General features: G+C 43.5%; 4 protein-coding genes and 1 non-coding gene across 8 annotated transcripts; 2 read left to right on the forward strand and 3 right to left on the reverse strand.

The window, feature by feature from the left end:
• The first annotated feature begins 57825 nt into the window (after positions 1-57825).
• On the forward strand, positions 57826-57911 carry TRNAR-UCU (transfer RNA arginine (anticodon UCU)). The gene is given in 2 exon segments: positions 57826-57862; positions 57876-57911. It is a non-coding gene; the product is annotated as a tRNA-Arg (tRNA).
• A 3316-nt stretch (positions 57912-61227) lies between these two features.
• On the reverse strand, positions 61228-70243 carry DNTTIP2 (deoxynucleotidyltransferase terminal interacting protein 2). The gene is made up of 7 exons (XM_035123688.2): positions 70103-70243; positions 67447-69197; positions 66792-66927; positions 66343-66438; positions 64374-64538; positions 63177-63286; positions 61228-61755 (listed from the first exon to the last, which is right to left on the reverse strand). The coding sequence occupies exons 1-7, from the start codon at positions 70169-70171 to the stop codon at positions 61662-61664; spliced, it is 2421 nt and encodes an 806-aa protein (XP_034979579.2). The 5' UTR covers positions 70172-70243; the 3' UTR covers positions 61228-61661.
• A 2137-nt stretch (positions 70244-72380) lies between these two features.
• On the reverse strand, positions 72381-93905 carry GCLM (glutamate-cysteine ligase modifier subunit). Of its 2 annotated transcripts, XM_035122649.2 has the most exons (7): positions 93491-93902; positions 80616-80681; positions 79133-79217; positions 76685-76741; positions 75485-75687; positions 75077-75191; positions 72381-74323 (listed from the first exon to the last, which is right to left on the reverse strand). In XM_035122649.2, the coding sequence occupies exons 1-7, from the start codon at positions 93614-93616 to the stop codon at positions 74151-74153; spliced, it is 825 nt and encodes a 274-aa protein (XP_034978540.1). In that variant the 5' UTR covers positions 93617-93902; the 3' UTR covers positions 72381-74150. The 2 variants fall into 2 exon arrangements, with proteins under 2 accessions (XP_034978540.1, XP_034978541.1); XM_035122650.2 differs by lacking the exon at positions 76685-76741 and having other exon boundaries at positions 93491-93905.
• A 3005-nt stretch (positions 93906-96910) lies between these two features.
• Positions 96911-135217, forward strand: LOC118088377 (very-long-chain enoyl-CoA reductase-like). 3 transcript variants are annotated; one of them, XM_035121983.2, is made up of 13 exons: positions 96911-97030; positions 106020-106070; positions 106327-106378; positions 106745-106789; positions 108039-108142; positions 110062-110177; positions 110302-110407; positions 116083-116155; positions 116267-116310; positions 116969-117032; positions 118252-118340; positions 120286-120331; positions 120447-133833. In XM_035121983.2, exons 3-13 carry the CDS (start codon positions 106363-106365, stop codon positions 120572-120574), a joined length of 831 nt encoding a protein of 276 aa, XP_034977874.1. In that variant the 5' UTR covers positions 96911-97030; positions 106020-106070; positions 106327-106362; the 3' UTR covers positions 120575-133833. The 3 variants fall into 3 exon arrangements, with proteins under 3 accessions (XP_034977874.1, XP_034977872.1, XP_034977871.1); XM_035121981.2 differs by lacking the exons at positions 96911-97030; positions 120447-133833 and adding exons at positions 97695-98061; positions 135029-135217; XM_035121980.2 differs by lacking the exon at positions 96911-97030 and adding an exon at positions 97695-98061.
• Positions 135218-137373: 2156 nt separating this feature from the next.
• Positions 137374-234544, reverse strand: ABCA4 (ATP binding cassette subfamily A member 4). Its single transcript, XM_060277455.1, has 52 exons — positions 234479-234544; positions 228483-228576; positions 226242-226383; positions 225038-225174; positions 221261-221388; positions 214151-214348; positions 208989-209078; positions 207773-208013; positions 205982-206121; positions 204815-204931; positions 203526-203723; positions 194571-194776; positions 192683-192859; positions 187654-187876; positions 183321-183542; positions 182369-182573; positions 179915-180013; positions 175113-175328; positions 172420-172597; positions 168584-168715; positions 167352-167491; positions 166409-166546; positions 165660-165853; positions 163682-163950; positions 163295-163350; positions 162822-163027; positions 162478-162526; positions 161617-161843; positions 160978-160994; positions 157670-157920; positions 156084-156225; positions 154937-155035; positions 153529-153718; positions 151927-152021; positions 150886-150918; positions 150484-150589; positions 150293-150367; positions 149270-149439; positions 148379-148556; positions 147068-147183; positions 145914-146061; positions 145319-145442; positions 144644-144773; positions 144120-144240; positions 143435-143497; positions 143234-143340; positions 142666-142807; positions 142061-142195; positions 141299-141402; positions 140354-140446; positions 139976-140225; positions 137374-139076 (listed from the first exon to the last, which is right to left on the reverse strand). The coding sequence occupies exons 1-52, from the start codon at positions 234542-234544 to the stop codon at positions 138954-138956; spliced, it is 7500 nt and encodes a 2499-aa protein (XP_060133438.1). The 3' UTR covers positions 137374-138953.
• Between the last annotated feature and the right edge of the window lie 10635 nt (positions 234545-245179).

Here is a 245179-nt window from a genome sequence, read left to right on the forward strand (position 1 = left end):
TCTGGGGCTGGCAGCATCGGCGGCTACCCTGCTTGGCTGGAGAGGACGGGAGGCTCGGGCAGGCGAGAGGGGGTGACAGGGCGGGCGAGGGCGAGGCAAGGCACGGCCGCAGACACGACGGCTCCAAGGCGTTGCTGCATATCAGCATAATATTTCAACCATGTTGTGGGTTCCAGCCCCACCTTAGGAAAAAATTCCTGCATTGCAGGGGGTTGGACTAGATGACCGTTGTGGTCCCTTCCGACTACAATTCTATGATTCTATTGATATATAGCCATAGCATATGCACCATTCTGCTTTCTTGAATTGTCCTACTCCTAGGCATAGCAGCCAACTCCTAGAGGCCTAGGTGCATCTCCCCCCCCCCCCCAATTACTGGTAAATACAGTGGTACCTCGGGTTACGAACGCGATCCGTTCCGGGTCGCAGTTCGTAACCCGAAAAGTTCGTAACCCGAAAAGGGCCCGAACCGCCGCTTTGCGCATGCGCAAAGCGCTATTTCTGCTATTTTTGCGCTTTGCGCATGCGCAAAGGCGTGCGGCGCTTCTGCGCACGCGCGCACCGCGAAAATACTTCCAGGTTTGCAAAGTTCGTAACCCGGGTTGTTCGTAACCCGAGGTGTTCGCAACCCGAGGTACGACTGTACTGTATTTTAAAGAGTCACCCACCCCCATGTTGATGGGCTTTCTATGTGGGGCTTTTCTGCCCCCCCCCCGTATTTTATTAAGGATGGAAGAGGGAAGGAAGGAAGAAATAGAGAGAGGGATAACTCATATTTGTGGGTGCCTCTGGGTGATGCTGTGATGCTGGAACTCTGCAGTAAGAGGACGGGAGGGTCGGGCAGGCGAGAGGGGGTGGCAGGGCGGACGAGGGTGAGGGAAGGCACGGCCGCAGTCACGACAGCTCTGAGGTGTTGCTGCATATCAGCATAATATTTCAACCATGTCGTGGGTTCAAGCCCCACCTTGGGAAAAAGATCCTGCATTGCAGGGGGTTGGACTAGATGACCCTTGTGGTCCCTTCCGACTACAATTCCATGATTCTATTGATATATTACCACAGCATATGCATCAATCTGCTTTCTTGAATTGTCCTAGGCATAGCAGCCAACTCCTAGAGGCCTAGGTGCCGCCCCCCCCCAATTACTGGTAAATACTGTATTTTAAAGAGTCACCCCCCCATGTTGATGGGCTTTCTATGTGGGGCTTATCTGCCCCCCCCCCCGTATTTTATTAAGGACGGAAGAGGGAGGGAAGGAAGGAAGAAATAGAGAGAGGGATAACTCACATTTGTGGGTGCCTCTGGGTGACGCTGTGATGCTGGAACTCTGCAGCAAGAGGAAGATACTGGTACGCCTGTACAGGAGCCTTGTAAGCAGCTTTCTCTCTGCTTGATTTACAGCAGGCACGTCCAACAGGTAGACTGTGATCTACCAGTAGATCACTGGATGTCTGTGGTAGATCACTGCTAGATCACTGGCACCCCTAAAAAAAGCTCACCCCAAATTTTCCTCCTCCCTAAAAAAAGCTGAACTATGACCTGAAGCCCTAAACAAAAATGGGCCTCCCTTCCTCCTAAAAGAAGCTCAACAGGTTTGACCTAAACTCAAAAAAAACAGGGCTTCCCTTCCTTAAAAAAACTCAACAGCTTTGACCTGAACCCCCCAAAGGGGGGTAGATCACTCCCAGTTTTTAACTCTGTGAGTAGATCAGAGTCTCTTGGGAGGTGGCCACCCCTGATTTACAGTATACAGATGCAGGAGGAGGGGCAGATTGGAATACCTCTGCTTTTTATAAACATCACTGTGTCTATCAAAAGCTACAGCCCCCCCCTTTTCTTATTCATTTCCTTTTAGCCTTGCAGAGCCACCTTAGTCAATGCACCCTCATTAAATCGCCAATAGAACTCTTAATGCGATCCCTGAATGCTCATTAACAACTACCACTGAAGAACAATAGGGTGAATTGGTCAGCTATCAAACCTTGCCTGAAGGGATTTTCTGCTCCATTGTCTTAACTGCTTAAGTACCGGTAGCCACTTTGCTTTATTTATTTGATGTGTTTTTGTTACAGCTGTGTTCCCGCCCCCCCCAGCAAGTGGAGAGCTGCTCTCACTAAAGCAAAGCCCTTTCCACTTCAGTTTTTGAGGGGAAAAGTGCTGGTTATGGTCTGTAAAATACAATAATTTTTTGCTTCTAGGGGGGCAGCTGCCCCCTCCTGCCCCCCTGCCTACGCCCATGCGCCTGAGGAGCGAGGGCGGGAGTCTCGGCCGGGAGACTTCCATGGCTGTGCTGTATGTTCTGTTGGGCTGCTCCTACAGAGTTAGTCTGAATTTATCTTGGATGCAAATCTATGTAAGATGTATTTTTTATATATATAACATTTTATTAAATTTTTCCAATTATTGCACATTTAAACATACAAATTACAAAATGACACCTTATCATACATTCTACTGTGACTTCCCTCCCTCCCCTCATAAGGTTTTCTAATCAGAGCTTATCTCGCAGTTTCTTTATTTCTTCCCCTTAAGTTCGATTCGCAGGATTTACTTCAACCCTGCAAGAGTTTTTAAACTTCTACAGTTCTTTTCCATATAATCCACATATTTACTCCAGTCTTTTAGGAACTTTGCTTCCCCCTGGTCTCGGATCCCGCTAGTGAGTCTCGCTAGTTCTGCATAGTCCATCATTTTTGTCTGCCACTCTCCGATCGTCGGTAGATCCTGTGTCTTCCACTTTTGGGCTAGTAAAGTCCTGACCGCTGTTATTGCATATAAAAATAATACATTATCTTCTCTTTTAATTTCTTGACCTATCATTCCTAACAAAAATAATTCAGGCTTTTTGGGAAAAGTATATTTAAAGATTTTCTTCAGTTCATTATATATCATTTCCCAAAATTCTTTAACTTTATCGCACTTCCACCACATATGGTAAAAATCTCCCTCCCTCAAATCTATGTAAGATGTATTGGCAACATAAGCAACGCCTATCTGTGTTGTATATTTTAATATGCAAGTGCAAGTACACTAAGTAAAAAGTATTTGTTATTTAAACTTTAAAAGAGAGCGCCTTGCATAGTTTTTGTACGAGGGAAAAGGGAACTACGGTAATTAAAGGGTCAAACGACCTGGGGAACTAGAGTTTAAATGGGAACTAGAGTTTAATTACCACAGGTGTGCCATACACAGGCCCAAGCATACATAGACTTGACTGGCACAATTTCCTCCCACCCTTAAGAAGCAGGAAGAACCATATGTATTGGACTTCCATAAGTACAAGACAATGGCTGGAGTGCCCGGTTTATGAAATATCTTATATGCACCATGGGGAGAAGTGACTGTACCTGCTCCTTCCACTGCAGAATGCCAGTCCCTAGTTATGTCAGTGTGTAAACTGAACTTTTGCACCCATCATGCAACACATTTCAGTTATGTTTTTTGGGGGGGATTCTCCAAATCTTGGCTGGCCTTGGTAGCTAGCCATTATTTGTGGTTCTCTCAACCCTACCCTACCTGAGTCCTCTTGCATACTGAGAGTATTCAAGGGAATGGGAGTGGAAGGGCCAGCTCTTAATTTTGTAGTGATATTTGCAAGTGTTCAGAAGTAGCAAAAAAAACCACATCTTGTTGCTTTCAGTCACCTTAAAAGGATGGTATATAGTAGGATGTTTGTTTGTTTAATGGTTTTTAAAAAAAAAAAAAAACAAACCTTTTTCCAAGTTCCAGAGGAAGGGCGACGGAATAACCTCTCACCTCTTGCCTGGATTTGGAGGTGCTCAACAAAAGCAATAATCCCTAGTTCCACAAATCCTGGAGCCATGTGTGAGAGTGCATTCCTACCAATTCCAAAGTCTGCTGCATATGCCGGACAACTCAAGGGGAGGATCTGTCTCTTCCATGCATCACAAAAAAGAGACCTCCCACCCCAACCTTCAAATCTGTTTCAAGCAGTAGTCAGCATGCTGTCTCTAGCACAGTGGTTCTCAAGGGGTGTGGTGTGCCACACTGATGTGGCAGGAGAGGGTGGCAAGTGTGCAGGAAGATTTGAGGACAATCAACATTATATTTGAGGAATGATTCATGTTCTTATGTAGCTCCATTGTTTTATAGTTTCTGCATGTCCCGTGATCATATTATAAAGTAGCTGTGTTCTATGTTATATAAATTAGGCACTGCTAGGAATTCTTTCTTTTTGTTTTGCAATGATTTCTCATCAATAAGAAATCCGGAAGGGCGCAAGCAAATTTTTATTCTGAAAGGGTGACCTGGAGGAAAAACATTTGAGAACTACTGCTCTAGGAAGAACATAAGCAGGACATGAAGGCGCTCCATTAATGTGTGACCCCGTAATTTAAGGTTACCAGACGTCCCCTTTTCCAGGGGACAGTCCCCAGATTTACAAATCAGTCCCCATACAAAATCCCTTGAAGTTGAAAAGTGTCCCTGGATTCATTGGAAAAAAATAATCTGGTAACCTTACAATTGACACAGCAAATCGGGGGCTAATGCCCCCAAATGCAACCTTGTCCGATTGTCTCCAAACAGGTGCCAAAGTTTTGTGCTCATTTTGTGCCACTTTATGCTTCAAAGCCCACATTTTGTGCCATCCCCCAAACTGAGTAATCGACATTCAAACCGAGGTCACGAGTAAATGGCCCCAAACCCAGCCTTGTCTGATTGACTCCAAACCAGTCCCAAATTGTGTGCCGGTACATAAAGGCTACAGCCCTTCACGGTTACTTGCCAGCATATAGTATCCAGAGCCCCCCCCCCCCTCCACTTGGTTATAATGGTTAATAGCCTTTGATAGACCTATTTGTGTGAATTTGTGACAACCTTTTTAAAAGAGCCAACAAAGCTAGTGACATTCACTATATCTTATGACGGTGAGTTCTATAAAGTCAGGGATGGGGAATATTTATGGCACTCCGGGGGTTGTTAGACTCCAACTCCCATCAGTCCCAGCCAGCATTACCAATACTCAGCAATGATGGGAGCTGTTCTCCAACATCTGGAGGGCCAGAGCTTTCTCATCTCTGTGAACATATTGTGTGAAAAAGATTTTTCCTATTTGCACTTACAAGAAGCCCCCAAACATAAAGGAAATACCTAGTGGGTGGATTTCATGCAGGGTAGAGTTCATTAGAAGCATATCTGAAGATAACCAGAAAGAAGATGCAATAGTTCTCATTTTTTAAATGTCTGAAAAACAACCATTTGTAAAACACACACACACACACACAACCAGTAAATTGTGCCTGGCTCAATTTATAAACTCACTCTGGAAGTTAATTCAAGTTAATATAATGAAAGATCTCATGTTGTCTCAGTGAAATGACTCCTTTCCAAAGATCCAACATAGCAAAAGGAGATTATTTAGGATAAATTGCTTTAAATAACATTTGGAGTTGTGTAAGAATTCAGGAGCCTATGCCTCAATTCAAAACAAGTTTTGGCACACTTAAAATCATAAAATCATAAAATCATACAGTTGGAAGAGACCACAAGGGCCATCCAGTCCAACCCCCTGCCAAGCAGGAAACACCATCAAAGCATTCCTGACAGATGGCAGTCAAGCCTCTGCTTAAAGACCTCCAAAGAAGGAGACTCCACCACACTCCTTGGCAGCAAATTCCACTGCCGAACAGCCCTTACTGTCAGGAAGTTCTTCCTAATGTTCAGGTGGAATCTTCTTTCTTATAGAAGAGTAAGTGCCTATTAAGACAGGAATATGCAGCTGTCCCATTCTGACATCTGGCACTCAGTAGCTGTTATACAGAAGTTCATTTTTGAAAGTTGCTGGTATAATTCAGAACTGTAGTGGAACACATACATTTAGCAGAAAAATTCTATTAATTCAATAAACTATATTAATATGCAGTGCAAACATGATAAAAAGAAAGAGGCCACAATCCATTAACATCAATGAACAAATTAGTCATGGCTAACTTACTTATTGAGCAAATCAAACTTTCTCAAGAAAGAATCATAGAATTGTAGAGTTAGAAGGTATCCCAAGGGTCATCTACTCCAGTGTTTCTCAACCAGTGTGCCTCCAGATGTTTTGGGACTACAACTCCCATCATCCCTAGCTAGCAAGACCAGTGGTCAGGAATGATGGGAGTTGTAGTCCCAAAACATCTGGAGGCACACTGGTTGAGAAACACTGATCTACTCCAACCCCCTGCAATGCAGGAATCTTTTGCCCCAAAGATCTCACCTGAGACTCCAGAAGCCACTACCAGCCAGAATAGACAATATTGTTGCTAGTTGGGCAAACAATCTGACGTGATATAAGGCACCTTCCTTAAGACCATAAGACTGTGGCTCAGAAAACGTAATACATCAACACAGTCTAAAAATACACTAGTTAAAAGCAGTTAATAAATGGTACAAAATACCAGTTAGTTGAATGTACACATTGGTATATCATATGATTTTTCAGTGGTCACATTACTATGAGTACAGCAAAAGAAATTAACATCACACTTCCTCGTGAAACAACCAAGTGCAACACAATGATGACAATTACTTGGGTCATGTGATCATGTATCACACATATCATTCTTCAAATCATGCAGCATTACTTCCTATTAGTTTTCCATTTCTTCAGATTAGTACTTGCAAATGAAAATAATGAAATGCAGGAGGCCTTTGCACCATTTCCAGAGTTAAGAATGGAACTATTGCTTTCAACTCAGGGCTACCGCCCCCACCCCCAAAAAAGGAATTGGATTCTGTGTCACAGTTCCTTTCCATTCAGAAAAGGGCAGCTCAAGGTTGAAGCTCTGAGTGTCATAATGACAACCTTATAGATATTCCCACTATTTGAAGGATGACTGGATCTCTCTCTCTCTCTCTCTCTCTCTCTCTCTCTCTCTCTCTCTCTCTCTCTCTCACACACACACACACACACACACACACACACACACTGTATGGAACTTCGAATGAGAAACATGATATCTTGCAAGGATAGAAATTGCTTCAATTTCTTCCAGCAATAATACAAAATGAGCAATAGCTTTTCTTTGTGTGTGAAGAAGATGTCAGTGATATTTTTGACTCAGTTTGTGATGTCCACAAAGTTGTGGCTCAGTAGGGTTCTAAACAGAAAAAAATAAGGATACAGCTGGAATCTTCAAAGGATAGGATAGTAACTGTCTCCCCACCCCAAATAGAATTTCCTTAACGACATACAAAAGCCAGATCTGTTTGTTTACATTTTTGGCAACTAGGTCTACACATTCAGCTCTTCTTAAAAAAAAAAGGTAACAAGATGGTCTAGAAGTCTCCAGTTCTGATAGCTGGGTAGCCAGAAGAACACACAGGTACCGATAGAATATTTGGATGAATAATAATATGGAAGAATTTGAAGTGGAATGTTCTGTCGGCTGGCAAAGCTACTAGAGGCCTTGGCTCCAGTCTGCAATCTGCAAATCAGAGTGAATCAAACACACACTTGCTGTGATAGTGAGGATTTTAAACATTACCAGAAGAACAGGCAATGATCACTACTTTGCTATGACTGTTTACTGTACTTGATTGTTTAAGGAAAACCTTCTTATAATGCTACAATTGTAGCAGCATGTTGCTGATGCTGTTGGTCTTGGATTTGTTTCAAATGAATCAGCATAGCTACCTGAATTTTTTTGAGAGATTTTACATTCCAGTTCAGTACAGATTTGCTGAAATAACCGGGTTCAGAATCAGTATGATTTTTTAAAATCTAGTCATTTCATCCTGCAGTGTTGGGAAATCTTTAAGTAGAAAATAAATAAATGTATTTTGCAAACAGAAGGATAAAAAGCAACAATAATTTGATGCTCAAGTGTAGTTCAAGTGCTGAAAGCCAGTATTCCCAGAGTAACTGATCATGCACTCTTGCTCCTAGACACAGCACTTTATCCAAAGCAGACACAAAACAAAAGCTCTTCACAATGGGCTAGAGACCAGATAACAGCTTCTCTTCCCCACTATGAAAACAATAGCCTGTAGTCACATTTAACTGACACAACAGATCTATTTAAAAGCAAAATTCCCAGGCCCTTTGAATAGGATGAACCTATTCTTTCACCAGTAATGCTCTGAAACAAGGCAAAGATGTAGTTCAGGATCTTAGTTCTACAACCTGTAGTTCAGTTTGTATCTAAAAAACAGGAGCAGAAATTGTTCCTGCCATTGCTTCTACTGCTTTTTGTCAAAGTGGAAACCCTTCCAGCTTCTGAGTTCCCTCCTCAGTCAACACAAGGCACTCTCATTTGCACATGCGACATAAGATGTGTCATTAAGGAAACTCCCAAACATTTATCAACAAACAAGGGACACATATAATGCCGAGCATCATAGTACAGTACTCAGTCTGGGACTCAGCATGCGCAGCGGCGACATAATATTCTATTCTCTAGCTGTGATGAGGAGATGAGGAGTGGGATGTGGAATTGTCAGCCCCTCTTTTTTCACACACATATTTCTCACCATATTCTTGAGTGCCTTGCCCGAAAGTAAGATGTTTGATGCTGCTGGATGAACAATATCAAGGGCAGGAAGATCTTTTTCAATACTGGTTTTACCACCACTGCCTTCAATACTGCTGGAATGATGCCCTTTGCTCCCCAACCAAATCTAGCCTACCCAGTGCTGGCTTCCTTAATCAACCAGGAATGGCAAGGATTGAGCAGGCCAAGTGATGAAGCTCCCAACTTCAAGAATTCTGTCTACATCCACAGGCTATGCAAACCAAGAAGTATCCATAGAAACAGGAGAAACAGCTGCATCTGGTGCTGCCCACAATTTGGAGTCAAGGCAGAAATGTCTATCAGAGATGTTGTCTACAAAGTGCTTTGCAAACAGAGCACAGCAGGTAACTATCTCCTCTCAGGAGCCACTTGGAACAATTCTGCCAGACAACTCTGTACAGACAAAATAGTGCCAGATTTATTTTCCACCATCGCTGCCATGAGATGAGCTCTGAAATGAGCTGTGGGCCAACCTCAGTCAAATTCATCATGCATTTTCCTTTGCTGGAAGGGAAAAGTTACATTGCTCACAGAGCCTAAGAAAACTAGGGAGCCACATGGGCTCAGCAAACACAGAGATCACTCTGGAGGGAATATAGCAATTGCTCATGTAGTTTCCCCATTCCAGACGTTAGCAAGCGCTTTGATGGGACTGCCAACATTACATTGCCCGAGAGCCAGCAGGACTTAATCTGGACTGGATCTAATTTTTTCTAGGGGCAGACTGTTCTAATAAGCCCTCCACTTGGTAAGCCTAAACCCTGCCAGGCAGAGCTCTATCCATGCCAAGGGCACCACGTCAAGCTTCCTCACCCATGATCACCATCCTGTTCAGAATATAACACCAAATCAAGTGTATGGCAAGCCAAATGAAAGAGGCCGGATATCAATCAAGACAGATATTGTTGTCATGGAGACCATGAAATCCTGATCTGCAACAGACAAGAGGGCCTCAGCAAGGATGCTTGAAGTTGCCGTTCCCATTCTGGTCCTGCAGAGAAGTCCACTTGGCACCCACTGACATGTGGTTGGGAAAATGATGGTGGTGGTGCTAATTTATTTATATGCCCATCTGACTGGGTTGCCCCAGCTACTCTGGGCAGCTCCCAACAAAAAACAGCAAAAACACAACTCAACACCACACACTAAAAACTCCTCTAAACAGGAGTGCCTTCAGGTTGAGCATCTTCAGATGTTTTTTTTAAAAAATCACATGGCTGTTTATCTGTTTGACATCTGCTGGGAGTGCCTTCCACAGGGAGGGCATGACTACCAAGAAGGCCCTCTGCCTGGTTCCCCGTAACCTCACTTCTCACAATGAGGAAACCACCAGAAGGCCCTCAGAGCTGGATCTCAGTGTCCGGGCTGGACGATGGGGGTGGAGACGCTCCTTCAGGTATACAAGGCCGAAGCCGATTGAAAGGAGATAGAGCTCTCAGATGTTGAATCCCTTTATCCTGTAACAAGCCAACATAACTCACACTGCAATACTTCTTGCAACTGCCCACACTCCTAATTGTGCCATCTAGGCCACACACACTGCCAACCCACACCACTCGATCAAAGCAAAGTTCTAAAATACAAGGCAAATTGCTTCTGAAGAAGAGTTTCAAAAGCAGCATGGCAGCACATTACTGTGGGGGGGGGGGGATAAAAAAATTCACCAGGGAGGCCCATTCATATATACGGTATATGCAAAGTTTTCAATAAAAAAATTAATATGAAACCACAGATAGATGGAAAAAGAATTTGATGGCTAAATAGTGCCTACACTATCCCTTTTGATAATGGCTTTAATTGCAGAGAGGCATTCATTTTCTCATATTTCTCTTATCGCCCAGGACTCCTCTGTGATTATGTGTTTTGTTTTTTAAAAGTTCTCCTCTGCATTCCTGAGGAAAGCTCTTGAGTTTGTTGATCCTAAACTGGCACTGAATCTGCAGAGGATGTCAACATTCACATTTGTTCAGGACAGTTCTTGCATGATAAGTCTCTTTTCTGTGCTTTCCTCTGCTCAGCTTCAATCGCCCCTTTCAGTAAAATAGAGGCAGGGCCGAAGTAATGGAAAAAGAAGGCTGATTTGCTGGTAGGGACTGTTAATCCACAGTTTGCACAATCAAAACACTATTAGGAGATGAATTTGCTGTGTCTTTCAGAAGCACAATCACCAACAGGATGCAAAATAAAGTGTGTAACTCGTATATGAAACCTTTGCATCAGAATGTTCACATGCATTACAAATGCCTCTCTTCCCCATTATCAGCTGTCAGACACTTACAGTACTTTAAAAGCACAAGAGAGGATTAAAAGTGATTTAATCCTAACTTCTAGTTACAGGTAGGTAGTCGTGTTGGTCTGCTGTAGTAGAAACAAAATAAAAAAAAATTTAAATTTAAAAAAATTTAAATTTTTAAAATCCTAACTGTTTACCTTAAGAACATAAGAGCATTGTTCTGTGCTTTAGACTCCAAAAGATCAGCTGATCATTGGCAGTTCAGAAGGCAGGTGTGCAGCACTTCTGAAATGCTCCCTGATGGGCTGATTGTTGGAGCTTCAGACTGTGGGCTAAGTAAACTACAAGCAATAAAGATAAACAATTGAACAGTTAATATACTATAAAAATGACTGGATTATCTGAGAAACCTTGCGGAATCTATCCTGGTTCTTCTTCAGGGAAGGTTACAACATTAAAACACATGTCTGAAGGTGAAATAAATTAAAAAATTGTCCAGTAGCACCTTAGAGACCAACTAAGTTTGTTCTGGATATAAGCTTTCGTGTGTATGCACACTTCTTCAGATACTGTACCTTAGTTCTCTACCTTAGGTCTCTAAGGTGCTACTGGACAATTTTTTTTAATTTCAACTGCGTCAAACCAACACGACTACTTACCTGAACCTCTGAAGGTGGACGAACTACCAAGAAGGCCCCAATGCCAATATTAACTTTCCAGTGTGTCTGCAAGGAAGGAGGTGATCTTTCAGACATTTGGGGCCTGAGTCATTTAGTGTTCAAATGTGAGTACCTTGAACTGACAACAGAAATGAATTCAGCCAGTAACGAACTGTTCGTTTTTAATTCACCAAAAAGACTGACAAATTAATTTTAGATAGAACCTACTTCTTACCAACTTTTCTTTCTGGTTCCTTAAGGAGCAAGATGTTAGAAAGGATGTGTATCTGGTGCATTTGATCCTCAGCTCCCATTTTCTTCAGTTCAACTTCTGTCAGGTGGAGCAAATCCTGGAACCAGCCCAACAAAAAAAGAAGATGGTTGAGAAAATATTTTGTTCATTTTTAAAGAAATAATAATCTTTTTTTAAAAAAAATGATCCAACATTTTATTACAATAAATTAAAAGCCATTATCCAGAACATAATCCCAGAACGTAACAAACACTGCTCATTTTTCCATAGGTACTGCTAAGAATTAACACCTAACAAATGAATGTATTGCCAAAATGTGGTACAATGCTATCAAAAGGTTGCTTTTCAATAGCTAATTCTTGTTACTTATTTGTACTACCCTCCTAACCATTTGAAAGCACTGTGAGAAACTCTTTCAGTTCATTATCACTTTTCACTTTTCTCTCTGAGCCTTGTCTCTGAGGATCATTAAAGGACACATTCTTTGGAATTCACTTTGAGGAAGGAGTTCTTAACATCCAGGTCTATTGGGGGGGATTTTTGTTTGTTTGTTTACAAGAACTGGCATCTAAGCTCTAGGGCCATAAAACACAGACCACACCATTTAATTACTGTCAGTGTATGGCAAAGAACCACCTGCGAGCAATTTATATTTTAAATTGTGCCATGATCTGAAAACCCAATTGTTCCCACCCAGCCACCCAGAAGTTGGTGGACTGAACAAAGGAGCTCCCAATTCATTTAGGAAACATCCTCCACTTAATGTTCTTAACCTCCATGACCTGTGAAAAGCTGGAACATAATGATGGACTTGCACATTTGAAAATGTCTAATCATATAGTATGATATTTTACTATAAAACCTTTGTGTGGCACAGGGTTGGGAGCAATCTCAGTAAGGAAACAGCTTCTAAAACTGTAAGATAGTTCATAGATAGAAGAATGACCTCAAGCACTGAACAAATCCATTGTATCCAGGATGCCACACTAGTCAACCAAGGAGGAACAGTTAATTCCCACCTTCCTACCCCCTCAGGCAAAGGTTCTGGTTTATTTAACTATGAAAGCACTTCTGTTGTGCATACTGTATTATCTTCCAGTTTGCTGTCTGTGTGAACTCAATCTTTCTCTTCTTCAGTTGTATAGTGCAGCCTTTTGTGTGCATCTCAAAGAAAGAAACATGTTCCAACTCAATACTGCACAATGTTTACTGCCTTCCCATTGAAGAATGGAACTCTTTGGTGCGGAGGGATCATTTGGGAACACAGGCGAACTAATACCAGTGTACTGGAATAAGCAAAGATCACCAGTGTTGAAGCAATGATTCTTCAACATCAACTTTGTTGGACTGGTCATGCTGTGCGGATGCCTGATTACAGTCTTCCAAAGCAACTACTCTATTCCAAACTTAAAAATGGAAAGCGTAATGCTGGTGGTCAACAAAAGACTGGCTCAAGGCAAATCTTTAAAAATGTAGTATAAACACTGACAAGTGAGAAACACTGGCCTGCGAGCGCTCCGGTTGGAGAACAGCCTTTACGAAAGGTATCATGGGCTTTGAAGACACTCAAACTCAGGACGCAAGGGAGAAACATGCTAAGAGGAAGGCACGCTTGGCAAATCCATACCATGATCAACTCCCACCCAGAAACCAAGGTCCCCACTGTGGAAGGACATGTGGTTCCAGAATTGGCCTCCACAGTCACTAATGGACTCATTGTTAAAACTGTGTTTATGGAAGACAATCTTACTCAGCTACGAAGAAGAAGAAGAAGAAGAAGAAGAAGAAGAAGAAGAAGAAGAAGAAGAAGAAGAAGAAGAAGTGTGTGTGTGTCCCCAGGCCTGTCTTAACCACATCAAGCGCCGTGGCGCAAAGGTCCCTCCGCTGCCCCTCTGGACTCACCGCGGACGCAGAGGAGGGACATGGCATGGGCGGGCCGGGTGCCGAGGGCGGGCCGGGCTCAGGGGCGTCACAGTGGGCGGGCCAGGCTGCCTGGTCGTCCTCCAGGGCGCCGGCGCCTCCTCCAGTGCGGAGGCCTCTGCTGGGGGAGGCGGTGCCGCGCAGCACTCGGCCTCTCGTCGTCCTCATGCCCCCGACCCAACCCGCCAGGCCAAGGCCGGGACTCGAACCCGCGGCTGGTGGGAGGCAAGAAGCAGGGCGAGTGGGAAGGCGGCCAGGCTGGCAGCAGCGCCTGAGGGGCGGCCCACCAAGAGGCGCGCCAGAGACCCCGTCACAAAGGGCGACGCAGCCAATCGTCGTGCCTGGCCGGCACAGGAGGGACAAGGCCAAGCCGGCACAGCCAGGAGAGAGAAAGGGCACTCTGCGCAAGCTCAGGAGCCCCCTCGCCCACCCCGTTGTGCGCCCGGCTCGCCGCCGCTGAGCCATGGCCCCCGGACCACTTCCCTGGCGCCCTCCAGCGCCCGCCACCGTGGTTCACTGCGCCACTAGCCTCTATGGCTAGAATGGGCCTGTGTGTCCCACCCTTCAGAAGCTAGTACTGACTCAAGGCTATCTCTGAAATCATTTTGTTTTTAATCATCAGTATGGACCAGACTACATTTCTCCAAGAAGTCATTGGCAATCTGAACAGAGACAGAAGGGAAGCAACAGTCAGAGGGGAATGGAAGTAGGTGTAAACAGGGGAAGAATATGTGATTATTTTCATTGCAATCACTTATTCTTTGTCTGTTTACACCTATGTCTATTCCCCTCTAACTGTTGCTTCCCTTGTGTCTATTCTTAGATTGTAAACTCCTTGGGGTTAGGATCTGTCTTCTTCCGCTCATTATTTTCTAAGGTTCATGTACATACATGATGCTATATAAATAAGCAAATAAAAATAGCCCTAGTTTATGTACAGCACCAGATGGGCACTGTCCATTGTCTCTCTGTTTGGCAAGGTTCTACAGCTGGGGTGGAGAACCTGTGTCCCTACAGATGTTGTCTCATCATTCCCGACCACTGACTATGCTAGCTGAGTCCAGCAACGCCTGGAGAACCAGAAACTCCTTCTACAGTTGTTCTACAGGGCAGGGCAGATAGTGCTGTTAATAAATCAACTCCATTTAACAGATAAAAGCAGATAAATCTCTCTTGCTCAAATCAATCCTTCTTTCCTGTGATTTTAAAGATGGCAAATTGCGTCTGAATCAGCTGCAGGGCCACCAGAACTCAGGGAAAGTGGCATGAGAGCACACCCTCCCTGCAAACAGCAAAAACATCAAGCCCTAAAACACAAAAATTGTGTCATGGCTAGGACAACCACATTGGCAGACATCACACTACAGTAGCTGGATTTACTCACTAATAAAGATTTGAGATTTTCTTATGAGGAAACAAATGGGAGGGTTACAGGATTTGAATTACCGGTACATTATATCTGGTGTTGGGGGAAAAGAATGGTATGTACTGATCCTGATTTAAATGCCTACGCTGGAACTGACCACTATTTACATGTGAATAACGTTTGATTTTCCTTATACAACCTGGTTGCTTGAGCTGCTGGGCTTTAAGAAATATGCATCCACCTACAGAAAATGTATTCTGCTCTGCTGCATGCCTCGAGATTTGCCTCTTTTGTCCGTTACCCAAGCAAAAAAAAATTCTGCCTGTTAGGCAAAAAGAGAAAACTAAGGGAATTATGGCTTCTCGGCAACAAAACCACTTGTTCTAACCTGCTTACATGCTAAATATTTAACACACACATTTGCCCACAGGCTGATGTCATATGGTCAGCAACGTGTCAAAAAGATGGTTACAGCCCACACTGCTGAGATCACAATTTTTAAACAGACTTGAGGGCTAGGGTAAGCTCAAGGAAGGCATGACATAAAGCAGTTTAAAAATTACGCCAAGTACATGGTTCCTTTATTACTGGAAATGTTGAACAAACATTCAAGCAAGAAAAATGACAGCTCTGTTAGCAATATTTTGGAAGCCACGAAGGATTACAACTAGACCTACAATAGAGGTCTGACTTGAAATAAGGCAACTTCTGATATTCCTATAACATAAAGAAAATTTAGCTGGGAAGTCCTAGGAAGCAAGCACAATTCATTCCCTATAATTCTTCCTGTTTTCTCATCTCCCCTTCCATTTACATGTAACAATTTCTAGTAGTTCACGTTCATCTTTCTCACTGGGAGGACTTAAGGAAGTCCTAACCAACACTTCCTAACCAAATCTATATATCTGTTCAGCTCGCCTGCCCCACCAGGGGTGTACGATGATGTCAAAATAACAGCCTTTAAACATCACTTCTCTTAAGCCTCTTAATTAAAACAAATTTCGAAAATAAATTACTATGCAGTGAAACCCCACACTAAGCCCTGCAATTCTCTTACCCTTTTGCTTCATCCAAGTTCAGAAAAGTTAAACCTTCCAGGCATGTTGCAAAGTCTACCTTTACCTCAATCATTAAAGCATTTGGGCCTTGATCCAGCAAAACATTTATAGACATGCTTGAAGCTCATCAAGTATGGGGTACTGCTGACTCAGTTGTTCTCAAAGAGGCGAGTAAAATGAAATGAAAGAGGTAGTAGATGCATGAATCTAAGGGAAGCACCAACAGATAGGCATCATCAGAGCTTGCAGAGCTCATTTCAAAAAGGAACAAGCTCTAGTTCAAGTTCAAGGTGTCCAAAAATGAACTAATTCCAGTTCAGATTCGTCCCTTTACAAAACAAACTACTGGTAGTTCAGTCCATGTTCAATTCACAGTTCAAGTCCATCCAAATGATCCTCAGCACCCCCCATCACATTTCGTCTATTCCCAGAACAAAACAAAGCAATATTCTGAAGAGTGAGCAATTAACGCATCAAGTTCTACACAGAGTTATTGTGTCTCTCTATGTGCGACACGCTCTCCAAGAACTACAAGTCTCAGACTTCCTTAATTCAGTTCCTGCTGGTCTTTTCTGTGCACGGGCAGGTAGAGCCACACCAGAACACAGCAGCAGGCAGGTAGAAGGAAGGACAGACCCGCACCATCAGTAATTTAGGGGCACTGAGATAACATTTACAGCTCCCGGGGAAAACATTTAAAACAAAAACAAAAACATTTACAGCTCCCGGGAATATGTGTGAGTAAATAAATTGGGGCCTGTAGTTTCCTGAGTTTATAGCAGAATCGACCCTTGGTCCAGGGGCAAGGGAAGAGCAGCTAAATGGCATTTGACCTTATTTGCCAAAGATGTTTTTATATATATATTTTGTTTTTGCTTTTTTGTTTTTGTTTCTTTTTAATGCTTTTTCTTTTTCAATTTTTTCTCATTTGTATGGTATTTTCTTGTGAATGTTAAGTGTGATCCTTATATGTATCAGAAAATCTTAATAAATATATTAAAAAATAAATAAAGAAGCTCAAGGGCAGACAAAGGATTTGGGGACAAGGGTCTTGTGTTTACAAAGTTGCTCCAGGCCCAGATGAATTATGTTTGGGCACTGTATTCAGATCAAGTATATCCCACAGCACTCTCTCTCTCTCTCTCTCTCTCTCTCTCTCTCTCTCTCTCTCTCTCTCTCTCTCTCATGCCTTGATGCTTTGTGAGCTTCCAGAAGCATTTTGCTGGTTGGAATTGCAAAGCCAGGCTAGGTGGACTTTAGTTTCCTCCAGCAAGGCAGTTGCAATGCTTATGTGGGTGTCTTATCCAAACCTTAGTATCCCAAACCTCCTATATTAACATATTTTGTCTCCTCTCCTGACTATTTTACCCCACACCCACACACTCCTGTTTTATCCAAAGATGTTAATGCCATGTACAGAGCAATTGGATTCAAGGAATTTTACTGTATTTTAGGTTTATTAATGTAAAGCATATATATATATATATATATGTGTGTGTGTGTGTGTGTGTGTATACAGTATATATATATATATATATATATATATATATATATATATATATATATATGGCATTCCTTTGAGAATATCTCAGAGCTTACTTGTGCAGCCTGGTCCTAAGTACAGTAGTTACACAGAAGTAAGTCCCACAGAGTTCAGTATGAGACCTGCCCTTCTTAGTGTCTTGAGGATTGCAACCCTCGTGCTTGACAAACACTTGCAATGCAGATCTGCTGCAGTTTGTATAAAGATTTGCTGCACTCTTAACCTCGGGACAAAGAGAAATGCCAAAGGAATTGGAGGATTTACAGAAAAGAGCACATGCTGAACAATGAATGAAATAATAAACAATAGCTATCTAATCTCCCTGGGCCAGCTGCATTTGCTCTGCTATTAATGTGCTAAAGAAAACCCAAAGGCAAATCTAATAAATACAAGAGCTCTGTGGCTAGGCCTCACGAAACTCCGCTTTCTATATATACTTAACTGTTTCATGTCAATGCTCTGTGGAGCATTTCTTCCCACACTTGCAGCTTTCCATATCCAGAGCAGATAATCTATTTCTGTCTATTACTAAACAAGCTGATCTAGCTGTTCACATTTTGCAGTCGGTTCCATGCATTTGAATGGCCATGTTTGTTGTACTTCACAGACAACAATCCTCCACTTCAAGAGCAGTAAGAGAACAAACCTCTAATTGAAGGCATCCTCTGTTTTGGGAATGGGAGATGTTTTTTCATTCTGAGGGCCCCCTTTTAAGCAGCCTTCTGAGGACCACATGTAAGTAGCAGGTGAACCAGAGACAACTGTGGATAGAGAAATGAATATAAATTTTATATTTGTACAGTAGGAGAGTTTCTACACATTCATGTACTCCTCTCTATCCTCCATGCAGTCCAGTAAGAGGCGTTATCAGATTTTCAAGGATGTCATCATACTTCAAGTTTGGGGACACGTGGCCTAGAGAGAGTGGGTGTGGCTTAGAAGGAGGTGTGTCCTGGGGAATAAATAAATAATAGCAACCATGCGACCCCACCAGCAAGGGGTAATGTGTTAACCCCTTCGCCTGCACACTATTTTCTGAGTTGACACCAGTGTTCCAAAGCTGCTATGAGCTCAGCTTAGCAGAGCATATGGGTAACCACATATAACTGTTACGAGTTTGTGGGTGCTAGACACCCTAAATTCCCTGGCTCCAGTAGGTGTTAGAATCTAATCAAGGCAAATGTTTAAATATAAGCCAGGCCAGTTTCCTGACCAGAAAATCGCCTCGGGTGAGAGGCCATTAGGAAGACAAAAATAAGGCAATGATCCATTAGGAAGGCAGAAAGAGTGGGGACTCTGTGCCAGAAGGCAGTTGGGTAGGGCCCCTCCTTCGGGTGAGAGAGATGGTCAGAAGAACAAAAAACAGGGTTTAAAGTCTGAGTTGGAGGGAAGAAAAAAGGTTGCAGTCTGGTAAAGGCAGCAAGCTGGAGAGAGGGTCAGAACATGATGTCTGATGTCTGTTTGAATCCTAAGCTGTGGCTATGGGAGAAACAATACCCTACTGGGGTGTTGTTGCTTTTCCTATGATGTGGAGGGGTTCACAACACCCCAACAGGGTCAACCTCCTTCACACTGCCACACTCTCAGTCTGAATCAGTGATGCCCACTGCTGCTATGATTGTTTGTTTGTTTCAATGTGGTAGACCCTATTCATATGAGCGCCTGCATCATGTCTCTTTTGACCCACAGTTCAGTTTATGCAGTTTTGCATACGTACGCTTCAGCTGTGAAGATGGCATGGAAATTTCTTTAAAAGAAACACGAAGTAGGTTATGCAGTTGATTCTCCAAAACACCCAAAAAGAATTCAAACTGTCCACATTAGACTTTGACATATGTGACAATGAAGCCACACTAAAAAAAATTTGTGGGGACAGAACCCAAATTGCTGAAAATCTTCAGGACTGTTTAAGTGAACTATCAACAGATCACTTTATTCCTTTGTTTTTACAGCGTCCAGCCAATCCTATTCCTCTTTCCTTCTTCCACTGGTAACCTCCAGCAGCAACTGCTTGTGCTATGGCTTCTGCCTTAGAGCAACAGCTGATAGGATAAGGCATTTTTTAATGGGAGGCTCATGGGAGAAACTGCCACAAGGGCCATTATTTTCACTGTAATTGATGAGCATCATTTAAGTGCCAATAACCAGCAGGGAGACAGTTAACTAACAGAATAGTGTGTTCATGGGCCCGAGGCTCAGTCCCTGCCATGCAGGGATGGATCTGCTAATGGAGACCATGAAGAGCTGCTGGCAGTCAATAGACTCCAGCATTCCAGAAGAGGGGCTGAAGCATGCCATTAAGCCCTTGGCACTATTCCCTCTGCCAGTATGGACAGTGATATTATCCAATGAGAGTGAATAGGAATGCACCAGACTCCCTAGTGCTACGTGCACAACAGCAGACTCACACAAGAGGAGATGCAGAAACCTCAGCATTGGGTGGGGTGGGGGAGCACAATACCAATACCCGAGCTTTGACTGACTGGGCAAAGGTAAAGGTGGAACACTAAGAGACACTGAGTTGATGCACTTTTACCCATCATGCACTGGCTCCAGGGCTTCAACGCTGGTTAAAATAAACCACAGTTTCCCTATTATGTCTGAAATGAGAATCTGTAGCTTTCCTGTCAGTTTACTAACCAGGATCTGAAACCACATTGTAATCCGGGTTTCAGATCCTGGTTAGCCACAGCAGAAGAGGATTTAGGGGAGCACGACTGATGCAGTCACACTGGGCAATGACAGGGCCCCCACAAATATGATTTACAATAGTTTTGCAAGAGGTGGGGGGGGGCGCCGGGTTTTGGCGTTTGAGACCCCAAGATCCACCACTGGGCAGAGTTTCCAGTGTTGGATTTATTAGGAAATGGATTTGCTTTAACTGAGATCAAAGTGCTAAAACCAGCATATGAGGAAGGAGAGAGGGAAGGCGTGAGAAATGAAATTGAAAGGCTAATGGTCATCCCCAGCTTCATATGAAACCAGTATCATTGTATCCGAACTGGCCCAATGATAACTTGTTTATCACACAGTTGCAATGGTTGCCCCATACTGCCGGTCTAAGAGCTGACTGAGATCAGTGATGCAGTTAGGTAACAGGGGGGATTATTTCGATGGCCATGTGCTTTCCAAAATGTATACTTCTTCAAAATGTGGTGGCACAACCCTGCTTGAAAGAATGTACACATTTTTTTAGTGTAAAAAATAAAATAAAATTGTGCCTGAATATAAAACTTTTCAGAATCACTGGAGTAGAATATTGCCCATGATATAATTCAATAAGATTCACTATCTCTTCTATACAAAAAAGTATCTGAAAAATGGATAAAATATCTCCATGCCCCTAGTCCTGGGCATGCATACCAAACAGTTTTTTTTAAAAAAAGCTGGCCATAATGTAGCAAACCATGCTAAGTGGATTTAGACAGACATTTTTCAAGTGTTTTTGTACGCCCTGAAGCTGAGACAGCATCATACTCATCAGAGCTCAGCATCTGCTGCCAAATGGATAAACCCAAAGGCATGCAATGCATTTTCTTCCTACACGTCACACCAGACTATAAATTTGTTCGAAATGCACTACAGAAATTGCCTTGGAAACATTTGGCAAAAGAGAGCAGATTTTAGGCTGCAGTGTGGGAAACGTTTTAGATTCTAAATAAAGCATTGTTTCCCCCACAGGAGAAGATTTGATTAGGCAGGAACCATCATTATAAACGGGGGAAAGAGCTGTAATAAAGCCAAATCCCTAAATTAGAAGCACTTCCAAAAATGGAAGGAGAAAAAATTGGCCTCTGAAACTTGAACTTCAATGGAATAATCAAGGCCCCTGGAGCAGAGTTAGTCATTCAGGTTGTTATATCCGCAAAGGGAAGTGAAAGGCACACGGAGGGTTTGGTTCATTATTGAGACCTTTCCTTGTGTCTGGTGAACTGTGAAAATGCCTTTGTCCATAGTGCAGATGTGTTGCACTGAATCTGGATCTGTATTTCAAGTTCCAGTGCAACGTGTAGGTCAGATTGTGCCCTCTTTGGTACACATCACTAACTTACGCCAAGACGAGTTTAGACACTTCTTGGAATTCCCTCAAATAAAAGTGCAGGGCTATCCGCAGTCACAGATTAAGGTAGACATTGAATGTGAAAGGAAAATGGGAGAAGAAATTACAGGAGATGGGTAAAAATTGTTTAAGAAGCATCTGGGGGTAGGAAGGGGGGGGAAATATATAAATGAAAAAGTCTTCTCTACTTAGAACCTTTGGGTCAGCAAATTCTGCCTAAAACTAGGAGGCTGAATCATAATACTTGGAATGCAAATACCTGTACAGTACTTGGCTTGAGGAAAGCTGATGGATCCTTGCCACAAGGAACATGTAATGGCAAAGAATTTCAAAGTTTCCAAAGGTGAATTAGATATCAGCAGAAAGTGATGTCCTAACGAAGCCTATAGATGTGCCTTTTCTAGAGCCCATTTTGAGGCAATGCCCTCAGCTATGCTGTATGGCAATTGCCCTTGCATGTCCAATAAGGTAGAATCTGTCACTCACATCCTTTTATTTTGTGAATTTTATCGTGAAGAACGAGCTCGGCTTATTTTACCCCTTTTATCAAAGTTTATACCCTTACAATATTATCTGGAATTCTCCTCCGAAATCTCACGAAAATTCCTTCTGGAAGATTCCTCAAGTCCAGTATCATGTGATGTGGCCAAATTCTGCACTTTAGCTATTAAGAAACGTAAATCTCTTCTATTGAATAATACATTGCAAATTCCTTTTGTGTAACTGTTCTGCTTCTGGTGATGTTATTGCTGATTTTTTGTTTGGAATTATGGTACTTTGTATTGCTGGCTTTTGCTGTAATAAAACTGAACTGAACTGAGCGTGATGTCAGTAATTGCCAGCTGATTAAACCAAACTCTACCTCCATGTGCCACCATTTTGTGACAAATTTACCCCAGCACCACCATTTTGTAACTGGTGGGCATCGGTAATCTTCAGCTATATCAGGTGGACCCTGGCAGTAGAAAGTTTGAAGATCTCATGCTTTCGAGATCCTCTTGGAAGGCTGATGCTCTGAACCCCTGCATTGTAGGATGAGGTTGTATATATGTGTGAATAAACCATATATTATAAAGACATCAGAGTCTCCTTTGTGCCTCATTATTTTCCAAAAGGAAACACAGGCACTTGGTAAGCACCTGAAACTCTCTGGGATCTTGCACTGCTGTGGAGACTGGGGGTGGAGTTTAACAATATTGTTCCAGATTTGGGGTAACAGAGTTTGGGGGGTGCAAGGGCACCCATAATTGCTAAAGTTAGTAATGTTAAAACTTATTAAAATGGTAGAATTTAGATAATATTTGGTGTATTGAAAGGAAGATGCAGGAGAGTGGAAAAATACAGGCTAAACTCCCTTTTCAGTCCAGGGTCTCACTTGGGGATAGTAGCTGTTAAGCATAACAAACAGTGTTGATGTCCCATCACAGGAAAATCTTTGTCGCAATGGAGATTGTCAAGGTTATGCTGAGTGATGACGTAAGCTTACAGGAAAATGGTCACCTTTTAAATCTAGACTTGGAATAGCAAAAGGGTGGGACAAGCAGACAGAAAGGGAGGTGTTGTGTTTTTGGCAAGGTGTTCTGGGAGTAAGAAGGAGGAAGTAGGGAGAATTTCATGTGACAGCTGAACCATCTTCGCAGGCTGGCTGAAGGCAGGCTGGGACAGAGACACAGAGATGTCTTGGAATTAGATGCTGCCCTGCTGTAAGGAACAAACCCCTCCTGGGATGTGGATGCTATCAACTCTGCACTCCCTCCATTGAAAGCTTCCAGTATAAAATAAACCACATTACTTAAAGTATCCACTGCGTTTTCTTGATTCCCAATGGATACACGGCCTGGAACTCCCTGGAATTTTGCTACAACTCAACAGAGATTGGGGGTGGCGCGCAACCTTCGTAGCAATAGCACACCTTAATTTCAACTGCAGGCAGTTTCATTTTCTCCAATTGTTTAATTGCCTCCTTTAAAAAATGCCTTCCTGAAGCACCGAGCCTTACCTCAGTGGAATTGTAGTGTCATGAGGTAGGGAAAAAACACACCTCTGGGTCAGATCTCGGCAGGTACAAACCAGCAAAGTGCTGCTCAAAGCAAAAGAGACTTGCCCGTCTGCATTAGCTGAGGCGCTGAAAATTTGCATCCATCTGAGGCAGCTTCCCCTTTTGTTTGCTCTTTCCACTTATACTTCATAACCATTCAGCTTGCAGAAGCTATTTCCATCTGAATGAATCTCTCTACTTTATCTGAATAGACTACTCTGTTTAACCAGTTGCTTCTCTGAGGGCTCAAACTGTCACAGACATTACGCATACTCTTCAGTCTGAAATGAGACAAGAGGTTCCTCGCTCCTCCTCAACAATAGCCCAGATCAGCCTGAACGAGTGCTTTAGCTTCTGCTTACAAGTAGGCAGAGGCCATATCAAATAACTCACCGAACAGCCCATCAATAACCCCATTCATACTTTATAATCCCCAAACGTACTTTGTTCAAATCATTGTGCGGAGCTGCCATAACCAGGGGCCATTAGCCACGATCCTGACAAATTGTTTGCCACACAAAAACTCTGGCCACTTGAATAGATAACTATTCACATGGTCTGTGGTGAGCAGACTCTGCTCTCAGACTTGAATATGCAGCTCATGCCCACGGTTTCGCTGGGTCATATACTGCAGAGAAGCTTGAGGGTGAAACACAACTCATGGCCATGTTTTGTAATGATACTCGCTCACAAGCAACTGGCTCAGCATTCCAAACACCCTTTGGATCAGCAAGTCCGCTTCAGAATTAAAATTAAAGCTGCAATTATTATAAATAGGTGCTTCTTACGAAGGTATTGTGTTAGAAGTTGCCTGGTTCGCCCCTCCACTGGGCGAACTCCCCCCTCAGTCATGTACGAACATGACTTTGCTGCTACACATTTTGGTTTCCTGGTGATATTCTCAAAGCTCTATCATTAAAACAACACAGTTAAGTCATCTCATCTCACCCCCAGCTGGAACTTTGGTGTCTCCTGTTGGGCAGGAAATCTGCTAGAAGACTCACCATTGTTCTTCATGCTCAGATGAGTATTTGTAGCATGCTGGAAATGGCCTGCTAGGGGTTTGTGTCAGGGCCTGTCAGGCACAGTGATGCAATTGCTTCAGGTGGCAGGTGCTGGTGGTGAAAGCCCCCCTCACCCCAAAACCCGAGCCATTTTTCTGTGTTGGAAATCAGTTGTGCTGCTGGATTGGAACTGTGATTGTTAACTTTATAAACAAAAAACAGCCTTGCTGTGTGTGCGAAGGTGACCAGGCCTGATACACACATAGCCTGGGATTTCCCTTTGAAAAGGGGGGGGGGGTGTAAGGACAAATAATCAAGCAAATTGGAGTTTGTAGAGAAAGAGTTATCCTACCTAAGCAGACTAAGCAGACACGTACTAGGGATGAGGTAATTCTCAGACTCAGGAGCCTGGCTAGGGGTCCTTGTGGCAAGCAAAAATAGGAGAAAGGTGAAGTGCTGAGAGAAGGAGATGCTGCAGATATGTTGCCTCTTTGGGTTCGCTGTGTAACTACCTCTGAACTGGAACAGAGAGTTATATGACAGAAAACTAAGACTATGTACACATTAGTGGCTTGAAATACAGTGAGGTTATTTTCCCCAACTGCGTTTCAAGTTGCTTTCTTATATTCCTATGCAAACCAGGGTTGAAATATACTCGGAGTCGAGAGTGAATTTCATGCTCTTTATTCAGCTCATATTCATCAAGGAGAAGAAGAGAAGACGAATCGCTCTTTTCCCAAAACCATCTGCTTATATACATTATTTACACAATGGGCCTTGCGTGATTGGCTACTTCAGGGCTACACCTGTGGGCCAATTATATTGTGGATTGACTTCTGCCTGCAGCCTGATTGGCTGCTCCTACAGGCCAATCAGGTAGCAGATTCACTTCTGCCAGCCGCCTGATTGGCTGCTCCAGCAGGCCAATCAGGTTGCGGATTCACTTCCACCTGGAGTTGGATTGGGTAGCTCCCGCTGATTCTGAATCCTATTGTTCTAGGATTCAGCTCAGTACATAACACCCCTCCCCTCTAAGTTCCAGTCCTGCCCGGGAAGTTGCATTCGTAGTCCCCAAGGTCTGCTGGCCGCCTCCGTGTGCGTTGTGGCCTGGGGTGTTCCTTGGTCAGGGGTTCTGGTTCTGGCTCGTTTTCCGAGGCTGCTGGCTGTGCCGGGGCTGTCTGGTCTGGCGCCACTGAACCACTAGGTTGTGACTCTGGTTCCGGTGTCCTTCCAGCCTCGGGGCGCCCCTCTGTGCCTACTGCTTCTGCTTCCCTTGCCCACCCCTCTCGCTCTACAGGCCTCACTGCCCTGCTGTCCCCTTGGGACCCCTCTGTCCCGCTCTCCTCCCGGGTTCCTCCTGGGAATCGTCGCCGTAGCTGGTCGCAGTGGCGGCGCCAACATTGCCCCCCTTCCGTTAGTACCTCGTACGACACGGGACCGGTCACCTTGGTAACTGTGGCGGGTACCCATGCTGGGCCTGCCCCAAAATTCTTTGCATACACTGGGTCCTGGGCCACAAATGTCCGGGGGTTCCTGCCTTTCCCCACCACTACCTCATCCTGAGCTCTGTCGGGGTGAAGTCGGTCCAGTCTAGTTGCAAGGCGCCGGCCCATGAGTAGTTCAGCTGGGCTCCGGCCCGTCGTTGTGCTTGGGGTGCTGTGCTGTGCTAGAAGAAATGCGGCAAGGCGGTATTCCCAGTCCCCTTGTGTTATGCGGCGGAGGCTGTCCTTGGTGGTCCGCACCATGCGCTCCGCTTGGCCATTGGTGGCAGGGTGGAATGGTGCTGAGCGGATGTGGCGGATGGCGTTCTGCGCTGTGAAGGTCTGGAACTCCTCTGACGTGAATGCGGTTCCATTGTCTGAGACGAGGGTGTCAGGGAGCCCGTGGGTTGCAAACAGCTTACGTAGTACCCGGATGGCTGCCACCGTAGAAGTGGACGGTACCAGTGCGACCTCCAGCCATTTGGTGTAGGAATCCACCACTATGAAGAATGTTTTTCCCTGGAAGGGGCCAGCGAAGTCCACGTGCAAGCGTGACCATGGATGTCGGGCGGACTCCCAGGGCTGGACTGGGGCCCTTGGGGGATCCGGGCGGGATTCTTGGCAGGTCTGGCAGTGTTGGACCCAGGCCTCTATCTCTCTGTCAATCCCCGGCCACCACACATAACTCCTGGCAAGGGCCTTCATCCTCACTACCCCTGGGTGTGTCTCGTGTAGGGCTGTGAGGACCCTTTTGCGGAGGGGCTGGGGAACAACAACCCTGCTTCCCCATAACAGGCACCCCTTGTGGGCCGACAGTTCACGTTTGCGGTTTGTGTAGCCAGCAAATTCTGGCCCGGGGCTGCTGCTGGGCCATCCTCGCCACACCCAGTCCAGGACCCGGGAGATGACCCTATCTTTTGTGGAATGGTGCGCAACTTCTTGTGCCTGAATGGGTCGGTCGGGAAGCAGCTCCAGGGTCATAACCTCTTGCGCAGGCGCTGGGTCGGGGCCTGTTTCTGGTAGTGGTAGCCTGCTGAGGGCGTCTGCGTGGCCCATCGCCTTCCCAGGGCGGTGGATTAGTGCATACTGGTAGCCGGCAAGGAAAATTGACCACCTGAGGACACGTGGAGACAACACTTGGGGGGTCTGCTTCTCGGGGGCAAACAGGCCAAGCAACGGCTTGTGGTCAGTCACTATGGTAAAGGGCCGCCCGTACAAGAAATCATGGAATTTTTTTACGCCCTTCACGATTGCCAGACCCTCCTTGTCAATCTGTGAGTAGTTTCGTTCGGCTGCAGCAAGCGTCTGGGAGAAGTATGCCACCGGCACCTCTCTTCCATCCGGGAGTTGGTGTCCCAGGACAGCGCCGATGCCATAGGGAGAGGCGTCGCATGCCAGCACCACTGGCAGCCTCTCGTCGAAGTGTGCCAAGACCGAGTTCGAGACGAGCAAGTCCTTGACTGCCTGGAATGCGGCCCTTTGTCGCTGGCCCCACACCCAAGGGGCCCTTTTATCTAGGAGTCTGTGTAGGGGCTCCGCTACCGCTGCCTTATGGGGAAGGAAGGCATGGTAAAAGTTCAATAGTCCCAAGAATGACTGAAGTTCGGGCTTGCTCTTGGGCGCTGGGGCCTCACAAATGGCCCGTACCTTGTCACCGGTTGGATGGACCCCTTCTGCGTCCACCTTAAATCCCAGAAAGTCCACCTGCGGCACTCCCAGTAAACACTTTTCCCGCTTCACCTTGAGGCCCGCCGTCTGGAAACGGTGCAGGACGGAGCGGAGGCGGTCCTCAAATTCCTCTGGTGTGGGCCCGGCGATCAGTACATCATCGAAGAAGGGGGTGACGCCAGGAATCCCTTTAAGGAGAGAGTCCATGAGATTCTGGAATATGCCTGGTGCCACGCTAACGCCAAATTGCAGCCGCTTTACTCTGAATGCCCCTCTGTGCGTCACAATCGTCTGAGCCTCTGCTGTGGCTTCGTCCACAGGCAACTGTTGATACGCTTGGGCCAAGTCCAGTTTGCCAAAGATTTTTGACCCAGCCAGGGTGGCGAGGACATGGCTGACCACTGGCACTGGGTATGCATGGGCCGTGAGAGCCTTGTTTATGGTGCATTTGTAGTCTGCACAGATGCGGACCGAACCGTTAGGCTTGACGGGTGTGACAATTGGAGTTTCCCAGGGGGCGTTGGGCACCGGCTCCAGCACTCCTTGCTCCACGAGCCGGTCCAATTCCTCGTCTATGCGGGGTTTCAGGGCGAACGGGACCCGGCGGGCCTTGTGCCTGATGGGTCGTACAGCGGGGTCTAGCTGTAGGGCAATGGGGGGTCCTGTATATCGTCCCAATGCCCCATCGAAAACCCCTGGAAACTCTTTGCATATGGCGTCCACGTCCACTTGTAAGCTAGTGCGGTTCACCCCGGTAACGGCTAGCCCCAGAGGTCCAAACCATGCCAGTCCCAGTAAGCTAACGTAGGGGCCCTTAACTACCAGCAAGTCCAATTGTTGCTTTCGCCCTCGATATTGCACCCTGAAGGTCCCCACCCCCATTGTAGGGACCTTACGTTTCTGGAAGTCCCGGAGGGTGAATGGGGCCGGCCTTAGTTTGGGACCCCCATTAGGGCACAGTTCCCTTAATGTTCGGGCCGAGATTATGGATAGAGTTGAACCCGTGTCCAGCTCCATGCGGCATGGGGCTCCCTCTATCTGTACCTCTATATAAATTTTCTCTGTGCTGGGATGGGGCAACTGGAATACCTGGTAGTCCGTGATCTCCGTCGAGTTGCCTTGGTGCATGGTGCCGTGTGACCTGGGGCTCCTGGGTCGGTCTTCTGATGCTTGTCGACGGGTGAGTCGAGCCCGACACACCCGGGCGATGTGTCCCAATTTTCTGCACTGCCTGCACTCTGCGTTGCGGAAACGACAGGTCCTCCTCTCGTGGTTCTCCCCGCAGCTTGCACAGTTCCCTCCTTCTCGTCGAGGCTGCTGTGGTGTGTGTGCTGCTTGAGTGCGCCGCTGTACTCGGTGTACTTCCTCCCTGTCAGATTCGGATTCGTCGGTGAGGTCTTCGCGGTAGACCCTCGGTTGGGATGGCGGGGCCGGTCGTGCCTCTTGCGTTGACCTCTCGGCGGCTTCGGTTGCCAGGGCTTCCTCCAGAGCAATCTGGAACGTGAGGTCTTTTTTGGCGTAGAGGCGTCGTTGCAACATCTCGTCCCTCAGGCCACCGACGAGGCGGTCACGAAGCATGTTCTCCAACTCTGAGAAGTTGCATAACCGGGCGGCTTGGCGGAGGGAGGTCACAAACCCAGTTATGGTTTCCCCCGGGGCTTGCCGCTTTGCGTAGAAGGCATTTCGGCAAGCTACCACCGAGGGCTGTGGTGAAAAGTGCTCCTTCAGCCGTTCCATTATTGTTTTGTAAGAGACGGTAGCGACATCTCTAGGTGCAAGGAGAGCCCGGGCGATTTCAAACGTCTCCTCTCCACAGACGCTGAAGAATGTCGCCCTCTTCATGGCATCGTTGGTGACTTCTTTCGCTTGCAGGAGGAAGTTGAAACGGGCGGCGTACCCTTCCCAGTCTCCTGATGCTGGTTTGAATGGCAAGAAGCTGCTGTCGGTTGCCATTCTGGGTTCCTTGGGTCCTGGAGCTGAAGCCTGGATGCACGGTGCGATGCAGCGGTGCAGCAGGTGGCGGTGCTGCGGTGCAGTGCGTGGTGGCGGTCAGCTCAGCAGGATCCCACCTTCGTCGCCAGTGAAATATACTCGGAGTCGAGAGTGAATTTCATGCTCTTTATTCAGCTCATATTCATCAAGGAGAAGAAGAGAAGACGAATCGCTCTTTTCCCAAAACCATCTGCTTATATACATTATTTACACAATGGGCCTTGCGTGATTGGCTACTTCAGGGCTACACCTGTGGGCCAATTATATTGTGGATTGACTTCTGCCTGCAGCCTGATTGGCTGCTCCTACAGGCCAATCAGGTAGCAGATTCACTTCTGCCAGCCGCCTGATTGGCTGCTCCAGCAGGCCAATCAGGTTGCGGATTCACTTCCACCTGGAGTTGGATTGGGTAGCTCCCGCTGATTCTGAATCCTATTGTTCTAGGATTCAGCTCAGTACATAACAAGGGTGAAGGGCTGTCTTCACCTAATGCACATTATTTCATCCCTGCGCTGAATACTGCAACTTCTGTTTTCTAATCAGATGGATTGAAGCTGGTTTGAGGGAAAGTGCATCCAACAGGAGTGTTACTCAAGAAGCCACAGGATGCAGATGAATTCTGGCTAACATCATGTGTACTTCAGACATCAGTACACCCGAGGTACCACTGTAGTATGTAATGTAAATTGTAATGTGTACAAGGCCTGTTGGGCCCATTCATTTTAATGGAGGGAACTAGGAGAAGGGGATGACAGAGGACGAGATGGTTGGACAGTGTTCTTGAAGCTACGAACATGAGTTTGACCAAACTGCGGGAGGCAGTGGAAGACAGGAGTGCCTGGCGTGCTATGGTCCATGGGGTCATGAAGAGTCGGACACGACTAAACGACTAAACAACAACAACATTCTGAGGAGAACTTAGTTGAAAATGACCCGATATGCATAGCACCCAGGACTAGTCAAGTTGTTTTGACATCTGAGGCAGATATTGCCACAAGCACCTCTCCCCCTCACTGGCAGTTGTTGTTGTTATCCTTTTTGTAAACCACTTTGAGGTTTTCTTTTAACAATCAAGTAGTGTGAATTTTTTTAAAATGAATAAATATTCTTATTAGCTACCTTTTCATGATACAAAAAATCTGCCTGAAGTGGCCACCTCACTCTGCCTAATTGTGTGCATCCTTTCATCAGACTCCAAGACTCAAATTGTTGTTGTTGTTTAGTCGTTTAGTCGTGTCCGACTCTTCGTGACCCCATGGACCATAGCACGCCAGGCACTCCTGTCTTGCACTGCCTCCCGCAGTTTGGTCAAACTCATGTTCGTAGCTTCGAGAACACTGTCCAACCATCTCGTCCTCTGTCGTCCCCTTCTCCTAGTGCCCTCCATCTTTCCCAACATCAGGGTCTTTTCCAAGGATTCTTCTCTTCTCATGAGGTGGCCAAAGTATTGGAGCCTCAGCTTCACGATCTGTCCTTCCAGGGAGCACTCAGGGCTGATTTCCTTAAGAATTGATAGGTTTGATCTTCTAGCAGTCCATGGGACTCTCAAGAGTCTCCTCCAGCACCATAATTCAAAAGCATCAATTCTTCGACGATCAGCCTTCTTTATGGTCCAGCTCTCACTTCCATACATCACTACTGGGAAAACCATAGCTTTAACTATACGGACCTTTGTCGGCAAAGTGATGTCTCGGCTTTTTAAGATGCTGTCTAGGTTTGTCATTGCTTTTCTCCCAAGAAGCAGGCGTCTTTTAATTTCGTGACTGCTGTCACCATCTGCAGTGATCAAGGAGCCCAAGAAAGTAAAATCTCTCACTGCCTCCATTTCTTCCCCTTCTATTTGCCAGGAGGTGATGGGACCAGTGGCCATGATCTTGGTTTTTTTGATGTTGAGCTTCAGACCATATTTTGCGCTCTCCTCTTTCACCCTCATTAAAAGGTTCTTTAATTCCTCCTCGCTTTCTGCCATCAAGGTTGTGTCATCTGCATATCTGAGGTTGTTGATATTTCTTCCAGCAATCTTAATTCCGGCTTGGGATTCATCTAGTCCAGCCTTTCGCATGATGAATTCTGCATATAAGTTAAATAAGCAGGGAGACAATATACAACCTTGTCGTACTCCTTTCCCAATTTTGAACCAATCAGTTGTTCCATATCCAGTTCTAACTGTAGCTTCTTATGCCCCCCCAAAATATTGTGTAATTCAGCCCCACTTATGGAATAAATGCCATAGGTTATATTATGCGTGGTGGAGCGGGGGTTTCAACCTGCTGTTATGAATCTGCTTTGGACCTGCCTGCTTCTTCATTCCACCCTCTTTCCCTTCCCGGCTCCAATACCCCCCCCCCTCACTGCCTAGTTTGTTCTAACCATAGTTTGCTGTGACATCTAGATTGGGCAAACTATAGTTTCCACATGCTACAGTTTACATCCAAGATGCTGTTTGAAGTGAATTTGCAATTTTGGTTTGGATTTAAACTATTGCTCTGGGTTTGAGGGTGGGTCTGAGTGGCCTTTCAGGATGTCTTGTAAGCCAGAGATTTTGAGCGTAAAAGGTTCAGGGTTAGGAAGAGTGCAGGAATCAGTTTGGCAATAACTTTGCCTGGACACGTTCCTGTGCTAACTGATGGTTTTTAGCTCAGCGACTACCTTTGTGAAGAAGCCTGAAAGCTGGTGTGATGATTCATGTTTTTGCCCTCCATCTGTTCTCAGGGAAGAGGACAACCCAAGCCCTTAAATTTTTAAAATCAGTATCTGAAGAAAAGATCAGGACAAAGGTCAAAGAGCTTAGAGGATTTCTTGGGAAACCTTTGGGGGTCTCCCATACCAATCATACAGGGTAGGTTCACGAATGGTCGCATCCCTCCCTTATCCGTTCTTTGCACATCACAAAGCCATTCAGCAACATCTGCAATCTAAAGTTCCCTTAGAATAATTTTTTTTAACACCCAGGAATGTATTTCAAAGGCTACTGAAGCTTAAGAGGAAAACCTCCCTTTGCCTTTAGGGAGCTTTGGAGTGGATTATAGATGACTAAAGCATCGCAAACAATTGTCTCCTCATTTCAGATGAACCAAGTGGGGTAGCCAGAAGGCAGGAAAGCAAGGTAGGTACTGTACAGTACAGGACATTCAAGTAACATTACATGCGCAACAAAATCACTCCCTTCGAGAAGCCCTTTCCGCATGCCACATCAGTTTGTCTGCTGAGGAACAGCGAAAACAGACTTCCACCTGCTGAGACCACTTCTCCCAAACGGTCTTCTTTGTTACTGGCTCTCCCAGAATCGCGAGCAGAGAAAAATATTCAACATATTCAACGTTACCTGCTGCCTCTAACTGGAGACAGCAGGGATTAAAACTGGCATCTTCTACATGCAAGCAAGCACCCTCTCTACCATTGAACTGGGTTATTTCTCCTGAGAACCCCCCCCCCCTCCTGAGAACCACCCACACAGCACAGAGAATTCTGTAGAAAGTCTTAAAAGGGTCCACTTCGTTGGCATGGGGCATTGGAGCTTTGTTACATCCCCTCATGGGAGTCTACCCAAGAACAACCAACACTCCCTTGTGGTTGTGCTCTTTTGTGAATGATCAGAAGTGGTGTGCAAGTTGTCTTTCAGGAAGAGTTGTCTGCTGTTACGTATCTTCTAGACTGAGGAACCACAATATGCTCTTGAGGAGCCCCAGGAGCACAACGTTGAAAATCCACTAACTTAGTGGTGAAGGAATGCTTTCCTGTTTCTATTCTGTGATAAAAGAGTCCTTGTCTGTCATCTTGAGTAAATGTCCTCCAAGCCTTCCATGACAGGATGCAACCCACTTATAGGCCAGAACATACAAGTGCCATGTATAAGACTTACCGGTACTGCTTTTCAGACCCTTCTGGTATAATTGCCAAGACAGTGCTGTCCTCTGTTGCCTTAGAGTCAAATCTGAGCTCATATTCTTTGCACATTCAGCTTCCAAAGCAATGAAGGAAAAACCATGTTGTTTTGTAATATACAAAATGCAGAAAGAACTAGTAAAAATGTTTTTATTAACTCACGATAGCCTTCAGAGGCTCGAACAGAAAAGGCTCAATTTTCTCCCTCCTTAGAGATGAAATAACTGAGCAGAAAGTGGACTTAGCTGCCCAGGACCAGTGCAAAAGCAGAAAGAAATGAAGTTTCCAAAGCATAAGGTGATGGTACCAAGGACAGGTCCTCATAAAATACTGACTAAAATATTTCCAAATTAGGAGGCAGGCTGTAAAACTTTTCTTGTCCTAAGATGAATTGCTATTGCTAATAACTGGGGTGGTGATAACACCTCTCTATGCATAATAAGGTCTTAGAATTTTGCATTTGTATTATCCTTGAAGGTGCCATAATAAAAGCAAAACCTTCAAGGATCCCCACACCAAGTCAGCAAAGCAGATGTCTGGAAGTCTCAACTGCTCTGAGTATTTGTAAAGTTACAAATTACTTTTATGGTACAATATAACTCTACCTCACCATGTTCAGTAAAGATCAAATCCCCACAAAAGATAAATATGTCAGGGAACCTGAATACCACCATACAGTATGAAAGGTCCATGCAAAATTCCAAGAGCCTAGGGACTAACCTTGTCTCTTGAATCTAAGCAAGGTATCATCTTGACAAACTAACTGCTTTATTTTACAAGCTGGTAGTATGTTTTCCATGGAGTATTCTTGCTGGTGCTAGTTTCCTCTGAACTATGAAAAGATCTCAGAAGCTATCCATGATCTCATGCTTCCTGGAATTTTCCTAAATACATAGGAAAGTACACAGTGGCTCTTGTAACTTCATAGCAAGGAGAAAGACCGAACAAAAGAAATGCCCATCTCTTGATGAAGCAATGCTGTAAGAAGTACACATATGGTAGCTTGAGCATGAAGGTCGCAATCGTGCGCAGTCAGGATGGGGAACCAGTGGCTCACCGTATGTTGTTGGACTCCAACTCCCATCAGACCCAGCCAGAATGGAAAATGGTCAGGGGTTATAGGAGCTGTAGTCCAATAACATCTGGAAGACCACAATTTTTCTATCCCTGTAAGTGAATCCCATTGAACTCAATGGGGCTTGCTTCTGAGAAAGCATGTATCAGATTGCATTGTATACTTCTTAGGCGTATACAGTACTGGGAAAGCGTCTTAAAGATACAGTACATCTAAAGTTGTTAAGTGGTAATGTGACAACATGTGTTTGCAAATACATGTGTCGTACAAGTCGCTTGTCAAGGAACACTGTTTATACTTGGTGGCAAACCCACACCTGTCTCTGTATAATGTTTGCAACGACCCTAAATTCCCTTGTTCTTACATGGTTGACATGCATAGCTATGCACAAAGAGGCAAGGCAAGGTGACCACCTCAGGCGGCAGGATCCACAGGGGCAGCAGATCTGGCGTCCAAGGAATGCCAGATCTCCAGATCTGCCGCTGGTTCAAGGAATGCAGATCTCCAGTTCTGCCGCTGGTTCAGCAGCCCCCTTCCCAATGCTACCTCTAAAACCGTCTTAGGATAATAGAAGACACTGCTCGATTCCTCCCACCCTTGTTCCTGATGTAGATCTTCACTCACTCCTTCTTCCCTGGCAGGGGGCATTTTGTGGTTCGCCTCAGGTGCCAAAAATGTCTTGGGTCATCCCTGTGCACAAATTATCCCTACTGTTTGTGCAGATAGATAGTATTGCAGATAGAAACATAGCAGATGCTTTTCAGATCAAAATTTAAGAACTTCTGATTCTGTCACCCAGTTCAGACCCATTCTTCACAGTTCCCGCTCACTCCTCTTAGCTAATTAAATGGTGAAGCTATCATGATAAATTGCTAAATAAGCTTTGTCCAGGAAGTGTACATTTGCTAGATTGGTCTTTCACTCCTGGTTGCTTGAATCAAATGAGATTAGACATATTTAGGAAAGCAGCACTAATCTGATAACTATTTCAGCATAAAGAGCAACCAGCCTTCAGCAAAAGCAGATGGTTAGGGTGTTGCACAAGTTGCCTGTACAATTTTATTTCCTTTAAAAATTTATTCATTTGCAGTATTTATATTGGCCACCCAATAACATAGTTATCTTGTCTGCTCACAACTTCTTTTTAAGGACTTCATATAGAGGGTGAAATCATACATTGTTTACATTCCGACTTCTTCTGGTTGTCTATAATTTTGTGTTCACAATAACAAGTAAACCTTTGTAGGATAAAATTAACAATAAGGCACTGCTGCCGTGAATGTCCCAATCTGTAGGAAACAAAATGTTTATTTATTTCTTTGTTTAATTTATATCACACCCTTGTTACCAAATAAACCCCAGGCAGGAAACACACAAACAATTTTTAAAACTGCTTCTGTAAAGAGCCCCAGAGAAACCCTTCGCATATAACTTTCCATGAAATATTGTGGTCATCGCCACAAAAGTGGCGACCTTTGACCTCCCATAGACCATTCTGGAAGGAACGGTGGTTTGTATTATTTAATTATTTAACTGTTTATATAATTACTGCTTTACTTTTTAAAAAATAATAATCACATGCTTACGTTGCTGTAACCCTGCAATTATTTAAAAAACTAACATGGATTATACAGTTAAAAAAGATAGTAAAACTATACTTACCTGGCAGGGGAGACACCTTGATCACAAAAAAAAGATAGTAACACTATTCCAAACTAAAGCATCACAGTATACATTAAACAAAACAGAAGAAGTAGGTTCCATGAAAAAAGGACAGCGAAGGTATACGCTCAGGTTAGGATAGAGAGGTGCATTTTTTATCGTATGACGGAAGCTATACAGTCATACCTTGGAAGTCGAACGGAATCAGAACATTTGGAAACCAAAGCGTGGCTTCTGATTGGCTGCAGGAAGCTCTTGCAGCCAATCAGAAGCCGCAGAAGGCCCATCAGACGTTCAGCTTCCAAAAATTGTTCACAAACCGGAGCAGTCACTTCCGGGTTTGTGGTGTTCAGGAGCCAAAACGTTTGGGAACTAAGCTGTTCGAAAACCAAGGTACAACTATATATCAAAAGGTGCTAGATGTATCTCTATGTCAGTGGCAGCCTTAGGGGCACTGGCGGAGGAAGAGGAGTGCGGGGGGAGCACACCGCCCCTGGCAGTGCAATCACAGTAGGTTGCTATTGCAGCTGCCCCCCCGCCTGCGCTGGGTGCCACGCCCCTGCAGGCGGCCTGCCATGCCCCCAGGATGTGTGCCAGCCCCACCCCACCTGCTCTCCGTCCCCCCCGGTGCCGGAGCATGGAGCTCCGCCACTGCTTAGGGGCTCAAATTTCTGTTGTGCTCTGTGAGACACCAGAATTCAGTGTCTGGCCACCTATTGTGCCACATTCTGAACAATAGTTGTGGCATCCTCTGCAGCATCCCAGAGGCTCTATGATGAGTTGCACTCCCCTAAATCCACCTCTGCCTGTGTCTACCACTTCTTTGGTGGTACTGTTTTTTGGAGGGATATTGCTGCGTTCTGCCAATAGGTGCCAATGCTTTCAGTTTAGCTTAATCCAAGGAGAGCTAAGTGTGTTTTCTCATCGGCTTCTTGCTGCAGAGGCTCGAGGGCTCACACCTTCCACACGCGTGCCGCTATCAAAGTCTGTTATCCTATTGAATTCAGTGAGGTTAAGAAATCCCAACGCTATGCATTATAGCAGCCTTCCTCAACCTGATGTCCTCCGGATACGGTTGGACTCTGACTCACATCAGCTCTAGCCAGCATGGCCAAAGGTTAGGGTGGGATGGTGGGAGCTGTAGTTTGACAACATCTGGAGAGAACAAGGGGAAGGCTGCTTTATAGCCTGTATTCTGGCCTTTGGGTTCTGCTTGTCTTTTGCTGATGAAGGGCCAAGGAAATCAAGGGTAATTACGGTAAGACGTGATTTCAGGAACCATCAATGAATACAAAGCATTTTAAAGCGGGGGGATTTAAATTAAACAAGAGGTATAAAAGACATTGGGTTGTATCCAATGTTAGTTTTACTCAGAGTAGGTACATTGAAATTAATGGACTAAATTTAGCTGGAGGTTTTTAAGCAGAGGTTAAGAAGAACTAACATTGGACACAGCCCCTTAATTATTGTTATAGTGTAAAGCTGAAGTCTAATGCAAGAACAAAAGCAAAAAATCAAACTATTTTTCCCTTAAAAACATAAAGCTGTATAGAAATGAAACAAATAATAATCACAAACTATATTAAATAATGTGTGGCATGAGAGTTTTCATAGTCTCTGCTGTTTCACGGTACACCACGCTGCACATTTTCTACAGAAATGTGGTCCAAGCATTTTTATTTTTTTTAAAAAAAATAACTAAAATATGGTACAAAGAAGATGGATGTATAGGACAAGATCCTCTTCATGCCCTCGACCATTTTAGATGCTTCTTTGTTCAGACTTTCCCTCACCAGATGATTGGAGCTGATGAGGATTTTCCTAGCTTAATAGAAACTGAGTGACACAGCGGAAGCACAATCGGCAAAATCTTGTTATGAATAATAAGGTGATTTTGAAAGCTGGTGGTTTGCCAATGCCAGGATTAGTCTTCTAGTAATAAAAAATAGTTTGGAAACTAATTATCATTTTTATATATATAAAAAGCTTACTACTGTTCCCCCCCACACACACATTTTAAACCCTACCTTTCAAAGTTCCCCACAGCTAACCTAAACTATTGTTTGGTCTTTTTCCCAGGAAAGTGAGTGTGGCATGGGGTGGCTGACTAAGTCTGACTAAGCCACTTCCTTCCTACCCATGAACTGCTTAACACAGAAGGTGTAGGTCTATTTACATATGATTTACTGTATATTAATGTGCAAAATAGCCACCAGATGATCTACCAGCTTCAAGAAAGTGAAATGCAAATGATGTTATCTGAATGTAACGCAACCATGCAATTTAGAAGCAGCTTCTCTTTCTAAACTGTACTTCAGCACTGACCATATTTGCCATTCCTAGCCCTAGGACAAAAGGTGACGTTTCTGCTGGGAAAACTTAATAAATCTACTTCCTTCGATCCTATGCTGCACTCCAGCCCCCTCTTGTGGCACCTAGCATTCATTGCCATTCTCTGTGCTTTGAGGAGTAAAGTTAGTGCTGTGGTGAAGGACTGATTTTTCAAAGAACAATGACGTGCACAAGGACAGAGCACCAAGCTCACAGATTCAATATTACAATCTTTCCACTGGTGGTAACAACAACAACAACAACAACAACAACAACAACAACAACAACAACAACAACAACAACAACAACAACAACAACACAGTAATAATAAACCGAAGGGACCTAATTCCATAGAAGAAAACAAGTTGTATGCAAGAGTTGCACTGAATTCAGTAGGTGATGGGAAAGTGCTTTGCTTAAAACTTTGGAGAGCAGTTTCAGGTGCTCTTTGGGTGTTACCTTTATCATGCAACACCAGTAAACATAATTTACATGCACATTCCTGTTCCTGTTGTTTGTTTCTTTAGTAATACGTATTTACTAACACTATCTCAAATTTGCCTTCATAGTAATCCAGATGACAAGGAAGTAATTCATGAATGCAATAATTTATATGCTGCGTCAACGTTTTCTTTTTGTTGCCGAAGGCAAGAAGGGATTCTAGTTAGCAGAATCATGTGAGGTATTTATCTAAGCCCTAATGCTGTCAAAATAGTTGTAAAAAAGACATTGCACCACTTCATGATGCCATTGTCCATATTAACACTTCCTATCATCTTCCAACCATAATTTTTTAAAAAAAAATTGCCCATAGGAACGCATTAATTGAATTTCAATGCATTCCTGTGGGAAACTGCGATTCGCTAGACGAATTTTTCGTAAAACGAATTCATCTAGTGAGGTAACCTCCGCTAGAAAAATCCTTTCGTTAAGCAAAAATTTCGTCTTACAAGGCAAGCGAGGCACCACTGTAGTTGGCACCACTGTAGTTGGAAATAAGGTCTTCTGAATAGCTCAGTTGGTTAGAGCAGTGTTTCTCAACCTTTTTTGGGCCAAGGCACATTTGTTCCATGAAAAAAATCACGAGGCACACCACCATTAAAAAAGTTAAAAAATTTAACTCTGTGCTGCCCTATATTGACTATATAATTATGACTGTAAGAAACACTTGCCAATTGCTGTGTTGGTTGCAATCTCCTGTAATAAGGCTTCACAAGCCACTGATTTCTCTGCCAGCACAATCCTTTGCTCAGCAAGTTTCAGGTTGAGCTCATCCAGCCAGCTTCTTTAAGTTTGTCTAAAACCACCCTCCCGTGGTGGTGGCTGTTGAGAGCTGTGCTTGCCCCGCGTCGTGACCCGGCCGGCTTCCTTTCCGGCGGGTCAGTGATGATCATTGGCGGCCGCCAGGCACGTGGCAATGTAAATCGCCCTTCTCGTCGCCGCACGTCGCGGCACACCAGCCAGCATCTCGCGGCACACTAGTGTGCCGCGGAACAGCGGTTGAGAAACACTGGGTTAGAGCATAGTGCTGATCATGCCAAGGTCACAGGTTCAATCCCCATATGGGACAGCTGCATATTCCTGCATTGCAGGAGTCTGGACTAGATGATCCACAGGGTCCCTTCGAACAATTCTATGATTCTAAGTCCCAATGTAACTTACAGTAGTACCTCGGTTTAAGTACACAATTGGTTCTGGAAGTCTGTACTTAACCTGAAGCGTACTTAACCTGAAGCAAACTTTCCCATTGAAAGTAATGGAAAGTGGATTAATCTGTTCCAGACAGTCCGCTGAGTACTTAAACTGAAGCGTACTTAACCTGAAGCAAACTTTCCCATTGAAAGTAATGGAAAGTGGATTAATCCGTTCCAGACATAGCTGCCAAGTTTTCCCTTTTCTCACGAGGAAGCCTATTCAGCATAAGGGAAAATCCCTGTAAAAAAGGGATAACTTGGCAGCTATGGTTCCAGACGGGTCCGCAGAGTACTCAACCTGGAGCGTTCTTAATCCAAAGTATGAGTGTAATTGGTTCCAGAAGTCTGTACTTAACCTGAAGCGTACTTAACCTGAAGCGAACTTTCCCATTGAAAGTAAAGGAAAGTGGATTAATCCGTTCCAGATGGGTCCGCGGAGTACTTAAACTGAAAGTACTCAAACCGAAGCGTACTTAAACCGAGGTATGACTGTATTACCAAATGTCAGAAGCCCTGCTGTGCTCTCCGGTTCAATGCCAGATATGATGCTGGTGTGACAGATGTGCTGGCAGAACTCTCCTGTTATGCTGCAGCAGCCAAAATAAGGCAGAAATGGGGGTGCAGATAGGGCAACACAGGGGAGGGGCATATTCCTATACTCCATTCAGGCTACATCTCCATTGATTGCAGAACATTCTTCCAGACACAGACCCTGGTGCGAGAAACTTCACTTCAATGGGAGATTTAAGACAGAAAAGGTTGTCCCACTTCAGTGGGAGGGTCTATAAAAAATTAAAGAACTGTCTCCATGACCAAAGGTCTCCTCTGTAAGTTTTAACAAATCAGAAAGTCAAGGAACACATGCAACCTCTCTCCTATGCATGTCTCCTCAGAAGACACTTTTATTCAGCTCATCTTAGGGGGAGATTCATAAATCTAGCACACAATTAAACATGTTTACAAAATTTGGTATCTGAAGAAGTGTGCATGCACACAAAAGCTCATACCTATGACAAATTTAGTTGGTCTCTAAGGTGCTACTGGAAGGATTTTTTATTTTTATTTGGAGAATCCTAGATAGCTAAAACCTCCTCAAAAATAGATGGATGGCCCGATGAAGTAGTCTATATTTGCAGGCATGCTTTCATAATAAGGTTAATTAATATGTTACAACAATGAATGCCAACAGCAGATAATGCAAGTAATTCTTGCCACTCACATTCCTGTTCCTATACCCTTGAAACTGAAATATCCTCTTGTTGAAAGACATATACTGAAAAGTCCCCCAATCATTCATGTTGACATTCCAAGTCAAAATTGGTTAATGTTTTGAAATTCACATTTTCCTCATCTGTTGCACGTACTCCAGTGAATGGTGACAATCACCTTCAGGCTAAGATCAACGTTCATATTGGGGCTATACCTTTATAAGCACAACCAAAATGTCACAAATTATTGTACTGTACAAGTTCTCCTTAATTCTTCATCAGGCTAGATGGAAACAAAGCAGGGGGTGGAGAGGCAGAAAAATTCGCTGGTAGTGTAACCATATCTGCCGCCTGCATTCATCTTATGACAGAGTGCTGGAGGAGATAGGGGACCTTCAAATAAGGTTTTGTTACGACACTATAGAGAACTTTCAGAATTCACGAAGCCTGGAGATGCTTTCAGACTGTCACTATACTGGCAAATGAAGATCCCACAATTAAAGTTGATTTGCTGCTTTTTAGCAACAAACTTTTTATAATGCAGGAATTGATAGGAAAATGCATTCCAAAGTGTGGGATAACATTTGCTTGATGCAACAGTCATCTAATCACCCCTCAAGCAAATTTAGAATCACTGATAATCTGGAAGCAACAATTGTGGGAAGAAAAACAAACAAACAATGGCAGTTCCCATGTCTCCGGAAATACAAAACCTAAATCTTACACAGTCCATTTCCATCCTTAGGTGAAACACACCCGTACCTCATTGGGTGAAAAACAAAATTAAACAGAAGCTTTATATTATAAGGTTTGGAGATTAATTTTAGGTAGTGTGTTTTGTTTTGTTTTGTATTGTTTTTTAAGTAATTAGAATGAAATTGGGTAGCTTTACCTAGCAGTTTGAGGGACTGTTCCCTCAGGAGAAAAAAGATTCATCTTCAGGTAGTGCAAGACTCTATTCTTCTCAATTAGGATCACCAAGTTCATCTCATCTCACGTTACCAGAGCAGCACATGGAAACGCCGTTTACCTTCCCGCTGTAGCGGTACCTATTTATCTACTTGCACTTTGACGTGCTTTCGAACTGCTAGGTTGGCAGGAGCTGGGACCGAGCAATGGGAGCTCACCCCATTGTGGGGATTTGAACCGCCGACCTTCTGATCAGCAAGCCCTAGGCTCTGTGGTTTAACCCACTCTGCAAGGAACACTGCCCTTCACAAAATACTTTTGGTTATTTAATCAACATCCATTGCTTGCTAATATTTCTTTTTCTAAAAAGTCCAAAGGAACAATGTGAGATGTTATTTCGGTGTAATGTTAGAATGTAAGTCTATGATGCCATGCTTTTAGAGCATAAGAACGAAACTGGCCTATTCACTTCACAGAAAGAAGCCTTTGTTTGGGTGCCATCTGCAGAGAGAGCCTTTGAAGTTCTGTTTTTGAGCTTCCCCACATTGTTGCTTCCTCAGAGTGATGAGTTTGAGGCAAATTCTGATATATGTCATCCTATCAGGGAGAACGTAACCTAGAGGTTGTTGTGTAACAGAGGTTGGAATGATTCCCCCAGTAGGTGGGAGACATAGTTTTTTTCTTAATCTGAAAACTGACTGTAAAAAGGACATTTATTTTCTAAACTAAGATCTATATGCAATATTGCAGTTCTGCTGCTACAAGGGACTTCTTGTGAACAACAGAACTTCCTCTCCCTCTCCTGTTGCCTCCAGTCTCCTGCGCCCTCTCAAAATCAGCTTTGGAGGGTTGAGAGATTCTCTGGAGCAGATTTTGGGTGTGTGTAGTGGGAGCCACCATAGCCGTGCTGTAACAATTTGAGTCCCAGGCTTTTTAGACCTGTCTACCCCTGTACTGGGACACGGGTGGCGCTGGGGCCTAAACCACAGAGCCTAGGGCTTGCCGATCAGAAGGTCGGTGGTTTGAATCCCCGCAACGGGGTGAGCTCCCGTTGCTCAGTCCTTGCTCCTGCCAACCTAGCAGTTTGAAAGCATGTCAAAGTGCAAGTAGATAAATAGGTACCGCTCCGGCGGGAAGGTAAACGGCGTTTCCATGCGCTGCTCTGGTTCACCAGAAGCGGCTTAGTCATGCTGGTGACATGACCTGGAAGCTGTACGCCAGCTCCCTCAGCCAGTAAAACGAGATGAGCGCCGCAACCCCAGAGTCGTCCGCGACTGTATCTAACGGTCAGGGGTCCCTTTACCTTTACCTTTACCCCTGTACTGTACTATCTGAAACCAAAAGGGATACATTGGTTGCTACCGTAGTTGTGACCCCACCCCACCCCTAGTTCTCCTACCACACTATTTGAGCAACTATTTGGTTCATCATATACAGCTCTATTATCACTAGCACCAACTAGTGAAATTAACTGTAACTGCACTTCTCTTACAAATACCTGATTCCATGTATTACACTAGGGACTATATAGGAATAGGATTGCATCCTAAATTGTATTAATTATTCAACACTACCATCAAGAGCACTACCATGATTCAGCACTACCATTTTAACCGCAACATACATTCCTTTAAAAAAAAGTTTTACATTTTCATACTATCTTCTGCATTTATAGAGTCTCCCGTCCTTCTTGGTCTTTTATCAAGTGTGCCAGTTTAAGCATAGAAAGGACATTTCTTCTTAATTGGAGGAAACATTCTTGCTCATTTTAAAAGCAATCCTTCTTGGGACCTGGATTATTTCGAAACGTAAACATTGGCAAGCACCCAAACCACAATTATTCTAATACAGTAGTAGTATTAACTGGATGAAGTAGAAACAGGCAGTAGAATCAGTGCAGAAAGATCTCTGGGATGATTTGTATGATCCTCACTGAACAGATTGACAATGGTGTGCACATTCCACACCATCACCGCCTTGAACTTCACACCTCTTCCACGTGATTCCATTATGCCAGTGGTTTTCAGCCAGTGTGCCATCCTTGAATGATGGCCTGGGGTGCCATGGGCAACACCGCCCTCTGTCCCTCTTTCCTCCCCTCCCTTCCTCTGATGCCCCCTCACATCTCTGCCTCCCAAAGGCTTGCACAGCTGTTTGTTGCAGAAGCCCTGGCTACAAGCTCCCTAGGCGAATGGTGCCTCTGGGGCTGGCTAGGGGTTGCTTCCCAGGCCCCTGTGGGGCAGTAGGAGGAGGCACCTCTCTTTCGGGCGGGGGGGGGGAGCTCAGAGACTGGGGGGGCAGCTGCGGCTGCCCCGAGAACTGCCAGGGAGAGGGGAGGGTATTTGAAAAGGGGTGAGGGGCTGCCAGCTCTGCAGGCAAGGGGCGACATAAGTCCTGAGCCCCACAGGAGTGCTGCAGAAAGAATGTAGTTGGTCAAGGAAGTTGTGGACCCAAAATAGTTGAAAACCTCTGCATTATGCAAACATTGCTGTGGGATCCAACAATGAGGAAGCAACAAGCTGGCACCTCTTTTTCCCCAGCAATCACAGGCCCAGCACACTTTGAGCAATGAATGCCTTGGATCTGTTATTATTTCAAATGATTGCTGTTGCTGCTACTGCTGCTGCTACAGTATGTTGCTACTTGTAGTAAAGCACTCATCTGCAAACTTTCGTTTTGAGAATAGCGAATGCAAGCAACTGAAAGTTTAATTTATAGAAAACAATACAATTACTATCTCATTGATATGGCTGTGTTTTCTTAGATTCAGTTACATTGCTCAGACATCTGCCTAGCCTGAGCATCCTGTTTACATTAGCAACTAGGCAGTTCTAATAACAGGAATCCCTACTGGATAATTCCAGGTGCTGTGTATATGTGTTTCATATGCTCATTTTGCAAAGAGAGGCATTGTGTTGTTGTCAGCTGGGAAATCAATTTCATCACACTTAACCCGCTAGCAGAACTGAATGCGGCTTGAATATTTGTTTTTATTTATACCAAGTTGTATTTGCATCAACAGCCTATGGGGTTACGTCTGGCTTTCACGATCACGGGGATGATTGCAACTGAAGCTGCCTAGGATGTATGGATGATGTTACACAAAGCAGGGACTGAGCGGGTTCAAGGAAAAGTAAAAAAAGAAGTGCTAGGCTGTACGATAGACAGAATTCAAATGTGAACCCATTCCCACTGCTGTATGCATGTGGCAATAAATGGTGACATCTGTTGAATTTCTGCCAGGCAGTGGTTAATTGCACAGGGCCATTTGGGGCTGGGGCAAAAGTGCCTCCTTCTCCTACTGGCCTGCGAAGGAACATCTGTGTACACCCCACCCATGGGCCAGTCAAGAGGGAAGGAGGAAGAGGAAGACAGGAAAGCACTGCCGGAGCCATGTGCATGGTCCAGAGCACCTTGCTGCAAGGACAGGAGGGTGAGGCAACACAACGGTGCTCCAAGCTTCATGTTTCTCTGCCTTATCTCTGCTCCCACGTCAGAGCTAGTTTGCAAGGGCAGACTCCCTTGATTAGACAGTAGCTGGCAAAGGGACTGAACGCTGCCCAGTCCACCAGAGAGGCACAACACTTGCCCTGCCCTGGGCACTGGCAACCCATGCTACACCCCTGGAGGTGGCAATGACTCCCCAGGGTTTTTACCCAGGGAAATTCCTAGCCCTACTTGGAGCTACTTTAGCCTGGGACCTACTGCATGCAAAGCTGATGCTCTGTCACTAAGAATCCCTCGTCAACAAAAAAGACTGTGCACTGGCTCTGAGTCTTATACAAGTGGTGTGTTTCAGGGAGGTGGAGGCAGGAAGAGCAAAGCTTAGAATTCATTTCATGTGAGGTGGGCGGGCTGGAAGAAAGCACAAGGACAGAGTGGGAGAGCCACACAAAGAAGGCATTGAAATATATGTTGCCAAACAAAGACAGCAGAGAGGAATACATTAGGTGACAAGTTCACATAAAATGTGTAATTTAAATGCTAAGTGTTGTTATGAGTTTGCGGGTGCCAAACCAATATAAATTCCTGCATCCAGTAAAGTGTTGGAATTTAAGCAAGACTTGGGGTGTTAAACTGGGTGCCCAACACCTAATCCCTGCACTCAGCAAGAGTTAAAAGCTAATCAAGGCAGACTAGCTTATTGTGTTCAGGTAATCACATGGGTGATGGGCCATTAAGGAAAGACAAGGTGATGAGCCATTAAGAAAGCATCTGTGTGAGATGGCAAATGGGTGCAGCCTCCACACATAGATAACAAGAAGGACGAAAGCCAGACTTTTGAAAGTGTTGTGTAGAAGTAAAGCTTCAGGATGGAAAACCAAAGAGGTAGAGCACAATGTTTGGATCCAACGCTGTGGCTATGGGAGAAACATTATCCTCTTGGCGTGCTAATGCTGTGAACCCCTCCATTGTAGGCTCATGTTCTATATATGTGTAAATAAATCATATACCCTAAAGACACCAGTGTCTTTCCAAAAGGAAACAGGAACTCTGAGTTAGCGCCTGAAAACCCTGGAATCTCGCACTACTCAGAGATTGAGGTGGTGTGCCATATGAGCAGAACCCACTTCCACCACCCCCCCTGTGGGGAATCTCTCATTAGCTGCAACCCCTCAAACCGCCTACCCCCAGGTCACTCCTGAGGGCTGGGAGGACCCTAAGGGATGACTTTTCATGGGCAACTCCTCATGAGCCTTGCATTTATGAACATTGCACAAAGAACATGGGACACAGACTTTCCCATTTACCTCCAAGTTTGTGACAACCTGACTTGTGGTGGCTATTTTCTAGAGTCCCCCCCTTGCTGCCCATGTCTTTGCTTTCTGGCCACCCTTTAAGCTGACAGGGGAAAGCTTCTTTCTCGGAATTTCTGAGGCAGTTCTTCCTAGTCACTAGCTTTTTCATATTTACAACAATAATAACATTGTTCTTTGCTGCATAATCCCACCGGGGAGAAACTCCAAAGAAAGCTCCCTGAATTTGGTGGGGCTTATTACTAAGTAGGTGTGTAAAGAATGGCAGCCTTTTAGCTATTGTTAAACTGTCAACGCAGGTTAAGAATTTCAGCAATGCCCAACCCTAACGTTTTGAGTGGTTAATTTCCTCTTGTAGCTTTTTCTTCAAGACCCCAAAGATTTCAGCCATTGTCTCTGGCTGCTGCCCCTAACATCTAGAACTCCCTTTCAGAACAACATGCAATGCTCCCTGCCATCTCTTCCCTAGAATCCCTTTTCCAAAGCCTCCTTCTCCATTAACGCCTTAGGGCACGTACACATAAGCGGCTTTCAAATGCACCAAGGCTGTTTCCATCTCCCCCTGCCATGTTTCAAGTTGTGTTTTAGGCTGCTGTGCATTCCATTACCTGATCTATTTCCCCATGCTGCTCATGCGTAATTTGCACATGTGCAATGGACGTCTAACAGGTAAATAACCCATCTGGACCATGGCTTATGTTTTTGAACTGGGTGGAAGCTGCTTTAAGGGAAAGCACATCACACAACAGCATTTCCCAAGACGCTACAGGACACAGATGGTCTATGGCTAAGGTCATGCCTTCTCGGCTTCAGACACGGGTGGTGGGAGCCTGCTGGAGCCAGGGTAAGTTGTAACGTGTACACAGCCTCAGTCTGTGAACGGTACCTGCTCATTTCCTATGTTTCGGCTCTCCCTCCTTCCTCTGCTATCTCCCCTTGTGTCTAAATTTAGATTGCATGCTCATCAGGAGAGGGACCGTTTTTCTTTTCATTTATGTTATTCTATAATGCCCCATGGACATTGACATTGAAAGCACTTACTGTATATAGAGAAATAGATCCATGAACAAACAAATAAATGCACAATAAAGTATCTCATCAATGCCTTACACACACACACACACACACACACACACACACACACACAATGTAAACTTCTCTTGCCAACTCCATTTGCTCTCCTGAAATAAATACTGGGCTGGATTCCCTGTCAGATTGATGCTGTGCCCTGCGAAGACGCAATCGAGTGGAGAAAGTCGCCCAGATTGTTTGATCGCAGATTGTTCCCTTCTTCCCTTTTTCACATCGCTGATCCAAATGACTTCCTTTTGCTCGCCGCAGTGCACCACTGTCTCTACCACAGTCCTTGTTTAGTATGTGCAAACCGTTCACAGAGTGCATGGATAAAGGAGGGGAAGGGAGAACACCGCATTAGGAAGGCATTGGAGGAAAAAAAAGGTAAGAGTTTTACCAATTTGCTTTCAGCTGCAGTAGCCTTTGCTGCTATTTTTGGAGCTTGGTTCTCGTACCTTTTTGTGCGAAGTTTTTTTTTTTTTAATGTAATGGCAGGGTGAACTTTAGTCTAGCACATTTTATACATGTGCGTTTTAAAGGGCACCAGAAACTATTTTTTACTTCTTCTCCCCCTTGCCCATCAGCGGTGGTCTTATCTTCACTTTTGTTTCTGCCCACCTTTCCGGGACAAGATGTAACATATTGATCAAAAGCAGCAGGTTAAAGGGAAAGGTGTGACAAAGCAGATAGAAGGTACAATTCACAGATAGGCTTTCAGGGCAGTATAAGGAGGATCTGAACCCATAGACTGAATTATGATATGATGCTCAGCTACAAGGCAATTTAGAGGAATGCAGGAATCAGGTGTGTTCCTACCAGATCCCCACCTTTCACATATATCAGGGGGTTTCAGGCTGGTCCTCAGCCCCTCTTCCACAAAGACAACAAGGATGACTGTATAGCCCTTGTGTGGGTGTAGAATGCACAGCAGACTTTCCCCAGACTTGGGGAACAGGCACTGGTCTTTTTTGACATCTCCTTATGCAGTGGAGGACAGTCCATTAGGATGAATAGGGCACTGCCCCACCAACCTCAGTCTGCCTTTAGCCAGCCCCCACCTGCTTACTTTCTTACTTCCATCCCATCCAGAGGGTGACGTTGGCGCTGAGCTACCTCCTCCTTAGTCTCAGTGCTACATTTGTGAAAACTCTGCTAGGAGGAAGATTGAGACAAGGTCAGAATGAGTTGGGCTCTGCCTCTTATTGGCTCTTGCTCCCCCTACTGTTGGGCTCCTACCTTGCATCCCAATGAACATCAGCCACGACTGTACTGAAGTTTAATGGCAGAGAGCACTTGTGTTGCATGCCAAAGGTCCCAGGCTTCAATGCATTGTTTCTGCAGTTTAAAAGGATCTCAAGGGGGCTTCCGGGTTCAGCGCCAGCGCCGATCGGCGGGGTTTCGTCTCGTCTCCGAGACGGCCCGTCCCTGCTAGGAGTGGGGAGGGCAGCGAGAGCGACGCTGCGCCCCTTAGAACCTCGGGAAGGGCGTCCCGGGGGCAATTTGCTCGGCACAGCCCAAATCCGGACTCCCCAACTCTTCGGTTAGCTCTAATAAGAGCTCCGGAGCGAGGAGGGTAGAAGTCGCGGGGGCCATTTTGAGCGGCAACGTTATTCTAGCAGGGAGAAGCTTCAAGCCGAAGGCGGAGAGCGCTGGATTCTTCTGAAAATAAAACGATTGGAAAAGACTGTAAGTAACCTCACGATTTGGATTATAAAACAATTTGGATCTGGGAGAGAGGGGAGAAAAGAGGAAGCCACCCCCCCCCCCACGGCAACAAAAGAGACAGTAAATAGAAACCCGAAGCCATAAACAGAAGATTTGCAATTCAAAAGGATCCCTCAAAGGCATCAAAGAGAATCTCCCCTTTGATGCAGGGTGAGAAGGGGAGAGAGACTGTGGTTTATGACTGCCCTGCAGCAAGAGGTAAAGACTGAGAAAAATCTTTCTTTTCCTTGGGAGCCGGCAGCCCAGACAACCCAGTGAGTTGATCAGGATTTATGAGTCAATTTTTATTTCATTTTGTATTTCTGGACTTTGTGGAATTTCTTCTTTGGTTTAAATGTTTGTGAAATGTGAGTTCGAACTTTATTGTTAATAAGACTTGAAGAATGCAGCCAGCTTGTTAAAATGGAGTCGAGAAAATAAACTGTGATCATATTCCACCCCACGTGACAAGTTTTGACCTTGGCAGGATTGAATTATGTCAACAAAAAAGTGTTCCCCTGAGTTCCAGCGGTCTGTTTTGACCTTAATGTGGGAAACAAGAATAGAGCTATGTCAAGAGGAGACACGACGGCAAGAGTTACAGCAAAAAATTCAGATGGTGATGGCAGAATATGATTTTTTAGGAGATGAAGCTTTTGACACTGAAAAAGATGAATGTGAGAATGACAATGATGATGACTGTGATTTGGAACGAAAAGATGAAGATGAGGACTGTGATGATTCAACACAAAATGAAGCACACCACGAAAAAAATGATGACTTTACAAAAAGTTGGATGGAGTGCCCCGCTTTTGAGGGGGGCACGATTGGTATTATTGGAACTCCAGAACGCCCACAGGGAAGAAGGAAAAAATATGCAGAGAAGAGAAGAAATTCAGGGGCCCTGTATGGTGGCCTGGATGGCAAAAGACTGTAAACAGGGGGTGGGGTGAAGGGAAAGTGATGTTGTGATTACATGGATGGATTAACAGGTTTATAACTGGTCTGCTGATTATGGAATTTGCTGGATTGGGGGGGTGGAACCGGTAATCGGGGATGTAAGGTTAAATTGAGAATAGTTATAGTTTTAAAAGTGAATGGATTTTGGAAAATGTGAAAATATGGAGGCTTATAGAGGGAGAAAAAATTAGGCACGGGAAGATAAAATGGGAGTTTGATTTTTCAGTGATTTGAAGTTGTATAAGATACAAGGGTGTATTTCTATAAAGTAAGAAACTGTTGCAGATGATAAAAAAGGGATGAAAACCGGGGAAGGGGGGGGAGGGGAAGCCCACAAAATATGGTTTTACAATTATGAATGTAAGAAAAATTTGTCTGTTTTGTATTGTTTTTTTCTCTTTTTTTGCCCTTTCTTTTTTTTCTTTTTTCCTATTTCTATTTTTCTCTTTTTTTTTTGGTATGACAATAGATGGTTGGATGGATGGCCTCCTGCGTACTGCCCTGGTTTGCTGGAGCTCCCTGGTGGCAGGGGGGGGGGCTTTGGGGTCAGGGGAGGGGGAGGAGGACAGAAATCCAAGCATAAAATGGAACATCTCTGACTGTTCACATACATGGGATACTTCTGTGGCAGGGGAGGACCCATGTGGGTGGGTAGGAAGGAGGTGGAAAAGGTGTTTATGTATGTACCTTTTTTTTGTTTTTTTTGTATTCTGTAAAATTAATAAAAAGTATGTTTAAAAAAAAAATAAAAGGATCTCAAGGAACAGGATGCTTGCTGTGACCTTGGGTGAGCGTTAGCCCTGGCCAGAACTGGGCTAGGTGGACTAATATTCTGAGGCCCACACTACACATTGTGGACTTGACCACATTTGAGCATCATTTGGGTGTTAATCCACTTTTTCCGCAATTGAATTAGACTGAAATTAGTCCACACCAATATGTATTTGAATTTCTATATAAGGAGCAACCGCCACCTTTCCTGTTCACACCACAGATGGTGTTACTGTTGGTGTTTGCCCCCACCTTCTAAGTTGTTGATTTTATTATGCCAATTAGGTAGCTGAATGCAGACAACCGTGCGCATACCTTTAAAAAAAAATCCTGCAAAATCACACAGTCAGTCAATAATAAATGTTCAGCACACATTTGCAGTTTTCAAGCACTCACTTTTCAGATTGCTGTTGTAGATTTTAAAAAATGATTTTGCTTGTGCAGTTTTCTACTTTGGGGCAAATCTTCCACAAGAAGAGGAGGAGGAAACCTCGTGGGGATGGTAGGATTTACTGGAAACAATTCCAGTCCCTTTTTAAAAAAAAGCAGAATCTCATTCACTGGCTCTCATTGTGCTCCCAAGCTGAATTCAAGAGGCTGGCTTTGACTATCTATCTATATCATCTATCTATCTATCTATCTATCTATCTATCTATCTATCTATCTATCTATCTATCTATCTATCTATCATTTCCCACCTTTTTCCCTGGAAAGTTTGGGAGCAAAGTATCTCAAATCCCTCCATTCCCCCACTCCATAGGAGCCTCCCTGCTTGTTGTTGTTTAGTCGTTTAGACGTGTCCGACTCTTCGTGACCCCATGGACCAGAGCACGCCAGGCACTCCTGTCTTCCACTGCCTCCCGCAGTTTGGTCAGACTCATGTTGGTAGCTTCGAGAACACTGCCCAACCATCTCATCCTCTGTCATCCCCTTCTCTTTGTGCCCTCAATCTTTCCCAACATCAGGGTCTTTTCCAAGGAGTCTTCTCTTCTCATGAGGTGGCCAAAGTATTACCGTAGAGCTTCAGGATCTGTCCTTCCAGTGAGCACTCAGGGCTGATTTCCTTCAGAATGAATAGATTTGATCTTGCAGTCCATGGAACTCTCAAGAGTCTCCTCCAGCACCATAATTCAAAAGCATAAATTCTTTGGCGATCAGCCTTCTTTATGGTCCAGCTCTCACTTTCATACATCACTACTGGGAAAACCATAGCCTCCCTGCTAGTTTCATTTAATTTTAGGTCTCCTAAAGATCTCACTGTTATCTGAGGTGAGTGACGGAGTGAGTGACCGAGAAGGGGGATTCTCAAATGTGGTGGACAGTGAAAATATTCTTTAAGTACGCCTTTTAATAATCTTTATTCCATTGGGATTCCGCTACTGTTTCAATTAGCTTATTAGCTTGTTTCAGATTTCGAGGTTGTATTTTTTTCTTTCTTGATTTGTATATCACTAATGTAGTGTAATCTACGTTAAAAGTATAAATCAATAAAACAAACAAACAAAATTAAATAAAAGAACCAATTAATTTAGGCCTGTCCTGTCCAACTGCAACCATGGAATGATTTAATCACTTGCCTCATGCCATTCCCCCTGATTAAAAACTAATCCCTGAATCTGCTCCTTGACCGGTAGAAGAAAATGGATAGCTACCAGTAAGATATCAGAAATATATTTTTAAAATTGTCCAGTAGCACCTTAGAGACCAACTAAGTTTGTTCTTGGTATGAGCTTTCGTGTGCATGCACGAAAGCTCATACCAAGAACAAACTTAGTTGGTCTCTAAGGTGCTACTGGAATATATATATATATATATATATATATATATATATATATATATATACACACACACACACACACACACACACACACACACACTGGGGTTGCGGCGCTCATCTTGCTCTATAGGCCGAGGGAGCCGGCGTTTGTCCGCAGACAGCTTCCGGGTCATGTGGCCAGCATGACAAAGCCGCTTCTGGCGAACCAGAGCAACGCACGGAAACGGCGTTTACCTTCCCGCCGGAGCAGTCCCTATTTATGTACTTGCACTTTGATGTGCTTTTGAACTGCTAGGTGGGCAGGAGCTGGGACCGAGCAACGGGAGCTCACCCCATTGCAGGGATTCGAACCGCCGACCTTCTGATCAGCAAGCCCTAGACTCTGTGGTTTAACCCACAGCGCCACCTGGGTTCCGGGATCATATACAAAGGAGCAAATAACAGCTTTGGGGAGAGATTTTAGTTGGGTCGTCTAGGGTACATGGGAAAAGTCAAGCCTTCCTCCTAAATACACCATGGTCCCAGTCCACACACACCCTGACAACTGCTGTTAATTTTTAAACAACTGGTCTTCTGTTTAGCATATGGGGTTTTGCCCCTTTGTCGCAGGAGAGAGGAATACAAACTCCTAGAATATAGATTCTACCACCTGATCTTCAGCATTAACTACTAAAGCAAACTGATCCTGCATGTTCACTGGGAAATAAGCACCACTTTATTAAATGGGCCCTATTCACTTCTGTAAGAAATTGTAGGGTCATGGTCTTAGGCACAAATAGTTTATTGGAAGCAGAGGTTGCTACTATCCACTCCTTTTCATGCGAAGGCTTGATCCTGTCTTCTCCTGTCTCCCCCACTCCATAGACCTCTCCTTTCCATATATACCGTAGTATGTATGGCTAGCCATACCGGTAGTAAACATCCAAAGTATTTACCCAAAATTACAGTGGGCTCACATATTCACTGAGACACTGTTATACACAAATGACACAATCACCTATTCACTAATTATAAAATTCCATCTCTGTTCTGTGGCATCTTGCTAGGCTGTTTTTTTGTTTTGTTTTTTTTGCCAATTTTATTAGCTAATCTTTAAAAACCAAGGTACCCATCCCTGTAGGCTAGTTTCCCCCCCATGTAGCAGCTGCCTCTAAGGATGAAGATGATACTCACAGATAATATGATGCCTATTCTCACACACCCTCAGCAATTCCCAGAGCTAGCTCTTAAAAATCGCTGTGAAGAGCCTTGTTAGTGTCTCCAAAAGAGATACATATTTCTCACATGGATGGAAATGGGCTTGGAATGACTGGCAGGCTCTGGGACTGACAGACTGGGAAAAAGTGGGAAGCCTCACACTTTACAGTAGAAATGAAAATTCTGTTTGCCTTTGTAAAAAAACAAAACAAAACAAAAACCAGGAGTCTTTATTCTTCTAAGCACACAGGCAGATTGTCTTGCAATGTTTACTTTTCTGCTCCCAACCCACAAATATTTTAAAGTTTATTTATGTCTGTGTGTGCCACCCTGCACAAGTGAGGGTAAGGTGATAACAGAGATTAATGACCTTGCTCCATGGACCCCTTGATAAAGGAACTTCTGAAAAAGCCTTGGCCCTCAAGACAGTGTTGGACTCTGCTTCCCATTAGCCCCAGCCAGTATGGACAATGGTCAGGAAAGATGGGAACTTGTCCAACAACAAGGCCATAGGTTCCCCATCCCTGCTCTACACATTTTCAAAACCCTGTTCTAGAAAAACTTGGAGTTCAATAAGAACATACTACAACTCCTATCATCTGGCTGAGGCTGATGGGAGTTGCCATCTAAGATATTTGAGGGCCACAGGTTTCCTATCTATGATATATCCCTTTTAAAAAGTAGATAGGAAACACAGAGCTGTATGGCTGTCCAACCAAGGCAGGCATCCCCAAACTGCGGCCCTCCAGATGTTTTGGCCTACAACTCCCATGATCCCTAGCTAACTGGACCAGTGGTCAGGGAAGATGGGAATTGTAGTCCAAAACATCTGGAGGGCTGAAGTTTCGGGATGCCTGAACCAAGGCAAGGCTATTCTCCTCTTGAGCATGTGAATACACTTTGCTCTATCACAAATGTGGAGAAACTTCGGCTTGCCTGATGTTGCTCAACTACAACTCCCATCAGCTCCAGCAATTGTAGACAATGGCCAGGGATATAGTTCAGCAACATATGGAAGAACCAAGATTCCCCATACCTGATCTGTCTAGGACAGGCATCCCCAAACTGCGGCCCTCCAGATGTTTTGGCCTACAACTCCCATGATCCCTAGCTAACAGTACCAGTGGTTGGGGAAGATGGGAATTGTAGTCCAAAACTTCTGGAGGGCCGAAGTTTGGGGGTGCCTGGTCTAGGGCATAGCTGTCAAGTTTTCCCTTTTCTCACGAGGAAGCCTATTCATCTTAAGGGAATTTCCCTTAAAAAGGGGGAGAACTTGACCCTATGCCCCTCAAGTTTTTCAACTGTTTCCGCTGCTTTTTCCATCGCGTTGGGGGAGACTATGATAATTAAAGTGGTATGAAATTGACTCATGTTTTCAGTGACACTAGGGCCTGAATACGAACTGCTCTCCAGAGTTTCAGGCACAGATATTGCCTATCATTGTCAGCAGAGACCCTTTAATTGACTTAATATGGGAACACTTTCATGCTCATCTTTAGCCCCTCACCAGAACTTCTTTCTCTCCTTTTATCTAAGGGTGCAGAAGAGAAATTGTGTCATTCATATAGCTGGTACTGACTATGACAGTCATGCAAAGGGGTGGGGAGAAATGATTTTTGGGAAATAATGTTTATTGTGTATGCCATTTTATTATACTTCTAGCAGTGCCATCTACTGGTGAGTGAGAAATAAGGGGTATGCTTTAGCATGAAAATCTGGAAGAATTCACATTAAATTTTTTTTTAAATGTAATCAAATAAAAAACCCCAACTTTAACTGGCAGTGTTACACTTAAAGAGTCCTCAGAGGCTGGTAACTGATGCAGAGGGTGCCTGTAAAATTTATTCTGGAAGTAAGGTACAGTATAGGTATCTTGGGCTAGATCAAAGATCTCTCTCGAGGCTGCATGGAAACCTGGTAGAAATATAATCTCAAAACCCAGGCAGGTTCATATGTTTGTTGCAAGAAAACTTATTGAAGTGGAGGGGTGACTGATCAATCAATCAGTTCCACCCCACCACCCCCACAGAAAAGGTAGATAAAATTATGACTTACTGAAGTGATGTCTCTTGGCAAAAGGTGTGGGCAAAATGCACTGCCAATGATTCGCTGTAAAGAGAAGAAAGTGATGAATGAAAGTTATTTCGTTCACTTTGAAAAATAGTGGCCTTTTAAGAAAGAATCTGACCCACCCACACACAAAAAAACCTCCTAAATTAGTGCATAATTTTACATGGAATTGAAGCATGAAATGATTGAATTGCTTCCTTAAATGACCGACAGTTTTAGGAAGTGTTTAAAAATAATCTGCATGTAATTTTAAAAAGCCAGTGACTTCTGGCACAAAATTTATTGAGAATTATTCATCTTTCCATCGGTGAAGAGTTCTGTGTAATCAAAGAGCTTGCATATTCCTATGCCGCAATAAGTTAGTCCAGTGAAAGGCACTACTTTATTATTATCTCACCAGTTCAACGTTTTTATATAAAAAAACTGGAGAATACAGGCGAACAATTGCTAAATATTTTAAAATATTAAAAGACACAACCATAATGAAAAAGGAATATTATAAGATTCAATAGGCTTGAAATGATCTGATCAGCAAAATTATTTACTAGAAGCACTACATGGTTCAATTCCCACATTGAGTAGATATAACCCTCTTTTTATTTAATGCACGGTGAATTTTGTCAACTCTAGTAGCATAGTAAAAAAAGTAAAGTACTGTATAGCTACATAGTGCTCTGAAACACAATAAATATTTGTTTTAAGGTTGTCCTTGGCAGCCCTGCCCTGAAATAATAAGTACTGTAGTATAGATTTCAACTGAAGTTCACACTTAATATGGAAATTAGTTCCATGAGCTGTTTAAAACTCGCAAGGGAAAAATAATAGCAACTTTTCTTTGTGGCGCCACGACAAAATTCAGTCTTAAAAGAGCAATGGAACACACCCTTTCCTGCTGCGAAGGATGGGACGAAGTCTTTCTGTGGGTTGTATAGTGAATGTACAAAGAATCCAACAGGTGGCTCCGTGGCGCAATGGATAGCGCATTGGACTTCTAGAGGGTTGAAGGGATTCAAAGGTTCCGGGTTCGAGTCCCGGCGGAGTCGCAAGTAGAATTTTTGTTTTGTTTTGCTCCGCTTTTCTCGCCTACTTTTTAAAAAAATACAAAAAGCAGGTTCCCGTCTTAAAATTCGGATAAATATTTGCTAAGGCAGCGGAAGCTTGCCGTGAAGGCCAGCAGCGCGAACCCTTTCCTTCAGCTTACACAGCGCCGACTCCGGACTTCCCCTCAGGAGGGAGGTGTTGCCTTAGCGAGCCGGCCGAGTCCGAGGGGAGAAAAGGCCGTTGGTCAGAGGGGCGAGGGAGGCCGAATCACCTCAGAGCGCCAAAAGCCCGCCTTCCCCAGAGCCAAAATGGGGCGGATGCCTCGCTGCGCCCGGCTACAATCAGTTCCTGCGACTGCCGGGATGAGGAGGGAAACCCTTACGAGTCTCAGCAAAACTCGCCCCTTGGCTATCCGTTTCCTCGCCTGCTTGCGCCGCCATTGCAAGGCTGAGCTGGGAAGGAAGAGGCGCCTCATGGCCGCCTCAGCAAGGCTGGCCTGAGGCAACTGCCACTGCTTTACCCGCGCGGCCAGGGGAGCAGCAGTTTATTGTTTTGACAGCATCTCTCCCAAAAGCCTAGAAACACTTAATCATTTGTTTTGCTTACATTATTATTATTCTTATTAAAAAGTGTTCGCCCCCGCAGCTCCAAGGAGCTCGTGAAGTGGCGCAGGTGGTTCTTTTATTTATTATTTATTGAGTTTATATACCGCCCTTATACCCGGAGGTCTCACAGGGCGGTTCACAGAAAAGGATCAACATAAAAACCACAAAAATAAAACTAAAAATAACCCCCCGAAAAGAGGCACTGTGTGTGTGTGTGGGGGGGGGGTATGAACCCTGGTCTCCCACCCGGGATCTTTTTTTTGTATGTAAGCAAGTGGCCATCATAAGGCCACCTCAGAAGTAAGACCCACCAAGTCTTGCTCTCAGGTAAAATGGGCACAGCCTAAGTAAAGGAAGGAAAGTATGCATGTGAACAAAGAGATGGGTTACAGAAATAGGGCAGCGAGATGCTGGTGTGTTTTTTTATCCTATTTAAAGACTGCTTTTGTTCATTTCTCTCAGTTGAAACTTTTCGGCAAGGGCTGTGTGCACATTCCAAGCACGTTCGCACTTCTGTCTCAGCGACAGTCTATGCTGGCTTGGTCTTGTGCACAGAACGGAAGATGGCAGGATCCCCAAGGGCGTCTGGCTTCAGGCACTGGCAGGCCAAAGATGTTGGCAAACATGACACAAAGGCTAGCAACATCAACCCCACCGGTGTGGGAATAATCCCATCGCCTGGAGATGGCTATGTCAGGTCGTGTATCCACAGCAGTGACCAGAGGAGGGATGACCGCTGGGAAGAGCGCAGAAAGAAGAAACGTCATGGCGCATCTGCAGCAGCACAACTGGATGCCTTCATCTGCCTCAACTGCAACAAAACACATCTCTCCTGTGTTGCCATCTGCAGCCGCAGCAGGCGCTGTAACTCTCCAACAGTTTGACTTGACTCCTGAAGGCGCACTCTTCCATCCTCTCCCAAGACAGACAAATGCCAACATCATCAGTGCTAGAGTGCCGAGTGCAGAATTAGCGCTGAGATCGTCAAGGTTAGCTTGCCTTACTAGGGGCCACAGAAATTGTGAGAAGCAGATTGAAATCCTTATTTAGTAGCAACCACTTGACCTTCCCAGACCCAAGGGAAAGAATAAAAGCTCTTTCAACAGGATATTTCAACAGGATATTTGGGCAGACAAGCCAAAGCTGTTGATATTTTCAAGGGCCATGTTTTCTGCCCAAGCCTCTTTGAAACATTTTCACATTTACTACCGTAGGATAGAGAGATTATTTAACATCTACCCAAACTTTGTTTAATAATGTTTGCATCTAAGGAGTATCTCATCAATAAAGATACATCCTGGGTATTAGGAGGAAAGGAATAGCAAACTATGAGATTCCAATGAGCAGGACATAAATGTGTACTAAGAAGGGAGAAAAACAGTGTTTCATTTGGATCTTGGAGATTCCTATGGTCATTTGGCAATCTCAACTCTGCCTTCGCTCATTGGCCAAAATACGTGTCAGGAGCAACCAGGTTGCTTTCACATTTTGCTTTGGAACACCCATTTTAAGAGGGCTAAGAACTTACTTAAAATAAAAAAGACAAAAAGAGATCTCACTGCCTGGGCTGTTTGTTTGCATGGGCCCTGCTGCAATTGTCCACGTTTTGGAGGGTCTTCTGACAATATTTTCTTGCTTTGTCCTATTCCTGTCCACAAAATGCTTTCAACAGCAGATTCACATCCATCTGTCCCATTTAGTGTAAATACTACAAACCAGTTTATTACATTCTCTCCCTTCTGTCTTAGGTTGAAACGGCTACCCAGCCTCTTCAAGATGTGCTACAGGTTGTGCAAAGTCCATCCCATGATCTTCAAGAAGGAACCAGAAATAAGAGTAATCTATCGGAGGCCCAATACAGTAACCAGGGAATGGACATGACTGATCCAGATACTTCAGGTGAAGAAATGTCTTCTGCTGTGTGGAAATTATTGTGCAGCCAGTGAGAATATCACTAATTGGGTAAGGAGGAGGCAGGTATTCCTTTGGAAGGGAAATGGTAATGATTTTGCTTTCCTTCTGACTTTTATCATTGTTTCATCAACAAGGTTTGACCCTTCGAAAAAATGAATGACTCAAGGAAGTTTTGCAGCAAGCTGAAGGCTGGTGAGAAGGTACTGGGACAACATTGCTCACTGCTTTTGATGTGAAAGACTAGCACGGAGAGTGTGGTGCATTGGATTAGGGAGGCCCAAAGTGCTAGATACCACTCTTATTGGCGACATGAAAAATCTTTAAAATTTCTGTTAAAGGCATAATTCCTAGTGTAATGTCATTTTGTTTTGAGCTGAAGAGTTATGTGAACAGCCCCTTTAAAATGTTTCGATCATTATACCTTTTAAATATGAAGCCTTACCTTGAAAGAGGGTACTATCTTTGACCTTCATATTCACGTTCATATTCATACATAGAACTTGGATCAGGATTCATCTGATAGAAGCCCTGTGCAACAACTTCTCCAATGAGGTCTTCCCCCTCTTCTCCCCCATGCCCTCTCCCCGATTGGTTGGGGTGGGTTGGTTCGGAGAACACCCAAAACAGCACTTCAGGAGCAGGAAGGAAAGGGCAGATCATTTTGACTGGCAAGTTGAAATGTGCTGCCAGAATGATCAGAAGATTGTGATGTTGAATTCCTCCCTTTTCCAGAGCATACCTTCACAATATTTCCATAACAAAATTAATTTTCTTAAATTCATTGGTGAATATACCGGTAATTCATTAACGTCACCTAATCGTGAATTCTTAGAAATATTTTAATGGGGAAGCACACACAGGTTTTACACTTTTCTATGCCAACATCACATACATTAAGGTTTTTAAGTTTATATTAGAATTGTCATTTTTTACTTAATTGACCAATATATATTCAGAATGCTTAATCTTGCATAAGTTTATCTTTTTCTTTCTGAAGGTTAGTTCCATCATCTTTTATTTATTTTATTTCACAAAATTTAGGCACTGCTTGTTTGTAAAGAAAACCTCAAAGCGGTTTACATATTTCAATTCCACTTCCAAGATTTTGTTGGAAAACCAGGGCTGGCCTTGTCCTCTTCTTCCTGACAAGATAACTGAGTCCAGTAGTTGCAAAATATTATATAATCTTTAACAGGGAATTTAAGTTCAGCCCCCTCCCCCTTTTTAAAAAAGCTATGTGCGGAATTTTTTCTTCTTCCGATACTTCTTGCCTGCTGCGAGGGCTGATTTTTCAGCAACGATGTCTTGATACTTCCTTTTATTATATCTGAACAAGAGAAATAATGTTATAAAATATGAATAACATACATTAAAAATATGCAGCTGCAAAGTAACTTTAAGCAGTATTGTGACTATCATCAATTATAGACCCAAAAAAACCACCAGATTTAATTTAATAATAGCAATTATTGTTGGTCATGATACAGAAAATGAACCATGGTATTCAATGCTAGTGCATTTGAGTACCAGAACAAACACCAGAAGAGAGATGTTGCCTCATACCCTCCTTGTGAACATCCTGAAGACATGTGGCTAACCACTGTTACAAACAGAATTCAGGACTAGAAGGACCCCTGATATGATCCTACTAGCTAAAATAAAACTGAGAAAAGATTTTAGAAGTGGTTTTTTAAAGAATAAAACTAGTTCCAAGAAACTAAAAAAAAAGAATATTTTATAGCTAACAGCTTAATTTTATATTAGTATAAAAACAGCTATGCTATGATGCCAATTCTACTAGTGACAACTGTGAAATTACACTCATTGATTAAAATTAATGTTTTTCATACACCCTAACAAGAGATTGAAACGGACAGCACTGAACCATCATGCATGTCCCAATCAGGCATAGAATCTCAATATCTCTCCACCATAAATACCTTGAAACAGGAAGAAAATGGGCTCTGTCTTAACAGGCAAGCAAGACGCTGCTACAACATGCAATATGAACTGCAATATGCAATTCTTACAAAGACAGAGGTTGGAATCCAGTGTTGCATAACTAGATGCTTGTGCAAAGGGGATTCACATTCTTCTCTGCACTGCACCTCCCCATTCGCCCTCAAAATGTGCTCCGACCTGCTGTACCAGATTCTGATGGCGCTCAAGAGGGGAGGAGAGAAAAGTGAAGTTCCACTGTGAGCATAGGTCCATTCTGCTTGCACACTGGGAACACTGGGAACAACCCAAAGAGATGAAGTATCTCTGCCGACTTTTCAGGATTGAAAATGAATATGCTGTTTTAAAAATAAACAAACCCACCCTGCTTTTCTTTATAAATACACAAAGCACTCAAGTGACATCAAAGCAATAAAAGCACAACCCCAAAATTACTTTAAAAATGTAACATATAGTAGGACTAAAAGCAGGGTAAACCAATTAACTTTATGGGATGGGCAAGAACAATTTAAAAGGTCTTAACAGAATACCTAACCATAAGAGTGAGGCAGCTAACCACAATCTCTAGGGAGGCAGTTTCAGTATAATCTGAGCACTGAAATGGACAATGCCCTGTGCCTCAAATTCCAACAACTATGCTTCTGAAACTGTTTGGGATGCATTGTGTTAAATGCACAAGATCATATGGGAGTAGTGTGGTCCTCCAGATATTGCTAGTAAAACCTTAACACATTCTTTGCCATCACCACATTGTTTCTATAGTTTTCAATTGAAATTTATTGCAAATACCTTCTAAACTCAGAATCTGCCAGAAGTTCTTCCACTATGTTCTTCTTCCTCTCTTTCTTGGGAATTCGGGCATGATAGAAGTCTACTGGAGAATCCACAACAGTTCCAACCTGAGAAAAGAAAATAGAAGGTATTTTATTGCTACATACACTTTAAGGGCTATTTTTTTTTACAAAAGAGGGGTCACTGGACAAACAAAGAGCAGTGATGCCCAGTACATACTACCGGTACAATCTCAAACACAATTGCTAAATACATACAACATAGTGAAGAACTTGCAATATCCAGAAAAGGTTTTGATATAAAAGAAAGAAAAGCAGCATGCTAGGACACTTTTATTCAGCTCATCTTAGGGGGAGATTCATAAATCTAGCACACAATTAAACATGTTTACAAAATTTGGTATCTGAAGAAGTGTGCATGCACACGAAAGCTCATATCAATGACAAACTTAGTTGGTCTCTAAGGTGCTACTGGAAGAAATTTTGTTTTGTTTTGTTTCGACTACAGAATTTAAGTTCAAATAATGGTGCAAGTTCAGCTGAATCCATTTGAGTCTTCAATATGCTTATCTGTAGTGATGGACAGCACTGTGGAGGTGTAATACCCCAGTGGTCGAGTTGCTGCTACATAGTGAGGTGAAGGGGGTGATGTCAGCGCAATGCAAAAACACTGGCAGAGCTACCAACACCCCTCCCCTTGCGTGCTGCAGGGAATCAGCCATCAGGAGGTCTGGTGAGCAATGCAGCCCCACCATACCATCTACTTACTATTGCTTATATGTGCTCTGGACTCTAGTAACTGACTACTGTACAGTAGAAAAAAGATATACAAGGAGTGAAGCTTTGGATGCAGCAGGGAGCCATGTACTTTCTTTTTCAAGCAGTAGCAATGAAAAAAATGAACACAGAAATGTTTTGTGCATACTACATTTGAAAGTCAGGAGGCAAAAAGCATTATGCTGAGCAAATGGAATGCAACTGTGAATGACTGAAGGAAGATATATACTGGAATACAAGAAGCCCAGATTTTGGAGCATATTTTAATGCAGTGTTTAATTGTTAAGGTGACATGCACATACAAAATGTGTTACCTAAAGAAAGTAGATAATGGTCAGTATGTTCCAAAGTATGCTTAACTTCAGCGTGGTGTAGCAGAAACCCAAACCCAGTTGAAAATATCTTCTCATTTTCTTACCTGAAAGTATTTGGGGAGACCTTCTCTGTCATTCTTTTTATAAAATCTCTTAGGATCTATGGCTGCCCTCATCTTCAGAGCCTTAAGGTCATTTTTCAATTCATCAGTCATTTCTGGGGCTTTCATACCAAACCAACCATTGCCTGTTGTTTCCTCTCGCTCTGCCTGTATTCAACACACCAAGAAACAGCAGTTCAATATTTGTCCACTTGCTAATAAACAACTGCTTTTTCATGCAATACAGTGGTACCTTGGTTTATGAACACAATTGGTTCCGGAAGTCTGTTCATAAACTGAAGCGAACTTTCCCATTGAAAGTAATGGAAAGTGGATTAATCTGTTCCAGACGGTCCACGGAGTACTTAAACTGAAGCGTTCATAAACTGAAGCGAACTTTCCCATTGAAAGTAATAGAAAGTGGATTAATCCGTTCCAGACGGGTCCGCGGAGTACTCAACTTGAAGCGTACTTAACCTGAAGCATGGGTGTAATTGGTTTCGGAAGTCTGTTCATAAACTAAAGCGTTCATAAACTGAAGCGAACTTTCCCATTGAAAGTAATGGAAAGTGAATTAATCCGTTCCAGATGGGTCTGCGGCGTTCATAAACCGAAAATTCGTAAACCGAGGTGTTCATAAATCAAGGTTCCACTGTAAAGTCAGCTAGTTAAGAACTGCAAGCAAGCTTTATGATTAAAAGTGTTAGAAGCTGGACATATAACAAAAGGTTAATCTAACATTTAGAGCTTTACATTAAGGCAGTTTTCACAATATTCAAACATTTTCCTTACATTTAAACAGGCTTCAATGAATTTTTTAAAAAAGCAACTGTAACTATCTAAACCAACATTATTAGTTTACCAAGGCCTTCATATGTTATTTTTAAAGTAAAGAAGCACTTTAGAGTTTATATGGGTATGAAGTGGGTAAGGAGTTTTAGTAGTGTGTGGATAAAGCTTTGGCTTTCCTCTGACAATGTTTTGATAATGCAGTTTCCCACCACCATCCAGCAGTGGGCATGGAAATACAGCATCTGTGAAGTCAGACTCTGTTATTAGCCTTTAAACTTTTAACTAATGTTTCAAGTTAATATATCTCTGTTTCAATATTACGCTTTAGTGCCAAATTAAACCCAAATACCCAAGAAGCTCCTGTAATATTAAGTTACCCACACTTACAAGCTGGTATCACCATATGCGCAGTATCACTCTTTCCTCATTCATTGTAGCCATATCTTCCACATAAAGCTTACTTCCTTCTCTGTTCCCCCAAATATCCACAAGCATCCAATCTTAAACTTCCACCTTTTTGACCTCCTCTAAGCTATTGCCTCTCACTCTTGCATAGTTCCCCACACCCATCCTAAAGCCCCTGAGTCCTCTTGTCTCTTCAGGAATCATAATCTCTCAGCAAGCCCCTTTCTTCTGGCATCCATGTGCTCTTAAGTCTTCTTCACATGCTGGTGTCTGACCTCACAAGCTAAGCTGTAAAAAAGACCCACTGTCGTGGTTACAACCACATGAACATTAAGGAGCACATGATTGAGTCTGATTTTGCTCAAGGGCTGAGGAGTGCTTTTAAAAAGGAAGAGCCTGTTATTATCAGCCTTCTTCATCTTTGTCATATTTTCTGTTCTTCCTCCAAGAAGTTCAAAACAGCTTATATGTCACCACCCCTTTGGCTGATTAAACATTCTATGGCATTTCAAATGTGTTTGTGGAAGAGGGGTTATTGCTTTGATTTTTGTATTTTGTGTTCTTTTTTGTATTTTTATGTTGGGAACTGCCTTGTGATCTTTGGATGAAGGGCACTATACAAATTAAATAATAATAATAATAATCCCATTATCTAATCATTGTAAGGCAGACTAAGCTGAGAAGTGAAGTGACGGGTGCTTACATGCCCTCAGAGAGCTATGAAGTCAGCCCAATTCTTGTAGCATTGAGCATTGCTCAGTGACACTCCACTTACCCTACGTTGTTTCTTCAGCTGGTGGACCGATTCTTTTAAAGGTGGAACAGATTCCTTTTTTTCAAAATCTGGAGTTATAACACTCTTTTTCAAAAGCTATAAAGGTATATTAAAGTGGCATAATTACTACACAGTGCTAAGCGGACAAAACACAAAAGAAATTTTAAGAAACTTGAAAATTGCAGTTACAATAAAAGTAAACTCCCTAAGGACTAGGTCAGGACAAAAAACTGAGTCACAGGAAGGTTACTGATGAGAATGGCTCAATAGCACTTGTAGAAATCACAGAACAGTTGAAAAGTTAAGCTGAGAAAGGAACATCAAAGAAAAAAAAATCTGGAAAATGCAGTTTTTCTGGCAAAAAGAAGGAGTAGATTCCTAAAATGTTTTACTGAGGGCTTCCTTCTAAACCCAGCTTTTAGCACAACAGCAAACATTGGGTACTTTACCTCATCTTTCTTTTTCTCCTTTAGTGGCACAACTCCATGAAAGCCAGATTTCTGCTTTCCTGCATCAAAACTAATATATAAGCCTCCAAGGTTTTTAACATTTAGACCAGGATCAATACTACTTGAAAATGATAAACTAGAAGAGAAAGAAATGTTAAATTTACACGCATTTTGACACCACCTTCTAAAGCTTATTACAGAAAAATATTTAAATGAGCAAACCAAATCAGTTTCGAAAGCACTGACACACACCTATTAACTCCTTTCCATAGGAACTAAGACACGCAAACAACTCTTTAACTGAAGTTTTAACTTTTCCCTAATGCATGTGAGCTGCAAAAGAGGCTTTCAGCAGAGTATACCAAGGTTGTACATTCCCAACAGAAAGCTCTTAAAAAGCAGCTGAAATGCAAATGACAAATCCAAAGACTGTCAACAGCCTAGTTTACAGTAACTTTTAAGCAGCTTTTTTGCCCCTGCTCCATGGTGACTATTCCCTGGAAAACTAGAAATCATGTATCATCAGACAATCCATGTCTGCCACTGCTTCCATTTTCTCAGACCTTGTAAAACAATAAACAATTCTGCCCCAGATACATGCATCTAATAATACTGCTTAACATAAACTATAACTAAGTTCATTGAGAGTACTTACATTTTATTATTTTCATTTATTAAATCTTCCTCTTCATCTATAAATTCTTCTTCACTGTCTTCCAATTCAGAGGATTCCTCACTTTGTTTATTACCTTCTGTGTCCTTCTCCTCTAAATACCATGATCTGGTGGAGTCCAAGCCAGGAGTTTTATCAATAACAAATAGTTCTTCACTATGTGATTCATGTAAGGTGGTAGTGGGTTTTTTACTAGTATCTGTCGAACTGGCAATTGCTTCTACTTCATTAATTTCTTCTAAATCACTGTTTTCAGATTCTTCACTCTCATCACTTGTAAGAAGTGACATAGTCAAATGTGTTTCATGCCCTGTTTTGGTTGTATGTGAAGATGATTCAGCAACTGGTTCACCTTGCCTTCCATCAGTGTCTGAACTTGCAACAGAAATCCTGCAGTCATCACTGTTGCTTTCTATATTTCGTGACTGGATAAAATTCTTCTGTGGGCTACCTATTTTTGATGGCTTGCCTACTTCTATTGCCTCTTCTACATGATACTGTGTAACCTTTCCAGTATCCATTTTTTGGGGTTCCACATTACTTTTGTTTTTATTAGCAGTTGTCTGTTTCCGGGGCATACTAGATTGATCAAGTTTTATGTCATCATATGGAGAAATGTCTGAATTATTTTTTATAGGTGTCTGGTTTTTAGTTACCTTTATGGATTTTTCTAAAGTTAGATCACACACTTCCTCTGTGCTCTCCGCAATTTCGTATACATCAGCTAATATTTGTTTCGTGACCAATTCCTTGATATCTTTCTCGTGTCTTACCTTTACCTCCACACTGCCCACAGATTCACAATTCCTCTCATCTGTCTTGTCTTTTTTAGGTGATTTTTTGGTGCATTCTCTTGCCTTTTGTGGGGGGCTGCTTGACACAATCAGTTTTGGATCATTGTTGAGAACAGATTCAGAATGGCACTTTGTTTTACAGGGGCTAGGGTGCTCATTTATCAAAGGAGATGAGAGAGATGAGGCTTGGTCTACATCTAAATCTAAATTTGTAGGTTGCTCTGAATCAGAGATTACAATAGTCTCAGATTTTGTTACAGTGTCAGTCAGTTTTGCTTCTTCCACCACAGCTTCACTTTTTCTTTCAGGCTGAGGCATTGCTTCTTTGGGCAATCTCAGCCGCATGCTCCTGGTTATTCGTTTAGACGGAACAGATTGCTCTGTAGAAATACTGGAGCACCATGATTCTGTATCAGAAACTTCTTCAGCTTGGGCCTCGCACACTGGTGAAACAGTAGTCTTGACTTGCCGAATTCTAGTCACTCTTGCAACACTTGGAGTCCGCACTCCTGAAACAGTGGAAGAACATGATTCTGCTTCAGATACATCATCATCTTCTTGACATCTGCTTCCTTCACTAATAAGAGCTTTCTTGTTCTGCCTGTTTTTAGTGGGCGTCTCTGGTGGACAAGGAACTACAATTTTCCGCCTTCTTGTTATTCTTATAAACAAAGGTGTCTGAAGACCAGACATAGAGGAGCAATTTGATTCTGCTTCAGAAATATCCCCATCAGCCTGCAGTTCAGCAACTGAGTCTGCCAAATTTACAGCCTTTCTCCTATTCAGAGACGCTTGCACTTGCAGAGGCTCCTCCGCATCCCTTTTTGTTTCAGACTCCTTCGTTTTCTCAAGAGGAGGCTCAGGAACAACTTTTGCAGGGGAATTCATTTTACTTCTTCTAGTTGTCCTTACAGATGTGCTTCCTTCTGTTGAGTCCAGCTGTAAGAAAGAGAATAATGTTAAATGATATGTAAAAGTTATTTCCACAGGCAACAGCCACATGAGAAACTCCATTCTCAGATTCCAATGCATTGTGGCTTTTTAATCAATTAGCCATTGTTAGAATGAAACAATATTACACTAATCTTCTAGTTTTACCTTGCCAACAAAAACCACTTATAAGTTTTTTGATAGACAATTAAAAAGATAAGACCCCCATACTGTTTGCTTTAATGTACCATAACTCCTACTTGGAGAAGAGGGCACTTACACGTCTGCTTAGGAGCGTTATTCAGCAGCAGTTTAGGGTTTTACTTAAAATACCAGAAAGCATCATTATGTCTGAAGGACTCACGTGTTCCCATTTTGACAACGGCTGTGCTATTTATGTTTATGCTGTAAGTCCCCATGGCTGTAAATGTTACAAGAGCATCACACACCATGCAGTTTTCAGAAACTGTATCATCCACACATCCACACTGTAGGGCAACCATCTAGCTGTAGTAGGCAATTCTATAAAAATACTGCTACACTTACCTCACAAAACGGACCCATAAAACCAACAAGGTACAATCTGCTAGCAAGCACTGCCAGCCCAAGACATTTTGCTGCTTGAGGGAAACAACAAAACGTACCTCTGGGAAGGGCAAGGGCACTTTAGCAGGAGCCCCGCGGCCGCCGCTATCAGGGCTGCAGTGATCCACCGCAGTGGATCCACGGCAGTGCTCGCGGCGCAGCGGTCTCCGCTCACGCGCACGGAGGCTACGCGCGCTCCCGGGCGGACTGAGGGGTCTGCGCATTCAAACTCCAGGGCGGGAGCTGCGAGGGCCGGAAACAGAATCGCTCGGGCCGGCTGTCGCTTTGTCCCCCCACTCTCCCTAGATATCGCTCCGCTCCCTTCTCACCTCTGCTTCTCCAGGGTGGTCCCTGCTCTCCGGCTCACTCCGCCGGGCTCCCCGCCGCGTGGCCACCATCTTCTCTCTTCTATAATACGCATGGGGAGGAAGCCGTTTTCAGCTCGCTTCCGGGTTGGTGTGCTTTCCTAAGTACTCCGGGTGAAAACTTTCTACGCCCTGAACCGGAACGGCTTGCCTAGATCGGCGCACACATGGGCTTCTCCCGCACGACTCTTCCGTTCTCTATTGCTGTCTTGTGTGTTCTTGTTTTAGCGTACTGTACATTTTAACTATGGGATATTTATGTCTCAACGCTTTTGTGTATCTTGATGGTCTTTATATTCTGCTCAGAAGCCTCATTTGGCATTGGGCTGTATATAGAATCATAGAATTGTAGAGTGTAAACCTGCTCCCTCTCAGCCAGTGCAGTCACTGCTTAAAAAAATTGTAGTGTGCAAGCACATTAACAAATGGAAGATCACAGCACTTAATTCCATGACGTAGGAGGGGCTGCAAATCCTGTAAACAACTCTGGGATTGCTCCTGGGATCAATTATATAGTGCTCTGCCAATCCCACCTGCCTAAACACAATAATATCTGGGACTGGTAATTTTTGAGATAACTTGATACAAAGAGGGGCACAAATCTCTTCCCCATAACCTACCGGTATGTCCTACTGACCCCACAGCTGCTGCTGGACCCCCATCACCTCCAGCCAGCACAACTATTGCCAGGGATGGGAGAGCTGTAGCATAGTATCTGGAGGGCTACAGATCCTCATCTCTGATTTCTCGTAACTTTTTAATGTATTTGCTCCCCCCAATCTTGTGTATTTTTGTTGGGAAGCCTCTGGTGTGACACACACACACACACACACACACAGAGTTAAGCGTAAAACATTAAACCAACAATGCCATATAACAGAGGTTTCCAATTAGCTAATTATTGAGGACTCTGTTTTTTAAAAGCCAAGCCATGGAACTTCTACTTTTGAAAATTTTGACATCTCTATGGTAGTTTTTGTTGTGTGAATGCTCCCATGCAGCGCTTTTTTCTAGGGGGACGCAGGGTATGCATACCCCTAAACATTTTGTGAATCTGAGTTTGGCCTCATTGAGGGGCAGTATTTCAATGAGTAGGAAAATGAGAGTACCCCTAAACATTTTTTTAAAGAAAAAAAGCACTGCTCCCATAGGTCCCCTGGGTGGGTTACGTGGACACCCTGGGATCCGTGGACACCAATTGTGAACCACTGCCATAAAAGACCTACGGTAGCTAGGATTTTACTCCTTTGTAGTTCTCATTGAGGTGATAGACTTGCATCACAGAGGTGCTTCTCTTAGACAAGAAGGATGAACAGATGTTCATAGTTCTGTGGCAGGAAGATTTATGGAAGTAGAAGTACAGAGGAAAACAATGTTCCAGAAAGGCAAAGTCTTTTCTGCACTTAGAAGGAATTTGCATGAAGGAAATTTAGCAACATCGCTAGTGTTGCTACTCTTAGTGTGGATTGGAAGTTACATGCAGAAACTAAGGTTGGTCTAGTTTCAGATAACATTCCTTTTGACTAGACTCAAGTATATCTGCAAACACTTAAGACAGGGCTGCCATACAGCCAGATTTTCCCGGGATTTCAAAGGCGGCACTGACGTCCGGGGGAAATTTCTGAAAGGTGGTGCTTTGTCCTGGAGCTTAGCCAAGTCAATAAAAAAAACAGAGTGTCCTGGTTTTTACTTTTTGAAATATGGCAGTTTAAGATTAGGGTACAAGTTGTGTTAGGGAAGGATTTGGTTATGTCACCTGTTCCAGCACTGAATCTGAAATACCGGTACAGTATTAAAATGAACTAAAAAGAAGCACTAGATGGGGCAGAGCCTTGACTCAATATTTGGGATATGTGTGTTTTCCAGATAACATGCATAGCTAAAAATCTGTTTAAAAGTATTATCTCATCCTATTATTTTATGGGAAGCATTCCATCTAGTGCTCTTCATGCTGGCTGGAGAAAATCCAAACCAAAATCTGCAGTTCCTCATTCCCTACCTCCAAAAAAGGACAACATAACCTAAAATATTATTTGAAAATTTGCATAGAGACACACACAAAGAGGAGAAGCAGTTAGCAGCTAATTTCTGTCAAGCAAGGGTTTTTTTAATCAACAATGATTTTCAAACTAGTAAAAGTTCATTAGGTACAGAAGTTTAAATAAAACCAGTTAATTCTGAAGAAGACTACATACAACTGCAGCTGTCTATATCTTTTGTTTTGCAACCCCAAATTTCCATAAACAGACCACCTGCAAATTCAGTACATACTATTTTTAGCAATATCGCCAGAATTATTTGGATATTTATGCTGCAAATCAAAGTTTATGCCAGAATCCTGTCTGAGAAGCTTTAGTTAAAACATTTTAGGTCCCAAACATCACGAAATGCTTAAACCCCCTTATTCAAAAACTTTATTAAAAAAACTTTAGAAGTTTGCCCACTGGAATGGATTAAAGTACGTAAACAGAATATGATAGACAGTACAAAAGCATTTATTCTTCCTAGCTACCCATTATGATGCTATTTTTAATTAGAATGTAAAACTCTGGACTTCAGATAAAAGTTTACCACCCCTCATGAAACCTGTCATTAGTGCATTAAATAGGTATGCATATACAAATACAAAAGTTAACCTTCCTCAAATGGCATAAAACCTCCAAAATGTATTTGGCTATACAGTACACTAAATGAAAAACTAGAAATCTGCTTTAGTTATAGAAGTTTCCATAGGTTAAAAGCAGTCCAGAGCACTGAATGCACCAAACTAGTTGACAAAAACAAAGGGTTGATGCTACCCAAAGGGCTTGCCTATTCTTTGCACGGGTAAGTAGTTTTCCATTTGCCCAGCCACTTTCCCCAGGAAAATCTGCTCTTTACCGCTGAATCAGAGGAAACTTCAATCCATTGAAAACCCAATTGACATCTGCTCTGATTCAGCAGTGAATAGGCTTTCCCAGGATAAAGTGGTGGGAAAAGCAAAAGTGTGGATGAGCCCTTAGTTATGCTTTGAGTGGACCTGCTGTAAATCATCAGGATTTAAGTCAGTCATGAGTAACAAATTCCATTTATTTCAGCAGGTGTACAGTTATTCAGTCTGGAACCAACCCAAACTTATTTTCGTTTAACTATGACAGCTCTGATTTTCAGACAGAATTGGGTCTCCTGCTTTTCAGACAGAATTGGGTCTCCTCCCATCATCCCTAGGTAGCAGGATCAGTGATCAGAGATGATGGGAACTGTAGTCCAAAAACAGCTAGACTCAAATTTGGGAACTCCTGACCTATACTGTACGTAATGCCACGGTTATATATAAAGCCAATCATCTTTCTATGGGTCTCAAAATATAAATCATGCTTTAGGACTGGCAAAATGAAACTAGGCAAAGTTTGACAAATCCTTGGGCATATATCAAGAGAAATGTAGTATAGGCATGATAGAAGAAAAAAGTTACATAATAAAGTATTACACTGTATTATGACTGGAGTGGTGGGGAAACCACATATATTCATGAATATATTAAACAATTTACTTGCATATAACTGAATTTTACATCTCTGGTTTAAAATCAGAGTGCTCTATCTACCAGTGTCCCCAAATTTAATCTGCTGTCTGCTTAGCAGCAATAAGGTTTAACAAATTACATTACTCCTTGCAAACAGAAATATTTCAATCAAAATATACCTAGTCAAATTCTCTTTATATTAGTCATTAAAATATTTCAAATATTTTTATTTATATACCATCTCTAAATCACCTGAACAGTTAATGAAAAATAATATTTCACAAGTGAGCAAGCTGAACTCAACAAAAAACACACATGTATGAAATGAAAGGAAATTGATAGAGAAATATGGTATCAGACTCTTACTCCAATACAGTATGTAATTTGGGCTTCACTGACTACTTGATAATAAAACATTTTGGTCTTTACAAATTCCAGTTTGCATCTTGGTGCAATTATCTAGCAGAGACAGGGTCTTTCAGAAGCAGGTTAATGCCAAGGTTCATCTTAAGACGCTGGGATTCTTTTAGCTTGCAAGATGTAGCCTTTGGATTTGATGACTCCTCTGCTCTTAACAATGACTGAATATCGCAGAAGCCACAGTGGAGTCCATTCATGCACTTGGCAATCTGAGATACTCTCCTGAAGTGTTTCTTGGAAGCTTGCTTCGGAAAGGAGTTCTAAGGTTAGAACAGGGAAAGGAGAAGGAGATGATTAGCAAAGCTTTTATGAAATTGAGCTACCAGCATTCAAAATACCAATCTGAATGCCAATCATATTTGAAATATGTATACAGTATATGTAATTACAATAAAGCAAACACACTACATGGTTGAACACAGTCCTGATATTTGCCATGCCAGAACATCACCAAGAAGACCAACAATCCAGAACCTTCTACAGTTGTTCATTACTTAACCTTTTATAATATGATAGTTTGCACATTATTTAAAAAGTCCAAGTTTGTTCAAACCAATCGAGCACTGCAGAATTTATCTCCTGGCTTATTGTTATGCACATCTTTGCTGCGGTGTTATCTCTACAAATGACTTTATGTTTTGCCTGCTGAATGAGTTCCTTGACTGCATTAAGTCCAAATCAACACCAGCTTTTTTAAAATCTCCAAACATACTAGTGATATAAGCCAGAAATTCATTGTTAAAAAGGTGGGAATAATGAATTCTTAGCTCAAATGGTAACAGGCAGTGCACCCTATGCACATGTTGTCCTCAAACATTGAGCTGAGCTATTCTGGCTTTGATTTAAGCTGGCATCCAGAAAAGGTTCTTTTTCTAAACATTGTGCCCTACAGAGAATATGGAACTAATTCTGTGATAATACAGTACAGCTAATTCTTATTGATCATAAAATGGCAAAGCATAAATGGACCTTTGGTCTACTCTACTCTATCAAGGCAATTAACAGGACATTACCTTTTGGATCATTATGAGTCAAAAGCTGGATATCAAACTCTTTAGCAAATGCAGTCAAATCTGGTGGCATCACACAACAGGATGCAAGATTCACCTGGTTACTGCTTGGTTTCACCTAGAAAAAAAGTAAAAATTAAGATAGCGCTTTGGTGTTTGCCTTACATTATATTTAATTAAGTGACTGCACATTCTTTATGACAATGGAAAGCTGCTCCATTTTCTAAACTTTTAAAAAATGCTTCACATATCAAACATAGGGATGCAACTACTCACTTGCCCAGCTGGCTATAAAGTGTCTGTACTGTATTCAGGATTAAAACTGGATCTGATTTCATAATATATTTAGTAGAACATATTAACAGAAAAAGCACCAGATCCAGGTAATTTCAGTTGAACACTGCCTCTTACCTGCGCCCACAAGAACAGTTGCTCCAACAGTGCTTTATCTAGATCAGAAGTCCCTATGGCAACAATCTTTTTGTTTTGAACTAAGTTTTCAAGCTCTGCCCAGTAAGGTTGTAAATATTCTAAGGAAATATTAATTCCGTCTTCGGTTGGAGGAGGAGCAATTATCACAGAATCTAACTGGTCGACACCAAGGGCAGAACATGCTAAAAAAGAGAGAAAAACTTTCATGCTTAAATAGAATAAAAATGAATTACAGGATGCTTTAAGAAACACGAATCTACTTGTCTTCTAATGACTTATTCTATCTCCTAGTATAAATGTTCAGTTCCCTGAATCCACAAAATCTCTGCAGAGACAAATCTATTTTACAAGATCAAGCTAAACTATTTTCGAATTACAAGAAAGAACCTATACAATAGGTATTACTTTGCAGCAAAATATGCTGAAAAGAGAGGAATGAAAGCAGAGTTCTTAATAGTTCTGAACATACAATAGTACACCAAGGAAACCAAACAAAAGGGTTACTTTCAGAGTTTAGCTATCAGAAAAACAAAAGGCTAATTTTTGCTTGCTCTGCAATGCAAAATCTGGATTTCTTCCAGTTCTTAGTAAGTCGGTGTGCACTTCTGGCCTAGTGAAATTAGGCTTGAAAAAAGCCTAGGATTAAAGCCAGTAGGAGCTCCACCCCATCCAATGCCAAAATGTGGCATGGTGGTCAATTGCAAGGAGGATCACAGCTGCCAAACCCCCTTGCTGAAAATGCACCCTTGCCCAACTGCACTTACGGTACGTTAGAAGTCTTACTGTCTCCAATGCAAATTCCCCCCTCCCAAACCTAATTGTGTGTGTGTTGTGTGCTGTATATGTATGCATACATGTGATATGTGAGGTATGTTCAGGTATGCATGTGTTGGTCAGGCCTGCTCACCTTCCTTTTAGCTGCATCTGTTATTTGAAAGACGGACCCTGAAATGGAAACCACGAGAAATGCAGTCCCTCGACTGAAAGCGACCCCCCCCCCATTTCACTGTCTGCCAACTTTGTTCAAAGACAGTAGGGAAAAGATACAAAGTTCAATAGATTTTTAAAACATTCATGACTAGGAAAAGCTTCTCTGTTTCAGAGCCAGAAAAGATTTAAAAAGAAAAAGAAGAGACCCTGCAAACTTTGGATATGTTCAAATGTAAGTTGCCAACTTACTCATACTGACTGCTTCTCTGATTGATGAAGTGTTTGATCCTGCGATAAACAATTTTGCTGAAAATAAAAGACGAGTTAATAAGGGAAAGCAACATCTGCAAATAATGCAAATTCCCAACTGTGTGTTTCTGACCATTCAATAGCACATCAAATCTGCACAGATTAATGACCAAAACACTGTGGCAGAGGACATAATTTGAATGCAGAAGGTCCCGTGTTCAAATTCCAGAGTCTCCTAGAAAGGCTGGGAAGAATTATGCAGCCTCCTACTTCCTTTAAGTTGATGTCTTGCACAAATACAACTTAGCTATAAAGCAACAAGAACAACAACGCAAGAAGTTCCCCTCCAAAAAGCAATTAATTCCCAAGAACACCAATTGTTCCAATTAAAAAGTCTGACGTATATTACACAATGTCCGCCTTTTCAGAGACTGAGCTAAGGGTTATTAGCTGCTCTAGGTTATTTCTGGGTTTATAGATTTCTAGGCAAGGCTCCCATTAAGATGAAATGCAAAACAAGCTTATAGAAAGGTTAGATTTCAAAGCAATTTGACTTAAGACATGTTTGCTCAGGTCCTTTTGGTGAACAGCGGCCCACAGATTATTTCTCTACATGTGAAGACAAGGATTTTTTGCCAATGAGCTCCAAACGCACTGGATGAGTTAAAGAATGGCAGAAATGTTGTTTTCCCTTTAGTCCAGGGGTTGGGGAACCTTTGGCCCTTCAGTCAAGTCCCATCAGCCCCAGCAAGCATCGCTGATGGTCAGGGATGATGGGAGTCGTAGTTCATCAACATCTGGAGGGGCAAAGGTTCCCCATAGTTGGCCTTAGCCCATGGCTCTGCCTAGAACGAGGTGATGAAAAACCTGCTTCTTTATTTCACTTACAATAGATGCATGATTTTTTTTTATGGTAGGTGCTCTCAAAATAATTGATGGAACAGAGATTGCCTTATCAACTCAGATAAAAACCTTGGTTCAAAGTAGTTCATTAACTTGTTGTTCAGGAAGCGTCTATGAAAGATTATTGGCTGCGCCTTCAATACCAAGCCCAAGAGAGACCCAGGTTGGCACACACCTCTCAGCAAGATTTACTAATATTTATGTAGCTATTTTTGAACTAACAACAGTTTTCATTTTCAGGGTGCAAGGATAGCCACTATCTATACAGAGCACTAGGATGGTTCCACGACCCTGCTGTAACTGTGCTGTATCCAAGAAATGTCTGCCCTCTCTTTGAGAAACTTCAGAATTGCTCATTACTGAAGGAGACCAGAAGTCCATCTAACACACCATTCTGTATCCAACAGCCAGAGGCTCTGGAAGCTCACAAGCTGACGCATTATGCAATTGGCCATTTGTCCCAGTTCTGTTTTCATTTTACTTCCAGCATTGCAACAGGGGCATCAGCTACTTTAAGGAAGGAAGGAAGGAAGGAAAGAAGATATGCATTGTCTGAGGCTATGAGATGATCCTGAAGATTTTTGTTGAGTACAGACTTTGGAAAGAGCAATATGGATGCAATGATATAAGCAGAGCAGTACCAAAATTCTGGTAGTGCGCACTTTGGATACATCTGCATGAAACTCTAGTTCAGTGTTATGAGAGCAAGCCCAGGGCTCATGCACTCTCCCCTCCCCTCTGGCGTGGCTGTGAAGAGGCGATCAAGCATTTCTGCTTCTATTTTTTATTAACCACAGTATCCTTAACTGGGGTCACTCTTAACTATAGTTCTCTAGAGCATGCCAGATAAATAAACCTGCGGTGTGCGCGTGTGTGCAAGCCTGGCTTGCAAAGGCATGGCCTCATAATGTTAAATCATGATGCAAACACAGTCTAAATGTAGATGAATTATTAACTGTGCAATGCTAACCGTGTTTTCTCAGAAGTAAGCATTTTAAATTTAAATACACCCAGGTAAGCAGGGTTAAATTATCTTTCTTTTTATTACTGTGATCCCCTTTGGGAGAGGACAATTGTCTGAAAAGCAGGATAAAAATATTAAAGGGAAATAAATAATACTGCTTTGTCCTATGAATTAGTCATCAGGTTGTTTAGTTAGCAGATCCTCGACTGCAATTCTTGTCAGCAGGGTGACTAGAATAATGCAGATAAGAGTCCCAAGAGAAAGTACCGGTAAGTGATAATACTTTACTGAAGTTAATTGAACAAAAGCAGCATATAGGGTAATATGCAGAGAAACGAGCTTTGGTCTCCTGGCCAATGGCAGAGTGTGCTGCCTTTCAGCTCTGCAGCCCCATCCATTCATAATACAGTTAAGTTGTGCTATGCTACGGTAGACTTCTTACTCAATTCCCCAACCTATTCAATTTAATATTCCATAAGTCGTCAGAGGAAGGTGACTCTCTGTAGCTAAGAAGCTGGTTGACTAACACTGGGCCCTGCTCCATCCCATCTCTCCCAATGAAGTCAACAAACAAATTATACCTGAAACTTTCAGTTCTTCCCTCTCTTCAGGATTGATCTTTTCTATTGCTTGGGCTAGAGTACATTCAAGGGTTTCGGGCAGCTCCTGCAAATAAATGTGTTGACAGTCAGAAGCAGCTTACCAGTATTGGCAGCTAAGCACATCTTGTGTCATTAGAGAAGACATATAAAAAGCAGCCTTAAGCTTCACCAAAATTCTGTTTTCATATGGTGTTGGGGGGGGGGAGCAAACAACTCTGCAGCAGATGCTTCAGACAAAAATCCTGGAATCCCTCTGTCTGAGGCACCCAGTTGCAAAAGGCCTGGTCCACACTGCACAGCTGGAGACTACAAAGGGAAAGTCTGACAAGCACCTCATCAAACTGCGTGAAAGGCAAAGCACATCTTCAGTATGGAAGGCAGATTTGTAGCACTACACATATTCTGAGAGTCCTCGTTTTATGTTATGCCTGCATTCAGCCTCAAAAATGCAGGGCATGAAATAAAACCACATGCAACAAACAGTTTTAAAAAGAAAATAAAAACAGTCACGGGGTTATCTTTACACAATCCATCCAATTACAGGGCCTCTGGTCCCATTCTAATTGCAAAATGGGACTGGCAGGAGTGGATCAGCAATAAATCACATGGAGTAAGCGAAATTAACTCTTTATTAGAATAAACAAGGTCTGCTCAGTAGTGCCAGGCCCATAAGCACAGTAACTCTTCTCAGTAAATATTGTCCTTATGAGACAGTTGTGGAGAATCAAGGTCCCTGCCTTACCCCAGCTGCCTAAGTCTCCTCATCTCCCTGGTCCTTCCCAAGCAATCTGAGACTCTGCCAGCGTGCCTGTTTTTGCTCTTCCCTCTTCATGCCTCTTCTGGTTCTGGGAGACTAGAAGGGAGGGGAATTCGACTCTCCCTATTCACTAAACCCTGTTACCTCTTCAGCTTCAACACCTCTTCCCAATCTTCTTCCTCTTCTCCTTCTGACACCTCATCGTCGTCCCACCACCAATCCCTGGGCTCTGAGCCTTCTTCCTTGGGGGTTCCCCAGCTGGTGCCTCTCATCATTCCTCTGTGTCCAACCAGTCCATGATAAAGTGCTGCTTTTAACATTTAAAGCCCTAAATGGCTCGGGATTCCAATTACCTAAAGGATCGCCTCTTCCCACAGGAACCTGTCTGGACACTCCATTTGTCCACCAAGGTCCTGCTCTGTGTCACAAAGAAGCATATGGAGGGCAGTGACCAGACGTGTGTCAGCTCTCCACCTGCCCATCCCTACTCTTTGGAATGGGAAGGAATGTCTGCCTCTGACTTTATTATCATTTTGGTTCCAGGTAAAGACACTTTAATTCTTCTACGATAACTTTCATTATATTGTTTCTCTCTCCAGTAATAAATTACATTTAACAAGGACAGACTGAGTTTGGGCCAGAGAAAATTCTAATTATTTGACTAGCATACTAGCAAGGAAACACAAAACAGGAAAGGTCACTTACCTGCAATAGATCTGGGCTGATCTTTGAACTCCACTCATTTAAGGTTTTCTGAATGCAATCCCGCAGCTGCAAAGCAACATATTCACTATTCAACACTGTTTGGTTTCAATTTTGCAATGCAGTGAGAAAGGGAAATTAAACCTGCCTCTGCTGATCCCCATATCTTCTCTCTTATGCACACAAACTAAGCAAGTTATACCTGGGTACAGTGATAGAACAAAAATGTGAGGACAGATGTAAACAGGAAACAGTAAAAAGGGAAGGAATCCAATTTTTTTCTGCAATTCACCATGCCAGTTCTAAAGTATTGCTCCTTTCTCCCATTAGGGAAAGGGGGTGGCCTCCATAAGGTCACATTAGGGGCCTAGATGGGAAATGAGAGGAACCCTCAAATAATGCAGCAGATTCATGACTTTGGGGGGCAAAGGAAAGAAGGAATAAGTCACCAAAACATACGGAACTGGAAAATTCTACTAGAGGAGGGCAGGGGAGGGGTACAAGAATGTAAGGCTTGCTGTGGCTTGTTCCTGTCACCAAAAAATAGTGGTTTATCTAACATTTAAGCATCGGCCAGTGATTCATCGATAGACCACTGTCTTCTTTCTGCCTTTTTCTACCTTAACTTACCCAATAATTCTGTACAGGTTTTCATTTTTAACTCATTTGTATCAATATGATCCTCATTAACTGAAGAAAAATTAGGATGTTGGACAAGTTTCAACTTCCTGTTCAACATCACTGTGATCTGAATTGAGGGTTGGCTGATACTGAATGGCATGATCAATTAACTTTTTCAGTTAACAAGGGAAGTTTGAGTCCAGGTCTGAATGAACAACAACTTCCATTATTATTTTTAAAAAGGGAAGAGAAGCAAAATCCAGCACCTGGTCTTGTAGTTGTGTATTTCTCATGCGAAGATCATTTGCAAAAGCTACAAATTCATCCTAAGTAAAGCTTTAAAATGGTTTGACTGATTTAATTGTTGTGAAACAATTCATCGAAAGGCAAATATTAAGCATGTTTTGGGCATGTTTAATTATGCCAAACTTTCGGAATGAGAAAACTAAATATGATTTTTCCTACTAGAATAGAGTAGCATTTGTCTATTGAATTGGAAGCCGCCTCACACTTTTTCTCTTTCAGAAAGGCACCTTATTAACTGAGATTCTGATACCATGTTACAGTATTTAAACATCTGTAATTAACTCATTGGTTAAGACGCCAATATCAACTAATAATTCTTTAATCCGTTAACAGCCCTCATATTTAGTGTTCCCTGCTGTGATGATGGCTTTGGACTGTTTGTAAAGTGTGAAAAGCGCAGCTACAGAAAAAAGCTTCAAATTTATTATTTGACTCGATTCCCCAGGTGTAAAACCAAAACAGTGGTTTTCAAAGTTTCTAGCTTTGGGAAACCCCTTCCCCATTGAGTGGTCTGTGCTAAGGAATCTCTGAGTGGTCTACATCTTCCAACATATTCTGGGGCATACTCTATGAGCCACACTCAGTTTGTGTAGGCTGCCGGCCAAATCTTTTGGCAGCCAGTGAATGCCATGTACCATCACCTGGCATGAACTGAGACTACGCCCTGTAACACACCCAACCCTTCCCTGCAGCTACACATTACAGGGCCAGACGGGTTGTAGTATACAAACAGTCTTTTCAGAAAACCTGTCCATCACTACTCATATTCTCACTGAGGAACTCCCGTTTTCTGGCTTTCAGCTTGAAAGCCACTGAGTTATAAACAATACTGTAGTTCTAGTTACAGGTAGGTAGCCGTGTTGGTCTGACGTAGTTGAAACATAATAAAAAATCTGAAGAAGTGTGCATGCACACGAAAGCTCATACCAATGACAAACTTAGTTGGTCTCTAAGGTAATACTGTAGTTGTATGCAGAGAAAAAAAGATAATAAAATAGGAACCCATGCTTCTGGTAGGTATGTTTTACACGTGTCAGAGCAGGAACCCTTCAGGGAAGTACAGTATTATTATTAATTAAGACATGTTAGTAGCTTGTCGCTACTAGTTCCAGAAAAATGTCTACAGTGGAACCTCGGTTTATGAACACCTCAGTTTATGAATTTTCAGTTTACGAACGCCGCGGATCCATCTGGAACGGATTAATTCACTTTCCATTACTTTTAATGGGAAAGTTTGCTTCAGTTTATGAACGCTTCAGTTTATGAACAGACTTCCGGAACCAATTACACCCATGTTTCAGTTTATGAACGCTTCAGTTTAAGTACTTCGCGGACCTGTCTGGAACGGATTAATCCACTTTCCATTACTTTCAATGGAAAAGTTCGCTTCAGTTTATGAACGGTTACTCCGCGGACCGTCTGGAATGGATTAATCCACTTTCCATTACTTTCAATGGGAAAGTTCGCTTCAGTTTATGAACGCTTCAGTTTATGAACAGACTTCCGGAACCAATTGTGTTCATAAACCGAGGTACCACTGTACTTCTGCTTCATTGACTATGCAAAAGCCTTTGACTGTGTCGACCACAGCAAACTATGGCAAGTTCTTAAAGAAATGGGAGTGCCTGATCACCTCATCTGTCTCCTGAGAAATCTCTATGTGGGACAAGAAGCTACAGTTAGAACTGGATATGGAACAACTGATTGGTTCAAAATTGGGAAAGGAGTACGACAAGGTTGTATATTGTCTCCCTGCTTATTTAACTTATATGCAGAATTAATCATGCGAAAGGCTGGACTAGATGAATCCCAAACTGGAATTAAGATTGCCGGAAGAAATATCAACAACCTCAGATATGCAGATGACACAACCTTGATGGCAGAAAGCGAGGAGGAATTAAAGAACCTTTTAATGAGGGTGAAAGAGGAGAGTGCAAAATATGGTCTGAAGCTCAACATCAAAAAAACCAAGATCATGGCCACTGGTCCCATCACCTCCTGGCAAATAGAAGGGGAAGAAATGGAGGCAATGAGAGATTTTACTTTCTTGGGCTCCTTGATCACTGCAGATGGTGACAGCAGTCACGAAATTAAAAGACGCCTGCTTCTTGGGAGAAAAGCAATGACAAACCTAGACAGCATCTTAAAAAGCAGAGACATCACCTTGCCGACAAAGGTCCGTATAGTTAAAGCTATGGTTTTCCCAGTGGTGATGTATGGAAGTGAGAGCTGGACCATGAAGAAGGCTGATCGCCGAAGAATTGATGCTTTTGAATTATGGTGCTGGAGGAGACTCTTGAGAGTCCCATGGACTGCTAGAAGATCAAACCTATCCATTCTGAAGGAAATCAGCCCTGAGTGCTCCCTGGAAGGACAGATCGTGAAGCTGAGGCTCCAATACTTTGGCCACCTCATGAGAAGAGAAGAATCCTTGGAAAAGACCCTGATGTTGGGAAAGATTGAGGGCACTAGGAGAAGGGGACGACAGAGGACAAGATGGCTGGACAGTGTTCTCGAAGCTACGAACATGAGTTTGACCAAACTGCGGGAGGCAGTGCAAGACAGGAGTGCCTGGCGTGCTATGGTCCATGGGGTCACGAAGAGTCGGACACGACTAAACGACTAAACAACAGTAGCTTGTCGCACAAGTTTCCCAAGCGACACGCAACATATTTTAAAACATAAACATAATACAAATACATTATAATATCAGCATTCACACAAAAGCACATGAAATTCATAAAAATTACACAACTTCCATAATAGCAGCACACTAAGAACAACAATAAACTACACAATCTGTGTTGTAGTTTACTATTATTCCTAGTATCGCTCCCACCCTGCCTATTGTAAAGTAATACTCACCTCTATTTTGATTTGAACTGAGGCTTTCATTATATCTGTCACAGTGGCCGGAGTGGACTACTTCAGAGTAACAACGCTACGCAGCTCTGCATTTTATTCTTTTATTGGTGCTGCGTATTTACAGTGCTGAAGTCATTGCTATTTACACGGAGTGATGTGGTCAGTCGGTTTCAGAACCTCCTAATGGCTTTTGGCGCGTCTTTCTCCAACACAAAAGCTTTGGCAGACCCATCCTCTTTCCCCTCCTCTTTCTGCGTAATTCCGGAGTTGGGGGGATGGGTCTCCCCCCCTTATTCGCCCCTTCCTGTCCCACCTGGGACCCTGGCTCCTCTACCTTGCCTGAGCCTCGGACACGACTTCCTGCTTCCCCACTGGAATCGGAACTCTCTCTGCTTTCCCCTGTGCTCGGGGATTGGCTGGAACTCAGGAGGGGAGGGACTTCGCGATATCCCCTGTCTCTCACATCCACCCCCTCCCAAGCTCTCCTTCACCCCTCCCCAGGTCCCCCCCAGGTGTCGGTGACGACTGGAAGCCTAAGAACTCAGTGCTTTCCGAGCCCGTTGGTGTGAACACCTCCCCCCAGTCCTGCGAGCCCCCCCCTTCCGCCTGTGAGGACGGGAATCCCAAAAAGTCCGTGGCGTCAGAGCTGGTAGGGGTAAAAATGTTCTGCCAATCTGCTCCTTCCTCTGACTGGGTGGATCTCGGTGACACCCATACCTCATCCTCTGGTTCCTCAAACTCCGCTTCCCAGCGCCATGGTGAACTGCTCTCCCGTGCTTCCTCCCCCTCCCCCTCCCTTTCCATGTGCCAGGGCTTGGGTCTATGGGGAAAGAGGGCGTGAAATTCTTCTACCAGGAATTCCTCCTGTATCTGAGTGGCTGGGACCCATTCATTCTGGGACGGTGGAGCATCCTCCCATGCCATGAGGTACTCCAGTCCCCCCACCCCCCACCTTGAATCCAGGATGGCCGTGGCCTCATTGAGTTGCTCCCTGCCTTCCCTCTCCCCCCCTCCCTCAGGGGTTTGTTCGCTGTCTCGGAGCCTGCTGCTTTCCCTGTACGGCGACAGCAGCGATCTATGAAACACTGGGTGCACCCTCATGTCCTCTGGCAGTGCCAGCCTGTATGCCACCGGGTTGACCTGTTGCGTGACCGTGAAGGGGCCCAACCTTCTGGGCGCCAGCTTTTTGCATCGCCCTCTGATGGGAAGGCCCTCCGAGGACAACCAAACTTTGTCCCCCACCCTAATGACCTCCCCCGGTCGCCTGTGGCGATCTGCCCCCTTCTTGTACGCTTCCTTGGCTCTCTCCAAGTGTTCTCTGAGCTGCTGGTGCACCGTCTCCAGTTCCTCTGCCCAATCCTCAGCCTGTGGGCCCTCCTCCTCCTCCTCCCCCTCCCTCTCTGGGAAAGATCTGAGGTCACGCCCGTAATTGGCCTTAAAGGGCGACACCCCTGTGGAGACGTGCACCGCATTGTTGTAGGCAAATTCTGCCAGTGGCAGGCGATCCACCCAGTCCGTTTGCCGCTGGCTGACGTAGCATCTCAGGTACTGCTGCAGAATGGCGTTGACCCTCTCCGCCTGTCCATTGGTCTGCGGGTGTCTAGCCGTCGACAAGCTGACCTCCACCTGCAGGAGGTTCATGAGCCGCCGCCAGAACCTGGAAACAAATTGGCGGCCACGATCTGAAATAACCCTTAAAGGTAATCCATGCAGTCTGAATACGTGATCCACAAACAGTTTGGCTGTCTCTTCTGCAGAGACCGCCCTGGCACACGGTATAAAGTGGCACATTTTGGACATGAGGTCCACCACCACCAACACTGCGGTCTTGCCCCTGGAAGAAGGCAGATCTGTGATGAAGTCCATGGACACCACTTCCCACGGCCTGTGTGGCGTGGCTAAGGGCTCCAGCAATCCCGGTGGCGCTGCTCTGACCACCTTTGCCCGCTGGCAGGTGTCGCAGCCCCGTACATAGTCTCGAACATCTTCCCGCACCCCTGGCCACCAGAAGTGTCTCATGACTAGGTGAGTGGTTTTGTCCCTCCCAAAATGACCCGCCGTTGGGTTGTCGTGCATCTGCTTGAGGACCGTACGTCTAAGCTGGGTGGTGGGCAAGTACAGTGCACCCTTGTAGAAAAGCAGCCCCCTGCGTTCTGCAAAGTCTTTTGCCTGCTCCCCCCCCTCTCAGTTCTCTGAAGATGCGGTTGGCAAATTCATCCGCTGCCGTCAGTGCTGTGAGTTCTGCCTCGCTCACCACTGCTGCTCCGCAGGACCAAGCTGACGGGGGGAAAATGTGCCTGGGTGCCGGTGGCGCCTCCTCCTCCATGTACTCTGGCTTGCGGGAGAGGGCATCCGCCCTGACATTCTGCTCTCCCGGGATGTAGTGTATGGAGAAGTTGAAGTTCGAGAAGAACTCTGCCCACCGTATCTGCCGCTGGTTGAGCACCCTGGCAGTTCTCCAGAACTCCAGGTTCTTGTGGTCTGTGCACACCTGGATGAGGTGCTTGGCGCCCACCAGGAAGTGTCTCCAGTGCTGGAACGCAGCGTGGATCGCAAGAAGTTCCCGATCAAACACCGTGTAGTTTCGCTCTGGCTGGGTCAACTTCCTGGAGAAGAAGGCACAGGGTCTCCACTCTCTGTTGGCGTCCAGTTGCAACAAAATGGCGCCCACAGCTTTATCAGAAGCATCTGTCTCCACGCGTAGGGGCGCGTCCTGAACCACGTGGAACAGGTTCTGGTCTGAGGCGAACACCCTCTTGAGGCTGTCGAACGCTGCTTGCGCCTCTGGTGTCCACCTGAACTTCTGCTTGCCTCTCAGGCAGTCAGTGATGGGAGCCGTAACGCGAGAGAAGTTCTTGATGAACTTCCTGTAGAAGTTGGCGAAGCCTAGTAGGCGTTGGGCATCTTTGCGCGTCCTGGGGCTGTGCCAGTCCAGGATGGCCTGCACCTTGTCCTTGTCCATCGCCAGCCCCTTGTCTGACAGCTTGTAGCCCAGGAAGTCCACCTCCTTGGTGTGAAACTTGCACTTCTCCAGCTTCACATACAGGTGGTTCTCCTTCAGGCGCTGCAACACCTCCCTGACATCTTTCACATGCTGCACTGGGTCATCGGAATAGATAAGGATGTCAGCCAGGAAGACCAAGCATTTCCTGAAGAGGAGGGACCCCAGGACGTGGTGCATGAAGGCCTGGAAGCATGCTGAGCCCCCTTGCAACCCGAAGGGCATCACCAGATATTCAAAAGAGCCCAGAGGCGTGAACATCGTGGTTTTCCATTCATCGCCTTCCCGGATCCTGATCAAGTTGTACGCCCCCCTCAGGTCTAGCTTGGTGAAAATCTTGCCCCTGCGTGCCGCTGTCAGGAGATCATCCACTCTGGGCATGGGGAAAGCCACTGGCTCTGTCACTGAATTCAGCCGTCTAAAATCCACCACAAGACGGCGCTGTTGCGTGTCTTTCTTGTCCACCCAGAAGACCGGGCTGCCCCCTGCTGCCTTGCTTTCTCTGATGAACCCCCGCTTGAGGTTCTTGTCGATGAAAGCGCGCAGATCCTCCAGTTCCTGGTCTGACATGGCGTACAGCTTGGCTGGGGGTATAGTTGCCCCTGGCACCAGGTTGATCTGGCAGTCAAAAGGCCTGTGTGGGGGTAGGTGGTCGGACTCCGCTTCGCTGAAGACCTCCTGCAGGTCCCAGTACGGCTTGGGTATCGCCTCACCCCCTTTGACGTGCATGGTGGCCACCGTGGCTATCGGAGGCCCCTCCCCCGGTTGGTGCTGCATGCAATGTTCCAGGCAAAAGTCCGATCCAAAAGTGATGCATCTCTGGTGCCAACTGATGGAGGGGTCATGGCGCGCCAGCCAGCTCATGCCCAAGACGATGGGGGGGGTCTGAGATGGTTGTGACGTTGAATGCCAGTGTCTCTGAGTGCCTTCCCACCGTCATTCTCATGGGGGGGGGGTTTGATGAGTGATGGCCCCCCCCAGCAGCTCTCTGCCGTCAATGGTTGCCACGTGCAGGGGAAAATCCAGCTGCAGAAGCTGGATCTGGTGCTCTTCTGCAAAGTTTCTCGAGAAGAAGTTGGTTGACGCCCCACTGTCAATTAAGGCTAGGACTGTCAGGGGATAGCCATTTGGGAGCGTGAGCGTCACTTCTAGAACCACTCCTGCTCTGGGAGGGGTGGGCTGGCTCTGCTCCTCTCTGTGCGGGTGGGTGGGCTGGGGCTGTTGTCTGCGGACTGTGCCTGGCTGCTGCCCCTTGTCTCCTGCAGCCAGGCTTTCCCGTTTCCCTGCTGTGGTGCTGCGTCAGTGGGGGAGGGCACAACCGTTCCCGCCTTTCCTTGCCACTCCCTGCGATGTGGGCAGTCTCTGACGAGATGCTGGGGGGAGTTGCAGAGAAAGCAATTCCCACCCCTTCCCTCCTTGCGTCTTGGCGCCGCTGGGGTTTGAAAAGCCCGCGCGCGCGCGCGCTATCAATCTGCATGGGTTCCTGGTCCTGACTGGCCCCAGGCGTGGCTTGAAAGGGTTGTTGGGGGAGTGGCTTCTCCTGCGACCGTGGGAACCAAGCCCGCTTTGCGCGCGTTGCTTGCTTGTCGCTCCACCGGGATTCCTGTCTCACCCCCACCGCCAGAGCCGCTTTGCTCAGCTGATCCATATTACTGGGCTTTGGACCTCTCGAGAGCTCATCCTTCACCTCCTCATGCAACCCCAAGTAGAACGCCGCTTGCATTGGGGGTGACTCTAGTTCCCACCCCAATCTGTGCACCAGCATGGTGAATTTCGCCCAATACGCGCGAACTGTCATATTTCCTTGGCGTAAATTATGAAGTTCCTCCTTAGTTTGGTCCATATGTCTATCGGACGAATACATCGTTTTCAAACCTTCTAGAAATAGTTTGACATTCTTCATGCAAGGATTCTTTGTTGCGATTAACGGTCTTAGCCACTCCCTGGCTGCCCCGGTAAGGTGCTCCACAATAAACGCTACCCTGTGCTCATCATCAGGGAACTCATCGTGGTGCAGCTCAAGAGCATACACAATCTCAGTCTCAAAGCCCTGATATTCCTTCGGGTCTCCATTGAACTTGCTTACTAGCGTCCCGGCTCTCCTTCCTGGCAGCACTTGGACTTGGGGTGCCCCTCCCGCCTTGTTTTTCTCTGCATCCAGCTTGTTTTGGAGGTCTACCGCCACCGCCCTTAATTCCTGCTCTCTTTCCTGTAGCGCTCTCACCTGTTCCGCAAGTTGTAGCCGGTCGTCCTGGACCTTCTTAGTCTCTTCTTTAGCTGCCTTCAATTCCCCCTGCGCCTGCAGCGACAGCTGCTGCAGTTCTTGCTGGGCTTGCTCCGCAATCTGCCGCCATCTCTCCGCCTCTGACACGCTCATCCCGGCAACTCCAAAGTAGCCCAAAAAGGATTAGGAGGTTGCTGTCACAGTGGCCGGAGTGGACTACTTCAGAGTAACGACGCTACGCAGCTCTGCATTTTATTCTTTTATTGGTGCTGCGTATTTACAGTGCTGAAGTCATTGCTATTTACACGGAGTGATGTGGTCAGTCGGTTTCAGAACCTCCTAATGGCTTTTGGCGCGTCTTTCTCCAACACAAAAGCTTTGGCAGACCCATCCTCTTTCCCCTCCTCTTTCTGCGTAATTCCGGAGTTGGGGGGATGGGTCTCCCCCCCTTATTCGCCCCTTCCTGTCCCACCTGGGACCCTGGCTCCTCTACCCTGCCTGAGCCTCGGACACGACTTCCTGCTTCCCCACTGGAATCGGAACTCTCTCTGCTTTCCCCTGTGCTCGGGGATTGGCTGGAACTCAGGAGGGGAGGGACTTCGCGATATCCCCTGTCTCTCACAATATCCAAGCAGGCTACGGGATAGCTGCCAAACATAACTTCATTACTACCTCAGAATGGTATGGGGGCCTATAGTCTGCAGAACAATGGTTCCCAATCCTCATAATCCATGTTCTGAAACTAAGCTGCTGGCTTTATAGATGCTCAGTGCTAAAAACTGAACCTCATCTTTAGAATAATAATTAAAAACAACACATCAATCCAATAGATTAGCAATGTATTTTCCCAAGAAGCCACAAAGCAAATTTTAATTATTGCTACACACTCACTATGCGTACTTTTGAAAGGGCGAAAAAAGGTTATTGTGATTTGTGGCTGTGATAAACTTTTCTTCTCACATCAAGGTGAAAGTATGATCTGAAAGCAAAAGTCCTCTAAATGCCCACTGTTTTGAGTATAAATGGTTATTGTGGGATAGCTGAGAATAAACGCAAGCTTGGAAAAAACTTTCCTCAAGCTGACGATGACTACCGGTACTTTGGGTTACAAAATACTACAATATTTCACCTTATGGCGCACTGGGGGTGAGTGAAATTAACAATTATAAGAAAATAACTAGGTCAATATGATACATGAACATTTTAGTCCAGAAGATATATTGTCTAGAAGCTTTGAATAGATTTTATTAGCCATAATAAAAATTATTTATTTTTATTAGCCTTCATTACATATATTTAGGTGCCAGGGGAAAACATTTCTCTTTAATTAGGCTGATTAAATTATATGTCCTTTTAAATGTATTTGTAGGAGGGGGAGTTATTGGTTTGTGTTGGCTTTTGTTTTTATTATGTATTTTGTGTCTTTGTCCATGGAGTTGGTCTGAAGCTCAACATCAAAAAAACCAAGATCATGGCCACTGGTCCCATCACCTCCTGGCAAATAGAAGGGGAAGAAATGGAGGCAGTGAGAGATTTTACTTTCTTGGGCTCCTTGATCACTGCAGATGGTGACAGCAGTCACGAAATTAAAAGATGCCTGCTTCTTGGGAGAAAAGCAATGACAAACCTAGACAGCATCTTAAAAAGCAGAGACATCATCTTGCCTACAAAGGTCCGTATAGTTAAAGCTATGGTTTTCCCAGTAGTGATGTATGGAAGTGAGAGCTGGACCATAAAGATGGCTGATCGCCAAAGAATCTATGCTTTTGAATTATGGTGCTGGAGGAGACTCTTGAGAGTCCCATGGACTGCAAGAAGATCAAACCTATCCATTCTGAAGGAAATCAGCCCTGAGTGCTCCCTGGAAGGACAGATCCTGAAGCTGAGGCTCCAATACTTTGGCCACCTCATGAGAAGAGAAGACTCCCTGGAAAAGACCCTGATGTTGGGAAAGATTGAGGGCACTAGGAGAAGGGGACGACAGAGGACAAGATGGTTGGACAGTGTTCTCGAAGCTACCAATATGAGTTTGACCAAACTAAGGGAGGCAGTGGAAGACAGGAGTGCCTGGCGTGCTATGGTCCATGGGGTCACGAAGAGTCGGACACGACTAAACAACAACATTTTGTTTGTGAACCACCCTGTGATCTTTGGATGAAGGGCGGTATACAAATGTAATAAATAAGTAATAAAACAATAAGAAAATTATTAGAATGAAATGCAGTTTTACAGGACCATTTCAGGCTGTTTAAAAAGGACTGACCGCCAAGCATAAGACCAAATACAGTGCTGCCTGTCAGCATAGCCTGAAGATGCAATACATCGCCAAACTAAGAACAACAGGATTCCATATGTCAATTACAACCAGGGTGAGGCAAGGAAGTTTTTGCAGCTACATGCTGCAACACAGTTCAAGGTGCTCACATTTAACTGCTAAGCTAGACATGTACAGTATTTAGTTAGGCTGACGTCAAAGGCATAACTGCCTATCAAATTTCCAGTAAGTTTCTTGATCAAACATGGGACAGTTCATCAAACTGCTAAAATGCTAGCAAGAGATTTGGAAAAAAGTCGCTCAGTGGTGTGTTATTTGTCTCTAGAAAGTATGATTCAGGAAAGCTTAGGGGAAACATAGCAGAATAAATCAAAGTGGAAGTGTATGCCCTGACAGTATACCAAACATTATGTAGAAATGTTTGGGGAGTCTTTTCGCCTAAATGCTTGTTAAGAGGTTTCTTAAAAATCATATTCAAAATTTAGCAGAAAAACACTTGTTAACAAATTGTGATGGCCTTCAATTTTTTCCCCAAAAAAGCCCTACTCTTAAGGCTATTAAGAGAGACTAAGGATGCTTTGAGGCTATCACAATTTTTCAGATGGGAAAATCAGTGACAAACCAGGAAGTTATGGCAGCTGACATTATGGGCAACAAACTGCTTTCCAAACAAAATCAGACTTTTTGCAGCAAGGAAAGTGATAACAATTGCTTGGTGCAACGTCATATAACCTGCCTACAAACTCTGTGCAAAACAAATCAGGTGAATGCTCTACAAACAGGTTGTTTGCCTGGAAGCAAACTGTAAGGCATTGGACAACAACACAATACTGTACTGTACAGTGGAAGAAGCAAATTGTTTCTGCACTGAGAAAAATACACAGCTACATAAACAAATATCTACTTAACACTGACGCTTCTAAAAATGATAACTCCGTGGTGGGATTCCAACATTGCTCTGAACCCACAAACTCCTCAGCTAAAGCGGAGCAGAGAACCAGTAAATCAATAAAGGCTTTAATTCCCCTCCACCCCGATTCAGACAGAGATCTGGATTTTAATACCAACTCAATGTTTTTAAATAATCGTCTCTGGGGGTCTTCCTCCTCCTTTTTTCAACGCGAGAGAGACGTGTAACTACTACTAAAACCCCAGTCAATAAAACCAACGTGCTTTGGGAAAACGCACACCCAGCACTGCCTCCCGTTGCTTTGCCACAGAAAGGAGACAATAAATAACCCATAGCTGCCAAGTTTTCCCTTTTCTCGCGAGGAAACCTATTCAGCATAAGGGAAAATCCCTTTAAAAAAGGGATAACTTGGCAGCTATGTAAATAACCCCCTTCAAGGCACCGCGACGAGGAACAAAAAAACCTGCCAGCCCCTATATGTATTATTTATGAGGGAGCGGTCGATCGCAGCGGCCTGGCTTTGGTGGGGTATTTTTGGGGGGTTGTCATCCCGCGCGGAGAGCAAGATTCGGGATCCGCGCCCCCGCGTTCTTACGACCAGCAAGAGCGGGTCGGCCCCGGGCGTTGTCAGACTGGACCGTCCACGCGTCTCCTCCCCCCTTTCCCGCAGGCTCACCTCCTCGCTGGGGGTGGCCGGGCACTTCTTCCTCAGGCGCCCCCAGTTGAGCAGGTTGCCCGTCTGCAGGTTGAGGGTGCCCGCCTGCCCCAGCAACACCCCGGCGCTGCCGCTCTCGGTCCCCATGTGCGCTTGTAGCCTGCTCTCTCCGCCCGCTTGGAAGCCACTGGCCGCCGGGTCCTAAGGAAGGAAAAGAGGAAGGGAATCTACCCGGGCAGAGTCTGCGGCGCCTCTCTCCTTCCTTCCCTCCCTTTTCCACTTCAGACAAGGGAAGGTGACTCAGCAGGAGGGAAAAAGTGCCTTGTCACTGTCCCCGGTCACATGGCTCGGGACGGACACACACAGAGCAGCGGGGAGCAAGCGCAAACGGCCCTCCCAGCGGCGGCGGCCAACTGCTTTGATCCCAGATGAACCCCGCGCTACATATACACACACGGAGGGGGTTCTCGCTGCCAGTGCGCATGCCCAGTAGTGAGGAGCATGTGCCGTGACAGCTCTCCGCCGGGAGCGTGTTTTGGACCAGCGCCCCCTGCCGGTTACCTTAGGAACTCAGCCCGTCTCAGACACTCCTTTCGCGCCAACACACGCCCCACAGCAGCCGTGCATCACGAAAGTCTCTCTCTCTCTCTCTCTCTCCCCCCCCCCCCAGCGTAAGGGCACCTTGTGTTGAGTGAGGTAGGGGGGCTGCTTGGATACGGAAACTCGTGCGCCTTGGCGCCAGAAGAATGCTCACGGCACGATCCTAGACTCGTCTATATCTTCGTTAAGGGTGTCCCACGCTGAGCACAATTTGATTTCCACACACAGACTGCTTTGTCAGGGAGGGGTAGAAGTGTAGCATTGTGTAACTTGGAACTCATCAGCATGGCTGGTTTTGAAGGCTGTGATTCTTTAAATTATGTGCTGCAAAATTAACTGCTTGCATTCAACAAGAAATAAAATTGCTGAATTGTGAAAGTATTCCATGAATCCAAAGCACCCATATGAGGAGCAGGTTTCCTAATGTACAGTATCATTGTGTGATCCGATGCCCTGGATTTGCGTCTTTCCCAGAGTGGTGGTGGGACTGGAACTTTCAAACTGCAATCTACATATCTGCTTGGACATAAGTGGCACTGAACCTAGTGGGTCTTACTCCAGATAAGTGGGTGTACAATTACTACTTTGATCACTCCCAAGTAGCATTGATCAACTTCCTTCCAACTGTCACAGAATTTATTCCTGTTCATTTTAAAAAAATGATTCAGGGACAACTACTTTTAACATGTTCAAGTCCATAGGCGTCCTACTTTACATCAACAAAAGTCTAAATATTATGGGATAAGCAATGAAAACCACAAATAAACATCTATCCCTTTCCCATGAAAAATAAAATCTCAAATGTCCAGAACAGTTCTGTGTTACTCCAGAACTTAGCGCAAATCAGTCCAAAGTGCCTAATCACTGGCACTCCATGAAAATGACTCAGTTAAGTTCCAATATCAAGATTTGAAATATTATTTTAATTTCCCTTTTCCTTTGTAGCTGCTCCTTACAAAATATGCATGCTTTTAGATGCTGAACAATAGCATATGAATACAGTAATAGAGAAGGCATAACATGATGTGAGGAGTTCTATAACATTTTGTATCAAATCCAAAATACTGACTTGTAAATCATGCCTAATTTATTTATATTCCCCATTTGGAATAAGTAATCCCCCCTTTGTGTGCATTCTATGCAAGTAATGCCTTCCAGTATTTGGAATTTGCTGCTGCAAGCTTCTATTTATCACTGTCCATTGGACTCCAATAATGCTTAACTAAACCTTGGTGACATCCCAGAAGGCTGCAGCTCAAATGGAAGGGATGTTAAAAAGCCGAGCTTAAACACTATTCTGATCATACACCAAATCTGGCTACATTAATACTAAATAGTTGTTTTCTGGTAGGCATGATGAGGCACAACTAAGGACCCAATTCTGTACTTGATTCCCCTTGACTTGAGGGGGCTATAGGATTTGCTGGCAGCTCTGCCATGTTGGCAGAACTGGAAAAATGCTGCTGGCACAAAATGTATTCTGGCAGAACTGGTCAGAAGCAGAGGTTATATTTTATTCGGTCTTTATCAAGCATTCGTTCTCATTTGTTTGAGGGACTTATTATATGTCTTCCCATTAATCATTTGTTAATTTCACACTTCTCAATGCATTTCACCTTCAGTTTCCTAACTGCAAAAAGACAGCCTTTTTTGTTTTTAAAGGATTTATTGTGCAAGGACAACAGAGCATTTAAATCCACCTTAATTGCACAAATCTGAATTTCCTAGTATACATTCAAATCCCACCTGCAAAATACTGGGCTGTATCTAATGCTAGGCCTACTCAGAGTAAACTTATTGAAATTAATGAACATGACAAACTTAGGCCTATTTATTTCAATTGCTCTACTCTAAGTATAGCTTAGTTGAATGCAACCCACTGACTGGACTACTTAACATCCCAACCTGTACCATATGTTTATTGTGCCTTGTTTAATGTTTTTGTAACTGATTAAACTCTGTAAAATATTAATAAAATGAAAAAAGGAGATAAATATCGAGTTAGACTGATATGAAAGTTGTTTCTAGGCTGCTGCCTGCACCCATGCATGTTCATTGTGTTATGGCTGATACATCAAGTGATGATTTGCATCTGTGCATGGAGGTGCATATTCAGCTGCAAGTATTCAAGGCCTAGTTTGGACACTTGCCTAGGCCGCAGTGGTCTTCTTGGGATGGAGGAGCAGACAGGCCTCAGTCAAGAGCACCTGACATGAATTCCAATCATGCAGGTGCTGTGTCTGCATTTGGGGCAAAAGCAAACAGTTCAGTACTGTTGCATACAATGTTGCCTGTGTAGAAGGTTCAGTTCTCAGCTACTCTACCTAAGGCTAGGAAAGAGCTCTATCTGAAACTACAGAGAGTTACAGCCAGCCAGCCAGCCTTGAGTCCCATCAGGGACAAAATACATGTAATGATGATGATGATGTGACATAGACAACATAGAATCTATGTCAGGTGTGTGGGGAAACTCTCCAGATGTTGCTGAACTACAACTCCCCTAAGCCCTGGTCACTGGCCATAGTTGCTAGAGCTGATGGGAGCTGTAGTTCAATAACATCTGGAGGTACACAGTATCCCCACTCCTGGGCTATGAGTAGTCCAGGAGTCCGTTACAGTATCTCCACTACCCAAAGGCATGTTGCTTACCACTATGAGGAATTGCAATCAAATACATAATTTTGCATGAGTGCTAATGAAGGGGTTAAAACGATAGAGAGCTGGATTCCTAGTCTCAGCTAAGTCCCTCCCCCTCTTTTCCATGAGGAGGAAGTGAAGCCTTCATTTCCTGTTTCTTCTCTCTGTGGCATTTTAATTGAACAAGGAAGGCGTGTCCAGGCTTTGTTGCAAGCTTAAAGCGTGTGTTCAAAGCCATCTTTCTGTGTTTTCTACCCAAGAGTATTCTGCCAGTATCCTGCTGCTTCTTGGATAACTGCATGAAGCTGACCTTTGAAACCTTTAGTAAGTAAAGCGTTTTAGATTTACAGTACTTAATAGGGTGTGGTCTGTTGATTGCAAAAGCGTCGAGTGCTGTATTTGCAAGCTGACAGGATAAAAGGGTCTAAAAACCTATACTGTCTTCCTAACTATACCACTGCTTGATTTTGCACTTTTAAACTCGGCTGTTGGGGGCTCTGTTCTCTCCTGCTGGAGAGTGTGCAAGGTCCCACATTTTGAATCCAGACAGCCTGCCAATTATTTTGTTATTTAGCCCCCACACGCGGGTCACAAGAATTCATATTTCCCTCCACAGCTACCTTGGTAACTGAACTGAGGACTGACTCTCGGTACGAGGTAGCAGAGTTGGGGGTAAATTTGTAGAGGGGGGGGCTTTTTATTCTTAATCCTTGGATAGGAAACTGGTTCTTGTTTGTGAGCTGCTTCGAACTTTCCTGAAGAAAAGCGAGGTATTAATACATATTAAGCAAACAAACACTCGACCAGACCTGAGTAGTCACGTGAGGAAACCCAAAGCACATGGAGAGGCCAGGTGGACGTTCCCGCGCGTTTCTGTGCGCTTCGCGCGTGGCGCAAAGCCGCGCCCAGCAGCAGCAGCGAACCGTCGTCGCCCCTACGGGTCTCTGCTTCCCCCCCCCTTTTGCTGCGGAGCTACTGAGGAACTGAGCGCACCCTGGCTGCATGCAGCAGCGGCGGCGGCGGCACTATCTCCTCCATCCTTCCCCCTCCAGGGGATGGGGCGAGAGTGATGGATGAAGGCGTAAACTGGCCGAGCACCGCTGCCCGCCCTGGTTTGGACGCGCCCTCCGCTTTCTTCCCTGCAGGGCTTCTTTCTCCTGGGGCTAAGGAATCACCTGACCGGCCGGAAGACCGGCCGGGGGCCCCCCAATTAAAGTGCATCCGCGGCGCAGGCGGGAGGAGGAGGTGGCGGTGGCGCCGGCGGCGGCGGTGCCGATTGCATACCCTACGCCGGTAGCTGGAGTCGGGGCCGGGCGGCCGCCTGCAAAATGGGCAGCAGGATTACTTTCTTCGAGGTGGGTGTCCCCCGCGAGCCTGCGCTAGGGAGGAGGAGGGCGCTCTAGTGGGGCTGGGGAGAAACCCCCAAGGGGACCCAGGGTTCCGGAGCTTACTGGAAGAGGGCTGCGCCTGCGCCCTCCATCCTTGGGCTGGCTCACAAAAGGGTCCCTCGCCGGCGGGTGCCTTGATGATGATGATGGTGGTGGGCGGGGGAGGGAGCAGCAACTGCTCTCTCTGAATTGGAGCCAGCGGGAACCCGGCACTTGCCGCTGGATCCTTAAACACGTTGTCTGGCTGCAACCACTAGGGCTTGTTCCCTCTCCAGCGTGCTTAGGGGGGCATGGCCTTTAAACTCCTCCTGAAGTCTGAAGACCATCCTAGGAGGACCCACTTTTAGACCAAGCGTGCACTTGGGAGACCCACCAGATATCTATTTGTACTAGTGTTTGCTGTTGCAGCACACCTTTGGTTGGCCCTGTGTCTTCCTGACCCATCAGATTTGGGATGGGATATGTTTTCTTACCAGCAGATTTTCCTGTCCCTGCCTGAGCAGGAACTTTGCCTGATGCTTTGGGTTTTTGTAGGTGCTGTTGTCTTCCACTGCTATAGGGAAGCCCAGGAGTTCTATGTCTCTGTGGGAAGAGAATTATAGTCATAGTCTTTTGGCAGTTTCTTGGCATTCCTGTACCTCCTGGGTCATGGGCAGCCACTGCCATGACATAGAGGAGTATATGCTTTTCATGCCACAGCAAATACACCTTTTTAAATCAGTGTGTGTCACCAGGGGTTGTACATAATTAGGTACGTTATAAAGGTGAGTCAACACATGAATGTTGGCAGGCATGCGACTGTATCCATGGTCTTCAGATTTCAGGGAAGGGCCATAGCACAGTGGTAAAGGAACTGTTTTGCTTTCAGAAAGTTCTGGTTCAACTCCCAGCATCTGCAGGTAGAGCTGCAAAAGTCTGTTCGAAACGCTGCCAGCCAATGTGGACAATACTGAGCTAGATGGACCTGACTTGATATAAGGCAGCCTCCTTTGACCATCCAGATTTGTGTAATTACTATCTCGAGGCATCCCTTTCCTGATTACCTACCTACTTGGCTGTCACATCTTCCTACTAGTAATAGCTGCTGCACTAATTTTTGCCTGTGTTTGGAGAAGAGATGGTTGCCACCTTTGACGACCTAATGTTCTAAGAACAATGAAAGGCTTTTATGACAGGAGATGGGAACCTTGGGTTTGGAGGCCAAATGCGCCTCTCTAACTGGCCTTTTATTCAATGTTCTTATTTGTACATAGTGTATTGTTTTATTGTTGCTATGGCCATTGGCTAATGTGAATAAAGTTTATTATCTATCTCTAACTGGCCCTTCAGACTCTCTCCAGGCCATGCTCCCTACCTAACCCAAACCCCTAACGAGCCCTGCTTTGTGCCCTCCTTGAGTGCTTCTGCCTGATAAGTTTCCTTGTGCTGTGAGCATGCCTCTTTGCTTGCCTGACATCAGATGTAGGGGTAAGTAGGTGTAGCTTGGCAGAAAGGACTTGCAGGCCAAAAGGGGTAGATCCAATTAGACCCAATCAGATGTTCTCCTTTGCTGCTGCATAGGAATGCAGCCAGGCAGAACAATTCAACTGATCAACTATTCTGGAGAGAATATGGGTGTCTCAGAGGAGTCCCTCCACTTAGCCCTGTCTGCCTTCACTGGCTTTTGCCATTAGGGAGTTCCACTATCAGAGGAGAAGCTGTACCCGTGAGGAGCACTCCAAAAGGAGGTTGGTTCGTGCCAACTGTTTTATGTTTGACGATTTGGGATTTTCGTTAACATTCCTTGGCATCCCAGCTCCTTTGCCAGGAGGTAGGGAGGGCTCTCAGGCTGTCAGTTACCAAAGTTTCTCCTATGGTTTATGGCTTGTGTTTTGTCTGGGTTCAAACTACACACTAAGCCCGAACATGGTTTTGTTCAATGCGGTGCTGAAGCAATCTCTGGTTGCTTGTTTTGGAAATTGGCAAAAACTACTGCTTTTCAGCAAATCTCCCAATTTTGTGCTTTGTCATCTTATACATGCCTTCATTAACATGCTAAGTGTGCTACAACAGTGTATTTTGTGCTTCTATATTATCACTGAAAATAGAACACATAGACTATGTTTCAGACTAATAGGTGAAGGTGAAATTGGCTGCAACGATGGCAACTTCCTGGAAGACTAAACCACCACCTGCCTTGTCAGGTTTTGTGTTGTGCAATCTGAGCTGCATTTGAACATACGTAATCTTAATTGAGCATGGTGATTTAACAACCTAAGGTTTTCAGAAAAACAACAATAACATCTTGTGGCGGTTTGTTCTCATCTTCTAATCTTGAAGTACCTGGATAGAATTTTTTTTAAAGCACCTAAACAATATTGGAAATTAATTGCTTGCCCTACCCCATTAAAAAACAGCAACACTATTTCAGGCATTGATCCAAAGAGAAGTGCATACTACACATTTGTACAGTGGTGCCTCACTAGATGAATTTAATTTGTTCCACGGGTCTTTTTCTTAAGGAAAATTCGTCTAGCCCATAGGAATGCATTGAATTTTTTTTAAATTATTTTTTGCCCATAGGAACGCATTAATTGAATTTCAGTGCATTCCTATGGGAAACCGTGATTCGGTAGACAAATTTTTCGTAAAATGAATTCGTCTAGCGAGGCAACCTCCACTAGAAAAAACCTTTCGTTAAACGGAAATTTCGTTAAGCAGGGCATTCGTTAAGTGAGGCCCCACTGTACTCTGATAACAGTTGGCAAAAACACTGGGGAACAAGAATAATTCACAGAGCAGTGGTTCAGTTCAGTGTGCACTTGCACATGAGATATTTCATATTTTGGACCAACGTTGTGTCCATAGATGCTTTACAGATAGGCATATTCAGTACCTGTGAAGAAAAATTGAGACAAGAGAATGCACAATAATGAATGAACAATGAACCATGCTTTGTATGGTTTTAGCTTTGTTTTAAATGTGTTACGGTTTTTAATTACCTTTAGTAAATTGCCTTGAGACAGTTGTTTAGATGGTGATGAATACATTGGTGATGATACTACTTCTACTACTAGCACATTTTTCTTCACAAAAAGCCAGAATAAATTAAATCATGTACTTGGTCTTATTATCTTTGCCCTGGACATACTTACTCAGTGAACCCTTTATAAAACTGATTTTGTTTTTTGTTTTTAATTGGTCCATTCTGGCACTATTTATTTATTTATTTATTTATTTATTATTTTAACGGGCTTCAAGATACTTGTTTCTTTATAATAATTTCTCTTGTGTTCTGGTCCTGTTTGTGGGCTTCTCACGAGCATTTGGTTGGCCAATATGAGAAAAGGATGCTGGATGTCTTGTCTCCTTCCCTAAGCCAGGCAGAAGATTTCTGGGCTTTGGGAAAGAGGCACAAGGGATCTGGCAAGATGATGGAGCCCACTTGCCTCGTTCCCAAAGCTGGAAAGGAGGTGCCAGGGGAACATTTAGGGGACTAGCCTAGCCCCCCATGTCCACTGAACACATGCCACCTGCCTATTAAGCATTCTCACTTGTTTGCGCAAAGTTTTATGACGCCGTGTCTCAAACAATTGTTAATCCCACACTTTCCATTGCAGTTTTCCCAACACTTTGCTCCTTAATTTTTCTTGGGAGTGGGTTTGTTGTGCAAGAGCACCAAATTAATTGCACAACCAGAATTTGTTGGCGCACCACTGAATCCCACCTACAAAATAGTGACTGTTTGTAAGCACCCTTTATGACCAGCGTTTGGGCATGTGCCTTGCTTGGGGTGTTTTTTTGTTTTACTTTGCTGCAGCTCAGAAAGTTTAGATTCTTTTACCAGGATACAGTATTTAACAAGCGCCTGTGATCTGCAGATAAGATATTGTATACTGTCCTGAATTACCCATAAAAGGGATGAGCCTTTCCTCTCAACTAAATAACGCAGACCAATCCCATAATGTGTGGAAACAAACCCATCAATAATACATTGAATAGGTTTTTGTCAAAGACATTATAAGCAGCAGTACTTGAGTCATCTGTAGGGTTTGGAGCTGTCTGGATCAGGACTCTGAAATCAGATATTCTGGATAGCACAATATAAAAATTAATTAGCATGTATCCTGCAAAGAAAGCCTCTCCGTAGGAGACCTGGCATAACCTCCAACCAACTCAGTCGAACACAACCCATCAGTCATGTATTGTGACTTGCCAGGCCCTTGCCAAGTGCCCTGTTTTCGGAGTCCAGACAACTAGGAAAAATAGCAGTCTTCTAGAGGCCTGGTGAGTTGCCATATTTGGGCTGCATTTTGGCATGGGTAGGTCTGCTTTACAGAGTCCAAAGGCAAATTATGAGAAGTACTAATATTAAATGAGCAGGAATTCACTGTGTTTGCTTCCTTAGAGGGCTTTTGCATCCACCCTAGGCTTGGAAATAGGTCATCCCAGTGCACACATTTCTTTCCGAAAGAAAAGCACTTGACGAATAAAAAGCAAGCTCTTCCTCAATTATTTATCCCCCCTCCCCTGCCATCTATTTGGAAAGCTGCTTGCTATCATTGGTGGGCTAGAGTTATTGGAGAAGTAGCCGTTTTAAACGGTGACAGCTATGCTGAGTCATGTCGCTTCTGGGACCAATAGCAACTTCGATTTTTTAGAGAGAGGAGGCTCAAATTGTGTTTTCCAAAACAGCAGTTTTAAAAAATAAAGACACAGCCAAATTTCTTACACTCTCATCCTGTGTAGGAAAGGGCTGTCCCCCTGAACTGTGCCAACGCGAATGGCTTCTCCCTGTGTCAGTGAAAAAACTAGGCTGGCAGGATGCAGGTACCAGGTAACCCATATTCCATTAGGACATTGCTGGCGCATGAGGCGGGAATTTATAGGCAGATCTGGGAGCACAAAAGGAGAGGAAACAGGGTTAGTTGGAATTGTATGCTTTCTCGGGTTTCGGTCCCTCTGCTACACATGACACAATGCAGAGGGGGCACTTGGGAGCCAAGGGCAAAGAGAGCCTGGGGTGTGTGTGTGTTAATGTTAAGAAGCTTGTTCCACACTGTGGCATTGTTTTATAAAGTTTGCAAGCAGCAGATCTTAACAGTTTAACTTAGAACAGGAAAAACCCACTACTGTATACCTATGGAATTACAAATGTGTGATGTACAGTGGTGCCTCGCTAGACGAATTTAATTCGTTCCACGGGTCTTTTCTTATAACGAAAAATTTGTCTAGCGAATTCCATAGGAATGCATTGAATTTTTTTCGATTTTTTTTTTTGCCCATAGGAACGCATTAATTGAATTTCAAATTGGGAAACCGCGATTCGCTAGACGAATTTTTCATAAAACGAATTCGTCTAGCGAGGCAACCTCCGCTCAAAAAATCCTTTCGTTAAGCAGAAATTTCGTTAAGCAGGGCATTCGTTAAGCAAGGCACCACTGTAGACAGTTTACAAAGGGGCACCTCTGTATATACAGTTGTGTGCGTGCATTTGTGCACTGTGTGAGTAGTGTCCCTGCACAATCAGACGGTCTTTTGCAGATGTTGTTCTACTTTATAAACTTTTCTTCAGTGGATGCTCATCTAACTTTTCTAGTCAAGCATCTGTTTGTATTTCCTCCAGTGCTGTTGCTTGGCAACAGACAATTGCAAAGAAATAGTTCCCTGGCATGGTTTATTGCCAACTCTGGCAAAGGAATTTTGATCTGAAAAAAGACTTACATGGAGAAATGCTTGGAAAGATTAATTTGACTACTAAGAAGTAATCAGGTGCTTGGGGTATAAGGAGAAATTATGCTCTTGCTCTAATTAAATCAAAGGGAGGCTCACTTACACAAGCACTTTATAACAGCACAGGCAGGTTTAATTCATTTTGCACTGCTTTTATACCAGCCTGCTTGTTCATAGATTGCAAAGCAAGCTTTTTTCCCCTGAGTGATGGTTTTTTTTGGGGGGGGACGGGGGTCCATATGGTATTTGGTTGTAAGTACCAAGTAGGACAATCTAGCAACAGGAAAGGGCTGGGATCCAAGTGGCTATAACAATAAATGGGAATAGGTAATTAGGTCCTGCAGTATTCCTGCAATGGCTCTTACAACTTTTAAACAAATCTGTTTTTCTATAAAAAAGAGGTTCCAGAATTTGCCATGAAAACCTTCCTTGTTCTCTTAGAATGGCAATAACGTCCACCTGAGAGGTGCCCAAGTTCTGGCGAGTTCTGACTGGGTAAAAATGGCCTGTCTATGAGCGTTTGATAAATTTAATCATTTCAAGGTTCATGTCCCACTTACAACATTGCATACTCAAAGCAGCATAATTTGACAGCAGTTCCATGGGAAAATACGTTGTACAGTGGTACCTTGATTCTTGAACGGCTTAGTTGTTGAACAAATCGGCTCCCGAATGCCGCAAACCCAGAAGTGTTCCGGTTTGCAAACGTTTTTCGGAAGCTGAACATCCGATGCAGCGTCCGATTGAGTCCAGGAAGCTCCTGCAGCCAACTGGAAGTCGCGGCGTGGTTTTTGAACGGTTTTGGGAGTCAAACGCACTCCTGGAACGGATCGAGTTCGAGAACCAAGGTACCACTGTATGCTGTACTAAACAAATGCGGTCAAATTCATAAGGGGGAAAAAACCACTCCCGTAACAGTAGTATGTATACCTGCAGTGCAATCCTATGTAATATGGTATACATGTCTTCCCGGAAATAAGCTCTGTTGAATTTGCTTCCTCAGCAAATAAAATGTCAGGGTGGGATGCAATGACATATCAAGCTGATGTAAAAGTTCACTGAGTCAAGGAACCACCTGGAACATGGTGGAAACACCTGGAACATGGTGTTGACAAGATAGGGCACTATAACACCTCTGTGCTAGCATTGCAGGGGGTTGGACTAGAGCAGGGTTCCCCAAACTAAGGCCCAGGGGCCGGATGTGGCCCAATCGCCTTCTAAATCCGGCCCGCGGACGGTCCAGGAATCAGCATTTTTTACATGAATAGAATGTGTCCTTTTATTTAAAATGCATCTCTGGGTTTATTTGTGGAGCCTCCCTGGTGTTTTTACATGATTATAATGTGTGCTTTTATTTAAAATGCATCTCTGGGTTATTTGTGGGGCATAGGAATTCGTTCATATTTCCCCCAAAAAATATAGTCCGGCCCCCCACAAGGTATGAGGGACAGTGTACCGGCCCCCCTGCTGAAAAAGTTTGCTGACCCCTCGACTAGAGGGTCCCTTCCAACTCTACAATTCTGTGATTCTATAATAATTGGCACTAGCAAGGGCACTGTTACACCAAGTTCATAAACGATGCAAATATGGCTGGAAACAGTGCCTAGAATGAATGAACTTCCTTGCACCATTCCAGACACTACATTGACACAACAGCATGTGCTTATTTCTTTAGCACTGCAGGATCCCCAGCACAGCATTCATAATTTCTAGGGCTGGGCGATATATCAATACATCATGAAAAACCGGTTTCAAGTCCATATTGTGATACCGGTTTCATAGTTTTTGGCCTGGCAATATACTGTGTGTGTGTGTGTGCGCGCGCGCTATTCAAAAATCACAATGGGGGGGGGCACGAAGCCAGCCAATGCCTCTACATAGCTCCATCCTTATTTCAGACATTGTAATATATCAGTATTTTGCAATTTTTCTCTGGTGATACATCACTGTGTTGAAAACCAGGTATCTCCAAGACCTAATAATTCCCACTTGCCAGCTAGGTGCCACTCTGTTGATATCCTACCATGACTCTATGGATCAGTGTTAACATTCTGTGAAGCTAAAAAGCTTATGTGCACCCCCTGGTTGCAGAATATGGCTTAGCAACCAGCTTAACAACTGTTGGTCTAATCACTGTTTCCTGTTCACAGAGATACAAGAAGCCGTCACCGAGATTGTTCTAGCTGATTTATTCACTTGGTATTTTCTCTTAGGTTGAAATCCTTGATTGGAAGACAAAGCAACAATTATGCTTTTTGGAAAAGGTAAACAATCATAACGTTATTACTACAATTTAACCGAATTTTGAGTGATCTGTGTGCTTTAGATATATTTTCTTAGTAATTGTTTAAAGGATCCTGTTTGAGATGGATCAGCATACGGTAATTTTCCTCCATATCACAGATAGGGAAGCTCACCCTTAATTTCCTGTTTCCTAAAATGTAAAAAGGAACCAATGAGCTTGACAATCCTTTTTTTTGAATGCCTGCATGCTTATATATATATATTTTTGCTTCCTAGGTTGAGCCAAATGCTACAATAAGTGATATCAGGCTAATGTTCCATAAATTATGTAAGTATATGTATTTTTCAAAAGAATCCATGTTTAAAAAGTGAGGGAAGCTTTCCAGAAATGCTTGAATTATATGTCATTGCATGGAGCCTGAGTGCCACTGATATCCTCTGTCATACAAGCCCTGTATCTTCTTCTATGTACTTTGAAACAATTATAGTAAACCTGTTAAAAAAGTAGTTATACCCCCCCTTCCTTGGTTGCCCTTCCACCAATTTGGTAATTTGGTAATATTTGTAAATTCAAAAGTTCTTTGTTTGTGGCACAGACACTCCTGCCCCAGTGCTAGGAAACTGAGCAGACATTATTATTATTATTATTATTATTATTATTATTATTAATTGTGCCATTTTTTTGTCCCTACAGATCCTCAGTGGTATCCCTCAAGGCAGTCTATAAGGCTTGATCCCAGTAAGTATTATATAGTGAAGTATTATTATTTCATTTAAGTACAACTTTTCTTATCTTGGAGCAGTTTATAGTGAAATGCAAAACCCCATTACGTACACTATTGCTGTATCATCCAAAAGATGTATTAATGTTAACTGGTAGCCACAGAAACTATAAAACTCCAATAACATTAAAGGATCTGTCAATCAAGAGAGGTCTATAATCCTGCAGTCGTAGATAGACCAATGGCTGCCTCCATGTTTATCGTGTGTATGCTTGGGTAAAACAGAGCTCAAGGGATGGAGCGAGGACTTAACATGGAAGATGTGGGCCATGCAAGCTGAGAATGTCTCTTGCTGTCTTTCCAAGTGAGAATGACGATGCTGTCAGGCCAGCGGGTCCTTTTCTGGTCTTGGGATTTTGGGAGATGCCCAACTTTACTACCATCTGCAGCTGGCCTTGGACAGGACACTGGAGAAGGAGTGGTGCTACAAAACCATGTGTGGATATATAAAACAGTTGCCATGCAACACTTACTGCTACACTTTTTATCTCTTCGGCTATTCAAGCTACTCCGAACAATGTGCTTATGGGAGAGGCCATAGTTCCGTTGCTTTGCCTTTCTCAGGATCATTGGTCAACTCTTGACATCTTGTGTTTAGCTTTTTTTTTGGGTATTGGGACTGGGAAATACCCTTGCCTGAGCCAGTGGGGAGCTGCTGCATGATTGTGGGGGGTAGTCAGTTCTACACTAGACAGGTCAGTGGTAGGGCTGATCAGTACAGTATATCCTTGTGTCTTCCCAAACCAGTTTGAAGTCCAAATCATGATACTGGTTCCATAATTTTTGACCTGGCTATATATCACAAATCATGATATGTGTGTCTGTGTGCTATGCAAAAATCAAAATGTGGAGGAAACCATGAAGCCAGCCAGTGCCTCTGCATAGCTCTATCCTTATTTCAGATATCGTGACCTACCACTATATTGCAATGTTTAGCTGGGGGAAAAACACAATGTTGAAAACCGGATATTGCCTAACCCTAGTCAGTAAGGCTGTATATAGTTCTCACACGCCCTCGCCCCACGCTCCGGGTGAACATGGAATTTAATTGGAGAAATAAGCTGCTTTTCAGCCAAGGCTCATTGCCATAAATGCAAAAGTGTTATTAGGTCAGCGGGAAATGCAGGCTTTTTGATTAGGAGTCATATGCTTTAGCGTTCCTTTTCGGCTGTCAAGCACTTAAAATTTTTTCTCTCTTCTTCTCAGAAGGAAAATCACTGAGGGATGAAGAAGCCCTTCAGCTGCTCCCTGTTGGCACAACCGCTACGCTCTATTTTAAAGATTTAGGGCCCCAAATAGGATGGACAATGGTGAGCTTCAAAGCCTCAAATGTTTTAATAACTGTTTGCCTTAATTAATCCTTGCATCACTTTCTCCTTGTGCTGGCGGTCAGGTCCCCAGTTGTGCTTTGGTTTGCCAACTAGCACAATTGGTAGGGGTCTCTCCCCACCCCTGCCATCTTTTTCTTTCTCTCTCGTTTGCTCTCCCGTCCCTTTTGTGTGTGTGTGTCTGATTTATGAGATGGTGGGGTGAAGAATCCAAGGGGGGGGGGAGAATAGAATTGCCACAAATACTTGGCAGGCAAACACATTGCAAAGCAGCAGCAGTTGCTTGGCAACACGACAAAACACAGCTTGTGGAGGCAATGGCAATTAGGGGGTGTAGCAAGAAACAACAACACAGGGATCAAGTTTTCCTAAATTAGGGCGAGAGACCCAGAGGCAGGCCAGCTGCTTGTCCCAGTCCTATTGAACAGGACCGTCAGCAACAGAATAGTGACCCTGGACCCTTCTTTCTTTTATTCTGACTGAGCCACAGTGCCTGCAGAAATTCAACAGGTGAAGTCTCTCCGAGACATAAGGACATAGATATTTTCCCAGTTGACTTCTGTCTGTCACACCTGTTCAAGGCACACATTGGCCTGATTGGAAAAGCTAGCATGAAAGCTTTTACAAAGGCAAAGCTGAAATCTGTGGGAACAGGAGATAAGGAATTTCCTATCCAAAGCTCCCCCCCGCCCCTGCCCCTCCCCCTGCCCCAATGCCTTCCTGCTTCCCCTTTAGTATGCCCTGTTATATTGCTGATAACTTACAAAGCTGAAAGCAGTAGTTTGAAATACGTATATATAAAAAATATTATAATTCACACCCAAGTTCTCTACTGCTGGGCATAACTGTTTCTCATCCTCCAAGCTTCTCATTTGGACATTCCTGCATAGATGGAGGCGTCCTTGGCTGGGTTCCAACATAAGCACATGCCGTGAAAGGGGACATGGGGAGAGGGGAAGGAGGGGAAGCAAAGGAACTAGCAATGTGTTGGAATCCGTGGCATTAAGAGGAAGTAAGTGGCTCATGCTGAGCCAAATTTAGGACTAGGTGTCTTCTGCCTTTCATCCTGCCAGGATAACCCAAGTTATGCAATCTGTGTGAATTGTGCAGTTTGAGCATTTTTGCATCGTTAGTTGTCTTATTCTGCTTGCACTTTTTAGAGGAAGGATGAGGCACCAAAGGCCTGATGACTAGATACTCTGCTCTGGTTTCTGAATTTTCACCAGAACTTGCAATTCATGTCTTCAGAAACACGAAGGCTGCAGACTTCCTAAAGCAGCAGCTTAGATTACTCGCATGCCAAGTTGTGTTCTCAGTCCCAACTGCACCCCACCAAAAATAATGCATGGACCTTGTAAAGTTGCCTGATCCATGCTATATGCCCTCTTCAATGGGGTCTTGCATGGATAGGGATAAAATGCTGGCACAAACTGTGTGTATATGAAATAGCAAATGCTTATTGAACATCTGTAGTGATTGGAATAACAGCACACAGTGTTGGCATAAGGAACCAAACCATGGCCAATGTCTTGACTAAAGCACACACCCTCCCCATTTTTTAATTGTTTGCCCACTTGAAAATCTTTTGATGCTCAGGACCCTTTCCCCCCAATAAACACAGACAAAAATGCCTATTCCTCCCCCCAAAAAAACAGACAAAACCAACTTTATACCCACCCATGAAAAACAACAGACAAGAAAGCAAGACAGCAACCTCCCTCAAAACAGGCAACCCTCCCACCAACACACACCTAAATAAAGGGGCAAAGGGCCTTGTCAGGTGTCATGTCTGAGGGTGCCCACAGGTGCCGTATTGGGGACCTCAGTTTCCTTTTCTCTGGCATTCAGTGCCGCTGAGAATTGCCGTGGTAACCACCTAACAATCTCTCTCTTTTTTGCAGGTATTCTTAATAGAATATACGGGCCCATTGTTCATCTATTTTGCGTTTTATTTCCGTATGCCTTTTATCTATGGCCTGGATGACAGGTTTTCCTCGAGCCGGCATCCCGTAGTTAAGTAAGTCGCACTTCTAAGGCCGGAGGATTTAATTCTTGGGTTTGCCCGCAACTTTATTCCGAAATGTCTTGCCGTATTTGTGTCTCTCTAGCTTTCTGAAACGCTTTTATCTTGCTGTTTCTAGCTTGGCATGTATCTGCCATTCTTTCCACTACATCAAAAGGTTGATTGAAACAATATTTGTTCATCGGTTCTCCCATGGGACTATGCCACTGAGGAATATTGTTAAGGTAAATTTGCCACACAATCTACTCACAGCCCTTCTGTAAAATTCAGATCTGGCCGCCACCTTCAGCACGGCAGTAACCAAATCCTTGGCACGGCTTTCGGGGTACGGTGCTGCCTTCTGCCACTCACAATGTTAACATCGATGTAACCTGTTAACATGAACACCTCACTACTGAAGCTTGTTTTTTCCACATTACCATTTTTATTTCTTCCATAGTTTTTTCTCTGACTGTTGCTCTATAGCCACTTAATCCCTTCTAGCCAAGCGCAAAGGCCCTCCTTGACAGTGTGAGTTTTCCCAGCTCAGTGCTTTGCATAGCAAAGGTCCCGGGTTCAATCCTTGGCATCTCCAGCTAGGGCTGGGAAATCAGGGGAAGCCTCTGCCAGTCCTTGTATACAGTTCTAAGCTAGATGGACCAATGGCCTGGTGCCATACAAGGCAGCTTCCTATGCTTCTGAGCTTACTTTTGGCTCCCATCTAGGGAGCTAGTGGGCTTATTGCAGCACACAAGCTGGAACTGGGCTTGTAGGCCTGTTGCTGAAAATGACTGCTGCCTTGTTGGATTCCTAGGGGCCCAGCTCTTTGGGGGGCCCCAATGTTTTTGGGGGAACTGGGACCCCCAATGTTCAAAAGAAATTGGGGCCAAGCATGAAGCTGAGTGTGGTTTCAGTAGTTGTTGACTCTTTCTCCTGCCACTGCCACCCGCCATGAGGGGGAAGAAGAGGCCAATCGTGGAGCCCAGTGTGGTGTGATGTGGCTTTAGTGGCCGGTGGCTACTCTTCCAGCTGTGTAAGGGAAAGACAGGGGAAGCAGCCCCAGGCCAGTGGCAGCAGGAGGAAGTGTTGGCTGAGCGCTAGAGAGGAGGAACCACCGGCCATTGAAGCCACGCTACCACCATGTACAGCTCTGCCCTCCAGCTCCTCTGTTCTGACGTGCACATGCACGCCTTCGAGGCCCTCCATCTCCCTTGCAAAGTTGGCGTCTCTGCAGCCACTGATGGGGATGAGAGCAGAAAAACACACTGCATGCTGATGTCATTGCACAGTTAAACCTATTTGAAAAATTGGCATGGGACTACTGTGTGGTCCTGTTGCATTTCCTAGTTCAGCCCCATTTACTTCCAGGTCACCTTCAATAACCCATAGCGATTGCCACACATATAGCAACCACACCCAGCCACTCTGCCACATTCCTTCCAGCTTTCACTCCTCTCTGTCCCTACATCTCTGCAGTGTTGCCACATGGCCTGAGCCCTTGCACCTATCTCTTACCCATGTTCAGGCTCCCTACACCCCACTCTGTAGAGCTGCTGTTTTCCTTCACAACTTGTTTCCCCAGTAGTCTTGTTTTCTCAGTTGCTTCCTTGTTAGTCTTCTCCACCTGAAAGAGGAGACAGGGCCGTTTTTGAGAATGAGAAATTTGATCTACAGCAATTGTCGGTGAACACTGTACAGTTTGGAAAATTGTTTTCTTTTTTATGTTGGTTATCTCCACACACCTCCTGAGACATGACCCATGTGGTCCTTGCCCAGACTGACAAGTGAGAGGCAACAGGGGTAGAAGCTATTACCGTCTTGCAGTTCCCATTCCCCAATTGGTCCCTTCAGTCCTGATAACGTTAGTGGGAATTGTGATATCATCATGACATGATCTGTGGCTTCCACTGATGTGCTCTGAGGTACCACCCTGTGAAGGAAACGTCTGATATTTTCTAGCCCATAGACATGTCCTGCATTTTCTGCTTTTCTCTGTGAACACACTCTGGGTTTAAGCTCTGACCTATATACGGTAGCATGCTAGGGCCAGTCCTCACGTTAAAATTAAAATAAAATCATGTGGTGTAGCCCTTGGGGAACTGAACCATTCAGAATGCTTATGGGGGATAGAATTGCTCGAATGTTCTCCCATGCTAAAAACTCCTTCAAGGTGGAAATAAAACACACCTGGGAGAAAGTCTGTGTACTACTGTTATGTACTACCATTCCTCATCTAGTGTGGTGCTTTTTAAATTATTAAGTGGAGAGTATATATTATATTTTGCCTGCAGTGTGAAGTGACACTATATCAAAATGGTTGTCCCTTGTGTCCCTAAAACCCTAACCCTAACCCTAACCCTAACCCTCACCCTCCTTGGCTGAAATCTTTGGTAGGTGCAGAGCGCTTCACAGAAAATCCACCTTAGCTATCTTAAACATACACTGGAAGCAGAGTATTATTAAATAATTCCATCTAGATGGCAAATAAGAATGGTTAGACTGTGCATTTGAAATACACTTGATTAAGCTGTTCTCTAAGGTGGCAATTGAAAAAAACTTGCTTTGCGTGAATGCCTGCCTTGTTGGTGTTTCTAGGCCTGTAACCTTTGCATGAATTCAGTTTGACTACTCTTTCCTGCAGTGCCCAGTACCTGTTTTAGAAGTAACTTTTAGAGATCCAGCTTGTAGCACCCACAGGACCTTGGAGATTTCAGGAAACATGGGACCGCTTCTGGGCTCATAATCTGAAACCACTGGCATGGGGGCACTGTTGGTTGACAAGCAGTGCCTACCCTTGGGAGTTCTCTTGTCTTGTCACTACGTTTTGTTTGATGGTGTGGGACATTCAGGGAGGCCATATTTGGAGGTGCTGGTATTCCCAAAGTGCATATCACATGGATGTTGATGTGTCTCTGGTGGCAGCCCAATTCCCAAGGCGCTTTTGTTGTAGACTGGTGTTAACATATGAACTCGGCCGTAGGATCAGCAACGCATAGAGTGCCTTGTTCCAGCAAATCTACCTGTGCTCATAATGAGTAACATTTTCTGACAGCTTGTATAAAACAGCTTGAATAAAATACTTTATTTGGCCTGGCATGTGGGAGATTTTACTGGGGTTGGAGGCGGAGGGAGGAATGGACTCTTAATTGATGGGATAGACTAAAATTCTATTTAGGAAATGCTATTATACATATATGTTGTGTAGAATGGCTGATGGAATTGCATAGTACCGTTGGCAGTTCCTGTTAATATGGCTATATGAAGAGAAAAGTTAGTGGTTTTTAACTAATGAAATGGATCCAAATGTGCTTGCTACGGCAGTGATGAAATGAATATTTTTGGTTTCTTCTTAGATCTTCTGCTTCCTGCCTGTAACCCCACTTAATATTTTAAAGACAAAAAGTAGCAAGGATTATTCATGTTGCACATGAACATGTTCACCTATATGGTACCCAAGATTTCTGTGATCTTTCCACACACTTTTCCTTAGTTTCCACATAAGGCTATAGACCTCCTTGGATAGGATACAACTCTTAAGAGTGCGGTTCTCTGAGATGTTTGCAGAAGTCCTTTCGATGGCGCTTTAAGTGCTTCTAGTAAGCCCTATGCTGAATGACAGTGCATCTGAAGAATAAGTTGGCTAGTGGCAGCTGGCCAGTTATTTTATTACTGCTATCAATTTCAGGTGAAGTGGAGATCACTTACTCTACAGTCTGTTATTCAGACTGGCTTATGTTATTATATAGTTCACATTAATTACAGCATTTACCATTTGATCTGGTCCAGTGCGGATACTGATCCTTAAAAAATATTTTTATTCTGTCTCAGAAGAACATCAAGATTGGGTGAGAACAACCATAGCCACTGATGGCTTGCCTATACAGTAGCTGCTTTGGTTATTGTCAGGACCTAGTCAAAAAAACCCCTCTGTATCATCTTCTAGCATACTCACCTGGGAGATTCCACAGTGTGGAACTGTCTACAGTTACACAATGCAAAGTGAAGACACACACAATATTTTTAAACCAGTAGAGGTCCCTAGGAAAAGGGATTGATTGTTAAACTACTATGGTAATTATACAGTTGTACTTTGGAAATTGAATTGAATCCGTTCCGGAAGTCCATTTGACTTCCAAAATGTTCAGAAACCAAAGCGCTGCTTCTGATTGGCTGCAGAAAGCTCCTGCAGCCAATTGGAAGTCGCAGAGGCCCCATCGGACGTTTGGGTTCCAGAGAATGTTTGCAAACCGGAACACTCACTTCCAGGTTTGCGGTGTTCGGGAGCCAAAACATCCGAGTACCAAGGAGTTCGGGATCCAAGTTACAACTGTAGTTCTGTGAGGGGGGGTTGTTAACCAGTCTCAGCACCTTAACAAAATACAGTTCCCAGGATTCTTTGGCTGTTTAAAGTTGTTTGGTGCTGATTTACCTATAAAGTGCAGATAGGTCCTTAGTTAGGATTTCTTGACCTGGCCTTTCAGATGTTAGAATCATAGAACTGGAAGGAAACCTGAGGGTTATCTAGTCCAACACCGTGCATTGCAGGGCCCCATTGTTGGACAACTCCCACCATCACTGAACGTTGGCAATGTGGCTGATGCAAGTTGCGTTCCAGCAACATTTGGAGAAGAACTTTCCTCTATGCTACAAGCAAATGAACATCAAATCCAGGCTTAGCAAATAACTGTGAAGAAAATGTTCTCATTTTAAGAGCTATTTCCTTAAAATTTCTCCTCTCTTCTAAAATTTATAAAAGTTGGGTTTCTTGGCTGAATGTTGTCAAATAATGGGCATGTCCAGGTCTTTTTTTTCCCCCAGTCAGAACTCACCAGAACCGAGTTCTGGCACCTCTCAAGTGGCTGCCATTGCCATTCTAAGAGAACAATTTTTCTTGAAAAAATAGCACTGGGCAATAATAATTAGAATGGACTTCTGTTTAGTAGTCTGTTTAGTAGAAATAGCTGACAGGAAGTGGGCTTGTCTCAATAAAGGCAGGAGAAACATTAGGAGTTTCCGTATGCTCTGTTCTTGGGCATACATTTTTGTGGGTGTCTCTCCCTCAGGGTAAGAGCAGAGAGAAAGCTTTGTCCCTCCTCTCAACTGTTGCTAATTTAGGGAGCAATTTTGTGTTCCCTGGACTGAGGGGCTGTAGGATTATGATGACCTCCCTCTCTATGGGAGATCCACCTGGACAAATGGTGGAAAGTTAAATGGTAGAGCCAGAAACTGAATTCTTCCAGAGACAGGTTTGGATTTGCCAAAGCTGCTATTTCCCAGAAAGGGTTTTTTTTTAAAAAAAGGGCCAGCCCTGGAACTGGTATACCAGTTCCTCACCTATTAGTGTCAACTCAACAGGAGAGAATTGAAAGTGCTGCCCTCCTCCTGTTCTGGATGGCGCAAACCACATACAGTGGTACCTCTACTTACGAATTTAATGCGTTCTGAATGCACATTTGTAAGTCGAAAAAAATTGCAAGTCGAATCCCATAGGAATGCATTGGGACAAAAAATTCGTAAGTAGAAGCAACCCTATCTAAAAATTCATAAGTAGAAAAAATCCTATCTAAACCGCATCCAAGATGGTGGACGGAGCTCCATTCGTAAGTAGAAACATTCATAAGTAGAGTTATTTGTAAGTAGAGGTACCACTGTAATCACTTTAGGATGGCTCTGTTGGCTTGTTCCATAGAACTTAATAAGAAGCATCGAACGGAGTCATTCCTTGCATAGCCCCTACCTAGGATTTGCTTCTTAGCCACATAAAGGTGTGACAAAGAAATGGAACCCGGGAATTGGTATGGATATGCATCACAAACGTACATGGATTAAATCGTAGCAATAGCCCCGCATAATGTAAAACATGAACACAAATATAAATGGGTTCTCCCCCCTTTTCCTTTTTTCTTTTCTTTTTTTACAGAATTGTTTCTATTACTGGGGATTCACTGCCTGGCTTGCTTATTATATCAACCATCCTCTTTACACACCGCCCTGTAAGTAGCAACATAACACACATTTTACTTTTTATTTCGTTTCAGCATTTCATTAACGGTGCTAATTGAGTGCTAAATTGAACCTTCCGGTAACTTGTTTTTGTCTTGCAGCTTATGGACAAAAGCAGGTCAATCTCGCTTTGATCATGTTCCTGGTGAGTAAGTTGCAAATATAAATAGTATATTGTAAGAAATTTCCTTTGCTGTACTTTAGATGGAACAGGCAAATGCAGATGTACAAATGGCGACTATATTCCTGACTGCAGCTTAAAATGCCAGTTTCAGTAGAGAGGAAGCTCCCTCCCTTTTGTCTGAATGGTTTTATAGAATCTGGGATTCAATTACATATAAACTCATTTACTATGTGCAAGCAAAGGGCAAAGGATTGTAGGAAAATAGATTTATAGAGATATTGGTGACTTGCTTTCTTTTGGATTGACAAATTTAAATAATTTAATAATAATAATAATTTAAATAATTTAAATAATACAATCTGCACCATTTCTTTTGGTTTGAAAAAATAATTTTTTTAAGAAATGTTGCCGCCCCCCTTTTCGTATAATAATAAGTTATAAATACAAAATTAAGTACACTGATTGAAATGGTGCTGAAATCTTCCAATGAATTAAACCACTGGTGCCACTTTAAGGGGGATTTTTATAAGGAACACAGTTGATTCTGGTGCTTAGTGTAGAGTGGGCTAATGAGACCATTGTTGTTGTTTTACTAATCCTCATAATTGCATTTGTTCAGAGCCCTCTTTATTTAAAGCAGTCTTTGTTTTAATTGTCTTTTATTTCTGTCTCATTGCAGACATGTGAAGCTGGAAACTTTTCTATTCATGTTGCACTTAGTAATTTGAGAAGAGATGGTAAAAGTTGAGTGCTTGGTTTCTATTATTATTATTATTATTATTATTATTGAATTGAATTAGGGTGAGCTTTCAAAAGTGTAAACTGACCTCCCCCTCAGAATTTCTTTATTTTGGTAAAAATCATCAATACTTCCGCAAACCTTGGGGTTCCTCCAAGCCTGCTGATACCTACCAGTCGGTGCTGTTTTGGTTACAAAAGGATTTGCATTGGAGAATTAGTTCATATTAATATACAGTGGTATCTCTGGTTACAAACTTAATTCGTTCCGGAGGTACGTTCTTAACCTGAAACCGTTCTTAACCTGAGGTACCACTTTAGCTAATGGGGCCTCCCGCTGCTGCCACGTGATTTCTGTTCTCAGCCTGAGGTAAAGTTCTTAACCCGAGGTACTACTTCCGGGTTAGTGGAGTCTGTAACCCGAAGTGTTTGTAACCCGAGGTACCATTGTATTTGATTAAAGCTACAATTATTCTGGGCAGACAGTCCACTACAGGAACTGCCTAGAGATAGTTACAGGTAGGTAGCCGTGTTGGTCTGGCGTAGTCGAAACAAAATAAAAAAAAATCTTCCAGTAGCACCTTAAGAGACCCACTAAGCTTGTCATTGGTATATAGAGATAGTCAGCATAGGTTATTGGCTAATGACATTGCCATTTTAGAAAAAAAGATTTCCAAATATTGCAAGGCAAGGGAGGAGGAAACAGGACTTCTGCTCTAAACTGTCTAGTCTTACGGAGAGCGAAAAAGGATTCTTAGCTTAGCTCATGGTAGAATGGTCCTTTTCATCCCATCCCACAGCTGATCATTCTATAATCCAGAGAAGGACAGACTTCAGACCTGCAGGAGCTACTTTGGGTTTTACCAGAACCCCTTTATCTACCAGCATGGTGTAGTAGTTAAGAGCAGTGGACTCGTAATCTGGTGAACCGGGTTCGCGTCCCTGCTCCTCCTCATGCAGCTGCTGGGTGACCTTGGGCTAGTCATACTTCTCTGAAATCTCACAGCCCCACTCACCTCACAGAGTGTTTGTTGTGGGGGAGGAAGGGAAAGGAGATTGTTAGCTGCTTTGAGACTCCTTAGGGTAGTGATAAAGCAGGATATCAAATCCAAACTCTTCTACCAACTAGAGCCATGCTGCCAAATCATATATTATAGGGGAAATATATCTGTATACAGAAAGTACCACTAGTTTTACATTTCTGTGGATCTTTTAAATCAATAGGATCCAAGACCAGTAAGATCCCTTATCCGACGAAGAATCCTTTCACATGGCTGTTTTATTTTGTGTCCTGCCCTAACTATACCTATGAGGTATGTATGTTTGACAACTGGATGGCACGGTAATGTTTAGCTTATGCTTAAAGATTGGTTTAAGATTTTGCTTTCGTAGGGGAGTGTAAAGAAATCATCAGGATTCTATGGGGGCAACTTCTGGGATGAGAAACTCAGTAAAATGCATGTATTTTATTATGCCCCCACCTTGGGCACAGAAGCACAGCTGAGTTGCATCTCAAACACATCCGTTGCCTTGAGACAGTTTCACCTCTCAGTGAAACTGACGAAGAAAGGGTAAGATAAAGATTGATTTTAAAAAAAAATTGCCCAGTGAAAGAGCTAAATTAGTCAGATAATGACTTGTGTAAACAGGAGTATTGCAGGAGGTGGTTGGGAGGATTATGCAACTATCCAGGCCCTATTACATTTTCACATTGTGGCAGTGCTGACTCTACCATGAAGTAGGCTGTGTGACACAGCTCACCTTTGCAGTACTAGCAAAGCATAGAAAAATTACCAGTTATTTAGCTGCTTGCATTTTTGTGTGTGTGTGTGTTCTTTGGATTTTGTGTTGGACATCAAAATATTATGAGCTCTGTCTCTACGTCATATTGACTTTTGTGTTTGGAGCATAGGAATTTATCATCTGGCTTCATTGTCTTACTTGAGACTTCATTTGCTGCAAAGGGATGTTGCAGCAGAGGGTCACTTTTGTAGGAATATAGACTTTATGGAGCGAGCAAGAGTGGGGAAATGCATTATGTACCACGAAAACAGATGGTTACCGTGCAGATGGCGGCAGGCAGTATGTGTGCACATATATGAGTTTTCCATGGAGAACTCCCTTCGGAAGCAACCACCTAAAGTTCAGAGAGAGAGGTTTTTAAAGGATGTTGGGAGGACGTTTGTGTACATGTACCTGTTTTAAAAGCTCTCATTCCAAATTCCCAAACTTTTTTTTAAAAAAAAAACTTGAGAAGAGTGTAAAGAAGTGTTAAGGGGCAGCTTCTGAGGCCACTTCCAGATTATTAAGCATTCATCTTCATGGTTTGTGGGGAGATTGTATGACATCATATCAAACCATGGTTATCCCTCAGTTTCCTTAAAACAAAGTCTTCTTTTTTTAAAAAAAACTTTTTTCCGTGCATGAGTGTCTAATCCACTTAAAATGTACAACCTGAATTTGCCCGTGTGCGATTGAATCCCACCCGCAAAATAGTGACTCCCTGGAAAATGCCCCAAACTGGGAAAATTCTTAGGAAGAAAAATATGAAGACAAAGAGTTGGTTAGGATAGGGGTATAGCTGTATAGGCCATAGGTCTTGGAGGTGAGTGAGTGGCTAAGTGGTTGCATTTTTGACTGACCAGGTTTGCAGGTGTGTGAGACTGACACTTGCATTCACTGCCTCCATTCTTTCTCAACAGAAAATAAACACTATGTTCTAGAACAGGGGTCGACAAACTAAGGCCCGGGGGCCGGATGCGGCCCAATCACCTTCTAATTCCAGCCCACAGACGGTCCAGGAATCAGCATGTTTTTACATAAGTAGAATGTGTCCTTTTATTTAAAATGCATCTCTGGGTTATTTGTGGGGCATAGGAATTCGTTCATTTTTTTCCTTCAAAATATAGTCCGGCCCCTCACAAGGTGGACCGGCCTCCTGCTGAAAAAGTTTGCTGACCCCTGTTCTAGACTCAATTTTTTTTTCTTTCAAAATTGAAGTGGTGTAGGTTTGTTGAGGTTGCAAAAACAACACTGCAAGGGGCCTGTGCTTTTGTGGATTCTGGTCCATATATCCAAATGGCTCCAGTTACTTATCTGGTTGTGTGCATGATTGTATTTCAGCTGTTTTATTACTAAGGTTTTTACAAGCTGATATTAAAAAGAGATGCATTTGTATGTATTTTTTAAAAGGGGGACTAGGTTGTTTTAGCAGTTTTCATCGTGTGAAATAGTTTTGCATTTTCTTCACCATTACAGCTGGGGACATGGATTGGTTTTACTATCATGACTCAATGCGTTCCAGGTGAATAAGATTCTTGGTTTGAAAATTTTGGGCTAATATTCCAGCTACAATATTTCATAAATGTTGACATCTCTTTTTCTCTCTCTCTTTCTTTCTTTCTCTCTCTCTCTTGCAGTGGGACTCTTCACCTTTCTTTGTTTCATTCAGATGTCAGTCTGGGCAAAAGATAAACACTGCACCTATATACGAGAGTTTAAGGATTATCCTAGTCTTAGAATGTCTATCATTCCTTTCTTATTGTAAGAACAAGGTTGTTGGGATTTTTTAAAATTGAATTATCAGAAACAAAGCGGGTGAGGCTGTATGGACACAACCACAGGCAAAGAAAATGAGTTACGGTATGAAGATAATTTAGGCAAGGTTTCCCAGTAGCATGCAGAAATTCCTATCTAGTGTGGAATTCCATGGGCTCAAAAGCTACATAGTGGGGTAGGAGAGCTGGGGGTGGACGGGACTTTCACATCTGGCAACCAATGTGCCCTTTTGGTTTCAGATAATACATGGGTAGTACATCTATTCTTCAGGGAAGACCGATCGTTCTATTTACTACGGTGGACAATAAAGTCACTGGATTGGTACCACAGCTATCCCCAAGTGGGCAGGACCCAACTGCAGTCGAACTGATCAAAGTACCCGATGAAGAACTGTGCGACCAAATGCTGCATCAGTTGACAATAATTAGTCCAGTTTGTAATGCCTGGTGAAGGTACTTGAGGAAGACCAAGTAGCTGCCTTACAAATACCAAGCAGTGGAGCATTAGCCAGTATACCTGAAGGAGCATCTCCTCCCCCATTGTTCTGCCCAGACACTGAGGTCCAGCGCTGAGGGCCTTCTGGCGGTTCCCTCACTGCAAGAAGCAAAGCTACAGGGAACCAGGCATAGGGTCTTCTCAGTAGTGGCGCCCACCCTGTGGAACGCCCTCCCATCAGATGTCAAAGAGATAAATAACTACCTGACATTTAGAAGACACCTGAAGGCAGCCCTGTTCAGGGAAGTTTCTAATGTGTGACAGTTTAATGTATTTTAATATTTTGTTGTAAGCCGCCCAGAGTGGCTGGGGAAACCCAGCCGGATGGGCGGAGTACAAATAATAAATTATTATTATTATTATTATTATTATTATTATTGGCGGCGAAGGCCGCCGAAGAGGATGGTGAACCTGGTTGAACAAGCAAATAGATGCGTTGGCTGGGGCAGCTTGAGTGATTCATAAGCTAGGGAAATGCAAGCCCGTATCCATCTGGCAAGGGTGGAACTTGAAACCCTCCTCCGCAGAGATGAAGGGTGGAAGGACACAAATAAGGAGCCCGTTGTTCTACTTTCTTGTGTTCAATGAATGTACAGCTTTTGTGTCTGACGGACGCCTAAGGAATGCCAGGCCTTTCCCCTAGGGTGCTTTGGATTAGGACAGAAAGTTGGAAGAGTCTATTCCTGTTGGACATGGAATTTTGAAAGTACTTTCGGCATGAGGGTACAATCTGAGCGCAGCATTACTTATGGAAGATGCAGAGGTGTTTCACCACTGACAGGGCAGACATCTCAGACACAGCAGACTGAATAGCCACCAAAAAAGAGAATCTAGAAAGACAGATTTCAAAGATATGAGCCACAGAAGTTCAGATGGCGGGCGTTGAAGAGCCGTTAATACAGTGTGCAAATTCCAAGAAGGGAAACAGTGTGCCACAGGAGGATGTTGCAAAACCGTGCCCCTGAGGAAATGCTTCATTTTATTTTAAAAAAATAGATTTTCCGATTTACAAACAATCATCAAGCAAACAAATATGACCATTTCCAGAAGTTCCCTTTGACTTCTCTCCTCCCCTCCCCTTTGGTGGGTCCTTACGTTAACTTTTTCTCCTGCATCTTTTCTGTTAATCCGATTCTACTCCAATAAAACCATAGTCCAACTTTTAACTACAAGTGTCATTCCAATCCTACTAGTAATTTTAATTGTTTACAGTGATTTTTTCATATAAATTACATATTTCCCCCATTCCCATTGTTGAAATTTTGGTCTTTCTGATTCCTAATTCTTCTGGTCAGTTTTGCTATTTCTGCATAGTCCATCAGTTTAATCTGCCATTCTTCTCTAGTTGGGGCTGTGCCTTATTTCCATCTCTGGGCTAATGGTGTCCAGGCAGCAGTAGTTGCGTACGTAAATAGCCTCTTCTTGTCACTTGGAATTTTGGCACCTACAATTCTTAAAAGAAAACCATCTGTTTTATTCATTTCCCCAAAATTCTTTTACTACTTTACAAGTCCAACACATGATAGAAGATGCCCTCTTTCCCCTTACATTTCCAGCATGCATTGCTCTTGCTTTATACATTCTAGCTAACTTGCTAGGGGTTAAATACCAATGATACACCATTTTAACATAATTTTCTTTCAAAGTGTAGCATGCTGTAAACTTTTAAGTCCCAATTCCATAACCTCCCCCATGTTGCCAGTTGTATATTATATCCCAAATCCCTCGCCCAGTGTATCATTACTGATTTGACCTGTTCGTATTTAATATGCCATTCTAATAATAAATTGCACATTTTCGAAGGTAATTTAGTCTTATTTTCTAACAGCTCCTTTTCAAATTTAAAGGTTTCATTAAAGAAACCTTTCTTTTTGTCCATCTTAAATAAGTTAAGTTGATGATAATGTAACCAATTGTTCTGCCAAATGCAGCGGTTCCTTTTAAAGATATCAGGACAAAAGGAATGAGGAGGTGGAAGGTGAACCAAAGAACCTTTATTACAGAAAACAGAACATACATACCCGATGTCCCCAATCTGCTCCCTGGGTAGCGAGGACATGCAACCTATCTCAGTTCTCCTCCAGGCAGGCAGGCTCCCTACCCATCCCAACTGCCTGCCTTTTATAGAGAGCCTTCTCTTAATAGGCAACACCTGTGGTCAACAAGCTCTCTTCCCTTTAAGAAACATCCACACGGAAGCTAAGTTTGGGGCGCGGCGCGGCTATGGTGAGAACTCTTAAGACATGCCATCCTATCTCCTCGTCACAATGTCTTCCGCGTTGTTTCCCATACACCAATCAGTTAATAATACAGTGGTACCTTGGTTTACGAACTTAATCCGTTCCGGAAGTCCGTTCTTAAACCAAAGCGTTCTTAAACCAAGGTGTGCTTTCCCATAGAAGGTAATAGATTTATCCGTTCCAGACGAAAAGCAACCCCTAAAACAGCAATTTCACATGAGTTTTACTATTTAACGAGGCCATTGATCTATAAGATGAAAGCAATAAACAATGTACTGTACTGTAAACATTAGTGGGTTTTTTTAACCTGCACTGATGATAGTCATTGTCTGGATGGGGGGGGGGGTCCGGGTCCTCTTCCAGATTCTCAATCGGTGACTCCTCTCCTGCCATTCCTTCCCTAGCTTTTTTTTTACACCACTGCCACCTGGTTCAAACTTGCTGGATCTTTTCCTTACCCAAATTTTTTTCAATTGAGACTTGCTTTTGCCGATGTTTTAAAATTTGTCTAAAGTAAGACATTACGTTATCATTGTAGGTGTTAGTGGCATGACTTACAGCAGCTTTATCCGGGTGATATTTTTCAGCAATAGTTTGCACTTCAGCCCATTTTGCAAATGTTTCTTTGATTGTTGCTGTAGATAGATTTTTTTCTGCTCTCCGAAAATATTTCCTCAGGTGCTGCCTTTTGCTGCTCCGTCAGTCCTGTGCTGCTCCACTAACTTCTCCGCACTGGGATGTCTTTACCGTTGTGTGTAGTGCCGTGGTGAACCACAGTGCCAAGCTGTGGGGGGCGCCTGGCGGAGAGTCCGGGGAGGGGAAAGCAGGGAGGTGAGCAAGGCGGAGCGGGTGTTGCTGCCTGTGCGCCTTCAGTGCCTGTCGGAGGTGCTAGGACCCTGTTCTGGTCTGCAGCGCCAGGTAAGAAGAGTGAGGTAGGCATGGAAAAAGCAACCGCAAAAACCGCGAGGTGTGGATCCTGTGCACGCTCCTACTTGGTAACATGCCCTTTGAACGCAGCGGCAGCAAGACTAGCTTTTCATGATAATGTTATTAATCAGTGCCTGGTATTACGCTGCCCCCCTGCAGGTTTTTTTTTTGGCAGGCGTAACTTCTTTGGCCGCCTTCCCCGCCGCCTGCACGCAACTTCGGGCTGCAAATGTGACATGCACAGACTTCTCTCACCTCCTCCCCACCCTTCCCGTTCCCCCGCCTGCAGTTAGCTTCTTCCCGCCCCCAGCTCTATTTTTGGGTGGGGAGAGGAAAGGGTGGGGGATGCTTTGTGCTTTCCTAACTAAGGCACCTCTTGAGGCGTCCCAGGAGCTGTAGGGAGGGAGTGCCATGGGGGGGGGTTGGAACATGCGCCCCAGAACCGACTCCACCTCCAGGCTCTTCTGCCACCCTGTTCTCTGTCCCCCACGACCAGCGCTCTCCTTCACAACAACCCTCGCCCCAAACGGGCTCCCCCCAAACTGCCAAGTGAATCGTTGGAACTTTCTGAGCTGCTTCTTAGAATGGTTTTTGTTAGAACCTGTTTTGAAAGGGCACGGAAAGAGCTATGTGAGAACTTGCAGTGGTACAGTTTTGTAATTTAGGCTCAAGGCTCAATAGTCAGTACATCCTGCGTTTTCCACTTTGGGGCTAGTAAAGTTCTTGCCGCAGTTGTGGCATACATGAATAATCTCTGATCCCCTTAGCAATCTCATCACCCATTAGTCCCAATAAAAACGCATTAAACAAATTTATATTCTTTGCTGTCAACCATATTCCCAGATATTTTGCTTCCTTCACTGCCACAATTCCACATTTTTGCTGTAATTCTTTGTCCTCTAACCGCATATTTTTGACCACCATTTTTGTTTTTATTCTATTTAATTTAAATCCAGCCAATTGTCCAAATTCAATTTCCTCCAATGCTTCCGCAACAGTTTCCTCTGGGTTTTCTAGTGTCAAAACCAAATCATCTGCGAAGGCCTTTAAATTCCTCAGCACCTATTTTTATACCTCTAATCTCTGATTTTTCTCTCAATCTATTTAAAAGTACCTCCAGGACCGTGATGAACAATAGTGGAGATAGCGGGCAGCCTTGCCTGGTACCTTTTGTTATATCGAAATAATTTGTTAACACATTATTCACAATCAATTTTGCTTTTTGTTCAGAATATATTGCTTCAATTCCATTCATAAAAGATCCCCCTACTCTCATTGTTTCCAAAGTCGTCTTCATAAACGGCCAAGAAATATTATCAAAAGCTTTTTCTGCGTCAATAAACATTAACACCGCAGGTTTATCGATCCTGGTCTCCAGATACTCTATTGTATTTATAATATGTCTCACATTATCTTTTAACTGTTGACCAGGAAGGAACCCTGCTTGGTCCTTATGTATTATCTGATTTAAAATTGCTTTTATTCAATTTGCCAATATGTCAGCAAAAAGCTTGTCATTATTCAATAATGATATCGGTCTATAATTATTGACATCTAATCCATCTGTATCTTGTTTTGGAATGGAATCAATGTTATATATGCTTCTTTCCATGTACTTGGGATCTTCTCTCCTTTTAAAATATTATTCATCACTTCTACTAGTACTGGTGTTAGCTGTCCGCTCAAAGTCTTATAATATTTCGCCGAAAGCCCATCCGGTCCTGGGGCCTTTCCTTGTTTCAATTGTTTTATGGTGTTTTGTACTTCCTGTATTGTGGCTAATGCATTTAACTTTTTCCTTTTATCTGGAATCTGATTCAATTTATTTTTCTCCAAATAACACTTCAATTTTCCCATATCCTCCTTTTCTTTACTATATAAACTTATATAAAATTTCTGAAAGACTTTCCTTATTTCCTTTTGATCCTCTGTCAATTCTCCATTCATCCTAATTTTATTAATTGCATTTTGATTTTGACGTTTCCTCAATTGCCATGCCAACAGTCTTCCTGTTTTGTTCACTGACTCCAAATTCTTTTGTCTCATTTGCTTTATTTTCCACTCTATCTCTTGATTCACCATCATTGAAAATTGGGATTGGAGCATTTAAATAATATTCTTTATCCTTGAATCCTCTGGTCTCTCGATTAATTTCTTCTCGTTTTCCATAAGGTGTTTCAAGATTTCCTCTTTTTTTCTTTTTCTTCAGGAAGCTGTTTTTTTGTATTAGGAAGCCTCTCATCACAGCTTTACTTGCATCCCAGACTACATACAATCCAGTTTCTTTGTTCAGATTCCATTGAAAATAATCTTTCAGAATTTCCTTTGCCTTCTCTACTACTTTTTCGTCGTTGAACAGGTCTTCATTCTCCCTCCATCTAAAGGAATTTTCCTCTTTTCCTCTCAATTCCATGGATATCGAGTTATGGTCCGACAATGTATGTGGTGAGATTTCATTTCTTATTACCCTGGGTACTAGTTCCTTGGAAATCCACATATAGTCAATTCTACTAGAGCTCTGATTTGGCTCCGAAAAGAACGTAAATTGTTTCATCGTTGGGTGTTTTAATCTCCAAATGTCCACTATACCCAGGTTTTCCACTAAATCAAAGAACGTTTTCGGTAATTTCCCAGCAATCTTTCTCTTATTTGGCTCCTCCCGTATACCTCTCAATTTCAAATTCATCAGTTTTTGCCTCATCTCCAACAGAGCCATATTGTCCCAAATTTGCTCTTGCGCCTTATCCAAATCTGATATTTTCTCTTTCACTTGGTCTGTATCTTTTTTTGCTTCACGCACCTCTTTGTGTTTTCTTCATTGTATCCTCCATTGTTTTAGATCTTTCTGTCAAATCTTTTACTTCCGTTGTGAGTTCACCCACTGCTCCTTCAATCTTTTTGTCAATTGTCTCTTGCACTTCCCCCAATTTTTTCTCCATACGTTGTTCATTTTGCTTGAATTCTTCTTTTATTTTCTGCCATAATACCTCCAGGTCTTTGACTTCTTCCTGTTTCGATCCTCTCCTATCTGCAGGTGTTCCTAACCCACCTGTTTTTTCCCATTCTTTCCATTTTCCAAATTTTTATTTGTAATAACTTTCTTCCGCCACAAGAGGGAGTTCTCACCTGAAAATAAAATTTTTCAATCCCTTGTAGTACCAGATTGGCCCCTAGATGGAGCTCTAATGACCAAACAATACAAAACAAGCAATCTCTATATCCCCCACTGGGTGGCGCCAATCTCGTTCTTCCCTCCCTCAGTGACTCTCCACTCTTAAATCTCTATAAACAACAACAACACTTGTCCCGTTCCGCCAGTCTTTTGTACTTAAATTTTCAGCCCCTTGATTAGCCTAATTCCAATATGTCAAACCGGCCAAAAGAAGCCAAGTCCCACAACTCTTCGGTCACTTTTTGATCTAATCCTCATATGAAGAAAAAACAAGGGGAAATCCCAAAGTTGGCTTAATCCATACAGGCTTTCTCCCAATCTCTTCTGAAAACCCAGGGAACTTATCTAAAATGGGTTGGATAAGCCTTGCTCAGACGTCTGTATAATACTTGCAATAAAGGAGGGCATGTTCTAGTGTTTCCTGCTGCCCCACACCAGGGTAAAAGCCCTTCGCTGCTTTAGAATTTCAAGATTAGCCATGTATGGCATTTGGGCAGTCAAGTATCGTCTATTTTCACTAATCAGGAATTTTGGGGAGCTGGCCAGATCTACTTGTCATTGAGTGTCCGCCACTCGCTGTTTAATGGTGTTTTTTGCTCCTTCATACCCCATGGCAAGCAAGATTTGTGGATTAAATCCCAGGGTTGCTATTATATTTCCCACTGCTCCTTTCCATGTTGTTTGGAAATCATCTTTGATGGTCAAAGGGAGCCAGGCCACTCGGAAAGAAAACTAGTCTCAGCCAGTAATTTAGAATGGCAAGCCACACTCTAGCCTCGATTCTTAGAAATACGGTTTCAAGGCGTATGGTGGCATTAGTAACATATCTAGGTACTTGTAAAGCAGATCTTAGAAATTTGGATTGCACCGATTCTAACGGGGCATAGTTGGTAAATGGGCCTAATTGAGCACCATACAGCAATTGTGCAATCGATTTGGCCTCAAACAGCTTTAGGGCTGTTGGTATGTAATTCCTACCTTTGGACCTAAGGTACCTAAGGATGGCATTGGCACTTCTCTGGGCGTTCCCTGCAGCATATACGCCATGGGTTTTCCTACTTCCTGATGAGTGCAGGGCTATAACCAGATATTTAAAGCAGGTAACCTGCTCAATCTTGTGCCCGTCAATAAACCACACATATGCTTTGGGCCAGTGTGGTGGTGTGGTTAAGAGAGGTGGACTCGTAATCTGGGGAACTGGGTTCGCGTCTCAGCTCCTCCACATGCAGCTGCTGGGTGACCTTGGGCTAGTCACACTTCTTTGAAGTCTCTCAGCCCCACTCACCTCACAGAGTGTTTGTTGTGGAGAAGGAAGGGAAAGGAGAATGTTAGCCGCTTTGAGACTCCTTCGGGTAGTGATAAAGCGGGATATCAAATCCAAACTCCTCTTCTTCTTCTCTTAGCGAAGACCATAATTTTGGTTTTTTGATAGTTGAGGTCTAGTTTGCTCTCTGCACAGTATGCAGCAAGTGTTTTCATGGCTCTTTTAAGGCCAATTGGTGTTCTAGAGAGGATCGCAGCGTCATCTGCATAGAGCAGCACCAAAACATGCTTTCCTGCAAGTTTTGGAGGATGGAAATTTATATTACAAAGATGAGGAATCATATTATTTATGTAATTAAACAGGGATGGGGCTAGTATACATCCCTGTTTAACTCCCTTCTCAGTTTCTATTGATTTGGATATGTGGCCATGGGACGTATAGCACACTTTTAATGAGGTCCCTTCATATAGCATGCGTATTAGATATAGCAGACTTCTATCTATTGTGGTGGTCTCCAATTTTCCCCATAGTTTTGTTCTGGAGATAGAATCGAAAGCTGCTCTAAAATTGATGAAGGCCACGTAAAGAGAAGCAATTTTACTAGATGAGTACTTCTCTATCAGATGTTGAAGGGCTAGGCATTGGTCTATGGTCGTACGACCTTCTCCGAATCCTCCTTGCTCATCTGCCAGAATATTGTCTTCTTGTAGCCAGTCTTCAAATTTCCACTGCAAGTGTCTTGCATACAGTTTACTTATTGTATTAAGTAAGACTTAAGACTGATTGGTCTGTAGTTGGTACGGTCATCTTTCCCCCCTTTTTAATATATTGGGACGATGATTGATAGCCCCCAGTCTTCAGGGGTATATCCATAAGTATCTATGCCATTGAAAAGTGAGGCTAAAGTTGGGGCCCCAAAGTCCAGATTATTTTTGATGGCCTCTGCAGGTATTAAGTCTGCACCTGGTGCTTTCCCCAATTTCGGTTGGGCTACCAGACTTTCGATTTCTGACATTGTTACAGGGGCCCATTTTGGGAGAGCCAGAATATTTTCTGGGGGTTGGCCTCTCCCTCCTGCTCTGTCCTTGTAGAGTGACTCCCAAATCTCTGGAGTTATGTGGGTTTCTTCCATTGGTGGTTTGTTTGGTTGGGAGAGTTTTATGACCTTCCAAAAAAAGGGCTGAGTTGTTAGATTTAGCTGCCTGTATGACCTGTGTCCAGTTATTTATTACTGCTTCCTTTCCCCCCCTCTGCCAGCACTTGCTTATAATGCCTTTTTTGATAGAGGACAGCTAATGCAGCTGAGTGAGTTGCATTTGAAACAAATGCTTGGTGTGCATTTGTAAGGGCTTTTTCCGCACTAATGCAGTCCTTGTCGAACCATGGTTTAGAATGATGTTGATGTTACTTCTATTTTTTTTTTATTCTTGATATGAACATAGCGAACTATTTCACACATCTTATCAATGTGTGAGGTGTCTGGTGTACTGTCAAACATAATGCTGTAATATTTTGCTTTCTTAATACCAAACAAAATCTTATTCTTAACACTCTCACTTAGAAGTGTGATAAACTCATTTTGTGTGGTAGGGGACAGATAACTTGTATTTTGCCTGTTGGTGACTGACCTGCTTGCTCTAGTTTGATCAAGTGTTCTCTTAGTACTGGATCATACTTTGATCTCAACTACCGTAGCTGTAGAAAATTTCCTGTTTTCTGATAAGACCTCTCCTCCTTCCAGAGGGGAGGAGTTGCGAGTAGGAGCCATTTCCCGCGCTTGCAGGGGGGCGTGTTCAGCCCCCTGCATCAGCCCCGCTCCGCCGCTGAGCTAAACCCCTCAGCCAATAGGGCTCCATGGGGGCGGAGTCTGGCTGCATTTAAGGAGACAAGGAAATTTGCACATTGTGACTTACTTATTTTTACGAGCAGGTGCTTGTTCTGCATTGGACTCATGCAATGGACTCGTTTAGATCTTACCAGCATCCTCAAAGAGTGATGTCATTTGGGCTGAGCAGGTTGGACCGATTGACTGTGCGCCATAGTTAAAGCAGCAGAACAGTTTAGGTGTTTAGACTTCTGCGTTGCCTTTTTACGTGTTGGTTCCACCTAGGCTTGCACAGACTCCATAGATACCATCACAGGTGGAATTCAAGTTCAGGTAGGACACACTCCGTCACAACATAGAAGCATTTCCTGTGCAGCAGTTAATCGGTGCACAGGAATGGTGGTTAAGAAATGGCTGATGAACTCCAATGGCGGCAACAGCCGCCCCAGAAACAAAAAGAAAAATCAAATGTGCTTAAGTGAAAACAGAAATAAGTGGAGAAAATCAATATGGTGACTATAGCAAAGATGGAAAGAAATCAAGTGGAAAAGGATTTCCTCAGTGGAGGAAAACAAAGCGTAAAGGGCCTAAAACAAAAGTAACCAAAGGCAGCTTAATGCAGTAAAGATAGAAAGGAAGACCAGAAGGAGAAACGATAAAAAGAAAACTCACCTGAATGGAAACAGAGAGAGCTGGAGGGGGTAGGACGAACTGTTCCGTCAAGGCAGGAGGAAAAAAACCTGAGGAGATTCAGCCTACCTCCCACAATTCTTTGTTCCTTCCTCGGTAGCGTGGTGAGGGAATTACCCAATCCAGTGGCTTCATCGTCCACCGTAGTAAATACATTACAAATAAATGAGCCGCCATGGCTCATTGTGTCCCGGGCTTTTAAGACTCTACCCTTGTACTATATGTAGCCAAAGGGGCGCATTGGTTTCCAAATGTGAAATACATTGGCATTATTTTCAGCTTTCCTACTCCACTAACATCTTCGTATATTTTTAAAATTTGTGGGATTCAGTATTGGTTTTATCTTCTCTCCCAATTCCCATGTTGTCATCTTTAGCCATGAAGGGTGTTCAGAGCTAACTGTTCGGCAAAGGTATTATCCACTGTTGCCGAAAGAATATGCTTTCTGTAAAAGTCTGGGCTAGGCCCTGTGGCAAAAAGGAAGCATGAGAATTTGGTGTGAAACAGTCTGGAATTCCACAAACTGATACGTTCTGAGGGAGGGCACTTCCGGATGATATGTTTATTGAACATTCATCCTGATTTGTTTCTAGGGAGGTTAGATGATGTTGCATCAAAGCAATTATTATTGTTATCCCACTCTTTCTGGTGTGTTTCCCTTCACTTTCTTCATTGCAAAAAAAGTCTGACTTTGGGAGAAAGTGGGGTTGTTATGAAAGAGCTCCAAATCAGCTCTGATTGTGCAACCTGATTTCCCCAGTATGTGATTGAATCTAACCTGAAATAGCAACAGCCTGGAACTGCCCAATCTCTGGACGAATTGTGCTTCAAAGCTGAGGCATAGAAAGCTATGTGGGTGGCTTCAAATCAAGCATTTGCTGTGGGAAATACTTTTACAATGTGAATGAAAGTGGTACACACCCACAGAGAGAGAGAGAGAGAGCATTGGGAATGAGAATAACATGATTTATATGTTCAGAATAATCATTTGAAACGGACTTGTTGGGAACGAACCATTTCAGACTGCAAGGTGAGAGTTACCTATTTGAATTTTTCCATTGCAAGAAACTCCCAGATTTGTATAAAGCTTGAACATGAAGGAAAAGGGGTTCTCGTGTGTCTCTTGCCCTATTTAGCATGTTCTTGTTGTCTTAATGGATGGCTGGTAGTTGTATTTTGTATTAGATTTTAATATTTTGGGGCTTGAGGCTATATTTTGAATCAGCTGTTTTTGTATTGGTCTTTATTTAGTAAATTGACTTGTCAGGGTTTTAACCTTAAAAAGTGGTCCAGAAATACCGTACTTTCAATTATTACATTCAGGTTGTCCTGTTAGATGGAAGAAGCATTCAAACATTCACCACCCTGCAGTCTGAAGTGATGCAATACCAACAAGGCTATATCATGTGATTATTCTACTTGCAATTCTCATTCTTGGAACACACTTCATGCTGTACTCTGGTGCATGCTTAGGAATAGCAAATCTGTCAGTCTTTGTTCTCTCAGTTTCTCATGATTGTAGTCTTAAATTCAGTCCTCCACATTTATGCAGCATTTTGTGAATTTTCTGTTAGAAAGTCTCCTCCTGGAAGTTCTTCAGCATTTCAATATGAATTATAGAAAACACATTTTTGTATGCCGTTTTGACTAATGCACACATTTTTGCAAACAATGTTTCCTTAATATTATGCATTTTTAATGTTATTTTCACTAATATTCATTTTTATGTACACTTTTAACTACTATATGCATTTTTGTAAACATTGGTTGGTTGGAGAAGTGCATCGCAAAATTTGGATAAGTGTGAATTTCTAAGGGTGGCTATGTTCTGGTTCTCATAGTTTTGGAAAGTGTAAATTTGGCTTCAAATGCAAAGTGAATTGAATTCGCCCCCATTGTTATATCAGAGTAGGCTCAGGGATGCTTCCTTTCAAGTAGACATATAGGAGTGGGTTGCCCATGTACTTGCAAACATAAGTAGAACAATTGGTACTTAACCTGAAGAGTAGATTTGTGTTGGCAGGACAGGACCACTGGTTGGGCTATGGCTTTGACCCTTTGATGAAGGAAGGAGTGAAAATTTAGGAAGTAGATGGCTCCTTTGTCCTCAGTATTGCAGACTCAATAAGCACAAGTAGTCCATGGAGTCTCATCAGTTAATAAGGAAATAACATACAGTAATAAAGCCACATTCCTATGGAACAAGAACTTTTCCTAACTGTCTGAACTATTAAACAGTGTTGTAGGCCATTATAGGGTGGGGCCCCAATGGTCTCACGCTGGCAACACAAATCTACTATTCAGGTATGTACCAATCATACTATTTCCTTTTGCCAGCATGACACCACTGGTTGGGACATACCAAAGCTCTCCCAACTGGGTATCACTGCAAAAAAAGCACTGTGGGGAGGCCTGCTGGAGGACCTTCTGGCCAATGGTGGTATCAAGCTGATGCCCAGGTGTCTTGTCTTACAGTGTATGATAAAGGTACTGGGAGATGCTCAGGTGGCTGCCCTGCAGATTTCCAGTAGGGAGGTATTTGTGAAGGACGCCAACAGGACGTCTGCTGCCCCAGTAGAGTGTGCTGTCTGTTTGGCAGGGACAGGTAGCCTTTGCGCCTCATACGCTGTGGTAACGCAGGTGAAAATCCATCAGGATAGTGTGTTTGGGGTGACTTTTCCACCTAACATAGAATGGTGGAATGATTGTCAAAGCACTTTGGTATGGGCTATGTAGACTTTAGGTACCCTGCCTACCTACATCTTAAGGCAGAGCTTTCCAAACTCTGTGTCGCAACACGTTAGTGTGTGGGCTGCAGTGTGTAAGTGTGTCATGTGAATGCTCACCTCGCACTTCCCTGGGCTGGAAAGGGAGCAGGCGGCCCACCAATTTGCTAGTAAAACTGAATTACTGTGTTGTGAAATGATGCATGTCTAAAAAGTGTGTCACCAACGTGAAAAGTTTGGAAAGCTCTGGTCTAAGGAACGCCAGGCCTTTTCAAGAGGATGGTATGGATTGGGGAGGGAATCAGTTCCTGCGGTAGGTGGAGTTTGGAAAGGACGTTAGGCAGGGAGGATGGATCAGTATGGAGGATGACTTTGTCGAATATGCAGGGGCGTTGGACCACCAATAGGGTGTTAAGTTCAGATACTCTGCAGGCACAGGTGACAGCCACCAGGAATAAGACCTTGAATGGTAATGTGCAGAGTGGTAGGTCTTGACTGGTGGCTCCAGAGAAAGTCGGTGGGGAGTACAAAAGGTAGCAGGAAAGGGAAAAGGTATTTTTTAAAAGTTGTTTTAAATTTGAAAATGAAGGTAAGCAGATGAAGAATAAAGTAAATCAGAAGAGAAAGGGAAGAAAGTGCCAAGAGAAAAAAAGGAGTAAAATCATGGGAGCCTAAGGAAACTGACTATCTTCATCAAAGGTAGGAACAAAAACTTCCTAAATCTCCACCCCTGCCTTTGTCAAAGGGTCATTGCCTAACCAGTGGTCCCATACTGCCAAAAGGAAATGTGGAGTTACTCTTGTCCTTGAGTTACTCTTCACATATACCAAAATACAAGGAAAATATTTGGAATATGTGGAAAATATTTTTCCATATTGTGTGTTCAATGCATTTTAAGAAGGCTCTGTGCAAATTAAATCAGTAAATGAATAAGACGACATGTTACAAAGTTTTAAGAACTTAATTTTAAGACTATCAGCAAAGGGACTGTCTCTTGATGAAGTTTATTTCTCTAGAAATGTATATAATTTTTTGCAACAATTTGTAAAGAGAATATGCAATAAATTCGAGCTTATATTTTGAATTCTGTCCAATTAATTATAGCAATAGAAGACACTTTGCGACTGGTGAGTGAAGTTTTAATATTTATTTTTAACCCAATCTTTTTCAAGTTAAAAAAATGCATCCATGATAAAAAACCTCTTGTTTCTTTTCACACAGACAATATGTAAATGTTTGTTATACAGCAAATTACATCTGAGATAAATGAAAATCACATTTAATAACTTTCAAGATATGCTTCGTTTGTTTCTTTATTCAGAGTGTTCAAAGTGACTAGCAAAGCAATGTTGGAATCATAGCATTGTCCATCCTGATGCTCAGTGCAGGAAATCCTGAGCTAGACCTTCCCAACAGATAGCAGTCCATTCTCTGCAACTAATTCCATGGTTGAACTGCACTTAATTTTATGTGTCACCTAATATTCAACTGAATACATATTCCCTAGTCCTGCCATCAGAGCAGCTCTTCATTCTCCTCTTCATTCTAGCCCTTCTAGTAGTCGGAGAGAGCTTTTAGGTCTTTGCCTCTTGGGTGTGGTGTGGTTATTGCTGGGAGTGGCAGTCGTTGTGTATAGGTCTGGGTGATATATCTCCCAGGGGCAGAATGGGATGGCAGTTTCACTCACTGGTGAAATCGCCACTACTTCTGAGTTGCTCTGCTACCAACGCCCAGCGTGTCAAGGGAGAAACAAGGTGCAGTAAGTGAAACCGCCATACCGCTACAGAGGCAGAAACAAGTGCCTCAGCCAAGCAGTATTACGGAGCTGGCGATGGTTTGGGGGGCTCTGTTTTAAAATGCTCCCGCTCCCCAGGGAGAGATCTTCAAAGATGGAGGAAACGCTGCAACCTGAGCCTGTCAGGTTGGCAGCGCTTGCTCCACCTGTGGAGAAGGAAGAGGTAGCTAACCCGGGCCGAGCCCTCGCTTCCAGCTTGCATGAGCCAGAGGCGGGGACTCCTTTAAACTTTCCTGTTCAGGGGCACACAGCTGCCTGCCCCGCAACAGAGACATTGAGCTTTCTCAGCTGGGGGGGGTGAGCCTTTCCACCCCCCAGCCATAGCTGCCAAGTCTCCCGTTGAAAAATGTGGGATCATGCAGCGGTGCGGCACCGGAAGTCACTTCTACACATGTCTGGACGTGCGTAGAAGCGATTTCCAGTGCCCAGACACAGGCAGAGCGGCACCCGAAATGGAGCCTCCCTGGCAGGTAGGAAATTCGGGATTTTTTTCTATTTGGGATTAACAGCGGGAAACGGATTAAAATCCGGTGGTTTCCCGTGAAAAACAGGAGACTTGGCAGCTATGGCCCCAGCCCAGCGAAGCACTGGGGTGAAAGTGCCTCAGCTCCCACAGTGAGAGCTGCAGCATTTTCACCCGGCACCTCATGGGCTGGGGCCAATGCAGCTTGTTTCAGCATTGTGGTGCCAAATCATGATGATCGGCTGGTGATACAGTGGTGCCTTGCTAGACCTGCTAGACGAAAATTCCGCTTAACGAAAGGATTTTCTGATCGGAGGTTGCCTCGCTATTCGACGAGGTTTTCTATGGCCACCGCTTCGTCTTGCGAAGCGTGGCCATAAAAACCTCCGATCAGAAAATCAGGGCATTCATCTAGCGAAAGGGGAACCAGCTGTAGCAAGGGAAGAAGGCAAAGGCAGATCAGCTGATCTTCCTTTGCCTTCTTTCCCTGCTGCAACTGGTTCCCCTTTGTGTTCCGCTGGTCTCTGCCCCGGCAGAGACCAGTGGAACACAAAGAGGAACTAGGTGTCCACCCGCTTGCCTTCGCTGAGGCGGCGCTTTCTTGGCGAAGGCAAGCGGGCGGGCTAGGTAGGTGTCCCCTGCTTGCCTTCGCCGAAAAAGCCGGGCGCCTTCTCAAGCCCCCTACGATCCCCGCTGTGTGACAGGCGGGATGCAGTGGAAGCGCAGGAAAGATCCTGTGGTTCCCCCACATCCTGCCTGTCACACAGTGGGGATCCTAGGGGGCTTCTCAAAGCAGGCAAGCAAGGGGTTTCTCAAAGGAGGCAGACAAGACATGGCGGGGCCTAAAGACCTTCCCCCGCCGCCGCGTCTTGCCGCACACAGCCGGCATGGAGCGCGGTTTCGGAGGTCTCCGAAGCCGCGCTCCATGTTGGGGGAGGCAGGCAAGACACGGCGGCGGGGGAAGGTCTTCCCCCGCCGCCGCTTCTCGCCAGCATGGGGCTTGGCAGAGGTGGGGGAAAGGCGCAGGATCGTTCCTTCGCCTTTCCCGACAGTGCCGGATCCGACGAAGCTTCGTCCGATCCAGCTCTGTCGTTGGCAGCAGCGGCGCTTGCTCTCTTGGCTCGGGGAAGCGCCTGCCTGCCTTCCCCAAGCCAAGAGAACAAGCGCCGCCGCCGCCACCAGTTCCCCCCGGAGCCCATAGGGACGCATTAATTGACTTTTAATGCATTCCTATGGGAAATGGTGCCTCGCTAGACGAAATTTTCGTAGGACGAATTGAGTCCTGGAACGAATTAATTTCGTCTAGCGAGGTACCACTGTACATTGTGATGTTGAAAATCTAACATCGCCAGGCCAATTTATGTAAGTTACTTCTCATTGGGGGGGGGTGTATGGTTAGGTTTTTAGTCACTCAAAAAAGAGTGCTGCCTGTGCGGTTGAAAGAGCACCACCACCCAAAACCCACACAAGGAGCCACTTCCTGGCAGCTACTCTCCAATACCATAACTGAATTAAACAAAGATATTTATTTTGAAAGGTTTTACCTTCAACAGAGCCCCACAGTGGTTATAGCACTGAAACATTGAAAACAATACTAAAAGGTTATTGATCTTGAGATTAGAGCAGTTTGAATCGAACCTCAGCTAATGCGACATAAATCCTTTTAAAAAAAAGATGCAACATCAATAGCACCTTGGGGGAATCTCTACTGGACGGTTTCCTGTTGACTTCACTAAGAGCTGCAGACAACTACAAGCTATGATTGGGCTAAATCCAAATCTCCACCTGTTAAGATTTTCATGGTGGGAAAAATGGCACAACTGTGAACTCCCCCATTGTACCTCTTAATTAGGTTTTAAGTGGGAATTAAGTAGTATCAAGAGTTGAAAATGAACTGTCAACAACTGAGGAGAATATTCCAATTTAAAACTAATCTAGTAAAAGTGAGCCACTAATGTAAGGAAGGCCGTGAGAGACCAAATATTTCCTGCTTATCTGTAAAATTTTGTGATTCTGTTGCTGGCAGTGACAGCCCATCTTGTGCTTGACTGCTGTCAAGTCTAGATTTGACCCAGAGCATTAATGCCACAGAACAATAAAGACTTTAAATAAACATGTGTGCTTGCTTCTGTTTTTGATTCAGGATGAAACTAGGAAGCAAAGCACATGCATCCTTGGGCTTAAAAAAAAATTACGAACACACAAGTGATTTTGACTAAACTTTGTATCTACTCATTTGATCCCATCACTGTGCCAGCTACAGTTCCTAATTATTATTTTTTATATATATAGCAAAGCAGAATATAATATTAAGAAATGCACATGCAGCTTCACAGGGCAGAGCCCTCCACAGGCAGCTGTCAATGTTAACGCAATATTTAAAAAATGCTTAAAATACATTCAAAACAACCCATTTATAATACTAAAAACTGTTTTAAAAGCCCAGCACACAACACTTTTAGTAAAAAAAGACTGAAAAGCAAAGGTGGTTTTTTTTGTTCTGTAAAAGCTTAATGAAGATGGATCCTTTGCGGGCAAGTTCCAAGGTACAGGGGAACTACTGAAAGGGGACTAAAACCCATAGCTGCCAAGTTATCCCTTTTTTAAGGGAAATTCCCTTATGCTGAATAGGCTTCCTCATGAGAAAAGGGAAAACTTGGCAGCTATGCTAAAACCTGTGCTGGTGAGAAGCTTAGTCAGGATTTGTAGCGCTCTGCTCTGGCCTGGGCCCCAGCTCTTGGGGAGTTTGCTTCACCTGTTGCAGAACTTCTCTATGCAGTTGTCTTCCGATAGAAAGCAGGGGTCACCTTCACCTCTCTACTAGCTCCCGCTGCACGAGGGTGGAGATGAATTTCCTCATCCTCCATCTGTTGTTTAGCAAAGTTCACAAAAACCTGTGGAAGGAAACCGGGAAATGCATAATCAGAACTGCACTTGCTAGAAGGAAGTAGGGAAATCCAGAATGTCCGTGACAATATCAAGAACAGAGGTGATTCATGACTCCAGTGTTGACCTTGGAAAGATTGCGCCACCCCTCCCCCCCGACATTCATCTCATACATGCAGTTTTCTAGATCAGGACTTGTGGCTGAGCCCAGTATCTCTAAGGACCTGTCTATCCCACATGAACCAATCCATATCCTGCAATCACCATCTGAGGCCCTTCTTTGCGTGCATCCCCAAAGTTAGGAAGATGGCAACACAAGAATTGGCCTTTCCATTGGAAAACAAATAATCTGTGGCCAACCAGATATTGCTTTAGAGCTGGAGTTAAACATAGGGGAAATGTCCTCTCCTCCAATAAAACTGATGCACAGGCTGACCTGGCAGACGTGGCGTGATTGACAAGGCAATTCTCATACAACGTGTGCAGAAATAAGCCTCCTTCGTACTAACAAGAACATTCAAAAAGCACACATTAAATACACGTAAGGGTTTTTGTGAGAAAGAAATGGATCATTTTGTTCCGCAAAGGAAAAGCCATGTCTTGTGAAGCGAAGGCCATTCTTATGACAAGTGCATCACCTTAATTAGTATAATTGGTCTGCAAAGGTTGGTTCTACTGAAAATGACTGACCACCATTATCTCCTCTTTAAATCAACACTTTCCTCACTCAATGCCACTCTCTACTCTCAGATGAATGGATCTAGAAGCACACAGCCTTTTAGAAAGAATTGCCTGTTACTAAAACATACTAGGCATTGGGGGGGTGGGGTTCTAAGTGGCGGAGGGCCTGCATTTGTTGAGTTGGGGATGTCCGTCCATCCCCATTTTCACCATATTTTTTTCTTACCTGATCCAAGGTGGTTTGTGTGACAGAGTATTCTTCAATATTCAGGTTGTCCTTGTTGGAGAGAATCAGCCGGAAGATCTTGGCCAGCGAGTAGGTGCATATTTGGTACTGGAGCATGTTATGGTGCTTTTCCCTCTGTATGCTGCCAGGGAAGTTCACTTCTATGAAGTGTTCAGCTAGGCTCAGGTCTGGAGGCAATCCGGGTTTAGAGGGCTTTATTTTCATGCTGATAATGTAGCCATCTCCGTATCTGTGAAATAATACCCATGGTTTATGAAGTGACGGATTTACTACCCCAGTAAATAATAATCATCCATCAACTACACTGAATTACACTAAATCAATCAATAAACATAAAAAAATGAATCATCAGCTTACTTGTACTTGAGATGTTGGATGGTGCCTAGGCATTTGAAGGTTCCCTTAACCATGATGGCTAGACGTGTGCAGAGCGCCTCACATTCTTCCATGCTTGTAAAGAGAGAAAGCTTGATGTAAAAAAGGCCTGTAGTCCCACTTATTCGTATTGACCCCAGCCAGTAAATGCTCCATTGCGTCACAACTTTGGCTTGTCAGGATGCTCAGCCATTATTGCAGGCTTGCTGCTGATAGGGGTCTAGAGAGAGCCCTTAACATTTGTGGGATAACCAGCCTCATACAGGCAATTCCCCATTTGTGCACATTCACGGCACATGTCCTGGTTTCAGCACTGCAAGGGGGCAGACTGACACGCACGGTGCCTTGGAACGCAACCCCCATGCTAATGGAGAGTGCCTGTATAACCAGCACGCTTAAGTCTAATTAATTCACGAAGAGGTTAATGCCATAGACAGAGTAAGCGGTCCTGCCAGGCTTAGCTAAGTTGCTCTGTCTCCTTGGGAGGAAAGTCTTGTTTCCCTCAGTCTGCCACGTGAACTCCAGTATGTAAAGAGGTCTGAAAAGAGGTTGCTCCAAGCTTAAACTGTATGGTTTTTTGTTTTTTACAAAGCCATCCTTGTATTTCTATACAAATAATTTAGGAACTTTCACCACTTTGGAACTAACCGAAGTTTTGCTACCTGCATTTTCTGACTGCTGTATGAAAAAGCACATGAATCTGACCTTCAGAGAATTTGTAAAGTAAACCATTTTTAACTTTCCAAATGTGTGGTCTTTTTCTATGATAGGGGAAATGGTAGATTTCCACTTGCAAACTGAAGTAGTACATTGCTGTACTGAACTGTATCACATGCTTTCTCTGAAGGTTTACAACAGTGGCAAGTATTTTTTTTTAAAAGAGTGTTAGATTCCCATACTGATTTTACATGGGGAGGTTTGTATTACCTGTGTGATGTAAGGACCACAGCTCTTCCGTCTCTGATCACACTGACAATTGAGTTCCATAAGAAGCGTCGGGACTGAGGGTCCATTCCTGTAGTTGGTTCATCCTGTGAGATGTGGATGATGATAATGATGTGGGTACCCTCAACAAAATATGGCAGCATATGCCCTATACATAACCCAACAGCATTTCCTGCTAAGGGCTCCAGTCAGCCTGGAACAGGAGCTTTGTTAGTGCTATTTGGAGCTCAGTGAGGGAAGGACAAATGCACCTTTTAATTTTATTTTTCATACTCCTGCAAGGCTCAGGTTTGCATTTTAGTATTCTTGCACATTCTAAAAATACACTTTTTCAGGTGTTAGGATGAAACATGCCCCCAAATTTAATTTTGGGGGAAAGTGCAACTTAACTTTCCAAAAATATCAGAAACACCATTTGAGAAGGGTATACTACCGGTGGTTCAGCAGAGGGCAGCAAGAAAAGCAGGGCACTAACTCTTGCAAAGCACCACCCCAGGCAAGAAAACACAATTGGAGTTTGGCACTGTTTGGGGTGTTTCTCAGAGAAATTGGTGTTGTTTTTAATAGTGTGTTGTGCACCGTCCTGATATCTTACAACATGGTGACATAGAAATTAGTTTTAGAAGTAAAATAATTTGCACACCAGTGTGTCCAACTGGAGTTTTCCACAACCTTACAGAATTTCCTTCATCTAAAGAGGCTCATTTGCCAACTACCTGGCCTCCTTGCCACAAAGTGACTTACCAGTAGGACTAAAGGAGGGCAGCCTATCAGCGCAATGGCAGTGGAGAGCTTGCGCTTGTTCCCACCGCTGTATGTGCCTGCCAACTGATCTGCATACACCAGGAGACCAAGCTTCTGAATTCCCCACTCTGCAACCTGTGGAGAAGGAATAAAGGTGGTCAAAGGGCTGATACTTAAAACACAACAGGCTCGATGGGAGCAGAGTCTATTAAGGAATGCAGTTATTGGGTTAATTCTCCAGAACCCACACAAGAACTCTTATTATGCATTGGTAATGCCAGAAAACACTGCAGATTGGCAGAATTATTTGCACATGGAAACAGCGGCAGCAAGGTGGTGTGACTAGCCAGAGTGGCAACTTTCACAGGGGTGAATGCATATCTGTACCGCAACATAGATAAGAATGTGCATGTACATCAAAGAGCCGCCCAGGGATCTAACAACATGCTTAACTCCCTTTTGGGCCTGGATATTTTGGGATGAAGTTCAAAGAATATATAAACAACTCTTGACTGATCAGCAATCATGGTTTGTTTTTGGTTTTTTAAAAGCATCATACTTTTTTTTTAAAAAAAATTGGACGTTGAGGAAGAATTTGTCCTTACCCTCTCAACTTCTGCTGCTGGGACACCACGCAGGTTGGCATAAAGACGCAAGTGCTCTCTCCCTGTGAGCAGGTCATCAATCGCATCGAACTGTGGGCAGTAGCCCATGTTTTGATGAACATCAAATATGTGAGTCAATATGCTGAAGGAAGAAAACCCGCCATTATAAGATAAATTGCACAGAACAGGAGTTGCCATGTAGTTAAGAAGAAACGCATGCTAACATACAGTGAGCTATTCACAATATCTCCAGTTTTATTCCATTTCTGCCATGTAGGATAGGGGAAAGAAACCAAAACAAGCTCAGCTCAGGCCACGTGCATCTTGTAGAAGCCAGAGGTTGGGTGAGCCTACTTCCCTCTCCAGCCACCAAAATCATTTTCTGTGTGTGTGTGTGTCTTTTTCTCCTGCCCTCAGCCATAGAACAGGGAAATATTGCTAACTGACAATTACTCAAAGGGTGTTTTTATTTCTACAATCCAGCAGCATGTAAATTTTACTATGTAAATAAATAATTTCATTGTTCACTGGGCTGGGCTGACCCCTTCTGGCATTTTTCACAACATACCTGTGACCGGCAACTACAGCATCTCCAGATGTTACTTGAGTGTCTCCAGTCAGCATTTTGAATGTTGTTGTCTTGCCAGCTCCATTCACACCCAAGAGACCGAAGCACTGAATTTTAAAGTAATCACACACTTTGTTAATTCCAGAAGGTTGTAAAAGTGAATCGCTTCAAAAGGCCATACAAAGTTGATTCACAACCCACCTCTCCAGGACGAATGCCAACACAGAGTCTGTCCACTGCTGGTGTGTGTCTACCTGCATAAATCTAGAATAAGAGGAGGAATTTTTTAAAATAATAATCTCTCCTATGAAATGTACAGCTGAAGGAATATATCGGAACTTGGCATCTACTGCTTACAGGGACAAGAGGGCACAACAATAGAAATGAACATACCATCAGCAAAGTTAAATAAGATAGGTCTTAGGTAAAAACTGCTAAAAACATAGATATGGTCTCCAAAAATTTAAGAATCTTACTGATGTGGATGTCAAGGTGAATAAGTCTTATCAAGAGAAAAAACAGATTTTTGTGCAAACATCAACTTTTTGTTTGCATAAATATTCTTCACATTTTTCATAGCTAATGAAGTACAGTAAATGGAAGCTGCAAGAAGTGATTCGGAGGCAGTGTCAACAGAAAGCCAGTAAAATGATGCTTTACAGTTATGTGTTAGATCTTCAACAATGGAGTAACAGGAAGGAAAATAATACATTCCAGATGTTCCAAGGGATGCAAGCAACTTCAGACTGATGATCAAATGTCAAGGAAAAGGTCCAGGATGCCACAGCCCCAAACAAAGAGAGGATTCATGCTGGGCATACTGTCTTCCATTTCCAAGATAAAAGTAAAGCAAACACGCATTTTGAAACACTGCCTGGAAGATTACCTTGGTCAGTTCTTGCAATTTCAAAATATCCATTTTGCCGCCTCCATTCATGATTCGTTGCCTTTCCTCTGCAACATCCTCATCTTCATCCATAATGGGCATCATCGTGTTTTGGGCAAACCTGAAGACAGACAGAACAAGTTTACAATTCGGTCCAGGTGTGAAAAGCAGCCTTCATTGAAACACACATCCCACACTCAAAACAGTACAGTGGTACCTCCGGTTACAAACATAATTTGTTCTGGAGATGCGTTGGTAACCTGAAACCGCTCAAAACATGAGGCACGCTTTCGCTAATGGTGCCTGCTGCGCTGCCGGCGCACGACTTCCACTCACATCCTGGGACAAAGTTCGCAACAAGGGGCATCTACTTCCGGGTTAGCAGAGCTCGTAACCTGCAGCATTCACAAGGAGGACGGTACATAACACGAGGTTCCACTGTACTTTTTAAGCCAGACACATCATTAAAACTAACAAATTTCATACATACAAGACCTTTCCAGGCCAAGAGTTTTCCAACATACCATACTGAAGAGAAGAAACTATGTTGCGACAGAAGATTCAGAACAAAATAGACGACGCCCTGTACCGCCATGGCAACCATGTTTTTTCCAGCATAATCCCAGTGAAATGGGTTCAAGACACGTTCTTCCCCTTAGAGATGAAACCAACCAAAATCAAGCTGAATTACTACCAAAATATACAGTGTGCTTCATCGGCAGTAATTGTTTGAAGTAATTGTTTTCAAATACAAAGAAGACTTTACTTTACCATTATCAATGAACTATTTTGCAATTTCTCTAGGTGCTATGAATATGCTATGCTGGTACCTTAAAAAAAAAAATCCCACACAATTCACCTCAGTTATGCTGCTTCAGATAGAGAAATAGAATAATCTATTGTTTTTAGAAGGGCCAATTGCACATCATTTTGTATGCAGTTTGCCTAATAGATGATATAATACATTGTTTTATTTTCACTAAATTCAGAATTTCAAAGTCTGGCTGTGTTTTAATTGGCATTTTCTTTCGGAAAGTGAAAATTAGGTATGCCCTTTAAATGTGGACTAGATCAAAGTTCTGCATCCTCCCTACCCCCTCCAGGGTATATGATAAGTTCTGAAAGGGCCAGCTCAGTGTTCAAAAGCTTACTCGGGCGTAGGGCGAAACAGAATAATTCCACGTTCCATCTGTACTTACCAAACCGAGCATACACATCAGTCACAGCTTGGTTCATGGCTAAGTCAATGAGTCCACGACCCAGGCAGAAATGAGGAAAGACTAACAAGATATTTTTCAGTGTTTTATTGAACTGCAGCAGAACCTGCAAGAAACAGAAATACACAATATGCTAGTGCTATCCAGATTTACTCAAGAGTTATTTATAATTTAAGAAAACGTTGGGAGTTGGGATGAAAAGGCTACACAATTCTTTACTTTACCAGCTTTTATTGGCAAGTGAAATAGGATGCAGTAAGTTCCGGGTAAATGAGGATGTGCAGTTGGGATGTACCAAACAGGAAATTTAGGTGGCAGATGAATGCCCCCACCCCTTTATCCAGTGCTCCTGGATTAAAAGTGGACCCATAATAGTGGATGCTCCTTTTGCCAACCCTCCCTTTAGGATTTCTAAACATCTTACACTGGCCACAGCAGAGAGGCTCATAGTTCGTGGCAGTTTCAGCAACTGTTTCTACCAATATCTGACACGGCACACATAAATACCCTTGCTGGATCATAGGTTAAAAAGCACAGTACTCTTGTCAAATAATGTTTATGACGAAAAGTCACTCACTGGGTTGTTCTCAAAGAGCTCCAGGACAAATGTAATGGCACTACTGTTGATACCAATGAAGAGGTTAATGCAAGACAAGGCAACGTAGGCAGTGCTTGGGATGCTGAAGAAGCAGGACAATGGGTACATCATCGGAATTATGGCCCATCTGCATGCAAAAACAGCAAAAAGTGGGGTAATAAATTATCTGCTTGGTGAACAAATCTTGTCTGACCTTCTCTGCTTTTTTATTTTGCCAGTGGTGAGAGATCCTGGGATAGGGAAGAGGTCATTCCTTGCCCACCCTCTTCCTGGGTGCCCTGCTAGGCAGTTGATTCCAGAGACTGAGTGTATTAACACCTGTAGCTAACTGACTTGCCTTCAGAGAAGACGGCTGGTGCAATGCAGACCTTTTGGGGTCCCTATGAGGGCACTTCCCCTTTAATTTTGTACTGCAGAATGTATTACCTGGTAGGAGGCAGTAAGTGGTGTATTATTGGGTGGTTCTTGGAATTGTGTTTTGGTTGCCTGAGTGAGAGTCTGGGTGGTCACATCCAAGAGCAGGCGATGGAGTTGTAAATTATGCTAGATGCTGCTATGCATTTTTGTAGATCCAACATTTGCTATTTTAATAACTTGTTGGCTTGGGATTAGTCATCTGTATGGTTGAGAGTGAGGCTTTATGTGTAAGATTAGCTAAGGATATACATGCAGATTCCCCACTATCTACCCACTTGACATGCAAAAAAATCACTTATTCACACATAGGAATATACTCCTTATTCCATTGGAAATAATTGACTTGTGATGCAAACACTTGCCTAACAAAGAATTTCCACATAACATATTGTGTTACTATCACAGTTATTTCTAGTTACTAACAATGCTGTTTTGTGGAAGTTTATTGCATTTTTTCAGGTGATTTTTAAGGGAATACTTTTTTAAAAAATTAGGCCACTTTGAATCTGTATTTTATGTTTGACCATCTGTAATATTTTATCTTGATATTCTGTAATGCTTGTTGCTTTTAATATAGGTTGTAAACCTCCTTGAGACTTTGTTTCTGAAAAATATAAGCTGGTATTTAAATAAATGAAACAAGCACCCACTCAATACAACAGACACCCATATTTTGAATGTGTCTGGCCTTGTTAAGAATTAATGAAATTACTTACCCATATAGAAGCAGCAATGTGATAAGTGCAGGAAGGTTGCTTGGGGATGTGTATGCTTTCTTTTTGAAACCAATGAATATTCCCACTACCAAGCCAGCACTCACTGCATAATTCACCTGGCACAAGGCGAAGAAAATGAAAGCTCATTACAAACAAACAAAACACCTGGAAATCATTTGGATCCATATCCCCAAATTCTGTACCAGCTTTTCCAATATTTTCCAGGATGCTTCTACTGTGTATATTATTCTGGTAAAACAGGGAAGAACAACAACCAATCAGCATATTATATCATGAATACTTGAGTTTGGAATATTTTTGTTGGGTCTTCTTTAAAAATAAGGTGGCAGAAAGAGGCGTATGTGCATATCAGGGTTGGCTAATCATTGTTGCTCTGATGGGCTGCATTCACCCTTGACCAACCTTGAGGTGTGGCAACCCCACACTCCTTCACACATGCACACAGGCCCCCTTCCCAGCTGATCAGCTAACTGAGCTATCACCTCCTTATCAAATGGCTGACTTTAGGAATGAGGAAGAGGGTGATTCGTTTCAGCACTGTGCTTACTTTTATTTCTTCTCCTTTTTGCCACCACCACCAAACTTGGCAGCATCTTAGGGGCATAGAAAAAAAATTGCTTAAGGCTCCCAGGCTGGGGGTTGGCTGCACTGTCCATAATGGGCAAAACATTTTTATATGGATAAGTGCTAGAATGGTTCTGGCACCTACAGTAAAGAATCTTGTGGCATTGCTGGGGATTGCTGCATTGAATCTAGGTGAATCAGTGGTACGAGTTAACATCAGACCACTGCATAAATCACAATGAAGATTTAAATTCACCACTTCAAGGTAAATAATATGACATATGGATTGGGATGATTTTATCTGATTAGAAAGAGCTGGGTGTCTGCTGCAACAATGTTTTGCGGAAAGGCTGCATGACAGTACAGTATTTTACTGCGCTCATTGGAGTCCATTCAACAACATATGTGACATATATATAAGGAACTGTCTTATACCAAGTCAGACAATTGCTCTGTCTAGCTCAGTACTGTCTACACTGGCTGGCAGCAGCTCTCCAGGATTTCAAATAGGGGTATATCTTAGCCCTACCTGGAGATGCTAGGGATTGAACCTACAACATTTTGCATGCACTACCACTGAGCTGTGGACCTCCTCTGTATTATTATTATTTATTATTTATACCCCACCCATCTGGCTGGGTTTCCCCCGCCACTCTGGGCGGCTTCCAACAAATACCAAAATACATTAAAATGTACTTTCTTACATCACGTCCATTGGCTACTTACAATGTCCCAAAGGAAATTGGTAAACCAGTAAACAGAAGGCCTCACACCACTGATGAACTGGAGGTGCTTGGCTTTTGTCATCCGTTCTTGGATAAGGTATAAGACAAAGCTTGCTGGGATGAAAGACATGGCAAAGATCACACAGATGGCAACAACAGCATCTACCGAAGTGGTCAGCCTGCAGTGAGAAAAGTAGACAGGGGGCAGCTAATGATCAAGAGTTGTATTATTATTATTATTGTTTTAAAAACCAACAACAACACCTCGATGTACATACTGTCACCACAGTCTCTGAGGTTCTCTCAAGATCTCACAAGATTACATCTCTAAGCATGTGGCAAATGGTGGATATAAGCCCCCTCACATCATCTGAGCCAGAAACAACATGACTAGGATGCACGCCGTTGAAAAAGCAGAAGTAGAGGTGTAGCGTTCGAGAGCACCTATCAAAACGTCACTACATATGTGACAAACCTGCCCACCCAGAAATAACTTTAAAAATGTGCCATTGGGTTGCCACACCAGCAGTGAATCTAGGTGAAAAACAGATTGCCGTATTTTTAAATAAGAGGAAATATAGATTAAATGTAAAAAGAAGAAGTATGGGCTGGCATTTGATGACACCGGGAGAAACCCCTGCATACATGAGCAACACCAATTCCACAATAAACTCCCACCTGAAAGCACCCTCTGTCTTCTGTTCATCCTAAACCTGTTGCTAAATGAAAGGACAGGTTCTCACTTAGGGTAAATTAAACTAGCTTGATTTCTGTACTATACTTAGTGAAAGTATCATAAATATTTTTATCTTTCATACAGGCACATTCCAAGTCACAGTGTCCATGCTAGCAAGAAGGGAGGGAAACAGATCAGCAAACTTTTCTTGCTTACACAGTGACTTCAGAGAGCTGCTCCTTCGTGAGGTTCAGTGGATGATTGATAGCAGTTATGCCGTACTCCTCGGGATCTTTGCCAGTCTGCAGGTTGGCTCTCAGGATTGCATTGTTGGCTATGTTGAGAAAACTGACCATGGCATGCCAGCCTTTGTTGTTAAACCACACCTGGGCAGAGGAAGTTAGCTCATTAGCAACTTGAGCAATGCAAGTTCTGCCCCTTTTTTATTTCACCACCTGGCTATATAAGTGGAAATGGGTCAAGATTTCAGAACTTTGCTGGGGTGGTACTTCATATGTCTTGAAACATGTAGCATTCGTCCCAAAATATGCTTGCCTTTCCCTCTAAAAAGCAACCCCTTTTTCATATCTTAAATAGGATTTCTTTCCTTCCTTCCTTCCTTCCTTCCTTCCTTCCTTCCTTCCTTCCTTCCTTCCTTCCTTCCTTCCTTCCCTTCCCTTCCCTTCCCTTCCCTTCCCTTCCCTTCCCTTCCCTTCCTTCTTTCTTTTTAGTTAAAGGTAATACAACAAATCCACTGTTCCCTTGGGTGTGAATGTTAAATGCCAGGAAAGGGAAAACTTCTCTCTTTTTGACTAGGGGCTCCTCTTGTCCCGTGCCTAGAAAGCAATGGGTTCAAGTAGTTTTCCACTTGCCACACTCCTTTCCCAGGGAAACCTCACTCTTTAGTGCTCAATTGGAGCAAATGTCTACCTGGAGGAAGCCCAAATTGCCATTTGCTCCGACTGAGCACTAAAGAGCAGTTTCCCCTCGTGGGAAAGCAGTGGGACAAGAGGAAGTGTTGATAAGCTTTAGGTTTTGCAGGATCCCATAGTGCAGGGATGGGAAACCTGTGGCCCTCCAGATGCTGGGACTACAACTCCCATCAGCCACAGGCAGCAGGGCTGGTGGTCAGGGAAAATGGGAGTTGAAATGCAACATCATTGGTAGGGACACAGGTTCCCAATCCCTGATATAGTGCTTCTAAACATTGAAAGGTTTAGTCTTAAATATAAAAAATACCTTAATATTATATTCAGTTTCCATGTACTTAAGAAAATTTGCCATTTCTTTCGAGGCAGTCGTTGTTGCTTCACCCTAAATAGCAGAAAGCAAGCGCTAAATTTTTCTGCAGTGTAAACATACTTTAATGCCTATAGACATGGGGTGGGGGGAGCTTACGATTGCATAAAATCAGAACAATCTTTGCTTACCCCTGTTATGTTCATCATCTGACCAAGATCTCTCAGAAAATCAACAATCTGCTCTCCAGTGACATGCAGTACTGGAAGTTTTCCTCCAATGGAGATTCCACCATACCTAAAACACAAGAGGACATGACCATCAGTTGGTTATGGAGAACCCCATCTTTCTTTGAATAGATTGACATACTGAACATTCCCTTAAGAATAAATGTGTCTTTCTTACAGAAAAGAAGTACATTACTCAATGTTGAGCATGGAATATAATTATAAACCATATAACATATTTTTCTCTAAACCACCCATAGAGCATCTCAGGCGCAACACAACTAGGTTAGTCATATGCTATCTGTTACGCTTTAGCAAAGTCTTTAGGCTTCAAAATTCAACAGAAAACCTACAGTGCCTTCCTACCTTTTCTCATTGACCCAGTATTTGCTCATCAAACTGCAAAAGAAAATGAAAATATTATATTCCACACAGAGCCAGGTTCTTTCAGATTCAGGGAACTGCTGAATAAAACATCTGGGGATAATGGGCTGTACTCAATAAGAGTTTTTTCAAAGCGCAAGGACATTTGGCTGTGTAATGGAATTTCCCCCCCTCCTCTCCCAGCACCAAGCTAAATTTGTTCTGGGTTTCTCCACAACTCTTAGACCAGATTTGGGGAGGACACATGGGCAGGGAGGAGAGGGAGGGGAAGTTCCATTGCGCAAGTGGAAGTACTTCGTTGGATGCTGCTGAATGTGACTTAACAAGAATGTCTAATCTTTACTTGGATGACGAGTGATCTCACCCTCTATCACTGTTCCTGACCACCATTCCTTAAACTGACCTCCTTGTACAAGTACAGATGGATTGCCCAGAGATAGCCTATGCATGTACACCTGTTCTATGCTTTTTCTGTACAGACTTTGGATGGACACCTGTCGACTTAGCTGAGATTCCTGCATTGCAGGGGGATTGCACTAGATGATCCTTGGGTCCATTCCAATTCTAAGTGTGCATAACGAAGCTTGAAAAGCTGTGTTGCTGAACAGGAACAGTGGCAAGAGCAATCACAACACCAAAGCTGTTTTAATAAAAAGCAAAAACAAAGCTGTTGGGGCTTCATTAAACATATTTGTGTATAACATGGATTGCCCTTACAACCCAATCTTGTGCAGAGTTAGGAGCAGCAAAATTCATTGGAAGCAATGGGTTTGCTGCATGCACACAAACCAGGGATGGTTAAGCTGTGACCCTCCAAATACTGTCGGACTACAACTCCCATCAACCCTGACCACTAGTTGGGGCTGATATTATAAACCACAGTTATTTTATTCAGTGCCCTAATGAATGGAGTATTGAACAGTGGGCTGGGTATTCAAAACACTTCAAACCATTTCAAGGTAATTGTTTAGAGCCTCAGTCTATACAAGCTGCCACGGATTTGTAAAAAAAGAAGTTTCCAACCTGCTTCTTATGAGGGTCGGATAGGTTTTCACCAGGAAATCGGAAATATTTCGATGAGTGAGATCCTGAAGAATTTCTGTGCTACGCTGAACTCTCTAAAAGGCAAAGAAAAGGACAAATGGATTAAGGAAGCAGCTCTTAAACCCCTCATGTTTAGAATTTGGCAGATCAGAGAGGCAGGCACGGAAAGGGGTCACACAGCAGTGATTGCTAATTTTGATTTACAGTGAGAAATGGCTCCTCTGCTGAAATTAGAACTGCCCTGACTCTACTTGAAATTTCAAGAGGAACTTCTGGTCTTTTTCTATATCTTGATTTCAGATCAGATAAAATACCAGCGATTTGCAATCAAAAGCCAGGCAAGTTTCACTGAAGGCTGCCAAAATATTTGTAAGATTTGATAAACCTCACCCTAAAAATGAATGCAAATGACACTCGATACCCTAGCAATGAATCTTTCTCAATTGTGAACTAGTGTCATTACAGCTTTGGGGGAAATAAAAGACAAGAAACAACTCTGTAGCTAGCAAAAAAAACCCAACCCATTCACGTAGTATATGAATTTAACCACAGAGTGGCAGCACTACCCTTCATTAGAAGACAAATGAGGCTATGCATGAGGGTTTTTCCAAAGTAACAAAATATGACCAACAAGCTATTTCAAGAAGAGCGTTGTGAAAAAAAAATTCTGCACAGCCCTGTTTTCTGGGGGGAAAGCAGATAATGAAACCTCCATGTTCAGTTTGGCAGTTGCCGAACAAGATTATTAACAAATGAATCTCTTGCAGCTTAACTATTAAAAGTAATATTACTTATCTAAATTATCTTTACAACCACCGTGAGAGGCAAACCTCTGTTTTAACAGATCAGGGCATTGAGGTAGAAAGCTTGGGACATACTCCAAAGGTGAGCCTACAAAAGCTGAACAGGATTTGAGCTCGGGTCTCCCAGATCCAAGCTGCATTTCACAAGCACATTGGATCAACTCCACAAAAAGCAAATCCATAATAAGCTTGTTACAAAAGGTGTAACTGAATTACATAAGAAGAGCTAGCTGGATACAGACCCGAGGCTCACAATGGCTTGTTGACAACCATGGCTTAATGTTACATTTGAACCAGAATTATATAAGGATACTAAACTCCCTTAACATCCATGTACAATTTACTTGTGAATCACTCCTTCATGTATTAAAAGGGTTTTCTCTATATGTTTTCAATATATGCTATGTAGCGTACTGTAGAATTTGGTGCAAAACTGGGTTCTTTGGGGAATCAGCTTTGGGTTACAGAAAAGTGGCCGAAAGAAACCTGCATGTTCCCAAAAGGAGTGTCTCAAACTTTTTAAAATCTCATAGCTGCTGCCCTTCTACTGTGGTTCCCCATATCCCCACATGCTCATTTCCACTATAGCAATCCTTCCAAGATGGCCAAATACTACAACTGACAAACTGAGTAAGTGAAGCAAATTATGGAAAGTAACACAAATGTATTGCAAATGTATGTGTGTGTGTTTTAGCACACTTTCAATCCACCTGAAAGCAATTCAGTGGCAACCACAGTGCTTCAAACAGGCAAATGGCAACCAAGCAGTCTTTCTTACCTGTGGGGGAGGAAGTCCTCCAGCTCCCAAAGGGCACTCAGGTAGCATGGTGAGTTTCTTCCGAGTACTGCATTTGCAGGATGGTGAGGGGTTCTGGGGATGCCACATATTAGTTTGGAAAAGGGCATCTATGTTATAAGGGACCGCTGGTGTCCTCCAGGCAGTTGATGTATTAACGCAAGGGTAGTTCCTAGGAGACAAGAACACAGATGATCTCATTAGCAATGTTAATACCAAACGGGCCATGCTAGATCTTGGAAAACTTGCAATTATATATCTCGCCTTTACAGTACCAACCATTAAAAAGGAGCAGTTTCCTTAAACACATTACAAACCCAACTCCATGTATCAGGTATAGGGCTGAGCGATGTCAGGTTTTCAACTTCAACACCAGCTAAACATCGCAGTACAGTATACCACGATGTCTGAAACAAGGATGGAGTTACATAGAGATGAATGGGGTAATGTTCTGGCAACTGCTACTACTTAGGAGTCTAAAACGGATCCATTTTTTACTTTTAAAATATTGTTGCAACTGTTATTGTATAGAATCATGAGAGAAGTGATGACTGGCTTCACGATTTTTCCCATATCATGATTTTTTACATAGTACACGCACACATTGTGATTTGCGATACATCGCCATGTCCAGTGTTACGAAACCATTACCACAATGTGGACTTCAAACCAATTTTGGACGGTGTATCAATACATCGCCCAGTCCTAATCACCTATCCTGTAACTAAAGGGCTATTTATACTACAAGCCCATACTTGTCACTAGTAAACCCATTTGGGGCACATCTAGGCCAGGGATTCTCAAGCTTTTTGAGCAAAGGACACATTTTGACATTAATGGAGCTATTGTGGACACCAATAGATATTGTCGAGGCAACCCATGTGTGGAGCACCCCCTGACACAGAACCTTTACTTTCTTTGTATTTCATATTTTTATTCTCTTAAATTTGGGGTGCTTTGCTGTGTTTCTCTACACAGCACAGGAGACATGCATTCAATTGTGGGCCTGACTGTGGAACTCCCTTACAGCTGAGATCAGAAAGGCCCCTCTTTGACATCTGATGGGAGGGTGTTCCACAGGGCAGGAGCCACTACCAAGAAGGCCCTCTGACTAGTTCCCTGTAACCTCATTTGATTGATGAATTTATTTCGTGATTGTTCTGTAAACCACTTTGTGACCTTCTATGGTGAAAAGCAGTTTACAAATTTGGAAATAGAATAATTAAACCAACAGACACAATCCCCAGTTTTGTCACTGGTGACAACAGCATTCTCGGAGATTTTCACTGGCTAGGAAACTTCTGAAGCCAGTTCACTACTGTTTCAAGCACTACTGATGCCACCCTGCAATAGAATGGATTAGATTAGTAGAGAGAACAAAGTGACTTACTGAAGGGTCTCTCTCTTTAAGCAGCGATTTCCAAATCCCGGTTTATTTAAGAAGGCGTCAATAAGAGGAACCATCTGCTCGCTGCCAGGCTGCTCATTGCTAATGAGATTGGATGAGATTTAAGGTTATAAAAAGATGCTGACTGCAGAAGCAAGAAGACAGTGGTGAATGAAAATCTGCTGATCACACAGGTAGGGTCAAGCCACAGGATATGTTAATGATCAATCACCCATTATAGGATAAGGCATACTAAGTGTAAAAGGATTACAGAAAGGACAAGGGCATTTTTGACCCATGACCAAGGCATTGATTTCTAAATGCAAGGTGAAAACCACACACACATGCATTCCTTGCTAACAAGAAGGCAATAGTTTTTGTGTCGGAGAGATAATTCCCTGTGCTGTACCTTGTCCATCTGTATCTCCTAGTTATCCACACATTTTCCATATAGTCTAATGTCTCAAACCTGAAAATACTATGTACATGTCATTGTGTGATACAAGCATTTAAAAATTGTATGTATTTTGTGTCGGTTTTATGCAATCTTTCCATCCTGCTTTCCAGGTTGGAAAATTATGGAAATGGAGCACACACATGTATACAAATGACATACATCAATATGGTGTGTGTGCCCACAGGTTTTTCCATGTTTGAGGTTATACAAACCGGCCATAAGTGACAAGCATCCACATTCACCCAGACATCACCTATCTGCATATTTTTGACACTGCACCACTTAGCTATTTAGAGCAATATGGATGGACAGAAAAAGAAAAATACCGAGCAGCAAACCTAGTGTCTTGTTTTCATTACACAGAAGCCAAAGTATCTCAAACAAAGCAGAAGTTGTACACACGGCATTTTAATGGGTCTACTGAATTAGCTAGCATCAATCCTAGAAGGTAGTGCAGTGCAATATTGTTATGCCATAAACATGACACTAGCTAGCCAGGAAGAAAATGCAAAATATAGGCTGGGAGAAAAGATAAGTCATGATCTGAAAAAGTCTGAGAACGACTTCAGCAGCTAACTACAGACTACATTTGCATGATTTAAACCGGAATGAAGCAGCAGGGAACTAGAATCCACTCAGCAACAAGGCACCACAAGTGCTATCTAGGAACGAGCGAGGAAGGTCTTCTCTGACCTGAAGAAAGTGAACTGGTGCCCATAGATCCAAGGGTGGAGAGTTAAACTGGGGTATTCACCAAATGGAGGAATGATTACTGTAAGTATCAGAGCCAGCAGCACAAAGCTAGCAGGTAGAACAATCTGCAGGCAATATGGAAAATGTCAGTGGTATTTTAAGTACCGTGTTTCTCATATTATAAGACATGTCTTATATTAATTTTTTTCTCAAAAAAAAAACACCATGTCTTATTTTCAAGGGATGTCTTATTTTTTAATTAAGTATGGTAAAGCAAACTACATTTATTCAGTTATAATTAAGTTGTCTTCTTCTGGAACATCTTCATAGCTCTCCAAACCCAAACTCTACAGCAAACTACATTTATTCAGTTATAATTAAGTTGTCTTCTTCTGGAACATCTTCATAGCTCTCCAAACCCAAACTCTACTGCAAACTACATTTATTCAGTTATAATTAAGTTGTCTTCTTCTGAAACATCCTCATAACTCTCCAAACCCAAACTCTACAGCAAACTACTGGTACATTTATTCAAGTATAATAAAGTCGTCTTCTTCTGGAATATCGTCATAACTCCATATCCGGAATTCCATCCTGAATGTCTTGCGACTCCAGTTCCTTTAGAACCATTGGCCCCAATCTTTCATGTCGAGCAATACAGCTCTCAGTAAATGAGCAGCTCTTATCCAGGTAACCTGCTCGGAGTGCCTTGGCAACAACACTGTCACTGATTTTATCCCATGATTTCCTCACCCAATTCACAACCTCTTGCAGGCCAGGTTTCACAAAGTTTCCACGCTGATTTCTTGTCATTCTATTTTCAATGTAGTCGTTAATTTCTACACGCAAATTGTCTTTGAATGGCTTGTTTATTGCAATATCAAGAGTCTGCAGATAAGCAGTCATTCCTGCAGGAATCATTATTTGATCTATTCTTCTCTGTGCAAGGAACTTCTTCATGTCTTTAGCACGATGAGTGCTGGCTGAATCCCAGACTAGCAGACCTCTTTGGCCACCTCGCGTAACAAGTGGCAGCATTAATTCAAGCCACCTCCTTATAACTGCTTGTGTGCACCAGGCTTTTTCAGATTCAAGAACATAAATGCCAGAAACACGTTCAATCTTATTTTTCTTGCCCTTACTGATGATAACAGGTGTGACTTTCTGTCCATCCAGACGAATTGCCAAAACACAGGTAACGCGTGTACTCTCGTGACCAGTGGAGGGAACGTAGATTGAGGAGGCACCCCTCTGATCAATTGTCGTTTGGGCTCCTTGACCCATAAACACTGCAGTTTCATCCATAGCAATCACGTTGCAAGGTTGGTATTTAGAAAAGTCAATTCCATCAACAAAGGACTTGAATGCAAGTGCTCGCTTAACAACTTCAGCGTCCTCCAACTTAAACAATGTTGTTGATTTTCTGAGAGACATGTCGTATCGCTGAAGGAAGCCATCCAGCCAGCGATGTGATGCTTTGAATTCTGGGGAGATTTCAAATTGTGGTGCCATTTCAAGGGCAAATGCTCTAATATCAGCCCTGCGCACAACCAAAGCCTTTGCTCTCCTGTCAGCGATCCACTCACTGATCATGTCTTCCAGCTCAGGAAGTAAAGGTTGCCGTCCAGAACCACACTTGCGCTTCTTAGAATTTCCCATGAGCACCTGTAGACTGAGTTTATCATAATCTGCCCGCCATTTTTGGACCAGTCGCATATCTATTTTCTTCTCCAGGCAGAAAGCTGCAAGATTCTTGCCCTTGGAGTCCTCTACAATTCTTTTCTTGTAATCCACAGAATAACTCCTTTTTCCACTCATCTTGTCTGGGGGATTGTTGCTGGGGGAGAGACACAAACAGTGATGAGTAAAATGGCAGACTTTTACGGTACTTTCGTGCATGCAATTACAGCTTGCACCAACCATGCATAAATATTGTACTTTTGCACCAAGCAAAAGCACACTGGGGGTGGTGGTGGTGGAGCAATTGCATGCAATTAAAGCGTGCACCAACCATGCATAAATATTGTACTTTTGCACCAAGCAAAAGCACACTGAGGGGGAGCAATTGCATGCAATTAAATGGTTTGCCAGAAGTGGCTTTGTCATGCTGGCCACATGACCTGGAAGCTATACGCCGGCTCCCTCAGCCAATAATGCAAGATGAGCGCGCAACCCCAGAGAAGGTTGGCTGTTTGAATCACCGTGACCGGGTGAGCTCCCGTTGCTCAGTCCCAGCTCCTGCCAACCTAGCCGTTCGAAAGCATACCAAAAAGTGCAAGTAGATAAATAGGTACCGGTACCACTCTGGCAGGAAGGTAAACAGTGTTTCCATGTGCTGCTCTGGTTTCAGTGTTCCGTTGCGCCAGTCATCCTGGCCACATGACCCGGAAAAACTGTCTGCGGACAACTGCCGGCTCCCTCAGCCTGTAAAGCAAGATGAGCGACGCAACCCCAGAGTCATCTGTGATTGGACTTAACTGTCAGGGGTTCTTTACCTTTACCTTTTAGTGCTGGCATAGTGGTATAGGCAAAATAGGCATTGTATGCATGCAGCATCATAGAGTCGTCACTCTGGGGCACAGTGCCATTCTGAAGATTTCAATACCCTGCCACTGTTGTGTACTCTTACTCACTCTCTCTTTGCAAATAACCTCAACTTGTTAAGGAAGTTACTCAAAAGAGCAAAACTCATCTGAAAGCATTTGCATAGCCAGCCTTATAGAAAATGAAGCTTTGCTTTTGAGAATGTGTGTGGTGTTTTTTTAAGAGGTTGCTTTTAAAAAAAGAAAGAAGCAGAATAGCATCAGGATGGATTATGAGATAATCCCTTGTACTGCTGATGTTGCAGAACAATTTATGATTTGCAGCTAAGCTAAAACAAGAAGGGGAGAATCTGTTCCAAAGGCAGCGTAGCTGCAATATTACTGGGTTATGTTCTCTGTTTCTTGCATCTTTAAAAACACCACAGCAATTTAATTTGGCAAACGTCTTCATGAAAGTTCATTCTTAAACGAGAATCACAAACCAACAGTTTTGATCTTAAGGAGAAATGGTGCTTACATTGTCCCCCCCCCCCCAAAAAAAACCCCACCTGGTATGCTAGGCTGAGAGTGTGGTGTGATTGTGTTCTGATTTATACGGTAGCTATTCTAGAAGCAACAGTTGGACACCCAGATTTTGACAGCAGTCATTAGCTGCTAATGATCTAGAATGTGTAATGTGTGTGTGTGAGAGAGAGTTCATTGTATGTCTAGCATGTCTTAAGCAGAAATATCCATAAGGCAGTTTAGAAAGGAAAAAAACCCACACACACAACCGTGTTAGAGTTAGTAATTAAAGAGAATTGTAGAGCAGATCAAATTGCAAAAACTGCCGGGGCTTATCAGATCGCGCGCTTTGAGCTGCGGCTCCAGCCAGCTCCCGGGCTTCGCGCGCTGCCCGCTAAGGCTCCTGCTGGCTGCCGGGGCTTATCAGATCGCGCGCTTTGAGCTGCGGCTGCAGCCAGCTCCCGGGCTTCACGCGCTGCCCGCTAAGGCTCCTGCTGGCTGCTGGGGCTTACCGATCGCGCGCTTTGAGCTGCGCCTCCAGCCAGCTCCCGGGCTTCGCGCGCTGCGCACTAAGGCTCCTGCCGGCTGCTTAGCAGGGTCCCGATCCTTTCTTCTTTGCCCGCCGCGGCTCCTGCTGAGCCTTCGCTGAGGCTCTACCTTAGCCGGGCTTCGCACTGAGGCTCCTGCTGCAGCTCTTGCTGTGCGTGCTGCAGCTCTTGCTGGCTCCCACTCGGACGGAGCTCCACGTGGCAGCGGCATCCGGTTCCGAGGAGGCATCTTCCTTTTCTTACGGTACCATACCGGTATTTTGCACAGACCTGCTCCCACCACAACCTGGTACTGGTACGTCTTATTTTCGGGGTATGCCTTATATTTCGCCAGGTCATGAAAATACTGCCATGCCTTATTTTTTAGGGATGCCTTAAAATATGAGAAACACGGTACCACTCGGATAACACACAAGCATACCGACAGTGGACATTTGTGCTGGAAATCCACAAAGGTCTGATAACACTACACATCATACATCAAAGAATAAGAGTTTTTCTTTAATCCTCCCAAATTTAAAGAGAATAACAGCATATGTGAATAGCTCAGAAACTAGAGATTATAATAATGTAGGAACATAGGAAGACCCCTCTTCACAAGTCAGACCACTGCTCCATCAAGCTCAGTATGGTTTACAATGGGACCTTTTGCACCCAAATCAATGTGATCTGCCAGAGCTACAGCCTCTCCGCATATATGGATTACTTGGAGTTTTCAGTACTACTTGTTCTCAGTTTTTGTCTCTATTTGGATACCTTGTTCCCCAGAATCCCCACCCAAATCGAACTTGCAAAATTGGGTTTCTCTTACAGAAGTGTATTGTTTTCTTAATTGTATGGGATGCATCATTGACAATAAAGGACAATAGGCCACCTACTCAGGTGGATAGCTCTGTTCTAAGATCTCATCGTTTAATGCAGCTTTAGCTAACCTTGTGTGCCTTCCAGCTGCTTCGGACTACAAGTGTGTGGAGTGGGGATGATAGTTGTGGTACAAAACATCTGGAAAGCACCAAGTTGGCAAAGGCTGCTTTAATCTCAGTTCTATAAGTTTGGGATTACTTTTATTGCAATCGTATTCTACCTGGAAGGGCTGCTCTCCTGTTTATATGAGCCTGAACGTTTCTCCTTCCTTATTTCTAGTACCTTGTTTACAAAACTTGGTGACAAGGATTTGCATTCACTAGATTTAGAGCCTTATCAAGACCCAATACATCAGCTGCGTGGCAGCGATTCCTGCTGCTACAGTGGTTTATGAGAAGCACTTGTTTAGTGCTTTGTTTAAGCCTTAAATCTTACTTGGGAATGCCAATTTTCTATTAGCAGACACCAGACCTTAATATTAAAAACAAAAGCAGCTACATTCTTGGCTGCTGTTATTAAAATATACAGCAAGTTGATAGCAGAATTTATATCATCACTCTGATGTCAATAGCAAATTATTGGAAGTACATATGTATGCTGCTCTGGGTAATTCTGAAGACCTGGTATAATTTGTTGTAGACTGTATACACCCAATGAAATTAATTGACAGAAGCCAGCCTTAATTTGATTTGTATTTGGATAGAACGTGTTGGGATCTGGTTCATTAGGTTGCATTTTTTTAAGTACAGCCAGTGATAAGCTTATAAAATGTAGTGCGGTGTTTTTACGATAAGATTGTACTTCTCCCCCCCCCCTTAAGCCTGTTATAAATGCAGGTGTGTATAATTGTGAATGCCATATGGAAGAAATCGGGCATGTGCAGAGCTTTTCTGAGGCCTGGAGCGGGAGTCTTGTTAGAATAAAGTTATAAACTCAAACAAAAAAACCGGGGGGGGGGGGCAGGGCCCTTTGTCAGCTTAGCCCTCTGAAAAATGGGGGCTGTATACTGGGCTGCCCCCCCACCCCACACGGGCCTGGAAGAAGCCATTGTGACTGTAATGGAGGAGCACATACCTGAGCAAGGAAGTCTTTTAAGCTACGTGTACTGTGGTGGAATCGTTTGATGAAAAGTGCTTTGATCTGCTGAAAGGCAAGTTGGCAACCTTTGTTCTGCCTCAATCCTTTCCCGCCGCTCCCATCCCCTTCCTGTGCCACAGGCATCCGAGAAGCGCCATTGGCCGCTGGAGCAGTCTGGTGGGCTCCCTCTTCTTGTCCAGCAGCACCGTTCTCCTGTGCAGCTCCTAAAGTTTGCAGATCAAAGTTGCCATGCCAATTCCTTCATTTACATTTTTTTGCCTTGCCATTCATGAAACTGTTGAGTTTCTCCAGGGTTTGATCTTTTAGAAAACACCATTTCCAAAGTTGCATGATAATAGCGCAACTACACTTACAGCAGGAAATGTTTACAGATCTAATAGAAAATAAACTAAGCAAATGCTTACTGTACTGGTCCAGGTCTCCCATTTCCCATCAGTTTGTGAGCTGATGAGCTACATCTATTTGATTCTGGATTTGCGTTGCTATGGCTAAATTAAAAGTATGGCCGCACTGGGCCTAGAACTGATGCTCAAATAGGTTCCCTAACCCTTCCATTGTTGAAGAATGCCCCCACCCTGGGAACCTCCAGAAAAACATACCTATAGCTTGAGATAATAGCAGTTCCCTATTCTCACCCTACCAATGGCTAGGGATGTAAGAAGGCATCCTTCTAGGGAATGGAGCTGGGACTTTCTACAGTTGCTCTGCCACTGAGCTACAGCCCTTTCCCCACACTAGTGGCTCTTGTTTTCAAATCAGTAGTCTATTAAGATGTGGAAGATATTTAAATCAACTTTTTAGCATGACCCTCAGGTACTAGATGACAAGAGAGTTTACCTGTATTCTGTATTCCAGGATCAGCCTCTGCTGTAACCTTCAAGAAAACCTGCAAGAGAGATGCATAAATATGTTCTGTGGGGGCATGAGGGTCTTTGAGCATCCTCTTCCCTCTGCCCCACAGTAACATCGGTGAAAAGCTTGAATTTACTGGAATACAGTAGAACCTACTGTACCATTAGCTCCCTATAAATCCAGATAGGATTCTTGTCCTCTTAAGAACTCGGAGACACACTTAATATTTACAAAAATCTTACTACTGATGGGGTATAAACATCCACCCAAAATTATGAAAGAAAATATGTGAGGGACAGAGAGAGACAACACCCCACAAAGTTAACAACCTCTTCAAGGGGCGTGTCGGAGATCCCAAAACTGCTGAGTCCCACATCCGCCAGGGTTTCCTCCAATTCCCTGAAGAGACTTGCATACGCTCGCTGTTTGAAATTCTTACTGGGTAGAAGATAGATAAGTTCCTGACCAATACTTTCTATTAACTTGGCTTCCGGAACATGGTGGTGGATCAGTTCATTTAGTTCATTCACGTCACCTGCAAAAAGGCAGAACACAGTTTGGAAAAAATGAATGGCGAATTGCTTGTTTGTTTATGTATTTACTTGCTTCCAACCTATATAACCCATCTTTCCCCAAAGGAGTTGAAGGTGCCTTCCATGGTTCTTCTCCCCCTTCCCATTTTATCCTCGTAATAACCATGTGATGCAGGTTAGTCCTTGAAGGTATGGCTGGAATATGGTCATCCAGTAAGCTTCATAAATGAGTGAAGATTTGAGCCCTGGTCTGACCCTCTGATCACTACACCATACTGGATCAACGGTTGTTTGAATTTCAACAAGCCAGTTAGGAAGGGCTGTCCTCCCAAGATACACAGTACATGTAGAGGCTTACTAGAGACTGTAATCACCATAGGAGCTAACTCCTTGGAGCCAAGGTCCCTTTGCCCCCCTCAATAAAATATTTGAGGGCGCCAGGGCCCCCCAGAGTTGATGGGCATTGCCATTTGAATGGTGTGTGCATGCTGCATCTTGTGGTTTATTATGTGAGGCAGGACTTACCTGCCCCCCCCCCAATATTTTATTCTTTGGCACCCCTGCACAGTATAAAGAAAAACACAGGAAGATCTCTCCTGGGTCAGAAGTAGGATCCACCTAGAATCCTGTTTCCGAGGATGACATCTCAGAGAGGCCTCTTAAGGGGGGCACAAGCAAGGGATGAATGCCCTTCCTGGTTTGTTTGTCCCAGCTGCCTCTGAACATGGATGCTCCATTTAGTTAACATAGTTATGGCCCATGAAGGTATAAGTAATCCAATAAACATTATCATAATGTTGTGCAACGAACAAGTCAGCCAAACCCTGTTCTCACCATCCAGTTCCTGTTCCACAGTTTCGGCTTTGTTTGTGGGCACACAGCTGGAGCAGGAACATGAGCATTTGGATCCCAGGCTGCAAGAGGTCTAAAATCAGATAAGCAAGAGGAAGGTGAACAAGGGACAAGTCATATCAGCTTCAATGTGGTCATAATACACGCTAAGTACAGTGTTTATCAGGAATGATTGCTGATCAGGCTTCCCAAATAATTTTTTTCAACCTTTGTTGAACCAGCTATTTTTGGGAGCTGCTTGATACTTCTGTTGGGAGTTCCTGGGAGTTGGCAATTTCGTAGGCATGCCTTTTATAGTGTTCCTTGTATTTTGCATTTCAAGGCTGCCCTATCGTAAGTCACATGCAATCGTTAAGGTTACCTCGCGGACAATGGTGGAAAGGTGAGCTGTAAACCTTAAGAGGGAAAAACAAATACATACAGAGAATAACAAGGGCTTGTGTAACCCTTGCCTTCAAGTGGTACTGCATTGTATGCTGTTCTTGATTATGAGTGAGGACATGAGAACATAAGACAAGCCGGCTGGATCAGGCCAATGGCCCATTTTGCCCAACCACTGATAGCTTTATCCTCCATGAATTCATCTTATCATTTTTTTTAAAGCCATCCAAATTCCTGGCCACCCCTGTTACCTGTGGCACTCTTTAATTAAGTGCTCTCCTTATTTCTGTCCTGGATCTTTCAACCTTCCTCTTCACCGCATGTCCATGACTTCTAGTGTCATAAGTGGCAGAGAAAAACTTTTCTCTATCCAATTCATCTATGGCATGCATAATCTTATAAATATCTCTTGCAGTGGTACCTCGGTTTATGAACTTAATCTGTTCCTGAAGTCCGTTCTTAAACCAAATCTGTTCTTAAACCAAGGCATGCTTTCCCTAATGAGGCTTCCCACTACAGGTGCCCTTCCACCATTTGGCTTCCGTTCGTAGACCAAGGTAAAGTTCGCAAACCGGGACACTACTTCCGGTTTTGCAGAGTTCGTAAACCAAACAGTTCGTAAACAGGGCTGTTCGAAAACCGAGGTACCACTGCACTTGCCTTTCTCTAAACTAAAAAAATATCAAATGCTGCAACCTTTCCTCATACAGGAAACCCCCACCCCCCTTATCATTTTGGGCATGCAAAATTATTTGAGGAGATGCAGGCTGGCATTCACTGCCGGGTCTAACTAACGTGAATGAGATTTCTTTATATGATATATTAAACCAGCTAACACAGTCGATTAATTAATCACCGTTAACAACCAAAAGATTACAAAGAAAAGTAAGTTGTTTTATTGCTCAGAAACAGCTTCTGGTTTACACATAGGCACTTTCAGATTATGGACCTGTTTCATCATAGCATTTCTTGTTCTTTATTTTAGACTTTTAGGTTTTGAAAACTCTGAGTTAGAGTTCCATGGTCATTTTCAGTATATTCTCAACTCCTTATTTTCAGTTTCCCCACTCCACCCAATTTGTTACCCATTTTTTCTGTCCCAACATTAGAGGCCCTTCCACTCAACTGCCCTGCGTTCTATGGTGTCAATGGAGTAGGAATTACAGAAGCTCACTGGCAAACCTTAAAGGGTGCGGAGCTGGAGAGAATTCTGAACAATCGCAGACAGGAAAGGTCAGTTACCTGTCCCTGATTAATCAAGGTGCCTCTTGTTCTCCCCCCCCCTTAAGTAGAATGTATACAAATAAAATGCCACTCACAATGTACTGTATTTGTATTTGAATATTGGAGGATGAATAATGCTTACAAGGTTACTTGTGCAAAATGGTGCCAAACACTTACAGCCTCCTTTCCTCCAGTGTCTTGGATGTTTTTCATCTTACGGACTAAGGTGAGATAGAAGCCTGTACCAAAGGAATTCTTTAGGAAAACAGGGGATCCTGAGCAGTGTAGCCTTCCCTGGGAAATGATAGCAACCCGGTCGCCAAGGATGTCTGCCTCATCCATGTGGTGAGTAGACAGAATGATGGTTCTCCCTAAATTGGACCAAAAAATAGTAAATTACCTGTGAAAACACTGGCTGCAGGCCTCTTGTCTATTATATAACCAGACATTACTTAATAACCTTAGGGAGTTTAGCATGACAGTCAATAACATGGGACAACTTGTGTAAAGCTTGGGTAAATTCCGCCCACCCAAGGCGGAACCCCCCCCCCCCATCTAAGCATTGTCACCGCTACTCACAATCAACTAATCTGCTGAATTTAGCCAAAACAGATACTCAGTGCACCACATATGCAGAGCCTATAATCTGTCAATCTTTGCTGCCTTTTCATTTGAATGGGAAGATTACTTCATAGGTCTTCAGAAAGAATGTATAATTATTAACAGGTAGATGGAGCACAAATTGCAACCTTAGACAGTGAGAGATCAAGCACAGTCTGCTTCGTCTGAAATCCACGGTCGTTTTCCGTGTATACACACGCAGAGAGACTGCTATCTTTACATCATCAAGAAGCTTTGAAACAAGGGAATGGTATTAAAAGATTTTAAAGAAAAAAACGAAACCAAGTTTTCTTAGGACAAATTACCTGAACGATACTTCAGCAGGAGGTCCCAAATGGATCGTCTGGAATACGGATCAACTCCTGAAGTGGGTTCATCTAGGACAACCACTTTTGCTTCGCCTACAAATGCAATGGCGACGGACAGCTTTCGCTGCATGCCACCTAAGAAAAACAAGAGAGAGCAGCTAGAGTCAGCTAGAGGAAAGAGACTGCTCCTCAACAACCAACAATCAAATATTTAATGTAACAGATGATTTAGCACTTTAAGGCTAACATGTTAAATGTGGGATAAGCTTTTTGTAGTCCAGAGACCACTTAAAAGCTTATGCCGCGATAAATGCGTTAAGACTGCGAGGTGCCACAAGACTCCTGGCTGATTCTGATACAACAGGCAAAGCACTGCTGTTGCTCTAGGATTTCTTTAAAAGCTATATTCTGCTTTACCATATAAAATAACTCAAAGCAACTGACAAAGAAAACAACAAAGAACATCAAAATGCAAAACAGGTTCAAAGCAAAAGCACATTTCTTCAATCCTTCAGATACATTAGATATCTGAGTATAGAATATCCCAGTCTCAGGAATGGCTTGAACTGTGTGAGCATCACATCCTTTTCAGCCTTAGGATAAGCAAACAACATGCAGTCACAGAGGGAGATTACTCCTTTATTATGTATCAGTGAACAAACCATATGAGGGGAAGATCCTGTTGTAAAATAAAGTGATGTAGCTTCATCAGGTAGTGGGCTTCTCATGCCACTAAAAGGTGCAAAAATATCAGCTATTTAATCATACATTGTTCTACTTTTTACTGTACTTTTACTACAATTTTGCCAATATGTGCTGGGATGAACATGGGTGAGGTTAAACAGAGCATCTAACTCTGCCCACAGAGGCAGCAGTGAATGGTTAATGTTCAGGAGCTAAAAAGGCACACAGGACTTTGAGGGTTCAAACCTTTGGATACCTGATAAGTTTTGAGCCTCTTCATTCCTTTTATGTGGAAGGCCTATGTCTTCCAGCATCATTTCCATTTCCAGTTCTGCCTCCTCTCTGGTTCTCCCTTTTAGCTGGGCATAAAACAGGATGTGTTCTGCAACTGTAAGGCTATAGAAAAGAAACAGTGCTGTTTTAAGTTGGCCAAAAGAGACAAAGCATGTTGCACTATTATACTGTAGAAACGACGCAAAAGCTTTCACCCACAGAGAACTGAAGCCAGTTTGACAGAGAGGCCTCTGCTGTAAGCTCATCTGGTGCAAAGAAGAAGGAGGAAGAGAATGGATTTGATATCCTGCTTTATCACTACCCGAAGGACTCTTAAAGCAGCTAACATTCTCCTTTCCCTTCCTCCCCCACAACAAACACTCTTTGAGGTGAGTGAGGCTGAGAGACCAAAGAAGTGTGACTAGCCCAACGTCACCCAGTAGCTGCATGTGGAGGAGCGGAGATGCAAACCCGGTTCACCAGATTACAAGTCTACCGCTCTTAACCACTACACCACACTGGCTCTCTGAAGGTTTCTGAAGCGTTTCAGAAGCCTGCAAACCTTGTTTATCCAGAGGTAACATAAGAGAAAAGGGAATACAGTACTATAATGTCAGAGCTATGCTTTTCTCCAACCACTTACTTCTGTCTACAACATGCATCCCCAAACTTGGGCCCTCCAGATGTTTTGACTACAATTCCCAACTTCTCCAACCACTGGTCCTGTTAGCTAGGGATCATGGGAGTTGTAGGCCAAAACATCTGTAGGGCCGCAGTTTGGGGATGCCTGGTCTACAACCTAGAAGATTTTGTGAAGGGGAGAAGAAGTAACAGTCTGCTAGAAATGCAACATCATCATAGAAAAAGTTTTGCAGGTTCAAAAGGGATTGGCTGTTCTCTTCTCTCAAAATGGTAACAAACACCCACAAACTTGACTCTGAGTTGCAGAATGATGTAATCCTTTTGAGTGTCAGTGTTGACATTTTGCCTAAGTTCATTCCCACGAGTGTGAATTATGGTCCTAACTAAAGCCTAAATAATCATTACAGAGCAAAACTAACACAAGCACACTTTCATGTTGGGGTTGCTTGTAGCAATGTGTGTCTGCTAGGAGAACAGAAAACTTGCATCAGGTAGTCAGAACAATTACAGCCTTTCAGTTGGGAAACACATTACTTTGAAGCACGTTTGGAGCAAATCCCTGGCAGCACTTACTGATTGAACAAGATGTTGTACTGAGGGCACATGCCTAGACTCTGCTGTATGGAGTCCAAGTGTGTCTGGATGTCTTTCCCACCAACCAGTATTGTTCCAGATGTAGGTGGAAACAGGCCTGTGAGGATAGACCTAGCCAAACAACATGAGAAACAGGTAGTGCTTAACAATAATTATACAGCTGTTATTTACAAAATAATAAAAACAAAGCAATATCAGATAAAGTTGAGATAATGTCCTGGGGCACCACTAGGTGGCGCTTTTGTCTATAGACACGTTTTGGGGAAAATGCAATGCAAATCTAAAGGCAGCTTTACAGATCTGCTTGCTGGATCTAAACTTAAGAATGATCAAGAAGAAGTCATACACACATGTATACATTTATATAGGGGGAGAACAGCATTAAGTCATTATTCTGCTCAGCTATATTATCAAAGAGATACTGAAAGAAAAATGGTTTTTAAAGTTTTATTTTTGATCGGAACGTAAATCAGAACGTAACTATTTTTCTTTCACAACAGACTTTACATGAGATCTGAGGAGGCTGTAGGCAGAACCTGAAATACTTGTAATACTGAGACGGTTTTAGTCAAAAATTAAATAACTTGCATTTTCAAATGGAAGTTTATCTGTTCCTTGCAAATGCAACCCTTGGAACATGAAAACAAAAACATTACATCCTGGCTGTGCAACTGGAAGTAAGACTGAGTGGGCCTAGGAAAGGAATAGACCTGTTCAATTTTGTTTTCTTTCAGTTTTTTGCACCAGTCTGCAATTTTTTAAAATGAAAGGTCATCAGTGAATATCTTCTAATATGCACACATTTGTGTGCAATTTTGCCTACTACAGAAACCTGCAATTTACACGGTTGTTATGTTTTGGGTATTGCACCTAAAGCCAAAATCGCATATAGTCAAAACACACTGGATTTCCAAAGTCACTTTTCCTGGAACCCTGCCCCCTTTTGAATTATTATTATTTTTTGTCACGCACATAAAACTGAATGCTAACATGTTGCTAACATGCACATTTTATGCGCTCTTTGATCTAGAATAAAAATATATATTTTTGGCACACATTGCTTGGTTGAATAACTACAATGCAAAATTCAGAGAAGTGTGAATTTTGAAGGATGGCTGTGTTTCAGTTCCTGCATTGTTTGGAAAGGGCAAATTGGGTTGTTTCACCTTAAAATGTGAACCGCATCTAATTTCTCCCCCATCTCTACCCTTGGAGTGGTGCGGCACTCCGATGGTGGGGGGGGGGGACAACAAGCAGCCACAGCATAGGGGAAGCAGCCTTCTTCTTGCTGATCCTCCCCCATTTCAGCACTTCCCACCCCTGATTTCCCCATTGATTTTGTTAAACATGGGATGGGGCACACACATTTGCAAAGATAATGTCTGTTTTAGCCCAAGAACAGAACCCAAGAGAACATAATGTGCAGCTCATATTGCAGAAAACCCCCAAAGTGCAAGCCAAGTGACAAGAAAGGAAAGATGGAGCAGATCTGCAATGTCCACAGTTTTTGAAAAATTGACCTGGCCACAGCATATAATAGCTACTCAGGAAGAAACCCAGGGGCAGTAGAAACCGAAAGCCAAGGAAATGTTTGTCCAGACCCCTGAGAAACAATGCACCTGGAACTCGCCTAGGCTCAGGGGCATATCAACTTTGCTGACTTCATTGCTTTTTCAATTCTTTCAGACTAAAGACTCCCCGTCTCTCTGAGCATATTTAAGAAGACCTGACCCCAAGGAAAAAATGCTGCTCTTCCAGAGAGACATCTGCTTTTGTTTCTCCTATTACTTCCACTTTTATAAGATAGGCATTTCCTTCTCCCGAGGTCTTGGAATTATCCCCCCACCCCCGCACAAGCCAATGGGATCACCGATAAGGGTAATCCATGTTTATAATTCACACTAGTTAAGATGGGAGAGTCAGAGCAAACCTCTGTAGGAAACAAGACGATTACCTTCATTTTAAACAATATTTACTGCTGTATCTAAAACCAGAACTGCCCCAGGAAACAAAATATATGGCTATGTAAATTTACAGTACATGCAGAAATTAAAGTAAATCCCAATACCTAACTATGTGCCTGAGCTGCAAAGCAGGTTATTAGGAGATTTGATTAAATGGACCGAATCACTATGACAATGACCATTTGCATGCAATTTAGAGGCAAACACACACACATATGCACATCCTCCATATAGTTGACGTGATGCTCATTATTTTGTTCTTAGCTATGCATACCCAAGTATAATTGTCAGCAGCAATAAGCATTTAAGGTTGTTGTGCCTATCTTTTGAGTAACATACATTAGAGAATTTTGTTTGTGAAATGAAGAACCATTCAGTGAAATTAGCAGGAACTACCTAGCAGTTCGAAAGCACGTCAAAATGCAAGTAGATAAATAGGAACTGCTACAGAGGGAAGGTAAACGGCATTTCCATGTGCTGCTCTGGTTTGCCAGAAGCGGCTTTGTCATGCTGGCCACATGACCTGGAAGCTATACGCCGGCTCCCTTGGCCAATAATGCGAGATGAGCGCGCAACCCCAGAGTCGGTCACGACTGGACCTAATGGTCAGGGGTCCCTTTACCTTTTTACCATCAGAGTAGAGAGATAAATGCAAGCTCAGCCTACTGTCATCTCTAGTGATGTTACTGAATTTTGTAACTACTTGGCTCATTTTAGAATTTTAGCTTGTTTTTTAAGAAAGAAATTAATAAAGTTTTCAAAATCTTTTTTTAAAAAAGAATTTTAGCTTGCCCATTTTAGAATGATCAGCTTTAGTATGAATTGAATACCATTTTCCTGAGAAGTTCTTCTCCAGCTCAGAATGTTAAATGAGATTCTGCTGACCAGGCGCCCCAAACCTACTACTTTGCAGGTTTATGCACTTTTTTAAAAAAAAAATTATGTTCATTGCTTACTCTTCACTAATCATGTGACGATTACTGCAAACTACCAAATCACCTGATACACAAAGAGCAGTTTTTTTATTGAGAATCTTTGAGGTTCAATCATTTTTCTTGATTGTTCTTTACATGCATTTGGTTGTGGTTAGTGTCCCGTATCTAGATTGAAACCCCTCTCTTGTTCTCAGGTGTGTTTGTTGGGGATGATAGTGGCAGTGGTTGAACTTTCCATCATGGCTGATTCTCCATTGGGACACAGGGAACTAAATTAAGGTCTCAAGGCCAAAATGATCACACCTGCATACACACCAATGCCAACATGACAAGTCTGGAGAGAACACTAAAAAAAAATACACAGATATTTTCTGAATACAGAGACCACTCTGAACTGCCGGGAGCTCACTTATCAGCAGGTTTACCCTCCTCCTTCATCCCACACATACTACCTGCAGCACTTCATTTCAGAAAGTGTTTGCTGAGGTTACAGGTGTGAAATGTATATTCACTCTTCAACTCTTATCTGCAACTGGAGTTTTACAAGTCACACCTTTTCCCTCCCTCGCTTTTAAAAAAGGGTATTAAAACCTAGTTTTGTCTTATCGTCCGTGAACTAAAATTATGAATGTAACTTAAGAACAATAACAAAGGTGGCTATGTATAAAACCTGTACCTATGCAAGTGTGTGTGTATTTGTGTGTGTGCGTATGTGTGTGCAACGTTAGTATGTAGCATAAGAGGCCAGCATCTTGATGAAACTAAGCTGGTCTGGGTCTGGTAAGTGCCCAGATGGGTGGCCACCTGGAAACCATGTCTGCCACCTTGGGTTCCATGATGGAAGGAAGGCAGAATATCAAATGCAAGGGAAAAAATGGAATTAGCAGCATGATAATCTTATCTCAGACTGACTCACATAGTGGTTGTCTTCCCAGCTCCGTTGTGGCCAAGAAAAGCAGTGATTTGACCCTCATAGAACGTAATAGTCATTCCGTCAACAGCTGGCTTAGAGCAACCGGGGAAGATCTTCACCAGGTTCTGAATACACACGCCTGGGACCAGATCAGAAGGCTCCTCTTCAAAGTGCAAATTTGCTTGAAACAAAAGATTTTTTAAGATAAATAATAATAATTAATGAAACAACTGCAGAGGTGAGCTGTAGAGGTGTGTGACTACAGCTCTAAGACAACACAGCATATTGTAATTGTTACATTGCAACACATTCTGGTTCAGCATCCCCCTAACAGTACACTTTTTTTTCCTGAGCTGCATCATGGTTAGCCCACAAAGAATTGGACCTGCAGTGATTTTTGTAGAAACTGTCAGGTCAGAGCTAACAATAATGGTCATGGGCATTTGTTGCCGACAAGCTTTTGCGGACCTTCTACCACACTGAGGACCGCACTTCGCCATTATGAATATTCATATTAGGACTACTTTAAATTGCTCCACTTTCCTGTATAGCCAACTATGTGGTAAGCTGAGAGCCAAGTCAAAATTTCTGATAAGAGACTTATGAGAAGGTAATTTCTGAGAACGCCCCCCCCCCAAACACACAAAAAGGGCATTTTTTTCAGCCACCAATTGAACCTCCAACCTCCCTGTTGGTGCAGGGGAGCCCAATCTGCAAACTGATCAGCAACTGCACACAATAGTTCACTAAAAAGTCACAGCCATGGTACAGAGCAATTTAAAGTGGCCTCTTATGGTGCACGGGAGAAAGCAGCAGGAGGCCTTTATCAGCAGTGACAACAAAATATGGCATGTAAATAATCCATCTGTCCACTTGAACAACTTTTTTTTTTCTTATTCCACTCCTCCCCACAAAAAAAGGGAACAGAATGAGGTCACCACAGTTTAGAATAACATTGTTTTCTTTTTGTCTTGGTGGGAGAAACTCACCCTTGTGCAGGAGGCAAGATCAAGGCCTGGGTTTCCCACTGAATACAGACCATCCAGAAGACTGAGCTCATAAGACTGCCATTTTAAATTCCACCATGGGGACTGTTTTATTTTGCTTAATTCTGGGCCAAAGAAACAGCCTTTGAAGTAAATGACCCCCTTGGGCATTTGAGATGATGTAAATCAAGAGCCTTTTGACTTGTGTTTATCCAAGTTACCTTAAGATTTGTCGGGGGAGTTTCCATAAGGGTTTGCTTACTTAACTTTTCAGGATCAGAAGAGTTATGTTAGGGTGCAGTCAACTCAGTCTAGGCATGTCCCTTTCTACTAATAAGGTACTGTCGAGAAATGTATGTGACTCTCCTACTCTATTTGTTTTTTGTAAAAAAAAACCTTCCTTCCACACTTGCAGTCAGAAGTGACCTAACAGGGCACAGGTATACTACCATGAGGGCTTCTGATGGCATATTCAGCATTCAGGTTTGATGGGCAAAACTTGGAAGAGAAGAGGCTTGGATCCATCCTATGCTCCAAGACTCAGGCTGGCATAGCAAGGCACCAGAGTGCCTTTTCAATCATGTATGATGGGCTGGAGACATGAGAACACAAGATGTTTTTTGCATACACTTTCAACGCAGGCATTTGTGTTGGTGGGACAGCAGTATATTTTTTATTTAAAATTCATTTTTTTTCTAGCAATAAAACATGGAGCACTGCAACATGGATACGGTAGCTAGTTTTAGTCATCAGACATCTCTGCAGGATATTTTTTAAGTTTCCTGATACTACTGCTGCATAAAGTCCTTGGATTTAATACTACTGTACAAAGATATATGAAAGTTTCTAGGACATGGATTTAGCTTTTCCCATTCCAAATACAATAAAGGAAGCTGAGAAGAAATTCAATTCAATGGATCCTGAATTATGTTCTTTTCAAAACTGTGTTTTTGAAAAACACATTCATCACACAAGCTGCCTAAAGGTCACAGGTTAGAAAAGGGAATGTCAGTTATTTATTCTAAGGCAGGCCAACTTCTGCAGAGTTTGGGGACTTGCAGCAATCTGGTGAATAAGCCAACAAGGTGCTAGGAGGAGATATGGTAAAGAGATCTTTGCTTCTTGACAGGCTAGATCTTTCTGAAGGAAGACGCCTGCTTTCATTCACCTATCATCACACAGGATGAACCCAAAAGACCTGAGGTTTCATTCAATAAGTTTGAAAGAATGTGTGCTTGTGCTCAGTGCTTGAATCACCAACTTTTCACCAAATGCAAAAGCTCCAGTTCTGCAGAAGGTGACTCCCTGTGCGCCCAAATATTGCTTCAGAGGGTCAGTTTGCACAGCAAAAAGAATCAAGCAGAAGTGTTTTTTCCCTGGTCTGTATCACAGCAGTGTGCATACCATTTTTGAATGATGACCCATTTAAAAAGGTTTATAGATGTCTGAGAGGAAGCTAGACCGAACTGTTCACCCTGATTGTGCTAGTTTTGTATGCCAACCTCCAACAAAGAGTTCTTCAGCCTGTTTTGTTGGAATTGGACCTCCTGGGACAATAAAGTGAGATGCCTCTACTTTGCTACACCCACCTGGAGCTATTCACACACCACCATATAGGCAGACAAACGAACTGGTGACAAAGAAGCACATCAAAGTTCAAATGTATAACACAAAAAGAGTTGCGATTACTCCGCTTCTCTCTCTCCTTACTAGTCATTTCATCTTTGCCTTTTGCCTCTGCCTCAGGCTTCCCCTGCTCGATGTACTCTGGTTTCCTTTTGTGTTTACATTTGTTTTCTTTACCATCCTTCTTCAACGGGCTGTCTGCCTGGTTTTTCCCCCTGTCGGGTTCATCAGCCATGGTCTTTCTCATCTCTTCTTCTTCGGCCTTCATGTTGGCGCTGCCTTCCTTCTCTGAACCTTTGTCTAGGTTAATCAGAAATCAAGTCATTTTTAAAGGCAACCATTGCTGTCAGTATAGTACATTTGAAACATATTTTCCCCCTCAAAAAATTCTGGGCATTGTAACTTGTTAAGAGCTGCTAGGCATCGTACCTTTGTGAGAGGTAAACTACCATACTCGTAATTCTGAGAGGGGGTGGAAAGGTAGCTTTGTGAGGGGTAAACTACAGTTCCCAGGATTCTTTGGTGGAAGTACCATGATTTAAATGTGCTTTCAATGCATGGTGCGGATGTGATCTTAAGTTTTATTTAAACAGCAACATTTAACAGGAGACAGGGTTTGTGTGTGGGTGTGTGAGTGTGTCACAACCACAAGAAGGCAAATGCCTAAATAGTGAAGGCCACATTTGGTTGGGTATAGGTCTTTTAAAATACATAGAATTGTTAAGTAAACCACAAAACGCCAGGAACTTCTTACCCCCTGTCGAACAAAACTTGAGAAGCATTCTATGTGGTTTAAAACTCTTCTTTACAGCTCTTCTAGAGGACTAGGACCTTAAACGAGAGGTTTTAAAACTTCCCACTAAGAAGTTTTGTTCCTAAATCACAATGATTGCAAGTGAGACTCTGAAAACTATATTAAACTAAGATGCGATTCTTACTACTACAGAGCGAGTGTTTCCTATTTCACTGCCTCAGTGATCAGGGTGTGCTTTGCATTCCTGTGATGTTCAATTCCTTGCTCTGTTAGCTTGTTACACACAAGTGGCAAGGTGAGCTAAGCCCTTACCTCATCTCCCAGTGAGCCAGTGTCACAGCACTTCTTGCCTTTTCCCTATCGGTGTATTTGTGGCCACTGTCCCATGGTAGGAGGGGGCACCTGCACTGATACAGGTTTAACCCACGTGTTTTATTGGCCGCCAGCACATGTGTCGAATAACCAGGTGAGGCCGTAAAACACCAGCCAGATAGTGATCCTAAGGACATGACATGGATGTGCTAGTCTGTTGTTAAAAGATTTAAAGCAGCCTTTCTCTGCCTCGGGTCCCCCAATGTCGTTGGACTACAACTCCCATCACCCCTAGCTAGCAGGAGCAGTGGTCAAAGATGAAGGGAGTTGTCGTCCATCATTATTCGGGGACCGAAGGTGGACAAAGGCTGAACTGAAGCTGGTAACATTTATAAAATAATGTCTTTCAGTGGGCTTTGCTGATGCTCTGAACATGAAGATACATGCTGCTACTGCTGATTACTTATTTCATTTAGGAATTGCTTCCTAAGACAGATACCAGAGCAATTTACAGAAAAAACATATGAGCAATTGCATATATAAAAGCAATGATATATATATATATGGAAACACAATTTAACAACAAGAGAAATGCTGAAAGGACAAAAGAGAGGATCAAATGGTTGTGCGCTATTTCTAAGCCAGGACTGTGGGCTGGATGTGGCCCTCCAGGCCTCTCCACCTGGCCTATGGAACTCTCCTTATTAGGCCTGTCTCACACCCTCCTGAAGTGTTTTTGCCTTACTGCATTATGTCCTCTAACTCTGATAATGGCTCCTCCTTGCCTGGATGGAGGAGAGTTTGTTGTGTAAATGCATGTAGCCTACTGCACAAAGGTAGCATTTGCATTAATTGTTTTGCCCACCTCCCCCCCTAAGGCATCAGTGCCTTAAAAAGCTTTTCCTAAATCTTCCTCGGTAGTATATAGCCTTGCAAGGCTGCTTTGATATGTGGCATCCTGGAAGCTGGAAAACAGAAGCAATGCCAATAGTAACAAACAGATGCATCCTCTGTCCTTCTGAATTCCTCTTGCAGGACATCCAGTGGGAAAGCTGTACTTTCAGCTGTGAATGCAACAAAAGCAAATCCGCTTCCAAGCAGGGCAATGTTGCTGCCCTTTTTCCCTCTCTGACCCTAGCATGTGCCATGATTGGGATGGTGCTGGTGGGACAGATTTCAGGTTCTTTGCAGAGGGGATTAGCCTCCTGCTGGCCCAGAAGTACCTTCATCTGCTGAGAACCAGATTCAAACAGCCTGTCATAGCCTATGAAGTACTATGGCAGCGAGAAACAGAACAGCCATGCAAATAACTGATTTTCTCCTCCCTTCTCTGTAGTATAGCCACTGTTTGTCACTGTGGTTTTGTGGATTCTGGAATGAGCAGTTTGTTTATGCATCCATTCCAGGCACTTGGACTCACAGAAGTTATTCAACATCATTGATAATTCAATGGAGTTGGGTGACTGGAGGTTTTTCCTAATGGAAACTAGTTAAGCATCCTTAACATGCATGCTGATCCGGCCAGTTCACACAATTCAGCGTATCCTTCATATGACCATTCCCAGGGACCCAATGGAGGACATAAAATCTGACCCGGTTCCTCCTTGGATGTATCAGAAACCTGAAGAGGTGCTGTATCAATGAGATGTTGCTAGCAAGTTAAGCCCAAGCCAGGAATGCAGATGTATCAGCACCTTAAAAGTTATCAAATTTATCATGGCATATGCTTTGTGGCCATGCTAAGGCTTGAAATTTTCACACTGGCTTTTGAATATCGCGGTTTCTGATGTCAGACTTCTGCTCATTTATTCTTTTGCACTGAGGCTGGCATGTTGCAGAAGGTCTTTCTGGCATATATCACAATGGAAGATGATCACATGAATGAACTTGGTATTGTTACCAGAGTAGACAATGGGCAGAGTTGGCATATAGGTCTGGTGCCTGTGCCTGCAGCTCTATTTTGTGACCTGTTGTTGCTGTTTTCGGGAGGGAGGTTCTTTGTAAGCAAGTACATGCCCACATCCAATGGTATGTAAGAAAAAAAATTCAATTGTCCAGCATGGGCTCTACGTAGATCAACAATGATACACTTGAAACTACCAGGGCCGTCTTAAGCACATCCAGTGCCATGGCGCAAAGGTCCCTCCGGCGCCCCCTCCATTTCCCAAAATTTAGAACTTGGGGCCCCCTCCTTTCTCACAGCTCTCCGGATCTCATGCAACGGCTTTGTTGCTGGGCTGGGCTGATTTTGGCCAACGTCCTGCTCCGCTTTGGGAAGGGAGACAAGCAAGAAGCGGCGCAGACAAAAGAGGAGAAATGCAGAGAGCGCCTCTTCCATCATCCCCTTTGCAGAGGGAGATGGGCGGGCCAAACAACGCCACACTCCTCATGCTTCTTCCTCGGGGCAAATGTGGGTTTTTGCAACCGGAGGCATTGCAACAAGGCTCCTCGCGCCTACGACCCCACGAGCACCTTCACCTACCGGGATGTTGCAAGCCCTTTGCCCACACAGCTTGGGCTGCAAAGAGGAGGAAGGTCCCCTCGTGTCCACCCTCCTCTGGCAGGGCGCAGCTCAGCTTGGCCAAAGGGCAGGGCGAGTGGAGCTTCTCCTTTTCTTTCTTTTTCAGGCGCAGCATCCCTCTCCCTCGGCCAGCTGGCTGGTTGGTCTGCCCCTGCCTCCGCGCGCCCGCGGAGCGCCCAGGCGGCGAGGGAAACTGGATTTTGCGCTCATGGCCGAGCGGATTCCCGCAGCCGAGGGAGAGGCAGCAGCGGTGGAGAAGCCATAGCGCTTAGTGGCTCGTTGCACCCCGCCAATGCTGGGGCGCCCTTGAGAGGCCGGCGCCCTGGTGCAACGAGCCACTAGCCCCTATGGGAAAGACGCCTCTGGAAACGACATGTACAAATACTCAGGTTCACACTTCATGCATCTGATGAAGTTGGGCTGTAGTCCATGAACGCTTATGTCATAACAAATGGTTAGCTTTTAAGATGCTGTTAAGTCTCTTGAAGGCTTTTGCTAAAAATGCAGGGAACAAATCTGCCTCTTTGTATCTTGGATGTGTGCACCAGTTCCCAAATGGTCAGGATGCAAGAACACGCCTGTCTCAAATGGGCTGAAGCACATTGCCTTTCTATTAAGCATCTCTTGGTAGATGTGAGAGCATCCTTCTCCATGTCTGTAGAAGTCTGCTCCAGTCTCAGGTTGCTGCTGAAAAAGGCAGCATCAGAAAGAGAGGACCTGGATCTTCCAACATATTTGCGTTGAGCAAATAGATACCGTAAGACTAAAGGGAACATGGGTCGTCTTTGAGTATCAGGCTTAGTTCAGACCACTTGGAAAAGCGTTGGTCACATCTATGTGTTGGACCAGAAGTATGGTTTCACTTGGGGTGGGGGGGCAGGAGGGAAGGGAGATTACAGAATATTTCCAGGAACAGTGAAATGCTATACCTGATGTTCAGAGTCACTCCAGTGCCAGCTCAGTTAACATCAGAATCATGCTACTTCCTTCAGCAGTTGTCATAATAGTCCTTGTCAACTATCTCCAGACAGATCAGTAAGAGAGACATGATTTGCAGGCCGCCAGCTAATCTCAGCATAATTTAGAAAGATTTCAGACAGAACCCCGACTCGCTCTCTGGCAACACTTTTAATAACAGTGGGCCACTCAGAGTTCAAAGCCACCTGCTAAGATTCCCACTGTAAGCCTATGTCTAATCTTTACAATGGCTCCCATAATGAATGCAAGAGCGCATTCGCCTCTAAACGGATCAGCGGTTCTCAAGTTATTTCTGAACACCAGTTTTTCCACATAACTCACCATCCACAGTTGTTGTTTTCTCAGCCTTTGGGTGCCCTGACCCTAGCCAGTAAGACTGCTGGAAAGGGAAATACCAAGGCCGTGGTATCCCATAGTCTCCTGAAACAAAAACAAGTTGGTAGGGTGCATAAACCTCTTTGTGTTTTGCCATGGGGAAGAACCCATCTATGCAAATCTTATGCTGCAATAATTACTTGGTGTTTCATTAGCAGCAAACATTGCTATGCGCTAGAAGTTCAAACAAAGCACAGCCACCCACCACCGTCTTAGCTGTAAACTTTTTTTACAGAGGGAAAGGGACAGAGGGAGAATAACCACATTCCCGATTGCTTTTGTTTTCAAAACTGAAACTCAATTTAATTAAGGAATTAAGCTATTCCCCAGACCAGGGATTGGTTGAATCTTTAATAAGCAGGCAGTGAAAGCCTGTATGTGTTCTGCCTAAGGCAAGGTTTGAAACAGGGATTTCCTAGCTCACTTTCTTAGCCACTACATCATCAGTTGCACTAACTATTACTCTGCATTCCATTACACTATGAAGTGACTTGATTCCTGTGGGCAAATCCTACCCTCAAAGTTAATTTCCAAATTCCAGAGATTAAGGGGCCACTGCAGACGAAACTGTCCAGCTGCCTTAAAAGATTTCATTCTATCTCCCTTTCTGCGGTGTCGGTGGCTCTTGAGAGAACTATCCTCCTGGTGTACTGAGTAGCAGGGCAGCAGGGCAAGAATAGGGGGAACCGACCTCCTTTTTGTGCTGCTACTGCTTCCAGTCAGTACGTTTTTAATGGGAAGGGATGATGTTTTGTGGATCAGGTGGGAATTCTTCTCCAGCTCAGATTTTAATGCCTAGGCTCAAATTCACCTCTTCTTTCGGGCTAGCTTTAATTGCTCCTGAAGCTCATATCCAAATCAAGACATAGCAAGCTGGATCCGTGTCTGTACTAAGGATGTTTTATTTGATGACCTCACATAGGGGTGGGAAACTCCCCGCCTTCCACCACAAGCCATCACAATGATGCTACGTGATCTATTTTTGCCTGTGCAGATGGTCAGCTAACTGTAGCTCTGTGTGCGGTGCTTTGCAAGTCCCAAGAACCAGATTACAAAGCACTCTACACACAGATTTGCAGGTGCAGACAGTCAACCCCTCTTCAGCCCAGTGGTGTCTTTATCTTCCCTGCACCTTGTGTCATCTATGTGGGTGTGGTTTTTTTAAAAAAATTACCTTGTGGGACAAATAGAGAGGGTTTCCTCATCCCTGGCCTTATGGGTAAACGAGGCAAATGCAAGCATATATCTGCTTCCACCATGGATAGATACGGTATGAAAATGCTATTTTGACGTTCCTTAAATTCGAGTACAGTAGATTAAAAGTCTTTTACAGAAGGGGGAAGAATCCAAAACAATTGATGGTAACTAGCACCCTTTCTAGAAACCCGCATAGGGACGAAATCACTGGTAAAGTGTGAGATTGCCTTCTACAGATAAGATATTTTGTGGTGCTTTGTTTTAGCTTTTCAACACATAATATGTGGCAGGACAAGTTTATTAAAATGCCTTATACTCTTCTGAACAAAAGCAAAAGAATATAAGATCATATGATATGTACTCCTAGGACCAGAAAACAAAAGTGTTTTCTTAATCTGGCAAATTGCAAATAGTGGCCTGAGACTTCCTTTGCTCTTGTGCATAATTTGCCAAAGGTCCTTTGCTCTTTGACTCTTGTGCATAATTTGCCATAATGTAAGGGACATGGACCCAAACTTTATGGTCAAGGCTATAATCATGTTTATTAATTGCCTTTTTGCAGTGGTAGTTACACAGAGCCACATGACCTAGTGTTTGCAATCAGCCTTTAAAAATGATCAGTCTATATTCAACATTTTAGCTTATTATAGAAATTTTCACGAGAATGTGGGAGGTGAATTTGGAAGGGGATGCAGAAATGCATCATTCCATGAACAGAAGTATGATCAAAGTCTACAATCCTTAAAGTTTTTGAAAATCAGGATAATCTCACATTTGAAAATATTAATAGGAATTACCCTTTGACTCCATCTATTTACTTCCTCTTTCCAATAGCAAAAATTAAAAGAAGAAAATAGTCAAGATTGAATGCAAAAAAATAATGTTGAAATGGCAAGGATACTGAAAATAAGACTTCTCAGTCGTGAGCACAATTCAGAGAATTGTGATCTCAACAGAGACAAGCTTACTTTTCCTGTGCAATTTAAGTTGCATTGATTCTGATGCGCGATTTAATCTCAACGAGTGGGCATTGAACATTCTGAAATGTTATTGATTTAATTTATTTTAATGTTTGATTAGGCAAGCTCTAACTTTAAAATCCAATTCTATTAAAATCACTCTTTAGCAGCAACAGTGTCCAAAAGGCTATCTCTATTTAAAATGGGCAGGGAAGACATTATCCAACATTATATATGGCCATACCTGGGAAGACATTATCCAAGTACCAAGCAAGCAATCCATAGATAAAACCATCCAAAATCATCATCTCCATAGAGAACAAGAAACTGTATTGATCGCCTTCTAGTGGGCTGGTTCGAATATTATCCCACTGGAGCCCAAGGCCTTGCTCTTCATAGCGTGACAAGTATTCTGTACCAAACCCAAATGCCACAGGTGAAAGGAAACTCTAGAAGAGGAAGAGAGAGGAGGGATGTCAAATTACCTTGATCTGAGTGTGTGTGGGGGGGGGGAAATCTTAGTAATGAACATATGGCAGACAAAGGAATGAAAAGGAAATGGATAGATTTGCTTTATTAGTTTTTTCTGGATGTTCCATCATTCCCATCTTTTTTTTAATTCCATTTTTTTTAAATTTCAGAATGTCTGTATTTGCATTACTCCCCCACCCCCTTACAGATAAGCATCTACAACTGTGTAAAACACTAGTTACAGGTAGGTAGCCGTGTTGGTCTGACGCAGTCAAAACAAAATAAAAAAATCCTTCCAGTAGCACCTTAGAGACCAACTAAGTTGTCATAGGTATGAGCTTTCGAGTGCATGTACACTTCTTCAGATATCTGAAGAAGTGTGCATGCACATGAAAGCTCATACCTATGACAACTTAGTTGGTCTCTAAGGTGCTACTGGAAGGATTTTTTTATTTTGTGTAAAACACTGTTGTTGTTTTCAAGGAAACACTAAATTTTGTACACATATTTCTCCCCTTATAGGGTGGTGCCAAGCAGGGTTATGAAAATTACAAGGAAGGAAAGCACCAGGCCCTTAGTGACTACTCACGCAGAAAAATGTAAAGATGGAACATGCTTTGGAGCACAACAAAATAATGAAATATAGAAGTTATAAATCACACAATTTAGAGGGCACTGGTTTCTATTGAGGTTGGGTGGAGGTAGGGGTGGGTAAGATTTCTTACCGCCATAATCTTTATCTTAACAGTCAGCCAGTCCTGCCAGGCAAAGCAAACGATGTGAGGCAAATATAGGGTAAAGTAGATGACTCCACTGCAGGCAGCTGCCAGATTAGCCTTGGAGAAAAAGGTGCTAAGCAAGAAGCACTGCATGATGCTGGCCGTGGTGAAGGTCAACAGGAACAGGAAGAGGAGGTAGGGGTTGCTGTAATGAAGCACTCTCCCATACTGCATTGAAAGAAAGAAAGAAAGAAAGAAAGAAAGAAAGAAAGAAAGAAAGAAAGAAAGAAAGAAAGATCCAGTTAATCACAGTCTCCTTGACGGCATGACAGAGACCAGAACTCATCTCTGTTCATTCATTGCTATTCATCCTCTCTGCCTAGGCATTTACGTCAGAGTCTATTGGAAAAAGAAGGGCCGGGGAGAAACTCAAGTCAGTAGGTCTGATATCCTACCTTCTTCCAGGTAATAAGATACCTGAAGGGTATTCCTAGCTCTGTTCAACAACTGTTTGTGTGTTTTGTGGAAGGATCCACCTGTATGAGAATTTCTTTAAGTATCCTATGGGGTCTTGCAACATACCCAATCCTTGTAAATGCCACATCATAGCGACAGGCAGCTTAAGCTGTGCTGTTTGTTCTGTGCTGTGCATGTCATCAGTGTGGCTTCATCATACTTCTCCTTTCACACAAGGTGTTGCAATATTGCTGCAGCTGGTTGCTCAATGTCATAAAGTTGCTAGTAAAACCTTAGTTTCAAGATCAGGGATTTTGGGTAATGCAGCCTCCTTTAAGATCAGGGCATGGTTACCAGTAGCTATCTTGCAGGGAAGGTAGCCTGCCATGGATTAAAAGAAGACAGGATGACCCTGCACACTCCTAGATAGGCACCTTCTTTCCAGGTGTTGTTGGATTCCAACTCCCATTAGCCCCAGCCAGCAGGACCAATGCTCAGGGATGATGGGAGTTGTAGTTCAACATCAGAAGGGCCACAGTTCCTCATCCCTGTACTGAACATTGAGTGATAACAAGGCAGAAGTACCACCATCACAGCGTAGAGTCCAAACACGGCAGTTCAGAAGACTAGTCTCCAGATTTCTGGCTCATCACTAAGGAAGCACCCTCACTTGCTCTAAGTGCAGTTCAAAGGCACAGGTCTAGTTTAGCATGTGGGTGTCTCTTGGACTGAATCATGACCAGCAAAAGCAGCTGCCTTTCAGTAATCATTAGGCCATTGTGTGGATTGTTGCTATTGAAAAAATATCAGGTTATCATTGCTCCTCCCAGCATAAATTGTGCAGCTGCCCTCTGTTGGTCAAGGGACAATCACTTTGCTATGACTGCAACTCTATGCATGCCTACTCAGACATCCCATTGAGTTCAATGTGGATGTTTCTCAGATAAGCATGTACAGCATTACATCCTATATCAGCCAAACAGATAGTTCAACTGGACTAAAAAATTATGAAACGTGAAAAGTAAGAGATTTGGAATGGGGCTAAAAACATGTTCCTCCACCTTCCTAGTTTGCTTGAAGTGTTATTATACAAATTCACACACTGCACCTTTGCCTGGAAGCAGGTGCTTAAAAATAAATAAACCAAAAAGCCAAAATACTGAATTCTCAGAGCATATTCTGATTATGCATGTCATCTCTTCTCCCCAGATTACAGTCCTCTGAAAAATAGGTTCCATCAACTGTCTTTTTAAAAGTTGCTGTCTTAAAAAAAAAAAAGCTGAAATAGTATTTTGCTGCTAAATGACATTCAAATACCCAGGACCAGGGAGATCTCATGAGGGTGGCTAAGATCTACCAGGATCCTTTGCACTGCCAAGTAAACCAAGGATGACCATTATGAATATTTAAGGACTCCATTACAGTGAACAGTTGGACCTCAACCTTATCTAATCAAGTGGGACAAATAATTGTTCTGTACTTTTAGGCCTTGCATATCTACAGCTATTTTTTTGACAAAAGTTTCAAATGCCAATTGACCACCATTGTTGTTTTCTCCCACACAGGAAGTGTGCTTGTTCATGTGCAGCAATAATTATTAGCATTAAGTATAATTATGCTTGTGCAAGGAAGAATGACACACGAAAAGTGGCAGTAATGGAACAGCACAATATACAGTATGAATTACTACTGGTATGATATCACTGCTGGCATAAACTCCTATAGAGGAATGTGTCGGCCTCTAGCATATCTGATTATATCACCAGGGGTCTATTGCCAACAACCAGCTCATAGTTTGCCAATATGTCAGATGTCAGATCCCCTAATGTACTCTTCAAAAGATACTGCCAAAGCCATTCTCTTAACATTAGTATTTGGCAACGTACATGTGGCACGTAAGACATTAACTATATTCTAGAGAAGAAGAAAAAGATATATTGGATACACTGATCTGAACTTGAAGTGGGAAACAACCTCAGTCCAGGGGGGAAACACCAGATATAAATAACATCAGCCCTGCTGGTGAACTCAAACAAACAATAAGTACCAAATTAATGTGGTGTCAAAGTGAAGTGCTAACTATAGGACTGCATACCTAAGCCAAGCTACAATGTCAAAGCTGACACATCATATCAGTTCAGGAAGGCCTGGCAGAGGAATAATTGAACAGGGGCAGGCTTTTCTCATAAAAGTCAACTGTGCTTTAGCAATGGTTGTTTACAAATATTTGTTCTTTAGTAAGTGCTAAGATTCTGGCATCCAGAGTTATCTTTATCAGAAAGGCTTTGTCTTTTGTTTTAGAATGCAGCAGATCACAAAGCAATCAAAATAACATAGAACCCTTATAATAAACAAACAGCAAGAGGAAGCAGAACATTAAATAAAGAAAAAGAAATCACCAGGAAAAAACAAGAGTGCCACACCCAACAAGAAGAAACAGAACAAAAAAGCCAAGCCAATGGGTATACAGAGGTATGTTTTCATGCTGTTAAGTAGTTCTCAATATGACAGAATAGTTCCCACTGCATTTTTTGGCTTTGCCTTTGTCAGGAGAAATTTCCCAGGCATTATTTACTCAGAGGCATGAAAGGTGCACTCCTCCCACCAGCTGCCAAGATGACCCATGACTTAAAAGCAAGAGATCCATCTTCTAATGAACTTAAGAATAGCTCTGCTGGATCAGGCAATGGCCCATCTAGTCCAGTATCCTGTTCTCACAGTGGCCAACCTGATGCCTATGGGAAACCCACAAACAGAACCTGAGCACAACAGCACTCTCCCTTCTTGTGTACTGCCTCCAAGCATGAAGGCGGAATGTAGCCATCATGGCTTGTAACCATTGATAACTTTATCCTCCGTGAATTTGTCTAATCCTCTTTTAAATCCACCCAGGTTGGTGGCCAACACTGCCTCCTGCGGCAGTGAGTTCCAACGTTCCACTTCACCGGATGTCCATGAGTGTTTCGAGCAAGGGAGAATCCATTGGGAACTATCCTAGAATGCTCATTAGATAACATTCAGCATTTATATAAAACTTTTGGAGAATTAAAAATTTTTCTTGTTGTGCAACAGGTCCCCCAGGTTAAATCCACACACCACCTCTAAATAGGTCTGGCAAAACAACTGCAGAAGTTTGGCACAGCTTTGGAGGTTTTCCAGAATTTGGAGTGTGTGGGTGTGTGTGTGGTTAATTTTCCTGAGCAAAACCCCTGTCTGAAACCACTGCCAGTCACTGCAGACGACATTGAGTGAGATGCACCAGTGGTCTGATCTGGCAGCTTCCTATGTAAAACTTTGCAGACCAAATACAGGAATGTGGAGAAGCTTATTGAAAAGATCAAAGCAAATGCCGAGGGACACACTTGAGTGGTATGACTCTGTGTGCCCCCTCCCAGAAGCAACATATTTTTTTGAACCAAGCAAACAGCTGGTGGTTGGGACAAATGAGTTAGAGGGTGGATGCCTAACAGTAAGGTTTAAAAAGAAGTGTGTGAGAGAGAGACTTTGTGAGAGAGAAAGAGAGAGAGAAATTCCTGCTTTCTGAGGCCTCCTTGAAGTGAGCAGCAATGTTTAGAACGTGACCTGTCAAACCTAATCCAACCTGAGGCACTGTCATGAAGGCAATCTTGCGAGTCTCTCAGGAGTAAACATATCTATCTCTGTCAAGTGCTGATGCTGCCTTTGGGGGCTACCTAAAAGAATGTGCCTGCTGCTACGTGCTCAGGAGACTGATCCTTCCAGCATAAGTCTGTCTGTTTGTCTGTCTGTCTCTTTTTCGTATAGCTCCCATTATTCCTTGGTAGTACCGGCAGCGCGAGTGCAAAATGGCACGTCGGGGCCTTGAAAAAGAAAAATGCTCCTCGCCTGGAGGTGATGCTCTTACCGTAATGAGAGTCGTCAGGAGAAACGTGCTCAAAGCCATCATGATGAAGCTGTCTAGGAACCAGGTGAACCAGACAGCCCCGTTAGTGACCCCCCGGTTCTTCATGGCCTCTTTCAGCCTCATTTCTTTTTCCAGCACAATACTCTTTACTGTCATGGAGACAGAGTAGATCCAAGCAAGCACCATGAAGATGGGGAAGGCACGATTCAGAGTAACCATGAAGCTGCCCAGGAAAGAAATAAAACAAAGGTTAAAATCATACAGTCTCCAAGAGGCAGTGCGAAAGGGATGCACGGATTGAAACTGGTCTAACAGCTGTTCCTTCTCTCTAGGGAACCTCCCGATGTTTTACATGAGAATTCAGAGCACCCTCAAACTATGTTTTCCAGTTTTATTCAGGGGAAGTTGTGAAAGTTAAGTTGGCATAAAACTGGTGTGAGTGCACAGCGTCACAGCATCCCTAAGACAGTGCAGTTTCGTTATTAGGAAAGTGGATTTAAAAAATTGGATTTCGCTTGAACAGGAAATGTTGCCCCATGAGGATTTATGGGTTCTTCCTTTTTGAAAATTGCCTTCCTCTGTTATTGCAGACAATTCATAACCCATATAAACCCCCAATATATTTAAGATTTGGTAGAGCTGGCAACAGTGCCTTTCCCCAGTCTGCTCGCTGCTATTTCCACTTGGTGGTAGATTTATCTTTGTCTAAGGTTTTTCATTATGGGGACAGAAAACACCTTCTGATTGTGTGAGCTCTGTGTTAATGGCAATCTCAATTCAATGGAACAAATAAAATTAAAAATGGGCGGGAATTGCTCACAGGTGTATCAACGTCTGCTGGAATATTCTTTCCCTGCCATGCACAGGTGCTGAACCCACACTTACTGCGCCAAAGCCCTGTGATCAATTACCCTTCTCAAATACCTGATCGAGAGGCAGATCCTGCCCTTCTGCACAGCCATGCCTTCTCCTTAAGGATACGATCAAGTCAGGACATGGAGATGTAGCAATTAAAGAGGGGGGGGAATAAACCTGCATCATATGTTTATGGGATTATGTGCATCTGTTTTGTCTGTGCTGCTAGGAGAGGGGGTGGCATCTGGAGCCAAAGATAAGATCATGGCAAGACAGATCAAGTCAGAAACAAAAGGAATGCAGAGGCAGAATATTTCTCACCTTGGCTGCTAAGTGAGGTCGCTACTGGACAAATGGAGAAAAAGAGTGTTTTTGAGAATTAATCTAGGCCATGCTATTTGTGGCAGAGAAGGGATATATTTTGCAAGCTGGTGCCTCCCAGACAGACCCTTGTGTTTAGAAAGGAAACAGAAATAGAAACTAGAGACCACAAAATGCTGCCCTTGGGTATTCTGCTGTTATTGCTGCATGATAAGGCTTCCCTGCCAAACTTCATTTTCAAAGTGCCAAGCCACTGTGTATTTCCCCTGTCCCCCTACCAATATCTTGTCAAAGAGCCAGCATGCCACAGCTAGTGTGTTGGGCAAGGAATGGGGAGAGCTGGGTTCAAATTCTCATTTAGCCATGAATCCCATCTTGTGCTATTCACTGACTTTCAGCCTATGTTGTCTAGAGAGAGAAAAAATGAGGGTGGGCCATGAGTTCCTGGTATAATAGATGGGATATCAATATGATAAGTATATAAACAACATACAAATGACACCCAAGTAGAACAATACTTGTGACTTTACTTTCACATACTTCAACCTTACAAGGGAAGTAAGAAATATTGTTATATTTGCAGGGAGATGCTGCTATATAGTGCACCCACTGAGTTGTACTCAGCATTAGTATACTCTGAGTAAACCCATTGAAATCAATAAATATGACTAACTTAGGTCCATTAATTTCAATGGGTCTACTCTGAGTAGAATTTAGTTAGCTTCAACCCATTGCTATCCTGACAATGCAATCCTACGGTACACATGTCTGCTCATAAGTAACTCCCACTGAGTTCAACTCCCAAGTTAGAACTACAACCTAAGGAAGTGGCATTTTTTTCCTACATGGAGCCAGTATATTCACTGGGGAGGGAGCCATGCGAGACTGTATTTCCATAATCCGTCATGGCAACAGATACACGAGAGTGATTTCTCACACGTGATGCTGTGAAATGAGCCCATGTGGTATTTTCCCCAAACTGAGGTGCCTTCTAGGTAGGGAAAATGCCGCATATTAAATATATTTCTTACCTGATGGAAGGTTGTATGCTCAGTGCAGTATTGTCAATGCTTAATTTAATTGATTGATTAGATTTTTTAAAAATGCATGAATATAAAAGAATAGTGTTTACATTCAAGAATTATGCTATTGGGTCTAACCACCAGAGGGCTGTCTTTCATCAGAGGCAGGCACTTCATTCACAGACAAGCAGCTATGGCAGCACATACCCAGCATAGTATGATTTAGAAGAAGAGACAGCCTTGAAGCAACTTTGAAAGCGGAATTATAAAAGACGACATAAGTGGGATCTCGTCTCATTATGTGTTGGGCCTGTGCTATTAATCTAGCTCTCGTTTTACATGAGCATTTCCCCATTGTGAAACCAGTTTTAAAGCGGCATTAAGAGCCCTTCCCTGTATGTAAAGAAGAGACCTGGGGGTTAATGATGATTGATGATAAATCAAAGGAATGTGAAACCTTTAGAAAAAGCTAGACCCTGGGCCTGGTCTCTTACCCTCTGTAATCTGAAAAAGAAAGTTCATTCAGCTTCTAACCTCAGGACCGCTGAACTTAATGGATAGCTGAAGTTGAAGTAAGAGGCTGAAGAATTTGATATTGTTAGGTTTTTGTTAGGGAAGATACACAAAACTCCAATGCTGTATGCATGACTATGACCCCTACCACCCCCCTACCCCATTCCTGCGCATAGCAGCAGAGGCAGCTGAGCCTCCACAAAACTCTGCAAAGGAAGATGCTCAGATACTGTAGCTGCAGAACTATTCACAATGCTGATCTTTCAGAGGTGTGACATTTAAAGCTCTTCATTGTTTGGAGGCTTTGGTATCTGAGGAATGACCTCTTCCCACATGTCCCTACCCAAGCCCTCATCTGAGGCCCTTCTCCAAGTGTCCCCGCCTAGCGAGGGAACATGGGTGGCTATGAGAGAAAAGGCCTTTTTAGTGGCAGATCTCTGTCTTTGTTGGCATATGTCTGTCAATGGAGTGTGCCTCTAAGGGTGAAGTCAAACCGCTGCATTAACTGCAGCAAAGTGACCTCCCTGGGGCACAAGCCTGGACAGTGTGCACGGAGGGTCTGGACTGCCCAGACAACAAGATCCCCCTCTTGGCCTCACTGATGCGACCCAAAAGAAAGTAGAGCAATACATTTAGTACCAGCTTGGCTGCAGGAGTTGCCAGAAGGAGGCATGCAAGGCGCCATCGAACCATCTTAGGGACTCCACACCAAATTTGTGTACGGTTTACACCTTAGCCTTTTCTTCTCCCAAAGATATGCCGCAAGGCAGCAGAGGTTTAGGATCAGTTTTCCTTCTGCTCAATGGGCTACGGTACCTTCCCAGGTTGACGGGCCCCAACTGCAGACCCACCCATTGTGGAATGCCCTGCCTAAAGAGGCCTGCCTGGTGCCTACTCTTATACCTTTCTGGCATGAGGTTTTATTTCTTTGCTTCCTATTTTGAATTGCCTGTTTTTATTTTATTCTTGTATTTTTTTATTTGTTGCTTGTATTGTATTTTTACTGCAACGCGATTATCTTCATGTTTATCTGCTCATAGACTTTTTGTTACAGGGGCAGGGTGCTGATAAGTTATTCAAATTTTGTTTATCATTTATTACGCTTTTTTTACTTTTACGAAGGAGCTCAGGATGGCATATTATCACTCCACACTCAGATACAAAAATTCAAAACAGGCCTGTGGGGTATGTAAGTCTGAAGGGAAAAGGCTGCGAGCTTAATAGTTGATCAGGTGTTTGAACGTGATACGGACAAGGAAGTTTTTTACCCTCTCTCGTACCACTAGAACTCGGGGAAGATCCTGTGAAGCTTAATGTTGGAATATTTGGGACCACAATGGTTAATGTTGGAATATTTGGGACCACAATATCAACCACAATGGTTATGCTTCTGATAGTGTGGGTTCTGAGTGCCAGTTGCTGGGAATCACAAGTGGGGAGGGTACACTTGGGCCCTGTTTTTGAGCTTCCCGCATGCAACTGGTTGGCCACTGGGAGCAGGACGACAGACCAGATGGGCCATCAACCTGATCTAGCAAGCTCTTCTGGTGTTCCTAACATGGGTTTCCCCGATTCTAGTCAGACACGCTGTCGACTTCATCACACTGGAATCCCCAGTGGCTGCTCCACAGCTACGAGAGTCTCTGGCTCCCTGATTTGCAGGGGCATTTCTGGGGCAAAACTGCCCACAATATCTGTGGCTGCATGTGAGAAAAAGAGAACAAAATCCTGCTAGGTTTGTCAGTGTAAAATGTTTTTCCAGAGATAGGGAAAGCCACTGATTGTTTTTGAACACTGTACCATTTCACCAATCCTTCCTTCAAGTCCTTGTTAAAAACCAGGAGTTTTTTTAAAAAAAACCACACAAAAACAAACAAAGAAATAGCTGTTTCCCCTCTCCTTTTGTTTTATGACAAGGTTCAGACAGCTATAAACTCTAACTTCTCCTGTACTTTCCTGCTAATGAATCCATGGATTGTTGTTTTCCCAATGGAAGTTATACCAGACCTAAGGTCTCCTTGCTGTTCTCTATTTTAAAGTTTTAAAATGCTCCAGTGCTTTGGTTGTTGTTGGGTTTTTTTATTTGTTGTTGTTTTGTTTCAGCCTCCTTATCTCAGACTTAACCAGGGCAGCAGCACATCCTGGACTCCTTGGGGGTGGGGAGGAGATTTGCCTAATACCTTCATCCTGGATTTCTCCAGCTTTTCAGCAAGATCAAAGGCAAAAAGCAGCCAAGCCCCCTGTAAAATCCAATCTGCCACCCACCCAGCCACCCAATTAGTTATCAGAAACAGATCACTGTGGCTGCTCTTACTCACACATCATCTACAAAGCATGGATAGGGCATTTGTTGCAGGTAGATCCCTGAAGGCACTTCAATTCCAGTCTGCGTCTTGATGATTCCATGCTCAACCATGTCTTGCAGATATGCAAACCCTCCCCAGATGTAACGCAGATCATCCACTGGGTCAGCTCTTGGGCCAGGATCCCAGTACCTGTGGAGACATAAAAACATTATTATATTCAACCTAGAAAGCTGAGGGTGGTGGAAAGCTGACTAGGGTTAACATTACAATTGCCAGAGCCTCGGACTTGCACTATTCAAGGTTGAAAAAGTGGCAGCTCTACCTTGATGAGAACTACAGATCCCCACCCAGCTAGGTACTTGTGTGTTTAGCTTAAAGGCTGGAGACAGATCTGGGTTACTGTTGGTGCTTTATACTTTCCAAACTGGGTTTCAGCCGTTGCTGCTTTGTCTCAGAATCCTAAGTGTAACCTGAAACCTGCAACACCTACCGTAGCAGAGATTAATTCAGCCAGTCTGCAGCCTCCATTTTGAGACTGAGCCTAAATGCAAACCTTATGGCTACAATACCCAGTCAATTTTTAATACTCTTTGTGTTTTCTTCTACTATCTCTACACACACACACACACACACACACACACACACACACACCGCTTTGTACAGCATTCAACCTGATGAAGAATTCTGGACAAATCTTGCTCACTATTTTGTCACTTTTTTAGTTGGACCTATTCAAGTTATTTCCCAATATCTTGGTTTTTTTTAGCTCTTCCTATGAACTAACACAGCAATTTTTGCTTTTTATGTTACCATAAATTAGGTTCCACTGAGTAAATCAGTCATTCAAGGCTTCTCTTCTGTTACCAGCCTACAAAATGTGGGGTCCAATTCTGGATGTTCATTCCACACTGTACCATCATATAAAGGATGGCTATATATTAAACTAGCTGGCCCCGCCATGCGTTGCTGTGGCTAATCCCTGTGACTGCCCCCACCCTGTGCCGATCCATGACGTATCCCGCTCCCTCTTTCCCCCACCCTGTCCTGACCCATGACGGATCACGCCCCCGTTCCCCCCACCCCCGGCTCATCCCTGTGACTGGTCCCGTGTCCTGACCTATCCCATCCCCTCCTTCCCCCAACCCCTACCCAGGCGAGTCAGTACCTCCATTCGGCCTAGTCTGTAAAGGCTTCGGCCTAGTATGTAAATGGGAGCTGAGGTGCTGTTGAGAGGGAAGGTTCTATAGCAGGCATCCCCAAACTGCGGCCCTCCAGATGTTTTGGCCTACAACTCCCATGATCCCTAGCTAACAGGACCAGTGGTCAAGGATGATAGGAATTGTAGTCCAAAACATCTGGAGGGCCGAAGTTTGGGGATGCCTGTTCTATGGGTGTAGTACCAGTGTAGCCGCCGCTAGAGGGAGCTGGTTTAAAACCTGGTTCTTTTCCCATAATGCATTTTCATCTGAGTGGTGTGTTTTGAAACATGGGGTTTTGGGTTTTTTACCGGGCACAGGTGTGACATCTGTCTTTGAAAACGGTATGGGCTTGCTCTCATATTCGCATGCGGCATTGTGTCAAAATTTGGATGCAATCGGTCAAGCGGTTTTGGTGGTTTTGGTGAAACGTGGATACGTGGGTACATCTGCTTCATAACACCCTCTGGTTTAGAAATTGTCATTAGGCAGAATTTGGGGTGCCAAACCCCCAAAGAGTAGCAAAATTTATCTAGCTTTTTATAATAATATTTTCACCACCAGGGTATTCCATCTTAGCCACTGAAATGTCTTGGCTGCTCTGATTTATATTCTGAGTCCAGCCAACCTGGGCCTAGAGCCATAGCCTAGGCAAAGCTTGGGCCAGGTCTTCAACACGTTGCGAGATGCAAGACTGCCATCACCTGTCTTTGATTTTGTTTGTTTTCTCCACTGAATCTATATCCATGCGAATCTTGAATTTGACATGAGGCGGCAGCAGTCTGGTTTTTGGGTCCAGATCAGGAAAGATGAGAGCAGCCCAGAATTTATTCTCCTCCAGAAGAGCAAGAGCATGGTGAGTCACGTGGGTTTCATCAATGTGGCCTTCAAATTTATCAAGAGCCAAGCACTGCAGAGAGTAAAAAAGGTGGAAGACACATTGAAGTAGGGCAGAAGGACATATGCATTACATGCACTGTTTCCCCTTTTTTAATACGTAGTCATAAAGTAAGCCATGGCAGGGTTTTTAAGCATTTGAGAAATATAAGACATACCGCTAAAATAAGACATACTTCCACGCTGCGGAAACCAACCCCCACAGGCACCTCCACTCACAGAGTCACTCCATGCGGCCGGCACTGCAGGAGCGCGATCAGCTATGAAGCGGCGCTCCAAGAGCTCCGCTTAACAGCTGATCGCGCTCCCGCCTTGCTGGCTGCATCCCCGCGGTCCACCTTCTCGTCCACCGCCGTCCCTGCTGCTTCCGTGCTTGCCGCCACCGCTGGGCTCACTGCTTCTTCCTTGCCTGGCCCGGCCAAGGACGCCTGCCACCCCACCACCCAGAACCAGTGGCTGCTGCAGCGCCGAGCACTCAAGAGAGCCCAGCAGCGCCCTGAGCCAGCACCCTGAACCGTAAAAACCGTACCGGTAATAAAAAAATAAAGACATCCCACCGAAAGTAAGCCACCCTGTGTTTTTTGAGGAAAAAAGTTATAAGACGGTGTCTTAAAAAAGGGGGAACACGGTAAGCACAAATGGGTTCACTATGACTTCTTTGCTTCTTACTCCAAGGCAGAGATAGCGAACATGGCACCCTCTAGGTGTTACTGGACTCCCCATCACCCCTGACCATGGTGTTCGTACTGATTGGAAAAAGTGAATATTTTTTTAAACACACACACACACACACACACACACAACAACAACAACCCCCTGACCATGGGATTTGTATTCTGTGGGTTTGGGTCCTAACTAAGTGACTAATAAATAATTGAATAAAACCAGTACTGTATCTCGAAGTCACCATATTGGTTATCCCTGCTCTAAAACAACATCAACACAACACATTGAAGCCAGTTTGAAACTGGATTGCTGGTACCGTAGTTTCTTGGTTGGGAAACACATGAGACTTGAAACAAATTTAAATTTTTAATGTAGACACGCCTTAAGACTTCTATGCCTATTCTCATGCTAAAGTAATATGTAGAACTGGTGATTAAAAGATACAAGGAAAGACCAAAAAGGCCAACTTAAGAATATTCCACATCTAACATTTGTACTACCATCCTGTAATGTGTGAAGACTACATACGTTTATTCAGAGGAGAGTAGTCCCCCCCCTCCAAGTTCAATGTGGATTACAATGGGTGTAGGATTGCAGGCTGCATGGAGTAATTGTAGGGTGAGAGTTGGGAGCCTGGTCATTAAAGAAATGTCTAGCCAGGAAGAACACCAAAGTGAAACCTTCATCTCAGCAAACAGACAGAGGGAAAAGATAATGTGAGCCCACCACCCGGAAAATAAGACTGGGAGAGCAAACAAAATCACCAGGTAGAGAAAAGAGGAAAGTGTCTTATCAGCACACCCAGCAGAAAGAACACACCACACTGAGGAGGCACCAAGACACAATTATTTATGGGTAAACACTTCACTCAGCCTCCACTTTACTCTGCATGCTTGGAAAAGTGTAGGGGTTGAAATCATGCTGGGAGGCGTTCTTAGCATATACGCCCAGTAGGAATGAGCAGGAGGGCTGAGGATGCACCTGAAAATGTGCCTTTCACAATGAATACACAGAAATGATGGAATCAGAATGGAACCATGGCAACAATCCAAAGGTAGACACAGTTATTGGACGGGAAAATTGTCACAAACTTTTATCATTATATAATGACCAACAGAGTCTATTTAAAAGTGTTAGGGGTGATGAAGGGGTCCCATTCCACACTTTCTATATAGTCCATCCCTGCAGAAGACACAATGTGTACATGGGATATACATAAAACACATTTACCCTGCTAAAAGAATTCTGGGAACTGTAGTCCACCACCCCAACAGAGCTATAATTCCAAACACCCTTCAACTACAGTCAACAACCATTTCACCCAGAGGTTCCATTCCTAGATGCCAACGCATGTTGGCAGAGTACACATAAGTGTGCCCTATCCTGTACCACCCTTTAAGGGACGTGTTTAGTGATGTTTTCTGTCACTTCCGGGTTCAGCGCCAATCGCGCATGAGCAAGCACACATCATTCAGAGACACATTCATTGGTCATTGCCTGTACAGTTCCCAGGATTCCTTTAGGGGTGTGTGCTTTAAATGTATCTTTATACTGTATCTGCAATATATTGAAATTTGACCACACTCCTGTGCATTGTTACAGAAAAAGCAATTGGGAACTGCAAGGGTGGCATGGCAAGTAATTAAAAAAAAACACACATAACCATATATTTGTATTTTTATTGAGCTTCCTAACTCCGAAACCAGGGAGTTATTATTATTGTCTCATCTTGGCAAGTAAGTAGACAGTATTCAGTTCCTAAATGGGACTAGGAAGAAATGTGTTTAATTACCTCACCTCATAGAATGCCACACAAAGCCAACTTGTTTGATCTTATCTTCTATCTAGATGGTCTTTTCGGCAAGCCAACAACCAACAATTACTATACATCAAAGTGCTTGCAGACAACTTGTGATTTAACAGGCAGACTTCTCTGAAATGTAAAGTCTCCTTTGTTTGGCCTTGTCATCTAAAGAAACTTTTCTTATGTTGTTTTAAATGGTGGGGGAGGGTGGGGGGAGCACCTCTGAATAGAAAGGATCCTGCTTTAACTAAGCTGATGATGTTCCAAAATACTGTATGCCTTAAAGCAGTGGTTCCCATGCCAGAGGGGTCCTCAAGATGCTATTAGAATAAAAAAAATATTTCGTATGGTAACAGATTTTTTGTTTTGGCCGCTTCCTGCATGAGCAGAGTCTAGCCTAGCGCAAAACTAGAATTAGATCGAAGCAGTAGTTCTGCTGTATGCCGTTAGGTGGCGCTTTACAAACACTACTGTTTTGCAAAGAGGCAGCGCGTGCATTCTACTAACGCTCACCTCCCCAAGATGCTTTGCGCGCGTCGGCTTCATTTGTGCGCTACTGCGCAGGTACCCTGTCTTCTCCATTCCCCTCCCTCCTCCCTGGCGCGCGCTGCCTCTTTGCAAAACAGTAGTGTTTGTAAACAAAGTGTTGTTTTTCGCGGAAGCTACAGTTCGCGTAGTTAAAAATGGACCGTTGGTTAAAAAGTGGTTCATCTCATTAAGAACTGAAAATTAAAACTAACTGTATACTGATGGAGTACTCTGTTGTAACTGTAAAAAACTTATAAATATAAAATATAAAAAGACTCTTAATTTGGCTCTCACTTTTTAATTTTAGGATTAGGAATTAAGGGGGGTCCTTGTCACAATAGCGGCTCGATGAGGGGTCCTCGAGAAAATTTTGTTGGGAACCCCTGCCTTAAAGAATATGTCAATGCTATATGGGCATTTTAGTGGATGATCAACATAAAGCGATGTATTTAAACCAACTGTATTATAATTATGCTTGTATGTAAAAAGGAACATTGTACAGTTCTATCACTGAAAAGTGGACACTGATAATAAAAAAGATGACAACAAATTCGCCCAAAATTCATCTGTATTGATGCAAATCAGGAAAGTACGTAATAACTATAATATAAACAAAATATCCGCCCTCACCCCTCCCCTCAGGTGGGCGAGGTTTGCGACACCGTGCGGGGCTTACCTGGCTGGTGATGCCTACCTTGCTGCGTTGGCCTATGACCTGCCAAATACATCTCACCATAGTGGGGAAGACTGACCAAGTGACAGCTGTCAGGATCCTGCACAACTGGAAGGCCTCCTTTGAGGAACAGGCACAGGACCTCATGAGGACATGGAAGGACATTAAAAGTCCTAAGGCTGACCAAAGTGCTTTGGCTCACAGATGTCTCACCTGAGCTCCACTGATAACCCATCTGAGCACAACCTTTGTCACCTGCACTTCAAGAGGGAAGGCAGCAGCAGATTCAGTGGGAGCCCAGAGCCTCCAGAAAGTTATGCCACCAGAGGTCTCTTCAAGTAGAGGGTTCTACTAAGAAGGATGGAGAAGACTTCACTGTAAACAATAATGCAGCACATCACCAAGAAGCGGAGTAGCTGGCAGTGAAGATATATGCCTTATAACAGGCATCCCCAAACCACAGCTCTCCAGATGTTTTGGCCCACAACTCCCATGATCCCTAGCTAGCAGGACCAGTGGTCGGGGAAGATGGGAATTGTAGTCCAAAACATCTGGAGGGCCGAAGTTTGGGGATGTCTGGTCTATGCAGTCTTACCAGATGCAACTATGTTTTCCTAAAGCCTTTATTAAAATCCAAAATGGCTGAGAGAAGATACAATCTAGGCCGCAACCTTGAGGGGAAAGGTTGCTTATCTTTCCCTCTGAGGGGGAAAAACCGACTTTCTGGCCCAGAAGGAAACAACACTGTCCTGACCTTAAGACCCCATGCATAACAGTAGTAAAAAGGCAAAGATAAGGTAACTGGACTACAATACCCATAATTCCTGACCATGGGCCATGATGGCTAGGGCTGATGGGAGTTGGAGTCCAACAACATCCAGAAGTTCTCATATTAGACCAGGGGTCCCCAGACTACGGCCCGGGGGCCGGATGCAGCCCAATTGGCCTGCCAATCCGGCCCGCGACGACCCCCGCCACCCCCCGCTCTTACGGTGCGCAGCATGGCAGCGCTCTTCCGGGTCGGGAAAAAAGCGCCGAAAATCCTTTGTGCACATGCGTATGGGCGTCTCCCGACACGGAAGAGGTCATTTCTGGTGCACTTCCGGGTCGGGGGAGGCCCATACGCATGCGCACAACGGATTTTCGGCGCTTTTTCCACCCTGGAAGCGCGCCGCCGCGCCAGTAAGCGCCCGTGCGCATGCGCACGGGCACGCACTCCCCCGCCCGCCGGCCCACACAGGCGCGCGCTCCCCCGTCCTCCGGCCCGCCGCGCGATCGGCGCGGTGGGAACCGGCCCAAACGCCGGTAAGTCTGGGGACCCCTGTATTAGACCCTGCTGCTATAGGCACACCATTAGGGCCTGGGCATGCCCAGTAAATTTTTGACTTTAAACAACAAACAACAACAAACAACAACAACAACAGCAGCACCCTTATTATGCCACAAGCTGGGTTTTTTTGTTTTGTTTAAAGTCTTCTCAGATTCAAAAAATAGCTTGCCTCATTGTGTGGAGAGGCTGCTGTTCAAAAAACAGAAGCTCAAAATCCCCTTGGGCATACTGTATTGGTGGTTTAGTTCAAGGATAACAGCAGCAACCAACAACATGAAGTAATTGTAGGCAACTTATTATTTCACAAAAGCATCCTTCTTCACAAATAAAATTGTACAACACTACTACACTACGGGTTTTTCTTTACTGAACATAAAGGAAACATGGATGAACCCTTCCCTATACAGTATATTTGTCAGTTTTAAATAGAAGTTAACTAAAAAGCCACAAGAATACTTATGTTTTTATAGCGCTTAGCATTTATAATTCGGTAAGGAGAAGCCATCAAGTTAGATGGTCAGTAGGCTCTGGACCCTAGCAGGGTACCACTGCATGCTCAGTTTTGAAATGACCAAACAAAGGTTGATTTAAACTGCTTACAGTAGTTAAACAGCTTAGGTTTTACCTTCTTCAACAACAGACACATACAGGGTGTTTTCTAAATCTCTATCACTTATAAGCTTCAAGGCTCTGCATCATTTTTTGTATGCTGCCCTGAGCTATTCAGAGTGGCAACACAGAAATCCAATAAAATAAGTTTTTTAAACAAAACATAAGTTTGTTGGAACTATCAGAGCTAGCAACAAAAGCTTACAAATAATTGTTCGCATCAAGTTGCTTTCCCCCATTATCCAAGTGAAGTCTGCCTCGCCCAAAGTCATAAGTCAGAAAGATATGGGGCCCATAATTAATGCCTGCCAAGACCTCTCTTTAAAACCCCTGGGGAGGCAATCAAGCCATTGTTCTACTCAACTCTCATCCTGCTCCATGCCAAAAGTTCACCTTTGTAGCATACTTTTTGCTCCGTTAGCAAGACCTCCCTCCTCCCAAACCCAAGCAAGATCAATGCCCAATAACTGCAGACCTCCCCCCACAAAAAAGAGTACTACAGTTTCACACATAAGAAGTGAGCAGTTACACAATTCCAAAATAAGAGAACACTATCAGCAGACTAAAGGGACCCAGGTGGCGCTGTGGTTAAACCACTGAGCCTAGGGCTTGCTGATCAGAAGGTCGGCGGTTCGAATCCCTGTGACAGGGTGAGCTCCCGTTGCTTGGTCCCAGCTCCTGCCAACCTAGCAGTTCGAAAGCACGTCAAAGTGCAAGTAGATAAATAGGAACCGCTACAGCGGGAAGGTAAACGGCGTTTCCATGTGCTGCTCTGGTTTGCCAGAAGCGGCTTTGTCATGCTGGCCACATGACCTGGAAGCTATACGCCGGCTCCCTCGGCCAATAATGCGAGATGAGCGCGCAACCCCAGAGTCGGTCACGACTGGACCTAATGGTCAGGGATCCCTTTACCTTTACCTTTATCAGCAGACTACTGTATTCCTATACAGTGGTAGCTTGGTTCTCAAACGCCTTGGTTCTCAAACGGCAAAAACCCAGAAGTAAGTGTTCCGGCTTTCTAATGTTTTTCGGAAGCCGATTGTCCAGTGTGGCTGTCAGCTATTGTTCCCAGGGCACCTGCACCAATCAGAAGCTGTGCCTTGGATTTTGGAAGTCAAACGGACTTCCAGAACAGATTAAGTTTGGCGCTTTTGTTTTTGCTATTTATTTTGCATTTTTGTTTTCGAGGCTTTTTTGGTTAATTTGTTTTTATGACCATGTGGAACCCAGTTCAGCTACTGATTGATTGATTGATTGTGTGACTGCGGAAATTGATAAAAGTCCCCCTTCCAAATAATGACTATCATCAGTGCAGGTAAGAAAAAAAATTAATTTTAATTTTTATCATCTTCCATACTGTTTTATTCATTTTATAGTACAGTACATTGATTACTGCTTTCATTTTATGGATCAATGGTATCGTGAGATTGAAAAATTCATTTAAATTGCTGTTTTAGGGTTGTTTTTAAAAGTCTGGAATGGATTAATCCGTTTTGCATTACTTTCTATGGGAAAACACACCTTGGTTTTGGAACGCTTTGGTTTTGGAACGGACTTCCAGAACTGATTAAATTCGAGAACCAAGGTACCACTGTACTTGCTTTTAAGCCAACTCTTCCTTCATACATCACATGCAATTCTCCTTGCCACCCCATTTCCTTTTCAAATCTAAACCAGCCTCCCAAGCAGTAAAACTGGGACCCAAGTCTTAACCCTTCCCTCTTAGTTGGTTTTCAATCTCCAAATTGCTTCTTTGGACCCCATGGGAGAAAATGTATGTTTCTGTTTCTTTTTCCCAATGGAACCAAGAAGATGGAATTGGCCTGGGAGCAATAGGATCTGGAAGTTGGAAGACACAGAAAACTAGACCCAGTGAGACAAATTCTAGCCTAGCCTTCCCTTAGACATGCTTGGTTTTTTTGTTTTAGTTTTTGCTTGTGAGCTCTTCTCATGGGGGAGGTTTCCATTAAGTAAGTCCTCAACTGAATTAAAATTGGAGGCATATTATATGCTTATATCCAATGTTTGGTCTCAAGTGTATTACAGTAAGAAAAAGAAAAAGGGAAAGGAACCCTGGACGGTTAAGTCCAGTCAAAGGTGACTATGGGGTTGTGGCGCTCATCTCGCTTCAGGCCAAGGGAACCGGGCATTTGTCTGCAGACAGCTTTCAGGGTCATGTGGCCAGCATGACTAAACTATTTCTGGCACAATGTGACACTGTGATGAGTGCACGGAAACAGCCTTTACCTTCCCGCTGCAGCGGTACCTATTCATCTACTTGCACTGGTGTGCTTTCGAACTGCTAGGTTGGCAGGAGCTGGAACAAAGGAACGGGAGCTCACCCCATCACAGAGATTTGAACCGCCAACCTTCTGATTGGCAAGCCCAAGAGGCTGAGTGGTTTAGACCACAGCGCCACCTGTAAGAATTACCCCTCCCACTGCAGTGGAGTCAACCCACCATGCTTCTGTGTGCATCACTGTTGGATGTACCTCCTGGCTCAAAGGAGCAAGCCTAGGCAGGTAATTCATGCAGACACAATAGTTATTTTCCTCTGAGGTAAGGTAATTTTGCAGCGGCCTTGAGTTAGAAATGATCCAATCACATTCAGTATGGATCTGTGACAGAACTACAAACCCTGATTGCAAGGAAGCAAGACTAGAGCAGTGAATCATGCCAAGAGGGAGTGGGCAGCCTCCTTTCCTAGGGTTCACAGAAGCCCTTAATTCCTGAATTAATTTATTTCTCATGCCCCCATTTCTCTTGCAGAACATGGATCGAAAAATCACTGCAATCGAAAAAAATCCAGAGGTTTTTTTTACTTATGGCTGCATGCTTATTCCTTCTTCGTCTTTTAGACTTTGCATTGTGGACCGTAAACTCCCTAGATTGTGAAAGTTATGACCCTGAACAGCACACACACAGCCTAAAAATGCTGCAGATCATCCATCTGGCTGGAAGGATTGAAAGCTCCTGCTTTACTATAGGAAAGAGATCTTCCAAACATAGTCAGTGTCTCCTATATGCTTTCTATGAATTCTTATTTTCAAAAGGTTTGATGATTGATGTTGTAATACTATCATGACCATGAAGACAACAACAGTAATGGAAAACGTTTCCATCCTCATATTGAAAAAAATACCAGTCTTTACCTGCAGGTACTCGTGGACCATATGCAGAGCCTGGTTGGCAACACTGAAGACATTCCTCCAATCAAAGTTCACCATGCCTTCCCTTCTTCTCTCTGGTGGCCCATTGTAGAGAAAATTGATCACATCTTCTGCAGTGAAACCTTCAGAACCTAGCTGCTCATTTAAGAAGCCTTTTACCGTAGGGTTTTGCAACGTGTCCTAGGGAAGAAACATTAGGTCTAATTTTACATATTATATTTGTACATGCATTTGTATTCTATCACCCCACCTGGGAAACTGCAACCTTGGTAACTCCAAGGGGAGAATTACCTGCCACTAAGCCTACAGGGATAATTCAGCCTGGGGAAAGGTCAGAATCAGACACCAACCTTCCACACAGGTGTAGAGGAACCCAAACTGTAACCCTGCCTAGGTCTGACCCCTTTGCCCTAACCAGCTACTTAGAGGCTAAACCTTAATTGCCCTTGTGTTCACTGGCTTTGAGGTAGATAGAACACATGGGTGTGGCAGCACAGCCCCTTCTCCAGACCAGTCATAACCAAAGATACCCAACATGGGCTGCCATATATCTGGAATTTCCCAGACATATCCAGAATACAGCAGTCGGAAACAGTGTCCAGGCGGAAATCACTGAAATGTCCAAGGGAAAAATGGACATATGGCAACCCATGTTGGAAGTTTAGATTTTGGCAAATTTCCTTAAAGATAGTTCAAAAACTTCATATATGTTTTTTAGCTCAACAACTTTGGCCCCCAGAAAAGCTCAAGAACTTTGGCAACACTATATTAGCCCTTGTAGCTGGGGTTAGCTCAAGACATAGTGCTGCCTGAGGCAAAGGAACAAGATACTTCCTCCCATTTGAAGGACTAACAGTTGACCCTTCAGGTAAGACGGCATCCTCCACTGTACCTGAGGGCAGCAGGATAGCTTGGGAGTCCCTTTAGGAATGGGGGATAGGAGAGATTGCTGCCACCCCAGCATCTGCTGTCTGAAGCAACCACCTCACTCTGCCTAATGGTAGGGCTGATCTGCCTATTTATCAGACTACCAGTAGAGTACCTGAGCCTGGGGACTAATAATGCCCTCCCGTGAGTTGCCAGAGGTATGAGATTAGCTGCTATTGGAAACAGATTGCAAGACTGAACTGGGCAGGCAATCCTGGTGTTCTCTCTAATTCACTCTCTTTCACATATTCCATTTTTAACCATACTTTTGACTACTGACTTCCCATGTGCAACAAGCTCATTCCAGTTCCCTTCCCATACCAAGTAAGGCATCCTTCACATACCCGGATCATGTTCATCTGCACACTGTCTTGAAAGAAGCTCCACACTTGGGGTCCCACTTCCTTCCAGGCTTTAGCCAAGAGTCTGAGGCGCACAAGTTCCTCAAATGTGGAATTTGCCTGAGTTAAGGAGTTGCAGGAGGGAGAGGAAGAAAGCATCAGAGGAAAAACAGAAGATTTGGGGAGAGTCTTAGAGGCCAGCTAGGAAACCCAGAACTACAGCATCCCTAACCAATTACTGAACAGTCGAACACTAAATCCATATTTCAGCAGCCTTCAGAATACAAATGCACCTTGATAATGTGGCAACGTTCATGTGGCAATAATGTGCCGTGGGAACGAGACTGCATGCACCACCCTGGCCCCTAATCACCAGTGGCTTCACCTGAATGTTCACATATTGTGTGGTGAAATATACGTAACAAATGGGAATATCTGAAGTGAGATCTTTTTCATGTGTTTGGCTGAAGGTACTTGTAGCCCTTCTGTAGCCAGGAACCCAGACAGCAGGGAGGAGTCTAAGCACGTTCAGGGGAATGCACAAATAATTCCCCTTTCAGACCACCCTGCCCAATCTGCTAGAGTTGGTGCTGGTGAGGACAAGGTTTTGTGGGGCAGGGGGCGAGGCATGCATTCTGCACCCACATTCTGCACATTATTCCCCCCCCCAATACTTTCAAAGAATGCCTGAACAGGGATAGCAAATTCATGTGAAATTCAAGAACCTGAAAAGTTACTGTGATATAGATTGGCGCTTTGCTATTTAATTACTTCAACTGGTCTCTGGGTGGGCCAAAAACATGGGATATCAGTGCAGCCAAATAAATTAGAAAGTGAATTATTTATACCAATTCTGCTTCATTCCAATTTTTGCAGTCCTGGGGTTGCATCACCAAGCAGAAAAATATCTGATATAGTAGCTACATGGATTTTTTAAAAAAACAAAACCCGAATGATAAGTATTAGAGAACTAAAAAGAGGCTGGGCTTCCCCCTTTCCTCCCCAGTCCTGAGTTCAAAGGCCATGTTACATTTTCTTGAGGGGCGGGGAAGGTCTGTTGTTGCCTGCAACAACAGCTTGGTTGCCACTTGTTCCATGGACCTCTCTTGCAAAGCACTCAAGTTAAAAATACTGCAGGTGCATAGGTGTAGCCGAGAGAAAATATCTTACATTCTTCAGTATCTTGCGAACGGCAGGTGAATCTGGAGCAAAGAGGATTTTCCCCATCAATAATGGTTTCATAGCCCTCCAGGCTATTTTGGTTAAAGGATTTGATTCCATAGTATGGATCAATGTGTTACAAAAGGGAGCTGTTGGAGGAGAGGGAGGGGAAAGGAGATACGTTATATAACACTGGCCCAGTTTTTAATTGTTCACAACATTCTGCAGGCTAGCCTTTCCATCTTACCAACAGAAAATTGCAGCTACACCAGTTTCTATGAACTCAACAAACAGAGCAAAAAAGGTTCAGGTTGCATCTATGCAGCCACTATGCCTTTAGTTAAAAGAGCAGTGTAATACTACTTGACTGAAATCTAAAAGACGGAAATTCCAGGGTTTATTGAGATTATTTTACATCAGTAGAACAGCAGCAGCAGCAGAACTAAGCAGCCTTTTCCAAAACTGGTGCCATTCAGACAATGGTGGTGGCCTCCAGGTCAGCCTTTATCAACCGTTGGTTCCCAGATGTTGTCGGACTACCACTCCCATCATCCCTGGGTGCTGTCCCTGCTGGCTATGGATGATGGGAGTTGTAGTCCAACAACATCTGTGAATCCAACAGTTGAGAAAAGCTACTCCAGATGATGATGGCTGTTCACGAAGAAGAAGAAGAAGAAGAAGAAGAAGAAGAAGAAGAAGAAGAAGAAGAAGAAGAAGAAGAAGAAGAAGAAGAAGAAGAAGAGGAGGAAGAAGAGGAGGAGGAGGAGGAGGAGGAGGAGGAGGAGGAGGAGGAGGAGGAGTTTGGACTTGATAGGGGCCTTTCACTCCCCTTAAGCAGTCTCAAAGCAGCTAACATTCTCCTTTCCCTTCCTGCCCCACAACAAACACTCTGAGGTGAGTGAGGCTGAGAGACTTCAGAGAAGTGTGACTAGCTCAAGGTCACCCAGCAGCTGCATGTGGAGGAGCAGGGAAGTGAACCCGGTTCACTAGATTACGAGTCCATCAGTCTTAACCACTACACCATGCTGGCTCTCAAGGGAATGTGGCGCGCTGGAAAAGATTTCCCACCCTTGTCCTAACGTAGCAGGGGTCGATAACCTTCTTCCACCTTAGGGAAGCACTCCCTTCTGGTCAGCGTTCTGAGGGCCTCACAACAAGGCGAAAGGTCAATTTTACAGTAGCCAAGTTTCTACACACACACACACACACACACACACACACACACACACTTTCTTCCAAACCACAAGGACCTCTGTATTGTCTATTCAGAGAAGCAAGAGGCATGATCAGAGCTCAGGGACACATTCCAGCCTGATGCAAAGCTAATGAGGAGTCTGTTGCTGTGCCCTCAGAAGATTCCTAAGAGCCAGGTCAGGTTTTGGACTACAACTCTCTTCATCCCTAACTATCAACACCAGTGTTCAGGGATGATGGGAACTGTAGTCCAAAAGCAGCTGGAGACCCAAGTTTTTGGGGAAATGGGGCTAGAATTAGATAGACCGGGAGGGCAGCATTGGAGTTCCCCACCCCTGGCCGTAATGCCAATTTTGGAGTCTCTCTCACTGAAGCGCCTGTCTCAGGTAATGTAGGCATATCTTAAAATGGCAGCAACCTTGCATTGCTAGCAAACACACACACAGGTTCCTGCCCTAACGATTCCAGCTGCTTTACGCCTTTGCATGGATTAAGTTGTTAGGCGAAATTCCTGAAACAACTAATGGTGCAACAGTGGCATTATCAATCCTAATCCAATACAAGCCCACATGAGGCACAGCCAATGGAGGGGGGGGCATGACTTACTGGTTGTGTTGTCATAAACATAAATGGATTCCTTCTTTGTGGAGTCAACCCCAAGGAAGGCCTTGTAATTATTGTCTTCGTACCAGTTGAGAGAGATTATTCTGGAACCACCTCCCTCTGGGTAGCCACAGAGAAGATCAGATAAAGAACTCATCAGCTGCCATAAGGACACAGGCTCCCCATCTCGCAGAAGCGGCTGCAGGATCGATAAAAGGTCCTGAACACTTGGCCTACGTGCCAGCTGCAGTGAAACAAAGCATTTTTTAAATGAATGGCTATACTAACTAAGAACAGAAAGGAATAATAAAGCTGAACAATATGCCCACTGCAGCAAACTTGCCCTCTTCTAGGCTTTTTGCTTTTTTTAAAGTAACAAACACTACTCCTGCTCTCTTCTACTCTAATTAAAGACATCCTTGGCTATGCCCCCCTTAAATACAAAAAAGGTGTTGAACTGGTATTATGATGTTTGAAAGAAGTGTCAAGCTGCACTGAAGCAAGATGCAGGTTTGATCAGGAACGTGAAGACTAAAGATAGTCACATCTGAGTGCATTACTAAGGGCATTACTAATGCTACCATAATCATCATCAAGTGGGCATGCAGAGATAAGCAAAGGAATCTGTAGACCAAACCCAAAATGAGATTTGGAAGTCTGGCAAGGTATATAACAGCAGAGAATGAGATGCAACAGCTTCCTCATACATGAAGACAAAGAGCAGCATATTATCAGATGTCCTATATAGGTTCTGGATATATCAGATTAGAGATCACCGTTAGTCAGTATGAAGCTGGATTCAGGCATGAAGGTTGTACAGTGGAAAACCATTTTGGAATTCTACCCCGTGAAAATAATGTGCTCAAATGAAAAGCTAGTGCACATCAGGGGGTAAGAGTCTAGCCTCGTCTTCTTCCTGCTGAGCTAGCTTTTTAGTTGCAGGTTTGTTTTGGCTGTTTAACATAGAGGAATATGCAGTCAGTTACCAGGACACTGAAGCTACAAATCTGTTTAATGCATGGCTTCTTAATACTGCAAGTCACAGGCAGTAGGAAGAAGCATTAAGGAAAATCAGTGGGTGAAATTATTAAACTGCCCAAGCAGTTGGCATGTTTAAATTCACTGCATAAGGATGCCCGCCTGTGCCCAACCCAAATTCCTGACTCTAATTTTATGCCAGTTGCTCTCATTTCCCTACCCCACAATGCTAAAGTGTTACCTCTTGCACGGCTTGGGACACATTAGAAAGCACTCGTCCCCACATTTGTAGATCAGCACCTTGAGCATTGCCATCTAATACGGTGGGAAGCTGTGAAAGAAGAAAAGTGAATGCTGGTGAGACACGACCAGTATCTACCCAAATGCTTTCAGAGTCAGGAGCTAGCTTGTGCTGGCGTCCTAGGCCGTCTTTCCAAACCTTCAATGCCTCAGTCATCTGAGTTGCCCTTTTCCAACTCTCTACAAGAAGACAATGCCATTTCTCTAATCAGACCCCACCTTAGGGCCAGTCCTACTACAAGGAAGCATCCTCAGGCAAAAAATGATGAAGGGTAAGAAATAGATAGATCTGTATGGCCTGCCCTGTGCTTCCTAAGCTAACCTGTTGTACTTGGCCCGAGTGGAGGAAGTTTCAAGGTAAGATGCGATTGTCCATCCCATCAGGTTGTGTACATGGAATGGGGCGTGGCTCCACCTTGTCCTTCATCTCAGGCAGCAAAATGGTTTGGGTTGGTCCTGAACACCCTAACACACCTTGAACACAAAATTCATACAGGCTTAAATAATCATGACTTCTTGTTGTTTAATCTCAACCACAGAATTCCTAGGATCATCACCAGGAAGAACTTTCTGACAGTAAGAGCTGTTCGACAGTGGAATGGACTCCCTCGGAAGGTGTGGACTTTCATTCCCTGGAGGTTTTGAAGCAGAGGTTGGTATGTCAATCTGTCATGGATACTTTAGTTGTGATTCCTGCACTGATGGAGATGATCCTCAGGGTACCTTCCAACTCCACAGTTCTATGATTCTATGAACGATGCAATGCCTAGGGAAAGCACAATGCCTTTCCATGTGTCCTCATGTTTCCTAACTTGGAAACATTTTAGATTTTACTTGGAAAGCTATAGAATTCCTAGGATTTGCATACAATGCCTAGACTGATCAGTTTTCATTTGACCTTGTTCAGTACGTTATCTAATACCATCCATGAATGGACAACATTCTGCAGAGTACATAAAGTTTGTACTTGGTAGCACATGCATATTCATCAAATCTCATGGTTTACAAGCAGGTTACTGATTTCTACAAGGGGCTGCTCTCAGCATAGGGTGCCAACTCATAGCCCTGATTTTGCCACTGTCCCAAAACATGCACCACTACTGCTTCTGTTTATTGACCATTAAGCCAGCAAGCAATATGTGATAAACCCAGGATAACAGCAGCAGGACCATGATCAGATGATTGTGTTTGTTATGGAAAGCAATGGGAACAGACCCGATTCCATGCTTGCCACCCAACGATATAGCTATCCTATTATGAGACAAGCATTTCTAGATGTAGCAAAGTGGATTGGACCCTGTGGTGCTGGCCAAAATCTTGCAACATCTGAAAGACTTCCCCTACTTTTCCTGGATGTGCAAAAAGGAAGCATGAGCAGTGTTGCTTTTGTTCCCACCCTGCAGGCTGTGGGGAATCACATATTCCAAACATGATCCACTCCCTTTTTACCCTGCGGGTATCATCTTTCTGGCTTGCTGAAATTATTTCAGAATGCATCATTATGTGGCATCACGCATACCACAGATTACAAGGGAGGCCTCACTAGTATTCATGGCCTGTCACCTTATGAGAAAGTCCAGTCAGACCAGGAAATTTTGCGGTGAGTGATTTTGCAGGGCGAACAAGGAATTTTAAGAATTCACCTAATCCATATTGCTCTCTGTTCATTTCCTTGCTCTGTCACACACTCCCACACTCCCTCCAGTGACTTGGATTAGTTAAAATATTCAACCATCCTTTAGAACCACTCGGCAGAATTTGATTTTTCATGTGACCACAGCTAGAGGCAGCAACGCTCCTGAATGCCAGTTACTGGAAAACACAGGAGGGGAGAGTGCTCTTGTGCTCGAATCCTGCTTGCTGGACACTGTGAGAACAGGATGCCGGAGTACTTGGGCCATTGGCCTTAATCCAGCAGACTCTTTTTATGTTCATATAATGAGGTATATGGTTATAATGCTTGGTATAAGGCACCTTTCAAAATAACTGAAGAGTTGAGGAGATGGCCAAATCGTGAGCTTATTCTGAGGCCCACCAGTATCTGTGGTCAATTTCTTCACAGTAGCTCTGTCGATGCCCTGCCTATCTTACCTCAGAGGTTAAGGATAGGAAATCAATGCCAGAATTACCTTCAAACCATAACAATGAATTCCCTTTCAAGGGGCAACAATTGTTCACTCGAGTGTAAGCTGAGGTAAACTCTGACACCAGAGTATTTGCTTTGCAGGCAAAGTTCAGATTTCATATCCTTGGGGCAGAGTTGTAAAAAGCCCTAAATCAGATTGCAAGTTGAAAAGGTTTCTGCGGGGACTAGCTATTCTGCTGAAGGCATCATTCCTTCCAGGCAGCAGGCTAACACAGAATGGGAGAAAAGCACTGATCACTCTCAGGCTGTCAGGGACCTGACAAATTGACAGTTTTATGGTGCACACATGGTGGTATTTATAACCTGTCGTGTACAGTGAACAGGAACGCCCATAACCCAAACAGCCCCGAGCTACTGTTGATGTTTTCTCTGTAGCCTCTGAAGGCAGAATGATGGAGAGATCGTTAAGACTCTGCTATGCCTTTCGCTCACCTGAAAGGTTTTGCAACTCACAATGACATCCAACATAAACATGAAAGCGGTCCTGTGGATACGTTTTGCTCTGCCCTCCTCACATTCTGCCTGGGCCTCCACATAGCAGCCTTGGCTGATTCCCACTGCCCACATTTTCCGTCCCTGGTACTAGTCTGCTGAACACTTCTGGAGGAAATCTGAAGAATGTGCTGACTCTGACAATTGTAAACACAGCCTTTCCTCCTTCAGCTCTACCCTTTGCTTTGCCAGAAAGAAAACACGCACACACAAACACACAAAAAACCTGTACTATTCTCTCTCTGTGATTGTGTAGTGAACACTCCAGTCATATAACCTTCTCCCCAAATCTTCCCCTTCAACCCCACATCAATCTGCCGACAAGATCTTGCAAACTTTTCCCAAGGAGAAGATCTAGCAGAAATCCTCCTCCATCCCCCTTCTGACTCCTTACTGACAGGGGCTTTGTATCGCAATTGGGGGGGGGGGCAATTTTTCTCTGTGTGCATTTCATGCATTCACTTCCATTTATTTCTGTTTTTACAGTCATGGATATTCACTGCCAGTCTGCTGCTTGCTGTCCACAAAAGCCCATGCCCAAGTGGGCAAAAGTTAACAGAATGCTTCTGCAGTGTTGTCATTGTTTTGTTCCTCTGCAAAATGGTTAGAGTGTTGAACATGGGAAGACTAGGTTGCACACAGTTGAGGAGCAAACAGAAGTAGGGGCTGCTATCATTAGAGGTCACCGACTGAAACATCATTCACCACACATGTGACAAAGCACTTGCTTAAAAAGAAAAAAGCTCTAACAAGTTTCCATGCCAGAAGTGGCTGCCAAAGTATAACAGGTTATTTTTACTCATTGGATTTTCCACAAAAAGAGGAAATCCGGATTAAAAGTTTTCTAAAGGTATGAGCTGATGTTTTGATGATTACGACAACATCACGCACAGACACTGCAAAAAAACTTGTGTATGTAAGCGGCACCAGTTCCACAATACTCACATCTGGATACACCCTGGCTCTTCCCCAAACCGCAAACCCACCCCAACTACTCATTCCATCAGCCCAACTCTCATTCCTTCTCTGTCTCCCACCTGTAGTTTTGCAGCTCTTGCCCTACCCTGCTCCTTCCTCATCTGCATCTCTCTCTCTCTCTCTTTTAATGTTCAATTCCCCCTCCTTAAGAAAACCCCACAGTTCCTTAAACACATATCATCTTTCAGATACGTGACATACCAAACCTCCTTGAATTCAGGGTATGAAGGAAAGACTGGCAGCAGGGAGGGGCTCATCAACCACAATTACATCAGCAGATATACATGAAGGGGCAATTAAAATATAATGGCGGTGTGCACATATGTATTTTTCAGCAGGCCATCCCATTCACATATAAAGAAGTGGGAAGGGGAGTGTATTATGTTAACTGTAAAAGGATGGGAGGCACTGAACCCTTCCTCCTTCTGTGCCTTACCTCCTCACAGTCTAATGAGTAAAAATATCCCACAGGCACAGTCACTGCTGGCATGGAAGTTTGTTAGTGCATTTTTTGTGCGTAGTTTGTTACATGTGTGGCACTCAATTCCCAGCAATCTGAACAAATCACAGCTCCCAGGATCCTTTGGGGGCAGCCATGTGCATTAACACTATGAGGTGGATGCCTGCACTTCACCTGAGCACAACCCCAGGGCTCATCCATACTTCATTTTGTGCCACAAGTTCTAGGCACAGCTACAGGCTTTCTAGGTCCATGTTCAAGTGGATTTTTTTTCCTCCCGCTGCTTTCCCAGCAAAAACCTAGTATGAGCAAAATTCCGGTTTTCAACCACAAATGCTGCCAAACTGCACCTTGACGGCTCACGAGAGCAAGGCATGCTCAAGGATACTGAAGAGAAAACTCTGGCAGAATCTCAAGTGTAAAATGAAGGGCAAACAAACAAAAAATTGTCATGGAAAGGGACTAAGTGTAAGAGACGTCTTAAATGAATTCAAAATGGCAACAACCTACAATCAAGGAGTCTAGAGTTATGGAAAAGTTTAAGCAATTAAAATGAAATGATAGCAAACCAAGCAGTTCTTATGGAATCCCAGAATGGTAGAGTTGGAAGGGACCACAAGGGTCTTCAAGTCCAACCCCCTGAATTCAGGACTCCTTTCCCCAATGTGGGGCTCAAACCGACTGAGCTATTGATTGCCTGTCCTGCAAGAAAAATGCTGCAGGTTGCCATGCACCTGTTCCTGACTCCAGCCAGTCAGCCATGCCCGCTTCCAAGACAGCCATTCCTTTCCGCAGGAATCCTTAACCAGGATCCCACAGGACGCCCACCATGGCGCTGGGCCACAGGTATCGCGTACCTAAGGTTCCTTTTTCTCAGAGACCAGCAACGTAACAACATCTAATAATTTTACCTCTTCCTCTGGGACAAATACAGCAGCAGCACTACTATCCAAGAAACAAGAATTTTGAAAAACAAGACAAACGTAACCATTTCTAAAAAGGTCAGCCTTTGGCAGCCGGTACTCACCAAATGGAAAAGTTTGAAGAAGTCTGTGTTGGCGTACAAAGAGTCTTCGACCTTCTGCAGGTCCTCCTGGGAAAGGGCACACATTGCCTGGTGCACAGCTTGGAAGCCCCCTGGACTGCTGAAGATAATGAAGCGATTCAGCAGGGCCCGGCTGCAGGCAATATCTTTCAGAGTCAACTCTGGGACGCCAAAGGCAAACTGTAGGCAAAAGACAAACCATACGTATTCTTTATCAATGTGGAGAATCACTGTCAGTTCGCTTCAGTGCACAGCTCAGACCTTTATTTATTTGTGTTTGTTTTCAATACTTATATGCTGCCCAACAGCAAAAGTTCTTCAGGAGGTTCTGTATTGGGACCTGTGATTTGTTTGTTTTTTGCCCTTAAACCAGTGCCATTTTTCTAGGGGAAAAAAGTTGCCGGAACTCAGCATGAACACCTCCCTCATTCTCTTAGAATGGCAATGGCGCCCATCTGAGAACTGAGTTCCAGCGAATTCCAGTTGGGGAAAAAAAGCCCTGCTCTAAACGATATGGATTTAGGAGTGGATGGTGAGGTGGCCAGGTTTGCCGACTATACTAAATTGTTCAGGGCCATCAAAACAAAAAGAGATTGTGAAGAGCTCCAAAAGAACCTCTTCAAACTGAGCAAATGGGTGGGAAAATGGCAGATGCAATTCAATGTAAGCATGTGTTGCATGTTGAGGCAAAAACAAAGTAAAATGATTTCACATATAAGCTCATGGGGTTTGAACTGGCATTGACGGACAAGGAATGAGGCCTTGGGGTTGTGGTGGATAGCTTGATGAGGACCCAGTGTGTGGCAGCTGTGAAAAAGGCAAATTCCATGCCTGGAATCATTAGGAGAAGAACTGAGAATAAAACTGCCAATTTCATAATGCCATTATACAATGTGGTGTATAATGTGGTGTGACCACATTTGGAATACTGTGTGCAGTTCTGGCCACTCCTCACCTCAAAAAGGATATTGCAGTGTTGGAAAGGGCTCAGAATGGCCCTTTGAACAAAATGATTGAGGGGGTGCAGCAACTCTACTATAAAGAAAGGTTGGAACTTTTTAGTTTATATACAAAAGACAAGTAGGAGTCCGAGTGATAGAATTTATAAAAATTATTCATGGCATTGAGAAATCTGCTCCACTTCCCAGTGGGGAGGACTTGCAGTGGATCACATGACCACCCACTCCCCTCCGGGGGAGGAGATGAAGTCCCTCATCACCCGGAGGTCCCAGCCGCATCACAGATCCAGCCAGCCTATACGCTGGCTGGGTGTGTGTGGCTGGAACCCATTTAAACCAGGGCACGAGCCAGAGAACTTCCTTCTGGTGCGCTTCCTTGATCTCCTGCCCACCCTCCCTATTTTCAGGTTCTCAACATTGGCCTTGCTATGGACCTCGGTTGGTCGCCATTGAGGAGCCTGGTAGAAATTTTTCCACTTGGCAAATTGGCACCAGCCACTTGGTTTTCGCCTACCTCATAGCAATCGTCACAACTTTGTAAGGTTTGGTGGTTAGGCATTGGTTGATCTTATGATGGGGAGGGGAGGTGTGGCCATCACCTGTCCCTCCAAGCTAAAGGGTATTCCGTTAAAGGAATCCGGGAGTGTGGATCTTGTCCGAAGCCCGGGGCGGGGCTATGGCCATGCCACAACCCCGTCGGGAACCCAGGGGGAGCTCGAGCTGGTTTGCGCCAACGGGGCTCCCCCTACTGGTGGTTGACCCTTACAGGACTCCCTGCGTAGCATGCAGGAGTCAGATATAGTCAGGTCAATTCAACTGCCTAAGCCAATACCACTCACATTCTGTAACCAATAAAGTTGTGGCCTAAATTTGCCCAATAACATTAACCTAATATCTGTGTCCTTGTGTCTCATTCATCAACAAGGGGGTGGCCTCGGGGTCTCGACACGCAAAGTGCATGGATAACGTTTCATGAAACTGAATGTTTGAATATTCAGGACAGATAAAACAATGTTCTTCTTAATGCAGTGCATAGTTAAACTATGGAACTCACTCACACGGGAGTCAGTAATGGCCATCAACCTAGATGGCTTTCAAAGAGGATTAGGCAAATTCATGGAGGAGAAGACTGTCGAAAGCTACTAGCCATGATGGCTTTTGCTCTGCCTCCACAGTTGGAGGCAGTAATGCTTCTTAATACCAATTCTTTAGGAACCACAGGAGGGGAGAACATTCTTGTGCTTGAATTCTGCTTGTGGGTTTCCCACAGATATCTGGTTGGCCACTGTGGTAACAGGAGGCTGGAGTAGATGGGCCATTGGCTTTATGCAGCAGGCTCTTATGTATGTTTACAAGTAAAAATAGAACAAAAACCTTAAGTACAATATGAAAATAAGCCTAAAACAGAATAAAAACAGCAGCAGAGGGCTGTGCACACACACATTAGCTGCAATCCATATCTAATCCTGTAGTTTCTTAGGAAATGCAGTGTTTTGATACATTTACACACCCACCCCAAAAGCCTTTAAACCAAAACGAGGGGGGGGGGACAACGTAGCTACCATTTAAGCCAATAATGTGCACGCAGTCTGAGAATGACCTACCTGTTGTTAAGGCCTGTACAATGGTACTAAAAATACATTTCAGATTAAGAAGCTTGGGAAAATAAAAGGGTATGGCACCTGGTCCCCCGCCTAAATGATTACTGCAGCCGGTATAAATTATGTAGAATAGCAAACACTGCAGGATAAATGGTGCATAATAAAATAAATGATGCAAGCATGCATAATTTTCAGTGTCCGTACAGGTCATAGACTATTGCTGCAGAATTTGTATTACTTTTGGCTAAGATTTATTATTATTTTTAATGCGTAATTTGGATGAAACCCAAGCGGCTATCTTTTAGATTGCTGGGGGTGGGGGGTGGGGGCGGAATGGCACTAACGATTATTGTTTTACTGTTGGTTTTTCTCTATGATGTTTTTATTTTCTGAAATAATTTGCAGCTGCTGTGATCTGCCACAAATACACTTTGGTGTAGAACAGCAGGAAAAAAAGCACTGAGATCAATAATAAATAACATCTGTGTTCCCCATGATGGATGGGCCAAGGACATCAGAAAACAACCTTGTGTTAAGACACAGAAATGAAAACAAGATTATACATCGGCTTACTGAAATTAACCACAAGCTCCTAAGATGTCCTTTATGTGCAGAAGCTTCATTAAACAGAGGCCCAATTCAGAAAATCTCCCAGAAGAGCAGAGTTAGAAAAACATTACACCTCTCCATATAGTTTTCCTGGTAGTTCTGACTACAGCCAACCTCCCCCCCCCCCCACACACACCATTTTTTCTTCTGGGAGCCAAAAGCTGCCTGTTATCTGCCCTGCAGCCTGAAAGCAGCAGTTGAGAAATACATTCCAGTAATTTTATCAGCGTGCCATTGTTCACCGAGCACTTTCGAGATGAGGAACAAAATATTTTCTCAGTTAGGTGGCCTCTAGATTAGGTTTAGCTTTCATGAGCAAGTGTGTGTCATTTCCTGCACTCCCAGGGTGCTGTGAGGTCAGCGCTTCAGCTGTGCTCAACGCTTTGCAGAGAAAAGAAGTTCAAATGCTCATAAACAGGCCTTAGTTTGACCAGCATCCTCTTTTCATTCTCCAGAATGGCATTTAAACAGGGGGAGGTGGACAGGATATATGATTAACAGTGGCAAAGCAGCATCAAAGCACCCCATGGTAATGACATCCGTTCACAAAGGGCAGCTCCAAGAGTAGCTTCTGGTCAACTGGAAACAGGAAGTTGCTTTGTAACTAGAAATGTGCACTGTACGTTTAAGATACGTTTCCAGATGAACACCAGGCAGTCTTAAAAATTGAATTGTGGATGGCATGGCTTTGCTGCTACAGAATGGGGGTGGAGGCGGGAATATAGGACTGAATGACGGCATGCTCCCTCTTACATGAAAAACACTGCACAAAGAAAGCTAGGCATCAGGGAGAAAGGTTCTAGCCTACCCGCACCCCTGGCATACTAATTTTCTATCTTTGGGGATTTTCATGTGAGACTATTGAAACATACCACCTTCTCACCCCATCTTTAGACTACACTGCAGTCCATGAAAAGGTTTATTACGCGGATGGCTAACTGCATGTAGATGAGCCCTAAGAATCACAATGGAGATCTGCAGACCTGGGTCAGCAACCCAAGGGCCACTTTGACAAGGGAATGGGATGTAGGTTAATGTATATTCTGTATTAATGAGGGTTCACGCTCATTAGTGTGTACAAGCACACTCTAATAAATTATGATCAAGAACTCCACTTCACTATTCAGGTACTGAAATCCGTTTGATTTTTAGGCCATGTAAGATCACCACATTTAATTAAGCACCCTTACAAGAATACATGATGAGATGGCCAACATGCTATTCTTAGGAGAACTCAACTGTGGTTTCTTTAGTGGGGTGTTAAGACTGTCTTGCCATTGAACACACTGGTGTCTTGGTGATTTTCAACACCCATCAAAAGAAGACCGGTGAGTGCCCAAAGTCACCGACACAGGGCCCTGCAGAATTTGTTATTCGTTAAAATAAAAGAGTGGGAGAGATAGGAATTTATTTCACTGAAACCACTTGTGCTGGTAAAGACTGCTGGCTTTCACATCACATAGAACCTAACTTTTTTTCCAGGCTGTCAGGGGTAAAATAAATAAATGCTTTCTTCTGTGCAATTCAGAGAGCTGCCAGGGCGCTTCCTACAGCTCCGGTCAGAACCCAATCAGCTGAAAAATTCAGCGAATGATCATGCAAGCCACCTACAATTTTCAAAACCCCAAAGGAGTGAAAAGTGAAAAGCAAGCTCATTAATTCTATCTCCTGCTGGCCACAAACAGCCACACACATTTCCCAGATTTGGGCATTGTACAGCAAAAATGAAAAAAGGGGGAAATAAAGAAAAAGGGATTGTGCCCAGACAGCTGGAGTCCTTCCCTCCTTCTCCCTGCACTCTCACACGGTCAGAAAGGCTTTCGTTCCAGAGATCTGATTCAGCCGGCTTCATTCATAAGCACAACATTCTTCTCACAGCTCCCAAGCCACAAGGACAGAAGGGGGCAATGACAGCCTGGACTGAATCACACACAAACTATCTGTGAGGAGGAGATGCAGGGAGATAACCTGGGATTGCAATTTTCCACCAAAGGATTTTTTTTTTTTGGCCGAAGTGCTATTATTTTGGTGAGCATTCAAGACAGGAGATCTGTCATCCGAGGGTCCAGTCTATTCACCTGGAACAATGCCCTGACAATGCCCTTCCACCTCTGCCCCCGCTGACATCAGGAGTGGTGGATTTTCAACATTCCTCCAACATGGGCATTGGGGTCTCATTCACACTTCTATTGAGATAAAGTGATGCATAGACAACCACAGAGGGAGCCCAAGCCAGGTCTAGTCATAGATGAAAATTTCCTTACTGGGCATGTATCCATGACTGAGCATCAGCCTCTGCAGGCCTCAAAAGCAATAAAGGCAACTTTTGGTAATACTTGTGCCTTAGTCATGGATTGCTTTGGAAGAATGGCCAAGTATTATGTCTCATTACCAAACCAATGGTTAAAGATTTGCTGCAAAGCAGGATGTGAAACCAATAGGCTAGTTTAAGGTGGCCATGACTATATTCAAGCTAAGTCTATAGCTTTTAAGTTGCTCAGCAGCAGCTGCCATTTGAACTGCAGACTGAGCAGGCATACATGTCACCTACTGCTAAGATGCATTTTACTTTGTTTAAATTACAGCAATTATTTCTGCATTTGCATCCACACATATAAATTAGCATGTGCAAATTTTATACAAGCCTGTACCATCTCTTGTGGGGGACACAGTTCCTTTTTTTTGTGGCAATGCATTTCCTCTTAAATGATCACCTAGAAACTATTGTTTAAACAGCGTTTGCAAACCATAGCTTGCGTTCCCTGTGGCTGTGTAAACATCTGCTCTGACCAGCCACATGACTGAGGCATGGCTAAAACATTTTCTCCACCCACTCAGCTTGCACAGTGAAAAGCAGGTCTCTTACACACACCTTTTTGGGGGTGGGGGACAAAAATTGGCAAGATAAGCTAAACTTTATGGGCTTCTACTATACTTCTGGGATCCTAACCAGAACAGCAAATGGTTAGCACAAACCATGGTTAAACCTTAGAGCAGGCATCCCCAAACTGCGGCCCTCCAGATGTTTTGGCCTACAACTCCCATGATCCCTAGCTAACAGGACCAGTGGTCGGGGAAGATGGGAATTGTAGTCCAAAACATCTGGAGGGCCAAAGTTTGGGGATGCCTGCCTTAGAGTCAACTGATTTATTGGGTGGGCTCTTTTATTCTTGAGGCTACCTATAAAGTGAGATTGGCTGCTTTAGGGACAACATAATACAGTCCTACATATCTTATTAGAAACATTATCCTGCATGCCTTTTTTTGTTGCTGCCTGAAGCCTATAGGAGAAATACTGCTCCATGTACCACCTTTTTCCCAGATGACAGGAGTGATAATCAGGAACGGAGTCTTTTCCATTATGGCATCTGTATAGTTCACTTCCAACGAAGGCCCACCCAGGGTCCCTGTTCCTTCATTTTTGAGGACTGGTGAAGGTATTCTTACTCCAGAAGGCAATTCATTAATGATCGGTAGCTGTTCTTTGAAATTTATAACTTATTCTGCAGTATAAACCATTGCTGGCTGTCAGGATCATGGGAGCATAGGAAGCTGCCTTATACAGTCAGGCCACTGGTCCATCTAGCGCAGTATTTTCTATCCTGACTAGCAGAAGTGCTAAATGGGTTTCAGGTGGGTGTCCTTTGCAGCCCTACCTGGAGATGCCGAAGATTAAGCCTGGAAATTTCTGCATGCAAGGAAGATGCTCAACCACAGAGCCTTTCCCTTCAGAGCTTTTGTTTCTAGTTTTTTTTTTCATTCAAGGTGGTTGGCTTTTAATCAATTTCAATTGCTTTTAAAATTGTGTTATTTTATTGCCTCTCCATTACCTTAAGCACTTTTGGGTACTGACAGCAGAAAAATACTGTAAGAATATTTACATGCAAACAGAGCCTGTTTGCTGCAATATTTACAAGACTCACCTGTTCAGGTCTCACTTGAGCATTCATCAGGTGGTGAACCACCATGTCAGGAAGACGCACACCTTCACGCAGAAACTTAGTTAGGTTCTCCCCATTTTTCAGGATGTCCTGGATTCGTATGCCTCTTCCTGGGTGAAGAAGACAAAAAGGACGAGGGGCCTATTAAGAGTTGGTGCACCATTGTGGCTTTAAGAAAGCCAGTACTGTACAGTGGTTGAGCTAAAGCAAGAACCACAAACCCATTCCATGGCTTTAAGGAAACCACTGTTTCTGACTCTTGGGCCCACATCCAACTCCACTGGCATACCCCACAAGATTGTGGTAAAAAAATTGTGAGATAATGCATGCCAAGGGCCTTGAAGGCTGCGTAGACACTATACCTTTAAAGCACATTCAAAGCACACCCTCAAAGAATTCTGGGAACGGTAGTTTGTTAACGGTTGCTGGGAATTGTAACTCTGGGAAGGGTAAAACTACAGTGCCCAGAATTCTTTTGAGGGGAAAATGTGCTTTAAAGGCAAGGGGTTTTTTGAGCAGGAACTCGGAGTACACTGGGTTCCCTTACCTTTTAAAAATTAATTAATTTTATGTTTGGGGCAGGGGCTGAAATCAATATAACCAGGCATAGGCAAACTCGGCCCTCCAGATGTTTTGGGATTACAACTCCCATCATCCTTAGCTAACAGGACCAATGGTCAGGGATGATGGGAGTTGTAGTTCCAAAACATCTGTAGGGGCGAGTGTGCCTGTGCCTGATATACACCCAATGCCTGAGCCAAAAAATCTGTAATCAATAAAGTTGTGGCCGTTTCTATTCCAAATCATTGTCTGCTTGAGGTTATTAATCACATCTTACATTTAGGCACTGCCTGTGTGTGTGTTTGTGTCTCTGTATGTGTGTGTATGGCACTGCGACTCGGCCTGCAACAAACAAACAAACAACTCTCATGGTGAGCTCCCCCACCTCCCCCCCCGAAAATATTGCCTATTATAATATTATTTAAAGAAGTTACAACTGAGAAGTTACAACTGAGGAGTTGAGACATACACAGAACAAAAGTAATCGAGATAGAGATTAATTTCCCAGAGCTGTTGCTCTATTCCTCTGCCTGCATTAAATATCAGCTTTGTCTAAAAACACTAGTACTCGAACTCATGGGGTTGGGTCCCCTTGGGAGAAAGTGGAACACCCGAAAACGGAGATAAGATGCTGAGACAGGCTTTCTTCTCCCCATCAGCCAAGGCGTGGGTGACACACGCCCTCTAGCAGAGGATCAACACTGAATCATGTGAGGCTTGTGCGGCTGACAGCTCCCTCAATTGCGCCATCATTCTCAGCCAAATGTGGAAGAAACATCCGCTTTGTTCCAACAGTGCTTCCTGATATGCTGTTTTAGGAAGTGGCAGAAACGTTTTGCTCTATTCCGTTGCCTAATGGCAATGCGGGCCCTATCCACATCGAGATCGCTGCACAGCAGGAACCATGTGAGAATTGCTACACACTCATACTAGGCAGTACTGGATTTGGAGAGAGGCAGGAGGTAGAGTAAGTTTGAAATGGAGGGCAGGGGGTGAACTTAAGAAGTTTGGGAAATACTGGCCTAAAAGAAGTGCATTCATTTGAAAACAAACAGCGTTTAAGACTCTTTATTTTATTTTTAAAAAGGTGCCTGAATGTGAAATGACAGTTGTATTGCACATTACACAAGAGACTTGGCATTTGGACCACACTTGTTTATTTTTCTGAATGTTGAATGGGGTTGGCGTGCTCATAAAATGCAGACCTGGGATTTCAAAGAATGGAGAAAAGTTCCCCCCTAAAAAGGCCTGGAGTGTGGCCCTGGAACTGTGAGCTTCAAAGCTCTTGAGTGTTTTGTAGTTTGGTCTCTCTCTCTCTCTCTCTCTCTCTCTCTCTCTCTCTCTCTCTCTCTCTCTCTCTGTGTGTGTGTGTGTGTGTGTGTGTGGTTTCCCGCCCAGTCACTTACTCAAGGAGAAATGGTTTTGTAATCTCTTTCTTCAGTTCACCTCCCAAAGACCTGCGGCCTTGTAGGGAGTCCCGAATTCCTCCAATTAGTTTCTCATGACCAGGGCTGGATTAATCATTATGCTAAGTAAACTACAGAGTAGACTTCTCCCAATCAAGCAGGAGAACCTGCTGTGGCCTAATTTTCTAGGAGCTTTCCTAGGAGCCTACTCCTTGCAATTCTTCAAAAACCTGCAAAAAATGCTCAGAATATCTGCATCTGCTCTCTCATCAGAGTGGACAGAGGTAAGCGGCCACAATCTCTGACAGAACTGAAAGAATAGTAAGAATCCGTTTGCACATTCATATTCACCATTGATCATAAGCCTGCAAGTGGGCCAACAACCTCTTTAACAAGAAAAGCATGTCCTTAGGCAGCGGTCCCAAAACTAAGGCCCGTGGGCCGGATGTGGCCCAATCACCTTCTAAATCCGGCCCACGGACGGTCTGGGAATCAACATGTCTTTACATGAGTAGAATGTGTGCTTTTATTTAAAATGCATCTCTTGGTTATTTGTGGGGCATAGGAATTCGTTCATTTTTTCCCCCAAAATATGTTCCCCCCCCCCAAGGTCTGAGGGACAGTGGAGCAGCCCCCTGCTGAAAATGTTTGCTGACCCCTGTCCTTAGGGAACGGTTGACCAGACATGGACTTGGTGCTGGTGCTCAACCAACTCATGAAGGCCTACGCAATTTGTGACCCACCAAGCAGAATGCAGCTCACCAGCTTAACTTACCCAGGGGCAAAACTAGGCTTTATTTCAGCTGGGTCAAAGACCCAGTTTGTCACACCCTGGATGCACAATTGCTTATACGCATACATACACAAAGGCTGGGAGCCTCAGTGGCTCCCCTCTGGAGGCTTCATCTGGGGCAAAAACACCCAGCTAGCTCCCCACCCTCCGGTGGCTACAACACTGAACTACCTACCCTTTTTTGCAGTCCCTGCAGGCAGCATAACGGTGAGGCTTGCCAAGTGCTCTTTGGCTTGATGAGTTACAATGGGGTCTCCTGTAACCTGCAATGTGACAGCGTGCTGTAGAGTTGTCAGGACTTGATGTGTCACTGACTCAGAAAATCTAACTTGTGGATGAAGGCTGCAATCCAGTGCAACTGGGATGGGGAGCCTGCAGCCCTCCAGACTTCAGTGCCCATCAACCACAGCTAGCATAGCCAAAGTCAGATATCATGGGAGTTGTAGTTGGAGAGCTGGAGAGCCTCAATTTCCCCATCCCTGCTACACACATACACACCAACCTAAGCCCAATAGCCATGTATAGAATTGAACTGAAAAGAAATTACTGTGTCTATTGACCAAATAAGTGAATGGATTACTGCTGTATTTGCACAAGCTTTGGAGCAGAGTTCATGTTGGCACAGATGAAGCCAAGTGGAAGGGTCTCAGGTTAAGAGCACAAAGGGCCAGGAATTGTAGGAAGTGTGGCTCAAAAGCACTGGGGGGACCAGACTTCCCACCACTGACCAAGAGGCAAAGTCAAGCCCAAGTGAAAATCTGAGCCCACGTGAATTGTGGAAGCTGGGAGCTGAGACAGGCAGGATATAATAGCAGATGAGAAGGGAGAAGGGAAGCAGCAGAGACCAGAGGCACCTGGAGTGAAGGATTGGGAGTCCCATTGCTGTGTCACTGGCAAAAACTGCGGGTTAATCAAGCTGAAAATGTGTGGCCACTGCTTATCTTCTGAGCAAGGAAATAGTTAACGGCTTTTCTACAAATGACAGAGAACTATTATTACCTGCAATCCTTTCAGGATTTGTCCTCAAGGTTTCCATAAACTGGGTCATGGAGCGTAGTTCTTCCCAGAGTCGGCCCAGTTCTGTTGCGTGTGCATTCAGCAATAGTTCTTGAGCATCTTTGTACACTCTTGCTAAACTGAAGGAGGTGGGGGAGCAGGAGGAGGAGAAAGGCTGCTTAGCATGGATTGCTACATTTCCCAAAGGAGGTCCCCATATCATGGCGGCAGGCAGCATTGCTGGGCACATGTGCGGAGAAAGTAATCACAGCAGCCAGTTGCCTTTCCCACCAGACTGGAGCCCTCCAACCTGCGGGTGGGCTGTGCTACGCCTTTCTACTTAAGCCCACCAACAGGGCTATGGGAAAAAATGAGGACAAGATAGTACCCCCTCCTTACATTTACAAGCAGGGTGACTGGACAAGCAATTGACTCTTAACTTCAACCCTGGTGATGGGGCTGTGTCCTTCACCTGACCCCATTACTATGATGGTCCCATCCACACCATAAAATCAAAAGAGATTAAAACCACATTCTCCACCAGCCCCAAAGAATCCTGGGGACAGAGCTACAGTCTCAACACCCTTAACAAACTACAGTTCCCAGGATCCTTTGGGGGAGGCCATGTGATTTAAAGGTATGCTGTGTGTGTGTGTGTGTGTGTGTGTGTGTGTGTGTGTGTGTGTGTAACCTGCCCTTCGTCTAAATCACAGAGTGGGCAGCAACAATATTTAAAGTCACTGATTAAATATTTAAAGTCACTGATAAAAAAAAGCAATAAGAGAAATAAGCCTATGTCACATGAGTTCTACCTAGCCTCCTATTTACCAGTTTTTGCACAACACAAAATTGGGCCACACTTTGTGAGCTCATCAGGGGGTTGTTTTTCATGCAGTCCTATATCAGAGGCAACGTTGGGGAGCACAGAAACACAGGAAGGTGCCTTATACAGAATCAGAGCATTTGGCTCATCTAGCTAAGTGCTCCAGGGTTTTAGGCAGGGGACATTCTCTGTCTAATGTTGGGGTTCATAGTTAATTGGTCCATTCCCCTGGAGATGCTGAAGATTGAACCACCAGGAACTTTCTGCAAACGCACTACCACTGAGTTACGGCCCTCAGCTACAATTTCTCAGTAGAACATGGAAGCCTATAATATGGGCAGATTTCTCCCCATCCCCAAGACACAAGAGACACTGTCAGCTTACATAGAATTATTGTAGTTTGATACGACACCTGGAGACTCTCCACGGGTCGGGCTTTTGAAGCAAGGATTGTTCATGTTACAGAAGATGCCCTGTAGCCACGGCAGAGTTCCTGCAGAGGGCATCGCCTTGTTTGGGAAGTGACCTTGATATAAGAAACAAAAAGGGAGGAAATAAACATAGCTAAAACCGCTTACATACATACTAACCAACTGAGCTTGAGCTATCTGGTAGCATATTAGATTAAGGCATATCAGTATTATTAAAAGGTTAATTAGAAGAGCATGACCTTCCCCAACACAGGCCCCTCCAGATGTTTTGGACCAGGCACAGGCAAACTCAGCCCTCCAGATGTTTTGGGACTACAACTCCCATCTTTCCTGACCACTGGTCCTGTTAGCTAGGGATGATGGGAGTTGTAGTCCCAAAACATCTGGAGAGCCGAGTTTGCCTATGCCTGTTCCGGACAATTTCCATCGACTCACTATATTAACTGGGGCTGATGGGAATTGTAGCCCAACACATCTGGAAGGCACCAAGTTGGGGAAGGCTGACCTAGCATTCTTTTATTTATGCATTTATTTATTTAATATATACCCTGCCCCTCCTCTCAAAGGAGCTCATTCTGTGATCACCACCACCACTTAATTCCTGCACATGATAAGCTAGCATGCCAGAGCTAAAGTTTCTGATATGTGCTGTCTCTATAAGCTTGGTGTCTATTTTTGAAGGAGGGGATTTTTCAAAATATGGAGTTCCACACTTACACTCTGAAGCAGGACAGATCAGGCACAATTCTGTGGCATGCTTTTCCTACACATATGAATTTATTTTAACGCAAACGTCAATAAAATTATAGTGAGTGCCCCTTTCATTTCAGCAGGAGCATAGTAAAGTCAATGCTGTACGGTTCTTGGAGCCAAAATGGATTTTGGTGGGAGGGAAAATATTCCAGTGCTTTTCTACATTGTGTTTGATTGCAAAAGTTCAGATTTATATTCTCTAAAGTCTGAATATCTTTGCTTACCATTACCAATTATGAATTCTGTTTGATTTAGGAACTTTGGGGTGGGGGGAGGCATAAAATTTGGTAAGTTGGTATTTAACATTGCTACCTTAACAGCAAGGCAAGATTTAAGTTACTAAAAAGTATTCTGCAAAGTGAAATTTGAAAAGATTTCAAACGCATAAGTGCAAGCTAGAAATGTGTGCAAAACTTCATTTCAGCTCCAGTGGTTTGGAAAATCTTAGCTTTTGAAATGACTAAAGATCTAGACAACACAAATAAGAATACAATGCTTAGGGGGAAGAGTGCTTTCTCTAGAATAGGGAAGTTTTTAATGTCTAATGTTTTATTGTATTTTTAAAATTTTGTTGGAAGCCGTCCAGAGTGGCTAAGGAAACTCAGCCAGATGGGCGGGGTATAAATAATAAATGTATTATTATTATTATTATTATTATTATTATTATTATTATTATTACCTTCCACAAATAGTACATGGTTAAAAAACCAGATTGATATCTCCTCCCCTTTGATAACAAACCAGACTGCATGGTCAAAAACAATAGTCTGGTTAGCAAGCTCAGCTGGCATGTACCGTACTTTGTGCCAATTATGTGGAAGGGAACCCTTTCAGGTGCAAAGAGATGCAGTGACGAGGGTAAAACCACAACAGTAGATTAAATGGGCAGAAAGGGACAAGTATAGGAGTCCAGGGCAAGATGATTCATCCACCTTAATCCCCTAGACCTAGTGTATAGGTGCTTTATTATGGGAGAGCTAGCGAAGTATGTAATTACTTCCATCAGCAAAGCTCAAAAACATTATATCATGCCCATTATACTTTCTAGTAAATATTTGCTATCAAGGCCCAAGCTACAGGCCATGGGAAGATTGAAAGGCTCTATCAACCTCTGTTTCCCCAGTAACAGACAGGCGATGGTAGGGAATCAGAGCAAGCACGGGGCAAATCAAATGCCATCCCAATGATGCCACCTAACATGTTCTTTCAACATGCACAGTGCTGGGGAGCTCCAGGTTGGTGGCACTCAACCCTGTCCCCACAACATGCAGGACTGGCTCAAGACAAACGTTGCTGTATCTGCTTCCTTGCTTACCAGCAGGTAAAACAAGACCCAACTTGTTAGCATGTAACAGAAACCTAGGCCACTTTGATTTACTCAAAGCCTAAGCGAGGAGCGTTGCATGCCAAAAGTTGTTTCCATTACTGATTATGCTCTTACATTCATGTTGGCGGTAGAGTGGGTTGGCGCTCCTCAGCCAGACAAGGATAAGAAACAAGGACATAGGCCACACAAGTTCAACCAGAAGACGAAGCTAGGGGGAAAATGTTGGATGAGTTAATGATGCAATCTGAAGACATTGTGACTTTCACCAATCACAGAAGAGTCTGATAAAACATGACTCTGCAATCCCACTATACAATAAAGCATTAATATGTGGCTGCTTGCAGCTCCTTGGCTCCTACCTAGGTCTTTTTGCTGGTACACTGAGCTAAGTTAAGACAAGGTTTGGGCTTAGCATGTTGTCTGAACCCAGACTCATGGATAAGCTCTCTCTGCAGACTAACCATAAGCTGTAACCAAGGTTTGGTTTTGGTTATAGCTTATATTTATTGTGGAGAGAGCTTAACCACAAACCAGGGTTTAGATGACATGCTAAACCTGGCTCAGATCAGCATGGTGTAACAGCAAAAAGGTCTGGGAAAGAACAAAGCAGCTGCAAGATCCACTCTGGAAGACTGGACACTTGCACTAAGTGATGGTTTCGCTTAGCTTGATGGGAGAACAAAGTCTATGAGACAGCTGGAAATGCTGTTCAATAGCTCAGTCTTGAGTGACAGACCAATCCATGACACTGGAGGCTGCTCCATTAGGACAGATGGGATAGTGCTCCATGAAACTCAGTCTTGATTCCTTCAAGCCCATCTCCCTTCTTACATATAACCAGTGCCTCTCCTTTGTCTTGGTTTTGCCATTGTAGATGTCAAAAGAAAGGAGGATGGGGACAAAAGGTAGAATGGCTTGGCCATGCCTGTCATGGGCTCTGGCTCAACTTCTCACTGGCTCTGGCTCAAGCTACTGTTGGATTGCCTTCTGCCCCATCAATAAGCACCAGCCACCACGGACCCTTGGAATTATAAAACCATTGTGAAAAATACAGGTAGATTCATTATGATGGCTCTTCACAAGCTTCATAATAAATTTTAAGTATACACCTAAAATATAAAACATGAATGGGAGAAACTGGCTGCTGAAAACATGCATATCTCTACAGGGTCACTCATGTTTGTCACTGTATAATGCACAAGATGGCCCTCCATACATCATCACAAAAAGCAGAAATGGCTTTGAGAAGGGCTTTAGCTTACAGCATCCACTTTGCATGCAGAAGGTTTCAGGTTCAATCCCTGTCATCTTTAGGTAGACTGAACAAACTCGTACGTAGTTTGAAACATTGGAAAGCTACTGACAGTGATTTGACAAGATGGATGGATGACCTGACTATAGGTATCATTGATATACGTTTCCTAGCTTCCTACTGTAATATAAAGATGAGAATTTTACCTGCATTTGAAAACTTAGTGTGGAATTTACTATTTTCAATTGCTCATACACAAACTGCATATTGCTTAAAATGTGTAGCTTCTGCCACCCTACCTTCCTACTCTGAGTCACTAGATAAAAGATAGTTAAAGCAGATGAACGATTTGTTGCCCTCATGGTTATGGTTTTCCCAGCCCATCTCTACATCACTGGTTACTGCCTGTGTAGGGTGTGTGCAATGACTTCACACCACTATTCAATTACTGGAAAACATGATCTTATGACACACCGGAAAAGGATGTGCTCTGCATTCCAAGCACTAGCTTGTCAAAGTACAGATGCCTTTCTCACCAGCTTTATATATGTTGAGTTAAGCAAATTCATATTATATTTGCTCACATGTTGATAAGGATGCAGGTGTATAAGCTTTTAGAGCTATACTGGCCTTACATAATCATTTCACCCCCTCATTCTTGAATATTAAAAAGGTTATTATGTTAAGACTAGTCCATTAAGGGTTAGAAGACAAATGAATATTCCACAAAAAGAAAAAAATACTGCAGTGTTTGTCTTTGAATAAAACTAGACATGACACTGAATGTGTGAATGTAGCTGGATCTCACTACAGTTATTTTTGCTCCAGTCAACTCCTGGTTAGACTACTGAAATCTGCTCTGCATGGGACTGCCCTTGAGGCATCCAGAAACTGCAACATGCTGCCGCAAGGTTCTTAACTGGAATAAGGAATTCAGAACATAGTATGCCCATTTTTTGTCTAATCTATATTGTTGCCAACATGGTTTGTTTCTGGTGCTGGTTTTAACCTTTCAAACCCTAATTGACCCAGATATCTTACGGAGCACCCTATGTTTGTCCCCACATGTAGCCTTGCTCCAGATCTGTCTATCTATGTGGAAAGCAGTCACAAGGATCAGGGCCTTCTTCTGGTGGCATCCATCTTGTCAAATGGCATTCCAGGCGAGAGTCACCAAGCTCTGACGCTGAATGGTTTTAAGTGTCTGTTTAAGATCTATTTCTAAAAGAAAGCTTTTAGCTGACTATTTTGTCTTATTGAAGTTGTTCCTTGCCAACATTTTTATTGCCGTTTTATGAACTTTGGGTCTTGCTGTTTGTGGAATTTTTGTAAAATTGGGTCAAGTGCTGTTTCATTAAGACTTCTCCAATGTGTTATTGGTGTGCTTTTGCCTTATACATCATTATATATTCTATTATTTTAAGCAGCAAGGTAAAAGAAAAGAAATGTTCACATTATTTCTTACATGGAAAGAAGCCACAAAGTAGTTTGAGGGAATTAATACACAAAGCTGCCAAGATATTTGGCGAACCATATATTTTCCTCCCCTCCGACAAATAAATGATCATTATTCATGCTGGGGTTATCTTGCTACACTGAATACCCACTAATTACCATCCTATGAGTTCCTTAACCACAACACTGAAAAGTTAGACCAGGCCTTGACAAACAAACCACAGTGTACAACAGGGTTACAATGCCACTGATGTGCTGCCATACATGGCTGGTGGGTGGTGAGGTGAGCTGTCCTAGAATCATGGCCACCTGTCCACATTACTAGAGAGCAAATCTGTGATCTTCTGGATGCAAAGTGTAAACTCCACCACTGAGCTATGGCCCTTTTGCTGTGGATGAAAATCTGGTGGGTTGGCCTAAGGTCTAAGATGCAGCCTCATCCAAGGCATTCTTACACAGAAGTATTTCCTACATAGGCTTAAATCCTATGCATACTTACACGTTCAGCCCAACAGAATTTAGTAGCAATTATTTCCAAGTGCCCATCATATCAATAGCATAAGTATGCACTAGGGTTCTCTTCAATTCAAAACACACTTATTAAGGAGTAGGGCCCATTTAAGAACGTGGGGCTTACTCCCTAGTAATCATGGCAAAAGACTGTGCTGTTAGCCACTGTTTTAAGAACTAGTCAATTCCTGCTGTCATGCTCAGTGAACTTAACAACAATCCTATTATTATTATTATTATTATTATTATTATTATTATTATTATTATTATTTGCACTTCACTTCAAACTATGATGAGATGGGCCCATCAAGTCTCACACATAAATCAGATCTATTTATTTTTTTAAATTGCAGCAATGTTTGCCCGAGGCTTTCTAATCTCCTGCACTCCACCCCCTGGAAATGCCTCAGCAAGTGTTTTGAGTTTGGGGGCTTTGAATGAAAGGACCCAGATGTTCTAACTGGAGACAGAAATCCTTCTTCCCGATGCCTCAGGATGAAAAAAAACAAAAGAGCAGTGTTTCAAATTGCCCCATTCAAAATCACTTCCTCTTCGCTGTGTTTCTCACGTACAGTAATTGGAATGCCCTTATATAATATAAACCTTGGAGGCTCTGGCGCTGTGAAAGGTGCTCTGAGCTTTCCCGCCTGATTCAGCAAAATGCCAGAACCCAGTGATTTTTCTGGATCAGATCCAGTATCTTAAAACATCTCAAGACACACAAAAAAGGTCATCTTGATGAAAAAATAAGGTCAAGGCCCGGAATTTGAAATGTTCTTTTGGAAGAGGGGAAAGGAGGGAGGTTAACAGCTTGAGGCTTCTTAGAAATTCTGCTTGTCAATGCTTTCCACACTGTATCACCAGGAAGCATGATCAGAAATCCTGAGCAGTCTTTACAAGAAAAAAGAAAAGATGGCTCCCTCCCTTCTACATTTTTCAAGTTTCAACTTTGTTAAATATATATATATATATAAAGGTTCATCCATGCCTTCCAAGCCCGTACCCCAGCCCGCTAAATGCCACTCCACAAAATCATAAATCTTTGGTTTAAGATCTCACTAAGCTTGAGACTAAACAATACTAGAAACAATCATTTTGCAGAACTCTAAGCTGCTGTTGGACCCCACTATTAAATGTGTGTTGAGGCCTAAATGAAATTTTGCATGGGAGAGCCATTTTTGCAGAGATGGGCAGAAAGTAGGTGACATCAGCTCTCTGTGTGATTTGTAAGAGATCACAGAATAATAAGAGTTGGAAGGGGCCATGAGTCCCAACTCCCTGCAATGGAGGAATCTTTTATCCAATGTGGGGCTCGAACTCATGACCCTGAGATTAACAGTCTCATGCTCTACTGGCTGAGCCACCTCAGCTGAAGCACCAAGGATTTCTGATGTGCTGTTTTTTAAATGACAGCAGCAACCTTTTCTTTCTATCTTTCCAATTAGGCTGCTGAAACGAAGAACTGTTTTGGGGAGCAGAGGGTGACTAGGAAAGGATCAGTTCTGGTACTGAAATCAAATTCCTGAGCATCTGTTCTGCTAACTTAATTGCAGGCCCTTTCCAAAATAGCCAAGTTTATTGGACATGTGGAGCCGACATACTGAGCCAGAACCTGCACCACCTAGTCCAGGACTGCTCTGCTCTGGCCCTGAGAGCTGCTCCAAGGTCTCAAACAGAGGTCTTTCCAAGCCCTGCTATTTAAGAGCTGTTGAAATTGGTGATGCCAGGGAATGGCTGAATCCGGAATCTGCTATATGTAAAGCAGAGATGGGAAACTTATGGCCCTACGGATGTTGTTGGACTCCCAAGAATAATGGGAGCTGAAGTCTAACAGTATCTGAGAGAAGGGGGGCACAGGAACCCCATCTCTGACGTAAGGCATGTATTTGCTATAAAGTGAACCTCCTTTTAACCCTGGCCTTCCTAGTTTCCTGACAACACCAGCTGTGGGAAGCTCATTATTAGCTGATCGCTCTCAATGGGGATCTGGATGCACATAAAATAATGCCTATAGCTCAGTGACTCCCAAACATTTCTCCCCATGGACCACTTGGAAGTTGCTGAGATTCAATGTGAGGGATCGAATATCTCTCTCACCCCGCCCCCGGTCTTCAGTTACAAATCAATCACAAACACACTGCAGGCCCTCTAAATTAAAATTGTGGACCACCGGTGGTCTGGACCACTGGTGGTCCACATACACCAGTATGGGAACCCCTAAGCTAGCTAGCTCAGTGCTCAGGTGAACACTGTGATGTGGACAGATGTGGTGCATGATTGCACATGCTGTCCCTGTGTGTGTGAATTTCCCTTTCTGGAACAGGGCACATTTGTCTACATTTGCAGTTGAGGGTTCTGTAATTTAGCCCACAGTCTCACAGGATGCCTGCTTTCGAGTTGAGGCACTTTTGTAACAAGTTCCTGACCTTTGAAGAACCAAAGCACAAGAAAAGATTTCAAGTATTTTGGACATTTGAACATTTGCTTCCTGTCCATCCTGTCCAGCAAAAGTCCATTTATTTATATCTTCACAGTACTGTGTGCCACTAGATTCTCATGTAAGCATAGCTGGACCTGAAGGGGAAGTGAATCCTAGTCACCACCTCCTCTGTTGGTGGGGGCTGGTATTCTTCCTCATTGAGACTTTTAGTGACAAAACAGTCCAGTATGTCAAGTTTGTTGTTGTCAGAAAACTCAGTACCATGAACCTGATTCTAAAATGTACTTCGTAAAAATATTCCAGGAACAGAATGGATTAACTAACTCAGCACATCTCAGCAAAAGCCCTGAGCAAATGAACTGAATTTCCCAAAATGATTTTAATTTATCTTGAGCAAATTAACTGCATTTTCTCAAACTAATCTCAGCCTCTCTCTCCTTCCCTCTGGCTTACCTTCTGCCTTTTTCTCAGTATCCAGTTTTTCCATAGCAGAAGCCTGACCTGTCTGAGGAAACTCATTCTTCTTATGCACTGGCAGCATCCCAGACTTGGAGAATAGAAATATTTTGCTGTTATCTTCTTGCAGACAGCTGAATCCTGAAAAAGAAGTGAGCTTATAAGCAGATGTTCCTGAATGGCTGCAGGACTGCAGGCTGGGTTTCATTTTGTTTTGTCAAACTCAGCTATGAACCAAACTCCAGCTGAGCCAGAAGTTGGAAGCTGAAGATCACAATGCAGCAAAATAAGTTGTTGTTGTTGTTGTTGTTGTTGTTGTTGTTGTTGTTGTTGTTGTTGTTGTTGTTGGACTACAACTTCCATCATACCTAGCTAGCAGGATCAATGGTCAGCCATGAAGGGAGTTGTGGCCCAACAACAACTGGAGACCCAAGTTTCAGAAATACTGTATGTCATACCGCTTCTAGGGTTAGAGACTACAAGAATTGCCTTGTTGGATCAGCTGAAGTCTATCTAATCCTACGGTACATACTTTTCCCTATTCTGAAGCTAACCAGATGCCTGTGGATGCTCACAAGCAGCATGCTCTCTGAGTCTAGTCTGACCATAAATCCAGGGGAATATTTTTCAAATGAAAAGGAATGGTGTCCCATGGAGACCTCTGAAGGGATGATGGGAGTTGTAGTCCAGCAATATCTGGAAGGCTACAGGTCGTCATCCCCGGCCCAAGGCTTCCATACACAGTTGACCTAAAGTAGCTACAGAAATCTATTGAGAATACTTGTTTTTGTGGCTGGTCAGGAAGGAATTTGCTAAACTGCTGATCTAGGAAAGTCCCGGGCATCTGGCTGACCAAAAATTGGCTCCTTTGAATTAGAATAGTCAAGTTTCAGCTGTGCGTAGCACTCTGTGCTGGCTCTTAAAAGTGCTATAATACCCACCAGACATTTCTTCTCTCTATTAATAATCACAGAAATTCTGCTTAACGTTTATGTTCATGTTGATCAATAATCATCCCTCCAATTGCTTGTTCTAGGTTTGCAGAGTAAATCTCTGTTCACAACCCTTAAACTGCTAGCTCACCACCCCCTCACTTTTTCACCATTATAGTGTGCCATTCAAGTCGCAAGGGCTGGGTGGTCTCCAACCATCTATATGTCATCTTTATCACCACAGACACGTTGTCTGGCCATCCTAGATGACAAATCTTAAATTGGACGATGGGAAAACGTATTTTCCTCCCGTCTGCTCTTGTGAAACAATGTTGGGCTCCGGAGAGAACAGCGTTCAGATTTGAGGCATGGCAATCTAAATACGTTAACTGCGTCTTCAATGAATCAAATGTAAAGGTAAGTTTAGAAAGTGCGTCTCCTCCTTCAACAGACTGTGGCCGCATCTGACATATGGGATTAGACAAGACAAAGATTAAATTGTAAATCTGATTTGGAGAAGTGGGGGCTGGCTTGTTGGTGTTACCACACACCTAGGCAGTGTCTGTGACCTATTTCTGCTTTGGATAAAACAAGTGGGATTTCTGAGCTCAGCAGTGCCTGGGTTTGTTTGTTTTAAAATGAAGATGTAAATAAAAAAAAATCAACGAGGCACCAAGTATTTGAATTCACTACTTCCTAATTATACTGGGCAGGTGGCCCAGCAACTTACACAAATGCTGATTTCACTTCAGTAGATAGCTTTTATATCTACTTTGTCTTTTGAGGTGTCTCTCCCTCACACGTAGATATATATTATATCCCACTTCCCAAGATGTCTACTGTAAGTATGTGTCATGATTTGCTATGACTAACAGCTGAACCTAGGATATTTCTGACAGAGTTTCATGGGGCAAAATAATTCTAGGTCAGGGGCAGGGACTTTGGAGCCCTCCAGATGTCACTAGATTTCAACTCCCATCAGCCCCAGCCAGCATGACCAATGGCAATTAGGAGAGCTGAAGTCTAAGAATAGATCCTCCATACCCTCCAACATTTTTCCAGTGAAAATAGGGATGTCCTATATAATTATTTATTATTATTATATTATATATTATCCCACGGAGGACCTTAAGGTCCACAAATAACAATATTTTGGAGATCCTGAGCCATAAGGTGGCTAGATTGGCCTCAACTAGGGCCAGGGCCTTTTCAGTATTGGCCCCGACTTGGTGGAATGCTCTCTCACAGGAGACCAGGGCCCTTGCGGACATCTTTCCGCAAGGCCTGCAAGACGGAGCTGTTTCACCTGGCCTTTGGGTTTTGATTTGGGCCATTTTAAAATGAGGCTGCATTTTAAAACAATTTTAAAATCTAAATTGTATTTTAATCTGCATTTTAATCAATTGTTTTTCTTTCATTGTAACTTTATTGATGTCAGCCGCCCTGAACCTGGCTCTCACTGGGGAGAGCGTGGTATAAATAAAAATGTATTATTATTATTAATATTATTATTGCCCCAGCCACTCTGGACACCTTCCAATATCAAACATAATAAAACATTTAAATGGCTGTCTTGAGGGGTCAGGTAACTCCATATCCTCCAACATTTCTCAGATGAAAATAGACTGCTTCTGTAAATCTGGAACCGTCACTGAAAAATAGGGACACCCCTGGGCTAGACACTCAACATTGACATTTTGCACAAACTGCATGCCACAGAGTTCCTGCAATATTTGAAGACCCTCCTCCAGAGCACCCTTAACAAGTGGCATTTTACTAGTAGTATACAGTAGCAAATTAGCATTTAGAAAGCCATTTTTAGAAATTAGATTTGAGCCAAGTCATTCTTGGCTCAAAAGCTTTGTGTGAGGCAGAGTGAGAGTGGCTATTTACACATTTCCTGTTTGGAGGGCAAGTTAGACCACCCAACCCCCCCCCCCCAAAAAAACCCCACAGGTTTTCATAAAATGTGCAGCTGCTCATTTATCTGTAAAGATGAACATTCTGAAACAATTGCCATAATTTAAAGATAACTACAAGATAACTCACCATACTGTGGAAGAACATAAAAATAGCTCTGCTGAACCAGGCCAAAGGCCTAGCAAACCTAGCAGCCTTTTATCACAGTGGCCAACCTCACGCCTGACTGCAATCTATGTACTCTTTCTCTCACTTGTGATTCTCAAGGGAGTGATATTTAAAGGCATAGCTCCTTCAACAGTGGAGGCTATAACATTGTAACCACGTCACCTGTGAGCCTGCTCACTTCACTGCCCAGGTGGTGCTGAGAGGGGTGGCTTCAAGACCACAGCTTATATCTGCTTAGGGTTCTCTTTATCTTTACTCCTCACTTGGGCCAGATAAGCCTTTCAAACAGAATACTCCTTTTTTAGTGCTTTTTTTCTTTTTTAAAAAAAGTTTAGGGGTACTCTTGTTTTGACTAAAAAAACCCCCACCATTTTATAGTTCAAATCAGGGGGGAAATAAATACAGTAAATGGACAAAAGTACAAAGATTCACAAAATGTTTAGGGGTTCCCCCAGGGAAAAAATACTGCTCCTTTCACATAGAAGGCTGTCCTCTGTAAAGGGATCAATTCCAGCTAGTGGGCTGTATGTTAAAGTCTCCTCCTTCCTCACAGATCCTCTTGGGACCTCTTGCTAGTTCCTCTGCCCTCAGAGGCTCAGGGTAGGGGTGGCCTGGGAGAGGGCCTTCTTTGTGGTGGCTTCTTCATAATACAGCTTCCGGAAGATTCCGAAGATGCATCTCTTTACCCTGGCTTTTGACACTTGAGGTGTATATATTTTTAGATCCCACCTTATTTTTTTAATTACTGTAAGTTGTTTCAGAGACCGTTTTTAGCATTGCTTTCATGTTGGAACCCATTGTGGGACCTTAAGGCGAAGGGTGAGAAATAAATCAGTAAATAATCATCTGAACCTGTGCCTTAATTAGGGGCGGGATAGATGTGGCCTTTCTTCCCAACTCTGTGATGACCCCTTAGTTTGTTTTTGGAAATCTATGTAGGCATGATTTGGCTAAAATTGTGGGGAAACAGAGAATGGGGGCTTGTACAGTTACAGTATTTACCTACTTTCCCCAGCTCCCAATATCTAAACATAGTTGGTCAAATGCAACAAATGAAACGTGGTCAAATGCAACATTGCACAAAGATGTAAATTGTTTGATTTGGTTGTGGGTTTTTTATGTTTTATTTTATGACTACTTTTGTTATGCTGTAGTTATGTATTTTTTCATGTTGTAAGCCACCATGAGTGTGGTTGGCCTGTGGAAAGGTACCACACAAATAAAATTATTTATATGTGTGCACGTAAAAGGAGAGTAACCATTGAGAGCTTGTCTTTAGTGGCTAGAACTGAGGAGAGCTTTTTGTTATATCAGATTTGGGCAGCAGAAGCAGCAGCTAAAACGTTTGTGGCATTCATGAATTGGAACAAATTCACAACTGAAGACAGGGGTGGGACACTTGCGGCCTTCCAGTTGTTGCTGGGCTCCAATTCCCATCAGTCCCAGCCAGAATGGCCAATAGACAAGGATGATGGGAGTTGCAGTCCAACAACACCCACAACTTTCCTCACCTTAACCTACGGGTAGCATTTTGCAGTAGGTTCATGTTATCACTCACATGTAGCTAGCCAGCCAAATGGGCCTGAGGGCATGTCTGCATTCAGCCATGTCTGCACCCCATTTTGGCATAGGGAAGCTATCACACATTTTTAAATGATTGACATATAAGGCTAAATGTGGTTCGGAGGGTAATCTGTACAGTACTGCTCTAGGCCACACATGGTTTTTAGGAACAATGGGGTGAACTTATCCAGTACCATAGGCATCTTCCAACATAATGCATCCTTTTCAGATGAAGGAATACTGGCATTGGAAACTTTTCAAACAACTGTAACACAGTGACATGGTGACCTGTAACTACTAACATCTTTTATTCTAAAGGTTCAGAAACTATAGTGTGGAAAGGTTGCCAAAACCACCTGGATTCACGCCATAACTTGGGCCCAGGATGCACTGGGCAGCTTTTGGCAGCCACTACCCTAACTTTCTCAGGTATGCTGTACACTCAAATGCTAAATCTATATATAAATGTAAAAATCGTGAAACTGCGTTCTACACTTTTCTCCGTAACCGCTTGACCGATCGTCCTGAAATTTTGACACAACGATCCAGGCCACTCCCCGAGCATTGTTGGGGGCAAAAATCCCTCAAATCACACACCTGGGCAGGTGTAGACCTGATTTTCCATCAAGTCAAACAACGCCCTCAAGTGGCGTAGTACCCTCCTCCACCCCCTCCCTTCCTGTGAAATCTAGGCCACACCCACAAACCAAATGACATCATCAACCAAGCAACTGAAACCCCCAAGGCAGCCATTATCAGACAGACTAGGCCGCTTTCCAGACTAGGCCAAGTGGAGGAAGGGGGGGCGAATAGAGGACAGGGATATGTAATGGGTCAGAACAGGGGGGGGGGAGACAGGGATGAAACCTGCCCTCTCCACAGTATCTTGCCTCGACTCAGGGGGACTCTGAGGCTCAGGGGTATCTGAAGGGGGGCTATTACCCTCCATTTAACAGACTAACGCACAGCAACACGTGCAGGGCCAGCTAGTTAAATTCATTAAATGTTATTAATAAATCATAGATGAAAACCATTTGAAGTTTAAGAGAGAATTGTGTTTTTCTCAATGGGGAACTTATATAACAAAAAGTGCTGCAGCACTTTTAGGATTCATGCCAGGGAATTATACAACTGGCCCCATCCAAAAGCTGTTTGTGATACAACTTGTGGATCTATTGTTCCAAGTACTGGAAGAAAAAAGAGAGAGAGAGAGAGAGAGAGAGAGAGAGAGAGAGAAGTCCTACTGGATGCACTCTCTGGATGTGCTATTGGTATTGATATTGGTACAGTATTGAAAAACCTTCATCCATGGATTTCTAAGCATTCCATCTAGCTACCATAGGTAGGGCTCTTTTTTGGAGTACAAAAGTCAAATTATGAGGTAGAGCAATCACCAAGGTATTTTAGTCCTATGCCCAAATTATATTCCCAGGACCAAGAAAACGTCTTTCACCAATTCTGTTATAGAGAAATTGCTACTGTTAGATTAGGTCACCATATATAGCATCTAATAAATATGTAGATGATCAGAAACCATTCTTTGTATTTCAGATCAAACTTGTTAGCTGTTTTGTCTATTTAACAACTTACTCAGAGGGGTAAGACACAAAGGCGGCCTATAGATATAAATGCATAAACATGACCTTTCCTGGACACACAAAAACGAAGCGTATAGATTTGTTTTTTGTGTTTACCACTTGCATGATGGCTGATTTAACAGCCTACAGTGCTCTTATCTTTGTTTTATACTGCGATTTTGCTTTTATAAATATATTTGTATTCATTATCAGATTTAAGAGCAGCTTATGGTACCTTATATGTTAAAATCCAAACATATCCAGTTTTGACACTCATCATATTACAGAAATGATAGAATTCTAGGACGAGAGGTCTTTAAAAAAAAACCAAGAGCACACCAATTAGGAATACAAGAAACTGTCTTCAAGCTTACCTCATTTGTGACGAGATCTCCATCAAAGGCATTGCATTGCTGTAAGAACTGAAAGAGGTTTTGAAAGGAAGTCCAGCATGACTGCAGAGGAATGCATCTCAGGAACAGTGAGCACTTACAAAATAATACAGCTCAGTAATAAGGAGATTGCTTTAATCCTCAGCTTCATGTGGGGCAGCTCTGTTTTCAGAGTTTAAGCACCATCGCATTCGACACAAACACTGCATAGCGTACATGTTGGAAAAAGTTAAGACTTCTCATAATATTTACTTGTAGATCTATACTAATGTTGTGTTTTAACAAAAATTATTTGAGGCTATAGCTTCAGGAGCTCTCTAAACCCCTGGGGGGAAAACAAAACAAAACCCTAAACCAAGCACACACACACACACATTTGTCATGACTAATTAGGTCAGGAAGTTATAGAAGCCAGTACCCCGTCAAAGTCTCAGAGGTACTTGGTGAGTTCAGTGTTAAGTATATAGAATGTAATTACCATGCAAATCCAACAGCAGTGGCTTGTTGTGTCAGCTCTACAGCACACAAGTTCTAAACACACATTGGCACTCATGTTCCTCCACAGCTGACGTAATGGCAATGTTAGAAAGGCAAGCACACTATGATAATATCTGTGTGGTGAGAGTTGTCCAGATTTAGCAGAGCTAAAGGAACCTGAGACCCTATTACAACAGTGTTAAGACTTGACCTTCTGCCAGTCATTTCCTTCTCAGCCTAACCTACCTCACAGGGTTGTTATGAGGATTAAATGAGTGGCACCTTGAGCTCCTTGGAGGAAAATGCGAGATATGAATACATTAAACAAACAAAGAGGAGCTCAGAGGCTGGGGAATCAATCCTAGAACACACCAAAGTTGGGAAGATGGGATAGAAAAAATTGAGCAAAGCAAAAGTGAATATTATGTTCAGTAACAAGGCAGAAAACTCAAGAACTAAGTAGATGGCAAACAACAGGTTTTAGAAACTTCACCAGTGACCCTTTCGTCCAATGGACTGGACTGAAAATCAAGAGCTCTTCCTTTTAGACAAGGCCCCCCCTTTTCATGTATTTCCTTTAATATTATTTGCAGACTTCCTTCTGACTTATTGTGGCTAGACTGTAGCTTACTGGCTGGAAAATTGGACTAAGGGTGCAGGAGAATGGGATTCTAGCCTTGTCTCAGACCTTTCCTGAAGCTTAGTAGAGTCACTCTACTTCTGTTAAACTTGTATTTACCTTCTTACCATGTACACAGCTTTTTATACCAGCATATTCACCAAGCAAGTGGTAAGGACAGTCTGAAGTTTACAGTTGGTTGCTAGAATCTGCTTTTCCCATCAGATGCAGGAGAGAGATGTGTTTTGCAACCAAATGGGCACATATCTAGGAGAATACATGCTTCAATGTGTGTTTCCTACAATAAAGCTTTTAAATTTTAGTCTAAATTCTGTTACTTTATGCGATTTTGATTTAAATATACTGTAGTTACAGGGCATATTACTCTGAAAGTACCAAGGGTTTCAGTGTTTTCCTCTTCTAGCTACTGTGCTTAATAAAGGTTGCACTGTAGAATACTCAGTTTTTCAAATTTTTGGCAAAACTGCTGGCTCTTTGGTGACACAGCCCGTTTATTGATACACAAGCCCTTTCTAGTGCTGATATTTACATTGATGCAAATAATAAATAAAGTATAATAAATATACTTTATTTCAGTTCCCTGCAGTTTTTCCCTACACAGAGATCAATCTTAATATGGGAAATACAGTAGTATTTTTGAAATAAATTTCAGTGAAGGGTGTAACTTAGCTGTAACTACAATTATCTGAAAGTGCAGCCCATACATTCACACTATATGGATATTATAGTACATTGCACAGAGAGATGATTTCAAGTCATAATAAAGGTAATGTTTTCCAGCTGTGAAAAAGTACACCAAACTCACTAAAAGTAACAGTTGCTTTGTATGAATCTTGCACATTAACCAACCATTTTAATAACTTAATCTTAGTGCAGAAGAGTTTGCAACAACTGGTAAGTCACAGAATGTCAGTAGCAATTGTGACTGGTGTCCAATCAGTAGCGCTTTGAGCTTTTTGTTAAAAAGCAGCTTGTTGAGGAAATGCAGTGTTGCATGGAACTAACCCTGTAATTAAGAAAGGCCAAATAAATTTGAGTCTGTCACTATTTTTTTTCTGGGGTGGGGAGTAGTTTAACTAGTCATACTCCATTTTCAACAAGGCCTTTTGGTTGGGGATACCACAGGCTGCATGGCTTATGAAGAAATCTATATTGCTCTGCAAATAAAGGAACTCATCACAATCAGTTACAGGTAGGTAGCTGTGTTGGTATGACGTAGTAAAAAAAAATAATCCTTCCAGTAGCACCTTAGAGACCAACTAAGTTTGTCATAGGTATGAGCTTCCGTGTGCATGCACAGTTCTTCCGATCTAAGGTGCTACCGGTACTGGAAGGATTTTTTTTGTCATGACAATCACATTGACATGCATTATCTGATTGAACAACTGCAGATATACAATAGCATCAGAAAGCTGAGTTGATGTGTGTGATTGGTTGTCATATTGCTTCAATTGAACTGATGCTTAAAGAATTGCTTCAATCTCTATTGGGTCCTGTGTGCCTTATGGTATTCACATTCTCTGCTGTTTCAGGTGTTTTGAATATTCAGAGGGCCTTTTAAAATTTGTTTGTGAAAACAGATGGCAAATATTCAGTGTAATTCCTCTGCCATGCTGTGGAGCCACCCTCTTACTAAAAAGCTCCCGGGAGAAGGATATTGCCACAGGGTAAATTAAGTTGCAAATGCACAGCTTAAGAATGCTTTTAACATCTATAATTTCTATTGGATGTGTTCAGGTGGTATCAGTAGTTCAGAATTCCACCTATACCCCTTCCTTGACCAATATGATCTGGAGTGTTATGCATATTCTTAACAGTCTAGGCTAGACTATGGTGAGATGCAAGATTATTTATCTGTAAAGGATCCACACGCTTCAACCCATGTGAAAAGTGGCAGAGGTAGCTAAATGGTAGTAGGTGGATACCAAAGAAATAGTTTCTCAACAGCAACACCCAAATTATCGACACTTCACAGACATTACTACCCAATATCCTTATCTTTCAGGCAAAGTCCTTCTGTTTTCAGATGGCTTTTAGAGACCATTTGCATTTTATCTCCTGTTGGTTTTAAATGTTGATTTTAAACACTTTTATCATTTTATCTTCTGCTTTTTATTGCTTTGTATATTTATGTTCCAAGCCACCTTGGAACTATTTTACAAATGGCGGAGCACAAATAACTCCAATAAAATAACTCATGGAAGCCACATCCTGCTTGGCAACTACCCATAGCTGCCAAGTTTTCCCTTTTCTCACGAGGAAGCCTATTCAGCATAAGGGAATTTCCCTTTAAAAAAGGGATAACTTGGCAGTTATGCCACTACCTTTTGCCTACTCCAGAAGTGATAAGCAGTTTAGGGCTAAAGCGGGACAATATGTATGGCCACATCTGTTTTGAGAGTACAGACTTCTTAAATGCAGGTATGCTGAAACAAATGTAACAGCACAGAAGAAAACAACATACACGCTACAAGGCACTACTGCAGCAATATCCACAAGCATAATCAGGCCATTAAAGGTAAAGGGGATCCCTGACCATTAGGTCCAGTCATGACCGACTCTGGGGTTGCAGCACTCATCTTGCTTTATTGGCCGAGGGAGCTGGCGTACAGCTTCCAGGTCATGTGGCCAGCATGACTAAGCCACTTCTGGCGAACCAGAGCAGCGCATGGAAACACCGTTTACCTTCCCATCAGAGCGGTACCTATTTATCTACTTGCACTTTGACATGCTTTCGAACTGCTAGGTGGGCAGGAGCAGGGACCAAGCAACAGGAGCTCACCCTGTTGTGGGGATTCAAACTGCCAACCTTCTGATCAGCAAGCCCTAGGCTCTGTGGTTTAAGCCACAGCGCCACCCGCGTCCCTAATCAGGCCATTACATCATATCAATAATCCCTTTCCTCTAGAACAGGCATCCACAAACTGCGCCCCCCCCAGGTGTTTTGGCCTACAACTCCCATGATCCCTAGCTAACAGGACCAGTGGTTGGGGAAGATGGGAATTGTAGTCCAAAACATCTTGAGGCCC

The sequence above is a fragment of the Zootoca vivipara genome, chromosome 7 (genome assembly GCF_963506605.1).
Source record: "Zootoca vivipara chromosome 7, rZooViv1.1, whole genome shotgun sequence".
In the NCBI taxonomy this organism is placed as follows: domain Eukaryota; kingdom Metazoa; phylum Chordata; class Lepidosauria; order Squamata; family Lacertidae; genus Zootoca; species Zootoca vivipara.

Bases quoted from the DNA above. Each gene is read 5' to 3' on its own strand.
- DNTTIP2 (XM_035123688.2), bottom strand. From the start codon at position 70,171: ATGGTGGCCACGCGGCGGGGAGCCCGGCGGAGTGAGCCGGAGAGCAGG. The intron at 66,928-67,446 runs GTAAGTACTCTC...TTTCTCTTCTAG, and splicing joins ATAAATGAAAATAATAAAAT to TTTATCATTTTCAAGTAGTA. The intron at 61,756-63,176 runs GTATTTGCAATA...TCTCTTGTTCAG, and splicing joins GCAGATTCTGAGTTTAGAAG to ATATAATAAAAGGAAGTATC.
- GCLM (XM_035122649.2), bottom strand. From the start codon at position 93,616: ATGGGGACCGAGAGCGGCAGCGCCGGGGTGTTGCTGGGGCAGGCGGGC. The intron at 79,218-80,615 runs GTAAGTGACCTT...ATTTATTTGCAG, and splicing joins TCAGCCCAGATCTATTGCAG to GAGCTGCCCGAAACCCTTGA. The intron at 76,742-79,132 runs GTATAATTTGTT...TTTTATTTTCAG, and splicing joins GGAAGAACTGAAAGTTTCAG to CAAAATTGTTTATCGCAGGA.
- LOC118088377 (XM_035121981.2), top strand. From the start codon at position 98,035: ATGGGCAGCAGGATTACTTTCTTCGAG. The intron at 116,156-116,266 runs GTAAGTAGCAAC...TTTGTCTTGCAG, and splicing joins TCCTCTTTACACACCGCCCT to CTTATGGACAAAAGCAGGTC. The intron at 120,332-135,028 runs GTGAATAAGATT...AATTAATTATAG, and splicing joins CATGACTCAATGCGTTCCAG to CAATAGAAGACACTTTGCGA.
- ABCA4 (XM_060277455.1), bottom strand. From the start codon at position 234,544: ATGAGTTTCCTCAGACAGGTCAGGCTTCTGCTATGGAAAAACTGGATA. The intron at 175,329-179,914 runs GTGAGTTATGTG...TGATTAACCTAG, and splicing joins GAAAACAACAACTGTGGATG to ACAAAGGTTCAGAGAAGGAA. The intron at 144,774-145,318 runs GTAAGTACAGAT...TTCATCTCTAAG, and splicing joins TGATGTGTATGCTCGGTTTG to GGGAAGAACGTGTCTTGAAC.